Raw genomic sequence first — 248,449 nt, forward strand, 5'->3', positions numbered from 1 at the left:
CAGAGGATGTCAGAATTCAGTGATCTTGGCGTGTAAACCTGGAAGAGCTTGCACGTGGCGTTTGAGATCAGAAGGGACAGTGGACGTGGATAGATTTGACCTAACAGAGATTACAGGAAGTATTCTCAGAGAATGCTTAAGGATAGACTTAAATCACTGACTTTTGACAGGAGTACTGGCTAGGTGTATGAAAACTTTTCTCAATTCAGGTTACACCAATCATTAACTCCTTGCACAACAGCATGAGGTTAAAGAGTCTGGAAGCAAACTGTGACGACTGCAACCCACCAACAGCTTTAAAACAGGTATTTCAGATACGGAATTTCCAGATTACAGAAGTTATCAAGAGCATTATATGAAATTAAAAAACAACTCATCAAGCACTCTGTTGATTCGATTCAATTGACATCACATTTTCAAAAAATGTCTGTTTGACTGGGAAGTAAAATAAGCATTAACACAAATCATAATGGTGTACTGATTTCCTCCAGGTAACCTACACAGACAACTTTATCATCTTGCAAATATTTTCCTACAGTGGATGAGTAATGACAGAAGTGTTGTTGGAAAGTAGCATCGATATTGTTTATTGATCACAGTTTTTAGCAGATAGGAGATTTTGTTTTGAATATGGTCCCATATAAACATAACTTTTTCAGTAAATCTTAGTAATCATTACCTAAATCTTATCTGAGCTATATCACCTTCTCTCCTGCAAGTGGAGTTTTAGCCTTGCTCTTGCACTTCTATCAATCACTTTAATGCCTAAAACATAACATTATTTTTCTTTATCCTACAGCCTTGAACCAGGAGCCAACCTAAAACCTCATGTGCCTAACTTCTGTGTATCTGCTGCTGAGCGTAATCAATCAGTCCTGCTACAAATGGCTCTGCAGTTCAATTCATACCAAGATCTCAAGCCAGGCAGTGCTATGCTCACGTCATGTTCTTGGTCTGTGCAAGTTACGTGACTGATGGGATGAACCTTGCTCAAAGCCCATACCATGGAAATATTACAGATTCTTGACTGTCTATTCTAGTAGGAATTACATCTTGGTTCAGAAACACCAAGCTGTACCAAGCTGTAACTCCAAATGCAATTCCCATAGGACCGTCTAAGAAATTGCTCCAAAAGACAGCAACATCTTATAGATCTCTTTTAATCCAAAAAGGCTTCATTACACAAGGAGGGCAAAGTGAAATGCTGTTTTTCTGATGACTGATTAGTCATTGCATTTTTTGGAATTTGGAGTTTTAGCAGTCTGTCCTTTCATTAGTCAATAGTACTGATGCCTCCCCAAGATTACCGCTGAAAATTAAATTATCTACAGTGAGATATAAATCAGTTATGCAAGTTTTGTCTCTCAATGAGTTGCTCTCACTGAAGAGAATGACAAATTATTATTTCAGTTGACCATAAAAGATAACTGAAGTTCTGATCAGATTCCACATGCTGGGATCAATACATCATTTTCAGTAAGTTATCTTCTACACCTCTATGCATAGCCAGCCTCGCTATCCCAGACATCAGTTGAGCATACAGTATTCAGTATCCCAGTGAATTAATGAAATAGGGTTTCTGGCATATTGCTTCATTGCTCAGAGAACACTTTTGAAATGAAAATTCCCCTAATACAAAACTTCAAGGAATAGGACATTGCTCTTCTACAAACTTAATATAGCTAGGAACATACATATATTTCATTTAGTGATCTTGGAATAAGCAGAAGAGAAGTACTCTCACTGAAGCTGAAGGACTGCCAGCTGGTATGTTCGTGCTTACTCCTATTCCTTGGCTGAGACCTTGGTAGGTTCCTTCTTCCCATCTCTCTCCATCTACTTTAGCTTGCCCAGCATGTTATGCAAATCTCTCTTGCTTACTTGTCTGTACGTGTATTCACTGTTATTGCTAAATTGCAGATTTTAAAGTCCCTTATCTTTTTGTCGGTCGAAGGCTTTTGTGCTCATCTCTTCATGCCATCTGTGTTGTTTGCCCACACAGACAATGAGAGAGCCTCAGCCAGCTCTGCTTTCTTCCTGTCCCATTCCTCACTATCTCCAGTAGATGAGGGTGTTCAGAGCCCCCTGCAGTCTAAACCTGAGTGTCTAAAGGGATGAGGCCACTCTCAGGTCCTCCCAGAGCCTTCTCTTCTCCAGGCTGAATAGCCCCAGCTCTTTCAGCCTGTCTTCATAAGGAGGTGTTCCATCCCTTTGATCATTTTTGTTGCCCTCCTCTGTGCACACTCCAGCAGGTTTGTATCTCTCCTGCACTGAGTACTACACATTTGTATGCAGGTGAGGCCTCCCCAGTGTGGAGTCCACGTTTTGGGAGGCAGTACACCAGCTGCCTCATGGAAGACCTCATGCTGAGGTCTTGGTTCTGGTGGGCTGCCTGTCTTTGGTCCTACTGGTGCTTGTGGTGCCTTTGCACTTACTCACTGATTTGTTAGTTCCCAGGCATGCTAGAAGGGCACTGAGTTTTAAAAGAAAAAAGAAAATAATTTGGAGAAGTCTTCTGACCCAAACCCATGCTGTGTACAGGAAATGGCATGTTATTGCTGGTAAGAAATACTTGGTTCATGTCAATGAAACTGCTGCTTTGTTGTTCTTCAAGGACTGTTTTGCTCCATGCTAAAGCAGGTGGCCATAAGCTGCTTTGTCTCCCATTGAAGCTGGTTCTCTTTAAGCTCTTCATAGCTGTCCACTGGTTTCAGCTTTCAGAAGTCACTGTGGGAGGCCGAAGGAACCCCTCTGCATGAGAGAAGGCATTCACTGACATCTCTGGAGTCTGAAGTACAGATCCAAGTGGGACATGCTGGAGGCAGGTTGACTATAAAGAGCTAGCAAGAAGAAAATGCTGAGTATTTTATTTTGCATATGGATTCTTTTATTTTTTCTAGCAAGATTTTTTTAGTACAGAAGAAATATACTTGATCTGTGATAACATAGTGCCGCTGCATAAAGGCTGCTGCTCACCAGACTGAAACACGCTTATTTCCTTCAAAAAGAGAAAAAAAAAAACCCCACAAACAAACAGAAAGATCTGGCTTGCCACTTGAATGCTTTTTGACTTATTATGTTTTTTGCATGTAAAGCAGTAACACAGCAGCCAGGCTATAAGATAACATGTTCAGTGTGCCATAATCAGATGGGACCAAGTGTGTTCTTGGCACAACTCTATTAACTTTGATGGGCTTACAGGAGAGAAAAGCACAGACCATTGACATTACGGTGAATTTTTTTCCTGGAGAGAGAGCTGCAATTTCTCTATAGGTAGTGCTGATGTGATTGTACTATGTCTCTGAGGCACAGCCATTACAATTAATGGAGTGAGTCTACATGATATAGAGCATTTTGTCATATGTCTTTTTTTCATTTGGTGGGTTCATACTACATTTTCACATGTAGTATTTCTGTTCAGCTGTAATAATGGTGTTTTTCATGCCCTCACCACTCAGCATGCAGTCTCTGAATTGAATAGTAGCAGTGTTTCTAAGGAAATAACATTACCCAGGACAGTCAGTCACTGCAAAGCAAATGGTACAGGTAGATGTGATTTGCTGCTGACCAAGTCTCATTTGAACTGTTTGGCACACCTCTAAATTAACTGAACAGATGGGTTTTTAATTAGTTCTGTCATTTCATTTTCTGCATTCTTAATATATGTCAGACTGTATGTCAGGGAGTATTAGCATCAATTTCAAATGATACAAAAACATTCATAGCAAGAATAAGCTGATAATAACAATTACAAAACATAATTAGAGTACAAATTGGGAGGTCTGTAGCATTATAAACACGATAAAGCTAGATTTATGAGACTTCAGAGATATATTTAAAATGAAAAATGCATGAAACCTGGTTGAAACCTATTAGTCCTGTGCAGACATAGAGTGGGATTTTCTACCATTTTCCAGTTATTGGGATGGATGGTGCTCATGTGAACTGGCTCAGAGGAGGTGCTCGCCTTATGGTTCCACCTGCCTCAAACAACAGGATTACCTACCTGGGTACTAAAGGGCCTTTTAACTTCAGATACAATAGTAGAAAAGTTTGTTATTCTTTCACACCAAAGCAGTATTTGTCCAAGTGCAAAATCCTTTCTCTGAGATCTGCAGCAAGGCTGGTAGGACTGCTTTCAAGGGCAGGGCAGCAGCAGAATCAGGTCAAAGTATAGCAATATGGCAGGAATAGCTGCACTCCTACATAAAATTGAAATGTTAGTGTTTTCCGAGCACAGATAGAGCAACACAACATTATATACTTATTTTATTAAGACAATCTTGCAGAAAACTAATGATGTTGTTTATTTGATGACAGTTAATGAGATGAAATGCAATCTACATAAAAACAAGTTCCACGTGACTGTATAGAATTAGGATGCCACCACTGTTCGTACAGCTTAAGCTTCAAAGATTGATTTTTATGCATTTGTAATTTTCCATGGCAATCTCTGGATAAAACACTCATTTCCTCCAGATTTGTCTCTGCAGGGAATACCTTAGAATCATGGCAGGCACTATATCAGACGTAATATCAACATCTAAGTTAAAGCAAATAGCTTTAATCATAGATTTCCAGACACATTCCTCTCTAGATCTGTAGAAAAAGGCTAACATGTAAACAGGCCTAATCAGAGCAATAACATTTCCAGCACTGGGATGGTAGAAAAATTAAATAGGAGATGCATCATCAAGAGGATATAATGATGCTCAGTAGGATCTCTGCCCCTTGATGCTTTTTCAGTGAAATTATACAATGTGCAAATACTGCAGACTGTTTTATTTAATATACAGCATTAACTAGCATGATTCATGTTTGCTCAGAAATATTTCCTTTTAATAACTTACAATTAACTGGTTTAAAACTGGATGGAAAAGTGTTGTTTTCAAGAACAATGAAAGTATTTAAACCTGAGTGACTTCATACAATTACAGAATTGTAGTGGTTGGAAGAGATCTCTGGAGATCACCTAGTCCAACCACCTGCTAAAGGAGGTTCCCTACAGTAGGTTGAGCAGGTGAGTGTCCAGGCAGGACCTGAGTATTTTCAGAGAAGGAGATTCCACAGCCACCCTGGGCTTCATGCACGAGCCAGCATTTTATTGGTTTTCTTAGTCTTGGTCCACACTTGCTGTTCTGTGTGTCAAATCTAAGCATCTCTTGAAAAGCAATGGACAGCAACTGAACTTCTGTTCATGTGCTGGCTGCTAAGGAAATGCTGATTCAAAACTGATCCCTCATTCAGCACTGGGAGAAATACCAGGCTCCTGTTTTGAATCCAGTTCATAAGGTTACTAGTTCTTTCAGGGCAGGATTCATTTTAAGCCATGGCACTTGGCAGATTTTGAAAAACTTACCCTTGGGAATTTTCCAGTTACCTCTGAGGTTGAATAACCTCAGTTGCAATTCACACTGTCAGGGAATGAGTCCGACTGTCTCCAGCCAGCTGGACATGCTGACCCAGACCTGCAGATCTCACACGCATTCAGGCTCTGATGGATGACAGCCTTGTGCACAAAGTAGCTTATTCAGTTCAGCAGTCCTCACAAGGCCTTTCCAGGATATGGACTATCTTATAGCTGCTACTTTAACCTACAGCAGCAGTGCAGGCTCTGCCCTTTGTCAGCTTTGCTGCTGTCAAAACCCAGAGTTTTTGACTGATGCACCCCTGCCCATGCAAGTGGGTCCCTGTTCAGGTTGAATACCTTCACTGAGAGTGTGGTTGGGCCCTGGTACCACCTACCCCAGGGCAGTGGTCATGTCCCAAGCCATTGGGGTTCAAGGAGCACTTGGAGAGCACTCTCAGTCATAAGGTCTGATTTCTGGGTAGTTCCTTGTGGAGCCAGAAGTTGGACTCAATGGTCCTTACTTGTCCCTTCCAGCTCAGGATGATTCTGTGGTAGATCAGCTAACATTTATATTTACAAGAATAAAAGATTTGCTTAGAAGGGCACTACAGGGCTCCAACTAAACCAGCAGGGACAGGTTCATACCAAGCAGAGGATTACCTCTTGGAATAATACATGGTCAAGCTGTGCAATGCTTTGCACAGGATGTTATGGATCCCTAAGGTTATCAGAATTTAAAAATGAACTAGACACATTACTGGAAGAAATATTTGCTGAGGCTGTTAAATATGAGTGGCTCCATCTTTGCTTCAGGACATCCTTGAAGAAGGTAGCACCAGAGGTTAGAGGAGTGTGTGGGGTCAGTGTCACTACATGCCTCCCCGTAGTTCTGCTTTGGTCACGATCTTTTAGCATATGGCTGGAGTCAGGTGCTGCACTACACACAATTTTTATCAACCTCAGTATGGGTTTTCGTATGTTTTTCTGTATTCATACAATCATCGATTTCCAAAGCAAAATTTCAGCACCGAAAGATCAATTTTTTCATAAAAATTAAATGTTTCATGGAAGTGCAAACAAAAATCACTGTAAGAATATGCAGTCTCTGTTTCTTCTCACAACCTATTAATCTGTGGAAGTAATAGGACGACCAAGTGTTATGGAACAGAAGATGATGAAATAAAGAGGAGGCAACAGACATTGGGGTTGCATACTGTGTTTCTTCAAGTTTTCCCAGTAGCACTAAAAGTATTTTCATTTGCCCTGAAAATAAACAGTAGATTGTTCAGATTGCTAACAGTAGGTTGCTGAGGCAGCAGCCAGGCGGACTGTTCACCTCGGTACGGAAAGTTCACATTGCTGGAAAGACCTGTACCACATTATTCAGGTAATATAAAAGCAGCTTCTGAATAATTGTGTTGTGCTAGGCTTAATGCTGTGCTTGTAAATGTCTGAGGCCAGAGAGAGAGGAAAGAAGGTATTTCAAAAATTTTGTAGCAGTGGGGAAGAAGATCCTTATGGGACAACATGGTGGATGAAGAAAACATCAATTCATCAATACAGTTCTGAATAAATGGGCTTGCTTCATTTTGCTGCTGTTTTTTGGCAGTATTATTTTTTGTTTGTAACAACTGCCAGATACTCTTGAGAATGCTCATGTGTTCTGGATGATTCATGATTCCTTAGAACAGATGATTATTCATCAGATGGTTTTTACCAGAAGTGTGGTGTTTGCTGTTCATTAATTCAGTATTTTCTGTTTATTGTCTTGTGGTCCTTCTTTTAAAGTGCTTTTTATATATCTAATCAGAAAGTAAAAATAATGTCCTCATCAATGTCCTAACTCAGAACTAATTGTGAACCATGAAGAGCAAATGCTCAAAATGGAGCAATGTGATATTGACTATACCCCATCCAAACTAGGTGACAAGTACTTTCCATTAATGAACGTGTTAATAAAAATTAGTAATTAATCATAATCAGATTGGAGCAAAAAAGAACTGAATTCTGAGCACACAGTTTAATTAAAGGCTCTTAAGGAATGAATCCTTTGTTAGAAGTCCTGGGAGCAAGTGTTCATGAAGGATATGTTTAAAATAAAAGCAGCTTAATAGTTTAACACAATACTCTACACAGTGTACCTTTCAGCACAACAAATGATGCTTATATTTTGCTGAGAGTCTCTTTTTCTTGTTATAAAGGTGAAGCACAAATGCCAGGTGGAATTTTGTTTTGTGTTGCTGAGGAATGAACACAGGAGGAGAAACTTGAAGCTTAAAATGATTTATAGATATGTTTTCTGCAGGTATTCTGCTTTGTGGATGCAGATTTTATCTGAGACTTCCCTCATGATTCCGTTACAGGCTTGGTTTACCTTCATGATAGGTATGGTCCAAACTGTTGGTGCATGGGAGGGGGAAATAGACTTGTTCTGTGTTGTACAGAACATATTTAGGTCTGTGATTTAGGCTTTCATGTGCAGAAGAACACTACAAAATCTAGTGTTTGGCTTACACTATCTGAAACAATAGCAAGTTCACAGCATAGCTTCTCCGGCACCTTGATGCGATCGGATAGTGTCCTATCTTGGTAATTTGCCATGTGATGTCCTGTATTAGTTTCTGCTCTTTGCAGATGGACTGTTGTTCCCTTTGTGTACCTTCCTGCTCCAGAGTCATAGTTACAGGACTTTGTTTCCTTGTCCAGAGTGCTGGCATGCAATGTGACTGATGCATTAGCTCAGCAATAAATTTTCCCTCTCCTGGCCTCCCAAATCAGCTTGTAGCAAGATCTCTCTGGTCTGCTGAAACAGGCCAACCTTCAGAGAACTGTGAACTTGAAGCTGCGTAACAGGATTCTTCTAAGACTGTCACTTGAGATGCATAAATGAAGTCATAAAGTGATGCAGCAGCAGATTTTGATAAAATTGCCAAAAACTTACAAGAAAGTGATCAAAATTCTAACTCCAGCAATGCACAGGAGGAAAATGACCTCAGGTACGCTAACTGTGATTTCTGATGTACCTTTTTGATGTGCATCTAAAGGGTATAGAATATCCAGAAGGATGTCTAAAATAGCTAATGACAACCCTGTCTTTCAGCCCAGTGACTCTGCACTTTCATACACAACCTGTTATCTGCACTATGGGAGATGCTGGTAAGCATCTTCTGTCTTTTATGTTTAGTCTTTGTTGATGAATGCTATGAAATTATTTGACATTAAGTATATTTCTGCCATGTAAGAAAAATAAGTATAAGAAGTTAAATCTTCCTTCCAGTGATGAATCAGCCTTTCTTGGCATATCTAGAAGATCTGTTCCCTTTATTATTACACCTTTCATTTAGTGAGTATCTTTGTGTTCTAGTAAACAATGATAAGGCTACATATCACCTTGTGAACCTGGTCTTCAGAAAGGAAATGATCTTTTACAGATATATGCTTTAGATTAGTTTTATTATGACAGTGTTGAAGCAGAGGCTCTGGTCAGTGGGCACTGGGACTACAAATCTAGTTGCAAGGCGTTTGTCTCCAAATTTAGAAGCTGGTATGTAGCAAAGAAGATGAATCAACCACAACTGTCTCTCACTTGTGCTGATAATTTTTTCGTCCTGCAGTCCCAATGATTGCACAGATGTGACTGCAGTCAAATAGAAGAAGTTTGTGGAAACAGAGGTAGAAAAGCATAGCACTTAGTGATATGATGCAGTAATAGAGTAAGATAATACTCTGGTGAGACAGCTATTCCAGTGGGCTCTCAGGAGTCAACGAACCCACTCAGTGAAGCTGGGACCAGTGAAGAAGGATGAAAGGGGATGCTAAGAGCCTAAATTTACCAATGACATGCAAGAGCAAGCAACAATTGCTCAGTGGACTTACTGAATAATATTGCTTGCTTATACAAACTTCTTCCCTTGTCCCACAGCAGAACCATGTGGCAGCAGTGCCAGAATATAGAAAGCTTTAAACTAAAAGCAGCCATCACCAAAGTATCTGCCATTTTCTTTGAATAAGGAACATGACCGAAGGACTTAGAGATTAGAGTAGGAAATTAAATGCAGTGGTAAATGTCGCTCCTTAGGGAAAATGATCTTCGGTAAATACAGCAGAATAACATTTCATAGGGTTTAATTTGAAGCACTGTATAGGAAATCATGACTTCAAAACTATTACGCTATCCACCAAATAAAATTTGCATAGCCATTTTAATATTATATCTATTTCTCAAAGTTCTGGCAGTCAAGGTCAATGTAACCATACGCAGAGAAAAAAGATCTATGATGATATTCTTTTGTCAGGCGAACTGAGGTGATAGGATATTTTATGGTTTGTGTAGATGGAGCCACGTTAGGATTGAATTCAAATGACATACAGGAAACTAAAAGGCATATTAATCTTGTATATTTTAATTATTATTTTACTGGCTCACATTGGCAATAATGTCTTAATAATTCAGTAAGTCTCAATTCAGTAGCTCAGCCTTAAATCTTGGGCAGCTGGTGGAGATTTTAATAGAATTCAGCAATTTAGTCCATATATGAGAACTGAGATAAGCAAATTAAGATCTACCAGATATCAGATATAAAATTAGAGACAGTATAATTTTTGATGGGCCATGACCTCAGCAGCTAGGGATTGTCATTTCTCTGTGAAATTAGATGAACAGATAATGAGGCAATTACCTTGTGAACTCTGAAATAATAAACAAACAGCAATGCTGCAGGACAGGCAAAGTAAGCGATTTCCAGCATCTGGAGAGCCCGATGCAGTTTTTCTCTAAACTACAAATAAACTGTTTAAATCTGCATATATTAGTATAAATAAGAATATCTAAACCCAAGTACGATTATTTTTTTTCTCCCAAAGGCATGCACATTTCACAGTGGCAAAAATTTGAATAAATAAGCATATTCACAAGTCAGCCAAGCTATCTTACAATATACATAGTGCATTCAGGTGGCCAGGTAATTAACTTTATCACATTTACCCCAGTGACACCTGAGATAAGGCACATCTTGTGTTTTCCTTAGTCTTCAGGTGAAATTACTTCTTTACTTCAGCAGGAAATTAAGAGCACTGGGAAGATCTGAATGCCTTTGTGCAGTGGCTTTGTGAATAAGAGGTCTGCCTTTTCTTTAATTTGGGTGCAAATGCGCGGTCAGCAGATTCATTCTCAGCGTCACACTGAAATCTCAGGCACCAGGATTATCTCTCATAAAGCTCTGACTGACAGGACAGCTGGCACGAGTCTGTAGTGCTGCTGCTTATTTTCTGTTGTTTTGCCCTGGAGAGTGAAAGAAGAATGGTTAGCGCTGCAGCAAGGGGTGAGATAGCCCAGTAAATTCCATTTTATCCTGTTGTTATTTGAGTAATATAGATTTTATGCACTTCTTGTACTGTGCGCCAGGTGAGTTCACTTAGGTTTCTACTGACATATTACTGCCAGTATGACACAGAGTTTAAATGCAAGCAGAAGATGTTATCAGTGGTCAGTGTGATCATGTGCACATTTTTGGAATTTAGAAGTCCCTTTCTATTGGTGCATGTTTGTATAATCCTGTTCAGTACCTTATATGTTTACTTAATGTAGTGTGATCTTTTGATAGGTGCTTATGATAACTATTTCTCCAGAGAGGCTGCAACACATTGAGGTGATCACAGTGATATTTGCTGTCTGGCTTACTCAGCTCTGGAGTTACTGAAGAGGAAGAAATATTGCATCACCAAAGAAGGAAAATCTAGTATTGTATAAAGCGGCAATCTATAAGCCTGACTTAAAATACAGGTAGATGAGCAATATCAGGTTATTTCTTTCTTTGATTTGGAAACTATAGAAGGTTAGGGAGGACAGGGAAACTGTTGCAAGTATAGAGCAAAAACCTTTATTTGCACATTTAAAACTTGTTCTCACGTTCTGGGCAAAGCAAAACTAAGACTCAAAATAGAATCATAGAATTATTAAATTGGAAAATAACAATAGGGTCATGTAGTCCAAGCATCAGTGCATCACCACCATGCCCACTGTACCACGTCTCTCAGTGCGATGTCTTCTTTTAAGGTAGAGACAGACCCGAACACAACCTCCTCACTTGAACCCCTTCAGATTCAGAGGAGCTAGACAATCTCAAACTGTTAGGTTTTTTCCTCTATATGAAAACCACAAATCATGAGGAACAGTGAAGTCAATGTCTGAGAGCTTAATTAAGGTGTTTGGTAATAGTGCCACCATATTCTCTTGGTGTCAGTAGGTTCATACAGCTGTCAAAATAAGGTAGCAGAGAGGTGAACAGTGAAACATTTTCACTTCATCTGAAGTCTGTTTTAAGATTGTGCACAGATGTGAATCAAGAAGTTTTACATCACAGCTGTAAAAATCCAAAGATTCTGAAATTACAGATCAAAATAGGATGATTTTTCTTCCACTTCCTCAGGGAAGACTTTGTATTTCCATATTTTCCTTCCCAGTCAGGAAAACCTTTAGGCATATCTTAATACCCTCTAGATTCACTCAAAAGTTCGGGGAACTTAATAAGACCCAGTGGAGATACATGAAGTGGGATGAGACTGGGGAGGTTGGGGGTGGAATTTAGAGTCTTTGAAAGACCAAGGTAAGATTGTTGTCAGGAGTCAATCTATTCCTCAGGTTCTCATGGTGTTGCTCCCAAAATTTCAGGCAGAAACCACACTTCTTTCTCTACACCTCCCAAAGAGTTAGGACTCTTGTGCCGTCTTTTTTGAAAGGCTTTTACACTGTTATTAAGCAATGTCTGGAGTAACTATTTATAAAATGGATAAATTACTACAGCTTTCTCAAAGGAAAAGTCAGTTCATTCTGATACTGCCTTACTCCAGTGCTACTGATTAACTTCTGTGCTTGTTTGGAATTTTTCATAGCTAGGTGCTTCAGCGTAGAGAATGAAAAAAGCATTCACTTACTTAGCTTTTACTTTGTTTTCTGCTTATTTTACAGGTAACTTTTACGTTTTTGCCTTGCATACTCTCTGAATTGCAAACATTGTGAGGAATCATTTTGATACAAATAAAGCAAGCCCTATTCATTTTCTAAAATGGAACACACTCGTGATAATGCTAGATCTTGTAAACTTTTTCAAAGCAGCCTAACTTCGAGAGTAAACCAACAGCACCACCTTACTGGGAACCATACGATGCATACACTGCTAAAGAGCTGAAAATAGACCTTAGCTTAGGATGTCCATCTTAACATTATTAACCTTTCCCTAGAAAGTTGCTTCAGTCTGTTCCATTTGCCTATATCCATTTTTATCATATTTATCCCTCTTTCTAAAATAAATTTGTCTCCTTTATTCAGATTTCTTTATATTCCCAGTCAGTTGCCCATGCAAAATTCCCATTTATGCAAAGAACCCTGAATCATGCATAAGTAAGGGGCAGTAGATGTCCTGAGTTGTCTGAGTGTTTCAAAAGTAGCTATCTTCTGTTGGATGACAAAGGATAATCCATTTATATAGAAACTTGGCTATATAATCTTGACATCCAGCTGTGTTTCCATCAGCATTAAAATCATTCTTTTGTGGTGCAGACAGCTTTACTGTTGACTTTAGAAAAGGAAAGTCTGGGATATAAACTTTTTCAGTTGTAGCTGTATCCGTGTATAAACTGCTCTATAGAGGAGTGGAACTATTCATAGGAAAAACTTGTGCTATATTTTGTGTCTTTAGGCACTTGAGATTCTCACACTGAGAATGAGACACATAGGAGACTGGACATTTTCACTGCACACTGACTGCCGACTCACTTCCTATCACTTTGTTTCCTGCTTGAAAGAATACAGAAGCTTTTACCTTTCCCTCCTAATTAATGATTACCGAAAGCCTACTTTCATGCTCAACTGGATGTAGCAAATGCAATCTCATTAAAGAAACTGAGGAACAGTCTCAGCAACCGGACAACACTTTAACTGGTTTAGAGGCTTTTCCAAGTGATGCAACATGAGCCAGAGAACTTGGGGGCTTGACAGTGATGTAGGTTGGCAAAGGGAGGATCGTGGGTTTGGTTAGGAGGTGAAGAGGCTGTTTTATACCTACAAGGAGAATTGTAAATATGTTTGTGGGCAAGATGCTCTTTCTGACAGTAGTGGGATGCATGAATAAGCTGTATGTTTTACTCTTCCATGCATAGGGCCTGCATTGCTGGAGGCATTTGTCCCCACAGGATCAGGGGCAGAGACTTCTGTATCAAGAAGGTTGCTTGTAATGCTTCCAGATGCCTTTTCATAACTGATCTTTTGAGCGACTCAGTTCAGTGTTATTTTTCTAAGGAGTTAGACATCCTCCTGCCTTGAATGAAACTGGGATAGTCCTGTGATGAGGTGGGGTGCCCCTTTGCTAATGCAGGGTCTGGGCTGCCAACAGAAGTACATAGTATTTTATTCTCATCTTCACCCCCACTGACAGTTTTTTCTGCTGGATTCTGAACCACAGTAGGGATGCTGTGGGTATAAAACTCTGACAAACACTCTGCAAAATGCCTGTAAGAACATTTATATAAGGCTTTAACTTCTTCAAATACTTCAACATCTTCAAATCTATGACTCCTGATCTTCCCTGTAATGGTTCTCTCTTTAAAATTTGTGTTGATCAGATTCATAACAGCTTCTAGACAGTCCTTCTTGCTGTGTTACATAAATAAAGGTAAGTTTCTACCACTTCTGTGCCCTTCTGTGCCACAGAGATTGAGAAAATCCTTGTGATATGGCAGTTGTTGGAGAAAAGAGAAAGTAGCAACAGAAGAAAACAAAGATCTGGAAATGGTGAATAAGGAATCAAGAATTATGCAGAAATACAGAAGTCCTCCTTACGTAGCTTTTTGGTCTGGACAAGGCCAAATTGACCGCAGATCTGTGAGATGCATTTCCCCCCACTCCCCCCCATACCTTGACTGCTGTTCAGCCTGGGAGGAATGAAGAGCATGGCGCACAGGCTACAGTGTACAGTGGACTATACCCAAGCTCAGCTTGTAGCATTAAGTATCAGTGAAGTCAAGTGTTTCATTACCTATTAGAATGTGTCTGTATTTTTCCCTCTTAAAACATTAATTTTAATCCTTATTCCTAAATCAGTGACTCATAAATTGGCACAGCTGGCAAGGCTGGGGACTGCATTACTGAAAGGAGAGTGGAAAACCACAGAGGCACCAAAAGCGTGTCCATATATACAAAATGAACATTACTCTGATTACAAGATTTGGAACAGAAGAAAAGGTACTTATGTTTTAAATCTATAATATTGATTGAGCTAGTTATAATTATAGGCTGGTGCTACAGTGACTGAGGATGCACAAGATATTGTAATTGTAGATAAAGGAATACAAAAGGCATTTGAAATATTGCACTAACAAGTAATACTATAGCAGCTGGCCTTTATTACTTCAAACATTTTTCTTTTATATAGCTAAAAATAAAGCAAGAAACAAAGGGATAAACAACAGATTAAAATAACTTTATCATCCACATACTAGGCTTTGTAGAAGGTAGTTGCAGAACTGAAATAACTGTAGATCAGATATTCCCCTCTGCTTCAGCATGTGAACAGCATGAGCTCCCACTGGGCTCTGAAGTCCCCCACCCTGAGCAGACATCACACACCAGCAGACACAGTGGCTCCACTTGACACATGCTGCAGTGAGCTGAGGGATGTTCTGGAGGGCAAAGGAACACTCTATGGATGTTCCCATGACTCTATTTTATGCTCTGAAAACAGAGCAGGCTGTCGCTTAGGCATTTTTATGGGAAAATCTAATTCCACTTTCATGTGAATGAGTGGAATTTAAAAATAAAAGAAGACACATAATCATATCAACAGTGTTGAAGGTCCTAGTTCTCTTTTTTCATGCCACACTTATTGTCAAAACAAAGGTTTCTTAGTCACCATTTTGCCAATGGTAATGGTTTTTAGGAAATGTGTAGGAAACAACAGAATGCAGTAAGTGATCTGAATTTCATTAATTGGTTGAAATAATAATTGGTGATCTGTACTGGCTGTGCTGATGTCTTATTTCATGTTGGAAATTTGTTAATGAAAATCATACTTCTTAGTCCCCTAAATTATTCACAAAATGAAGTTTCTCTGCTGTTTATTCTGAATGTAAGTTACATAATAAGAGAGAAGTATTAGCTAGGCATGGTGGCTGACTAGACTTTTCTTTCTGTCTTACTTACTTAGAAAATAATATAGTAAGAACTTGTACAAGGCAGGGGACAGGCTACCTTCCAATGTATCTAATCATGAAGGAGTAAGATCAGCTCTCAAAACAGGAAAAAAGAATACTTGGCATTGCTTATTCTGCATATTCTGGCTCCTAATCAGACATACATGAAAAGAACCTATAGAAGATAAAAGGGGAGAGAATAAAAAAGGAAGATGGTTATGGTAAAGCCACTATATTTATTTCCTAATAATCAGGGGTTATATTGCTGTGTTTAAATTTATAGTTGCCTTCTTCATAATGGCATGCATAGCATTAGGTTGAAATAATCAATTAGCAGAATGAAACTGCCTCAATTGAGGAAAACACAATTCTGTGCCTTAAATTTTCATCCATCAAGAATATTTCAGGATGGGTCATTTGAAACATTTATGTTTGTAAATAAAGTTTTGTTTTGATGTCAGTTTTTGATGTCAGCCTTAGCAGAAATAATGAAAAACTTCAGAAATTATTATATATTTTGAAGTGAAAATGTCTCTTTAGCATGCATTAATGCCCCTCTACTTTTCCAGTATAGAAACTTCTCACCTAAAAGCACACTTGAAAAGACTGAAACTTGTGAAGACCAAAGTTTTCCTCCAGAACAATTTTCATGATTGATAAGAATCCCCCAGGGTGATGTACAAATTAAAGCTGCACAAATTGGAAGATGCTATCAAATTTTATTCTAACAAGAGAGTTTCTGTAGCTGCCTTCATTCTGACATTTAAATGCTATATATGTAAAGAAAACATAATGTACTTTTGCTTAAAGGAGGAACTGAGGCCGTCTATATTAAGACCTCCCTACTACCTTAGATATAACAAACAGTCCTGTTAAAATCAGCAAGAATTCATTAAATCTAGAGCTTATTAATGAAGGTGGTAGAAACAGATGCTTTGAGGGATGGCTTTGAGGCACTCTGTATCTCTATTCCTGCTGCCTTACATGTTTCCAAAGCAGGTTGGGATTGCTGCTAGAAAAATGACATTTCTTGAGAAATGAAAGAATAGTAGTCTGATTCTAAATATATATATATATTTCAACTGGAAAAGATGAGAACTGGGTTAAGCCATTTCTGTGTTTTTGATGAGAGCTGCAGATAGACTGTCAGCAACTGATAGCATGGTTGTAGAGGTGTTGATTGTAAGGGACATCTAGAGGTTGTCTACATCAACCACCACAAAAGGTGTCTATTGAGCTGCTCAGAGCATATCTCTTCAACACTGAAGGAGACTTTAGTGATGGCTTTATGTTGCCAAGTCAGAAAACCTTCCAAATTTGCCACCATCTTCAAAACTTATTTCTATGCTGTGTTACTCTCCTAGTTGAGCAATTTTCCTGCAGTCCAGTCTGAATCTCAGGTTTTGGTTATTTTCTCTTGGTTCATGTCATCTGCTGTTGCTAAGAGAGGCTTTGTTCCATTCTCCTTTAACTCCATTTCATACAGTTGCAGGCTGCTATCAGATTTTCCCTTTAGCCTTCTCTTTATCAGACTCAGTTCAAATGCCTTAGTTGCTCCTCACAAGCTGTGCACTCCAGGACCTGGCCTTGAGAACAACCTGCTGAACCCCCTCCAGTATCTCAATATCCTTCTTGAACTGGAGGACCCAAAGCAGGACATGATATTCCAACTAAAGTCTCAATAGCCATGAAAATAACTTTAGTCCGCTGGCAGTGATCCACCTAATGTAGCCCAGTACCAGTTTTCTCTACTGACTGCCCAGAGTTGGCTCATGCATTGCCAGCATTCAGCAAACCCCCAGGCCCTTGTTAGCAGAACCATTTCTCGGACAGCTGTCTTCCAGTTGGGCCAACAGACTGCATCACCTCACTCCCCACTGCAGAACTATGTGCTTTTTCTTCCTGAGGCTCTGTTGACTCAGTTTCCAGAATTTCTCAAGGTCTTTCTAGATTGAACCTTCCTATAGACCTTCTGATGCTATCAAATCTGCAGATGAAGATACTGAACAAGCACTTTCATGTGGTATATTCTTAACTGTCAGCTGAGCATCAATTGATCATTCTTCTTCAAGCTTGTTGTGGTCTAGATGTTTTACAATCTATGGCTAATATTAGAGACAGCCAAAATACTGTCTGTGTACTGCCTTTATCTGTAGCACAATAGTGACATGCCAGTGGTAGGAGATCTAAATCACACAATATTCAGATGCAAAGAATAACTTGTGTTATTTTGTGTGCAAGTGAATATCATTCAGCTCCACTATTTTCCTTTAAAAAAAAAGAAAAAAAAAAGAAAGAAAAAAAAAAAAGCGAAACCTCTTGCTAATACATCTGAAATAGTATTGACTAGGAAAATTACTCTACATGAGTTTTAGTGTGCTTGTTTTCAGACCCCTGTCCAGATATTTTCCAGGATTTCTGGATGAGGCTGACAATTAAATGAAGCATTTCCTACTGATTTTAAGCAACATGAGGAGGAAAAAAGGCATGAGAAATTTTAGTAAGTGGATGTTTCATAGATGAGAAATGCAGATTATCTTCTGTTCCACTTCTGGCTAAATGATGAACTGGTCTGTTTCTCTCATCCAGTCTAGTATTGTTTTGACAGAGTTCAAATTTTTATATCAATTAGAATGCCAGTGCTGCATTTATGTAACATCATTTTTTGCCAGTTACACACACAAGTCTCTAATGGCCCTAATGTATCATCTTACTCTGTTTTTGAAATAAGGTAACTGAACTCCACAAACACTTGTGTTTTTGAAGTATTTACTATTAACACAAACACTCTTCAGAGAAATCATGTATCTGCAGGTTTCCAGGTGTTGTTTTTCTTCCTATATTTCTAGCTGTCCTTAAAAAATGCAATTGATTGATATAAGAGAAACTTTCAGGAGCCTAAGGATAGTCACGCAGATCTTGAAAAATGTTTCTAGTAGAAAAGAGTTGTTTCTTCTTGAGTATAGTGCTCTTCTGAAATGCACCTACATTGAAGTGGTGGCTTTTCTCACAGTATTTCTTGCAGTGCACTTTCAGGCTCCCATCTGCCAATCTGAGTGACAGAAATGCACTTTTATTCTGCTTTATTCCTGTTTGCCCTGAAGAGGTACCAGTGCTGAAAGACGCTTTGATTTTTTCCCTTGTACTTTATCAACAGAATTGTTTGTTAAGAGCTATTCATGAGAACATATCAAAGGCAACAGATTGGATAACTGTCATGGAAAGCACAATTGGAGAACTTCAGGCTATGCAGAAATACCTGAGAATCTGATTTGGCAAAATACATTTATGACTAATGAGTATTCTTGAAAAATAACCCAGCAGGATTTTGAAGAATTGAAAGGAGCAAGGAAAGATGATGTGCAAACCAAACAAGTCTGTGATACTTTTACAGAGACATGGTAAAGCCAGCTAGTCAAAGGACAGAGTGTGCATTCCAGTGGAAGTGACAGGATTTATCAAAATTTCATTTCTTTGTGGATCAAGATGAGAAATAAAAACAATACTGTACATAGTAAAAAATGTCTTGTGAGTAAATGTGCACTTGACTTTTGTGTGTGGTAAAAATGAACCATTCCAACTGATCAAGATGCTGTGATAACATTTTGTCAGGAATTTATAATATTATTACATGGCACATCTAAACTTCATTGACTTGGTATCTTTTAGTAGAAGGCTGTTACCCTGGAAATTGTTCAGTCAGCCTACGGATGAAGTAGTCATCTATAAATGTTATCAGTTTTTTTTACATCCTTCTCTCTCTGCTGAGTGCTTGTCTCCTCAAAATAAGAGAACTTGATCTCTAATCAGCATTGGAGCTCTTTACCTTTTCCCACGCATGCTTAGTATCCTGCTTTGACACAGAAGATTCAGAACAGAATGAATAAATATTAGGTTCCTCTTTGAAGAAACTCAGAGCCTTGATTCAAATGAGTCTCTTTAGCATAGTTTTTTATAAGTTACTTTGTTTTAACATGAAATTGGCCCTCAAGGTTGGAGGTCCAAAGAAGAACTCAGCTGCTGTAGATGTGTTCTGCTAGAGCTTGTCACAGTAGACTCAGTCCTACAGACACTTCTAGGAGCTTAAAATTGGAGACTGCAGCTCCTGAAGGCTCAGAAAAACAGTGAAATTGCTGGCTGCAGGGATGCATTTCCCAAGACTCAAGATCAGAAACAATTAGCAAAAGTAAAATATTCACACCTATAGTAAGGAGAAAGAGCAGGTTTAATAGGCAAAGCTCTAAATGTGACACTTTTTAATGTGCCTAAAGATGCATTAAGGGAATGCTCCCTTCAAACAAAGTCTTGGCAGTTCATGACTGTCATTTACTGACCTGGTTCATATCACAGCATTCAGATTAACATCTGTGCTAATGTTCCTGATGCCTGGCTTAAGGAGACATTGGGCTTAACTTGGAAATCTGTTCTCTCGCTTTTCCCAGCATCATAAATATTAACAAAGGAGAGTTTTAAAAACTATCCTATATCCACAGAACTTCCGGAGAATATTTGTTACGAAGCAGTGTCTAAAGTTAAAGATGAATGTTGTACTAGATAGGATGACAGAGGCAGCATCAAAGATGAAGTTTTCCAAAATTCTGATTGTTCACATCTACTTTTAACAGTCCATAAGGCTAAAGGCTTAGACTACTACTACTAGCACTAAGCCTTAGAGAGAGTTTACTTGAAAGTTTATCAGTAATTGATAGAACTTTGTGTTTAGGTTGTTCCCATTATAAAATGAAACCAAAGTGATGTTTTGCAGATCAGCAGATTCACTCAAACATAGAAATTTCATTTATTAAATTAGAATTCTCTTATGACTGTCTGTATTTTGGAAAACGGCCATAATACTCAATTATATTCTGTTATGCTGTTCTTTAGTTTGGAACCGTAAGGTTACTGAGAAGTGGAAAAACTTCCCAAAGGTTGCTGTAGACCACCCATAACTGGAAGTTTCCATATTAAGATTGCATTATTTTCCCCTTAAAACATATATATATATATGTTTTATATATATATATATATATATATATATAAATCCCTAGCTGAAAAGGAATTAATTCAAGGTGTCTGCCTTGCCTAGGCTGCAGTCTGGCTACAGAATCGTAGTCAGTAAACTTTGGTCTTCTGACCTATTAATTTACAGGACATTGTATGGACCTATACAACTGGCAGAATGCCCAGGCCTGCTGAAAGTTTCCCTGGTGACTTTGAATGTGCTGTGTGGTAGACGTGTCCCATTCTTCTCACAGGATGGTTTGTTGTTTATAGTACCAGCATCCATACGACACTTAAAAATCCTTGAACTGAACGATTGTGTGTTCCTGTAAGTAGAGGAGAGATATCAGTCATGCGGAGTTACCAGGCTAAAAGCAGTTTGGAGGGAATGCTTAGAAAGCTGGTAAGGGATGGGACACTGAAATCATGTCCTGCTAACAGTCACCTCATTTCTCAGTCTTGAGCCTAAACTGTAATTATCATCACCTTCCTCTCGTGTTGGCTCTGTACACCAGCATGAGTGAAGCAGCCATCCAGCTTTCCTGCTCCAGCCCCAAGTAGGTGATAATGAAATTGTAAAATGTCTTCTCTGGCTTGTCTTACTGTTGGTGTCTGAAACCCACAGTATTGCCATGAGAACAGAAGTGAAGGAAAGACATTCAATTTAAAGAAGTTATAATAGCATTCTAGGTGAGACAGTGGAAAGATTAAACTCTGTGTTGCCAAGTTTGCTTGTCTGAAAACAAGAAACTGAAATGTGCTTCTAAATAAATAGCTTAGTGCTCAGAAGCGTTGTGCATATTTAAAAGTGATTGAACTCAGTGGGATTACAAGTGTTTGCTACCTGCATGACTATTTTTGTATCTGTATTAAAGACTTTAGGAAAAATTAGGATCAGGCTTTTATGCCATATACCTCTAAACTTCCTTTGTCCCTTTGTCATGCTGTTGCCCCGTGACTGTCACTGTTCAGGAGGTATTTGGACAATGCCTTCAGCTGCATGTCTTAACTTTTTGTTAGCCCTGACATGATCGAGTAATTGGATTCAATTCAGCAACCAAACAGCAGATGTGCTTTCTCCACACTGCGCTGAATTCCACAGAACCTGTTGTTTCACCCATCTTTTGTGCTTCACTGTGCTTGCAGGTAAACCTGAGCTAACACTGATCTTTGGTGTCTTTTTCTAATAATATGTGGAAATGTAGGTCTTGGCAAAATGTAGTTATGCCTTGCAAACTCAGCATTCACAGCCTCATGTGTTTTTTATTAAAAGTTTAAGCAAACAAAGAAACAAACAAACCCAATAGGTTGCACAATGAACAAGATTTCAAGACTTCACTTTCTGTATCAGTTTGATGCACAGATGCAGACATGTGCAAGTGCACACACATACATACAAAAATCCCCAGCCCCCTTCATTTGCAGATAACTGGATATTGCCATATTATTTTTCATGCCACATTTTGATTGCTGTTCTATTTCAGTTGTAAGAGGTTTCAGGTATGGGACTTAGTGCCTGTTAAAACTAATTACCCTTACCATTATCATCAATTAACCCCGGTTAATGTCAGAGAGAAATGCAGAAATGTCAAACCATTTTCTACAATTCAGTACAGATGAATTCAGGGGAACTGTCAATGACACCTTCAGGCTGTGCACAAGAAACTCAGCTGTCCCAAAGGCAAAAACCCTCCTCTAGGTTACATACACACACCACTCAGCCTTTTCCTTAATAGCACTACTTGTGGAAGCTGAGCAGTCAGTGTCTTTTGCCTTCCAGCCTCTCAAATGGGAGTGGTTTAGAGAATGTTCTGGGCAAAGGTCTCCAGTGCAGCAGCCGTGACACTTAGTGGCATGACGCAGGGAATGTACTGCAGCCACAGACTTTGTCATTTGCCTCATTTCTCAGTACTCTATTGTTATTGATTATTATTCCTAGTACTTGGTGCTTGGATGTAGAACACTGATTTTGTCAATCTTATAAATATTTAGCATATAATAAAACAGGCTTTATAGAAGCTTTTCCAAAACTGAATGCTGCTGTTCCAGACCTGATTTTCGCTTTCTGCTTCAGCCTGAGGGGCCTTGCTGACTAAGGGTTAAGCCTTCTGCTTTATGTGATAGCTTACTGAATGTGACTTCAGTGTTCTTGTCCTGGCCCATTTCTCATCCTGTTAAATTAACGATTTAACAGTATGGTATTTATGAGAACAGTTACAGGTAACAGCTGAACTGGACTAATGTTATTGCAGACTCCTCGCTTTGCCTACATGGACAGTGGATCTAAAAAAGGAGTTTGGTCTCAGTGTTTAAATTGTCAGCAGCATTTTCCAAATCGGTGTTTTTAATTTGGCTTCAATATACAGTTGGGAAATGCAAAGCAGAACTGCACATGGTAGGGATATATCTCTGTTCAGAACATCCTCTGACTGCTTCTGCACCCACCTCCACCCCCGCAGCACTCAGACCTCTTTCTGATCCTTTCTATTGACATCTCACCATGAGGATTTGGAAAGCTTCCTGAGATGATTACTGCATGTGAGCTAGCCAAGGACTGTTGTTTTTCATTATCCTGTAAGGATGCAGCATGACAGACATGACAAATACAGTGACAACTAGGTCTCTTTTGTTACTTGAACGGATTTAATTCTTAGTAGAAGGTGACAAGCCCTCTTAATCTAACTTTTGCCTTTTTTGCAATGCAGCATTGAATGCTGGTAATGAAATAAAGAAAAGGAATTTATTTCTGAACCAAAAGTGGCACCATTATGAAATATAAAACCCTTTCTTTTTGCTTTACTTTATTTTTCTTTTCTAAGAATGGAACCTGGTTTAGTGTGCATTTATGTGGTAAGGCATTACTAGTTCTGTTGCATAAGATAATCACTAAAGAAAGTAATATACATATTTGATGTATATATGTACTAATGCTTCATTTCCTTTTGTGGTAAAATAGTCTCGGATACAATCTTACAGACCACAGTTATGAAACCTGAATTATGAAATGCTGAATGATATTAGGCTCTAAGGAGCACGATTGTGATCTACTGGTCAGGAGAGAACTGTTCTGTAGATCTCTGCTTGCAGTTTTTAAACCATATTGTCTGATCTGCTAAAGGACAACCTGGTTCTATACAATCTCAGCCACTCTTCCTATCTAAAACTAAGGAGCAGAAACAAAAATCATGAACCAGTTGGATCAGAATGGTGTCTGATCCTTAGCAGAGATCAGAGGTCATGCTTCAGTGGAAGGTGCAGGAATATGAAACCAAGCAATTCTGAAATAACAATTTGAATTTTTCTCCTACTGTTCTTTCTGGCTTATGTCATGGAGTACTGAGCCTTTAAATCCCTTCTGAATGTTAAGCTTTGTGAAGTATTTTGATAACTTCAGCTGAGAAGTGCTGTATAAGCCAAAGTATTATTATTATTAATTGCTTTATTATACAGAATTCATAGATGTCTAGGGAGGGTTGGGGCTTATTTTGGCAGCCTGAGGTCTGGCAGGGTTTGCACAGCATGAAATGATAGGCTTGGAGCTTTTTATTTTATTTTGTTTTATTTTATTTTATTTTATTTTATTTTATTTTATTTTATTTTATTTTATTTTATTTTATTTTATATTTTATTTTATTTTATTTTATTTTATATTTTATTTTATTTTATTTTTTATTTTATTTTATTTTATTTTATTTTATTTTATTTTATTTTATTTTATTTTATTTTTTAATTCGTGTTGCTTGCAGGAATACACATTTCAGGAATTTCACTTTTCGAGTTCCTACATCATGAAAGAGATCTCCTGTGTCCCTAAGATAAGCGACACTATCTATTTCCCTCCCCTAGAAAGAGAGAAATTATGTGAAAAGAGAGAATGGCTTCATCTATTATTACCACAAAGCTGTCTCTGACCCTGCATGCAATACAAGTGATCCCTCCGTAGGGTAGGAAAGAACGATTGTTAGGGTTGTCTTTTATGACCTAAACATACATAAATGGTACATTCCAATGCAACTCACAGGATTTGGGAAGCAACTGACTTTCTCAGTAAGAAATAGTTAAAAAATCTATAGCTTCTTTTGTAATTTTTTATTCTGCTATATGCTTAGAATCTTGTTCGTTGCTATCAAAGGCAAGGTCTTAATTCAAAGAGACTTACTGTAATTGCATGACCTAAATAGAAGCAAGCCTGTAATTATACATATTTCATAAATAAATGAAAGGGCTTCATATATTCTTTTCTTCAAGTTTGAATATGTAACCCGAGTCAAAAATATACAGAATCCGTTATCACAAATACATAATTTTCTTTGCCAATATGGTTTTGCAAACATTGGCACGGTGCTGTCTCCTTGCTTCAAGCTTATTTCTTTCTTTATTAACCATGAAAAAAAATTGTAACATGGGTGAGTGACAGTTTTCTTTATTTATACACAGTTTTAATGAACAAAGACGTAGCTTGTCATAATCTACAGCATTTTCATGGTGTTAGATGTGATTAGGTGCAGGGAGATGCACCAGCGCTTTTATTAACACACAGTTGCTGCAATCTAGAAACTCTTAGGGCACAGAAGAACATGGAAAGCCTTGGTTCTGTCTCAGGTGAGGTAGATTATCTTTTCTGCCAGCACCTGGCTGTAACCTGCTGACTGGAGAACTCGTGTGATGTACATAGAGAGCATTCAGATGACTTGGTTGCTGGAAAAAAAAAGTACAACGTGAAGCTGCATTGTAACATTTTTCCAAAGTGACGGCAACTTTTCATTACAAATTCAAGCATCTCTGATCCAGGGAAGCAGTGGGCTTTTCTTGCTGTCAGCACAGGGATGTGAACACGGCTGCCAGAGTCATGCAGTAAGCAGGCTAAGACTGCCCGCACATAAAGAATTATCTATCAACAATTTTGGGTAGCTACAGAATAGCTGAGCTTAGTCTCAGGTATGTCATTCAGAGAGAAATCCCACAAGTAACTTCTTGTTGCTGTGGGTAATGGTTTTTCATTTATATTCATTATATTCATGTCACAGCCTTGATGAGATTGACTTGATTTCCACCCCACTGCCTTACTTACAAAGCTTCCTCTTCCCTCTATTTCTTCATTTGCTGTTGTCTAGAAGGGCCTTGGAAAATAGAAATAAATAAATTAATAAATAAAATCTGAGCAGTATCAGCGTAGCAAATTTCTCAGACTTGCCTGTCAAGGTCTGACATTAACGCCTTTCACTTACGTGACAGTTGGCAGGAAGATGTCTCTTTCTTGTTTAAACTGGAGCTTTCTTTCTGATTCTTCCTGGCCTTTCATTTTCATGCAAAATTCTTTTATTTCCTCCTGCTATTACCAATTGCTCTGACTTTGAAATTGCTTCTCTTTCATACTCTTCCTGCAAATCCCCCGATCCTTTGTTGTGTACTATAAATGAGGGCGGACTGTTTCCAGTCCCCTGCTTGGGTATTTCAGCATGCCAGGGAGCTGACCAAGGGCCGCCTGCCACTCAGGTGCTGTAGCAGGACACGTCGCTGTGCAGGGACACAAGCGAGAGACATCCTGCCAGGGCCGTCCGTGTTCACTTTGCCAAGTGTCAACTCCAATTACCAAAATGCCACCGCCATCCAACATCTTAAAAAGGCAGCCCCTTTTAGAAGTACACAGAGTACTTTTTAATTGCTGCAAAAACTTCTCTCTTTTAATTTTTTATAAAGTGAAGTATAAAAAATTTAAATGAAAACTTTTAAAGGGTATAGCTTGAAATGTAAGAATGCTTGGAGTGTTGATGTGGCACATCTGATTCTAAAGCCTATCCTATAAATCAGCTCAAGTTTTGTTGTGCAGTAATTTAATCTCGTTTCTACTACATGTTTTCCTCTCTTTGGCTCAGCACTGTAGCTCTTGACTATTACAAACCACATACTTGAATCAAACTGACATCTTTAGATGGAGTCCAAGAAAGTGCTTTTGATGACCCTAACTGATGTCAGTCATCTTGGGAATTGGCTTTTGGTGTAAATCTTAGTCTTTTTCTATCCAAAAACAGACAATGTACAAAGGTGAAAATGTCTCCCTAATAGACACACAACTCTCTAGAGTCAGATTCACCAGGTTTAATTTAGTCCATTGATAATAAATATTTTTCTGTAGCATGCAACTGAACACCAGACTATGTGCACCCTCTGCTGCAGATGACCCAGTGAACTTGGTATTTATATCAGGTTTGTGCAATACAATTTTAAGTCCCTGTTCTGAGTTAGAGATTTGGACACTATGCTGTAACATTGTACGTATGAACTTTCACAACATCTGCTGGAAGAACTTGTTTCTTCCTACCAGATTTGATGTTAAGCTAATGATCTGAACAGAATCTGGTTGCCTATGGCATGAATCTACCCAACTTTTGTCTATGATTTATTCCTTTCAGCTGAAATTGCTTTCTGGCAAGCTGAGTTCTCCGGCTTTTTCCTTAATAGTTCCTAAGGGTTACTGGAAAGAGCCCATGAGGATGTCCAGAGATGACATTGCCTCTAAGCAGCAGCAGCCTGAGATGCTGAAGTGATGAGCCTCTGTGCTAACAGCCAATGCTCCACCAGTGAGTCAGCCCATTGCTCTTCATGAGTAATTTAATAAACTGATGTGCTGATCCAGTCTGCTGAGGTTAAATGTCACACTTGATGGAAAATCTGAGTGGAAAATATCATTAATACAACTGCCCCTCTTTGCTGCCTTCCAAACACCTCCTCTGCACAAAACAGCATGGTAGCCAAGAGGTTTTCTATTAAAGCCTGCTCTAAAGAACTTCTGAGGATTCTCTGGTTAACTGGAAATACGTCTAGGACTTACAGATATTTAGAATATTTAGACACTGAAAGCTGCATGTTTTCCTAAAGGCGTTTATAAAATATGAGTCTGTATTTTAAGAGGTGCTCAAGGATTAAATAACCTATATTTTCTTCCTCCAATTTCAGTTCTACATAACAGGCTGCTTCTAGGTGTGCATCACGATGGTCACTGGTCAGTATATCATACCTAATCATCTTACTGATGAGTCCTGAGTGTGAAGTGAGACTCCTAAGCAAAATTCCTACAGCTGCAAAATGATGGCTGCCATGCCATTCAGAATTTACTGTAGAGGAGTTCTGGGTAGTTGAGATTGCACTGAAGAGTTTATATTTATTTTTGAAATTTCACAGCAGCCTAATAAAAATCATTTTGGAAAAGGCCCATATTAAAAAAAACAAAGAAACAGCAATTATTATTTCATCAAAGTTTCCCATTTCAAGCTGGAATATCTTTTCAAGGTGTGTTTCCAACATTTTCAAGAATTTCAGAATTCATAGGTAGATTTTATGTCAAAATCTCAGGGTAGGCAGAGTAAGTGTTTTTACTCCAGTGAACCGCTGCTATAGCTTGGAACCTATCTGCAAGAACAGAAAGGAATGTCAAAACTCTGTAAGAACAGGATTATTTTAAATTAACTAAAGTGAACTTGGTTTTCGCCACCATGCATTTGCACTTCAGACATTAGAGGTAAAGTCATCTTCAAAGTGAAAGCTCTTGTGTTTGGAAATGAGCAGTTCTGTGGAAGTTCTTGTATAACAAGAAAATTTCAGGAAAATCACTATTCACAATACCTCACTGTGCTAACAGAAGTGGCAAAATTGTTCAGTGGCATCAAATATAATTTAAGTTTGTCTTGGGAGGGAGATGTCAAGTATATCTTTTAACAGACACTGTGAATAGCTGAAAAACTAATAAAGAATAATTCAGAGCAAAATAGTGAAAATAATGAAGCTCAACTGGTAACTAGATAATCAGATAATTGTTTCACATTGTTTTTCAGTCTGTGCAGAGATTCTGATTTTTTCAAGCTGAACAATCAGGTGATAATAGAAAAACTTTAAGAATGGGAAGTGAGACAAAAAATATTGCTGCATATTTTGGTGCACAGTTAAATCTGCAAAGCCATTTCAAAGACAGAGAGTATTAATTTTTGACAAAGCTGCCAGCATGTTAAAATGTAACTGCTGGGAATGGGTTTTGGTAGCTTGTAATAACAGGTATAAATTGTAAGCTCTGTGGTCAGAAATAGCACATATGTGGATGTGTTGCATCTATTATGCAGTACAGAAATCTTTTCTACATTTCTGTATGTGGATATATGAAACGCTTTGGATTTTGTAACTGTGGAAAGCTGTTTGCCATTTGAAGTCAGCATCACTAAGCCTCAACCAGCAAGATTAGGGCTCTCCAATCCATATTAATAATTCAGTGTGAAATATCTTCATGACACTTGTAGCTCTGTCAGAGATTGAAAATGTTTATATTTTCTGGATACATTATATTAAATGTAAAAAGCATTGGTATGCTGCAAGCATTTACAAATTATAGCTGTGATGGATGCGCCCTGATTTGAAACCTGTAATTTTAAACCGAGCCTTGCATTATCATTCACGCTGATTTCTGTGTGCAGTACTATGTGTAACGTGTCTCGTGACAAGACTGCCCTGTCTGGACAGGTGATGAAGGTGAGGACAAGCAACAAAACCTGAATCCCGAACCAGTCTCACTTCTTTTCTCCTTATGGCTTTGACATTCTTCATATATGTTGGGTTTGGTCCCTCTCCATTTCCAGCCAGATTATCTATCTGACTCTTAGGATGACAATGGACGCCAACAAATGTTTTTCCTGAAATCTGCTTTGGCTGCAAAGCTGTCTGCTTTCAGTGACTTAATGAGAGATAGCTTTGCTACTGTTCGGCAAATTCATGCACATCACCTTTGCAGCACAGCCATCATCCTAAAAGCAAAGGCTCATGCAATCAGATCTCCCTTTGAACTTCTGGATTCTACTTAGCAACAGAAAGTTCTGTCATGCTTTTGCAGTCAATCACATTCTAATAACTGTTAAACCCTTTGAATATAAACTTCTATAGCAACACTTGCGGGAATTGAATACTTCCACTGTGTTTCAGTGCTTATGGCCTAAACCAGGCATGTTCAACCTGCAGCCCAAGGGCTGCAATGCAGCCTGGCCCCTGCCCCATGCTATGCAAGCAGCAGCTCTTCCGTGCTAAGACAAAATGCCAGTGTGCCAGTAACCCTATCTGGGCTGAAATCAGGATGCAGGGAGGCTGCAGTGCAGTGCCAGCTCAAGTTATGGCAAATTATTTTATGCCTTTTCACACACTGGCCTGTGAAGGGAGAAAAATACGCAGCTGAGCTCTCTGTTGTGATACAGGAATTTGAGAATCGGTTTCAAGATTGCTGAAAAAAAACATCAATTTCTTGGTTTATTTGCAATTCTGTTTTCAGTTAACATAAATAAATTGCCTGTGAATTTTCAAATGGAATGTATTGAGTTGTAATCACATGTGCAAGTCTAAAATCTGATCGTGTGTCTTTTCTAGACTTTTACAGGCCCTGTCTTACCAGAGAAAAACATTGCTTGCTTCACAGCCATATCTTATTCATGTCATTGGGTTTTGGCATTTCTGTTTTTTGACAATCCTGATCAAGACAAGAAGAATAAAATTTCATCAAAAATCTCTGGCAAACACCTTGAGATGCCACTAAGAATTGCAACCACTGCTATTGAACCAGACTGGTGTGTAAGCTTCACAAAAGCAAGACCACGTATCCTAGTAGTTTTATGGGTTTGCTGCTATCATTTTTTGTTTAAGTGTTTTAATAAAATTTTTAGCAATTGTACCCATTGGCATTTGTTGACACTTCCTGAGCATTTATAGGAACCAAACAGTGGATGTGAGCACAGTGAGGTGGTGGGTGGGGAGTTTCAGCAGTGGCAACTGGTGAAAATGTGGAGCTAATGGTAGCGCCTATGTTGAAAAGTAGCATTTTGTAGCTGAGAATTTGCTCTATCAGAGTTACTATGCTCATTTTCTCAGTTATAGCTTCCATGGGAATAAACAGGAGGCCAACATAGATGCGGCCCAAGACAACTGCTCTTAACTCACTGCAGCCCAGGCAAGCCAAAAGGTTGGACACTCATGGCCTAATCCCAGTTGGTGCCTGCTGCCTGCTAGCTGACCCTTTTAAGGTGGGGCCATGGTTTGCCTTGGGTCAGGGGCACACACATTCACTAAGAGTAGCAAAAGAGAGCTTCTGTCCCAGAGGCTGTAATGTAAAACACCCTACTGAACAAGAGTGTGGAAATGGGTTACAACATGGCAACTGTGCTACTATGCCAATCTCACCATAGCTGTGATTTATTATTTGTAGTCAATCACAAGCAGCTTGAGTGTGCAGAGGTTTATAGGGCTACAGCTCTGCCAGGGCTGCATTTTTGCCCCCATATCCTGCTGGGGCATTACAGGATCTCTTCTATTCACTTCCACCAAAACTGTATTTTCGTGCTTGCCTCTGCTACAACTTGAGTATGATTGCTGGGTGTCTGTCCACGTAAAGGACCTTAAGAATTTTTTATTATTTTTTTTAAATGAAAGATTGCTACTGACAGACAGTCTAAATGTTTCACAATAATCAGCCTTAATCCTGAGAAGAAATATGACTGTTTTTATTACTAATGACAACAATCCATTTATGGAACTGAAAGTGAAAAAAAAAAAACAAAACCCAAAACTTTTTTTTCCTTCTATGCAATTTTAATTATTGTGGAGTTGTTGTTTTTCTTTTTATTTCTTTATTTTTGTTTGCTTGCTAAAATGTGCTACAGCAACAGGATAAACTAGAAGCTGGAATCCTGATATTTGCCACGTATGCTTCAGCAGCTTTCTATATCTGCTGGGCTCAAAGGGCCATATAAGAAATAGGTTTCTAGTAACTAATTGTAAACATGTGATAGGTTAGATATATTCAAATTTTCCTCATAGCAGTTAGTAACAGTGTACTGTCAGTAAGCAATTGCATGCAGTTTCCTGTACACATTTTTCAGATCAATCAGTTAACTAATTGCAGACTGGAGAATTGTGTACAGACATCAGGATGTCTCCATAATGAACAATATAGTTCTTAGTTGATTATTCTATGACAAGCTAAAGAAAGGAGTACAGCAAGGTGAAAATTCATTTTGTGAATAATGAGCAGATAAGAAGGAGTATTTGCAGCAAGTGTGGTTTGGGTTGCAATAAGTTTGTAATGCTTTTCTTAAAAAAGGCTGTGCCCATGCCGTGCTCTGTGCAAACATTTAATGGCTGAAACTTTCACTTCCACCAATGCTTCTGGTATCAGCTGAGAGGTAGAGCAGAATCTAGCTGTCTGGTGGCAAAAATTCTTCCCTAGAGCAAAACCTCTCAATCCCAGCACCTCTCTTGTACTATTCACACATACTGCATTAAACTGGTTCTTAATATTCTATATCTCCACATTATATAATTCTAAACTACTTACCCATTTAATATAATGACTTGTCAAATTCATAAAACTCTCCTTCTCATATGCTAGACCAGCAGCAGAAACAAAGCCCAGGCTCATGGCTTTCTACAGGATTAGTCTATGTATTTTGCATGGCAAGCTGTAGGCAATCCAGGAAGCTCCTAGAATGCATTGAGAATAACTTATGGAGTTCAGTAATATGAATGGCTCCAAACAGCGAAGATGCAATACAGCACCTGTTGCTCACCAGTGCAAATGAACTGATCGATGATATCAGGATTGAAGGCTACCTGTGCTGTAGTGACCATGCTGTGGTGGAGTTCACACACCTGAGGGATATGAGACAGGCAAAGAGTAAAATTAGGATGCTAAATTTTAGGAAAGCTAACTTCCAGCTCTTCAGGGAGTTAGTCAACAAAACACCCTGGGAAACTGTCCTCATGGGCAAGGACACAAAACAGAGCTGGAAGACCTTCAAGGGAGCTTTCCTCAGGGCACAAGAGCCCACCATCCCCAGGTGTAGCATGTCAGGAAAGGAAGGCCAAAGACTGAAAAGGCTGAACTAGAACCTGCTGGTCAAACTGAAAAGCAAGAAGAAAATGCACAGACAGTAGAAGAAGGGACAGATAGTCTGGGAAGAGTATAAAGATGCTGATAGTCTATGTAGGAATGGGGTAAGGAAAGCCAAGGCTGAAGTGGAACTGTTCTTGGCAAGAGATGCCAAGAACAAGAAAGGCTTCCACAGGTGAAAATGAGTGACATGGGCAAAATGGCAACAACAGACAAGAAAAGACTGAGGTACTCAACTGGTTTTTTTGCCTCAGTCATCTCTGATAACTGCTTGTCATGCAGCCCTCTAATGATTGTTTCAGAAGAAGGGAATTGGGCAAGCAACATCCATCTCACTGTGAGTGAATAACATCATTTGTGATGACCTGAAGAACCCAAACATCCACATGTTCATACCTGTGAGGTGTGGTCAACACACCCAAGGGACAGGATGCCAACCAGAAAGACCTAGACAGGCTTGAGCAGTACAACAAAAGCAAGGTCTTGCACCTGGGTCAAAGCAGCCCCCTCTGCCAATGCAAGCTGGGGGATTAAAAGACTGAGCACAGCCCTGTCAAAAAGGACTTAGGGGTACTTGTGGCTGGGAAGCTGAACATGAACCAGCAAAAAACCTTTGCAACCCAAAAATCCAACTGTACCCTGAGCTGCATCAAAAGAAACATAGACAGCAAATTGAGGGAAGTGATCCTGCCCCTCTGCTCTGTGCTGAGGCCTAACCTGTAGTACTGCATCCAGCCTGGAGTCCTCAATGCAGGAAAGACAAAAACCTGCTGAAGTGCACCCAGAGGAGGGGCACAAAAATGATCACAAGGATGTATATAAGAACATATATACAGGTCATATAAGGTCAGGGCCTGAACCAGTGATTCACACCTGGTGAAAAGGTGTGGCCAGCCCTAAGAGCATAGGCACAAGCAATTCACCTGTGTTAACCTTATTTGAGGGATGGTAGCCAGGAGGGAAATTTCTCTACTTGGAAATTTCTTCCTTCTGGGAGTTTTTCAGCAAACCCTTATCTTTAGAATGGGGGTAAGCTAATCCTTTCCTATTGTTGGCTTGTGGGTAATGCCTTTATTGGGTTATCCTAAAAGCAGTTAGAGACAACTACATTACTTTGTTGTTCCTGCTGTGGAAGGAACACCTCTCCTATGAGGATACACTGAAAAAACTGAAAGAACTGAAGCTGTTCAGCCTGGACAAAACTCCTGAGAGACCTGATAGTGGCCTTTTAGTATCTAAAAGGGAGTTATAGAAAAGAAGGGGGCAGATTCTTTTGCAGAGTCTATGGTGGTGGGACAAGGGGAGATGATTTAGGTTGGATACAAGAAAAAAAGTCTTTTACAGAGAGGATGGCGAGGAACAGGTTGCCCTGTCCCTAGAGATGCTCAAGGCTAGGCTGGATCAGTCTCTGGGTATGCTGGTTTAGCTGCAGGTGTCCCTGTTCATTGCACAGGAGTTGCACTAGATGGCCATTAAAGGTTCCTTCTAACTATTAAGGATTTTATGATTTTTGTATTACTCCTGTGCAGCAGAAATGCAAGTTACAGCTTGAAACAGTGACTGAGCACCTGGTAGGAAAGCAGGGCCAACCCAGAAGAGCTCAGGTGCTTGCAGTGCACCTGAATGACAGGAAAGGGTGATTCACCCCTTCCCAGACCTCATTTAAGGGTTGGTAGTGAATGCAAAAGTATCTTGTTGGAGATCTCTGTGTACCTGAGGTTTTTCCTTTGTTTTTGTGGCTGTTGCATGTGAGCAAATCCTCACTTGTTTCAGCTTGGGACCTTGCTGCTCTGCTGTTATTGCCGTACTTTCCATTCTGTTATATCTTGTCATTTCTCTTTGTTGAAGAGAGAAGACCATAGAATGTGCTTTGGGGTAGTTCATGGTGGTAAAGCAAGGAAAGAACAACGGGATTTGGAAATGGAAATTCATGGTGTATGGACAATGCAATGTGTGACGTTTTTGTATAGTAATGTAGTGTCAACTAGCATCATCACTGTGAAGATGTCTGCTATTGGGTATTAGTGGCATAGTGGGAGTAAGCACAAATTAGCGGACCTGGTAAGGAGTTGGACTAGGTTATCTCTAAAGGTACCTTTCAGCCTCAGGTATTCTGACCTGTTTAAGGCCTTAGTCTTTCTCTCTTACCAGGAATATTTTTTCTGCATAGTTGCAACCATCAGAGATCCTGCATGTGCTAAGCATTTTACTATTGGCTTCAATAGAGGTACAGCTTATTAGAAATACAGTCACAAAATGTGCTGTAGGGGACAGAAAAAGGTTGTGCAATCCATACTCCTGCCCTAGGACAAGCTTTTGTTGCTTGCCAAGCTATCTGAGGGCTGATGCTAACAGCCAAACATTAATTATTTAGAAATATTTTGCTGATCATTGGAATTAATTATTAGGGAAGCACACTGGGAGCAGGTTGCTCAGGGCTGTGTACTTGCAGGCTTTGAGTCTCCCTAAGGATGAAGTTCCCCAGGCCCTCTGAACGTTGTGCTCCAGTGTTCTCTCTCACAGAAAATTCTTTTTCTTACCTCTAGTCAGAATTTCCCTTGTTACAGTCCTTGTTACAGTGGCACTACGATGTTAATTTATTATTTGTATGGAAATAGACCCTAAATAGAAAATAGACTCCAATACTGGAATCCCATTGCTTTTCAATAAAGAGGCAAGAAGTCAGTAAAGCCCCCTTATAGATAAGAATGTAATAATAAGTAATCTTCTGACTTATTTGCAAATTGTGTGGAGGCTACTGCTATTTGCTTCTTAAAGGGCTTGCAAGGTAGGACAAAAGCATTGTCTAATTGCACTGAAGTAGTAACTAGTAACACTAGTACTAGTACTAGTACACTAGTACTAGTACACTAGTAACCAGTAGTTCCCATGGGATCAGAGATCATTGCCACAATACGTTCAACATATAAAATGCAAACAGAGAGCATTCCCAATTAGTACTCTAGGTGTTCAGTGCTTCCAAGAGGATAAGTTTTGAAAACCAAGAAGAAAAAGATTGTGAGGTCATGTTTATACAAAAGTGAGAATGGAAATTAGGTCCTTCAGATGAATTTATTTTAAGATCAGAAAGCTTCATCCTCAAGAAAAAGGGCAATTCTGGGGGGGAAAACAAGTCTCGGTTTGATAAGGAAGTGAATGCAAGTATTTGACATAATATATGGAAATGTTGAAGGAGCAATACATGGCAATCAGTAAAAAGAAACTGCTCTGGAATTGATAATAGAAAGCTAGAAAAATGAGGAGAAATCCATGGCAGGTATTTTCTATACATACTTGGAATAAAAAAGTTATAGGAATGACACTGACCCCTGTAAATTACAACACAAAATAATAATAATAATAATAATAATAAAGGTATTTGGTACAAGCTTCAGGTTTAAAAATAATGTCAGGGTGCAAGCTAAAAATATTCTTCTACTTGATAGCAACAGTTCTTTCTCAACAGAGGTGTTTTGTTCACTTGGGAGGAAATAAGTAAGGCAGAGCTCATTGAGTAACTAGGTTTTGTGAAGTCATCAGTTAGGCCCCCCAAAAAATATATTTTAGGTATATGTTATACATTCTAAGTGTATCTTTACGAATTATTAAAGAAGGAAGACTCAGGTTGTATTTTCCTCTCCAAAAGAAAAATTGGTTTGGGCTCCAAGTTTCCAGAACTGGTTCCTTGCTAGTCCTAGGAGTGCTACATTTGTGTGAGATCACTGCGCTCACTGAAAATGGCACTGAAAGTGCAGAATAATATGATCATAAGGTTGGAAAGGACCTACAGGATCATCCAGTCCAACCGTCCTGTAGCTACAACAAACCACTAAACCACATTTCATAGCTTCTCAGCCAGATGCCTTTTGAACACACCCAGGGATGGTGACTCCATCACCTCCCTGGACAGCCATTCCAGTGCCTGACCACACTCTGAGAGAAAAAATTCCTTCTTGTGTCCGGCCTAAACCTCATCTGATACAACTTGCGGCCATTTCCTTGGGTCCTGTTTGTTGCCTGGGAGAAGAGGCCAAGCCCCTCCTCATCACAACCTCCCTTCAGGAAGTTGTAGAGTGTGATGAAGTCTCCCCTGAGCCTCACCTTCTCCAGAATAAACAATCCCAGCTCCCTCAGCTGCTCCTCATAAGACTTATGAGGCTATATGTCATCTTATGACAAAGTTATGATAGAACTAAGTACTTACAGCAAAGAACTAAGTATGTATTTGAGAGATGCAGACTTGGTCTCAGATGGTGTCTGTGGGATATTAAAGGAAGCTTTCAGGTGAGTGTGCTGGCAAAACTTCTCTGTATGGACAGATAATGCACAGCTGTTCCTGATGTAGTATCAGAAAACAATCACCAGCATTTTAGTAGCAGTTAAGCCCCATTTTCCATGTGAAAAACATGAAACAGGCCCCTTTTCTCCCCCAAAGAGAATTTTCAGATTTGCATGCAGCTCCTACAGTTTCCTGAATACACCTGTTTTTAAGCTAAACTGTTAATTACAATGAAGAATTTGCATTTGGGTTCTTTCATTTCCTTCCTCCTCCGTTTCTTTTGCTACCGCTCTGATAAGAATTGTCTTGATTGTTTTTCTGAATGTATTTTAAAATTCTGTGAACAGTGGTAGAAATAAAACCTGGCTTCACATGGATTTATATTTATATTTATAATAATAAATAATTTATTATTATAAATTTCTATTTATAATAATAATATTTATATTTAGTACTCCAACTTGCACTCTGTCACACACACCAGAAGGGAGCAGCATGCCTTGTGACCACGCCAAAACCTCATGTGTGCAGGTTGCCTAATGCCTTTCAGACAGAGCATGTAGTGCTCTGAGCACTGGGAAGTGCCTACTTTTTCTTCAGTGGGAGAATTGGCTACGGTTCCCCTCCTCTATCAAGCTCCTGATTCTTGTGACTCTTTCCTCACAGAACTAAACTGACAAGCGAGTTCAGGAACTAGATACAAAGAGAAAGAAGAATCCCTTTCTTTCCCTGCAGGGCCTTCAGTGCATTAATACTGAGGCTAGCAGTACAGGTGTGCTGAAGGCAGAAGTAGTAATTGTGAGGTACTGGTTTTGTCCACATTAAACTTGGTGAGTCTGAAATTTTAGGCTGCCTAACATGCAGGCCTCAGAGCAAAGAAGTTAATGTAATTTGGGATGCTTAAGTTGTTTATGTAATATGTGTTGTGAACATCATAATATCCAGACAAGGTCCCGAAAGAAGACATTCAGAAATGAGACACAACCTGTGTTGGTATACCTACCACATCCATGAATAGTCAAGGATGAACCTACTTTTAGCATTACAGAGATGCACTTCAGTGCCTCGGAGCAAGGCTTTCAGATATCTGATTGCCAATTCCACGCTACTGCTTTTGGCCAGCTGAGGTCCTGTATGTTGAGCGCATGGTGTCTGTTTCAAGTCAGCAGGACGGAGCAGTTATAAGATTTCAAACACGAAGCGTGAGCCTCATGCTGCTCAGCAGCAGCCAAAGTATTGGGGGGAAATAGGAAAAGATTGATGCTAAGGAAAAGAGTTTTCTATGAACTAAGTGAGGCTATCCCTATTGGCTCTGCTTAAAGCTGTGTGTTAAGGATCAGGGAGCAAACGACCCCACGCAGGCGCTGGCACTGCGGGCTATGGGGCTCCAAGCCCGGACAGGCGGGCCTGGGCCCGGGTGCTGCCCCGCGGGGGCGGGCGGCGGGAGGAGCCGGGCTGGGAGCAGCGCAGGCCGGAGTGCGGCCGGGTGGCTCGACTCGGCCGTCCGGACTAAGTTGAACGCTGTGTTGTGTCCTCCTCGCTTTTCTCCGCCTCAGCTCGCATCATGGCCGAGGAGCTGCTCTCCTTCCGGGCTTTTCAGAGCAGCTGCCCAGCCGGCTATGAGTACGGAAGCGAACTGCGCGGCCTCCGGGAGCGCGAGTTCCCACGGCTCCGAGGTACCGAGGGGGCGGGGCCGAGGGTTGAGCGGAAGGTTTGAAAAGAGAAAGGTTTGTTTCTTTGTTTTTAATTGAGAATGTGAGCTCAGATGGTAAAACAGCCCTGTCTGGGAACGGTTTGAGGCTGAAGGGTCTTTGTGAATGACTTCTGCAGGCTTTGTGGCTCTCCCATCACAAATGCCTGTGTGTGCATGCACCTGTTACTCCAAGTCAGGTGCAGTGAGTCTGCTAAGATAAATCATGTAAAGAGAGGTTTTGATGCCCACGATCTTAGCATTTCAAAACACTTAAGGAAAAATATAAAAAGAGAGGGGTAAATAACATCAGCGTGGGTGTCCTGGACTTGATGCTTAAGCTGGTCTTACTGTGAAGGGTTTCCCACGAATGCTTCTTTAAGGCATTTCATGGAGATCTTATGATAGAATCTGAGCACAGGTATCACACACAAGAGCTAAATTTTAGCAGCAACCTGATGAACTTCACTGTTAGCTAGGAGTCTATAAGCTGTTTTCAATTATCAGCAATGCTAGCTGCATCAGAGAAGGCTGGATGATGGGAAACTTGATGGCAAATTCAGGCCAGGATTCTGAAAAATAAGTGAGAAGTTATGTAGACATTTAAACAGATGGCTCATCAGAACTCCTGAAAGTCAGTCTTGTTTCTCATGAGACTCCTTGTTTTTGAGATGAAGCATAGCTGCTGGTGAGTGATGCCTGCTGGATGTGCCTGGTGCCCAGCTAGAGGTCACTGCAAAAGCAAAGAATTTAGAGCATATTTACCTTTGTTTATAAGTGTTTTAGCCAGTCTACCAAGCTGTACTTCAGTCGTGCTGCTTTCTGAAGTTCCTTTTACCTTTTGTAGAACTTTTGAATGTCTGCTTTTATTCTAAATACTATTTTTTGAGTCAAATATATATATATTTCAAGATTGTAATGTTTTGTTCAGAAGTTGTCCGTTCATCTTGAAAGCTCTTTGTATCAATCAGGAAGAACAGTGTCCTTAACTAATGACAATCAGTATGTATTGTCCTACCTGGTATTCCTGAGTTAAAAGTGGGGTCACCTTTCCTGTAGTCAAGAACTTGTGTCTTTACGAAATGGCAGTAACATGTAAGGTTAGATATCCCCTGTCTTATGTGTCTGTCTGTCCAGAGCTGATGAGTTTGATTTGCTAAAGGTCTTAACACCTTTGCTGTGGATGCCACCAAATGGCTTTTGAAGCTCTAGGTCTCTGTTGCCTTGCTGAAATAAGGTGGAGTTGGCTGATATACAGGTTAGCAGCAGTAGTAGTGAGTATAGGGGCCTTCTCTGAGTGACCTAAGAAATCAGTGCGTGTTTCAGGCACTTGGCTTCCTTCATTTTCAGTGACCTGCCAGAATGTGTTGGAGATGAGGCAGGAGTCTTGGATCGTTGCTGGCTTCAGGTCAGCTTTATGAATAAATCCTGACTGTACAAATGGCTGACTCTCAAAGGACCCTGTAGCTGCTCTGGGTCTTAATCTCTGCTGGACGCCTACCAAACTGCTGCAACACCTTCATACAGTTAATCCCTCCTGGTTAAGAGCATTACCAACCAGATACTGGTTTTAAGTAGTCAATTGCAGTGTCTTACACTGCTTGTTTGGGATGTGTATCAAAGATGGTTCCGTTGTTGAAGTTATATAATAATCATAATTCTGCTGCTGACTTCTGGGAACAGAAATTTTGTAGTCCTTGTCTAAGTGGCTGTGAATTAAGCCCAAAGTTCTGTATTTGAAGTGCTAGCGGTTTATAGACATATATATAGACATAGCAAAAAAGCCTAGTGCATGTCAGCATATTCATATTTTCTCAATTGCTGACATTTGGTGATGTTCACTGAGGACATCTTGTACAAATGGTGCTTTCTAGGGAAAGGAAAAACCTTCCTTTTGTGATACAGCTTTGACTTTATGGTGGTAATGCCTCTGTTGTAGCTCTAATATAAACCCAGCCCAAGAGTCTGCCCAGAGTAATATATAGTATATCTGTGCAGGGACACCAGCTGCTGGACATAGTGTGAAACCAGGCTTTTCTTTCAGAGGTGGTCCACTTGTGATGTTACCAAGATCCACGGGAGGTCTGTTCTTGACTGTATCAGAAGGCTCTTATAAACTGCGTTGGGGATTTTCCATTCAGAGTCCCTGAAGGGATGAAAGGAATGACTTGAATCAGCAGGGCTGTGTCTGTCTGTTTTGCTACAGAAGCCTTAAATGTTACCTTTTAATCCAAGGTTTATCTTCACGTTTATAATTGAGGGGCTGTTAGCTGTGGGCTTGAGCGAGCCCTTCTAAAAATATATGTGGAGTCTGCGAAACTGATCCCAGTTTTACAGGCAGCAGTGCATGTGCAGTACGTGACCTTGACTTTAATCTTGTGAAGAGCACACCCTTATCTGCAGTGTAAATTGTGCTTTAGAAATGGATAAAGAAATCAGCAGGAGTTTGTAGGTTCTGTTGTTAAGTAATGGGAATAAATATGCTTCTGTGATTTTTATCGTAGCAAAGAAAATAGCAGCTTCAGTTTATTGCATGTTTTCAAAAAAAGAATAAAAAGCTGACGTGATTTGTGGTGCAGTGTTTAGTCCCAAGATACCTTTCTAGTTTTAGTTTTGTGCCAATGTTCTCCTCAGAGATAATAGTGACCACTTCAGTGGGAGTTTTCCAAGAATGATAAGCAACTTATAGCCCCCAAATAAAAAACACAGTGTATTAGTGGTCAGGTATTCTTTAAGGGCTGCTGACTCTTTATTTGAACTAAAACGCAGTGTCACCTTTAATGTCAAATGCATTGTCACATTAAATGTCAGTTGTCCAGAACTAATGCCCTACTAATTTCATGTTTTGTTTTAGTAGTATATGTATATTTATGAACAAATAACAATAGAAATGTAGCTTGCATGTTCAAAATCAAAGGGCAAAGTAAACTTTGAATAGCAAATTGGCCTTTGTTTCCTTGAAACTCAAATGATGTGTCATGAACCGGTCACTGATGCAAGAGCTTGTTCTGTTCTTCAGTTAAGAAATAGTTGTGTACTTGACCTTACACAAAAGTAATACCTTTTACTCGTATTACTGGTAATTATTTGCACTGATACTTTTCCTGTAAGTAGAGAATAGGCTTAGCATGTTTTCTGAGTGTGTTGCAGGTAGTTCTCAGTGGATCTGTTAGGAAAGGTTAGCTTTGTCCTCTGAGAACAGAAGAGCATATTTAGTCTGTTGTGTGAGATAGCCTGGAGTTTTGGCTGAGTTTAAGAAATGGGAAATGCAATCTGGTGTTTCAGATCAGAGTAATTTTGTTGATAACCTACTGAAGCCACATAGATGAGTGTGCTGTGAGCTTGAAGAACTGGGCTCAGCTGTTGATCTAATTGCAAATGTGTGTGTCACCTCAGTTTCTTCACTGGCATGGGAATGTTGTTGCCTTGTCAAACCAGTATTTCTGAGTCTTTGTTTATATAATTCTTAGAAGAAGTCTTTGTAATCTGATCATATATATATTTTTAAAGAGCTGCCTACCACTTCTATTCATACTTGTTCTGCTCAGTTGCTGATGGCTAATATTTTCTACTTATGAATGAATCTGTTGTTTCTTGCTTGGTTGATGAAGACTGCATTTGTTCAACAAAAACTTTCTTGAGTATCAGTTAGCAATAGTCAAGTTTCATAATGTCATTTTAAAAACTAATTTGGTAATGAGTAAGTTTGACTCGTTGTTTCCATGGGCTATGCTTTAACCATAAGCAAGGTTTGTGGCATCATGTGCAGTACTTTGCTATGAGTCCCTTCAAGCATGGCAACTATCGCTGGCTAGCATTCATCTAGGCAGCTATGGATGTGGGAGATTGAGAAGGTAAAAGCATTTCACCTGTGTGCTGAGACTGGTGGATGTTAATCTAGTGCTTATCTCTCCTGTCCAGTGAAAATGAAAACAACTTGTAGGGGAAGGATGAGACTGCTTTTGTTGTCTCATTGGGTGACTGAAAGAGCTGCTAACTGTGCTAGAGAATGAGTGTCTCTCTGAGTTGCCTGATCTCCAGTTCATTTTGAACAAAGAAGAAATCTTCAAAACTTCTCCTTTTGGAAAGAATAGAAGGTGGGGGGAGGAAAAACAACAAAAGACTTCCAAATGAAAAATTCCTCTAAACTTACTATATCTTTGCTACCCGTACTTGGGATGCTAAGTTTTGTTTAGAAATGTAACAATCCTTTTTGAAAAACAGAAAGTCCAAGAACGTTGTGTTCTGTGAAGTATGGCAGTGTGTTGCTTTTTGGCTTTTCGTCCACAATGCTCTATTCCCAAACAGGAAAGAGGAAAAAGGCTGCATTAACTGAAGTGCTAATATCCGGAGTCTCTGGCTTTGACTGGATTGCAGATGGGTAGCTACAGCCCAAGCAATGGTAAAACATGGTGAAGATGCGTGATACAAAACTTCAGCAGAGTGGATTTGGAATTGTTACATTAACTATAAAACCAACCCTGAGACAGGTAGTATAGTAGATACTATGTATAGTAAACCCTGAGACAGGTAAAGGAAGCATCCCAAAGGTTTGCTGTAAAAACAAACAAACAAAACAAAACAACAGTTTTTGTAGAATTTTGTTAGGATCCAGAAAATGACACTACATAGATTTTTAGGCATGTAGAGTGACTTGATCAAGACATAAAAAAACCTGTCTTTGCAGTTGTTCGAAACTGGCTCTTCAGGTAGAGTAGAAGTGACCAGTGAGACCTATTACTGAAAAGCTGGAAGCAAATCTTCCCGCTTACTGTGCAAGGGTTGTTTGTGTGTTCCTTGGTGCCTGTGAAATCTCTGGCTGTTCATATGTTCTGTCCTTGCCTGGATATCTCTGCAGCCTCTTTGCCACAGAGTGATTTGATTTTTGTGGAGCACATTCACTGTTTGTAGGAAAACAAAGCAAGAGATGTTATTTGTTGAGAAAAAGAAGACATTGAGGAATGGTGGATTTAGTAGGTGCAGATGGAATTGTAAATAGGAGCTGCAATATGTGTATATTGTGCAACTGCACAATTACGTGATGATTGGGTTGCTTACCAGCATGTAAGTATCATTTGGACAGTGCTCTCAGTCATATGGCCTGATTTTCTTTTATTTTTTGGGGTGGTGGTCCTGTGAAGAGCAGGGAGTTGGACTTGCGGGTCTGTCACAGCTTGGTATATTCTGTGCTTTGTAGTCAGCAGGAGTTATCTACATATGCTGTTATCTATAATACTGATACTGAAGAAGGACTGTACATGGAACATGAAATAGACTTAGTTTCAACATCAGTGAATCAGTTCCTGATGTTTTCCTTTTTCTCTGGTCACGAGCAGGAGGTACTGCTGAGAAATTCTTTATCTTGCCTGTCAGGATTCATAGGCTGTCAGTGGTGCACTCTGTGTAGAACTAATGTTTCAGTTGGTCACTCAGCACTGGTGATCTCTTGCTCTTCATGAAGGACACAGCTCTTAGTGAACAGTGGTTGATGATATTATCATTATCATACTTCCATGTTGAATTTGTTTTTAATTGAAGAGAGGAAAAAAATTCCCACAACTATTCAGGTAATGTCTTCTCTTTCTTGAATTGTATTACACAAAGTAATAGATGTAATTCAGTTTTAACTTCAGATTTGGTACTTTAATACCCATAAAAAATGTCCCCTGCACTATTATGCAGGATCCATAATTGCCTATACCACATAGCGCAATGTTTTTAAAACTCTTAAGCCTCATTGGGAATACAGAAGTCATGTGGAAAAATCCAAGTACCAAACCCTCTAAACCAGCTTAGTACTGGTGCAGGAGATGTGAACTGAGAATACTGAGGTACATATCAGAAGTGTTTAGTTGATCAGTTGGGGCTAGATTCTTTACAGTGAAGAATAAATTTATGTGAACATTAGATATTTAACTATACATGTGGAGATTTAAATAAAAATAGATTTGGGAAGATACTTGATGGAAGTCTATAAATGCCGCAGGGTATCAGACAGCAATGTAAAAAACTTTGTACTTCTAATTAAAAGATAACAGTATCTCTAAAATTAATGTCTGTACAAGATGTATATTAGTGTATGAAAGTATTAAGATAGGCCTATGTTTTCTTTAATAAAGCACAAATGCTCTCATCTCTTACTGAAAAACTGGAATTCCTTTTCCTGCAGAATCACACATCAGTGTTTTGTTCTTCCTTCCATTGCCTTTGTGTGCTCTCTTGTTTGTCCTTCTCTGTTACGATGTTGCTGCTATACTTGAGATCTGTATTGATTTCTTCACAGCATATTTCTGTATATTTCCATACTATGGTGCACGTTGTGCTGTTGTTTTGGTTGTCCATTTTTCTTTTGTTTGTTAATGATGAAATTAAATACTATTAAGCAAAGTGTTTTTAAGTTTTTGAACAGATATGATGTGTTCCTGTCTCTTTGCACATATCAATTATACTGGAATTCTCACGTAAGATTAAAACCTGGCATGTGCAGCTCTTGAAATTTCCATTGTAGCACTAATCTTGATATCTGAGCTGTTCTTGAGAATTCAAGGGTATTCCCAGACTAAGGACAAAAAGACAAATGGAGAGATGAGCGGTCAGTTTTTGTTGATCAGCTTGATTCATTGCATACTTTGTTTCAGAGAGATGCTGCAGAGGCATCACTTGGATGTGAAAAGACTGGCATTGAATTCAGGAAGACCATGCTGCAAAGAGAGCTGCATAGTAAAAAAAAAAAAAGCACTGATATGAAAGGTTGATAAATGGTTAGACAACACAATATATTTGCAGAGCAGGAGGCTAGTGGGTTGCTTGACATAGAGATGATATTTAGGAAGTGGGATGTTGAGCTCTCAAATGTCTTGGGATTTTTATAATAAGATGTCTTGGATCAAGCCACAAGAATATTCAGGGCAGATGCTCTGCTTTCTGTGACACTAAAATATTTGTCAGGTGGCTTTGGTCTGTTTGTTTCTCAGTACCTTGCAGAGCTGAGAAACTTAAAAGTGGAACTAGAAAAAGATTCTTTTTATGAGTATGTCAGCTTGGTGTTGGTGTAGTATTATCCTGTCTGCATACTGATCTATATATGCTAACAGTTTGGATGTAGTCACAAACCAGTTTCTGTCACATCTGTTAGCAGGAGATGTGTTTCATAGAGTCAGTAGGGAAAAGATGGTGTCAAGAGATGAAGGTGTGGAAAAAGGATGTCATAGTTATGTAGAAATGGGCATATGGTAGAGCAGGGAGGCATAAAAACAGGCCACAACACAGTAAAAGGTCAGACTTTGTTAATTTCCATGCTAATGAGGCAAATTGTTACATTCCTGGAAGTACTTTAGGCAGCCTGGATAGATTCCTTGCAGTTGTTCTTCCTGGCCCTTCACCTCCTGTCCGGCCATATTGAAGTGATGGGCTGGAGGCATGTCCCGCAGGGATGCGACCCTTGGCAGGCAGATGCTGTAAGGCAAGCAAGCAGGAAGACATTCGTTTCTTTTTACTGGTATGTGAAATACCAATATAAAATTGGAAGGCAGGTCTTTGGGAAATAAATCTTTCTTTCCATGCTGTTTTATTTCCCCCCATTGCTTTCAAGATTATATTGACTCGCTTCTCCTTTCTTGTAGCAGCCAGGAGAATATGCTTTTTACAGGAGAAGTAAAAAGATGTTCTTTCTGTGCTCATTCAGCTTAGCTCCTGTAGCAACAGGATCTAAATGCTTTTAGAAAAGAAAGGAACATGACTGGACAGTATTTTTGTCACTTGTGGACTTGTTTCAGAAGGAAAAGATCCAAGGGTGTGATCTTTTAGCTATGTAGTTAACTGGGGAAGGACAATTACACAACTTAACTTACTTCTGACAATATGTAGAATGATGTCCTAATTTAGAATTTGGAAGGGTGACAGGGAACTGATTTGAACAAACATTAAGTTAATGTTGTGTGAATTAATTTCATTAATGCAAAATTGAACACCAAATATTACTGTTTGTTCCCCTTTTCATATTTATTAACAGGTGAGGTAAAGTTACACAGTCATCAGGAAGTTTGTCCTCTGATTTCTTCAGAGGAAAAAACTTAGGCCCACTGCTGTTAACATTTTTATGTTGATGACACGTAGTGCATTGAAGTTGCCAGCATTTAGTAATTTGAAAGTGATTGTATCAGTGATGGGAGATGATGCACTTTGCCTTTTTTCTTTTAAAAATATATGAATTGAAGAATTTTGTATTAATGTTGAGTGAAATACAATTATATCATAGAATTGTTTGAGTTGATGACCTTCAAAGATCCCTTCCTAGTCCAACCACCCTGCAATGGTCAGGGCCTTGTATGTACACATGTATATATGATTTTGTATATACACATGGTATATACAAAACATCAATAGTGCCATTCATTTCCTGAGCAACTTACTTTAGACTCACATTACATCTATTGTAACATACTATATTATTACATAATACATGTATATCTGCTTATATTTTTAATATAAGTAATTGTCACAAAATATTACTTAGTCACTCCATGGAAGTGTAACTTTTTTGAATCCTGTAGTCAGCTTTGACATATTGCTTTTACTTAAAGATTTAGTCAGTTTAGGAGCATATAAGCTCAATGAGTACAGCTTCTTAATACCCTGTCTGATCTCAGTTGTGATGGCTTTGATAGTACATGTTGTCTTCTGATGAGATCAGATAAAAGCTGATAAATAAAAGTGGCTAACAAGCAAATACTCCCCACTTGATGATCTGAATAGAATAAATTCAAAGACTGCATGAAAAAGGAGCCTTTGCAGCCATAGGCATATTTTTCACCTTTCACATATACTTGTTACTATTACATAGCTGGATAATGGAACACGATGCTCAGACAAAACTATACTGCACTCTTTTATTGCTCAGTTATAGATTTCATATTCCCAAACAGTTTAAACACTTGATAAACAAATGGAATCTTTTAAATACATTCCGTTAAGCATGTGAAGTATTGTGGACTAATGGTGCTTGTGAGGCACAGCACCACCTTATTCTAGATATTTAGTGACAGGTACAATGCTACAAAGACAGCTTAATAATACAAATGCAGGATGATGTCCTTCGAGAAAGGATATGATTTAATGTTGGTGGAAGCCAAGAAACCCATATGCCTCTTAAGTTCATAAGAAATGCACTGGGAAACTTGAAGTATATGAGTCTTGAGTAAAACTTTACGTTCTCAAAATGTGATGTTAGATATGCAAAAATACCATCTAGGGGGTAGGTGCAAAGGTGTATTTAGGAGATAAAATAAGGAAACAAAAAAATCACTGCATCTGAACTGTATTACAATTGACATTCCTTGTTTCCTGGGACAATGTGGTCCACGTGGATGATGCTTCCCCAGTTTTTTTCCATTCTGTTGTTTACAACTGTTTTGATTGAGGAGTGTGTCAATCACCAGCTCTTCCTGGTAATAAAATTAAGCCATTTTAAGCATTTTCTACTTAATGTTTGATCAGTGGACTGTATTAGCATCTCTCCTAACTCAAAGAGAACAAAAACATTGAACAAGGAGAGAGAAAAATTATGACACTTGAAAAGGGATAATTACTTGTTGTTTATAGTAAATGATTCCGAGTCATCCTTACTTGCAAAGCTGGAACCTTTGTGAGAACCTCCTTCCCCATGGAAGTTCTGTAGTTTATCATTTATCAGGGAAATAAATTACTGTTTTTCCTAAAACTCTTCCAAGCTCATGTTCATCTGAAGCTGAATTTGACTAAAACGTCATGGTGCAATGAATTTCTATCTATCCTGTTCCTTTGCAGTCTCTTCGAGAGTAATGGAATAATGTTCTAAATTATCGGAAAATAATCTGTTTTTCTTGAGCAAAGTTAACTTGGAATAAAGGCTTTGATTTTGAAATTAAGTGTAGATTTAGCTTTCCGTTAATTAGAAGTTACTTTGCTGATGTACTTATACATTACTTTTTCTCTCCTCTCTCTCTCCTCTCTCTCTCCTCTCTCTCTCCTCTCTCTCTCCTCTCTTTTTTCCTCTTTCTGATAATAGCAACATTAAGGTTTAATGCTATGATGTTTTTCTTGAGAATGATTGATCATGAGTGACTCCCATTGCAACTCTGTCTTTAAAGCCTCTCCAGCATCTGAACAACCTGAGCTGGAGCAAGAGAGAGGGCATGAATGAAAGAAGACAGATAACTAATGACAGAAAGTAAGCCTCTTTAATATTCCTTTCAACACTTCCATAGCTTATTGTCAAGTCTAGTTTTAAGCCTTCTATTTTAAATCTTCTCCTGTGGTTTTTAGTATGGAAAATAGAATTGAGATCTGGGTGATCAACTGCAGCTTGGAAAAGAAACAGACTTCTGGCAGCAGGGAAGGAAGTAATGATGACTTTGTTAGGAGCTGCCTTGTGTTCAGGCTCTGAGAAGCTCATCTGCAGGGCATTATTGTGCTATTTTTCCCCCTTATTAACTCAAGCCAGCTCTTGGTTATCCTTAGGAGCCTGTAATAATGTGAGGTTGAGTCCGTCAGGAGCTATGGAAAAGCATAAGGTTACACCAGTACTTTTCTTCTGTTGAATTTTTCTTTCCAGATGGTTTCTTTAAAGGACTGGGAGAAACATCCCACCCCCTCTGGAAATGTCACAGTTAAAAATACCTGCTTTCGTTGAGAACGTTCATATATTCTGTCTAGCTCTTAATGAAAGGTAATGCCAGCTTCTTAGCTCATGGGAGCTGGAGCTCACTGTTAAAAAATAATAGTGAATACCTCTGTTCCTTTAAATACATGGACTGTGGAGGAGTTCACAATGTGCAAGAGCTGTCTGGAAGCACTAGGTCGATACTCCCAGCTTTGCATCACTGAGCATGACAACTCCTGAGAGATTAAGGAGCTGTTACCATCAGAACTTTAATCAGTTTTTCTTCCATTTCTGCAAGTACAGAAAAGGATGGGTGTACTTGTGAATTGTCTTGAGGATTATCCTGCAATGCTTCTGGATAAACTTCAGTGCCTCTGAAGTGAGGGGAACACAGCACCAGATAATCTTGTGACAGCTGTCAAGTTTCCAAAAGCATCATATGAGCTCTTCAAACCTTAATGCTCAATACCTTATGGATACATCTAACACATATTATATTAATTATATTGCTTTTAATAATATTTATTAGAGGCTTATTGTTTAATGTTGTCAAAGTTAGAATGTCTTCAATCTTTTGCCTAAGACTATAAAGGCAGTTTTTCTTTTGTGTCTCTTCTGTTGCCTTTTATTTTTCCTTTCCTTTTGTTTTTTTCAGAGAGTGGTGGAGCTAAGTTGAAGCCAGCAGTTCAGTACATCTGTGTGAGGGCAGAGATTTATGGTCATTCCAGACTGTGTGGCTATGAGTTCCAGTCCACTGTCAGGATCCATAGCAGTGAAAGATTCTTCTTTCCTTGTACAGCACTTCACCATCATTTTGTTACTGAGGAACATAGCTTTTGAGGAAGGTCAACATCCCATGTAGAAGTTGGTTCTTGAATTGCTCTCTAGGGACTTTGGAGTAATCAGGATGTTTTTGCAGAGGATTGATTAAATAAACTGTTTGTCTGCTAAGCAACAACAGCCAATATAGGAAAGAGTAATATGAGTGACAGTGGCTTCATAAGAGTTTAGAGGATCTTAATGGCACCTGATTTTTTATTTTTTAATTATATGAATGTGGTTAGAAATTCTAAAGAAATGAAAGACAAATTTCATTATAATAATTATTATTATTAGAGAACTGGCTGTGAGGGGTACAGGGAATTATATCTGTTTGTGCTGTGCTCTTTTATGTTGGAGAAAAAAAAAACATACTTCAAGAATGGCTATCTATAATTCAGGATTATTTAAGACCATTAATAGCACTTGAAGTTCTTTGAGACAATATCAGGAAAATCTGAGCTTCTGCTTTTTGTATGATGATTCCTTTAAAAGGATTATTTCTTGGGAAATGTTGTAACACCTAGCAATGCCTGTATATGTTATCTTCATGAGACTCACTGAAGGAAATTACACTGTGCGCATCTCCGTGTTACATCTGGGGAAGGTACTTGCTTCCCTAGGGATGTGTCTGTGAATAGGCTTGAAGTTGACTTCTGGGAAGTCATCACGTGTTAGCCACTGTTGTTAATTCTTCTGTCACTCCTAAGGATCGCTTTCTTGTCCTTAGGCAGAATAGCTAGAACTGCAGGCCCCTCCCAAGAGGTGAAGCAAAGCTTACTTTTTGTGGTGCCACCGACAACGATTTGTTTTTAACATCTCCTGCATGGTAGTTTTGGTGAACCATGTTTTTGTCATTTTGCTAAATATAAACAAACTTCAAATGAATTTTGCCTTAATGATAAATAAATTGCATTAAAGTGTAAGTGATAAGAACCAAATATGTACTATTGCCTTAAATTTATTTGCTTTCAGGATGCGTAGTAATGTTGTGCCTAGAAGTACAAATATAACAAAGTAGACAGTTTCAGGGTAAGAACTCATTACAAAAACTCAGTAATATTCTGTCACATTACTTGTAGTTATGTTTCTTAGACTAGCGATTCTATGGAGGTATTTGAGAATTTACAGCACAGAAATTAGCTGTGATATTAGTAAATGACTTACTTTTCCATTTATGATAGTACTGTTTCTTATTAATTTGATCATTCATTGCCATGAATAACGTTCACCTCACTTTAAATTCCTCTCCATCCTTGCTTCGTGTTAAAGAATTAATTGCTGGATTCCTTACCTTGTGTAACTGTTTGCCATCTGGTGTGGTTTTCCCATGTAAGAAATAGATGACTCTAGCCATCTCTGGTTTGCCCTGTATTGATAGTAGCGGTTTATAAAGAATGGACTGGAAAAGGTCTACAACTCCAGCACTTCACTGCTGGATAGCTACAGGGGCTCCAGGTGGGAAATGGCGGCTTAGACATAGTCCTGCAGCTGGCTCTGCTTCATCTGTTTCTATTTAGACAGTATTTTCTAGATAGTGTGTATTGTCATAAACTGACTGAGATGCACCGTATGAATGTTGAGTCTAATTTTGTCATTTATGTGAATATGGAAAGACAGTACAATTTGTGTCTGAAGACCTTGATTTTTAAGCATATAATGCTTGCTTAGCTTCCTTGAGGCAAAACGCAATAGCTGATGTTTTGGCACAGTTGAGATTCTTAAACTCAGAGTTCAGAGATTAGGGAAACCGGCAAGTATTTGTTGTTTCATCTATAATCCTTTTTTTCATTCTCAAAGCTAGTATAGTCTTAATGAGGCTGTTTGTATTTAGTGCTTTGAATAATTTATGGTGAAATTATAATTCTCTTTCATTTTTAATGTCATTAGCATTGAAAGAAGCCCTTTAATTGAGAGAAATTAGAGCAGATGCATGATTTAACGACGTGCAGAAAAATATTCGTTAGGTATATGTTTATCAAGTTGGGGTAAACTTGTAACTGCTTTAATGCTGGGTCTGTAAAAAAAAATAGAAAAAGCAACAGTGAAACTCATTTTTGTAGGCCAAGGATTGCTACCAAATATGTCAATCTGTATATCAGTAATATTAGTCTGTTATTGGGTTCGTGATACTCAGGTATTTGTGAGTACTTCCATAAATATATTAACTTCTCAGATATCTCCAATCCTACTTTTTAAAACCAAACCATCCCTATAAACAAAATGAAGCTGCAGAGGGAATAGTAGTTGTCTAACTGGAATTGCACTGAACTAAACATGATTAGAACTCAGTCATCTGCACTGAAATTCACTACTGAATGGAAATTTGTTCAAGTTAGTGTTACCAACTCTGTTCAAAGATATCCACTAATAATTATGGTGAGCTTAAATTATTCAGATTATTTTAGGACTTTGCTTATCTTGGTCTGTGCTCTATCCTATGTTGGGGATGTGATGTAAGGTGGAATACCTTTTCTTTCTCTAACAAATAAAAGCCTTGCCAGAAAAAAAAAAAAGTTTTGTATGTTAGCGAGAGTTGGTATTGTTTTCACTGAGTATTCATGTGATTCTGTGGGTATTAACTTTTCATTCTTTGTTTTTTGAACATTTCTAGGTGCTTATTTAAAAAAAAAATGGCAAGAATACACTGTGTTAATGTAGCTGATATCTTCTAGAAGGTATCTGTTTCCTTTCTGAAAGGAACAAAAATAACCCATTGATTTCAAAAGAGTTTTGGTTCATCCTGTTTCATTTACAAAGCAAATAAAAGGAAAAGATGTTTTTCTGTTTAAAAAAAGCCATGATGTGCTGTGTTATGATGCTGAATAGTACCTTGATTTTTTTTTTGATAGCATGGTAATTTGTGGGAGTAGTACTTTAGAATGAACAAAACTTTGTGCCTGGAGAGTTTTGTGTCTTTTTGTGTCATTCTTATAAGCAAATGATTATGATGTTTAAACTAATGATGCAAGGGAAATAAACTGGGATTATTGCGTTGGTTTCCATGTGGTTTCTCTTAATTTACACCATAGCAAGTGAGACTGGAAGAAGGTGTGATGACTTCCAGTTTATTGCTTGGCCAGAAATATCAGAATGCAGTTAGAGAAGTGGAAAATTCAAGGTGGAAAAGAGAGAAGGAGAATAATCTTCCAGGACTGTGTGCTTTTCCTTATGTTCTTCCCCAAGAAGCAACATGAAAACGCTAATTACCTTCAAATGTTACTTTTACATGTTTACTCATATAACTGCCTTAGTAGTTTACACCAAGATTTCCTTGTAAATATATATTTGGAGATGTGTATAATACATGCTTGGCGGAGCTACTTAGTCACCTTGATATCTTGGTACCCTTCTGAAGCAGTTCGCTCATGCTGCTGGACTGTAGCATGCTGATTTATCCTCTGCGATTTTAGCCCTTTTTTTGTGTATCCTACCCCTTTTTGTTGATGTATAATAGAAAAGGTTGGACTTCAGAACTGATCTCTGAACTTTTGGAGAATGCATTAATCCCCCCCAGAGCCTGAAGGTGTCCTGTAGATGCCGTAGGGGGAGGAGGCAGAAAGGTTTGTGTTGTTTCAAAGGTTGTTTAAGCTTCTGTGCAGATGATAACCTAGCTTGTTAGCTTGGCCTAGAACCAAAAAGGTAATCAACACAGTATGTTTAGGAAGTGCTGATTATAGTATATTTGTTAATGGTTTAACTCAGTCCAGCTAAGCCTCATAATTGCCTTGAAGTCTTTAAATCAGCCACTGTTGCTTATGCACATGTCACGCAGTCCTCTCTGTTTTGCAGAGGTAAGGTCTCTGTGAACTGAAGGCAAAGTTCTGATTTGGTTATTCATTGTAATACAATTGGAAATTCAAATAGACATTGGCTGGATTCCTTTTCAGTCACTGGACTTTGGATAAGGTGTTTATGTCCAACTGCAACCCTTCAAAGGTCAAAGAACTCAAATGAATCTGAGGCTGCCAATAGATTGCAAGTGTTGGGAGGTGTGGTTGGAGGAGGAAAGAAGTGGCCGTTTCTCTTTCAGGCAGTTCTTAACAGACCCTGCATGTTAGTTTGCCCTTTGCTTTTGAGAGAGTGTGTTTTCACTCTTTAGGACTCCAGTAGCGCAGGAAATTATAATGTCTGTGTCCAGTGAAAGGAAATATCTCTGGAAAAACCACAGACTTACTCTAAACAGCTGCATGACAATAACCGGCAGTGGATTTTTGTTGTCCGAAGTGAGGTTCAAAGTCATGACCAAACCTCCAATCCCTGCGTGTTACAATATAATGGACACTTAAAAAGAAAGCCAAATGTAGGTTCTTGTGTCAGCACTTCAGGAGATTTTAATTTTCTTTTAGGAAACTAAAACACAATGGACTTCACCCAAATTGAAAAAAAAAAAAACCAAAAACAAAATAACCAGGGGATATACTGAAGCGGCATGTTCTTATAAGTAAAAGTGGGGGCTGTGTTAAGCAGGTTTTCTCTTGCATATAGCTATGTTTGAGGTTAATCATTAGGAAACTGCTATTTCATTACTTTTGTAAAAACTAGTTAGCACAGCTCTGCAGCTGCCATGCTCTTTCAGTATTAGTAAAAGCTGTGTTGTACTATAGTGTTACTTTTTGATCAACATATTTTTTTCATTCCTAGCACATTCTTGGAAATGATTGTTGAAGGCTTTGAATCTGTGCTTGGAAAGGCACTTAATTAATAGAAAATAAGCTGTAGGAACTAATTTAGACCAAATATGAGAAGGTATTAACAGAATATTTACACTAATTTATAATTACATTCCTGCTAAATTATTGGTGGAAGCTTATTTATGTCTGTTAGATCTTTTATTTTTTGAGTGCAGAAATTGTTGTCTTCCAGTTGGGTGATGCTTTTTGTGCTGGAGTATTACGCTGTTTTTGGAGGTATTAGAAAAATACTGTCTGTTATTTAATATTTTGTATTGCTCTATATTCGTCTTCTCAAAACAAAGTAAAATTTGAAATAGATATATTTAATAAGCTATATTATTGAAATTGGTTTCTAATGCAGTTTATGACATTCGGTATAGGAAAAGTAATAGTGTAATCTTATAATTTAGATTGCTTTCTATTTGAAAAAGTTTTATTTGAGAAGCAGTTTGGATCAAATTATTATAAAATGGAAGTGAAAGTGGCTTCTCTGTGGGGAATCGGGACCAAAAGATTGCATTATAGAAAAATGCTTAGATCAATACATGCAATAGAAAAGTTTATATGTCATTCTTTATAGTGACTTCTCATCTCTGTAATAAAACACAAGAATTTCTATTTCTTATTAAAATGAAATTCCCACCATACGTCATATTATATCTTAAGCAAGTAGTAGATGCAGTACTGAAACACGTATATTTAATGATTTTCCACTCTAGAAAGAGAGCTGGAAAACAGTTAGGAGCCTAAGTCAAGAGATATGGATGTATTATTTGACCGTTGGACTAGATGATCTTGCAGATCCTTTCTGCAATAAAACCATTTAAAAACTTTTCTATATGTCACTGTGTATTTCATTTAATGTATTTTGCAGGGGATATTTCAAGTCACTAATTTGTCCTAGATTTTATATTAATCCAATTGATTAAGGTCATAGAACAAGAAATAGAACTAACTAGAGAAGTCAATTCAAATATTATTTTGGCTTGTTGTTGTAGGCCTGTGACTTTTTATAGCAATAGGAAAAAAGGGTAATGAAGGGAAACCTAGAATAAGAATGTTTAGCTAATGACCATTACTATAAATGATTATTATTAAGATTCCTTACATATTGTTTTCTCATGTTGCAACCACCAGTGGAAATTCTGAATGCTTCTTTCCTGCACAAAAATGAACATTTTTGTGAAAATTTCAGCAAAACCAACAAAAACATTTTCTGGTAGTAGAAGAACAGAGGCTGTGTTCCCTTTGAACACTTATTATTTGATCAATTGCATGAGAGAGAGAGGTAAAAAGAGAGACTGAAAGATAACAGTATCTTCACTAGGGAGGTGTGAAAATGAGTTTTGGTTTGTGTGTGTTACAGTTTGAAGAATTGCATATCTATGGATCGCTTGTGATTTATATTTCATCCAGAGGTGATGAGGTAGTAAGCTACAGTGTTATTTGCATGTAGCTGAGGTACTTCTGAGTCATGTCCAGAACTAAAGAAGGCTTCAACAAGAATCTGAAATGCAACCTATTGTAGGAGCCTGTGGAAATAACAGTACTGGCAGTAGTCAATGTCTAATCAGGCCCTAGTGGGAAAAAAGCGAGAACCATATAAAAATACGCTACAGGTAGGCTGCATGAACCAAAGTAGATGCTCACTGATCTATTTGTTGTGGTCTTATTTAGCACAGGAGCTCAAATTTGACAACATGTATGTCTTTTTTTTCTTTTTTTTTTTCCTGCAGCTATGAAAGATGTATTTCATAGGGCTGGGTATGATTTAATAAACGTATAACGCTTGCTTTATTTAGTGCTCACAAGGCCTCAATACCAGCAGGCTGTCAGCTCTATGTAGGGGTACTCTAAACTACTTGTGGGCATAGAACAGAAATGGGGCTTACTGAAACTGGGTTTTGGCCACCTAAATAGCTTTTGTAGAGTGTGTGGTGCCTGCTGAAAAATACAGTGAAGATGGTGTATGATGTTGACCGCAAAGTGTTTTAGTATTCTGACTTCTTTGCTGAAGCTAATAGTGCAATAAGAACAAATAATGTGAATTAACAGGAAGTGGAGAAAATGAATGGGAAGTTAATATGTATAAATGTAATTGAATATTTCATGCTTTGCTTTCTGTAATCAGTACGTCATGTCAAACACTCAAGTGCACTAATGAAGCATCAGTTGCCCACAGAACTCAGTATCTGGCTTGCAACCTGTGAAATATGGATGACTTTTTGAAGGTTGGCTGGCTGTTGGATTGACCTGGGAGCACTCCAAGTGCTGTTGAATTTGGGGTGGCTACAAGGAGGTGGGTTCTCCTCCGGCGGTATGGTGACTCTTCAGGCTTTCAGTCTGTGGTCTTGTCACTCAGGGACTGTGCTTTTGGGGTCATTTGAAGACCTCCTGGCCCTAAGCAAGGGACACAAATCTTTGCTTTTTCTAGTAGTGTGTAGGCGACAGGTATGTCATTCAGAAAAGTCTTGTTTTGATAGCTTTTGTCTATATTGGTGCCAAATAGGAACCGAAGATATAGATAGCAATTTACTATATTCACAAAATGCTACCTGTGTTCTGTTTGAAACAAAAGCCATTTTTAAGCCATATTAGTAGAATTTTCTTTCCTTTTGCCTTTTATTTATCCATCTTTGCAGTGTGTGGGCATATCGACTGTATCATCCTGAGATTTCAGATGCTTTTGTCAGTGTTAGATGCATGGTGTAGCTAAAGCTGCTTTTGGCATTTAATTTAGAAGCAGCTCTTATACAGTCAGTGAAGAGTGGGAGCAGCCTCTGAAGGGCACCTGGCATAGACAGTGAGACTAACCTGAAGTGGCCAATGTGGTGCTACCTGTTAGCTACTCAGCGGGTCCAGAGGATGGCTCACCTTCCTGCAACCTTTATAGAGCCCTCTCCTCTCTGTTTTGTCACCTCTTAGGCTTGGATTATTCCAGTTTTGTCTTGTTGGGTTCTTTTTGTTTGTTTGTTGTTGTTTTTGTGGGTTTTTTTGGTTGTTGTTGTTATTTTGGCATGTGGAAGTCTTTTATATTTATCTTTTGATAGATAATGCGTTATTTTGCCTTCAGCTTGTTTTTATGCAATCAATTTCATACTGTTTGTTGTTAATGTTGCTGCACTTAAGATAGATACCATCTCCTCAGGGCACTGCCTGTATCTGTTTCCCAGCAATGTTTTGTACATAATCCCACTGAATTGTAATTATATCTGTCAATCAAACTTGGTGATTCTGTTTCATTTTTCATTATGAAAGCTTTGGCAGCACAACTGACAGGCTGTAATCAGTTGAGAGAGGGATTCAGCTCTGTCTGGGACCTGGGAAGCACCTGTAGGTGCTAAATAGAGTCACAGGGTTGCAAAAGATTGAGGAAAAGGGGCAGCCATGCACAAAGTAGGTAAACTGGGTATTTTGTGGTTGACGTCCAGTCAAGACTCAGTAATGCATAGCACCAAGAACAATATTAGGGATTAAAATAATGGGTCTCATAGCACCAGAAGAATCATAGTGTAGCTGAATACAATGGTTCCTTCAGTGGTGTAGGGAGAAGGAGGTGGACATCTTGGTATTGCCTGCAGGGTCTCTGTTCTCCTCTGGTTAGGCCATCTACAGCATGATAACCATACACTGAGCTTTCTAATTACTAGAAGATCTAAAAAGATATGCATAAAATAGGAATGTTTAGTTAAACTGAATAGTCACCTAGCATATTGGAGTACTGTATCCACTTCTGGGCTTCCCAGTACAAAAAAGACAAGGATCTCCTACAGAGAGTCCAGTGAAGGGCCATGAAGATGATAAAAGGCCTGGAGCATCTCCCCTGTGAGGAAAGACTGAGCAAACTGGGTCTGTTCAAACTTGAGAAGACTCAGAGAGGATGTGATTAATGTCTATAAGTGTGAAAGTCAAAGGGACATGACCAACCTCTTCTCAGCAGTCTGTGGGGATAGGACAAGGGGAAATAGCCATAAACTGGAGCATAGGAAGTTCTGCACCAAGATGTGAAGGAACTTCTAAACAGTGAGGGTGATGGAGCACTGGAACAGGCTGCCCAGGAGGGCTGTGGATTTTATTTCTCTGGTGATATTAAAGACCCTCCTGGAAACCTGCCTGTTTGGCCTGCTTTGCAGGAGGTTTGGGCTCTCTGGAGGTCCCTACCAGCCCCTGAAATTCTGTGATTCTGTGATATCTGAGGCTATGTGCTTGTGTGCGTACCTGGAGTTTTACAAGGAATTGAGTAAGGTATGAAGGTATGGTGAATATTTGGTCTACATGTGAATTTTAACTCAGAAGAACAGGGAACTGTTTATTTTGCAAATGGAGTTGTTTGTTCTTTTTTCTAATTTTGAGCAGGAAAGGCTGGTCCGCATTTGCTTCCAGTGTGTTCCTCGTGTAGAAATAATTTGCAATATTAACAGGTGAAATAACTTTACATAACTAAAGATGGCACACTGAATGGTTTTCAGAAGTCCTATAAAAAAAAGCAAAAACCAAACAAACAAAAAACCAAAAAACGCTGCCTCTGAAATATAGTTTTATCAAATAATTGTTCGATGATTAATGAAGTCAGTTACACGTTGCTTGCATAATAGTATGTAAATAAAACTAAATTTTATGTTTTTCCCAAATAAAGAAAACAGGTCCTAATAGATGGTGTATTTTAATTTTCTTTTGGTTGATCATATTGTTTTCTTTTTGTGCTATTTCCTGTTAATAGTGTAATTTCACAATGCTTGACATGCTATATACAAAATACTGCAGTGAAATGGGGAACGAGATTAATCTGTATATACTGAAAAATCTTTTGTTAATGTGTGTTCAACAAAGTTAAAGTAGCAAGTGTTATTAAACTGGGGGAAAAACAATGAAAATTATTAATGTCCTTTTGTTTGCAGGTGTTATGCATGTGCCACAGTTCCCTTTTTCGTTCCTCTAAAAATACGGTTTTATTGAAATAAGACAGGAAGGGGGAAAACTACAGCATAAAAGTGCAATAGCAATAAAGATATTTGTTTCAGTGCAGTCTCAAATTATGTGAGCACTTTTTTTCATTTTTCAGGCAGTGCAGAGAGAGTATTAAATGCTGTTCTGTTTTCAATTAAACAACAGCATTAAAGATAACATAAAAGTTTAAGAATTCAGAGTCATGGACCCGGAGGTGGTATTTCAGAAATGAATTAGAGTGTTCTTTACCTTTATTTATTAAAGTCACAATATTGTCCTTAATTGACTGCATGATGAATCAAATTTGAAGAAATTACATAGAGGAGCTATTATCTGGAGACCCTTTTGCTTGTATTGTTTCACATGAGTCTGCTTGAAAGGCATTATTTTCCTCCTGGAGGAGTGGACTTCATTTGGTTTTTCTGGACTTTCAGAGAGCATTCTCTGAAGTCTTCAGTGAACTGCATGGCAGGGTGACATGGGATAAAGCCCTGGAGGGAAGAGGGAAAGAAAGCCAGTCAGTATTCAAGGACCATCTTCTTCAAGGCCAGAAGTCATGCCATTCAGAGGTACCTGGACAGGCTTGAGAGGTGGGCCCATGTCAACCTCACGAAATTCAGCAAGGCCAACTGCAATGTTCTGCACCTAGGTCAGGGCAATCCCAAGCGCAAATGCAGCTTGGGCAGAGTACAGCTAGAGAGCAGCCCTGAGGAGAAGAATTTGAGGGTGTCTGTTGATGCAAGACTCAGCATGAGCTGGCAATGTGCACTTGTAGCCCAGAAACCCAATCATATTTTCAATTGTATTAAGAGAAGCATAACCAGCAGATTGAGGGAAGTGATTCTGCCCCTCTGCTTGGACCTTATGAGGCTCCACCTGGAGTATTGTGTCGGTTTTGGGGCCCCCAACACAAGAAGGATATTGAGTTGTTGGAGCAGATCCACTGAAGAGCCATGAATATGATCAGAGGGCTGGAGCACCTCCCTGACAAGGACAGGCTGAGAGAGCTGGGGTTCTTCAGCCTGGGGAAGAGAAGGCTCTGAGGGGACCTTATAGCGGCCTGCCAGTACCTGAAGGGAAAAAGCTGGGGAGAAACTATTTATAAGGGCAGGTAGTAGTGACAGAACAAGGGAAAATGGCTTTAAACTCAAAGAGGAGTAAATTTAGACTAGATACTAGGAAGAAATTATTTACTGGGAGGCTGGTGAGACACTGGAATGTGTTTCTCATTGAGGCTGTGAATACCTGATCCTTGGAGGTGTTTAAGGCCAGGCTGGATGGGGCTATGAGCAACCTGGTCTAGTGGAAGGTGTCCCTGCCTGTAGCAGGGGGGTTGGAAGTAGGTGATTTTAAAGGTCCCTTCCAACCCAAACCATTCTGCAATTCTGTGTACTTGCAGTTACTTCAGTTCTACATCAAAGCCAGATGTGCTGGCTACTAAACTGTAGGTTCTGAGTCACATCCTGGTGTCCTGCAAATAACCAGCCTCTGTAGTGACCCTGCCAGCGTGATTGCGTAGCCTGGTGAAGATAAAGCTGGTCCCTGTTATTGCAAAGGACATGCTGGGTCTCCAGGGCCACCTAGTATCCCTGACAGAGACCGGGCTGTCTCCTGGCGCTGCCCTTTTCAGCCAAGCACCTCCTTTTCTGAGGCTGGGAGATTCCAAGCAATTGTTGCATCTCATGAGTGAAACTGAATCATTTTTAAATGGGCAGATTGGATATTTCATGTCACAGCACTAGAGCAATTTTTACAATGAATGCATTTCCTCTGCTTTAGCTACAGCATGAAAATATCTTCTCTGCCAGTTTTCTATATTGCTGTTTCTTTTTTATAGTATACATTGCATATCCATAGTAAACATGTAGATGTAAGGGTACTTTTGCTATGGTAAGTGTGATTTGTTATGACTGTGTAAGCGCTTCCTTGAAATGAAGCTTGCTTGCTGGCATTTGCCACACAGACCTACTGTGGGGCAGCCAGGTTTCACCATATACCTTCTGTATGTTCATTTTGACCTCTGCATGATTTTATGCACTGCTTCATATAAAAAAAAAAAAAATATAATAATAAAAAATAAATAAATGTAAAAACCCAGGAAGATGGTACATGTAATGAAGCATTACAGTATTTTTCCATCCTCTTCCACTCTAAGAACCTAAAAAAAACCACTTTTCCTCGATTAACTTCAATTCATTAAAAAAATCTGCTTTTAACCAGACGCTATAAATGGGGAGTTCTTGAGGCAGTGGAGGACTCTCAGAAAATAAGAGAAGGGATGGGTGTCCAGATTGGTTTTGTCATTACCGGTCTCACAGCTTTACCCACTGAATCACTGCTACAGCAACATAATTTATAATTATATGTATTTCCAAGTGTCAGGGCTTCTCGTTTAAAGCTTAACTCTTTAAGCTTAACTTTTAAATCCCTGTGGAAAGGAAAAGGCTTTTAAAATACTTATTAAATTCTAATCTTAATCATATTCATCATTATTAAAATTTGAAATAGGTTGAAATACTTAAGGTAAGTGAAATGAAAAAACTAATAAAGGGCATGCAACACACTAGAGAAATGGAAGAATAATTGCTAAAGATTAAGAAATCTGAAATGGCCAAACACGAGAAAGCCTTCCTTTCCAAGAAGCTTTTATTTAAAAGTTTTGCAATAACTGACTAATATGAAAGGGAATTTTGAAAACAAATTGAACATTAAGTGCAGCAGACTGACAGGGAATATTTAAATGCATTAAAACTTAAAGTGGTGCTGTCTCTGGGCTTCAAGAATGATTCATGCCATGCTAGTTAACAAGGTTGTTGCCTCCTCACTGGAAGACTGAACAACTCACTGTTGTTGCTGATACTACTAATAATTATTGAGGTAACAATAGTAATTCATAGTGTCTAGAAGTGTCAGTGTACTGTGGTTCAAGGCATTATCTTGTGCAGTCTTCCAGAGATGGAACAGAATCACTTTAAATAATGTGTAATATAAACTTGTAAGAAAAGGATCTCTTATATTGTTTAACTTTTTAGTTACAAATTATAAAGATGCAATCAAAACACTGGGATTCTGTTGCATCACTTCTATTTATTTATTTATTTAACTCTGCTGGTGAATGGAAGATGTCTCAGTGTGAATATTGCATGGTTATTAGAATGTATTTGAGAAACATTTTTCAAAAGCTGTGCAGACCTCTGAGTCAGAGAACTGTCATACACTAGGAACTTTAGGGGAAACATCTTTTTTTGTGTTGTGTACTTCAGTGGGGATCTGTGTGTAATGTACCTCACTTGTATATGAGAAATTAAATATGGAATTAAATATTTAAGTAAAAAATATTGATCATTGTTTGTTTGCTTGTTTGTTTTAGGGATAACTTACCTTGATCATGCAAGTTCAACACTTTTCCCAGAGAGTCTAATTAAAGCTTTTACAGATGACCTCAGAAACAATGTTTATGGTAAGTATAAATCAATGTTTCTATTATTCTTCTCAAAATTCCTCCCAAATAGTTCAAAAGTAGGCCTGCTGAGTTGTTGGAAGATGTGGTGTTAAAAACACTATAGTGCAGTTGGAAGACCAGTGATTTTACAGAGAGGTCACTTCTCTTTAGATCTCCTTGGCTTTGCTTTTTAGTGGGGTGCAGACAAATGGGAACTTCTCTGTCTGCTGTTGTCCAGGGCTGCTTTCACCTTTGTGAACCTTGCCCTCTTTCATATCTGGACAGAGGGAACCTAAACCTTGAGGTTGTCACTGAAATGAAGCTGCTGCTCTTTTTGCATATCATGAGGGAAGCCAGTCTACAGATTGCCAGAAGTTGGCAGAGGATGGTGGATAATATAAAAGCAAGCAAAGTACACAGTGGTTGCTGGCCTTTGTGTGAGAATAGGCTACACAGACCCTTCACTACTGTGACTGTGGCCCAGCATAAGCGTTTTGTTTAAAAGAAAGCTTAACTTAGAGTTAGCTTAGAGTGGCAGAGAATAGGTTCTGTACCTCTTCTGCCCCACTGCAGTTTGGTACTTAGAAAAAGGGATGTGAATTTGATACTTTTTTAATAACACAGTATCTGGATGGAGACCTAGTTATTAAAACTGTAGATGTGGGCACTACAGTGTTACCTAATGTTATTTCTTCCTCAGATTGTCTACTTAAACTCTTCAGTCTCTTTAGGACATTATCATTTCCCTGAGAACCCCATGCTGCTTGTGCTTTTAAGCAAAGGCAGTAACATCCTTTGTTTGGCAGTTATTCTTTTGGTGAGACACAGTCTACATAAGAAGAGACTCATCCAGGAAAAAAAAATAAATTATATATATATATATATATATACTCTGCAGTATTACTTATATATGCTATTAGTAGTCCCTTTGAAGTAATCAAAATTTCTTTTTGTGTGTTAAAGTTTGTGGGCAAGATGTCCTTTTTGCTGGTTTTGTGTCTTTGTTCTGCTCCCTGATCCATTGAGCAAAGTGATTCCTCACCTGGGGACTAAATATCACTGCTTCAAAAGAAAACTGTGTTCATTAAAGCACCATCATGCTTGTGCTTATCACCTGGGTGATAAGCTGCTGGGGAGTTCTGGTAAAACTTCATGTCCTACAACATTGTTCGTAGCCTTTTCCCCTCTTGTTTCCTGAATGCTGATGAGTCCAGGATCCAATGTGGATTTAAATTCTTCTATAAAGTTCTTAATAGGGGTAGCCTTTTTTTTTTTTTTTTTTTTTCCAGTTACAGAAGGTTGTGTTGATTTGGTTACATACAAAAATCTCGTATTCTAGTTTATGTCAATGATATTAAAATTAATGTTCTGTCACTACGGCCATTTCAAAGTGAAATGTATGCACTCTGATCTTAGTTACTTCAAACAAATTTGGGTTCAGCCCTTCTAATTAGAAGTGCCATCTGTAGCAGAAAAAATTAAATTTGTGAATCAATCGAGTGGTCTTGAATAGGAATAGTAGTGCTGCCAGATTTCCACAGTACCTATAATGCTATATGAGAACAACTTGCATGTTTGACACTGCTTTAATTTAAAATGATAATGTAATCCCTAGCCTGGTCAAATATTTTTTTTCCTCACTTATATCTCTGCTACTCTAAGGGCAATAACTGTTGTGTAAGAGTTCATTTAATGGACACGGGTGTGAATGAAGGGGAAGTGCAGCTTGCACCTTTTTCTTTAATTTTCTTGGTGATAATCCAGAGGCCTGAAGGACTACATTTAAGCTATTGCATGTGCAAATGAGAGGAAGGGATGTAAGTCAAAGAGATTCTCACTTCTAAATTGAGAATATTTGAATTGGAAATTACAGAAATGCAACATCAGACATGAAAAGTCTAGGTACTAGATCTTAGGATTATTATTCTTTTTAATAGCTTCACTCATTGTGCTTTGTAATACCTTCATTAATTTTGAAAATTTTTAAAAAGTAGATTTTATTGTAAATTACTGAAAAATGTATTAATCAGGAACTTTTTTTTCTTGTTCTCTTTCAAAAAAAAATGTTTAGCTTTTTCTTAAGGATTTATTGAAAGGAAAATGTGCCGTTCATCTGAGGATGTTGGTGCAGTTTTTTTTTGCTTGTAGAGATACATTTATGCCCTTCTTAGGTACTGTCCTAATTGTTAACATCTGTTGGTGCTGAACTGTACTAAGATGGCTACTGGTGTTGCAATGAAATTCTTATTTACATGAGCTACTCATATTTCAGACGCTAGAAATAAATAGGAGCATTTCTGGTGTCCAGTCATGAATGCCTGTTGCCTCCATATGCTGCCTGCTAAATTATTTCTTAGTCTGTGAATATATGTGCATTCTGTCTGTGCTTTTTGTTAGCACATTTGTACATATGCAGTTGTGTTTTTTTTTTAAGGGAGCTGTCTAAGTACTAGTATCAAATACAGGTGAAGTTTCAAGGTCTGTCATAATTGCTTTCTTTAGTTATATGTCCCTTCACTTGACTAACTGTTCCAAGGAGCTTCAGGGCACTGCTGTGAAGCATATATTAAATCTTTCTTTGTCATCTTTTCAGACTGGCTTGGTGTAATACTTCGATAAAAGAAAAAAAACCATAATAATACCTAAGTTGTGATTAATGATTAACTTCTATTTCTCCATTGTCTCCTAGGCAACCCTCATAGTCCGAATATCAGCAGCAAACTGACATATGACACAATCGAGCATGTTCGATACAGGTAGTATAATCTTTCTTTCGGATGTTGTATGATGCACTTCATATTTTTTCGTTTTGTTTAGGTAGGCCTGTGCTGTTTGGATGTGATGTCGTTTTCTGAGGGTTGTCTGGTACATCTACAGAGAATACCTTGCACTCAGGCAGTCTAATGTTGAATGCAGTCAGAGAAAAGCTTTCTTTTTCTCCTAGATGTCCCAATTCTTAAATTCCTGTTGTTAAATTAGTGCCGTAATGTAAGTCTACAATTTTAAATATGATTTAGAATTTGGAATTTCAAACATGAATATTAATAAGATGGTATAGTAGATAGTAAGGTGGAATTCAGTGCAAAGATGCCCCTAAAATTCAGATAACTTTAAATAAAGCATGGGGGTGTGGAGGAATTTATTAAAAACAACAAAAAAAAATGTATGTTCTTTACAGAAAGTGTAAAAATGTGTGCATAGTTGTACAACAGGTACTTCTTTTGAAATAATAGAATGGCTTTTGAAGTTCGCTTATTGCTTCTTCTTAAGCACAGAAAGACAAATAAGGTACAGTTGAGTGTCATGGCAAGAAGGAACTGAATCTCTAAAAAAACTCTCCTCACGTGAGTTCAGAATAGAGCATGCTGAAAGTTTTTTAGGCCTTTTTATTTTATTTATTTATTTATTTATTTGCCATTAGTTTGTACAAAGTGAAGAAGTACATGATATAGGTACTTAGTTATTGTCCTTAGGGTTTTTTAATGTACCTCTTGCTATTTTATAGAATACGTCTTTATTGCTGAGTATGCATGCTTTGACCAGTGTTGATTGGCCTATTTTTAATTGCACTCTTTGTCCAGGGTAAGAAATTTCACAGATTCCTTTACTATCATCATCTCGAAAGCATGCCTTTCTCCAAAACACATAACATAATTCAGATCAATAGCAGTGGAATGACAGCACTGTGGTGCTCAGAGTTATAATGAGGAAAATCTGCTTTATATATAGTTTTTGTCTTTTCTCTGAGTGTACATTTATAAGGGTGAAAAAACAAAAACCACAAGATTTTTAGCTGCATGATTGTGCCTGGTATAAACTTTCCCCCCCACCCCCACCCCTAAATGTTTTGGGGAACATATTTTATTCTTTCCTTTTTTCACAACTCTGTCTTATGCCAAGCAGGATAGGACAACGTGTTAACACAAGTCTAAGTGAACTTGGAAGAATCTGTGAGGAAGGGCTGTCTTCAACATCAGATACTTAGGACCATGTACAACAGTACCTACAACCCTTCAGTTCGCTGAGCTTGCTTTTGAGATCACTTGCAGTGTTCAACTTGTGTTTTGAATTTACTCTAAATAATACTGCAGTGTTGCCATTGAATCATTTTTCTTATGAATGGACACTAGAAAGTGTTCTTTGTAGCTGTTTCTGGAATAATTCCAATACTATTCTATGTACTTCATAGACAAGTACATTACAAAGAAATGGACCTTCTCCTTATATTTGAGATTTCTTTAAGGAAGAACATATATAAATTTCTTTAAGAAAGCCGACATAAATTATCTTGGACCCTAATTTAGCAAAAAAAAAAAAAAAGACTTTTATAATAGCTGCATGGAAATGCCATAAGCATACCTGTATTTGCATTTTTTATTTTCTACTGAAAATAAGTAAATAAACAAAGAGCCCTCTGAATCCAAATGAATGTTTTCAGTCTTGCAAATGGAATTTGTCAGCTAGTCCTGTAGAAATTCTGCAATAATTCCCCAATAAAAGTTTTAAAGTTTTAAATCATCAAAAAGACACAGTTGTAAAAATTTGGAAAGCAAATGCCCTTAAACCTCTGCCAGTATGTCAGCTATCTAAAAGCCAATAAAAGTATATTAAATATCTATACTTCCATGCTGTTGCAGCTAGTCAAAATAAGCAATATGACAAGAGAGGGAGGCAGGCAGTTTTGTCCTATTTCAGAGCTCACAGACTAGATTTCCTCAATGAAACAATAATTTTGTGGGTAATTTCAGAAATCTTAAAATGATTCCCTTCCTTATAGTTCTGCTTTTGATGCATGGCTACAGCTACAATTATAACTTTTATCTGTGATCAACTCTATGACCTTATGATTATTTTTTCTAATTTTTTTTTTTTTTTTTAATTTGATTCTGATGAAATGCCATGGGCAAGAAATTAAATACAAAATCATATAATGGTTTGAGTTGGACTTTTAAAGAACTTTGAGTCCTATCCCTGTAATAAATCTCTAAGATGAATACAGAACTTAGTTTCTGATTTGTATTAGTTGATGTTGCTTGTTACAGCATTGGAATAGACATTCCCGGTCTGGCCACGAAACCTTTTACTCCATATAAATCTATTATTTGGTTTTGCTTTGGTATTTGACTGTCAGAAAACACTGTTAGAACTTAGATTTGCATGAAAATGCAAAAAATCAAATATTGGAGTCAGTGTATGTTTTCTATAATTTACAAGGTTAAATTAATCAAAATGACTTATCTCTTGAGCTACTCAAGTACAACAAGAACAAAAAAAACCCAGCCCTACCCTATTTTATTCACAAAAGCATTGCTTCTCTTCATCTGAAATGAACTGTGGAGAGATTTTTTTAATGTTGTGCGAATCTTTATATTAATCATGATCGATGCTGAGAAGAGGAAGCAAGAACTATAATAAGCCTTTCCTAAAAGTATTAAATGTACGCATAAAAAGATTATAGACTCTTTTATGACCTTGCTTACGGATGTTTGGATGTGTCATTGCTCCATTCCATACAGCTAACGAACGAGAGTCACAATATCTCCTTACGATGCTGCAGAGATAATGCAACTCAGAAATTCATTACGCTGAGTATTAAATAACCTTTTTCACATATGCAAGCATTTTAAAATACTAGCTTTCTGAATATGTTAAAATATTCTCCTTGTAGATCTTATACTTGCAATATCAAATAGTTCAGTGAGGTGTTCTAACCAGAGCCAGAATGACATTTTAGTGTTACATTTGGGGTGTATTTAAAAATACAACAGGATATCTTTCTCATTCAAACAGTGTTGTTGAATTGAGTAGAGTCTTGATGTTTGTACCTGAACATCAGGTACTAAGAAACATTAAACTTAAGCTTACTTTGGAAATTGAAATTTAGGGGGGGGAAATCTCAAAAATTTCAGCTAAGTTTCTGCACCAGGAATCTCTTAAACTATGGTAATGTGTGTTTTAGAATTTTCTTACTGAAGCTAAAAGGATTTGGCATTGAGCTAAATGGGATCAGGTTTATATATAGAACCAAAACATATCTTTCTATAGAGACCTCTCTCAAACTATGTCATCTAAAGGAGATGATAAGAGGAGAATAATCATTGTAGTTTGCATGTATATGTGGACAAAGGTACAGCAGACATGCATAAAAGAAATGTAAACAGCTTAATATTTTTCAAACAAATTACTTCAGCATAAAACACACAGGTAATATTGAATTTCGCTGAGGAAGCAGTCTTAGAAATGCAGTTTCTAATTTAATCTACAGTGTATTTTTAGAGATCATTTCATGGTAGTGAAATAAATCTTTGCATTCCTTCTGTGAGCATCCATAGCTTGTCTTGAAATAAGTTCCAACTCTCTTTTTAAATTATCACAGGTTTTGAAACAGATATATATGCAAAATAAGCATTCTTTGTTTATTTCCTTGTTTAAACAATCACTGTCTGGAAACAGGAATGTTAGAACTGATACATACATGAAAATTGCTTGACCTTTCATACACAGTAAGAAATAGTAGATGCAGGATCTGCTTAGTATTGATTTGTTCTTTGTAAAGGTCATCAGCTGGAGACCATATGGGTGAGTGACATATGAGCCCTGCATGTTCTCCTCTTAATGATACCTATCCACTTGGAAACTACCTTTCAAAACTGGAATGGTGTTCAGCCCTTTTACATGCTTATTTTATAATGCCATATGCAAATGCTGCTTCTTCTGATCTAGCTGATCAGCTGTAGGACAAGTCTGAAATGCCACAGCCAGTAAAGTCAAGTGGAAGGGCTGCTCCTGAGAATGGCTCTCTGCATGGTGAATGGGGATACCATCAGAAGACAGTTATGAGTAATGAATTGTTTTTCTTGGAAGCACAGAATAAGCAAGAGAGTTGATCATCTTCCTGATGGTCCATGTAATGCTTTTACATAGCAGTGCAATGGAACGATCCCAGTATGCCCGTACTGATCTGTGGCACGACCAGCACCTGACTCTGTGCTCTCTTACGTGCTGAGCAGCAGCCCATTAAGAATTTCAATGCTTTCTTGTTTTTCATTTGGCAACACCTGTAGAAACTTATATTTTAGTTTGCAGTACTAAAAGAAAAACGGTAATTGAATGAGGAGTAAGCATAAAATGAAGAAAAATAACTCAATTTTATAAACAAGGTTTTCTAGTCAATCTGCTGCTTGTAGTGGTTCTACTCTTTGTAGTCCTATGCAAGGTAGTAAAAAGCATCCAGACATATACTATTATTTTAGAATGAGTTTAAAAAGCAGTGAAATCTGTCTGCTTTGTAACTTTGCTGATGAACTTTCACCTCTATTTTTATAAATTCATTATCAGCTACCTTGATGTGCTGAAGCTTTAGAAAGGAATCTGTTAGCATCATCTCTTACTTTTCTGCTAGTCAGCTTTGTACCTTTGTTGTTTGTGGTGAGATAGCAGTGAATATTTGTATGTTCATGGTGATGCTCTTTGAGTTGCAGAGAGCCAAATCTAGAATGCTTCATTTATTGAAGGTGAAAGAAATGCTTCAGTAAAATGAATTGAAATCCTGGAGGTCAAGATTGCTAGCGTATGAACACACAATTTATTAGCTAACCTTGGGCAATCCAGAGTTTAATTTCTGTAAGTGGTTAGTGTGTGTTTTGCAGAGATACTTGAAAAAAGGTGGATATGACCTTTATTATTCTGCATTCAGAAATAAAGAAACCTGAGGAATCTGCTTTTATAGTGTGGCTGTGATGAAGAAGCAGTGGAGAATAAGTTCAGAAGTCATTTTCTTGTTCCTTTGCTTTCTAAAGAACATTCAGAGTGAAGGGAATGGTGCAAGCTTGCTTGGACCCGGGCCACCATGTTTATTCATGTTCTAAAAATGTATAAAGCCTAGCTGCGGGTTCAGTCTGCTCTTTTGGCACTGACCTGATGGCTCCTGTGACTGCCACAAAGCCTGCTAGAGGGAACCTGTACCACTGAATGTTTCAACTGGAATAAAACATGTTGTTAAAAATAGTGACGTTTCCTCAGTACAAATTCCATTTTTCCATTCTCTTCATCTTCTTGTCTCTTTTAGAAATAACGTGGATGTTTGTTTTTTTTTTGTTTTTTTTTTTCCTTCCTCTTTAAACTTTGTAATACTTTCAGAAGAAAGGTGATATTCTTCTCTGTTCTGGATCTTCAGTTGCATTCGGAAAAGCAGTGCAGTGAAACACCTTTCTGTGAATCTTTTGGTAACACGTGTTCCTGTAGCTGTTAAGGGAGTAGTGCCTAACAGTTTTAATAACTCTTTGCTAGCTCCTAGGGAATCTGACAACTTCCTTACTGGCCTAGATGATCATTTGTATTCTAAATAATGCTTTTGGAAGACCTGATTTTTTAGAACAAAAGTAATTTCTCTATCACATGTTTACTACTTGTGCTTGAGAGATTTGTTTTGATATCACTGGATTTCTGTTTCTCCTCATAAATTATATAGCATTAAAGAGCTGCTTCATTTGCTTCAAGTTGGTTAAGAAGTCTTGAGTGCCATCTTGAATTATGGATGCTGTTCAAAATTCAGCTGTTGTTTTTGTCAACTTTTTTGAAGACTGCAGATATCTTCCATTTTGCTCCTCCATCTGAACTTTATCAGTGATACGTTACCAAGAAAACCGATGTTTGCGTCTCTGAAAAGTTTAACCTATGCTGTTTATATTTTGTATTACCTATAACACCATCACTGTGGGGAAGACAATCCATCCATTCTTTTTAGAAGCACACAAGTAATTTATTACTACACCTTACACCATTTTACGGAATATCAGGAATTTTCTGTTAAGTTAGCAAATTCAATATTGTGCTCATCTTTTTCATTTCGCTTGTGAAACAACCTAAATACTTCATCTGTTGATGCAATTAAGCTGTTGAAGAGATGCTATAGTGTTCCTGAGGGTTCCCCTGATGGCATCTGTGCATCAGTGAATCTGAAACTCATTATGTCACTTTCTTGAAAGCCTGTGGGTTTTGCACTCATATTTGCTGTCTGAGCCATATCTAACTGCAGCTTTAACCAACAGACTTCAGTCCTAAAAAAAGTCAGTTTTTCTGCATATTGAGTCCCTATCCAAAAGCACGTGAATTCTGACTCTAATTACTGTTTGGTTTCCTCAGCTTTTTGGTACTGTTTATTGCACATACTTCATGATCCTGTCTTGACTTTTTAGTGCTTTGAACTCTAATACCCACTGAAATAGTTCTAGTATAAAGCTCACCAAAGGCAATAGCTCAAAGTGTTGCTTACTTTTTTTTATTACCAAGTCAAGCTTGTTCATGGTGTATTGTTTACATTTTCATGTGTATATATTTCTAAGCTAATTGCACATTTCTAATCTTTTTTAATACAGTGATACATTCAGGAAATTATTATTATTATTTTTTTTCTCTAGCAGTAGTTATGATCTGCAAAGGGTGGTAAAACATTTCGGGCAGGTGACTGCAGTGTTTCAGTGATTTCATTACAGTTTTCAATCTCAGTTGTTATACAGACTGAGAACTATCTTCTGTCAGTGTTACATCAAACTTAACTGCAGCCTTCTTCTCATCTCTAATAATGCTATTAGCTTTTATGCATTGTTCCAGACTGTCTGTAGCTCATTCAGTTCGTTTACAGGCACAGGAAATACATTTGCCTTGCCAGGCAATCACATGCCTATAGCTCTCTCTTTCTCTAATGAGAGGGTTATTTACAGCACCCATGCTAGAGGCTATAGTTCTGAAGCTGCTTTTTCTGTTTTACTGCCCTCTGAAACCTGATGTCCTACTGAAATTTGCAGTTAATCTCCTACATATGTTACTGGTTGTTGTCACTTTTTCTCTGTGTGGCACTGAGAACCCACTTGGACACGGGCGGATGCCAGCCAGCTGACTTCATTAAGTGTGTAATGGCTTGTTACCGTGGACATTGCTGTCCTGGTTAAAATTTGAACCTTTCTGTGATAAAAGGCATGCAGACAGAGCAATGTGTTGAATACTAGAGGATGCCGAGCCAGTGGGTCTACTGCAGTAGCTCTGCTGAGCAGGGGAAACAGGATGAGCAGAATAGGAGTGCAGGAGAGCAGGCAGAGATTGTTGAGGGATAATGACATGGTACAAGCTGATTGCCTTAGTCCAAGCAGGGATGTAGTGGAAATGTGGGGGGCCCAGTAAGGATTTTAGGACGCCAGACTTCAGGAAGGCTGGATCCAAATGCACATGCCCAGCTGGTACAGTTCAAGAGAATGGAAATGTACATGACCTTCAGGACTTTTGTGTCTATTCTCTAGCTACTACAGGGTACTTTTCATCTCATTAAGGATTTTCTCATTTTCCCAAGTGGGAGAGCTAGAAAACTCTTTTCTTCCACTGGTTTGCGAGAAAGCAGTGATTGTATGTTTCTGTGCCAAAAATTTCTGTTGCTTTTTGAGGTCTTTCCTTCCATTAACACCTTCTGAGGTGTTTATGTAGAGTGAGTCCTTACCCATTATCTTTTGAATATTTGAAAATATTCAGCAAATGGGGGCCTTAAACTCAGATCTTTGTAATATACACTGGAAATATTAAGGTCCTTTTAACTGTATTTATTCTTACTTTTGTTAGACTGCTTATTTGATCTATTGAAATTTTTTCTTTTGTTTTAAACTTTATTGCTGTTGTGAAGGTTGTAAGCAGTGACTAATGTCCTTGAAAATAAAGGATGCCTTTAAGAAGCAGCATGAGCCGTATTAATATATGGAAATATGTAAGATAACTGAACCAAGAGCTTGAACAAAATTCTCTGTTAAGGTGAATAACCTCTAGCAATTCCAGATGGAATTGGTGAATTTTGTTAGTATATTTGCACTGTGTCAAGGCAGGAGAAAATTGTAGCATTAGTACTGTTGAGTGCTAGCTCAATAAAATGTAGATACTTCATCATTTATCTCAGTTTTTTTAATTGTGAGAAGATTTAGTAGGTTAAATTTTGTGTTTTTGGAGTTTTATGAATGCTGCCTGGGTTTGTAATGAATACGGTGTTCATAGTCAACAGTGTACAATAGAGCTTTTCAGCACTCAGGCTTTTCTTAGCCATCCTCTTGCCTCTTTTCGTTCCTCTATCTTTACCTTTTTATAGGTGTTTAGTTTTTCACTGCACATTTTGCACAATGCATGTCGTGGTGAGGAGATTTCAGAAATAAAGAATCATATTTGGAAAGTCTTTCAAAATTCATGGTAAAAGTGACCTTTGAAATATTATTATGGATCTTGTCTCCTAACAAGGGAGCTGAAATGGTCTATTTCTGCCTTCCACCTGGCTGACAGTTGGTCAGAAGAAAGTAGGAAGGCTTTGCTCCTGATTTTCTAGTAGCACTTTACAGCTGCCTTGAGTGGCTGTCTTGGTAAGTAGGATGCTCTTGCTTCCCTTTAGGTCTCCCTCTTTATCCCTTGGATAGGCATAATGTTTGACATTTACATATCTTACAGACCACATTCTGTGCTGTGTGTATGGTAAGAAGGCGGTGTAGAAGGGTGGATTTCTGACTAACCAGTGAGAAATCCATGGCTAAGGTAAATAGCAATGTCTTGCTGTGCAAGATATTCCAGTAATTACTATATTTCATTTCTGATAGGAAAATAATAAAAAAACACATGTATTTCAGAGGCACAGATATAAGCAAGAAAATTCTGTGTTTTTTCAACACCTTTAACCATACTTGCAAAAATCTAAAATCAAGGCTACATAGTTCAGCTTGCAGTAGCAGGTCAAACGAAAAAAGACTTCATCTGAAAAAGCTTATACCATTTGAGTACTTCTCCAAGTTTTTCTGACCATGTTTGCCCGTTTAAACATCTAAATGGGATGGGACTGCTATAGCAAATAGTACTGACGTTTAACGTATATAATGAACTTCAAAATGAGCTTGATGAAGTATGCTTTTAGTACAAATTGGAGTTAAGCTGCAGTGCCAAAATGTGATATAATAGGTGGTATTCTTAACGATGAAGTGCAAATGAAATTCTGCCTGCTTTTAATTAAATAAGCACACACTCCACTGAGTTTTGGGAATTTAATTCTCTTAATCTGAAGTTTGGGGCCCTGAACAGCTATTGTAATTTTAAAGATAGTGCTGATGTGTTTCAAGTCTGTTTATACTTAACAAAACACTTATGATGTTGTCTTCTGTAAAGCTAGATTTTTTTATTAGTATTATTTATTTTTCCTGATATTTATTCTGTTGTGTGGAAAAAAGAGTGAAGATAACTTTTGTGTTTGTAATGCATGGCAGTCAGAGCTGTAACCACAAGCATTAACAGAAGGGCTAAAGCCTGTGTATTCTGGTGTTTCCTGGTTGTAGTTGTACTGTGTGAAAAGCACAGTGAAATATGTTGCTGTACACAAAGAGGCATACCTACCACTTGAGAGCTGTCACAAACCTTGCAAAGTGGGAAGTGACTGGCCAAAAATTCTTGACTGAAAAAATGAGCTGCTAAAAAACAGCTGGGTAAAGATTTTCCTGTGGTCAGATCTTATGCCTTAGAGCAAAGATACCTCAGACAAAGAGACTCATACTAGGCATAATAAATTTACAGCACTATTTATGATGGCAGCTCTGAAAGTAGTGCCTCTTGTTAGGTTGGTCCATGATGTCAGAGGCAGATGGTGGTGGTGTACAGCAGTAGAGGTTGGACCTTCCCAACAGTAACCCATTACATTTTGTTGCCGTGTGACAGATGGCAGCAGAGGAGCAGTCTGACAGAATTACATCTGACATGGAGGTATGTATGGAGCAAAGGTGTAGCACTGGATTCCTCCATGCAGAAAAAATAGCACCCATTGACCTTCTTTGAAGCTTGCTGAAAATTTATGAAGATCAAACTGAGCACAGTGAGGCTGTGGCTGATACATTTTAGCAGTGGTGACAGTAATGTGAAAGACAAGCCACATTCTGGATGGCCATACACAGCTGTCACAAAACGAAGAGCATATCCATCAAGTCATCCATGCAGATTGGTGGGTTGTGGTCAGGGAATAGTGTACAGAGTTGAATATTGGCTTCAGTGTGTTGGAAACAATGGTGACAGTGTTGGAATAAGTGCTCACACAATATGCAAGTTTGTCAGGACCTGTTGAGCCAATAGAAGGCTGATCACATCATTACCAGTGACAAGATGTGATGTCACCACTACAAGCCAGAGTCAAAACAACAGTCCGTGGAGTGACTGTGAATTCCTCATCAAATTAAAAATTCAAGATACAGCCCTCAGTGGGTGAGGTGATGTGCACTGTCTGCTGTGGTAAGAAAGGGATAATCCTTCTGAATTTCTTGGAAACTGAACAAATTATCAACTCCATCATGATACTAAACCGAAGACTCAAACGTCTGGAGTCAGGCCAGAGAAGAAGACAAACTTTCTCTTGCAGCAGACCTTATACCAGTATTGGAGCAGATTGCCAATCTTGGCTGGACTGTCCTACCACAACCACTGTATAGTCCAGATTTAGCACCTTCTGACTTCCATCTGTTTGGGCCAATGAAAGGTGAACTACACAGGCAACGTTTTCGTAGCAACGGTGCCGTTGTAGTTAGTGTGAAACAGTGGGTCACCTCTCTGCTGGTATAGGTTTTTCTGAGCATGGCATGCAGGCTCTTGGTCCTGCAAAAGTGCATAGCTAATGGAGATAGCTCCATTGAAAAATTCTTAGTGACATTATGCTATTAAGTAGTGTTATTGTGTTCTTTGTACCTGTTGTCACTTCCAATGAAATAAATAGGAGGCATTTCTTTTAGAGTAACCTATGTGCTAGGTTATGAAGAGTATTGTGAAGAGATCTGCATTGCGGATTGGGGAAAAAAAAAAAAAAAGAAAAAATCTACAGTTAAGTGATACTGTACTTGTGTATCTTATAGGAGAAATTTTGTGCCTTTGGGAGAAATAAGTACATGTTTCATGCTTTCCACTGTCTAATTTTATTGCCATAGAATCACAGAGCGGTTTGGGCTGGAAGGGACCTACAAGATCACCTTGTTCCAACTCCCTTGCTGTATGATTCAAGTTACTGCAAGCTGAAACGAAGGTGGTTATTAAGATTATTTTACAAATGTATGTTATTGGAAGTAAGGTCTGGTTAATCAGCTAATATGTAAAAAACATTGTTATTTCTCAAATTTAGTATATTCAAATTGAAATGATTTGATGGTATTTTTACATACCAAAGCCTGTATTCAAACTATTTCAGAGCCTTATATGAGAAGCAGCAATCTTCTTGAAAATGCTTTTATGTAGCTTATATAATTTGGAGTTAGTTCAGATGTATTTTTACTGCCTAAAGTGTTTTTTTGACCTTCATTATAAGTAATTTAAAAACAGTGGCATATAACGTTTTTGGTGTCACTCAAATGACTTTCATTTTTAAGTCCAATTGAGGTTTACTTGCAATGAATTGGAGCTCACAAACTACTTAAGCCATTACTGCAGTAGAAGCACTTTGCCTTTAGGGTGTACTTGTATTTGTGCATTAGTAGAATTGTGTTTTGTACCTGTTCAGTGAAAATTCCCATATCAGAAAAAAAAAAAAAAAAAAAAAAAAGACTTTCACTATGTTTCTACATTGGAAAAAATTTGCTGGTGGTGTGGTTGAATAGATTTGTTACCATACACCTGAGTAGTGTAATAGCAATGTCCACAGGATTAGGTAAATACAGTATTAAATATATGAAGGAACTATATTCAACATAACTTTTCAAGAAATCAAGAGTTATAGTGTGCAATTAATGGCTTAATGGACCTTTACCTCTTCTAGCAGCTCATTTTAAATGAGACAAATTGCTTGGCAATGTTTAATAAAAATTTTGATTACATACAGTTTGTAAAATGAAGACTTTAAAATTAAGTGTATTCAGAATTAATTTCTCTCAAGCACACGTGGGTTGCTAGAAAAAGAGAGCATGTGTGAACTTGATAACTTATAGTGATTGAAGTGCAAAGCATATTGTAAGTCATTTAAAATTTATGAATGGCAGATTTGTGGAGGGGTTCAATCACAGCAAATTATAAATGTTGCTAAACTTGTTTTTTAATCACATTGAAAGACATCTCCCCCCTAACAAGAAATTCAAACTGTGAATGCATAGAAAGTAAAGAAAGCCCAGCAAAATACTGTGTGCTCTATGCTAGCTTTGGCAAAGGGGTAGTTTTCTGCAGGCAACATAGCTGTGAGGTGGTCAGAACCACTACAGCCAGTCACTGTAGCTTATAATGGTGTCCGTGCTGTGTATCGTGTGTGGTGTCCCCAGGGCCTCACTAGGTGCTCTGAGTTTAGGTGTATGCTCAGGTTGGGCTGGCACTTGGTTGTAGAACTGAGGCAGGAAAGATCAGGATTGTGGGCATCATTTGATGCAGAACAGCTCTGAGGAAGTTGTAACAGTGTCAGAGTGAGTTACAGTGGATCATTTTTGGCTGTATGTATGTTTCATGCATTTGTCTAACATAAGCATGATACTCAGGTAAAGCTATTGACAAAATACAAAGAAGAAAATGAGAGTCTTAAATTCTACCTGGCAAATCGTGGGAAGATTATTATTGTGTTAAGCAACGTTTTAGGGTCTGTTAGACCTATTAGAAAATGAATAGACATTCCTCTGGAGTCTTGGTAGTCATACTGCCACTGAATTTTCTGAACATACAGTGTTTACACTGTAGGTGTTATATGCTAATGGCATTTATTTGCTTATTTATGCAAGTAATTTTAAATGGGACTTCTTACCATGTACTAGGTGCTTTGCAGAAAAATTAAAAACATAAATCACACGAGCTACCTACAGTGGGTAAATAAGGGCTTCTAAAAAAAGTGACCACTAAAACACAGAGCAAAGATATCTTCAATGAAACTAAAGGGGTTCATTTAGACATGGAGAATTTATTTGCATCAGTCAGATGCAAAAGGTCCATATACTGTGTTCTATGTTCCTGCAGCAGTTTGTTTCAGGCTGAAAAGATTAATGAGCTGGAACTAGGGTTCTGGTAAATGCAGTCAAATATTTATCCTTTTTTTTTTTTTTTTTTTTTTTTCCTTCCCATTTCTTTAGCTATTCTGCCTAAATATATGCTAACAAGTTTAACTACCAATTTAATAAAAACACATAAGGTCTCTTCCAATCTAAGCCATTCTATGATTACTACGTCTTCCTTCTGCTGCTGCGAGCAGGTGCAAAGGTCTACAAGGAAGACTGTGAAGCACATAGCAGCGCTTAGAACCATATTTCTGTGGTTTGTTGTGTATGTATAGTCCCTGTTGTGAGGGCAAAAGACTGGTAGAGCAAAGGGAGAGAAAGTCCATGAAGTTTGAATCGGTGGTTGGTATGCTACTAGGGGTGAGAAGCAGACTTTACATACACAGTGAACTGTGGAGCAGGCTGAGTTATTCTAGAATAATTTTGAAACTTCAGAGACTTCTTATACTGTTAAGCAGATGCCATGATTTTGTTCTAGTAGCTTCTATTTTTCTGCACCCCCTAGCTCACCATGTAAGCCCCCAAGTTTTCTAGTAAATTCCGGTTGAGAAATTTCTCAGCCATTTTCACAGCTTTTTCTGGCTGCTTAACTCTAGACTTTGGAACTTTTAGATGTTCTTTTCTCTCCTCTAGTTTCCTTACATAGCTCATATTCTTATTAGTGTTATTAGTTATATACTCTATATACTCTCAGGAGAAGGCAATGTGGATGCTCAGCATTATTTTCTGTGATCTTATTATTATTATTATTATTATTATTTTTTCTGTTTTATATTCAAAGTGTTATTTAAACATTTCATAGGCTGGAGCTGTTTTACCTGAATATTCTAATGCCTAAGCTCCTCTTCAGTGGTTTAGCTGTCAGCTGCATCACTTGGAGACATATTTGAAAACTGTATGAACTTGCTTGTGTCCTGATAATGCTTATGTAAAATAAACCTTGAAATCAGCCTTGCTGCTTCTGAAGAGCTGCTAGAAAAGCAATAGCCCTTAGCTTCTAGCCAGCCATCTCTCTTGAAAATATTTGAACAGGATGCAGCATTCATCAGAATTGTGTGATGGCAGCAAGCTTTTAAAAATGCTCTGCACTGAATAAGCTAGTAACCAAATAAGAACAAACAAACACCAACTACGAAGCAGTATTTAAAATTCCTACATCTCTGCAGGCCTCAGGTCCTGTAGCTTGGCCTGTGTGTTCTGTCTGTGCAAAGAAGCTTGGCCTCCCTCTTTTTCAACCAGAGGAAAACTCCTTGCACTGACCATTAAATTAAAACTGTGAGGTTGTTAAACCCATAGCTAGCATTTATGCCTCCCAAGAGAAACTTGACGTGGTTAATTATTAACTCCTGTGATACTGGTGGCAGTTTTGCAATATCTACACTTTTGGATTGGCTGTAGTAATGAAGAATATAGTGGGCTCAAATGGTTTTTTTGCTTGCCTGCTTAATGCCCTGCCATGGATTGACTTGCTTCAGAACAGTAGAATGTCAATGCTTTCCCCTACCAGCAGTACTTATTTGGTTCTCTTCCAGCTGCAACTGATCAAGCCAAGGTCTGTTTTTCACTGTACCAGTTTAGCATCTCTGAGAGCTCTTCCTATCAGTCACGCTGAATTGAAACTTGACAGATCCTCGGGAGGAGTTTCAGGTGGCGATTCTAACAGAGGTGTTGTAATAATGTAAAGTAATGCCCCTCACTCCTAAGAGAATCTGAAGTTTTTAGGGTTTTGGCTTTATAATCCCAAGTTTTTATTCACAACTCACTTCTATAAGCAGAAGTGATACCAATGATAGAGTCAAGATTAGATAATTAGAGGGAGGAAATGAGTGAAGTAGAAAAATATAATGTAGCTCCTATGTGTCTATGTCTAGCGGAGGTCCCAGATCCTTTCTGCCTAATTTGGGTCCATGGTCTGAGATGTTATTTTTGCCCAATGATGCCACTAGCCATTCATCAAGAGAATCGACACCTAAAATACTGCTTTGATCCAACTAATGTTAGGTAGCTAAATGGATAGTGGCAGCAAAGTAGAGGGATGAAGGTCTGTTTGTCTCTCTCACATTTATTGTGTTATACTGGCATTGCACGAGCTTTTTATTCTGAATAAAGGAATTAAAAGTCAGACTCTTGCATAATAAACAATGTAGTTTCATTTTCTGATGAAGTTTTAGCTGTCCTGGGTTTTCTTTTTGCCTGTCCTGAAGAGTTTGTTTTTATCCCATGTCAAACATGAAAAACAGAATCACAAGAACTTGTAGGTTCAAGAAAGTCTGTTCTCCCCAAAACCTTTGCTGCATTCCTGTTCCTGAAAACCTGGGACAATTACCCATGGAGTTTTCTGTCTTCGGTGACTGTAAAGGCCCAGCACGCTGCCTGGAAGACTTGTCACTGTGTATCTGTTGCAGTATTAGGGTGAGTTGCTTTGTAGCCCAGGAAAATGTGGGCTGTCGTTTGGGTAAAATATGAAGCCTCTGAAGGTACTTAACATATAAAGGAGTTTTTAATAGTTGATAAGTACACTGATATGGTGTCTGGGTTTTTATCCAGTAAGAATCAATATAAACTTGTTTTCCTTTTTGTCACTGGTTCTACATGTAAGCATTTAAAATGGATTGGACAATACAAACGTCTCACAGCTTTGAGCATAAATATTGGACTGTAGCAATTGATTTGCTTACATTATTTGATAATAGCTATGAGCATTTCTATTTAATTCATGAAGGATCCATGTTGTCAATGGGAAAAATTCACTTCAGTTTTTATAATTTGTTGTATAAGCAGAAAGCTAGAGATGTATTGCTGCAAGTGGCCTATAATTTCTCTTAAAAACTTGTTGAATTGTCACTATTTCTTTATGCATTCAATGTAGTTAAGACGGGCTGTAAGGGTGGAAGAAGACTGTTTCATTTCTGCACTGAGATCTGTGTAGATGTGAAGCAGTGCAGTGTTCCATAGTATGGGGGCATGTGTTGTCAGTGCTAAATATACACTTCCTTTTCATCTAACTTCCTTTTTTTTTGTGAGCCAAGAACAGTTTTTCCAGTGGATCTGCAGCATAACAGTTATAAATTATGATAATTAATATTCCTACTTAAGTGAAAATGGCTTGTTATTACCATAATGAAGAAAGAAAGTAACATCCCATGACAAATGAATACATACTATATGCATTATCTGAAAATACTTCCTTGCTCCTGTATGATATTTCAGCTGATTTGAAAAATGAGGAAGGTGGAGAATAAATATTTAGCCTTGTGGAACAGTGAAAGAGTATCTGCTTAACTATACCTGGAAGCTTGCTGCTCTCTGAAGCAGTAATTGAATCTCAAGACAGTGTTTAGTCTTATACAGTGTGTATATGCGCAGAAGTATTTATCTCAAACCAACAACACAGTCGGTACACAACAATACCTGAACTACTTCTCCCTTCCCACTACTGTTGAATTTTTTATAAAACAAGGGGAGAGACAGGATCTTCCTCACCACCTTTTCCTTTTGGCTCTTAGATATTTAGCATCCTTTCCATCCCAGTCCTATAGCCTGTCATTACTTTCTTACCAATTGTACCTGCTCACACCTTAATTATGTAGCAGTAGCAATGGAAGGCTTGTGCACTGTGGGGAGGCTGAGGACACATGGGTTCATTCAACTTGGAGAAAAGAAAGTTGAGAAGATTGCTTACTGCAACTTTGTGAGGATGGAAAGCATAGAGGAAAATAGTCATCTATTCTCCCTGGTATCTAGTGACATGAATTGTGCAGATGCTGAAAGCTGTGTCAGGGAGGTTTAGGGTAGATATGAGGAAAAACATCTTTATCAAGCTGATAGTTAAACAATGGAACAAGATTCCTACAGGGGCCTGTTGATGTTTGAGAGGTATTCGGATAAAGCTCCCAGTGATAGTTTTCAACTTTGAGTCAGCCCTGAAGTAGTCTAATAGTTGTTCTTCATCTTTGTAGGTCCCATCCAATTGTAACCATTCTATTCTTCTGCCTTTAATCAATAATGCTGGTACGTTGTTTTATTACCAAATAGTTCTACTGAATAAGTGAAATGCTTTGAAGTATCCATATTATTTAAATATGTAAAATTTTACAATGAAGATTTGTATCTTCACTGCTAGACAAGCAAAGCTTGGATTTTCAGTTCTTCTAGGGTTTGGAATAGCTACATATCCTGTGCCAGATTTCATTTCTCCTAAATCTTGAAAGATTTTATAACTGTGAAGAGAAACATGGTTTGGATCAATGGAAATGACTTGACTTTGTCCATTTTGATCTTCCAGTGAACTGGAAGACTGTAATTTTACATTTATGAAAATCAAAACATTATCCACTGTCTTTGCAGACCAACTTGTATGTTACACATTGCTGTGGCTAGTCAAAAATAAGCTTTTTGGGAACTTCCCTATTCTGCTACTAGCAGCAAAACCCACTCATTACTTATTGATGGTTTAATGCCAGCCTTTCTGAGTTCTCAGTGTATAAGTATTGCTTATCTATCATTGCCTACCTGAAATGTGAAATACATGAATATATATATATATATATTATTTTTTCCCCATCAGAACATTCAAAATCAAATTCAATTGCTACAATTATAAGGTGATGTGTCTGTGGAAACATAACTATTTTTTTGTCAATTGTTGATTTTGGCAAATTAATGCGTTTTTTGTGTGACAGTCTGACATACTTGTCCATAAACTGCTGAAAAACTGCTAATTAAGCTGGTCACATCACTTTTTTGTGATTTGTGTCCTTGTTAGTCAATTCTATTAGCTAATTTTCACTATCTCAAGTTGAGATTGTATCTAAATAGATAGAATAAATCACATTTTAGGGAGGACTTATGTGGGTTTAAATGCTAACGTTAGATGAAGTGGATCCAATATCTTAATTGAGAACAGTGATTCCGTAGGTGCATTTCTGATACTGTAATTTTACTTATAGTAGACAGTATACATTTAATTAAATGCCTGGACCAGAATCTGGTATAATTCAGAAGAAGGGTAGGTAGGGAGAAAGATATAATCAGAGAATCACACAATTGATTCAGTTGGAAAGGGCCACAAAGGCCATCTAGTTCAATTCTCTTGCAGTGAACTGGGACACCTACAGCAGAGCAGGGTACTCCGGGACCACTCTAGCCTGACCTTGAGTGTCTCTAGGGATGGGCATCCACCACCTCTCTGGGCAACCTGTGCCAGTGCTTCACTACCCATACTGGAAAAAAGAAAAACACAAAAACAAACAAACAAAAAAAAAACAACCCACAACCCTCTTACTTATATCCAGTCTAAAATATCCAATCTAAATCTCTTTTGGTTTGAAACCATTTTTATTTTGCCTGGACAATGATTTATATATATATATATTTCCCAGACAGAAATAGTTAAACAAGATCAATATTGATAGCTGTCACTGCTGCTATTATTCTAAAAATGGAAGTAGAAATAATCATGTTGCATTAGTGCAGGAACCTGAGTGGAGCAATGATTGATGTAAAACAGTCTGCATCTGAGAAAAGCAAGAAAATGTCATGGAGTCTTCAGTGTATATCCGTTTTGTGTTTGTCAGACAGTACAGTTAGCACTGGTCAGGGATCAATGAATGTTGGTTCCTCTTGTATGTACCCTTGTAATATTCCAGATCTGCAGTGAGGTGTTGATTTATGTTAATATGCTGAATTATAAGATACTGGTTGTCTCTTTAAGTTTCTTGGAATCTGTTTCTCCCCACATAAAATGTGGAGATAATACCTCATTGAGTTATGTACCTTTAGCATGAGTGTTCTTTTTATCATTTTAAGATATTTGCATGGGAAATAATATATTGAAACAAGATTTTAAAAAACAAAACAAAACAAATGAACGAAAACCAGACCTGAATTATGGAAATATATGCAGCCAAACGTTTTTATGTTCAGTGTTTTAGAGTGCGTATTTCATCTCTGGGCAGTTAAAGACCAAAACTACAGGATGACTTTTCAAATTTATTTTAGAGAACTTATCTTGGGCTTATACCAGTAGCACACCTTCCTTTTGATGGTTTGCTGTGAAAAAGATGATGCTAAAATTCTGTAAGGTCTATGAAAGAGTGCACTTAACAAGACCTAGAGTCTTGTCAGTACTCAGAAATACAAAGTCATTTGAAAGCCTGCTAAATTATTGCTAAGCATCATGCATATAGCTGAAGTTTAAGCTCTGCTTATGTAGATGTTTTTATTGTTCTTCTCAAATCTGGGGTAAGGGAGAGTTCATAATCAATAATGCTTTTTCCATAATAGACCTTCTGAAATACTTGCCTGTAGACAGTAAAACATAGTGGTAATGAAATGAGGCGTTTCTTTTCCAAATCTGTGAAATTTTGCACTATTATAGATGGGGTCTTATTCCCATTCTCCTATTCACTGTCTTTAAGGAGTTTGGTAATTTACAGCTATGCTGACTGAGAGGATAAGTCTTGTTACTTGTGCTTGTTGAAATACATCTTGTTGTTGTTACTGCTAAGAGAAAGAAAGGCAGCATAGGAAGGATCTTTTTTATGCTTTCTATTCTTCTTTTCCCTTTGTAGGTGGAAGAAGAGTGTTGGGAGCTATGGATGCAAAACTAGGATTATGCCTTTAAATAGATGTTAGTAATTGACAACCATACCGCAAGTAACAATGACCTCTTTGCAAAGTGTTTTACATTGTCCCTGTGGCATGGACATTTAGGTCTTGGCATTGAGATGAAATCAGTGTTTTGTTGCCTTGTTCTCTTGTACCTTAATTTCAATCAGTCCACTCCCTGGATTTGCTTTTTTTATCACGTGGTCTTTCCCCTCAAGGGGTTAAGTAAGGCAGCTTACATTGATGAATTCTAAATAAGTTAAGTCTGATTGCACACATTGTGAAAAATGATAGGTTTTAAATTACACACATTTGGAACTAATTTCTACAACACACAGATGGCTTAGATAGACAAAAAGAAAATGTGAACAAATGTGTTTGCTACTGTTCTGATATCTTTGTTGCTTGATGGGGGACTCAAATTGTGAACCTACAATGCCCAGGCTTTGTACACCTCAAAAATCTTCATCCTACTGTGATGCTCAAGTAACGTTATGCTGGTTAACTTGACATCTCTTCTGAGTGATACATGACAGATAAAGTCATTGAAGCCTTAAAGGATAGCAGTATCGTTAATGCAAATCAAAATGTTTTCACAGAAAACAGATCTTGTTTGCTTGAGATCATTTTCCAGGTTTGATTGGTAGAAACATCCTCTGACACAGTAGACAGATAAACATTTTACTTAGCACTGAACAGTACTTTCATGCCTTTAATTTTTTCTAAATGCTCCACACCTAGAAACAAATAACAGATTTTCCTTCTACAGAATAAAGACCTATAATTCGGAGTGAGTGACTCCAAAAGATTTGAGATGCATGAAAATAACTGACATATGCTGCACTTTTGCTGCTAGCATATATAAGTGGGGATTTTAATCAAAAGAGAGATGGCCCAGCCAGCTGAGGAAAACTGGCCTGTGCCTATGCCAGAAAGAAAGAGAGAAGTTAAAAAGTACAGCCTACATTTTTGTTTGTTTTCAACGTAGGCATTTAAATACCTGGCCAAGGAAGCTGCCTTCTGAAGTTATGGGCCAGCCTGAAATGTAAAGGAACTGTGCCTGGACTTGAATATATTAAAACTTCTATAAACAGTATTGAATGGACTCCCACAGAACAAGCACATTCATAAAAGACATTTTCTAAGATGTAGATAAGATGTAGGCACCTTTGAGACCCTGACACATTATAAACTGTTTGCTTCTACTAATAATTCCCACTGAAATCAATAAAAATGCATGTAGATTAAGATAGTGCTAAGGCTAGAGTGCCCTAACCCAAACCAGTGCAAATATTTGCCAGATGAAACAGTGGAATGTAAAAAACTTGTTTGTAAGTCTACTGTAAAGGTTGAGGTCACCAGCTTAGGCCATGCATGCTTTTTTCCCCTTAGCAAAGAAACTGTATTTTGTAATTTTTTTTTTTTTTTTTTTTTTCCCCTTGGTTGCTTTCATTAGTTTCAATAAGGACTGCATGTGAAAACCTTCCTCAATGTGGAAAGTCAGTCCTCTGAAATGAATTAATGATATTTTTACTTGGTCACGAGCAGTCATTTTTAACTGTGGGAGAGACTGTATCTGTTGCTGAAGGACTAATGTATTCTGAAAGCTGGGGAAAGCTGCTGGATTTAGTAAGGATATCTGCAAATGGCTGTTGACGGGGGCAAAGGAAAAAAAAAAAAAATGGTGACCATTGAATGCCCTGTGGCACTGTCTGCCTACTGACAAGTTGTTTTTCTTTATGCCTTGGAGATCATCACAACTCTTACATGATGTACCTCTGTGAGACTTGCAGCTTGACCTGACTTGTGTTTAAATAAATAAAGAAATAAAGTAGTATAAAAATGCCATCTTCAAACGGCACCCTCAAACCATCATTTAAGACCCCAGGAACACTGTAGTTCTTACTTGTGTGTAAAATATATTCTTAGGAAATATTTTTTCTCTTAGCCAGCTGTGAGAGCAGTAAGATTATTCTCTTAGAAACTGATGAAAATATCTCTCTGGGTAGCTTAAAAGTCAAGATGGAAAGAGAACATTGGCAGGGAAAGGGGAATAAATTTGTGTTTGAATTTTAGTCAAATTTGAATTTCACTTTCTTTGGACAGAAAGATAAGAGAGGTCAAAAGTTATCATCTTTAGAAATGAAGAGGATCCATATTTATGAAAATCTCTTTTCTATTTAGATCTATTTACCTAATATTCTATTATGAGAATGGCTTAGTAGTTTTCACTGTATGTAACATTCATATTCCATGTAAAAATCACCATTCTTCTTTTTCTGTTGCATCAGGAACTGTAAATAATATCTCTTGATATCTGAGGTCAGAACCCATTATTTCAATTGGAACTAAAAGCATCTTTCTTAAAACATTTGTTTGAAGGTGTGTTTGCTGAGAATGACACAGGGCTTTCATTTTCTCAAAATATTTTTTAGTTCTGTTGTATTTATAAAAGAATAGTTGAGTTAGAAGAGATGTACAAAGATCAGAGTCTGACTACCACTATTTGTAGAATGGGATTTTGTAATTCATGCGCAATCATAAGCAGTATATATGTAATTCGTTGTCTAAGTACCAAAGAGAAGATCAACTGAGATTTGAAGAGCTACCTTTGTGGCTTGCTTGTATCATGAGATTACATTTTATTTGGATGTGCAATTATTTGTGTATTTACAATTAAGGCAGTTATCTCTTAGTGCAGGCAACAGATACATCTCCATCTTCATGGAATGCTGAAATTGTATTGTCAGTAGTGGGATTATTAGATATTGAAAAGGTCTCTATTTTCACTGAGCTGGAAATAAGAACTTGGAATTTGAAGTAGCATTTTCAGTTTGATGCAACTGTTTTTCCACACCTGCAGTGGATATAAGATCACTGTGAAAAGTGTGCAAACCATCCTAATTAGGGATTTTGAACTCTTATTAGTTTGGAGGTTAATAAAAGCCACCTTTTGACAATAGGGTGGACATTAGTGAAGTTCTGACCTACTGTAAAGACAGAAGTCAATCAGTGATTTGATATAGCCTTGGACCTATTCATAGGAAAAGTTGTTTTTTGTACAGAGGGAGGGAAGATTTTCCCTCCTTGACCGTATCATAACACTTATCATAATTCCCAAGCTACAAGGTATTGGTGGTGTTCTGAGAGGTTTTTATGTATTGATGATCACTTGCAGAATGCATTTCTGATTTTTTTTTAATCCAGTTGAAGTTGATTCATTCTGTCTAGTTTTTGTCATTTGCTAGTATTTAATTATCTACAAGCAAGCCAAATTGATTACACAACATAAGAGCCTTACAACTTTGAAGCAAAATGTCTTAGCCTTTAGATTTAATCGGGATAGCTATCAGTGCTGGTGGCAAAATATAATACAGTCTATTAATATCTTTGATTGGGATGCTCTACTTCAATAATTTTGAAATACTTTATATAGCTGTATCTTAGAATCCGTCTTAAGATTGAAAGTCATTGTTAGGGACTGGATTTTTTAGATTTTCTGTCCAGTTTTCTGTTCATATATATGTTTTCCTTATATGTGTATAAAGAGTAGAGTCCTATATTTTGGTCCCTTGTTTTAACTTGACTTTTTGGTGGAAGTCTCTTTAAGCTTGGGTCAAAAATAGAGCAATCATCAAGATATAAGTCTTTGCCTATGTTGAATGAGGGTTGAATGAGCTCTACATGCAAATAAGAAATGTACAGCTTGCATGCACACCTTGAGTATGCTCTTGATGTCAATAGAAATTCTTGAACTGAATATATATTATAAAAAAAAAAAAAAATAGCAACTGTTATTCCTATGATGTTTCTCTCATTTCAATTGTCTTTGAATTTTAAAGAAATCTTTATAGGATAATCTGAATGTACCAAAAGGAGAGAGATAACAGAGGGCATCTAAAATGCCAGTGCAGCAAAATGAAGGCTATTCTAGAGGGAAACAGAGTCAAAAGAAAGAAGGAGAATTCTTGGTTCGGTAGCAGATGTTTTCCCTCAAGAATAGTGATCGAACAGAAACTAGAGGGGAAAATACCTAATGAACAGCAAAGTTTCCTTTTTTTTTTTTTTCTTCCTTCTCCTCCCAATGTCAGAACAATATGTCTAAAGATGTGTGACAAGAACTGTCACCTTCTTTGATACTGAAACAGGAACCAAGGAACAGTTCCAGGGCCTCACCTCCCTCTGCATAAAAATTTCTTCCTAAAATCTAACTTAAATCTCCCTTCTTTTAGTTTAAAGTCATTCCCCCTTGTCCTATCACTATCAGACCCCTTATGCGTGTAAGCTCTCTTCAGGTACTGAGAGACCCCAATAAGATCTCCCCAGAGCCTTCTCTTCTCCAAACTAAACAAGTCCAGTTCCCCTAATCTTTCTTCATAGGAGGCATGCTCCAGTTTTTTGATCATCTTTATGGCCCTCCTCTGGAGGCCTTCCAACAGCTTCCCTCCAAATTGGAGGGAAGTGGATTTGATGGGTGGACAACTAGATGGATAAGCAATTGGTTGAAAGGCTGCAGACAGAGGGTGGTGGTCAATGGCTCTGTGTCCAGGTGGAGGCCGGTAACGAGCGGTGTCCCTCAAGGGTCTGTCTTGGGACCGGTGCTCTTTAACATCTTTATTAATGACATCAATGAGGGAATGGAGTGCACCCTCAGCAAGTTTGCTGATGACACCAAGCTGAGTGGTGCAGTCGATACGGTGGAGGGAACGGATGCCATTCAGAGGGACCTTGACAGGCTGGAAAGCTGGGCTCGGGTGAACCTAATGAGGTTCAACACGGCAAAGTGCAAGGTTTTGCACTTGGGCCGGAAGAACCCCAGGCACCTGTACAGGCTGGGAGGAGTTGTCCTTGAGAGCAGCTCGGCAGAGAAAGACCTAGGGGTCCTGATAGATGAGAAACTTAACATGAGCCAGCAGTGCGCTCTGGCAGCCCGGAAAGCAAATGGGATCCTGGGCTCCATCAGGAGAGGGGTGGTCAGCAGGGATAGGGAGGTGATCGTCCCTCTCTACTCTGCTCTTGTGAGGCCCCATCTGGAGTACTGTGTCCAGGTGTGGAGCCCTCAGTACAAAAAAGATATGGAGATTTTGGAAAGGGTCCAGAGGAGGGCCACAAAGATGATCAGGGGGCTGGAGCACCTCCCCTATGAGGACAGGCTGAGGGAGTTGCGTTTGTTCAGCCTGGAGAAGAGAAGGTTGCGGGGTGACCTCATTGCAGCCTTTCAGTACCTGAAGGGAACTTACTCCCAGGAGGGGAGTAAACTCTTCGAAAGGGCTGATAATAGCAGGACTAGGGGAAATGGTTTTAAGTTAAAAGAGGGAAGATTTAGGTTGGATGTTAGGGGAAAGTTCTTTACTAGGAGAGTGGTTAGGCCCTGGAACAGGCTGCCCAGGGAGGTTGTGGATGCCCCGTCCTTGGAGGTGTTCAAGACCAGGTTGGACGGGGCCCTGGGCAACCTGATCTAGTAAAGGTGTATGTTTGGTGGCCCTGCCAGGCAGGGGGGTTGGAACTACATGATCCTTGAGGTCCCTTCCAACCCGGGTCATTCTGTGATTCTGTGATTCTGTGGTCAGGCACAACCTACATTTGGTGAAGCTGTGCTAGCTGCCTCAGATGACCTCTGCATCTCACATGTACCTTTAAAATCTCTTCCAGAAGGATCTACTCTGTGGTCTTCCTAGTCACAGATGTGAGGCTTACTAGTTTGTGGTTCCCTGGATCTTCCTGAAAATATAGGACACATTACTTTCAGAGTAGTCATCACACTTTTGGTTCTTGAACAGTTGTGTGCTTGTTTCCTTCACACTTATTCTGGTTCCTACTTAAGGTGAGACTGTGCATTGACTTGTAGAATAATTGTATAAATCCACACAACATGAAGTAACAGACTTTGACATTTGGCTGGCATAGAGGTTTTTTTAAAGGGAAATTGCCAGCACATCAGTCAGTTTCAATGTGATAAATATGTTGTTTCCAATATTTGAAAAATCAGCAATTTGTCAGAACAAAAGGTCACTGACTCAGACATATATCCATACGTCTTTTTTTCTTATTCTGTTTCCTCATTTTTATAACAGCAACTAGGTAATACAACAGTAAACTGGGAGCCAAATTTGCCCTTTGACACTGAGTTACGGTTTGTTAGAAGCCACTGGGAGCCATATGCTTCTAAAATGAAAACATGTTTCTTTATGTTTATTCTGTTCATTGTGTTCTAATGTAGGCTGCTCTCCTGCAGTTATTTAGCAGTAAAAATTCTCATCAGCTTCAACAGCAGCATGAGGATCAGCAGTGGCAGTTTTCTCTTCATGGGGCTCTTAGTAAAAACCTGCCTGCTGCTGCCAGCTATGGCAGAATGCAGCCTCACACTGCTCATGGGACTGAATGACTGGGATCACATTACATCTACCCAACATTCCTGTCACTCGCTGCCTATAAAATGACAGTGGATCAATTTTAAACTGACCCTGTTGACTTTTAAAGCCCTTAGCACAGAGGGAACTGGTTTTCTGTAAGCATCCTCTGTGCATTTAGCTCTTGAGTCCTCTTATTCATCTTCTAGTCAGAATCTGTTAGTTGGCAGAAATTCTGTTGTCGTAGCCCCAGTGGTTTGTAACTTGTTTTCTCCCATTTTTATTAGCCTTTTCATCATCTAAAAAATGTGGGATTCCCAATTTCTAATCACTTTTCTGTCCATTTGATGCCTGGAAGCATGGGAGAAATGTCCTGCTTCCTTACAGCATTTCATTCTGTATAGTTTCCCTTCTAGAATAAAGTTGTATAATATTTCAGGTTGGATTGAGCCTGTGAAATCCACTGGGTAATAGTTCAGGACTAGCTTCAAAACTAGATCATGTTTCTGAGGGCTCTGTCCAGTTGAGTTCTGATCATGTCTAAAGGTGGAGATTCCAACTATCTGTTAGGGCAACCGGTTCCAATGACTGACTGTCCTTGTGTGGAAGATTTTTTTCTTTATGTTTGTTCATACTTTTCCCTATTGTGTCTGTTTCCACTTCTACTTCATAAATCTGATAAGAGTCTGGCCTTTTATTATCTGTAACTCCTTTGTCTTTGGTAACCGAAGACAGTGATGAGGTTCCCAAAGCCTTTTCTTCTCTTGGCTGAACAACCGGTACCCCTCAGCCTCTCTTTCAAAGTTCATGTTCTCCAACCTCCTGGCTGTTTTAGTGGCCCAGTGCTGAATACACTCCAGTTTGCAGTTTACAATGAGAATCCCAAACTGGTCACAGTCTTCCAGTTGCCTTTTGTGTGATGAGTAATGCAGATAATCCCTTGCTATCCATGCTATTAGAACAGCCTAGTGTGTGGTTGGCCTTTGTAACCACACAAGTGCACTACTGATTCATTTTCAACTTTTCTACAAGGACAGGGGCCTTTTTGCAGAGCTACTACCTTATCAGTCAGTCCTTGGTTTATATTGATACACTGCGCTATTCAGTTTCAGGTGCAGAACTTGCTACTTTCTGAAGTTTGTCAGCTACTTTCCTGAGCCTGTCAAGGTTCTTTCAGATGACACCTTCACACTCTGATGTATCAGTCAGATCCCATAACATTATATTGTTCATGATCTTTCTGAGGCTGCATTTCATCCCACTGTTGATGAAGACGTTAAATGGTATCACACCCAATATATGCTTTTTTTTTTTTTTTTTTTTAATATATATATATATTTATAGTAGTAGGAATAATAAGCTTATAGTAGTATTATGTATATAAGGTTGGATATATGTTGCTAAGGTATGTGTTGGAAATGTTTCCACTGAAAACTGAGCATCAGTGAGGTGATACAGTTTGCTAAATTATATATGTAGGATAGATAAAAAAGATTTTTCTGAACACTCCCAAGTTTAGTCGAGACCAGACTTTTCAGATAGGGCCTAGTGTGCACTAGAATTTTTTATTTACTTGTGGTTTAAAATGTGGCTGCTTAAAAATAGACAAGATGGCAGCGATTTGTATTGCAGACGCAGATCTGTAGTACTTGGATTAGGAGAATGCAACATTGCTATTACAAACATCAATGGGATACATTCTATGCCATTGAGCTCACTTCCTCAGCACCAGATAGAGAAGACGATCTTGATAATTGAGCATTTTCTAGGAGTGTTTGCCGAGAGACGGAGAGCATGTGGTTTGTTCAAAGGTACACAGGAAATGAAAGGTGCTCCAGTGTCTTAGAATTCAGATATCTGAACTGACCAATGCTTTAACCTCAGTGTAATCAGTAACAGACATCTAGAGAAGAAGAGGGGAAACATTTTGTGATGCATTCCTGCTAGACTGTTCCAGCATCCAGTGACCTTTAATTCAGGATACTCTTAGCCAGATGTGATATTTTGGGTTTTTATTAATACCTTTTTGTGTTCACTGATATAATTTTTAGTGGAATAAATGAGTTTCTTTCAAAGAGCCCCGGTGCTTGCATCTCCAAAGTCTTTGGTAAATGTTATAACCATATGACTTCTGGCAGTGAATTTTGAAGTGAGCTTCTTTTTGTTGTAACAGCTTAACTGTTAGATATGACTACACGGCCTCTAAAATAATGTTAGGTAGCTGACAATTCAGTCCCACTGAACTGTCATGTCCCATGTCAAATGAAAATGAGATTGTACAGATGTTGACCTCTCTGCTGAGTATCCTGGGGCTACTCAGTCCAGAGTGTGATGTGTCATTTAATCACAATCATTGCAAATAATAAGCAATATTTTTGTTGTTTTTTATTTTTATTGCCTTTCAATTGTTACCATTATTATTTATTTTCTCCTGTCTTGGGGGCACTATCAGGGAGGATTAATTTATAATAGCCTGGAAATCCATGATGGCCATAAAGGAAGGTAGCACCATACAAAGGATGCTGATGAACATTATAGTGTTTCCACCCTTGTTTTGCCTCCTTGTTCTTAACCTTGGCTCTTGGTTCTTTAGTTAAGGATAGTAAAAATGCTGATACTGGAAGAATGGTTGAGTTCTCCAATACCAGAAGTTTCTGAAATTGTATGTTGTTTCACAAAACAATAAGGTAATCTTAATCAAACACTTACATGGAAGGTTGTACATTTTGTTTCAGCAACATGAAAGTGAATTTCAACTTAGGAGACCACACTGGAGGATCAAACCTCATCATGGCTTCTAGCCATTTCTGCTTTCTGGCAAGAAGCAAAGAAATCTTGAGAGTCCCTGACAATACTCAATCTGAAATGAACCCATCAACTTGTATTTTGTCCAGGTACTGAATGAGTAGGCACTTAACTAAGTGAGAAAATGGCCAGGATTCTTCTTTTTGCATAAATGCTGATCACCTCAAGTAAACAAGGCAGTATGTCCACATGCAAGGTCATGGACCCCATTTATTTCTTGCTTAGATAGCTGATTCTTTACTTTTTCACAAGTTTAGATGCAGAATTCTTGTTGTAACTTGGGTGACAGAACTATGAGTAATGAACATCCAAAGAATTCATAAAGTGGTAAACAGAATTTTTACCTTGAAAGAAGATTGTTCACGTAAAGTATTGAGTATTTGCTTGTGAAGCGTTTCTGGTAAGTTAATCAGGAATACTTGGTAAACAGATTTGGAGTAGAAAATGTATCCTGATCAAGTGGCTCATTTGTAATTATAAACTGATTTAACTAGATTTCATTAATGTTGTGTAAGACTTTGTCTTTGAGAGGGCTCTTTTAATCTGTTTAATGCTTGATGTCTTTACTGATGCTTCCTAGGCTAGTATTCCAGTCTTTACGCAATAAACAGAGCAGCACTGTGATGCAAAAGATTTATCTGCTCTCAGTAGGATCATTTTCCCTTGTGGCTGCATTGCTCTGGGAGACTGGGTGGGCTAAAAATGCGATTTGTATTTTCTTTCTTGCTCATAAGTGTGAGTGCCATTCCATGCGGTGGGTATTACCACAGCTGAGTAGGGAATGGTGGTCACTGATAATGAGTAGGTGCCTACAGTTCTGAGGAACAGAGAAGTTTAAGATGTAACTGCAGATAGTCCTGATGTTCTGACTGAGTAGAATGAATATACCAGGCAGCACAGTGGGTCTTAGTACTGGTCTGTACTACAAGCAGACAGGTCAGTAGCTTGTTCTATTTGAATAGATTGGCTATACATGATAAAATAACCATCTCTTAACACTCTGAGTAATGATTTGGCCTGTTCAGATGCTGAGGAAGTTTTGCAGGACTTCTGGCTACATACAGATGTTATGAAATTGGCTCTGCATGCACAATAGCAAAGCTTTGCTTTTTGAACATTTTTATTATTACTCAAGGGAAATAAATGTCTGTCTGTACTATGTATGAGCATGCTGTGGTACCACATTACTTTGTCGTCCATCAACATCTCTTGTTCTCTTCCTTTACTGGCTAATGTTCATGATAATTGCAGGAATAAATCTTAAAGCCCAACCTGAGCAAGTGGAAAAATATGACATTAGGCTGTTGAATATTTGAGACAAGTAGCCACAAAGTTATATCTCTGTTTGGATTATGTTTTTAAAATATATATCTGTAACAAAATTAACTGTTGTTGTAACCAGTACACTTAAGAAAGATTACATGATTATAATGGAAATACAGTGGTTATTTGCTACATTAATTAGCTGTTGATTTAATGTTATGCAAATGTGCTGCTTTTCAAGTAAACATATTTCTTGCTGACAATTTTGAATAGGACTACCAATTAAACATAGGTAAGTAGAGATACTGATTATAGGGAGGTTATGACAGAAGACAGTAGAATAGAGCTTGATAATTTCTAACATGTTAGTATCCAAAGTATATTATTAACAACATGTTTTTGTTACTACATGTCTTATAATAAGCACACATCTCTGATACACACTACATCATCAAATTGCTAAAGAATAAGGTGCTACTTTTCTATGCTGTGTTCTTCTTTGAGCTCCTGTATTCCTCATACCAAATCCAGCTCCCAAAGCCTGTAGAGAAATCTTATTTTACCATACTATATCTCACAGTGAATTTGAGGGAGGTTGCTAATGTTCTGGCTGTTATTGCAGTGGTAAGGTGTTTCTGTAACTTTAAAAACTTTCCAAAACTTAATTGAAATATTAAAGATATCATCAAAATTTAAAACTGTGTACAGCCAAAATGTCTTCTAGAGTAAAACTTTCTTGAAGCTGTGAAGGCACAGCTTACCCGTGCTTGTGAAGTTATTTCATAAATCATTCTTGTAGTAAGGATGTTCACAGAATCCTTCTGCTGCTTGCTTATCCGAGCAAACCTCAACTGATGTCAGCACCTACCTTTAATAGGGATTATTTCAGGCCAATCATTCTTGATTTGCTCTATCAGAGGAATAGACCCATTTGGTTTTCATCTATAGCGATCATGCACTTGAATAAAATTCATGAGTCTGAAAACTGGCATATTTAACCACATGGAACTACTTCATGCAGGGGGGTGTTTCAAATTGTGTAAGATTAAAGCCCTTAACTGAAAAGTGGGTTATTTGATCAAAGTGTTTTTTCTTTGTGATCGGAGAAGAGTTTGAGCAATAATCTAGAGATGACTTGGAAGTGAACAGGATGTTGCTTGTTCAGGACATTTAAAAAAAAATAAAAACTTTTATGTACTATCTCCTATAGTGTTTTCCTAGTAATAGATTGCTATTTTCTTTGCTGCTTCCCATTTAATTGCATTAAAAGAACATATAAGAGTGCATATATATTTTTAGGACTCTCTTCTCCACAAAGAAACAGAGAGTGAGATGGAGATATTCTTAAAATCTTTTTTGCTGTTTTTTTTTTTATGTCTAAAACATTTTCCTAATAAATAAGCAGCCAGTGTGATAAAGCTGCAACTTAACGTACATTTTCAGAAATATAATTAGCCAGGAAGTTTTTGAGTGGAGTTAAGATCAGTTAAGTGCCTTCTCAGTTTTGTTTGAGCAGCAGAGAGCCAATTCAGTCAGTCATGACTCCTGATAAGCTGTTTCATGAAAAGCTTTACGAAGGGTAGTAAGTGCATCTGTTATTTTCCTCAGAAAATGATCACAAACAAAAAAAAATATCATATATCAGAGAATGATTATGACAGGAACTTTCAGTCTGTCCACAAACTGCACAAAGTGACCAGCCATTTCTTTAATGGCCTGTAGTTAAAAACTAGTTCTCTAACAGAAATCCTCATTTTGCTTGTGGAAAATTACCATTTATTTTACCAACATACCATTTTTTTTAATCAAATTTTTTCAAGGATACACAAAGAGAGGTACAATGAGATATGGGAAACTTGGGAAAAGATATATTAAGCAATTATCATTCAAGGTGCAGATTGGTACTAGATTTTCTTTTTCTTCTAATAGTTCAAAACAGTGATTTCCACTTTAGGACTGACTGGCAAAAACAGATACACTGACACACAGACCTCAAGCCACAGATTACTTCTTTCCAAATGTTTTTGTGCTGGATTTTATTGGAATCATAAGATCAACGATTAGTTCAGGTTGGAAGGGATATGAGGAGGTCAACCTGAGGATTCAATCTGAAGAGATGTAGCAGTAAGACAAGGACACGTGATGCTTTATTTAGCTCTTTAAAACCATACCCATTTGAAAACTTCTAAGAACTGCAGGTTGCACAGTCTCTCCTGAGCACCCATTCCACTGCTTATTGTTCTCATAGTGGATATGTTTTATCATGTATTCATCTGGATTCTCTCATTTCATTTGTACTGCTGTGGAGAGCACAGCTCTGCCTTCTCAGTGACTTCAGAGGCAATGAAAGGCTGCTGTTAGATCCCCTCAAGGCCTCTTCCTCTCCAGGCTAAAAAACTCTCCCTGTGGGGCCTGAAAACTGAACTGGCTGCCTCTGATCATCTTGTGCTAGGGCCAAAAACTGCAGTACTGCTGTTGTGGCCTAGTGATGACTTAACTGAGGAGGGTCTCAGTCCATTGGCCCGGCTTCTGGTAATCCAGCCCAGCTTGCTGCCTCAGTTGCCAGGGCATTCTGCTGGTTCTCATCTTCCTTTACAGGTTTACATCTTTAACTAAAAGACACTGACACTGGACTACTGCAACTTTGTAGAACTAACACCTATTGGCAGGTTAACACCCTACACTGGGCAGAATGGTTGCATCCTCACTCAGAAGCAAAGTGCCACTTGTTTTTCTGTGAGATTTTCCTAGCTCTGGAGCTTGATGCACTGTGTATTCGGTAACTGTGAATGTTCTGTGCTCTCTTTTTCTCAACTGTTTCACCTGCTAATCCCCAGTGGCAGTGACCAGCTATTTTGAGCATGGGTTTGATACATTATTGATTAATCCGGTTTAGACTGCACTTGATGTGGTTTTACTTTAATTACATTTGGTATCTAGAAATAATAGCTTAGCATTTCAGATGCTTCTGGTGAAAGATGCTTCTTGTGTAATGCAGAATGTTTCTTGCCATGGCATTTTTTCTTATCAGAAAAAAATGTACCTTTTAGTAGAGTATTCTATATTCTTTGAATCTGATTGCTTTTATATTACAATAATTTATCATTAGTAAGCTTCTTTTTCTCTGCAGATGTCTTATTTTAGCAATACAATATGTTATTTCCTAAGAAAACAATCATCACTTAAAACCACTAAGCTGTAATATCAAAATAAAACTTTTTTATTGAACAGTTTCCTTTCGCGTGTTGATGTGTTGGGTTTTATGGTGTTTTTTGTTTGTTTTTGTTTTTCTCAGTTACTCCTGTTTTATTAATGCTACATTCTTTTATAATATTTTATCTTGATAGTTTCTGGCTGTGCCCATTAGTATCTTCTCCCCTGGTTTCTGATACTGAAAGCAAGGAGTAGATGATGCAGCTAAATTTCACAGTTTATAAATATAATGGGTCTCTGGGTAGCCTTTGAATAGAAAGAAAGGCTTTGTTTTCTTTTGTGGGTACTGATATGTACTTCTTTAGCATCACACTGATCATGAAGCATTATAGATTCTAATGCTGACAGAAGCAGGCTTTATCTAGTAATTCAAAGAGGGGAGATCTGCATTTTCATGTCTTCCACATTAATTCATAAGTGAATCACTTAAACAAAATTATCAGTTAAAATGAATCTAAAATATAATTAGTTATCAAAAGAAAAACAAAGCAAAACAAAACAACCAGCAGTTAAATATGTTAAGCTGTTATCAGGTGGTACAAGTATGTTGCTTGAGCCTGAAATTAGAGGTGCTACTGAATGAGGCATCCAAAGTTTTACTGTTTTATGTGCATTTTGGATTACATTCAAACATTTAGAGTACAGGTTACCGTATTTCTTTTTTCATTTATGTCCTAGCAGTGTCTAAACTGTGTCATGCATGCTGTGGTAAGTAGTTAAGTATCACGTAGGGAAGGCGATCTCTTTCCAGAAGTTTATCTAAAAGCAGCAACCACAGGCTGGCACTGGTGTTTGAGAAAGCCAGATAGTTCCAGTAGACAAGACAAATAAACATGTTGAAGGGAGAAACTGCTCCTGGTAATAGAATTTGATTATACCTTGAAGCTGTAGATAATGGTGAATATACAAGAGCAACAGAATATGTGCAAGTGCATTGTGGTTTTCTGATCTGGGTTTTTGAGCATCAGTTACTGAATATTCTACAAAAGATTAGAGAACATAGAGAGAAAAAAAAAAAGAAAAAAACTACATTGTTTAGTTCCCCATTTGTTCAGTCATTATTCATTAAGTAAAAATACTTGTTATTCTACAAAATAAGTAAATATCAGTTTTAGCACTTAGATAATATGACTTAAAAGCAAACCTCTTTTCAGTTTCTCATGCACAGTGAAATAATAGTACTTCTATTGGTCATAAAAGAATACAACTTTGTAGCAGAAGTATATTTATTTTTCTTCCTTTGTATTAGTGCTGAACAGTATCTAAGAATAGCAGTGAGATTAGTCCATATGAGTACAATAAGGACAATAAAACTGGCACATGGTCTTCATGTGTCCACTTGAAGTTTTACATGCTGGATACAGAAGATACCATGGGATTATAATTGGCAGTTGTTGGGCAGTTATCTTGATTTCGGGAATGTTCAGAAGATGCATTTATTGTTATCTGTTCTTTTGCATAGCATTCCAGATCTTATAAAATTTTACGAATATTAAATAGTAATGTCCTCTTTATTTATATGTGTCGCTGAAATTATTTTTGTATGCACGTACACAAAAATATATCTAAGCAAAAGAAGATTTCTTTTGGTTTTGGTCCATGCAGTCTACCTTGTAGTAAAGTGTTTCTCCGAGCTCTGCTATTAACTGTATTGATTCTGCAGGATATGCAATTTCCTGGGACTCTGAAGGAGATAAGAGCTATCCCTAAATGCTTTGGATAATTTTGTTTATACTACATGCATACGGTGTCTCACAGTGGGATACTGCAGGTGAGCTGAGCTTCTTGTGTGTTACAAGAATGCAAATAATTAAGCAACAACAACCATGTTGTCTGTACCACCTGTGTGTGGTGATAGGAAGTGAGATGTTGAGAAACTATTTTTTAGCAGTGGTGTTTTTATAAGCTCAGTCCTCATCTATTTATCAATGTTCAGTTGTATGTTAGATTGAAGCATGAAGGAAATGGAAACTGTTCACTATTTTCTAAGAACTTGTACTGTTTATTATTGATAACTGGCATTATTTTGATAAAGATTAGTCTTGTATTTTATATTTAAAGAAATGTATAGATACTGGGATCTTGCAAGTTGAAGGAATTGAAATAGAAAGAATATTATAACCCCAGATTATAATATTCTTCTCCAGTATCTCCCTACCTGCATTTCCTAGAGATGTCCACAACTGGACGTTCCTGAAAAAGAAAAGAAAAGAAAAGAAAAGAAAAGAAAAGAAAAGGAAAGGAAAGGAAAGGAAAGGAAAGGAAAGGAAAGGAAAGGAAAGGAAAGGAAAGGAAAGGAAAGGAAAAGAAAGGAAAGCAAAGGTAAGNATGAAAGGAAAGGAAAGGAAAGGAAAGGAAAGGAAAGGAAAGGAAAGGAAAGGAAAGGAAAGGAAAGGAAAGGAAAGGAAAGGAAAGGAAAGAAAAGGAAAGGAAAGGAAAGGAAAGGAAAGGAAAGGAAAGGAAAGGAAAGAAAAGAAAAGAAAAGAAAAGAAAAGAAAAGAAAAGAAAAGAAAAGAAAAGAAAAGAAAAGAAAAGAAAGGAAAAGAAAAGAAGAGAAAAGAAAAAAAAGAAAAAAAAAGAAAAGATAAAAACATTGAAATTCAGCTCAACATTTCCTCCCTCGCTGCCTGTCTGCTGGCATAAGAGGAGTAATAGTAGTAATAGTCCACTTTCCTCTTTGCTGCTTGACCTGTGGTCAAACAAAAACAATCAATATGAATCAAAAGTTAACGTAGGAGTGTTTAATCACTTACAAAATTGTTATAACATATAAGAGATCGGAATAATTTTGGAAGTCTGAGTGATGAATGCCAGGACCTTACTGTCTGAGGTCTCAGTTCAAGAAGTTATTTAGGTATGTAAGTCATTTTAGACTAATTGAAAAGAATGGAGCCACTAAGAGTTAAAGACATGCTTAAATAGTCTCCTGAGCTGAGCATAAGCACACAGTAAATCTGCAGTGATCTTGCAATACAGGTATCTCATGTCAGCCCTCCCTTTCTAACTTCAATGAAGTGCTGTACGTACATCTGCTGTTTCCAATGAAAACCGGACAGGATTTAAAGTGATGGCTGCTGCTGCAGGAGTTTTCTGTAATAGCTGCCAAATGGGAGGGAGGCGGGGGAGAGAGCAGCAGAGGAAGCAGTAACATTGCTGTCTCAGGCAAAGAAACAAATCAATCAGTAGCTCTATGCAGAGAACTGGGGAACCTGTCTAACATCTGTCAGATGGAAAACTGACACGCTGCAGTGGAATCTGCTTTATAATCAACCATTTCAAGTGCTCTGCCTTCAGAGAGACATTCAAAGAGCTGTATGAAATTCTTTACGTTGTACAAGGGTGGGATATCAGCAGCAGCACATCCCTGCCTAAACATGGAACAGTACCATAGCAGTAAGTACAAATTGACGTACATGTCTTTCATATTCCTCTGTGAAACTCATGTCTGGATTGCTATCTGCAGCATACATGTACCTGATGGTACAGGTGGACCCATAAGCAAAATGTGCATTGGGATGTACAGAAGGTGCCTAGCTGGAGAATGCCCTGGGCAGTACAGTGCTTTGAGTGGGCCTGTCTGCTGATGAAATCCCACTGCTGCTGATGTTAGCCCAGAGGGAACTGCTTTGCTGGAATGTGGACCGTTTTGATTTTGGCTGGTAGGAATGAAGAGATGAACACCAACACTGCTCAACTCTTTGGGAACAAAGAAACTGGGAAGCACAAAGCAGAGGTAACCCTACCTCTAACTGCAGGAACCTAACCAGAACATAGTGTTCTTTTGTAGGGGCAGTGGGCTAAGTAGTGTTGTAAGCCAGTTTAGTGAATTGCTGATTCCTAGTTCTCACCCACTCCTGCTGAGCCTGATAGCAGCTCTTTAATAGGCAGCATGAACTGGTTACCCAGATGAGATGTGGCCAAGGCCACTCAAAGGCTTGTAGCTATCAGTGCTACCACAAACATAAGATGAGGACACTGGGATTAGTTGGATATCTACACATCTTTAGTGAAAGCCCATGAAATGGAAGCTCAATCACAGCAGAGTAGGGTTTGGCTTAATATTTTGGGATCAATGCATATATTTGTTTTCTTGAAGGCTTTGTGCAACAGGTTGTTACAGTGCCTTTATTTTTATGATTCTGTAGAAATATTGTTATGCAATGAAATGGCAGTCATAAAGGGAGGTGCTGTAAAAGAATGAAGCAGTAAGTTTAAAAATAGGTATGTAATTCTTGCCCTTTTCAAAAACTTTTTTATAAAAATTGTGAGTAATGAAGAAAAGCCCAGTAGATCTATAATGTCAATAAAGAGTCGCAGTATGAAGTATCTTCTACATTTAATTATCATTAAGTCTCATGCAAAGTAGATTATGGAAGAACTCTTCTGCTTTTTATAGTGGGCAGCTTACCGTTTCTGTCTCCTCCTGTTAATACACTTAGGAGATGTGCATTGATAGCGTGTCTTAACGATACACGCATCCACTTTAGTTTAGGGGCACGCAGTTCTGATCTGCAGCCAGATGGTCCAGACAGATGATAAAAAAGTATGCAGTGAGGCACCAGAGCACTCATCTCCTACTGCCCTGTCACACTGAAGATACACTTAATGAAATCTGAAATTGTAACAGCTAAAAATATGTACTGCAGTATGATGGACTTTCACCACACGTCACACTGGGATTGAACTGGCTTTTGAATATAGCTTCTGTGGGAAAGGTACTGAAATCCCTGCCTTTTTGTGTCCATTTCTGCATAAATTCCTACTATGCTTCTGAAAAAACATAATTACTTATTTTGTTAGCAATTACATATATTTTAATCTGGAAATTGCCCACAAAAAGCTAATCTTCAGTGTGCTTTGTTATTCACCAATTAACTTCTTCTGACCTCCTTGTTGCTCAGAGTGGTTGACAGCAATTCATTTTGAGATTTTGCATTTTGACACTTGCACCCACTGATGGGATGTAGGATGCATACTAAGCTTCTGCCCTTGACTTTTAGAATGTAAGTCTTAAAATCAGATTTCAAGAGTACAATTGCAAGTTCTGTATTTACTTTCCTAGAACATTCTGTAATCATTCAGACTCACTGTACATTTGCTGAGATGTTTGCAGAAAGCAGTGTACAAAGGGCAGAGACATGCATATCATGAAAGTATTTAGAACTCTGAATAAATATTCATCAAATATATTCTGCACTTTTTGTTCTGCTCCTTGTGATATTAGATGTTACCAAAGCTAATATCAAAGCATCAGAGGTGTGACAAAGCTTCAGAAAAAGCGCTGGGGTCATGATAGGTGGGGCTTAAAAATACACAGAGCAGAGAAGGCAATAGGTTTTATCTGAAAAACCTCACCAAAGTAAACATTTTGTAATTCTCGTCTGCTTTGTGGGTTTTATTCAGACTTGATCCCGCTGGAACATAAGCATTGGAGGACAATGTTGGTAGACCTCTAAATCTCCGGGCAGGTGCATTCTGTCTGTTTTTGATATGATAGGATATCACTTTCAAAACAGGCAGCCTACTGTAATTTTGTGTTCATAGTAACGTAATCGAGGTTGTTGCATTTTCTAGTATTTGATGTTATATATTTTTCAGCAGTTAGTAAAACTTTACAATTCTGATGAATTTGTAGAATGCTTAGATACACTAATGCAAGAAGGTTATAGGTTAAATCCATGTTTAGTGTAAGATTTATTTGCTCAGTTACATTATTCCCAGAAGGGTTTAATCACTGTCTAAGGTAATACATGAAAGTACCCAGGGTTTTGATTTAGCTTGAAGAAATTCTAGATGTTTTTTTTTCCTTGAAAGTTAATCAAGGCTAGAGTTGTTTTCAGCTGTGTAGCAACATAAATGCCCCTTCTGATGCATACACAGATAGGAATTACATCAGTTTTGTCACAACTGCTAATTCTGTTGCAGAGTGCAAATTTTGCTGTAATAACAAGAACAGTTACCCTCCATACCCCTTCAATTACAACAACTTTAAGCAATTTGAAACTAGGGGTAATATTTTAGTTTATGCAAGAGCATGGAGAGTATTATAAAGCTAAAATAGACCATTTTTTCTCTGTTTTATGAAAAAAGAAGAATGAGATGACTTTTTTAATTAGAAATTTGTAGGTGTCAGTACAAAACGCTGAAAGGTTGGGATGCTGATTTCAGTGGTCATCTGCAACATGTTACTATCCTTTGCATTTTTTCAAGTGCCTTAAGACCTGGAATAAAAAGGAGGACTTGTGCAAGTTCTCCTAACTGTTGATCATTCCATGCTGAATAGCCCTTCAAAGAAGTCAAATATGATGAGGTTTTTCCATCCCATTTCTTTTCTGCTTTTGTTCTTTAAAAATTCTTGAACTTAAAATGTCAATTTTATTGCTGTTTTGAAGATATGAACTGTGAGTTCCCACAAAATGCTAAGAATTCTATTTCACATGAGCAGGGTTTGTTATCCAATACATGACAGAATGTACTACCTATGTGAGCAGCCCTCTGCTTATCCTGAGCATCCTCCAGTGACCTGAATTTTCACATGGCCTTGCTTTGCAGTGTGGCATATTTGGGAAGTCAGAAACAGGTTCATAAGTACTGCTCCTTACCTATGGTAATTGGCTTTACTGAAGCTGTAGTGTTTCACGCCAGTGATGAATTTGTTATTCAGAATGTTTTCCAGAATATCTGTTGCCATATCCAGGCTGACCATCTGACATTTGGATTTACTGACCTTTGGGGTCAGGTCTCTAACTCTGAGTAGTTAGATAGTGAGAAAACAAGAAATACAGGTCAGATAGCTTTCTAGCTCAGGCTTTCTGCCTAGCAGCTGTATAAGATGAGGATCCAATGTGGAAGGATTGCATAGGAAATTGTAGTTGTTAGAATACTTTTTAGTTACTTTTGATTGCATGAGGTTTTCTGCTACCAGACAGCAAAATTGCAAAAAAGGAAAGGTTAATTAACATACATCCTATGCGGCAAACTTTCTAATTAATTGCAGTTTTAATGTGTATCAGAATTAGCTAATGAAATACTTAAACCTGGATTAGTTAATTCCAGTTTATGATTTCCATGTCTGTTTTGATTTGAACAGAATGTTTCTCAGACAATATGAGAAAATTGCAGCAGATTTCAGAAGATTTCTCTTAGCTCCCTTTCATATACACAGTGCCTTGTTCTTGAATTTGATTAATATTTTCTCTTCAATTTGTAAAGTAATAACATTTATATAGAGGTTTTCTGGCGTTAACGTGCTTTAAGTTACCCTTAAGCTGTTTTCATTTTATGATTCTCAAAACATCACTTGTGAGCTCCTTAAAATGCTATTGTTCCTTGTTTCCTAACGAGTTTTAGGGATTGAAAATGGGTTCTGTTTTAAGGCAAGCCAAGAATATCCCTCAACAGTCATTTATGCCTCATTGCATTCATCATGTGTGGAACAGTTTTTCCCTCAACAGCCAGGAGCACTGGAAGCATGGTTGTCAGGATTTAAAGTGAATGAAGTGCAACTTGACAGGCAGAAATGATGTTTCCCATATGTGCAAACATCCATTCATATTTTTGGGAAATCTTGGGGCTGTTTAAGCCAAAATATTAATGTGGCTCAGTGTGTGGTGAGAAGTCTTTGACTGGCTCTTCAACAAATAATAAGCAGAAAATCCCTTCACTCCTGAGTGCTTCTTGGATTGAAGTCAATGGGATGGTTTCAGTATGTTGTGGTACTGTGCTATTTGAAACTCACAAGTTATGGGATAGGGCTTTCAAGAGCCCTTGTACTAAGGCTCTGCTTTTCATATTATCTCTCTTTTTTTTTTTTTTTTTTTTTTTTTTTTTTCCTCCTGTAAAAAAAATGTTAAAAAAATTAGAAATGAAAAGCAGAGCTGCACTGCTGAGGTAGGGCATCAAACCACATGAAGAAAATAAAGCAAAATAAACCATCTGCAGTGTCCAGGAATCTTCCAGACTTTGCTTTTGTGGCTTTTTACTCAAGCAAGGGTGAACACAATCTGATGGGTTTACCTGGTGAACTTAAGTCATGTTAAAGAGAGGTCTGTGGAAATGCATGAGAAGATTTATGTTAACTCCTTGTATTTTGAAAGCAAACTGAGGTGCTTTCATATTAACCTCTTCATCTCAAACCCTTTCCAGATGAAAGCACAGTACTTGAAAAGGAACCCATGAGGAAATAAGGCCTATTAATGTGTGAGTGTATGCCATGGTCTTGTTCACCATGGTAACAGGCTCAGATTCACAAAGCCATCATGTTCTTTCTTAAGCACCTAAGTACCTCTGAAGTTCTCAGCCTAAATGTTTTCCAAGTAAATATGATCTCTGTACAGGTGTTATATAAATTCCAGGAAATTATCCCATCTTCACCTTTCTTCTTTCCCCCAACTAAGAAAGCACTGTTTATGGCAGTAATGATTGTTATAGTCAACCCACCAGTCATACTGTGGAAATGTGCCAAAGAGGAAGATCCAAAAGGTTATGCTGAAAATTGTCAGTTTCTGAACTTCTGGACATTTGGAGTCAGAGGACTTCATCACTGCTGAAAGCTCATTTTGTGTAGATGATTCCTTTTGATATGAGAACATTTTGCTTTGGGTGATCTCTTTTCACCTTGTGTTTTGCAATTTCCTCAGAGAACAGGCTAATATTAAATGTGTGTGATCACTGGCACAGCTATCTTCATTTATGGTTAATATTTTTCAAGATTAGTATCAAATCTTTGTTTCAGAGCAGAATTAGAGTATAGGAACAAAAGATGGATCTGAGTATCGGGAAGATGTCTGTCAAGTGTCATGTCTTACTTTGCTAACTACAATGACAAATGCTGGGTTATCCTTTTGAAGCTATGTTTAATTACTTGCAATTTACAACTGAAAATAACAAGGAACGTGCAAATTAATCAAACTATAGGTTTTGAAGGCAAATCCATTTTGTAAACATCTAATGGACAGTTACTGGTTGTCACACTTCCCTTCTGTAGCATCAGTAAAGAGATTAACTTGGGTTGGTGTTTTTTTTTTTTGTTTGTTTAACTGGATACAAAACAAACCAACACCCCAAACCAAGCAAACAAAAAGAATAATAACTGGAGAGATCTGAAGTATGTAGTTTAAAGACTAGTACTACTTGTCTGAAGTTACTTCCAAGTTTAAGCAGTGTGTAAAGACCTGAGTGTCTTTAGATCACCTAAGAGTGTGTTTGTTTGTTATTCAGTCTTTTTTCCTGGAACAGCCTGTCCAAGTTTATACTTGCTACACGGCTGAAAAATAGCCAACTTTAATGCTCTGCTTTCTCTGAATCAGAAATCAAAGTAACTTCTGACCGGTTAACACAGAGACACTGAGTTAGAACCATAGAATAGAATCATAGAATCATTACATTTGTTAAAGACCACTAAGATCATCTAGTCCAACTGTCAACCCACCACCACCATGCCCAGTAAACCAAGTCCCTTGGTTGATGTACGTCTTCCTCTTTATCGCTTCAGATTTGTTTCATCCTAGTGACTCTTAAGACTTGTTGCAGAAGCAATTTGAATTTTAACACACAAGTGACTGTAAAAATGATTCATTAGTCATTTTCTGTTTGGTAATTACGTTGTGCATTTACAGTTTGGAATGGTTTGTTCTTGAGCTGTCTGCTGTTCATGACTAGTTCTCCTTTGATGTTACTTCAAATACCATTCTTTGTGTTGTTTTTTATTTATTTCTTGCCTGGTTGACTTGAATGCCAGATGAATTTTCATTTGAAGAACCTATGGTATATATTTGTAAAGTTATTTGTATCCTAATTAGTGAAAGAACTGTTATTCACAAGTATGTTCATAAATCTTTGGTCAATGTTCAAGCACTAGACTAAACTGATCTGGCTTATTTTACTCAAAAAAAAAAAAAATAAAAATCCACAAAGTGGTTTTAAAATCGTGTAGCTATTGATCTTCTTTCTCTGCTACAGAAAAACAACTATTTAATTTCTAAGGAAACAGTTACCCAGGGGTTTCTGCCACATCTAGAAAGTTATAGGAGTTATGGGCTGCTGCCAGGGAGAGGAGTAATATTTGTGTGTTAGAACAAACTGTACCAGCAGTCAGCCTGCGGTATCGTATTTTATAGTTTTCATGATTCCTTCCTACTGTTCTGCCCTTCTGATTACATGCAGTGCCATAATACCACCCTAAATCTGATTTTGCTCTGTCAGTATGCCCAGCATGACACTGAATGCCTTCTGGTTGTGCACTTTCTAATGAGGGTCCAGACCTCTTAGTCTGGATGGGTGCTTCTCAAGAATATTGTTCATCAAAGAATCTTTTCTTGCAGGAAGAGATTTTGTAGTCTTTAAAGAGCAACTTTTCTTCTGACTATGTAGTGCAAGGAGAACGCCAAGCATTCTGCTGTGCTGACAACTTTGCAGAATTGGAGAGAGGATTTTTTTGGTAAAGACCAACTCTGACCCTTTGTTAGTAAATAGACATTTCCCCAGTGTGTCTCCAGTGAATCAATCAGAGCCAAGGAGAATAAACGTAACGGATTATAACGCTTCAATTCAGGTTGCTGAACACAAATGCTTAAGTACTGCTTTCAAAACAAACAAACAAATAAATAAATAAAAATAGGATTGTATATTTTCACCACTCGCCTGTACCAAAAGAAGCTTATCAATTACATTCCCTCTAATGATTTATTTTATAATTTCAGGAAGCTGATTACGTGGAGTCATAATCAGCAGAGGTGTAGATAAGTGAAATCCTAATCACTCTCATGCAAGCAGAAATGGGAAGAAGCAGGGATCAGAATGTGTACCTTCTGTGTAAAGTGGCCAGAAAACAAGTTTATGTGGATGTGATGACTGAGGATAGAGCAATGCGTGCTTATTTCACAGTTGGCTTATGTTCTGGAAGGTTAAAGTTTGTGCCTTGTCAGGATGGGAAAAGACACTGAAACAGAAAAAGCAACTTAAACTTTGAGATGAAACTTCAAGGGATTATTTATTCATTGCAGAGCTCTTCCTTATGTGGGTATTAATCAATTGGAAAATCCTTGAATTTGATGGATTTCTACTGAATAACATGTGCAGGTAGTAGGGATGGTATGGCACAGATTCTTGTTGAAAACATTTATTTAATGGTGGGAAGGTAGTAACTAACATTTGCAAGGGCATTTTTTCATTAAATTAATGGTTTGCTGGAGGGAGATAGACTTAGTCCAGCATAAAACAATTGATTCTTACAACTATTCATAGATTTCAGTTTCCTTTTGTGCTTGGATTAGAAATTGAAAATAAGAGTACAGTACAGTGGTGTGGTATATTGGAATAGACCTCATCTTCACAGAATAAGATATTTCTAGCCAGACGACTTGTCTTTGGTGAACTAGAACATTTCTCTTGCATATATAGCTGTAACTAGTAAAGCTATTATGTCTCTTTGTACGTTTGTCAGTGGAAGAAGCTAAGGAAAATTTGGGATGAGTGTTAAGCAGCATACTTCTTTATGGTATCCCTGTGAATTTGTCTTAAATTATAGTTTTCTCCTCCTTTTTACTTCATACATGTGGAAAGACCATATACAGAAAAACTATTGCTAGAATGTAAGTTAAGCCTCAGTGCTGAGTGGCATGTACGAGGTTCTAGTGCGTGTATCCATCTCTAATCCCTCAACAAAGTTGATGAGATTTTTTCAGTAGACTGCTTTGACAGCTGGAGCTGACCCTTATTTAATAAACGAGGAAGGTTAAAATATTATTACTCATAAATGTAGATGTAGCCACTGGAAACACTTCTCACTTGCACACCTATGTGAAAAGGATTAAAAAGGCAGTTATGGAAAGTGTTATCCTCTAATATTATTAAAGAAAAATATTTATAAGTCAAAATAAGATATATCAACTCAAAAGTCTTTTTTTTTTTGAATTGTTTTTTTTTCTAATTGCCATTCATACAAAGGCTTTTCCTTAGACAATAGTACTTTAAATCTGTTCAGAGTGTCTGTAGAGCAGAAAGCAATGCAGTGAAATTTCTGAGGCTCAAGATGTATATCTCTCCATAGAAGCCCAAACTGGATTTGTTCTCCTGGGCAGCATGACCATGGAAAAAATTATAATAAGAAATAGTTTTAATATGTAAATGTGCAGTTGAAAAGGAGTCTTTGTAAAGTGCTACTTAAACTTGTAGTGTTGAATAGATAACTACTGTCTTCAAATGTAAATCTGTTATTACAGAGGCAATACTAAGTTTTTAAAAGAGATCTATTTTAGTTGGATCATCTACTGGCTAGAACGTCACTATGTTCACAGTATTCACAAATGCTCATCTGCAATCTAAGTTAAAATGTGAATATAAATCATAACAATCACAAACTCCATGGTCATCTTTTGGTCTTGCCAACTAGCTGAAATGTTATCATTGACTGCAATTAAAGCATGGAAGAACTCAAACCTAGGAAAGTAAGTTGCTCGATTTCTTACATGCTTTCAAAATGGCAAATTTTAGAAGTATTTAAAGTATAGAAGCATGGTAAAACAAACAAACAAAAAAGAGTATACAGATCAACTGTGTTTTGGGTGGCTGTAATGGTATAGTATGAACATTCATAGCTTTCTGGTAGCAATACTACTGCTCTGCTTTTGAGAGCCACAGAGGAAGAGCTGGTGATGAAGAACATGATTTGTTCTGTCTGAGGTAACTACGGCCAGCAAGCAGCCTTGGAGGAAATTCCTTTCAGCTGACCATGGGTGATCCTGTGTACGTGAGGAGGCTGAATGAATCAGTAGCCTGTGGCCTTGCAGAGCTGCCAGTGGTGGTTTGGGGTATCTAATTTTAATTAAGCTTTTAATTAAGCCATGCAATTGGGTTTGCTGGGTTAAGTTAGATATTTGTTCTCCCTGAATATCTGATTTGATTATACATATGTATGTCTTTAAGTGTAAAGCCAGTTACTAATTAGGTAAGTATTACATTTATGAAACAAGACAGAAAGATTGGTTGAAATTAATTGACTTTCTCTGCCATATTTTACTTTAGAGGAGTCTGGCACTTGGCTCATTGGTGTTAATGAATACACAAAACTGTCACGGCAACTTTTTAAAGGAATTAAGCATCAGCAAAGAGAATTCTCAGAATACAAGCACGTACTGGGTGTTGAGTGGGCTCTCCTTAGGCTGGCTTCACAGGCTCACAGTCTGCCAGCTGAGGCTGGCAGGACCCTCTGGGTCCATCAGCTCCAAACCCTGATCCCTCAGGAACACCCAGAGCACGTCCAGGTGGTCTCTGAAGATCTCTGAGGAGGAGATTCCACAGCCTCTGGGCAGCCTGTGCCAGTGCTCCAGCACCCACAAAGCACAGAAGTGCTGCCTGGTATTCAGAGGGAATTCCCTGTGTTCCATTTTGATCCAGTTCCCTCTTGTCCTGGCACTGGGCAACACCAAAAAGAGACTGGCTCCATCCTCTGTGCACCTTCCTTTCATATGTAGACATTGATAAGCTTGCCCCTGAGCCTGTTCTTTTCCAGACAGAAGAGGCCCAGCTCAGCCTCTGCTCATAGGACAGATATTCCAGTTCCCTGGTAATCTTGTTGGCCCTACACTGGACTCTTGCCAGTGTGTCCATGTCTTTCTTGTAGTTGGGGCCCTGATCTGGACCCAGCATCTTGATGCAGCCCCACCGGTGTTGAGCATAGAAGGGTCAAAACTCTTTATCTGCTGGTGATACTTTGCCTTACAGCCAAGTATACTGCTAGCCTTAGCCACAAAGGCATGTTGCTCATATGCTTCCTGCATTTGTGACTGGTTTTTGTTTGATCTGTGTCCTTCTAAGGAGGCTGGAGGAGGAGGGGAAGGAGAAAGGGGGGCAGGTCACAGCAAGGCAATTTGCAAGGCTTGCCTTTGGTGCACAGCAGAGATTGAGCATGCTGCCTCATCTTTGCCTTGCCAGTCTAGAAACGAGGTACAGAGTCAGGCCTCTCAGCCTCTCTGACATCATCTGTGTGTTGGCACAGCTCTATCAGTGTGCTTAATGAAACAATTATCCTTGTAATCATTTCTTCCAAAGAGAAGTGGAAATTTGTAATAATATGAAATACCACTACTGCTCGCAGCTGTGAACTATAGTAGATCAAGCTATCAGTTTTCCACTGCAAGTCTTTAGTCCTGCTTCCAACATCTACCTTATATATGGCTATAAATCTAACAGGAGTGTAATAAAGGTGAACTGCATTTCACTGTAATGGGGTATGCCTTACGTGAAGATACAGGGCATTAGGAGTTCTGTGTGTAATAGACAGTGCTTCCAAATATTAGCGTCAAAAGACAGGATGTAGCACTGTGGGCTGCAGAAGTCATTTGGCAGTATTGCAGTTTTCTGTCCTGAAGTATCCTGATTTTATCATAGTAGTGCTGCTCTGGTTCGGGAGTTTGTGCCATTTGTTTTATGAAACTCATTCTGAGTTGCTCATAGCTCTTCTGCTCTGCACATCAGAAGTCATTCTTGAAAAGAGAATTCTTTTGACTCATTTGTTTTCCCTTTATTTATTTATTTTCCTTCTAAAATGTTAGAAATCTTCTAGCCAAATATCTGATTTTGAAAATTCTACCTCTTTCACCAGTCGAAGTAATTACTTGACACATTTAGAGACCCAAAATGCAAATAGATACCTTAAGAGATATGCAGAAGGGCCTATTTCCTACTGAAAACATTTAGAAATGTAACTGTTTGTTCCTGTGTGAAAGTCACTTTCTGGTACTGAACTGAATAAATAAACACATTATATTGTGGGTTATATTTCAGTACCTTTCAACTGTTTCTAAATTTGAGTGATTACAAACTGAATGTAGTTTAGATACTAATGATGTGCATGAGCTTTGTCTCATTTATGACTTAGAGTTGTCATTATTTGTGAACCAAAATACGTATATATTATATATATATAATATTATATATATATATATATATATAAGAAATATATATATATATATATCTGTAAAGTTGTGAAAATGTTTAAGGAAAGTAGTTACTGGTTCTGATATTCATGGATAGGCAAAAGCATCCTGTTATTAAATCCCAGTCCACCATTCCTGCATCCCAGCTCTTGTCATTACACAGTGTCTTTTGGTCAGATTCAGTGCTGCAGCAAGTCAGTACAATTCCTGTGGTGATCTGCAGATTATTATTCCTAAGTAATGTTTGGCATTCTGCCTAGCTCTGTCTCACCTCCCTCTAAGCCTGTGTAGCACAAAGAGCATGGCTGAGGAGGACAGCAAAGAAAGCAAAGAAGCTAAGAGAGGAGCTGACTCGGTAACTGTCTTCAGTGTGCTTTATGTTGCTGCTCCTGACAGCTTGCTCTTAGAAAGGATACTGCATGATAGGAGGTTGCTCCCATCACCTTGTTTTTGGACTCAGAAGATATTTTCTGTGTGCACATACATGTGAATAGGTAATTAGCTGTACTGCTCACAAAGATATAAAACATAGAATATTTGATACTTCACTGTTGGTGTCATTTCTCTTGAAATTGAAACTGCATTTTTGTAATTTCTGCTTATATTAGTGCAATGATTCCAAGACCTATTGAATGATCACATTGTATAAAAAAACAGTCCACATCATATAATACATACCAATTAACAGAATCACAGAAAAGCCTGGGTTGAAAAGGACCAGAGTGATTATCTAGTTTCAACCCCCTTCTGTGTGCAGGGTCACCAGCCACCAGACCAGGCTGCCCAGAGCCACATTCAGCCTGGCCTTGAATGCCTCCAGGGATGGGGCATCCACAGCCTCCTTGGGCAACCTGTTGCAGTGTGTCACCACCCTCTCTGTGAAAAACTTTCTCCTAATATCTAACCTCAACCTCTCTGTCTCAGTTTAAAACCATTCTCCCTTGTCCTATCACTATGCACTCTCGTAAACACCCATTCTCTCTCCTGTTTATATGCTCCCTTCAAGTATTGGAAGGCCACAGTGAGGTCTCCCCAGAGAAACAAGCAAAACAAGCCCAGTTCCATCAACCTTTCTTCACAGGAGAGGTGCTCCAGCCCTCTGATCATCTTAGTGGCCCTCCTCTGGACTCTTTCTAAGAGCTCTGTGTCTTTCTTGTGCCAGGAGCTCCAGGCCAGGACGCAGTACTCCAAATGGGGCCAAGTCATGTCCATAACCATAAAGACCTGAACATCTTACTAATCTGCCTTCCAATCCTTTCCCCTACTAAAAAACAGTCTAATGCTGCCCTGCTTGAAAAGTAAGTTAGGGCCCTTGCTTGCCTTGCTGCCCAGGTTGTCTCTGTCTTGCTGAGTGCAAGGAAAGGAGAATAAAGGCAAGATTATGTCTCAGCTGAAATTCTGGCCATAGGTCTAAGTGGCAAACCTACAGCTAGCTGAACTGCAGCTCTCTTGGGTAAGCTTTCATGATCCTGCAGACAGCTATCCCCTACGGTATGCACGTGTGCTTCAGGCTGTAGTGTGGATGGTGGTGGGAGAGGCTGCACAGCTGCTGCAGGTAAGGGGAGAGGGTATGATTCAGCAACAGTGATGAATGAGGCAGGTAGGCAGCTTAATGCCCTACACTCAACTGCTGTGATTGTCTCTGTCTTCATTCCTAATGTGGCATATGAGTTTTAAGGAAAAAGTCTGCTTTCTCTGAAGAGCTCTTTAAAAACAATGTCCAGAATTGTGAATTCTTGCTGAAGCTATACCTGGCAGGTCTGCTTCAGAAAGACCTCTATGACTTCTTTCAAACTGACTCATCGAAACATTTAAAGCTTAAATCCACGACCTTCATAAAATCTGAAATTTCTTCTTTATTACCAGGAAAAACAGACTACCTGACATTTCTATCACATTTCAAAAACTTGAACTCTGAATCAAGTTTCATTGAGCATATGAATCCATTTGTTGCATCTTGTACTTCCTAGTACAATAAAACTTTCCTACAGCAGATAAATATATTGTGGATATCATTTTGTGGAATGGTTTTCGGTCCTAATCATGAAAGTCATTGCAATCTTTTCTTTCTCAGTGTCAGAGCTTTGATTGCAGCACACATCCAGCTCTACATTCTTTGCCTGTAATATTTGCCTTTCAGACTGAACACACAAAATTTGGAGGCATTTATCTCTACTCTTCTATGGTTGAAGATATTTTATCTTGAATTTGTCATGTAACCTTTTGAACAACTTACATTTAAATGCAGTATTTAAACATCCGATCTCATGAGGGAATCACCTGTTACATAAAACATGCAAACTTTTAATGATGCACACTGAGGGCCAGAGTGTATGGATTACCCGAGTGCTGGGCTGTACCTTGGAATTACATAGATCAGAGTGACAGCTATTAGTACCACTAATAGTCTTCAGGTCAAACTGACCTCTCTCCTCAAGATCAGTGTACAATATAATAATAAGTAGGCTTGATTCTGATCTCACTGAGGCACTGGACTGGACTGGACCATTCTGTTCACAGATAGGCAGAACTGGCTGCTATCCTTAAGAACTCAACTACTTTCACTGTAGCATTTGAAAGATTCTCCTGCGGGCAAAAGTTTTTAATTTTGTTGTGCAATTTGCTGAAAGCTGAGTACTTAAATTTAAGTCATGTGTCAGAATAGAAGAATTTTCCCGCTGAGGAAAAACAGAATATATCTTATGGTAATAAAATAGAAAATTCAGAAAATAATTTGATTTGTTTTTATTTTGCAGAATATTACAACATTTTCACACTACATCTGAAGATTATACTGTCATTTTCACATCTGGATGCACGGCTGCACTTAAACTGGTGGCAGAAGTATTCCCATGGGTACCTGAAGGCACAGAGCAACCTAGTAGTCGATTCTGTTACCTAACTGACAACCACACATCTGTGGTGGGTATGAGGGGCATAACTGCCTCAATGAATGTATTATCTGTTCCAGTAAAACCAAAGGATAAGTTGTTATTGGAGAAAGACTGGTTGCCAGATGAAGAACAAAACTGCATGACACCTCATCTATTCTCTTATCCAGCTCAGAGCAATTTTTCTGGTACCAAATATCCCCTTTCATGGATACGAGACATAAAATCTGGAAAACTCTGCCCTGTCAAAATACCAGGGAAGTGGTTTGTTCTATTAGATGCAGCCTCATATGTGAGCAGTTCTCCATTAGACTTGGGAGTTCACCAAGCTGACTTTATACCCATCTCGTTCTATAAAATCTTTGGATTCCCTACTGGTTTAGGAGCATTACTTGTAAACAACCGGATTGCCCCCCTCTTGAGGAAAACCTATTTTGGAGGTGGAACTGCAGCTGCCTACCTCGCAGGAAAAGATTTTTACTTCCCAAAGAAGTCTATAGCAGAAAGGTAAGGCTCTGTTTAATGAAACTTGTGTTTTTTTGTTGATTCTGTTTGCTTTAGATAAATACCTCAGTGTTGGAACATGCACTCCTCTCTGATAATTGCGTTGCTTTATGCAGTTGGATAGGCATTTCATGTCCGACTCTATTTTCTTCACATTTTCATATCTAAAATATGTTATCTGAAATATCCAGTTTCCTTCGTTGTTCTACTGTGTCACAACTGGTAAAACTGCTTGGATTTATCCAGTGACATAAAAGTTGATCCATGCATTTTTTAAACTTTATGTGAGGTACCTCAGCAGAACCCTGGTTTGTTTTTGAAGGTCTGCACCTGGAGCGGCCAGCCGCAGCTGGACACACTGTAATGACCCGCAGTGAAAATGGAAAGGGCCATGGTTTTCACTGGCAAGATAGCTTGCTTTACTCTCAGGAGAAGCTTTATGAGAGTAAAACGTACAGTAAGATGAATTACCAAGGACTAATATTTGTAACACTCTTATTTTAGGACTGAGGTTCTGGAGAAGCTGTGAAGCTCTCCCACTGAGTATAGAAAGCACCTAAAGGAGGTGAAACATAATAAGGAAATACAAGGTGCTAGATCAACTTCCCTAGTCCTTTAACATGCTGAAATACTACTCCTGGTGATGATTGGTCTCCTTGCCTGTCTCCCTAAGGCCAGGATCAGCTTAGATAAATGTAGTAAAGGGGCTTCCTTCCTCCAGCATTCAATAAATCTGCACAAAGGGAAGATCTGAGATCAACAACCTCTCCTAGTCGTGTGCTTTGAGTGCTGCTGTGGGGTTTCATTTCTGGAGTGGTAAATGCAGTGGCTGGCTCCTTTAACCTGGCTCTCTTGCAGTACAGCACTACATATTATATTAGAAATGGCAATTGGTGGGTGAACAGCTAGTTAATCCTTTAATTTATTGAAAAAGAAAAAACAGGGAAACATTATGGTTCTGAGTTCTGCTTCTGTGTTGTTGTTTTTTCAAACCAACAAGGCTTCTAAGCGTGACAAAATTTTTATACCTTTTGGAAAGGTATGTGGGAATCTTGATGAAGCTCTACCTCTGTTATCTTTTTCAAGAGTTTTCAGAGGTTGTCTGCTTATAAGTCATTCAGGCATTTGAGGCTCCCAGAATTTTCAAGGGCTTTTTGTCGTTGTTTTGTTGTTGTTGTTTTCTTTGTTTGTTTTTGTTATTGGATCAGAAGAAATGCCTGCTTTAACCTTCTTCTAGTACAGTGTTATAAACAAGGAAATTTATCCAATTGAATTTCTCCTCAGGCTGGGAGCAGAGTGTCTAATCTTGGTTTGAGGGAACCTACTGTATAATCAAATCTGACACCTGGACACAGACATGTGATTGATAGTAGTTCCTGGTAGACACCAGAGTGTCACTCGGTTTGACCGGTATATTGATATTTACTTCTGTTTTCATCTACTCCTTTGCTTTTTATTCGAAAACCTAATTGTTAAAAGTTTGTGTTTAGCGCATTATTGATGCTGTCTGTAATCCCTTGTGAACTCTGGACACCTGAAGTCCTGCCTGCAGAAGCTACATTTTCAAAGATAGGACAAGGAATGAGGATAACAATTTCTTGTAAAAATAAAAAATGATAGCACAGAAAGTCTCAATCATTGATCTCCAGGCTGTTCCATATGGATTTTTTTCCTATTCAGACATTGTGGGGCTTTGCTTCAGTATGTCTTTCAAGTGGTTTCCAGATAATACAAAGTAGATAGGAACAGATCTACTAGATTTGAAATGAAAAAGCCAGCCATTGTGAACAATGCTAATGATTACCTTACCTGTGGCCATGTTTCCATTTCATCACTAGTGTCTAAAACACGAGTCATTATTTCTCATATAAACAGCCAAATTGCAGAAAGGAGCTTCTAGCCTTGGAAGTATCTAAACCCAGCTGAGAAGACACTGAGTAATCAGCTCCAGCTGGACATGCTTTGGGCAGGAGCTGAAACTTAAGACCCCCTGGGTTCCCTTCTGACCTCTGTGTTCCCACTGTTGATCCTGAGCATCATTACTGAGCTCCATATTTAGTCTCTCTTTAAATCCATCCCTGTGATTTCTAAAGGTTGTTTTCTTGAAATTGTTTTTTGTTTGTTTCTTTAAAAAAAAGTTTTTTAAAGTGTTGCATTAACATTGGAAGTAAACAAATGGAAATGTTTCATTTTGTGAGCACCTCCCCTACAAAGACAGGCGGAGGGAGCTGGACTCGTTCATCCTGGAGAAGAGAAGGCTGTGGGGTGACCTCATTGCAGTCTTTCATGACCTAAAGGAAACCTATAAATGGGAAGGGAGTCAGTTCTTTGGAAGGGTAGATAATACCAGGACAAGGGGAAATGGTTTTGAGTTGAAGGAGAGAAGATTTAGGTTGGATATTGTGGGGAAGTTCTTCACTAGGAGAGTGGTGAGGTGCTGGAACAGGCTGCCCAGACAGGTTGTGGATGTCCCTTCCCTGGAGATGTTCAAGGCCAGGTTGGACGGGGCTCTGGGCAGCCTGGTCTAGTGCTAAATGTGGAGCTGGGCAGCCCTGCATACGGCAGGGGGGTTGGAGCTTCATGATCCTTGAGGTCCTTTCCAACCTGGGCCATTCTGTGATTCTATGATTTATAAGGAAACCTGCATTCTAACAAACATTACTGGAAAAGGAGATTAGAATAAGTATGTCTGGATGCCTTTAGCAGAAGGCATCCCTTGTGCATAATCAAAGTGCAGTGTAATAAAGTAATGGCTTTTTCTGAGTCAAGGTGAAACTTGAGTGGAGATGTGTAATGTGGGTGTTTATTCATTTTCCTTCCCAGAACTGTCAAAATTGTTACCTTTTGTTTTAATGGATACAGCTTTTCCTGGTGTTATTGGTAGTTTATTTTGTTGCTTTTGCTATATAAATTATTCTCTTTCAGACTCTTAGTTTTCTTTAATACCCTTAAATCACTTTCATACTTTCCCATTTCATAGCAGTAGCCAGTCTTCCTATCTCAAATTCTAAAATCATGTTTATTGTATTTTCATCCCTGTATCAAACAACTTGACAAATTATTATTATCATTCACAAATCTAGCCTCATTTCCCATGTTGTTTTTTTCTCCGCAGCATGAGATAATAAAATAATATGATTATATATAGCAAGAATTCAGTGATAAAATATTCATCATCTGTCCTATTTTTCTTTTGTATCTGGGAGTGCTATTCAGAATCTGATCATTCTGGAATTTATGACTAAGGGAAGAGGCACTGTTGTGTTATCTGTAAATTGGATATCTGCATTGTAGTCTACCAGCGTGTTAGCTGTTGTGTGTTTTTCATTTCCAAATGCATTTTCAACATCTTTGAAAATCCACATGGTGTGACTTTCTCCCTGACCAATTTGAGTGGTTCTTGCTTCCTCTGCTTGGATGATTTGACAGTCCCAGAGCAGTAGCCACGCTTTTGTTATCTACGATACAATGCACTTAACCAGAGCAGGAGGAAAGGTGTTTTATTTTCTAGATGTGGTAGCTTTTTATTTGTGAAGTGATTTAGTGGCTGTTGTGTATGACTTGCCAATAAAAGGTGAGATCCGTGAAGTTCTGCAAGAAATGTGCTTAATTAGGTTGCACCCGTGATCTTTGTGGGTACTTTTGAACTCGTGGTATTCTATGGCTAACATCTAAACATTGGTGATTATTGCAGCATGCAGTTACAAATGCCCACAATACTTTTAATCAAACCAGCTCAGATCTTCACTGCCTTGTAAGCACAGTGCCAGAGGCATCCATGCCAGGCAATTTACATTGCCTCTCAGGAAGATTATATGTTTCATCACACTGGAGTGTCTTTGTCCTTGGCTGTAATCTACTACATGGAAATGAATACTGGGGTGTATCAGTGGGAAATGGGTTTCTGGGGTGCAAGGATTGTATATCTTGCATGCTTTTTAGCAATATTGTGCAAGAATAAATAATAATAATAAAAACAAATGCAAAGATGTTTAGACCGTGCTTTGAATTCTCTTACTTAAAAGAAGTAATTCCTTCTCTTAAATTGTGTCTCTTAAAAGAAGGCTGAACTAAGCTGTTTTTTTGTTGTTTTTTTTTTTTCTTCTGTTGTTGCTAAAGTCTCGCTGAAATCCAGTAGCAGTCATATGCCTAATGCAGTCATGTGCCCAGCCCTCAGAGGTTCATGTAAATCATACCAAGCATCAGTCTGTATTGATAAACCATCAATCTGATCTCAATCTCCATCCCAGTATACAACTGGCACCAAATTACTGACTTACAAAATAAGCCTTACACACTGCTAGGATGAAAGAATCTGTGCATTTTTAAATATAAGAAAAATTTGGAGCTCATTATGAAATACATTAGTCATAAAATATAGTGTTTTGAGATGATAGCAAGGAAGAAATGAATTCTGTTCTATACCAGGGCTTGATTTTTGCCTTTGATCAAATACAGTGAAAATCCTGCCTGAGCTAGGAGGCCTATTTGCAGTCATTGTGGTGAGCAAGTTGTCATGATACAGTTTCGCCCTAGGGATTTCTTAGACTCAAATTAGGAATCAAACCTCTGCCCTAAGTCTTCTTTGAGAAGCTTTATAAATTTGTAGCACCAGCTATTGGGATTTTATAGCATTTTCTGGTAATAAATTTATTTCATAGTGGGTTTTTTGTGCTTCGCAAATTTTACATTTGTGATAGATTTACCTGTAAGATATATGAGAAAAAAACAATGGTAACTCGTTCAGCATAAGAATTACACTTTTTTTCCCCTTTAACATTTGTTGCTTGCTATTAGGGTGAAAAAGGGTGAGACTGGCTGTTTGACCCAGACAGTATTTATAACATACAAGTCCTGTTCAGATAACGTTAAGGCATTGATTTACTTCAAAGTACGGGAATTAAAGCTTTTGCTTTCTCTTTTTACCTCAGGCAGTTCTCAAGAACAGGAATTGCTGTAAATACTCCATGGCATAGTGTATAATTAGTATAATTCTCTTCATTTGACTGCAGAAGTCTTTGAGACAAAAGCAGAATTTAAGGCAGACTTACTGAAGAGCCGTAACCAGCGTCAGTGGGTCAATTTATATATTTAACAGTATTTTAACCTACTTCTTACATGCTAAATCCTCCTGTGTGTATGTATGTGTGTGTGTTTTAAATGCTTTCACAGTGATGCAGAAGTTGTTCTGAGTTTGCTGCAGAAATTTATTGCTTCCTTTGGGATCACTTGAATTTTGGTTTGCAGAGAACAGATGTGCTAAAAGCATTGAACTAGGGCAAGAGTACCTGCTGGCTGCACTTCTGGCCCCTTACGGACACAACTGCACCTCTGCAGTAAGGATAAATCCTCCATATATTCTCCATCCTTCCCCAGGAAAAAGCACTTGCTGCTTTTTCTAGCCATTAGTGAGGTTTTTTCCCACTCCTTATCCCTGCTAGTGTAGCAAAGAGGTGACCAGCTCAACATCAGCCACTGGCCTGATGGATGCCAAGGTCTTGTGGAATGGACACATGTAGAGCTGGGAGGATAAGGCAGCATCTAGCTCAGAGAGGACAAACTGAAAAAAGCTGAAGAGAACAGCTGTGTCAAAATGATACTAAGATTGTGAAAATACCACCATGGATCAAAGTGGAACATTTCACTTGACCTGGAGAGATAAGTCTTGTCTTACTGAACTCTGTAAGTAATGTACTTCTTTGGGATTTTTGTTTGTTTCTTTGTTTTCCTAATTAAGAATTTCAAAGCAAAATACCTGAAGGTTTCATGAAAGGATGGCAGATTTCTAAGTGGTAGAGAGGCTGGCAATTAGAACTACTGGCTGAATGCAGTCCAAATTGAGTTCATCTAACATGGGACAGGGCTAGATCGTTTCCTCGTAAATTTTGCCCTCAGTTCTAATAATCATTATAGAGTGGTAAAATATTCGCATTCCCAGCTGAAACTGATGGTAAGGTTATGTTCATAAATGCATGACGGAAAATGAGAAAGCTTTTCTTCTTCTGTTACATTCTAATGCACTGTTGTATCATGAGTTTATTTTAACCCTTCTTGCTTGCTTTTATTTGCTCTTTTCTGGAAGAATGTATTAAAAATCAGTGTTTTTCAGTCTGTTGTGTACGGACCTCTCAAGATCCATGACCTAATCACAAAGTTTCCACTGAAGGAGATTGAAACATACAATCGTATATCCATGTGGCAACCATATACCTGAACTTTCAAAAGAGATTCTCATTTCCAGTGGTATTTTTTCAAGTTCAGTGACTTTCACTCCGTATCGTGCTTCAAAACTCCTTTTTTGAAAGGTATTCTTAAAGATCAAACTTAGTCTTGTCAGCAGCATAAGTGACAAGACTTGTCACTTAAGAGGATATATTTTTGCAGTGTAAATAAAGTCATATTACAAGACAGCAAGATGAAATGCCCATAAAGGATTGCCTGTTTAATAACAGAAGACTCACAGAACAGTCTTAAATTTTATGACTCAGATTATGTGGCTTCTTATGTGGTATCAATCTTCTTTTATATTTTATTTATAGCTAAGTTACAGAGTACTACTTTTTTTAACAAGTTTAGTGGTCACTGTCTTCCTACTGAGAAAAGTGGTATATATGAAGCCAGAGTAGTTAAAAAAAAAAAGTAGTTTAGATGAGCTCATTCAGGTTAGTATTTGAAGATTACAAGTACAAACATGGGGTTTGTTTTTAATTTTCTTTCATCTTATTACTAGTCAAATGTATGCAAGAGTGCATCTTGCAGTTGTACTCTTGGGAACCTGTAAAAGACACATCTCCAGGATTCTCAAATAGATTTAATTCAGAAGAAAAAGGAAAATATTAAGGCTCTTGAGGGGAGAAGAAAGAAAAAAGAAAAAAAAAGATTTAATAATCTTTTCTGACTTTCACATATAAGAAAAATTTACAGACACAGGAAATACTCAAATTTGATTAAACACTTGGCTGCCACATTTCAGTCTGTTCAATTAAAAAAATCAGACAGATTCTCTAGCATTATTATAATCTTCTTTTTCCACATCTAAGCATTTATATTATCAAATAACATCTGCTATGGTTTATTAGCTGTGTCAAATGATTGTAATAGCTTTATTTTTGGTGAATTTTATGATAAAAGTTTTAGAGTTACAGCTGGGAAAGTACTTAGGCTGAGTGGATTGTATCTCCTACTTTATCCTTTATGGCAGACATTTTGCAGTTATGCTTCCAGGTAGTATTCTGAAATGGCCTTTTTTTTTTTCATTTTTGGACTGCTGCTGATGTCAACAGTTTGTGAGTTCAGCAATAAAAATTGTATGGATTTTTTCTTCATAACATCCACTGCTAGGAAGTGGTTAGTATGAATCTAAGTGTCCTTAGCACTCACTTTGGTCTAAATTAGAATTGTCTTGATAGGTCTCAATATATATAGTAATATATGACCAGTTTACATGAGGAAAAATGACACTCTGTTCTGGTAAATGACAGATCTCATGTGGTCTACCCTCCTTGGCAAGACAAACTACTGCTAAGTAACATTAACCCAGTTAACCTATCCTATGGATTTTTTTTTTTCTTTTGGCTCTTATGTTGTCATCTGTGAATGAGTGCTGCCATGGTGAAGTCCCCATCAGTATTAAAGGAGGCTATTGCACATGTCACATGATGTTTATATCTTGTTGCGCATATATGTTTTTCCCATATTTAGTTTAGAAATAGCATATGGGAAAAAAAAAAAGAACTAGGGCCACTGTTAGCACTAGATTTTCTGTGTTTGTCTTGAGAAACAGAAGCTAAAAGATAAAATAAACCTTAGATTAGCTTTTCTCAAGCTCTGCGAAGCATGTATATGCATATAAAAACATAATCCTTATACCAGTATGTGGACCTTAAGTTATTTATAGTCATCTCTGACTGATAGTGGTTTGGTAACCTTTTTCTAGTGTCAACTTGAACACTCCATTCTAATATCATTCAAATCATATCCATGGGTCACAGAAGTTTTTCAAAATAAGATTTTACCTATGGTGATATTTATATGTGAGACTGCTTTATCTTTTAGGGAAATAAATTTAATATTGATTTGACTGCCAGCGTAGTTTAGACAGCACCAGTAGCTGAGTAAGACATCAGCATTTTGGGTCTGGTGGTCTGCCCTGCTTTGTGTAAGATGGTTGGGATAGTGTATATTGTTTTGCCATGTATCACAAAAAGAAATGACTGCAGGTGTGATCATTTTGAATGTTGTATATCTGGTTATGAAACAATGTCCTCATATTTATCCATTCACCATTATTTCTGGATTTATGTTAGTATTGTTGGGTTAAGTAGACATCCTCAAAGGAACCTTGCTTTCCATTGAGTATAAATGATCCTCTGTGTGACCTGGATGTTCCTGAGAATTTGTAGGTGCCATATGGAGAATCTGCCTTTTGGAAGTGCTCTTTGTGATTGGAGATCAGACATTTGCTTACAGTTATTCTATTATATATACACCTAAATTAGTTCTTGCTGTATAAAAAATCTTATTCTGCAGACCCAGATGGGACGGTAGTGTAGGAATGTTACTTGACTATGATTCCTATGATTCCTTTCTCCGTAGCTAGATGTCACATTTTTTGGATGCAGTTTTTGGTTTCAGTTTTATACACTGAGAACACATGGTCATCTTTCTAGAGGCATTAAATAAATCACAAATTTATTTTTTGTGATTGTGATTCTTTTTAAAATTGTTATCTGAAGGTATCAGAACCCCTATAAAGTGTGATCTTGTGCTCCTTCTGAGAAGTACTGCTAAAGCCAATTGTTGAAATTTTGATTGCTGTTTCACTGAAATGCAAATATTTCATGGGAAAGCATAACTTTTGGTCATTTCTTAATGTAAAAAGCAGACATCTTTCAGTCAAAATGGATTATCTAATTGAAACTTCATAATTAACCTTTAATTTACATCTGACTTGTATTTTGTGTAAGTTTTAGTGTTAGGCCATATTTTCACAGCACAAAAAGGTTGCATATTTTTTAATAATTTGTACTAACACTGCTACAGTGTTTGCAATGTCAAAGCATTTTCCTGTTCTTGTTACCATGGCTTTCAAGACTTCAGATTTTTGCATTTTATAACCTATTTTATTATAGTCCTTTGCTGGCACAACACCTTTAGCTCTGGAGAGGTTGTACTCTGTTGTGCTAAAAGCTTAGGAAGATCATTCACAGGCTTCCAAAAATGTGCTGCAGTAAATGAGAATATTGTAAGTTCACTGGGATGAAAGTGACAGAACTGCTGTGTAGGGACCTCTTGGTCCAATTCATCTGCTGTTGGACTAAACAGGAGATCTTTGATTACTTTATCTATGCCAAATTTAATCCCCTTTAATCACTTAAAGTGATTTAAAAGTACACAAATTATCATTGATTCACTATCTAGACATTTCTAGTTGATTTTCATAGATGAATTGCTACTGAATTGAGGATGAGCAGGAAAACTGCCTCCCTAATTGTTCATAAGAATTACGCTCTTGGCATTTAATGAATGTGATGATTAAATTAGATCAACAAGTAGAAGCAGGAACATGCCCATTGGATGGCATTCTGAAGAATTAGGGCTTTTATGTACATCAGTGTGTATAAGAACACACGTAAGCAAATAATTGTGGTTAACAGGTGGGGTTGACCTCTTCTCCCAGTTAACAGAGATAGGATGAGAGGGAATGCCCTGAAGTTGCATCAGGGGAGGCTCAGGATGGATGTTAAAAAGAACTTCTCTGAACGAGCAGTCAGGCACTGGAAAAGGCTGCACAGGGAGGTGAAGGAGTCACTGTCCCTGGAGATAATCAAGAAATGGGTAGATGTCATACATAGGGACATAGTTTAGTGAGCAATATCATTGCTGGGTGGATGGTGAGACTAGATGACCTTATAGGTATTTTCTAACTTTAAGGATTCTAATATTCCATGACTAAATGTGATATGGCTAACTTTCAAACAGACATCTATAAAGGACTTGGCCTGCAAAATGTTTTAAGTAATAGAATATAATGAAGCCATTTTTGTCTTAATAATATTATTTTATTTCTTTATTAATATTAATTAATCTTTATTAATATTATTTATTAATATTGTTAATATTATTTATTTTCTTTATTTTCATGAAGGTTTAGAACCTTCATGATTTTCTACATATGCATAAACTTCATCAAAAAGACATTGGTCTGTGTTCAGCTTCTGTTGAAAATACAAATTCAAGCTGTACTGTGCTGCTCTCATTCAAAGAGAATGTTCTCCTAAAATTCTGGTGTGTGAGTTTATAGCAGACTTCCTAAATATTTACTATAAATCCTTCTTCCTATCACAGAATAAAGTACATGGTATGAACACATTCACAGTCTACATTTATATGAAATATGTTTAGGAATACAGAATCAGGATACATTCATTCTATGTTCTCTAAAGGTTTCTGTAACACATGCCTGCTATTAATATCATCACCAGATCCTGAGCATAGTATTGTGTGTGCCACAGTGGATGTGCTACTTTCTAAGATCAACTATGTGAAGTTTCCAGGAATTCAGATTGTTTGATGAATCAACTTTATAATAGAACTGTGCTTAAAATATAGCAAATAAGGATTTTATTTCAGTTCTCTGTGTGCAGGAAAATGTAAATTACTACATACTTCTGTCATGCAGAGAGTACTGAATAAGTTCTCATTTAATCTCCCTTCCTGCCTGATGAACACAAATGCTTGGCAATCAGAACTGTGAGCTGAAGATAAGGGAAGATTTCTTATCCTAGCCTGGTTTATTTAAATTATGAGCTAAAGAGGGGAACGTGAATCTTGAAGAGATCATTTTGTACTTAATTGAAGCGGTTTTAACAGCCAACGAGATCTACCTTTAGCTATTTAAATAGCTACAGGAATGTTAAAAATTCATATGATCGTAAGAATTCTCAGCAGAACATCTTATTTAAGTAAACTTTTCTTATCTCTGCTGCTTTCTCCAGTTAAAGATTAATAATCCATTAATTTAAGGTTTCTGAAACATTTTTTTCATCAGGTAGGTGAGGAATGTAACAAGCCCAGCCATAGTTAAATACTGAGCGGGACTCATTCTTAATATGTAGTGGCATGTTGAAAAGGTGTGAAAGCACTTGGCAGGGCTGCCAAATTAGCTCTTCTGTGGGTGTCCTGGAGGGGGAGGAGAACAAGCACTATTCTCTTTCTGTAGTTAAGTCCACTAATGATACTGACAACACACTTTTAAAGTGCAAATGATATGTGCAGAAAGAAAAACCATATACACACATATGAGAACAAGATTGTGGCCCTACTGGCTTCTTTCATGGAATTACGGACAAAATAATAAACCACATAGATGGATTCAACATGTTGCATCATGGGCATTTTTCCCTTAAACTGTCCCTCTTCTTCAGCGCCTACTTAAAATAGCAACTTTGGTTAACATCCAAGGTAAAAGGGTCATTGGCCCCAGTGCCAAGTGACAGGAGGAGGAAATAAAAACAAGAGCCTCTTCTCTTTTTCACCTTTTCTCTGAGCTGTTCTGAGATGTGTATTGATTCCAGTTACAGATTAAGTTTACAAAGGAGTGGAAGAACTTGATGCTACAAAAAAACATCTGCGTATCAACTCAGTGAACCTGTCATAGGGTGACTGTTGTAGGGCTCCTTGTTGTTCAGACAGGCTTTGAGCGGTACTGCCCTCAGAGTAAGTAACATGATCCTTAACTCTTTCTGTGTTAATAGCTGATTGATCACACTGATAACTTTCCAGGCATTCACGGCTTTTTCAAAGTACTAATAGAAAATTTTTTCTTACGCTCTTCTCATGCCAGTGCATTTCCATTTTAAAACCTAAATACATGACAAGATCTTAAAGTTTTCCCTAGGGAAAAGCTCGAAGCATAGTGTACCTACCTCTGTCATTTTAGCATCAGAGGAGTAGCAGTGTTAAGCCTGTAGTGTAGGTTGCACGTGGTGGTATAACCAGAAGCACTGAGCCAAATCCCTGCCCGTGGGACTCAAAAGATGTGGGAGCTGTTGTCACGACAGTCTGAAAATTTAGGTGAGACAAGGCTCATCAGTTGCAGTAACCTAATTTATTGCTCCAACTGCTACAGCTGGAAAATATACCTCTCCTTACAGAACTTGCCTTACAAGGTTTAGACACCATTAAATCAGGCAGCTTTGGCTGGTAAGTTTTCCCCTGAAAATAAATAAACACCCAGACACTGTCTTCTGCTTTGTGTCCATTTCTCCTTAAGCTGAAAACAGAATTCTAACAAAGTTTAATTTCCAGGGAATAGTCTTACTGTAGTGATCAAATTCAGTTCTTAAATTTAAAACAAAGCATAGTGTAACTTCATTTGTACTGGAACATATACTTATCAATTGCAATAGAGACTTAGTGGCTTCATATACCACAGTGATTTGACATCCCACAGTGAAATAATTACTAAATGCATTACAAGTCTCCAGGAAAAAAAAAAAAAAGAAAGCAGTGACAGTACCATTTGTTTGTTTTCCATGGGGGAAAATATCTTTGACATCTGTTTCACTTTGCAAAAAATGAAGGAAAAAATAGTAAGACTTTCCTGACAGTCACTGTGTGACATTAACCTAAACAGCACAGGAGGAAAGTAAGAGAATCTCATTTATAATGCATCTTTGAACAAATCCTAGTTCTAAAAATAGCTGGGAAAAGGAAGTAAATTTAACGGTATCATTTGAGAACTGTTTTATTTTTTGTGTTTTTTTTTAATTTTTTTAAATTTTATTTTATTTTTTTATTTACCCAGTGTAAGTGAACAGTGTCTAGATTAATGATTGATTTTAGACAGCATCTAGCACTCAAAACGGAACTTGATTTTGCAACCTTAGGCAATTAAAATTCAGAGAGGCATGATGCCTGTTGTGTTTTCTCTGTTTGTTTAATAATGTACCTATCTAGACAGCTACAAATACATTTGGAGGTGCAGATCCCTGTTGGGTCTTCTTTCAGGCTCTGGGTAGATTTAAGAAGACAGCATTACATTACACTATGTCCAACATTCTGTCACAGTATTTTTACTTTAATTACTTCCTCAATTGAGGGGAAAATAGTCAATGAAGTGATAAAACCTTGAATCCTTTTCACCCTGGCAATTTGATTACCATTTAAAATGAGGAATTCTTTATGACTGAAAAGTTCAAAGTATGTCTTTTCCCTTTTAGCATTGCCTTACAGCATCATCATAAGAGAATGAGACCTTCTTGGCATATATGATATGCATCAATAATAATCCTGTTTGCAGAAACCCTGCATTGGTAGAAAATGTTGACATTCAGACTAAATACTAGTGACAGTTCTGTGGGCTTTTTTTAAATTACATTTTTATGATCTTCCTTGTAAGATTATCCCTGTGAAAAGTTGACTCATTATTCTGTTTTCTCTCAATTGTTTGCTTGTTTTTTGTTTTTGTTTTGTTTTGTTTTGCAATCCCCTGATTATACTTCACTCTTAAGAAAAGCTTTAAAGAATGCCTTGTATTTGCAGTATGAGTTATGATACTGCTACTGTGCATAACAGTTTTATTATAAATATTTTTTCAGCCATTTGATAAAGACTGAAATTAAGAAAAAGAATTGCTAGTCCAATTACAATTATATATAATTATGCTATGTTCAATTTAGTTTATCTCTAGCTTCCTCTTGCCACATTGTGTTCGTTGTTGAAGAATGAGAATTTAGCTGACTGTATTAGAAGTAAATACAGATTTTTCTGTCCTTTATGACATATTTTGCTTAAATTGAGACTGTTCTATCAGCATATTTTCTCACCAGCAACGATGCAGTTTAGCTGGTTCAACTTCAAAACCATCCTCACATGAAGACTTCTTTTCTATTTTTGAATCTATTTTCTCTGAGTTTCTGTTAGGCCAGAGAGACTATTCACTTCTAACAATGTTACTTCCTTAATTAAAAATTACCTATGCTGATGCAAGCATAGTTAATTTGCATTTACACAGTAAGAAAAATGTGTGTGATGGATTTTTTTGCTAACCTAGGAACAGATACTTTTCCAGGTATGCATGAGAGCTGTGTGAGGACCCAGTGTCTCCAGGAGGGATCATTGCAGAAACATATTTAGCATAAATATCAGCCATGGACTAATTGATATGTATCTCAGCACCTCAGGAGGTAGAATAGCTAGAATAATGCTAGCTTGCTTTGTTTTCTTAGAGCAAGTATAAATTTATCCAGTATTCTCAAGAACTGTGCCTACACTGTCTTGTTTCAGAAGGTTTTATCAACCCTTTTTAAAAAGAAAAGGAGAAAAAATATCTAGTAAAGATTTGTTTATTTTACATCTTACAAGCTAAGAAACACACTGTGATGCCACATTGCTTCTTGCTGTGAAGTGCTCAACTGATGCCAGTGAGATCCTGTTATGTGGTCACATGCCTCTAAACATTACTGACCAACAGAGGTTAAGTATAGTACAATCTGTATGGTGGCATTACTTTTTTTGATGGATTTCATTGCATATCTTCTTTATATTGCTTTCAAATAGTCCCTTGGTACTTTAAAGCAATCTTCATGTGTTAAACAGTCATGTTAGTTGTGCTTTTCAGAGATGCTGAAACTAAATATTTTCTCTTTTTCTACTCACTTTAGGGAACACTTCTTGTTCTATTCCAGAAAAAATCCTGTTTTTAGGCAATCTCTCTGTACAGCTTTGTATCTTAGATGTACATAATATTGATTATCTGCAGCTCTTTATTTAGTATGCAGTCTGGTGGTGTACTTTGACTCCACTAAGTAGTAATAACCTACAACTAAAGGACATTCCTAGGATTTGAAAGATCTGGACTATCTTTCTTCTACAGGTTGCATAAACTTTGCATTTGTTTTAACTTAGCTGCTTAAAATTGTCTTTGAAAGTGGCTGTGCACTTTATTTCTCCTTGTTAAGTGTTAAATTCTGAAATCCAACATTTCTTCCATTTGGCAGAAGAGTAGTTATTCCCAGCACCTGAAAAAGAAACCTGCAGTATCTCAGAACAAAGACCTCTGCATTCTTCTTTTTAGGCTTCAGTTTGCCTTTACTGAGTGAAAGAATATTCATCCGCCTGGTTAGGACACTGCAAAAAGTTCAGGAAGAGCTTCATGAAATTTTGTTTTTGGCTAGTAACTGAGGAAAACATGCAGATGAAGATGAGAAACTTATAGTTGCATTTAGGCTAATGGATGCTGCATGTATTTCATTATCATCTCTTTATCAGATTGTTCCTGTAAGGATGAAAGGTATTAATTTAGAAGCTGTCACCTGCTATCAGCAGCAGTGAGTTGACCCTGTGCAGGGTAGCCCAGGGGAGATGCCCAAGTTGAATGCTTGACTGCCCTGCTCCAGAACATGAGCTGTGGTTTGGAAGGTGTTCAGTCTGGTCTATAGAAGGATAATGGTTGAGCTAGTGTACCATATAGGAAAGAATTTCAAGTAATCTAAGTCACATTTCGTCATTATCAGTGGATGTTTTGTGAGGATTGAGTTTGACTGTAACTCTAAGCCAACTGATACATATTTCCCCCTTAAGCACAGAAGGAAGTCAAGATGACTTCCTGGATATTAATGAAACTGTTATTTATTTATTTATTTATCTATCTATTTAGAAATAGTAGCTTCTATTTCTTTTGAGGAGAAACAGCAAGCAAAGGCAACAAAGCAATTTCTGACTGATACTTGATAAGGACAGCCCGTGGTAGGAAACTGTCATACAGGCTCCTGCCAGTCCCTTGGGCACCATCCCTCTCTTGACACACGTGATATAAGCTGAACCACGCAGCATGCTGCTCTTCTGAAGAGTCTAGAGGGGAAGACATACAAGGGGCAGCTGAAGTCCCTGGGTTTGCTCATCCCAGAGCAGAGGAGCTGAGGGGAGGCCTGAAGGCTGCTGCAGCTCCTCACAGGGAGCGGAGGGCAGCGCTGTGCTCTGCTCTGTGTGACAGCGACAGGGCCCGAGGGAACGGCATGGAGCTGTGCCAGGGGAGGGGATTAGGGAAAGATTCTGCACCAGAGGATGTTCGGGCACTGGAACAGCCTCCCCAGGGCACTGGGCATGGCATCAAGCTGCTAGAATTCATGAAGCATCTGGACATTGCTCTCAGGACATATGGTCTGATTTGGGGGTGATCCTGCGTGGAGCATAGAGTTGGACTCAGTGATCCTTATGGGTCTGTTTCAGCTTGGGATATTCTGTGATTCTATGATTCTGTCTCATCCTACAGTGTACATGGTTAAAACTACCCACTGATATAGAGAGGAAGTGAGTGCTATAGAGCTTTCTGCTGCTGAGAGGGGAGTCACTGCAATGATGCAGAGGCTCTGGGTCTCACCCTTAAATCTGTGTGTGCACTCTTTATACCTGGGACTAGTGCTTTTTGAGTCAGTTTTTACCAGCATCTCTGTATCTAAGCAATATCTGTCCACATGGATAATTGGTATTACCTACCATCCATTATGCATTTGTTATTATGGTGACCTAAGGTGGTAAAAAAAATGCTGATTCTTTTTTGCATCGCTTAAAATTTTCCAATCTTTTTGCGATGATGGATGTGCCAATACAGGATGATATACCTCTTGAAAATCTTCCACTTACCTCACTAATGTATTCTGTTTTTTCTCAAAGGAGCCTTTGAAATGGTTCCAGTGAGTTTGAACACCAGAATTTCAATTGATGATATGATAGCTAATTGAACAAAGACATTAGTCAAGTTTTATTAGACATTTTATCTGCGGAACTGAATTCCAATAACAAATACAGTTTTAAAAACTTTAGTAAATGCAAATCTGCATTAGGCAAAATCTTGACAGTGTATTATCAGGTATATTCTTTCTGTGAAAAGAATAGGCAATATTAGACACAAAATACCCTTAAAAGAGCAGTTTTGCTTGTCTGTAGCCCAGGTCTGCTAGAAAGCAGAACAGATGCTTGTTACTAAAACACAAACGATCAATTATTTTAAGAAGTTATAACTCAGAAAGAATTAGAGGTTTCTGATGTTGTTTTTGTTTGTTTTGCTTTCCAGATATAGTGATGTTGGTAATAGATATGTCTGTATGTTTATACTAATGTAATGATGTTTCAGAATTGTTCTTACAAGAATGGCAGAACTCAATGAAAAATTACATGTATTTTATGTCTCTGTTGATCTCTGTGCTCTTTAAGTATTTGGTTTGTTTTCAGAAGAACTTGTGGAGAAGTGTGCTTTTTAATCAGAGGGTAGAATTGAGTCTCTGAAGAATATTTTACTTTTGCAGGATGAACACATTAGTGAACTGAAATACTCTGAGATATATTGACAGAATGCTGTTGCGTAGTGAAAACTTAAACAAAGCCAATCCTTATGCGCAGTTTTGACTTTAAGTCTGAATTTCCATCACGTTGCAATTTGAAAACAGCGTTCCAAAATGAACTGTTTTTCTCTACTTCTACTAGTTCACTTAAAAGTTACTCCTTGCATCAAGACTAGAACTAGCATTAAAACATTTTAACCTTTATAACTATGAAATGAATGAGCATATTCCTTATTGTTTCTATGTCTGCTAACTTCTTGATCAGGATATGCAGGAATCAGTTATGATTGCTTAGTTGTCTTGGGCAACATTTGGAAAACCACAGCTTTCCACTCAAATTGGAGGTGATGAGGTGAAGCGCTAAAGTGGGCTGGCACGTGGCTCATCACTGCAGACTTGCATACCTGTCACACAGTACACCCCATGTCCTGCTGTGGGGCTCACAAACCTACACAGAAACACTCAACAGGGGAAAATTTCTTTGACCTAAGTCTGAGAAGAAAGGAAATGCATTCAGTGACTACAAAGGGGGGAAAAAAGAAAAGTTAGGACTTCTAAGACTTGCTTTGAAATACCCTGAGCGATCTGTGGCATCCAAAGATTTTATTTTATTATTTTATTTTATTTTATTTTTGCCTCCTAAGGTCTTAGTTTTCCATCTTCTGTGTATACGACACTTCTAAAAGGATGAAATCTTTCCAGAGATTATATCAGAAAAAACAAATAACTTTTTCTTCCTCACATGGCTAAGTTGCCCTATTAACGTAAGTTTTTAAATTTATCCTTTGGATTTCTCATTAGCTTTGCAATATGTCTAGATCATTTAATTATTATATTTCAGCTTGTAGATGACATAAGATTTAAGAGCTATTGCTGGTTTCTAGCAACTTGTCGCTACATTTTGCCTGAAGCTGCTTTTGTATAATATAATCTTCCCACAGTTAGCATTCAGGATGCTCTGCAGAGCCTCTTAAGAAGACTTAAATGCTAAATAACTGTCACATAGCAAGTCTTACTATTATTGCACTAAATTACATTGCAAGCGGTGTGATAAACAACATCATAATACTTTGACACATTCATCATTAATTATAACTGAAATCTAATCTCAACTGAGTATTTTCAGTAATTGTATTCAGTAAGGCAAACATTTACATATATGGGGAAGGGAGGATGGAGGAAAGAAGTCTTCCAGAGCATAGCTGATATATCAAAATAGTGAATGGCTTGACAAGTCTTACTGAGTTTTATATGAGCTTTTCTACGTGTGCAAAAGATTGAAATATCTGATTTATACTTAAAATTAATTCTGTGAATAGTTGTATTGGAAAAAGAAAAGATTGCAGTGACCCACTGATTATATTGTTTTAGGGTAGCGTGCTGGACTTTTGTATGACATAACAGGTTTCTGCTCTCTGACATTGAAAACTAGCATTATAATCAGAAATTCCTCTGAAAATACTGAGTGGTTGGCGTTTAGGCTTTTTACTTTATACATATATCTAATATGCTCTCTCTATTTCCCAGTAAGCTGTGTACTATGTTTGTGATGGCAACTCCATCTGCCTTTCTCTCCAAATTCATACTTGTTTTCCACTGCAACCCTTTATCCTATCAGGGAGTTCCCATTCTATCAAGGCAGACTGTTTACATTTTTATGGGGAAATGTGAGTACCTGGCAGCTCATGTGGGCTGGACGCATTGCATGCCCATTTACCACCTAGCTGTGACACAGTGTTATGGTGCCCTTATGGCCAGTCAGAACCTACATCAACTCAGTGCACAGGATTTTATTTTAGTCCTATTTTTTTTCTCCGTTTTCTATCTTCCTAAAAATGTTTTTTTCAAAGTACTTAATTTGCATAGTTCTAAGCATGCCTTCAAGTGCAGTGATACTTCCTCTGTGTGTTGTTAGGAATTCCCTGCATGCAGAGCTACCTGATTTCTTCCATATTTAGTTACCTCCAGTGGTTAGTAAGTCTCAGGTGATGCTGTTATATTTGGAGCAAGCTTGGTCTTCTAGTGGATATTTCTTCATATACGAGTCTTCCTATCATTGCAGAAGCTGCACTTAGCTGGCTGCATGTCCTTTAAATACCTGTGCATTGCGCCTGAAACAGCCAAGCAGTGGAAGAGCAAGTATTTTCATTCCAGTGCTGGTTAGTTGTAGGTTGGTAAATAAACTGAACGGAACTCTTCTCTGGTGGGCTTTTTATAGACACCATCGATTTTTGTCGGTCGCGTGTTCATGCAGTTCTGTGAAAATTTCATGCTGTCATTTTGTCTTAGACTTGCTGTTGTGGTTTCCATAGCATATAAAAATCTAAATATTTCCAGCAAGGAAATACACTGGAGGATTACGCACTCATCAAAAGCCGTGAAAGTGCTTTTATTGATAAGAGGGAATAGGTGATATGCTGTATTGGTAACATGTTGCATTTTTCAAATGAGTATTTTGCATTAAAATGTCACTGTACAATCTTCTTTCTTGACAATTCTGTCTCGTATGATTGAAGTAGTGAGAATTTATTTTTCAGTTTTACATGATAAAAGCAGTCATGGGGGTGGATGTTTTTATTGTGTTAGTATCGTTTTATAAAATCATACATCTGTTGAGATCAGCTTTTATTTCCATGACAATTAATCTAAATAAAATTATCTTTTTGTTCCTCACCTCATTATTGGAAGCATATGGAAACAGCTGATAAATCATACTGTCAGGCTGATACAGAATACTTGCAAATTTATGGGAAAAGAAAGCTGCTGTTAAGTGCATTGCTTCTGCTCTTGTCTCTGTAGTCACAGGCTCTGATGGTGCACAAGACTGTGCCACCTTGATACGTAGTCAGTGGGAACAGGCTTGGTCACAGGAAAATCTTCAAGAGGGATGACTCCTAAGTTTTAGGATGTTCCCAAAGTTAGAAGCTTCAGTATTTATGTAATTTCATTTGCACTTTAGTAAGCTGACAGAAGCTGTATTTAAGCATTTCCTCTTACTGGATTTTTAGGAGTGGCAGAAGCCTTCTGCATGATGGTATCAGTTAGCTGACAAAAACACTCAGTTTAATCTCTTCTTTAATACTGAGCCTGTATGGAAGACCTTTGGCATGGGGGCAGGAGGGCACATTGTTGTCACTTTGTTCCTGTTGGGAAACTGTTCTGTAATCTCATTTTGAGCACAACATTTCTAATTTGCAGTCTATATTACACTTTTGCAGACTGCATTACGCTGTGTTCAAGTCTGATCATTTATCTGCGTTTTATCCCATAGCTTAAATAGCTCTATTACGTCTCTGGTTATTACTCACCTGTTCTCTCTTTGACGTACTGTGAGCAGTTCTGCCTAGATTTGAGCTTCCGTACTAAACGAACCGAACATGTTTATAAGATGGTCTGTCCTTTTCACTGATCATCATACAAAGTATGCCACAGAAAATTGTATCAGATCTTCATTGACTGAGCTAGCATTTTTTCTTAAATCCTAGCATGTTTTCTTGACTGTGATGCTGGCGGCTGATAGATGATCTCATCAGCTATTAGGTATGTTGCTTCATGTGACAATCCTTCACGGCAGAAGCTTATGTCAATAATTCCTAACTTTAAAATGCTTCATGCATAGTCTTACGCATACTGTACATTACAGCACATTGGATGTTTCATCTTGTTTCTATTTTTAGGGTTTCCAAAAAAGGTCTGTTTCTTCCTGTGTACAGCATACAGCCCCCTCTTCTGTTCTGACAGTTTCCAGATTTCATTTCATGAGCCTGTTTTATACTCACATTATTACTGCCAAGATCATTACTACTAAAGAGACACTTGTCCCATACCAAGTCCTTAAGGAACTAAACAAGTTACCTTTTCCCTGCTTAGCAGTTCCCTTTTCAGTACAATTTCTTACTGTAGCACTCATCCAATAATCCTTACTCTGTAATAGCTTCTCACATGGCACTAGAGGTAATGCTTTGCAGAAATACAGATCAGTTGCTTCATTTCCATTTCCTTTGCCCAGAAAAACGGTGTTCTCTGCAAAAGGCAGCTTCTCTAGGCTGTGTTTTCCATTGGCAAAGTTCATGGTAATTCATGGTGGAACCTGCTTTTATTTACTTGTTTAATTGTCATTTGCTTCAGAATTTGTTTTCAAGACATACATAACACACTGTTACCTGGATCACTCTTTTTTCCCTTGTTTTAACAGAAATACTGTATTTAATGGTTGTTTGGTTTTTTTTTTTGGTTGTTTTTTTTTTTTTTTATGAGAGTTGACAAACGTTTACTTGAGAGTTTTTATGTCGATTTCGTACTATTCTGAGACACAGTTTATCTGTCTTCCTCTGCTGAAGTACATTAAAGCCTTTGAGGCTAGTTTCTACACCAGTTGCAATAACTTCAATTTTCACACTTTCTACACACTTTCAGCCATGAGTCACCCTGTTTTTCTTCAGAGTCCCTGAAAACTAAAGACAAGTAGCATTTATTTGATTTTCAGGCCATTTTTGCTCAACCAACTCATTGCTCATTGAATAATAATAATTCATTTTAAATTATTTTTGTTTATATTCTTTATCTTATTATATGTTGTATGTGCTACATATTATTTATATTTTCCTTTTAAGTAAATAATGGTTTGCCGTTCAGTTTAATTTACTTTGTCAGAGTCTAATACATCTTGGCTCTTGGGAATTCTCACTTTATCCTTGTTCTTTCTGTCTTTCCAAAAGCAGCCTCCTTTTTTTAGCAGTCTTTTTCTGGTTTCATGTCAGCTTTTATAAGCAGTGCTAAAATCTTAAGACCTTTTTTTAGTGCAGGTTGTTTCTGGAGGTTTTCTCTAGAAGTTTTTTTCTCTCTTTTCCAATTTTTGGGATTCAAATCACGTGCATTTTTGAACTTGAACTTGAAGCACATTGAGGTCGCTTCTGCATTTATGTCCCCAATGTCTTCAGTCCAGTTTTCCTCATCAAGTAATTTGATGAATGTTTCAATTTGCATCTTTCAAGCTGAAAACCTTGTTTTGGGTTGTTTATCTGCCTATGCCAGATAATGTTACAGTTCTTCAAGTCAGAGTTTCCATCAGTCAAAGTCTTCTATAATATGTTGAGTGACTACTCACAAAAGCCAAATTACAGTTAATCATTTTATGTGCACTTGGTTTTGTTTGCTGTTGGTTCTGATGTTAAGGATTGAACTCAACAAATTTTCACATCTTGTGTTTTCTAAATTATGCATGGGAAGCGAAGATTGTATGTATTGCTGTGAGAGGAAAGTATCTGATGTTGTCCAAAACCCTTTCTTCCATAGGAGGATCTCAGCAACTGCTTTTGTTTATTTGAATCACCTCTTCAGTTCAAACCAGTTCTGTTATTTTCACCATTTCTCTCCTCTTTCTGCCTTTTCTAACTTGATTATTTTACTACCATATACTTGTCACAGTGCTCCGAAGTGGAAAAACTGGAAGAGTTCTGTGTATTATAGTAGTTCTGAGCTCCCAAAGAGTCAAGACAGCTTTGTAGGTTTTACTGTAAAGCATGTGACTGAAGGATGCCCTCGGTTCGTACAGCATGTCTTTCTACCAATATTTCTTCTACAAGTATGAGAGTGGGAAAGGAAGGGTATGTTTTTTCCTCATTGAAAATCTCAGTTGTCTGTACCTCTAATGCATAAAAGGGCTGTAGGCACACCTTAGAATGCCTTATTAGCTGAAGTATCCCTTGTATTTGTCTCTTTGCATTCTACTCTAGCAATTTTACTGCAATCATAAAGGACTCAACATGCAAAATAACTATCAAATCTCCTTCTGAATCCAAGTTATTTGATAGTAATTTAATGAGGCCAGTCCTATCAGGATGCCAGCCTTTCTGAGTACACAAAGTGTTGCTGGTACATGTATCATACATTAAACTTAGTGTAGGTGCTTAGCACTTGTTACTGCTCCTAACACCTAGTTGGCATAAACCACCAGCTACAATCACACGTGTGCAATGGCATCAGAAGGAAAAGAGAACAGTGGTAACACTGTGATCTTCCTGTCAACACATCCATGAAGGCTTCTAGCATCCACTAAATACTCTTTTCAGTTTATAAAGAAAGAAAATGAATTCTCACTTCTCAGTCTGAATTCTCTTCTCTGCTTCCCAGCAGCAAAATACCTGGACCTGAATGTTTGTCATGGTAATCTACAGAAATAAAATGGCTCCAGTTCACTTCTGTCAGTGGTGGAAAGACCTTTCTGTAGGACTGAGCCCACACACTGGAAAGTAGTCACAGGGATTTTTCTTTGTTATCTAGAGATAAGTTACTACTCCATTATCTGAGGTCATTGATCCGAGTCTGCCTCACTGTCACACGTGCTTAGACAGCTGTATTGTTACATGTGGATCCTCAAGAATGAACTCCTGTTCAAGTGAAGTTTTTTTTGTCTGCCTAATTTTAAGTTGATTTGTCTCTAATTGTTCATTACAATGTTATTCTTTATCAATTGTGCCTTAAAAATGAAAGGTTGCATCTCAGTCTTCATTAGGAAATAAACATATCTGTTTATACTGGATATGGACAAGTCATTACAGCTGGTCAGATTACTGCCAATGAAAAATTTATCTCCAGAATGTCTTTCATCCTTCCTTTCCTTCTAGGAAGAAAATCAAAGAAAGGTTTTGAATTTTTATTAATGATTCATTACTCATAATTTTTCAGCGAACAGTTTATGCAAATACACTTTGCAGATTGCTCATTTTAACTGTTACTTGGGGTTACGTCTGGATCTTATCTTCCCATGGGAAGCAGAGGTATGAATATTTGGATGGTAGATATTTAATCATGTGAGGATAATGCATATCAAATGTTAAATACCCAGATACAGAAATGATTTGCAAGGAACCTCCTCACAGTGAATTGCACCTTGCTGGAGTTCTTGTTGACATTAAATTATGACTTAAAATGAATGAGTAAATTGCAAGCTAGCTAGCTGAGAGCTGAACATACTATTATTTGAGGCCAGTGAACCAGCAGGGCTCCTGTTCCCAGAGACTGACTTTTATGTTTAATGTATGTTAAGGAAATGTCCTTTTCTGCTGTGTTTTATATACCTTAAGGTAATCTGTGTTTGCACAGTGGAATTTTAAAAAGAAAGACTATTTTGTTTCTTCCACCTCTGTCAATTCAAAGAAGTTACATTGCTTTGTCTTGCAAGGTTGGAAGGGTACCTTTGCCTAGTGACAAATGTAGTTTAGGACTTTTTGTAACTGATTGATCTTGTGTAGAGGTTTCATGTAAGGCTTGGCTAGAGAGGATGTTAACCCCAAGATGTAAATTCTAAGCTGTTGCGTGGTTAAAATGCTTTTTTTGTTTGTTTGCTTAAATAATTCCTTTTTTAAAAAAATATTGTAAAAATAGTAGGAGAAAGCTAATTTTATTTTAAAAAATTGCATACAGCTGGAGGTAATTGTGATGCAGTGTCCTCAGGAAGCCGTGAGGAACTGATAGTCTATAGAATCAGAATGTGTCACTCAGACTGACTTGAGTAATAGACTGAAGGACTGCTAATCCGTCTGTGCAAAATGGGAAGATTTTTTGGATACTGATAGGATCAAAGTTACCAGTTAGGCATTGTTTATAAAACGCAGAGACATTTAAGAAATAAAAATGGATTGATTTATTCATTTCATTTCCTACTCCACAAAGGGCAGTTGTTCAGGCCCTGGGTAAGCATTCTCCTTTCATCGTGTAAGAAACAGTCATTGCCCATGAACATGTAATGTGCTTCTAACAGATGTAAAAATGAGCTGCTGAAGTGGTGAGAGCAGGTGTCCTATTCAGGAATTTGTAATTTATTACTTCCCTCCTGGCATTTAAATTCCTGTCTGCTTGCATGCTCCTATGTAGGCAGTTACACAAAAGTTGACTTCTTACAGAAGCTTAGTGATAGCATACTTGTCCATAACAGTGGTCTATCTCCTGATTGTGTTTACTCACCTTGGCAACATGCAGTATATAAAACAAAGAGATTCACTCTGAAGGGAGCATACATCAAAGGGTAGGCACCTGGGGATCAGATCCTGTTTGGAAAATGTTATTTGAAGAGGAGCAGAAAGGCTACAGCTGGGTGGTTGGTCTCAAATGATGTTGTGGTAACACTCAGCTGTTGCTGCTTGCATAGCCAGGGTTCTACCTAGCTAAGTAACTAACTGGCAAATTGCTAGCAGTGGATGGATTCAGCTGTAAGGAGACAAAGCTAGGGCAAAGGGAGCCTTTCCTCTAGAGAGTCGCAAACAGCCCAGATACATACCTGAGAACTGTGTCTCTGTGGGAGCAGAACAGGGCAATAAAGGGCCCAGTAAAGATGTGTTTTAAGTTCAAGAAAAGCAAAACAAATAGAGCTCCTTTTGCAAGTGTTGGTTTTTGATGTAGGGAAGCAGTGAGACCAATTAAGATCTATTCCCCTGCTAATATTAGATATTGGCAATTAATAACATAAAAAGGTGGACGTGATGGAAACGAGTCTGTTCCTACAGTCATGAACCTGACACTGTATACCCTTGGTGCTATTGTAATCCCAGAAGAAGTCAATTTAGAACAAACAGGTGTATTTCTATAAAGTGTAAAAATGAAATTTACTGACAAGGTTGTTTCACATGGAGGTGATACGGAGTATCTCTCCGAGGTGAGAAACAGGATCTGAATGAACTACTTCTAAATGCATGCCAAGAACCTCTCGGTATTGTTGTACTTTTTAATTAGATGAAAATAAATGAATTGAAAAGATGAAAGGAACTTGTGTAACATCTCACTTCAAAGGACAGTTCCACTCTTGAGGAGTACTTAAAAAAAAAAAAAAAAAAAAGGAAAGAAAGGAAAAGCAGCTTATTCAAGAAATGCTCTTTTTCTTCCTGTGGATTTGCCTTCACTTTTACCTGCCTCAGAAACTAAAGGATGACTTTTGCTCATCTGACCTAAATGGAGTCATTGCCCTGGTGTAAGGAAGAGTGGAGCTTGACTGACAGTAGCATTCCCTCTGCACACTGGGCTTTGTATTGACTCAGCAATGCTCTCAGATGAGCTGGATTATTTTTGACCTTGTGGAGGAATTTTTATCAAAGTTTCAAAGCTCTGGGCTGTACTCTGGCCAGAGAAATTAATGTGCAGTGGCTCTGTGTCTGGATTTACTTCGGGTAAGTGGGGAGAGAAAAAAAAAGCAGCAGCTGAATGTTTCATCTGCCTGCTGGGCAAGTCAGCCTTCCCAGAAAGCAGAGGCCAGTACTCCAACCTAAAAGTTGGGCTGTATATACTGTCCATATACAGAATAATGTGTTATTTAAGATATTTCACAACCTTAGCATTGGCCAATTAGTCTTGAATCCTTTGAGACCATTTACTTAAGTCAGTTCTGTTCAGCTCTGGGGTTATGTTTCTTCCTTATGCCAAATTTTACTTCTCTCTTTAAACAGGAATAGTTTGTTTTGTCTTTGTGCGCTCTATTTCTAATCATATCTGTCCAGGACATGATGTGTTATCATATTTATCTGCAAAAGTGACCTGGCTAAGAGAGGATGAGTTCAAATTGTCCAGGAAGATCACTGTTTTTTTTTTGTCGGATTCTGTTGCCCTGAAGTTTAGAAAATAACATTTGTATGCAGAAGCCTAACAAAGAAGTGTTATGACAACCACTTGACAGTATCCAAATAAAAACTAGCCCTCTCCAGTCCCAAAGAGATCACAATAGTGAGACCCAAAAGCAGTTTTCTCTCACAGCTCAAAGAAAGCATCAGCACTTTTAGAAGCACAGGTCTTTTGTGTCTTGCAAAGGAAGAAGAGCTCATCAACTTCATAACTCCCTCATAAGATTTAGGCAGGCTGCTCTGTGTCTTTGTTATCCCGTGAGCTATTTAAGGAGTTTGCCAAATAGCAGGTTGATGTGAAATGCTATCAGGTTTTCACAAACACAATTAGCTAAGCAATTGAGCTCATCCCAGCTGTGATTAAGTGGGATTAATTATAATAAAAACTAGCTAAGAGAGGTAAGCTTGATGTTTCCTGGGTTGATACTCTGCACTATTATCCTATGTAAGTATCCTTTATACATTGTTAGCTGTAGAGACTCCATTATTGTGGGAAATGGCTGCTGGACCAGCATTAAAATGAGCTTGATCCTAAACTGATTGTTCCAACGCTGTAACTGTCATTGAGTGGGAAAACAATTAGTTTGAAGCATCAATTACATTAGAAAGAAAAGCAGCCATTCAAGTCAGTGTTTTGCAGTGTAAAGGAGCGTGTTTATATTCGGGCCTAAATAGAGTTAAATATTCTGGGAAGGAGCTCTCTGTGTCCCAGAAGAGGAATAGCTGCCCTTCATAGCATCGTGGATTGCTTTGATAATGATTAAACTTATATAGACTTCATTTACTGAATACCAGATTTTATAGATAATTCATGTAAACTTCTCAAGGGGTAAAGCAAAATGATCGATTAAATAGCTGGAGATATGAAGGGGATGATAGCATTACATGAAGTTGTGCATAGGGTGTTCAGTAAATCTGGAGATTATAGATGAGAATCAAGTGTAATGGCAGTGGTGTAAATACACACATTGTAGAAATGATGGAATAATATTGCTTTCATTGTCAGAAGAGAAAAGCTGGTAATGTAGAAATTGAATGAGCATCCACATACAATAATGGAATATTGCAAAATATTGTATCTGTATCTGAACCGTAAAAGAAGACTTGCCCATAACTTTAAGCAAATATTTTTGGCAATGTAATTTACCCTTGGCATGAGTAGGATGTGGGGCTACTGGAGTGAGTCTAGAGGAGGACCAGGAAGACAATCAAAGGGCTGGAACATCTCTCCTTTGAGGAAAGGATGAGGAAGTTGGGCTTGTTTAACTTGGAGAAGAGAAGGCTCTGGGAGACCTTACTACATCCTTCTAGTACTTGAGGGAAGCTTATAAAAAGCAAAAGGTGGAATGACATTTCACATAGTCTAATAGAGATAGAACAAGGAGACATAGCTTTAAATTAAAAGATAAGAGATTTAGTTCAGATGTTAGGAAGAATTTTTTTATGCAGAGAGCAGTGAGGTGCTGGCACAGGCTGCCCAGAGAAGCTGTGGATGCCCCATTCTTAAGGATGTCCAAGTTTGGGTCGGATAGGGCCCTGGGCAGCCTGAGCTGGCAGGTGACAACTATGCCTGTGGCAGGGGGGTGGGAAGTTGATGGTCTTTAAGGTCCCTTCCAACCTAAACTGTTCTATGATTCTGTAATTATTTTTAATTATTTTACAGCTACTGGTTCTTGTAATGGAGCTTCTAGCAGTCACTTTTTTTTTTTTTTTTCCATCTACTACCATAATGATTGTACTGTTCTGGAGCATAATGTTTGATGAAAAAAAAACATGATTGTGCTTGCTTTCTTCTTTCTGAAAAGAAGGAGATTCCTAATCTCTGGACTACTTTAGTGAAAATCTTTAAGACCGTAAAATATTATCATGATACATGCATCTTCTGTTGCTTAGTGATGGATGAACTGTGGTTGTCTCCTGGATTAATAATCACATCTAATGAACAGAAGTCCAGTTTTATCTTCCCTTTTTACTTTCCATATGATATGGGGGCCTTTGAAGATCTCTGCTGATGCCTTTGTAGCCTTTTCAAGTACTTTTCTATTCTGATGACTGTTGTTGAAGGTTATGCCCTTCTTGATGGGCTCAGTGCCAGCATCTCTACTCTGGTCTTCAAATCCCAGTGCTTTAATTGCTTTGCTGGCCATTGCAAATACTTGAGCAGGGGCAGTCACCTCCCACTTTAGTAATCTTTCTATAATCTCTGCTTGGCAGCTGTGTGGGACCACTGTAATATTTTCCTCTGAATATCCAATTCTGTAACATTTTCTATGTTTAATTTTGAAGCATCTCCTAGTGTCTGTTTTATCTCCTTCCTCTTCTGCTCTCATCATTCTTTTCTGACTTTTTTGGAAGTATTGCTTCCCTCTGATACTGATCCACACCTTATAACTGAAATCCAGAAAGGTTAAGGAGCATAATAATTTGCTATTAATTATTGTTAGACAAGATTCAGAAATTTCTAAGGATTCTTTGGCCTGTGTTGTGTTGGAAAGTGTGAGCACAGATGATCCTTTTTGGACTATTCTTCCTTGTACCGCTTTTCTCTTATCATTTAATTTGTAATTATTTACTGCTTCTGTTATCTTTTGTCATAACTGAACATATGACCAGCCACCAGCTAGCCCTGCACAATAGTCAGGTATTGCACTTAGGTGGAACTTTATCAAATATTTTAGAAGCTTTATATGTTCTTCAGCTCGCTATCTTGTCTGTGTAACTTGTCTCGTTTCTATTAGTAGAAAACTATAGCAGAATGAAATAGAAGTATGAAAAACCACTGTTGAAGTGAGAGCTATTATGCTATTCTGTTGAGATTTATTTTATTAAAGAAAAAGTGTTTGAAGTCTCGATGTTTCACACCTTTGAGCCTTTTCACAATACGTATTTAATTGTGGCACCAAAAGATTTCTGTCCATGTGAAGACAAGTGATACATCCAGGAAAATAAAGTCTTCTTATATATCATGTGTACACATAAAATATTTTTCAGCCAAAAGTGCCTCTGTTATATTCAGTGATATCCAGCTGTGTTCAGCATGGACATCACCAGCCCTTTCTGAGAAAGACTGAACGAACACCATGCTCCTGGAAAGGCTTTGTCCTCATGGTGAAAGTTTAAAGCTAAACTTGAACCATGAGACATGGAGATGTTGCTGGTCGGTTCATTTCAGCTGTGGAAGCTGAAAGCACTTCTTAGAGAAGTGCTGTGATATCAGCTTCAGCCTTACACAGTAGTGAGTTCTGTATAGTTTAACCTTCAGTTGTCAGTATTATTCTGCTTGTGAAACAAGCTGAGTGGTTAGTCCTTAAAACTCTTTGTAAGCTGTGGACATATTTTGATGCCTGATATGACACCCCTTCCCTTCAGCGCACTCATAATTACCTTGGGCTCTCTTTCATGAATACACCCCTACCTTGGATCTGCATCTTCTGAGTTGCAGGAATGGCTCCGTAAGTTCATCAAATCAAGCATTTTTGTCTCCAGTTCATGTTTACCCTGTTGGTTGTGTATGTATGTCTTGCTCCATCCTTTTATACTGCTCCTGCTATAGGTCAGTTATTTTTCAATTCCAATAGCATTGCATGGAGGGAAATTTGTTAGTAATTTTCCTCTTTCCTCCAGATAGGGAAAGTCTTTTCCCTTCTTTCAATTCAGCTGTACTAAATGTAATCACCTGGAGTAGAGCAAACACAAAATGTCCACGTTTTGCTTCACCTATTCCCATCAACTTTTAAGAATAAAAGGAGGCAACTTAGAACCTTATGGTATTAGGGCATAAAATGTTACCCATTACTTTTGAAAATCCAAAATACCAAAGTAGACAATATAGGAGAAAATAGAGCTGTTATCTACAAGCAATTGCTCAAATGAGCTTCTAGCTTTGAATAATACATTTTGACTTAACAAGATTGGCACTTATAATACTTGAAAATAAATCCCTAAGGGAGAGGTTCCCATTCTGAGAGTTAGATTCACTGGATATAGAATAGTAACTCTCAAAATAGATTTAAAGTCTGAATGATACCTGCATGATTTGTTTACTGTGCTGCTTTGTTCCATTCTTCAGGTTTGAAGACGGCACAGTCTCTTTTCTTGATATCATTGCTTTGAAACATGGATTTGATGTTCTGGAAAAACTCACAGGTCAGTTAACATAACTCTAATAATGAAGACTGAATTTCAGATTTGTATTTGGGACTCAAATCTGATTGCATTTCCTGTGGCTGTAGCCTAATTTTCCTGGCTAGATTTATAATCCACATTCCTCAGTATGGATATTGGAGTCTTCAGGATAACTGGTTTATTCAGTCTTGAGTATTTGATCATTCTAACCTTCTTTGGAACAAATTAAGTATTCAGACTGTTCTCGCCAAACACACACGCAAGGCTTGATTACATCTTGCAGTCGGCCTGACACTGAGAAAGATGCAATGGGAAAATAATAGCAGAATGTAGCTAAGCCACACTCTATTCAGACTTGAGGCAGTAAGAGTTCCTGCTGGGAACAAGGACCATGCAACTTGACCTTGTACAGAAAAGCAATTTAGTAACAGAAATTTAGAGAGATATCAGAACAGAGTTTAGAGAACACCCTTTTTGATAGGAAATACACTTCTACAGAGTGAATGTTTCTTTTCATACAGCAAACTTTTCAAACTATGATTTTTCACAGCAGTTATTTTGTCTGTACTTTGACACACTGTACTGGAAAACAGCATTATGTGTTCTGTTGCTGTTATTGTTTGAGTCTATGTGGTTGTTTTTTTTGTTTGTTTGTTTGCTTTTCTTATTTTGTTCTTAATGTGATATAATTTAGCACTGTAAATCTTAGAGACATTCCCATTTTCTCCCTTGGAAAAGCACACAATTGTGGAAATGTAATACACTTCCTGCTTCTTGAAGTGCAGGATGAATGGAGAACAAACAGCGATCACAACTTGTAGCACAGGAAGTTCCAACTAGGTATAAATAAATGGTTTTTTCCAGGAAGAGCATAATCAAATCCTGCAACAAGTGCCTAAAGAAGGCGGTAAAATGCCCTTCCTTTGAGATGTTCAGAATTTGACTGGACTTGGACCTGAACAATCTGATATAGCTTTATAGTTACCAGTGCAGAGAGCTGGAGGTTGAAACAGGTGACCTTAGGCAGTCAAACTTGAAGTATGCTATCCTTCTCTAAGTACTGAAGGCCACTGCTTCCTTTCAGGCCAAGGATATTGTGATACAGATAGAGGCATACTGAGCTGTGCAAAGTGGAGGACAAACCTTTCCAGTTACTGCTTAGCACATATTCACACGGCGGCCTGTGGCTATGTACAGAGATAACTACAGCTCACATCCTGCCATCTTCATCTCTGCTGTGTTTTGTGAATTTGACATTTCCTGGTCACAGGAACTTTGGGAAGCCAGCGCAAACCTGCTAAATCTTCTTTTACAGTAGGCTTCTCCAGAAACATTGTTTATATGGCACGTTTACTGCCATGACTTCATTTCCCCAGGACAAGTGCAAGTAGACTGGGATTAGAGGCTACTGCAGGCTTTCTAGCTTGCTAGGTAGTTGTCATGGTTTGGTGACAGAAGTCTTCTGATTTTCAACCCCTTTTCTTCAGCTTCCACACGTTTGAGCACCTTTGAACCATCAATGTGGAGCTAATGCAACAGTTTGAGCTATAACCTTGAGCTGGATCATTGTCTTTAAGCCAGACACTTTGTGGCATGTTGACTCCAGAATGCCCTGCTCTGCTGGAGCCTGGCACTGAGGCTTGCTTCCACTTTAAAAGTGTGCAAGATTAGCAAAATATATGTTTCATACTTGGGTGTATGCACAGTTAATGTGTATGAATTCTATGAATAACGTTTGAGCTTCCCTTCTCCAATGTATTTTTTTAATTTCCAATAAGAAGGCATAAAGTGTATCATGATTTAAGAGATGTGCATCTGGAAAAACACTGACCATGTACTTTTAAGGCTGCTAGCGTTTGAGGAGTTTTCTTGTCTTGATTTATCTGAAGTTTTCAAGTTTCTTCCTCATAGAGCAAGATTTTTATGAGGGATATTTTCTTAGATACTTGCTCATGTGGAAATCAATAGCAGAGTTATCATAGACTTCAACAGGAGTTTGACTGATCTTCAACCAGTGAGGTTGTTTTGCTTTGTTGTGCCCTATGTAGAGATCAGGTATCCAAAATGAACCTGTACTATGCATACCTTCTTGCAAAACAAATTTCTTTAGAAGAATGTACAATCTGAAGCAAACATGTTCCCTTTTAAAGAAGGCTTACTGCTTTGGTTTTATGTATAGGAGTTTTGTCTGGCACATTCCTCATCCATCTAAGTACCTATCTCTTGGTACCCATTCAAGCTAGTCTACTTGGAAATCTTAATACCAGGCAGAGGGGAATACTTGATTTGGAACCCGAATAAAGTGGGTAGCAGTGGATAGAAGAGTGAAATACATGCATGAATAAACAGCCTGTAGAGACCTTTTAGTTTCCGCTATTTCTTTTAATTTTCTTTCTCACTTTTAGCAGTGATGAAAATTTAAGGTAGCTGAAATAACTAAGTCAAAGGGGTTTTCCACAAAACTTTTGTGAGAGTGGATGATTTGGCTTTAGTTTGGGGTTTAATTCATTTATTGCTTTTTTGTGTGTGTGTTCATTTTAAGATTTTTTTTTTTTTAAGTCTGGCATGAGTAATAACTTTCTGTCTCCAATATCTAAAGTACATCAAGTTTTATTTTCTCCAACATTCATCAATACCTAGTTTTAACAAGTTCAAATAGCAAAGCAGATGTATTTATACTATACCGAAGGGTAAAGGGTGAATTGTTGTGTTTGTTTGTTAATAAAAAATGCACTCATCTGTATCAGCACCATATTCTTTACCAGTCTGTCTGAATAAAATCATTAAAAAGCTTTTTATGGCACTTTGTCACTTTCAGAATAGCTATGGACTGCTCTCTTCTGAATGCTAGACTACTTCTGGGGATATGGTAAAAAGTTTAGTAAGTCTGCTAAAGCAGTGATATATAACATCTGTATTAACTTGGTGTGGATTTTTAATGATTTGTTTTTTATGGATTTGTTTAGTGATTTTTTTGATAGTGTTTTATTTTCCATTAATAAATTATTTTTCCCTCGGTGCTTAATAGTAGAAAGGTAACAGGAGATGAGGAAAAAAAAATGCAGGGTAAACATGAAGAAACCTACATTCAGGGTAAAACTGAGAAACTTGATAATGTTTGTGACACGTATTTGAATTTAAGAACTTCTGCATGAGTGCTGTAGCCTTAGGTATTTTGGTGGTCTCTAGTCTCATTTTCATGTGCTGCATTGAAAAGCAAAAGTGCCAGCAGTACCTCTTAATATCTACAAGAATTCATTGGTTTCCAGATAAGTAGGAATGTTCAACTTCTCCATTTGCACTAAAACCGAAGTGATGATGCTTACATGTATGTGTGTATGTAAGTATACACATTTGTATGAGATAAATATTTTTAATTAGAATTCAATCATACCAAAGTGAAGAGGAAAAACCACCGTGCAAAGATGGTAGCATGAGGTTGTAAGGCTTTTGTTTTTTTCCATCATAAAATGCATTCTGTCAGCCTCCTTGTCAAAGGTAAGGTAAAGGGTGACTGCAGTGCTGCAGCGTCCTTGGCCGAGGACCTGCAGAGTGATAAGTGCAGTGAATCTATTTGTGCTCGACACAACCAATGCAACAAGGAATCTAATCCATTTGTTGTTGCCCGGACATCATTGAGAATATCAGAGCATTCCAAGTTACTTGATTTCTGTGGAAGGCATGCTTCTCCTTTTGAACAAAGATAATTGGCATTTGCATGTATACAACAAAGCCATCACATGCTGTAGGGAAATTTCATAATAAAACATTACTCCAGATTTGTTTTAATCCACTTTACGCATATTTCTTCCACCTCAACCGTCAGAGTTTTCTGTGTCAAAATGTGCTGTCAGAGGGGAATCACTTCTGAATTAGGCTTTCCTGTGGCTCCTTGACTACTTGCTTTCCATTCACTCATTACAAAAAAAGTGATTCTCATTCTGGGTTGTAAATAGCCTGGAGCAGAAACAAGCAAGATTAAGAAAATGTCTTTGTTACTAATAGTTCACTTCTGTGTAACAAGAGTGCTGAAGTCTTCTTGGGATGTAAGGTGACTGGATTGGACCAGTATTTATTGAAGACAGAGGGGGGAGATCACTAATGGAAGGTTCCATCATTAGGCTGTGCTGAGACAGAGATCTGTTTCTGAGTCTGATATCATCCCATCTAAGTCCTTGATCTGTTTCAACTTCTGTTCAACAACAAGGCATATATCATGCTAAAGTTAAATCATGATAAGTGTGACTAAACCAGTCCCTGAAATCTTGTGTCTTTGGAATTTTCAACTTGACCTTAGCTGCTACACACTTTCATTAGTAAATATTTGTCAGTTTTACAAATGAAATAAACACATATCATTTGGAATTAATTTAGGAGTGGTACTTTAGTTATTATGTCTATGCAGGCAATATTATTTCTTTTCACAAGAAGATATTATATGCATTGGAAGAAATCATAAAGTGTAGACGGTTTCTGAAGGATGATGAATTAAATGCCTCTCTTAAAGTCACTGGATGCTTGGTTAGTTGTTGGAAATGGAAGGTTGTTTTAGCTTTCATAAAGGCAATTATACTACATGCAGCCAAAGCATACAGTGCAGGATACTAAATGGTGAGGCTAATTTTGATTTTTAATTTAGCTTTTGAAAGTTAGGATTTCAGAGTTGTTTTCAGCTCTATTTTAGCTTTTACCTTCCTTTGGTATTTCAAGGACTTGGTGATGCTGGTAATGGGATGCTGGGCAGCCTGTTGTTGTTGATACTGCATGGATTCTCAGTGTCACATTCTTAAATTCTTATGGCCACACAAATTAACCAGTTTGGGGCCAGAAATGACTTTCCTTCAGTTAGCAAATATGCAAGGATCACTGGGCTTTCTTCTGTACTGGCCTGTGTGGAAGTGGAAGCTCACTATATACAAACTTGTTCTCTCTTTGGGTAAACCTTCCTTGATACGAGGGAATCACTGATGATTTTTTTGCTTTCTCTATGCCAACCATTTGTCACAAGATGAACTGTAATGGAAAAGAAACCTGGGCAATTTAAACAAGTCCCCTCACTTCACTACTCATGGTTAACACTTTTGGTAACTGAACCTGAAAGATAGGTGGATGGGGTTTTTTTTGGTCTGTTTTCTTCTGAGGAAAAAATTTGTGACAAGTTAACAGCGAGGAGAAAATGCTCCATTCTCACTCTGAACATGAAAGAATGGGTGCACTGAAGAGATGGAATTTTAAATTCTGTCTTCAGAAGGAAAACTTAAGTTTTAAGTCTTAATTACTTAAGGAGCACAAAAAGAAGTTAAAGCCAGAAGATCACAGAATCACAGAATCACAGAATTACCCGGGTTGGAAGGGACCTCAAGGATCATGTAGTTCCAACCCCCACTTTCTCAATGTGAAACCCCACTTATTCTCAATGTTCCAATTCTTAGGTAATTACACTGAATTTATTATAAAGAAGAGGAAAGATTTTTTGGACTGTGAGGTGACTGTGCCTGTTTTTTAATTTCTATCCCCAGATGAACTTGATTTAGAGGACAAACTAGAAAAAAACCACTTATTTATGTTCTGCTACCAGCCCTTGCTGCTAGCGTTTTATGTCAACCCAGTTTTCTTAGTTTTCTTTGTGAACTGACTAATGCAAGCTAGACATCATTTGTACCTGAAGGCAGAGCAGAACATCCAGAGCTTGATTTCAGAAGCTATGAAAAAGTGAGTTAACAGATGAAATCCTGCCAAGGCTGCTTTTGCAGACATTAATCTCTTTATAAGATTTATCTCTAGAAATAAAAACTGTTTTTAAGTTTTGTTTTTGATGCACATTTGCTAATGTTGATATGGACTCAATTCGCAAACTGCCTAATCAGTGAAGAGGCCAAGAAAAGGAACAGAAATGTCAGTCTTTCCTCAGACCTGTCGAGGTAACACAGGAAGAAGTAGTACAGGACAGAAATGTCTTGGGTGTCTCAGTATGTATGTTGCTCATCTTCATATACTATAGACTGCAAGATGAAACTTGAGTTATTTTTCCTTTGAAGAGCTCTGTGTGCTTCCACATAAAAGAATTCACTGATCTCATTTGCTCACCAAGGAAGCTTAACCTTATACTACTGGCACCAGAAGAATGCCTTTCCTCTTCCATCCATCTTTATGTGCATAGTTTAATTCCTAGAGGAAGAAGAAATTACACACATATATTGGGTGTCTTGTTGGCTGTGCTTCCATAATGTAGATGATAATTTATTTCTGTGGTTACTAGAACTACCCTAGTGTAGAACTGCTTTAAGGTCATGTTGCTTTTTGGTATGCTTTATATACCTTAATTTAACTGTTTGTTTAAAAAAAAACAAAACAAACCAAAAAAAAAAAAAACGAACAAAAAAACAACCAAGCAACAAACCTGAGGAAGAAGTAGAAAGAACAGTCTTGTCATGAGGAATGTGGGAGCTGCTGAACATCTTTGTATCCTCAGTTGTATTATGTTGTGGGTTTCAGAAGCTATGCCGTTGTCTAGTAAAGGACCAGTGAATTTTGAAGAACTATTGTTGTGGTTCCAGAGAGGTGGTAAAATGCACTCCTACAGCATTTGTTCCCAAATACAGGCAGTAAAACAGGAGCGTTGTTCTTAGCTGTGCATTGTATGCTTTCACTTTCTTTCATTTTATTTTTTTTTCCCACCCCTGATTGTTGGCATAAAGTGGAGGTCCGCAAGCTGTGGTAGCTATAAATCAAAGTTGATAATAAGCTGATAAGAGAAGAGTTTGTCCACGTTAGTTCAGTTTCTTTAAGATAATGGTTGATGATCTAACAAGAATGATAAAATTCTGTGCCTTGTCCTGTTGCTGAAATCAGGGAGGGGTACAATAGCATAGAACCATGAAAGCAAATGTTCGGGAACAACATTCAGTAAGTTGCTGCAATCAGTTTATTTCTCTGTTTACTCCAGTTCAAAATAAACCATTGTGTTCCTAACCAAAGACATTTAGTTCGGCTTGGGTGTTTTTGTGGGCTTTTTTGGATTAGTTTTTTGGTAATGGTGGTACTCTACAGTCTTGCATTCTTGTGATTCTGTGTACCTTGACATACGCAGGATAATACAACTAAGATGGTTTATCGGCCTCACGTCAAATGGCAACTGTGAAACTAAGTCCTGACCTATTGATTAATCAGAACCTCTACAGAATTATTACCTGCAATTTCATTTTTAAATTTGTGAGAAAAGATAGAGTTTCATTTTGAGGACTTAATTTCTGTGGATGCTCTTATAAATGCTTCCACTGAGATCAAGTGAGGCCATGAAAAGAATCCTAATATAATAGCCAAGATGACTTGTGTGACTTGAGCGCCTTTTCTCATTCAGACATAAAATTTACTTGACCTTTGGTAAATCAAAAACTAATCTTTAGGGGAGAGTGGAGCTTGGAAACTGTTCACAGATGCACAGTGTAGCTGAGGCTGTCAGGGCCCTCTGGGTCCTGTGCTCTAGCAGGAGCAAGTAGAGCAGGGTGCTCAGGATCATGTCCAGGTAGCTTTTGAAAGTCTCCAAGGAAGTGACTCCATAGCCTATGCCAGTATTCTCTTATCTGCACAGTATAAGAGGTGTTTCTAGACCTGGAGTTAGACTTTGGGTGGGATTTATCTTACACTGCTGTCAGCATCTGTCTGAGCTGACCATGTGGATTCCTACTGCAATTCATGGAAAGAGGCAGTACTTCTCCGGTTTGATCTCTCTGACATATTTAGGAAATTTAGGATGAAATGAGCTACATCCAGCAGTGCCAGTTCTTCTCATTGCCTGTTAAGGGAGCTTAGAAGATTAGCTTAGAATGGCCTAGGAATTTTTCTTTTGCATATATCTCCTGCTAATAATCCATGTGTGGCTTGAAAAATGAATAATCAGATTAGCTGAAGTGGAAATACTGTTTTGTCTTTGGGGTTGGTGAGGGGTGGGAGAGGAAAGGGAGTGCGGATGTTCAATTTTCCACCTTTCCTTAATGAAGATGAACAGGGAATATGCTAAGGAAACCCTGAGGAGCATGAAGGCTCAGCCTAAGGTTTCTTTTTTTGTGAAACAATTTCTGCTCTGCAACATGCATTTCATACTTCAAATCCAAGCTTATTCAGGCAGATGTTGCTTTTTCTGTTCATATTCTGACAGCAGACAAACTGTTTTGCAAAAGCAAAAACAAAAAGAAAAAAATATGTATATTTCCCCAGGGTAAGAATGTCCCTGTTATGGAAAAACAGTCAAAAACCTATCTAATATAAAGAGTATGTATGTATAGCTCACTGTCTGTTCATTTTCGTTTCCAACTTATTGCTTAAAGAAGGTTAGGAGGAAAGCTTGATGGGTTCTTTTGCATTTAAAAAAAAAAAAAAAAAGCCTGTTGTTGGGACTGCTTTTAATTTATTAGGAGAGAGATGTGCTCAACAGAGCACATATTTGCTAATGATTGTAGATGGAATTAAAACAAAGAATCAGTATTGCAAAATGAGCAAATAAGTGAGATAGTCTTGTGCAACTGTCTGAAGATACAGTCAAACACACGATGTTTATGGAAGACAAATTTGGAATAATGGATGAGTCCTGCCTTTTTTTCCATACTGTAGATACAGAATCTGGCATAAGACTGTCTACTTTTCAGTAAGGGTCTTAGTAGTATTAGCAGCAGTCAAGAGCATTGAAACTCTGATCTGCTTGTTCCTAGCCTGACCCAACACTGCTGACACATGGCTAAAGGAAGTCTTGGAGAAGCGCCTTCTGCCTCTAATAATATCTTTCTCCCTAGAAGATCATTTTCTTTCTCAGATATAGTTAGGAGATGATGAAAGTCTCTGTTTCACTACAAAGTTTTTGTTATCACTCATCAATTGAGAACCTATAATTGAGACTGCAGGACCACATTTTTCCAAGAAATTGTGAAGGTTTTTCAATTACACTTGGACACAAACCTTCCAAAGAATTTTTGCTGTCTAAATAGAGTGGGGGGTCAGGGTCCTGTTTGTTCTTGGAGTACCCTGCTAAACTAGGGAAAAAATAATATCTTGTGCAATACTCAAGTAGTTTCTCTGTACAGTTCTAGCTAAAAATAAAACAACAGAGCTGAAACAGGAAAGGAAAATAAAATTAGACTTGAATTAATTCCATTAAACCTTCAACAATGTAATATATTGCTAATTAATTTTTGCCATATCCTGATATGCTAACAAGGAAATACAATGTTACCTTGTAGTTGCTAATTTTCTTGACTGATACAAGAGCAGTTTTCTTACCAGCATACGCCTAGAAAATGAGTCTTGACAGGGAGATGAAATATGTTTAATTATATGAAGAGGTAGAGCACTCTGTGACAAGAGAAGGGACAGCATTCTGGCATTCACAGAGGAAAATCTGGCTGGCACTGAGGAATGCATTTTGGCCATCCCTCTGCATATGTCCAGGTCCCATTCCAATGTGTGCTGGCTGCCATGGCAAAGGATTACCTTATTTCACTTATTACATTTTTAATTTCTGAGCTAACTGGATCCAGCTGCTTCAGCCCTTCGTGCAACACAGAGATTTTATGCTAAATCCAAAGGGGCTAAATTAAAGCAAAAGGAAATTTGCATATTGTGTAAAACTCTACTTGTTCAGCAGATCCAGATTATATGGTGCTAATCACAAACACTAGATAGAGAAAATCCTCTTGAAGTCACCCTGGGGTTAAGTCAACTGCTTTACACTCTTTGACACATACCCATGAAATATGTAATCAAGCCTGTTTGACGTCCTCTCCTAATTACGTGTGTGTATTTTAAGCAGATGCCTTTCCAGCTGATCTGTGTCTTTTCAGATCTTTTCTTCATTATTAATCAGAAAATCACACTGCATGTTAGCGGCAAGTGCCAATTATGGGAAACGAATATTAGTATTTTTTATTAGAATTTGTACTATTCCGAGTATGACCATATAACATGTAGATGTACAAAAAATGTAAGAATGCCTGGATGTTATCCATCAGGGGCATAATTAATTCTATCATGTACTCTGCTATTTCAGCCTAAAGTTAAAATTTATTCTCCTACATACTGTTGTTTTTTTTTTTTCAGTTTGAGGAAGAATATTAAGAATTAAGAAAATTCTCTGTTGGTATTATGAACAGGATGTTTGTTTTCATAAAAGGTAGAATTTAAATTATAAAAATACTATTTCCCCAAGGCTCAAGACATTCTTAACTTCTGTCAAGAATATTGATTCATAAGCTTAACCTTTCATTAATTCTTCATAGTCAGTGAGTTAATATCAGAAGGCCAATTTAATATTTAATTAACTTGATTGTCACTGAGATTTAAGGAAAACTTTTTTTTATTGTGACTGTGTCAGAACAGTCTTCGGAATTGCTAGTGACCTAGTTGGTCTTATCTCTTTTCTTCAGTTTAAAGATACAAACAACCACTTGTATTTTGCTGAAGTTTGTAGCTGAATGTGCTCCCTTCAGCATGTTTAGCAGAGACATCTGCTGGCCAAATTCAACTAGCTTCCTCTTCCTCAGGTCTTCCAAGGCCATTTCTTACCTCTCTGGGAGCAGACTTTTGGGTATACAAATGAGTATGTAGCAAATTTTAGACATTAAATCTATTCTTCTAGTACAAATGATGATTAATTATTATATCAATATATAGAAAATTAATAAAGCAGAAATTTTCCTATTATCTTACTAGGTTACTTCTTAAAGCAGTACTTCATTATTTATAGGTTATTCTACATGGGTTGCTCCAAAAGTAATGCTTCCTATTTATTTCCATGGTAACTACAACATCTACAAATAGCACAATAGCACTATGTGATAAAGCAGATTTTGTTAAATACTGTTACTGTGCTCTTTCTATCTGTTATAGTTTCCATTTGTCATTTAGTTTTGTTTTAGGTTTATATGTATTTTTAACGGTCATTTCAGGTCTATACCTGCACATCAGTCAAACTATAAACTGGAGCGACACATCTACTCAACCCATTTTAATTTACATTCAGTCATGGTACTCTAGGTCAGTGCTCAGTAAGGTAAAAATGCCACATTTCTGACTTGGCAACATATTGCATCCCTTTTCTAAGGGCCTAAGTCATACTTATCCAACCTCTTGGCCTTCTTATAAAATATAAAATTAATTTTTTTATATGGCCACATATAAAATATAAAATTAATGTGTATGAGTGAAAAAGCTTCATTTTTTCTATATAGATATTTAATGAAAACTTAAAAAAAAGAGAGAGAGAGCAACAAAAACATAAAACTAATACATCAACATCTGGCTTGATGGAAGTGGTTGCAGTTCTTAGTTCTTAGGTTGACAGAGATTTTTGGTCTAATTTTACTCTTCCCATGCTTCATCCTTGAAAATAGTTGCTCCCAAATACACATACTGCCAAAAAGCAACGAGATACAAATGGCATGAATGTGAAAGCAATGGATATTTTTTCTCTGGCAAGAGAGGTCACTTGCCAAGAAACACAAGTGCTTGTAATGTGCAATGCACACTGGTTTCAATTCAAGAGATGGGTGTGTGGCAGGTGTGAGAACTAGACTGTACTGAGCTCTTCCCTACACAGCCTTCCGTTGCCAGCTACACAGTCTGTGCTTGAGCTACAGACAGTCAACTCATGAAAAATACTGCTAAAAATCACATGATGATAAAGTTTACAGGGTGGCATTACTAAATGCATGCAGCCCTGCATGAGGCAGCAAATGTTCATGATCCTATGGAAAGTCATCACCTGGTATAAACTGTCAGAGTTTGTCAGTAGTAGGATAGTTATGGTAATTGGCACCATCCAGCTCCAAAACTTTGGCCAAGATCTTGTGGATGCTCTTTGAAAAACTACCATTTATAGGTGGGTTTTAGATGCATCTTCAAAGTACTGTCCTCTAGCAGCAGAGCTACTTTCACTCCTTGAAGACAGGTATCATAAAATAACTTGATCACAGAAATTAAAGGGAAAGGCTGGGAGCCAGAATTACTGGACCATATTTTAAACCAGTTTTCATAAGTTTTGGCAACACTCTAGAGTGGTGTGATTTTCTTTCCATACTTTATAAGTTGGAGCAAATTGATTTAAAAGAGTGAATAGACAGGGTAAGTTGAATGTTCACACATGCACAGTATTTGAATCTGTTGTGGAACAGATGTCAGTATTGGTGTTTGCTATGAAAGCTTTCTTATTTTTTCACATAGAATCTGTAATCACATTAATAGCATATTTTCCTTCTTCTGAGATGTGATTTGAAGCAATGAAACCCAGTTCATAGGTAGTTGAGAGTCTGGGCCCAATTGTGAATAACTAGTGTTCATAAAATATACCAAAAATCATGTATTGTGAGTAATTGTAGGGGTCTGGCATTCTGCTCACCATCATGATGCACTGCATCTGGAAGAATTTCTCCATGTCACAGGCAAATGACAACCAAAAGCAACAGACCACTCCCTTTTCAGGATGGTTTCAGGGGTCTATTTTTAAGATCTTGTGTTTATTTTTCCTTGTTTCCTCATTGCATTAGCATCAGTTTATCTTGTTTTTGAAAACTAGGATCATCTTTGTTCATGGTGGTATGCTCTCAGCTATATTTTCAACCTAATTTCATTTAGAACATGTATCATTCAATTTTTGTTGTTAAAATTTCTTTGTTCTCTACTGTCTTTATTGATTTGATTTAATAATTTCATATTGTTGTTCAGATAAATAAAGCGATCTTTTAGAGAGGCAATAGAATTGGTTGGATTTTGCATAATCTGTAGTTCATGAGATGTGCTAATTCATTTTGTCTGATTAAGTGATGAAGAGATTCCTGTTCCAGCCATCTACTCCAAATCTTGGCTAAAGTTGATGCCTAGAGTGTGGGTAGTTGGTATTCTTCTGTGCTCAGAGTAACCTAAGTTACTCCTAACTCTGCCTCCATAAATAACAATCATTAAGTGCTCTGGCTGGGCTAAATGCTCTAATTCAAGTGCTTACTTCTAGAGTAGTAGTTGGCAGTGAAAGTGTTCGCCAACTCTTATAGCCTACAGTGGCAGTGTGCTATGTAGTCTGTCAGAAGCTGCTAAACAGAGTCTTGAATTTCATATGAATATAATATAATTTACAAAACATAGGTGGGGCCCACAGGTATTTGAGGTATAAAGTCTTCATAATTTTACATGAAGCTGTGAATAGAAGCTGCATAGGCTTGTAGAATATTATGTAGAATACTCAAATGGCACCATAAAAATCAGCTGTTTCTAATAATACTGAATATTTAATGTATTCCTGATCATCTCACCACACAAAATCTTTTGAATGGGAGGATATCAGAAATGGGTAGCAGGAGTCTTCACAGGCATAAAAGAGTGCTCACAGGAACAGACTGAAGAAACTGATGGCATGATTTAGGGTCCCATTTCTACTTATCAATTGGGGGGAAAAAAAAAAAATGAAAAGAATACTTCAGTCAATTTAAAACCCTGCAGAAACCTAACACAGAATGTATGTTTTCCCATTTACTTTGTTTTGGAGTGTTTGCCGCGTATAAAGTGTTCCCCTGGTGCTTCCTGTTCATGCTAGCCATTGCCGTTCTTAGAATAAATTGCCACAAGAAAGGGAAATTAAACCAGTGTATAAGAAAAAAAGTGGAAAAAATGGAAAAGAAACTGTGAGGACAATGGTTTCTATACCAGTTGATTCAATAAGAACAAAAGCATTAAAAGGATTAGGGGGCTGTAAGCTGCTCTCCTAGTTGCTAATTTGCCATGCATGCGATAGATCAACGAGAAGACTGAGCTAGACAACGTGCAATGATCTGGGCAGTCAAACTGTTGGGTGCACCCAATTATTGAGAAAAAGAATGAAGTTCAAACTCAGAATATCTTTTTCTTGATGTGTTTAATTCATGATGATGTTTGGATTGTGCTAGTGCAATTGTGAAAAACTTGATGCAAAGATAATAATTATCCACTTAAATGGGTTGGTGTGTTTCTATTAATCATACTTAATAAATTATTAAGCCCCTTATCTATCTCTAGCACAACATGACTAGTGGACGTTACAGTGGTAAGAAATCTGAAAGGAATTTTTACCCTTTTCAAGAGGAATCAGCTAAGAAAACTGCATAGCTCTGTGCATCCATCATGTACTGGTCCTGCAAAAGGCCAGACCAAGATTGCTCTTAATTGAGCAAGTATTTTCAATAAATTAAGGAAGATCTGACTCAACTTCATTAGTCTTCTCATATGAGGTGCTGCTGGGGCATGATGTCTTGCTGCATATGTCTGCTGCATGCAGCCTTGCAACAAAGCTGAGTCTGATATATTGGGCCCCTGCTAGGGAAGCCCAAATAACTTCTAGTTATTTGTTGGAAGTGCAATCAATGGTAGTGTGGAGCTAGTTTAACACAACAAAGAAGATCCTCGAGTACTGCCAAATGATCAGAGGGCAGGAAATCAGGTTAGAAAACTGATGTTGAGAAGGGTGAGGAGTATAGGAGGCATTTTTTGTTCAGTCACAGTTTTGCTATTTTTTCAGCAAATTCCAAGGAGAAATCAGTTGTGATTTGATGCTCATAAAATCCAGTGACAACGAGGGGCACAATTAACAGATCACTAGATTTGTGAGGTGAACCAAGAGGTGAACTTAAACCTTGGGTTTTATTAGCATAAACTTATTTCTCTGTTATCGTTTCTTGTGCTTGTGGTGTTAATTATAGCTATACAGAATGAAAGTGTGGTAAATTTTCTGCCAATATGGGAACTTCTAGAAGAAGTCTCTGGGAAAGAACAGTGTAACATTTAAACAAAAGGCAAGTAGAACAAGGCAAATAACTCCAGTAGCATATTTACTATAAAGTACTGTAGGTAGGGCAGCCGCTGGACAGAATGAAGAATAGCAAGGTAGATCTGAATAATGCCCGGAAGTGAAATCTGTTGCCATTTCTCTGTGGTCTTATTTACAACATGAAGTCAGTTCATCAACTGATGCAAAGTGGTTTATGGCCTGGCAGTATTAATGCAATTAGGATGGCTGAGCACTGCTAGGAATCTGACCATTAAAATATACACCCACCCCATAAAAACAAGACTGAATTCCCACTGTTGCATTAAGCTTGTCTAAGCACCATATATCATCCAAATGGCCAGCAGTGACTAAGCAGTGTCATGTTTTAATGAATATTCAAGCACAGATACATCATTTTATTTCTGTTGGCTTTTTAATTTTCTAATGCTCTTTCATGGTCCATGCTTTTGGAAGGGGGAGGGAGACGGTTGCTCTTAGAGGAAGAAAGGCAAGTTGCCATTTCATTTCTTAGTAGAGGTTCATAAAGCGATTACCAAAATGTGAATAACAATCAAATAATGTAGCGGCTTATTCCCTATGGATAGCAAAAATAAATTTCAGTCAAATGTTTCCGGCAGAAATCTCAAATTTGTCATGCAAAGTACTTTTCTGCATTCAAACATAATGTATTTATATGAGTCAGAAACATCAAACATTAGGATAAATAGCCAGATTATAAATACAGTCTGCTTGTGAAGTGATTGGAATAGAAGTGCAATTAATGAAACTGGCAGAATAGCTATGAAGCAGTGTTAATTCCTTGAGACTTAAAGAAAACATACGTATCTGCCTTACAGCATGGGATGAAGAAGACGCTCAGGGACAGCTTTCTATTCTTTACTGTAAAAATCACTGACTATCTTTTTCTTGCTTGTGGCTTATATTTGTGTCAGAAGAGAATCGGGAGCAATTTTTAGACTTATCCTGGGCTCATATTTAAAAGGGATCTGAAGTCTAGGAGACCAAGGGGAAGGAAATGAGAAGATCAGCAATATCAATTACTTTTTTTCAACCTCAAATACAGTCTAAGACAGTATAATTCAAGAACAACAACAAAAAGAAAAAACACAAAAACAAATCACACCAAAAAACAGTAAGGAAGGATGGTGTATGCCTATATCTGGCACAAGTGCTGCTATGAACTCCTTGTCCCCACTTTCCCAACTCTACTGAGTGTTCCATGAGGTGCTGCTGGTCTTACCTGCACCCAGAGCTGCTGCTTGAGGTCATCGTCCAAATGGGGGATGGATATAATCTGAGATACCTGAGCTGAATATTTGTGCATGAAGTGAAGGTTTTAATAACTGTTTGGGTCCCATGTATGTCTGGTGCTGGAGGGGGGAAAAAAAAAAGAATGGGAGTAAGAATCAGCTGTGAGATCTATGAGCCTCCCGTATTGGTTTGTGTGCATGCAGTTCTTTACTGGGAAGATTGTGTGCAGATGTGCATCAGCAATCTGTCACCAGTAAGTGGATTGCTCTGTGGATTTTGTCAGTTTTCTGTGTGCATCAGCTAGGGGTGATGGAATGAAACGCACATTTTGCAAAGACCTTGGAGGACTTGTCCCAGCAGTGCCTGCTGAGTGGAATGCCAGGCTCAACTTGCAGTATCTGATGTAAGTCACTTGGCATCATTTTTGAGCTGTGAAAAGAGCTGAGGCTTAACTCCTCTCCAGGACTCCAGAAACTACCTTTATGGAAATTTGTTGTGGCTCTAATTACTGATGATTTTTTTTAGTCATTTTGACTTTCGGCATCAATGTGACTTGATTAGAAGAAATCTTCAGTATTATGTTGTGGATCAATTGTAGGACTGTGTTCCAAAATAACGTGACAATTTTATCCAGTGTTCACCTTATTATCAACTCTTCTCGATGTCAAGATGTTACACTACTTTGTACATAGCAGTAGTTATATTAGCAAATGAATATATAACTAAGAAACTTCAGATTGGTTTTGGTGAGCACATAAAATTAAAGAACAGAGGTAATAATGGTATTTGGATATCTTTATAATGATTTGGAAGCTGTGAAGTACTTATTACATCTTACAGCCTTGGAGCTAGCATAGCTTATGTCCAGCTGTTCATGGATTAGAGGTATTTATGAGAAGAAAAATAGGTGTGTTACTCTGTCTACCATAGAAGAAGATTCCTCTATAAATAAAGAAGCTTTACTAGTCTCAGATTTTTGTTTACTTGGTTTTAACTGAGGTGCAAGTGTTTTCCTGCAGAAAAGCCTTTTTTCTTTTTTAAATATCCTTTAATCTGGACACTTTCAATCATTAAATGTAATTAGTGAGGTGTAGTATTTTAATAAGTTTAGAAGTTTACAGAAATCAGAACAAACCACCATGGTGAATTTTTGAGTTCTACCTCTAAGAATGTAGCTATGAATGGGAAGGCAATTTATTAGGCCAGGGAGTACAGCCTCTTCAGTGACCCCAGCAATAATTTTCTTCAAGCTTATTTATAAATTATTGAGAAGATGCTTGGTCATGGACATGAGTTGTGTGAGGGATTCGTTTTAACTTTACAGGAATTTCATCACTTGATATTTGCAATTCAAATTAGAATGACTTTTTAATATGTTTGAATTTCATATATAACATGAATTCTGATACCTCATAAGCTCCATAGAAACTGTTTTCCCTAAAAAGAGGCTGATTTTTATAATACAATGATGAGAGTTCTAATCAAGTCTGGCTGCTCACAAGTTATTAAAGCTGTTAGTCACTGTGACCATCTGAAAGAACAATGGATATATCATTAAAAACTGAACAAGCAGAATGAATAAGTAGGCCTTTTTTTCTTTTTTCCTTGCATCAATTGAATGAGTCTGTAACATCTTTTCTAAACCCACATGGGGAATAAACATGTTGCTCAGTTTGATGAAAATAAAGAGCCTCCCAGTTCAGGGCAGATGGCTTTTTGGCAAGCACTCTACACATTTACAGCCTTTCCAATAGTGTAGGTTACAGGTGGGTTTTTACTTTTTAATATCTCCATGGATGGAAACTCCACGACTTCCCTGAGCAACCTGCTCCAGTGTTCAGCCACCCTCACAGCAGTGAGGGTTTTTCTGATACAGTTTCCTGTGTTTCAGTTTTGGCCCATTTTCCCTTGTGCTTTCAGTGGTCATTTTTGAGAATGGTCTGACTCTTCTTCTTTATACCATCCCATCCGGTACATTAACACACTGGGAAGATCCTCTGAGCCATCACTTCTCTGAGCTAAATTATCCCAGCCTCTCCTTATACTAGAAATACTCTGGTCCCTTAATAATCTTTGTGACCCTTTGCTAGACTTATTCCAATAGGTCCATGTATCTTGAACTGGGGAGCCCATAACAGAAGGAAAGGATCCACTGTTACAATATACCCCTGGATACTACTGATTGCTTTTGCCATGGGAGTGCATTATTGGCTCATCCTGAATATTGTGTCCACTTGGGTCACCAGATTCTTTTCTACAAAGGTGTTTTCCAGTCAGTCAGACACTGTTTTGTGGTCAGTCCTGCACACGTGCTACTTGGCATTTCTAATTGTTGATCTTCATGAGGTACCTCTATACAGTTCTCCAGCTTGTGAAGGTTTCTGTGCACAGCAGCATACACATATGTGGCATCATCTGCAAACTTGTTGAGTGCATATGCTGTTCTGTTGTTCAGGTTATTAATGAAGTTGTTTGCACAAAACAGTAATTCCTAGGATATGCCACAACTGACTGGCTTCCAGCTGGATACTGTGTTCTGATCACAGTCCCCTAAGCCTGTTTGCAGTCCACTTCACTGCCCACTTGTCTAGCCCATACTTCATCAGCTTGTTTGTGACGGTGTCATGGGAGACAGCTGAAAACCTTCCTAAAGTTAAGGTAAAGAGCTTCCTCTGCTGTCCTCCTATTCATCAAATCAGTCATCTTGCTGAAGTAAGCTGCAGGTAGGTTAAGCATGATTACTGTTTCGTGAATCCCTGCTGACTCCTCCAGATCACTTTATTGTCCTTCCTGTCTCTAGAAGTGGTTTCCAGAATCAATTGCTGTATCACCTTCCCATAAACTTAGACAAGGCCAATCAGCCTGTATTTCCTTGAGTCAGTCTTGCCCTTCTGGAAGGTAGCAGTGATATTTGCATTCTTGCAGTCCTCAGGAACCTCTCCTAGTCACCATGACCACTCAAAAATTATCAAAAGTGGCCTTGCAGAATAGGTCTTTCTCATTATTTTCTACCTATCAGAAGCTTTCTTCATGCCTAATCCTAAGTCAAGTTCTGTGATTTGGAGCATTTTTGAAAAGCTGGACAAGGTCATTGGCATGTAGCTAAAAGTGGCCATTCAAGTGTGTGTGCCATATATCAGAATTATCTGGATTAATTTAAATGATCACAAAAATTCTCTTTTATTTCCTTGAGCACAGAATGAGGAATTTGGTTTTTCCTTATTTCGTTAAGTCAGGATGCCATTTGGGGGAAGAATCTGTGTTGCACATATATAAATGGCAGCAAGGGAAGAAAATGGTGTCTGTAAGCTTTTTATGGGCATAGTAAAAATGGTTATTGAAAGTAATCTTAAGTATTTAGGGCTTAGCCCTTCCTGAAACAGCTATCAAGGATTTAATAGAAAATAAAAGCTTCTCTATTACGTTTTTAACCATGTGCTAGCAGTTTGAAAAGAGCTGGAAATAGAGCCCCATATGAAAGCAAGAAAAGCTCCAAACTCTAAGATGAAAAAAATTATCTGTTAAACTGTCTGGGATTTCACAGTAATTGCTAGGCAGCCCAATGATTTTGATTTTATCGGGCTTTTCTGTAAAGTGTCTCTTAGAAGAATATAATTGTTAAGGCAATTATCTCTAGGACGGAAGTCTTAATGAAGTTTGTACTTCCAAGCAATTTAAGGGGGAAATGTTGATGCTGCAGTTCTGTAAGCAGAATATCTTTATTTCAGAGCACATTTGTTTGAGCTTTTTCTGGAAAATACAGCTCTTTATATGTAAGCTAAAAAAAACCTAATTGTATAGGTCATAATGAAGATAAAAGAGTCTGGAGATACTGAATTTTGTACAGGCTAAGGAAAACTTACATAATGGGGAAACTGACATAATTACAAAGTGTGAAGACATCTAGATAAATATGCATATGTCGCCTGTACTTCTTTTAAATGTATACACATTCTTTTAAATGGAGTTTCTTGCTAGAATCAACCCAAAATATTTTTACAAAACAAATGAACTTTCATCTGTGTCATTGTTTTTCAGTGTTTTCCCCAGCAAATCGTACTTACAAAGATATGTTTTATGTATTGATCCTTGCCAGAAAGAAATTTTTAAATCAATGCTAATTACCAATTGTCGAGCTACTGAAAAGAAGAATAACTGCAAGAGGTTACTTGTCAGCTGTTCTGTGTGTTCTGCCGCTATGGCAGAGCAGGTATTTCTGTGTGGAATTTTTGACTGCACAGGTTCCTGGTGGACCTAAAATCTCAGCAGTGCAAACTTTGCTCTCTATATATAAAATATGTACAGTTTTCCAAGCATGTTGGTTTGGCATATTCATTGACTGAAAGAGCATTCAGCAATTTTTTTAAAAAGCACCGCATCTCTAGAATTTACTAGTGCTAAAAAGATTTTTCCCTTGAAAAAAAATGGAATGTTATAATTATTTAAAGAAAAAAAAAAAAACCAGAACATCCTATTTTATTTTTGTATGTGTTTTAATAGGTTAAAATGATAATGAATGTAAAATTTGTCTCTTTTAACAAGAGTTCTCATTCACATCCAAGATGTTTGTGTTTCAAAGTTCTGGAATGTCTAAGCAAGAGTGAATAAGCCCCATCTCTGAACTTAACTGAAAACCCAAATGCTTGCTTTCATGTTAGTAGTTAGTATAGTGTCCAGTTTAAGGAGTTTCATTTACAACTCGAGACCTGAAAGGGAAAAATATATATATTTTTTTTTTAAAGGGAAAAAATGTTGTTTGTGTTTGCAGCAGCTCTAGTGCTGCGACATCCCATTGCACATGTAGTTCTACCTCACGGTAGCTGCAGAAACTGGGTAATTCACTCATCTACTGAACATGGGATCAACATCATCCAAGAAGAAGGTCTGTTAGGGGAGTGTAGGAGGCAGTTTTCAGGCATTTTGCACGTGGATGGAGGTGAGGTATTTTCCTTTAGAGATCCCTTGGAGTCTATGATGCTTCGGACAGGAAAATTTAAGCCTAATTAAACAGTAGTTGTTGACTTGCCTGTTCTGTAACAGGCATTACACTATTTGGTGCTTAGCTGTGGTCTAGCATTGAACAGCTCCCTTCAAATGCTGCTCTGAGGCATGGCCCAAAGAATAACTAGGTTTGCCTGTGACAAACCAGAAACCATCTGACAGAGCAAGTAGCATTAGTATGGGTGGAGCCTGCCAGCATCAATACTAATTAGAGGTGCCATTCTCCTCCCTGTGATGGGTTGCCAGTTCCTAAGTGCTGAACAATCGAGTGACCTTGAACAGTTTCCAATAATGATACAGCATTTGTTTTAATATGAAAGTGACAAGAAGGGAAGGATCACAGTGTATCTTTCTTTCATGCAATCCCTCATCTCCAGAATGGATGCATCTCATGCGAGTTTAATCATTCGTTTCATATGCAAAGCCTCTTTCTGTGGTATTAAGAACATCTTCATTTCAAAGCTTAGAAAAGTTAAAGATGACTGAAGGCTGAAGTGGAGGAAGAAAGATAGTGCTTATACCTGGCAGTAGCTGTCACCTGCTTAGAGATAATAAAAATATCCTCTGAAATTTAAAATTGCTCTTTATCTCAGTTTAGGAACACAGAACATTGGTTTTTCTTTTCTTTCTCTCTCTCTCTCTCTCTCTCTCTTTTTTTTTTTTTTTTAACTCAAATCCATTTTTTTATTGTGAATATTCATAAAATTGGGCTAAGTTGCCTGTTTTATTATAGAAACTATACAAAATATTGACAAAATATTTGTGGCAAAAATACAAACTAGAGCTAATCTTCTTGCTTAATTTTAGGTTGTGTTTTGTTTGTTGTTGTTGTTGCTTTTTAACGCAAGTATGGCCACCTGCGACAGTGTTTGAATAAAACCTTTCTAAACAGAAGAATAAAGTCTAGGTTTGACCAAACGGAAGAAAGTTAGATGCAAAATGTAAGCTTCCTCACCAATACTGGGGAGAAAACCTATATAATAAGCTGATCAAAGCCCTTCAAGACTCCTTCAAAACCCTGGCAAATGGCACAACGTTAGTGTAATTTCTTCAAAGCTCATTTGTCTTTTTCTCATAAATGTTTAATTTCCCTTTTCAGCATTGCTTCTCTCAGTTTGTTTTCTAGACAGCACAAGGAGAGCATTCCTCCAGATACATTCCAGGGGACACTGGATATATCTTCTGCTCTTCTCTCTTTTTAGTTCATTCTTTCTTTTAAACACTTTTTTTTTTTTTTTTTTTTTAATTTTTTATTTTTAACCAGAGAATGAAATGGTAGTTTGCAGGCCATGGCTGAGCAGAAGAACCGAAGTTCTGCTTGTCACTGTCATGCTATGAGAGATGTCAACTTGAATAGGAATTTGTGTTGCAAACTGCATTTAGAAGTGCAGAGTAACACACTGTCTGATACAGACCAAGGGACTTTTTGATAGGCTGCAGGACAGACGCTTTGTTCAGGTGATCACCACATTCTTTTGTTGAAATGTTTCTGGTTTCTGACGCTGAGCAAGATGAGCTGCTGCAGTGGAATGCAGCCTTGTCTGCCTCTAACTAACTGATCTGATGAAGGACATACACCATCCCTATTTTGAACATATTACTAAAAATACTTTGTGTAGTGGTAATCTTCACTCATATTTATTCATTGTGAAGAGCACCAGTTTTAGGCGTTGGATTGCTTTGGTTTTAGAAGCAGTTTAACAGATGTGTTATCATTCAGACAAGCTTTCTGGGAATGGGAAACCACAGAGCTTGAAATCTTTGAAGAAGCATAGGAAAACTGATTGCCCGTGAGTTTTGGAAATTAGAGGTCATGTGAAAGAAGCCTTGTTCTCTTGGAGCTGCTCACACCTGTGCAAGATGCGCAGTGCAACTACAACCATACTTGAGCTGAAGGAGTGGAGTGTGGCCTGTCACTGAGCACATCCAGTTCCTGTGACAGGAGTTATGGGCCTGTGTAGAATATCAAGTGTCACTGTGATGTGATTCATTGCAGTTGCTTTAGTGAGGTGAAGAGGAGACAAGGCTCCAGTATTCTTAGCTTGAAAGCTGTACTGTTCAGAGTAGAGATTACAGACTGTCTCATAAAACACAATGCTTAATGCATTTAAAGAAATAACGACCTTCCAAAAATTCACTGCAACGTTTAAAAACAAATGTTGATGTTAAATATTGTTTAGTATATGAGATAGCTGGGTGAGCTGTGTGGGTCAGAGCCGGTATGGCCTGTCCCATGCTAAGGGTCCCTTGTTGCTCTTGGAGCATTTGGGGTTTCAGCTGTCTATGAGTTTGTAATCAGGGAATGTCCATTGCAGGCTGTAAGTCACTCCTGGGCCTTCTGCTCTTGCATGGCTTTTTTGTTTGTTTCGTAATGGAGAATAATCATAAATATTCTAACAGGCAGTTATGCCTTAGGAAGTTAACAACCGCTTTGCAGCTAAAGAAACTTTGTATCTGATATGCAGCCTACCTGAATGGAATCTGTTTGAGGGCAGCGGCCGTTTCTCGGTGTATTTGTAGAGCATCCATGTAATCCTAGGAAACTGCCACATCCTTTGAGGCTCTCCCTTCAGCCTTTTGTTTGATATTTCAAAGTTTTAATCTGCTGAATCCCTAGGTGTTTAACAAGAGATATTCGATTCCTCATCTGGTGCACAAGAAGGTGTTCAGAAACAATGGCTATTATTGTATGTTTCCCTTGTGTACTTTGCTGCTTTGCCCCAGCGGAGTTTATGAGACTAGCAGAGTATAAGATAGGGAGCTGTTTTAAATATATATTAGCTGTTATAAATATATTTGTTTGAGTTAATTAAGAGTGCAGTTAATAGAAATGTAGTTTAAGAATGCTTTCGAAATCAGTGTAAGTTTAGTGATTTTATCAATTCAGAATTTTTCACAAATCTTAGATAACATTTTCTTTAAAGCTTCTTTAAAACTGTTGTTTTTAAATTTGGTTTTCCAACTCACTGTTTTAAAGAAATGCTTGAGTACATAAGCTGCCAATATTGAGAATGCAGAAGGCAAGATGTTATAGCAGGCCCCGAGGACTAAAATGTCTGAGTTCTGCGGTGCATTAGTATTTACTTTATCTCTCACGCAACCACACTGGAAAGTACATTTCCTGATGACTCCTTTTTTTTTTTTTTTTTTTTTTTTTTTTTTAAAGTAATTGTATGCTTCCAGAAACATCGTTATTACGTGTTGTTAAATAAAAAAAATCAACTAAAAGGTTCTGAATTTTTTTTCAGATTTGGAATATTATTTGTTTTTCCTGAGTATTTGCCCGCACGAGAAGCATCTGAAAAGTAACTTTCCAAATAATCCATGAATTGCTTTGCCAATTGAAAATTTCTGCATTGTAAGAATACAGTTCTAGCAGTGCAGAAAAAAGAAATCCAGGTAGGAATAAGAAATACAGACAGACAATTGAAAATTAATAAAGGAATACAGCAAAATCTCCATAATAACTTAAGAAATAAATAGCCTGCATTTTGAGTTTATGATAGTTCTGTGTGTGCATTAAGAAATTTTTGTAAGTGCTGCAGAAAAGGTTAAGTTTGATGGAAGGATTTCTCATAGATTGATAACATCTGAGCTTGAAAAAGTGTTTTTGAACCCACATAGTCATTACTTTTAATGCCTGTTTGGAAACTTATGATTTTTTTCTTTGTTTTCATAACTGAATTTTATTTGGAATACATGAGGTAAATAATTCTGCATGGTCCATCCTTCTGGCAAGGCTTCGAGGTTTAACAGGAAAAATGTGTACTGACACACATTTATTTCAGGTGTTGACCAAGAGACTTATGAGGGACAGCTTTGGGTTTTCTGACTGCATTGTAAGAATAAATAAAAATACTGACACTTACGTGAGTGGACTTGGTTTTACAGGATCTCCCACTGTGGTTTTGGTGGTACTTATGCCTAAAATGCTTGTAAGGTCCAGAGAGGAAGTGATCTGTGAATATCTTTTATACTGTGTTAGTAGCAGAAGTAAAGCAGCCTCACTACTGCTGGTACATTAAAGGTCTGCAAAAGATCAGCAAGAGAACTGAATCAGTATGGAAAGAGGTGGAAAGGCTTGAGAAGGAGTGAGGAACTCTTGTCAGAACATGTAACAGGGCAAGCTGTACTGTAGGAAGGCTTAAAAAGACAATGCAAAACTTCTGCAGACTGTGGCACATAATCTCATTTCTAAGTATGCACACCAGAAAATGAATTGATAAATGATCCATTATTTACTGAATGTCATTATGAAAACTTTTTTTATTCATTAGACACTCCATAAGATTTTCATTACAGGGCTTTTTAACAGATGTTTCACTGATTGCCATAAATTTCTGTGTAGGAGTGTGTGTATATGGACCAGCCATCAGATTATTATTTTTTTTTCTCCAGTGTTTTTTGAGGATGCTACTTCCCATTTCCAAGAGTCAGATGAATTTATCTTAGACATAGAGACATTATTATCTCTGTCTTTTAATAGAGAGAGAAATACCATAAAATAACACCAAATATGAGCTATTTCTAGAAAATAAGTAATTAAAAAGTCCTGGATAACTCCTTAAGATAAAAATTTTCCAAACGCAATTGCAGATGTCTAAAAATTAATTATGTCGCACATTCTAGTACTCCTTTTCCTAAATGTATAGGTTTCTAAATATGGCTGTAAAAATAAAAATAAATCAGCTTTCTCCCCTTTAATATGTTCCGCCTTTGGAATAAGCTAACAGACTGGGAGGGAGGAATAAGCTGGAGCTGATTATAATTTTCCCTGGAGATTTGTCTCATGGGACATCTGTTTTACTGAAACCTGTTTATTTTTATATAACAGTTTACATTAAAAAGTCTAAAAATTATCCTATCGAGACATCTAGACGTGCTATTTTCTATTTAGTTTGTTGTATTTTGTATGCACAACTTAAAACATCATGCATTTCAGCATTCAGAGAACGTTTGACTGTACAGAAATGAAATATGTAGGCATTTGAATTTCTTTGAAATAGACATTTCTTTGAGGTTTTATTAGGTGGGATATTTGGGTTCTTCAAATACCTTCCTGATATGGTATTTGAAAAATATCACTGTGGTAGTTTCTTAATAAGTAGAATGCTCTCTTCCAACTGTATCACTATAAGATAGAATTTTATTTAATTGATTTTTGACAAAAATGAGCATGCCCTTAGAGCGTTCCAAGTTCTGTATATCTGCAACTCAGCTCTAAGGGGAAAAGTGAGTGCATTATTTAAAATACTGTTTCAAGTAACTGCCAGAGAACATTCCTGATTTCCTTTAATAATCTTTCAAAGATGGAAGTTAAAAAGAAAGGGAGCATGAGAACAGGAATGGGATAAACTAAGGGTAGAAGAAAGAAGCTGAGTGCTTTATAAATTGAAATTTATAAATTGAGAGTAGCAATACCGATCCATTAATTGAATAGCATCGTAGGTGTTTAAAAGCAATATATTTTTATGTCTGTGTTAAGAGGTTTGTAAGATATATTTTGCTCTCTGTTTCATAAATCAGTCTTGAAAACGTCTTTCTGTTCATGAAAGCAGAAATTCTGAAAGTCTGTCTCTGGGCATCATGCCATTTTGTGGTACTAATAGATCATTCTGTTCTGACAGGAAGAGTTTTAAATAAATGTCTGCTCAACAAGCAGCTCTGTGAAACAGGCAGATCTGGCCTCTATCTTCAGGTCAAATACTCACTGTTGCCACTGCAAAGTAAAATAAATTAAGAAATAATGAAAGCTGGGCACATTCAGTTAGCATGGTAGAATTTCAGAACATTTTGAAAAGGTTGGTCATCATTTCAGCAGTGTGTACGTAGGGTATCGAAAGATGTTCTTGCTGATTACTGCAGGAGAGCTTTACAGCTGCAGAGGATCCTGTCGGCTTTAATAAGCTCTGAATACATTACTGATGAACCTGGCTTACTCGCAGCTGATGTTAAGCTTCCTGATGCCCTTGACACACACATTTGTCTTTTCTGAATGTATAGATCAAGGGACAAAATCTGTGGAGGAAACTGATGTCAGCACAGTCAAAAAGCAAAAACAGCAGAGAAGTATAGTGATATGTTTAGCTTCTGTCTAAATGTCTTCAGATAAAATTATAAACATATCCTATATATCCACATTCATTATCCATAAAGTGTGGTGGAAATGAGGGTAGATAAAGAGTGGGATAAGATGTGGGAAACAAATCAATCTGTCATGTTAAAGCTTATCATATGTTACAAGAAAATGTGGATATGAGTTGGGTCAAAGTTTTGTAGGTTGCAGAAGAAAATAAAGATTGTGATTGCAGACTTTGGCTGTTGAAAAAAGTGAACTTTCATGAGTCTTTTAGTCAGAAATAGCCAACATGCTGTCTTGCTACCAACACATCTTGTTATCTGCTCTGATAAAGAAGGATCTAGGGTTTTATAGTAGATCATACACTGAGCCTGATAACATCATTCTGGTAAAGGAGGGGAAAAAAAAGAAGGGCTGCAATATGTATATATGACAATACCTGTCAAGAAGTAAACTTTTTTTTTGATTTATTGATTTGACCTTATGGATGAGCCAACTCTGAGCAGGACCATAATGTTTTAATGTTCTTGACCCTTCAAATTATACCACCTTCCTTTAGCCTCTACAATTTTGTGTTCAAGGCAGCTGACGTGTTCCAGCTTTGCCATTTTAAAAACACAATACTGTCAAAAAGAATAAGAATGAGAGCTACATCACATGCTAAGCCTTCCCATACTCTGGTCTTAAAAGTTCTCGAGAAAACAAAAGAAGGCAAAATTGCTGGTCAGAGTAAAGATACTCCCAGACCAGTACCAGATCACTGAAGTTTCACCAATGCACTGAAAAGGGACTTGCTAGGTAGTACTGCTCTGTATCTTCTGAGGTGTTCAAACTGACTGTCTTCTATGGCCACAGAATACCAGCTTATCTTGCATCTTTCTGATCTCTCTTCATTGTGGCTTTATGCCATTGATGCTTTCTCCTTTGAGAAAGCTTTGTAGTGAATGTCATAGCAGGAAATAGAATGAAAAGAAAATATGGAGATGCAACAATACTGTCCAGGCTAACCTTATCTGATACATGTTTCCTTTGAGAGCACGGTGTCATGACAGGATGCCCTAGAATAGAGCAGCACACCAAATCTGATGAGCTAGCAGTTGCCTTTTGATCTCAATGATTTAGTAATATTTCCTTGTTGAAATCTGCTCAAGTAAGCTTCTGCCATAATGACAAACATTGAATATATTCTTGAGCTCTTAAAAATGACTGTGGAGGTCCTTGGAAAACTGCACAGAATTCCACTACAAGAATTTGATTGGGAACCCACAAAATATTGTTTTATTATTACCGTGCTCATATAATGAAAGAGGATTGATCCATTATGTATTGTTTTTTTCCCATATCTTGCCACAAGCAAGAAATCAGGTGAATTTCAAAAAGGTAAATGAATCTAATAGTTGGGCATGAAATGCACCCACATTAATGTTTGATACCTGCAGTGCTTATATGCATTCCCACGCATTTGAATTCACACTTCTTAATTATCAGTTTTCGTCTTATATTTCGTCAAATATTTGAACAGTTTGATTAATCACTGCAGTCCTGATCAGTTTAAAGTTATCTGCTTTTCCTGTATTGCTGTTGTGTGTTCTATCTCTCAAGAACTACCGCAGTAGCGTGATACAGATCCTGTAAGTTCCTCTTCTATAGAGTTAAGACCACTAGAGTCCGGGTCTGACCAGAAAGACTGATTCATTAGAGGGATGGGCAGCCTGTAATATCTCTTCTTAGTTCAATTCTAAAGGGTATAACAGCTTCATAAACAAAATAGGCTCAGTAATAATTTTGAGAAAGATTGAGTTATTTCAACTGTGAAACAGGGCTCTCAGCTGCTTGGTTAGAGTGACCCAGCCCAGGCAAGGGTGTCTAAGATGGAGTCAGTGTTGGAAGACATTCAAACTGACTCATACTGAGTTAAGTGTCCTTCAAAATGAAAAAGAAAGCAGTACTAGATTAACATCTGTTAGTTACAAGTGTATTTTGAAGTTACTTAGTTATCCTTTATTTTAGGAAGTTTTATAGATAGGGCAGGCTAATCAGTTTTTTGAGTACAAGTCAATTGCTTCTTTCTACATTATAAATAAAGCCATGTGTACTGCGCAGAACTATTATGTTCACATTTTGTGACTGCTTGTAAGGTTATAATGTGCTGAAGACGAATGTATTAACAAGGAAAATTAAGAATGTCTGTACCCAGCGTAAGCTCTGTCTACTAGTACCTGTTGTTACTATTTCATACTGCCTCAGGAATTAGCTTGGCTAACTGTAAATATGCAGTGCTATTATTAATTTGAATCTTATGGTGCTAGACTTTTTCTAAAATCAAAATTTTAAAAACATGTTTTAACAGTTAATTTTCGTAGTTCAAGGAATTCTTGTTTTGAATGAAAACCAAGATAATAAAATGTGGTAGATGTAGTGCTCAGGGATATGATTTAGCAGAGGGTTGTTAGAGTTAGGGTACTATGGTTAGGCTGCGGTTGGACCTGATGATCTTCAAGGTCTTTTCCAACCTGGGTAATTCTATGATTCTATGATTCTTTTAAATGGATTTGCTTCATGTTAAATAATTTGCATATCTCGTGTTGTGTAGCATCTCTGTGTAGGTAAAGGTCATTCAGCTAAGCCTGTGTCAACTTTCTTTGCCAACAATGATAGTGCTCAGTTACAGTTGGGCATAGTTGTCATCTATACTATTTCTAAAGATTATTATTTTACAGTACTTTAAATATGACGCTCTTTTCATGGTCATAATTTTCATTCATAGTATCACGACTGCAATTCTCATTGGTGGGACAAGAATGAAAAAAGTAACAAGGGTTAACTGTGTATTTATTTCTTTAAATTCCTTTGTTCTTTGGTAAAGCCCAGTCTATAATCTGCATATTTACATTTATCAAATAATGAAAGGAGGCTTTGTCTTCATTCTAGGTGTCTTTGGCAAATATGAGCACCAAAAAAAGAGCTGTATAGTGGATAATACAAAATAGCCAGAAAACTCAAAAGAATCTGTATTTCCAAGTTTGCCTTCAGTATCCCTGACAGTGTTCTGTAACTCCTTAAGTCTTATGGAACAGCCTGAACAGCAGTAGCCTAGTCAGAATGCAAGAAAAAGTGTTCTAAAGCTTAACAGCTGAGGAAACCAGGAAGTGAAATGTGACATCTAATTGTTTTATCATGTGACCAACTTAAAGTGTGATGAGTCTCAAGGGAAGAGAGAAGGGCATATGTGCTGTGCGCACTTGTGAGTGCACAGAAGTGTTTTGGCCAGATGGAACTTCTGCCATCTTGCCTTCTCTTCCTCACCTGGAAGGAAAGTTTGTAAGTGGCATCTTGATCTGGACCTTTCTTTACATAGGTTTGCTTTCGCTAAAAACAGCTGAAATAGAAATGCTGGAGAAAATGCCATTTAAGCCATTTTTCATCTGTGTTCACACCATGACAGCAGAATCCCTTACTAACACACCAGCAGGAACCCACACTTCTCTCCCCTCACTTCTGCTGAGCTCAGGTGTTAAGGGGTTACCCTGTGAGGAGGCTAAGTGCCTCCGGCCTCACTTCTCCTCCTTGACAGCAGCCCCCCTCTGAGCCAGCAGTACTTGTCCTTCACTGATACCTTGCTTGGCTCAGTGATTTCTTTAACCCTGTCTGCAGTAAGTCTGCTGTAAAAGGCATCTCCTCAGTTTCTGCAGATCTTGATTTACAGCATGAGACAGCACGTGGTAGGGATGAGAATTACTCATGTCTTGAAATACTTCAGCTCTTTTGAACTGGCTCTAAAGCACAGATTCTAACTGATTTATGGTGTCACAACTTATCACAACTGATGTAACACCAAGAGAGGCTAATTCTGTATGAAGCACTCTAGTCATAGTCTTTAGAAGGAAGCAATAGCTAAAGTAAAATACTTTATAATATTCATTTTTCCTATTTAAATTTTCTTTTCTGATCTTCTTTTTAGTATCTGCAAATGAACTTGTGACCAATTAATATATTTACCCTTTTCATACAAAATTAGAGATATCCAGTACAGTTATTGTTTATCAGTTCCACAACATGGCAAACACACAGCATTTTGTGTGCAGTGAACTTCGGAAGCTCGTAGGAATGAGCAATGTAATGACAATCTGCCAGAAGTTCATTTATTCCAGCCAACACTGCAGGATATATTCCTTATAAAAGCACAAATGCAAACTTACAGAGGTTATGCTGAGCGTCCCACAGCAGTGGCTGTATTTTAAGAAGGAATAGTATCTCATGTTGTTGAACGAACCCTTGAGAAATGAGTCTGGAACAGTAACGTCATAGCTCAGATCTGTGTGTTGAGAGTGTGCGGTGTTATGGCAAAGTAGCCCTTTTTGCAGCATTATGGCAAAGTTCTTCCTTTCACAGTCTGTGAAATACTATCCATGTTCACACATCTCACTGTCTCAGAGACTTTGCCAATAATTTCAAGAGATTTGAGCCTACTAAATTCAGGCAGAATAAAATGGCTGTGTAAAGGTAAGCATACCCCACAGGAACAGTGAGGGATGTGAAGAGGAGTTAATGCCATGACCTTGGCAGTGGATCGACAAAAGTGGCAGGAAAAGACTGAAGAATTCTGGGTTTCCTGCACTGCTAAGCTTGTGGTGTTAATCCAGACATTTATTAAAACAGCATTTGCCTAAGAAAGCTTGGGGTAGGTCCCAGTATAATTCAGCTTAGAATGAGGCCCAAGAATCCTGGGTGCTTTTCAATATTGACTGTGTGTTTCCTTATGATTAAGGCATCAAATCACAGAAATGTCAAAGCAGCTCTTAGAATTCATTGTAGCTGCTGTATTTCCTCTATCTCATGAATGACACTGTCTGTTTCTTCCATGGTATTTATTATTGTAACAACATTACCCAGCAGAGTCCTACTCTGTGAATGCAAAATAGAAGGCAAAGTGTTACAAAATTATGTGAACATCAGGAAATCCAAAATTTCATTAAGGAAAAACTTGATATATTAATGGTAGAGCTTATTTTACCAGCTGTGAGTATTTCTGATGGTTGCAGGTGCAAAGTGGAAAGAAGCGAGTGTATTTTTTCTTATTTCATCCCTAGTAAAAATCAATCCTTATTGACTAAGAACTTTTTCTATGTATAATTTCTTGGTTTAGTTAAATAAACCTTTGATATTTCCTGTATTGCTGTAATGAACAAGCTTTGTTGAGCATTAGTAAGAGTGAGATATAAAGAGCAGACATACAGAAACCCCACTGCTTTCTGTCCTGGTAGCCAGAACCCTGGGTTAGAGATTGCTAGAGCAAAAGTGGGAATGCGTCTAACCCACTGGGCAGGGAAAACCTGGAATGGAAACACCACGGTGTTTCATCCACAAAGAGATTCTAGAAATGTTATGTTAAAGGAATCACTGATGGAAAACCTGTATAAGGGTAAGAATCAAACCACTGGAATAGTCTTGAGCATATGATGATCTACTCTTCCTCTACTACCAGCATGGTGAGCTTTGGAAGAAAACAGCTGTATATCCTGGTAAGGCTTTTGTCTGGGACCTGCCATCTTAGGGAGAAGACAGAAGTTGTCTGGTTTTGTGGAATGTTTTAAAGGGTTCTATTGACACTATGAAAAATTATTTGGACATTTCTTTATATTCCACTTCATTTTGATGCAGGCTGTTTGTTTCCATTTGCAGCTCTCCCCACAAGGGAGAAAAAAATCAAGAAGAACAAAACTGCTGGGCTGCTAGATATTCATGACACCTTCAGGGTGTAGTGGTGACTGGGTCTTCCAGAAAAGATGTCTGAGGGAAGAATTGTATTTAATGGCAGACCTGATTGTATTACAGTTTCTGGCTTAGTAGAAAGAGGGAAATCTGTTCCTCCTACTATGTTGAAATGAATGGAAGCTTGTTCCTGACTCAAGAAAATGAGTAAATACTATTTCATGTAAAGCTCATGCTGAATTAATCTTATTGACCTGAAAACATATGACTTACTTCGCCATCTTAATGTTTCCTAAATCCCCAGCACTGTAGTTTTGCCTAACATTAGCAGTCCAGATGTTTGAGTTGAAAATGCCGGGTAAGAAGCAGCAGTAAAGCTTCCTTGTGCTGACTTCAAGGAATTGTGTGCATCAGGCTCCATTAAGCAAAGGACAGAGCCACTTTTACAATACAGCAGAAAACAGGCCTGTGTGCTACATTCAGGTTTCTAACAGCTGCCAGGAGAATACCCATGCTTTTATAGTACAAGCTTCTCTTGCACTTAATCTTTCAAGTGACAGAATCACAAGGAGATGTTGTTCTGTTGGACAGAGAAAAACCTTGGGATATAAAGCCTTTAGTGGTAAAATACAAATATCACATAAATTTGTACTTTCAGGGATGGTTCTGTTGTTCTTACCGAAACCACTGTGGGCTCATCTCATCCAGCACTCTGGAGATCCAGTTTAAGTGCTGCTTCCATGAGTTGTGCAAAACATTCTGCCTCTTTAAGACAGCCTCTCCAGTCCTGTCATCTTTTACGTTGCTGGCTTTTTCGTTTGAAAAATCACCCTGAAATGATTTCCTCTGCTGAGAATATGACTTGGGTTCATGAAAAAACAAAGGGCCTCTCCCCAACACATACACTCAGAAACGGAATCTCTTAACAAAAGCAAACAGTAAATTAAACGCCTCCTACCTGGAGCAGAGTTGAATTATTAGATATTTTTCAGACTAACAAGCAGTTAACCTAAATTGAATTGTACCTATAATTAAAATAGTTAAACTAAAAGTGAGCCAACCAGCTGGCATGTACATCCTCTCTCTTATTCAGCTCCCAAGAAATTAAAAAAAGCAAAATACTTCTCATTATGATGTTTGAAAATGAGGAGCTGCTTCTTTCAGAATGTTCTGCTCATTTTATTTGGAACAAAGACTTCTAGCTTCCCTCACCATATAAAAACGGCATGAATTAGCTGCTTGAAAGAAGTGGGAGATGGGGCATCAAAGAGCTTTCTGTTCATTAAGATAAACACCGAATATGTGTTTCATGTTTGGTTTCAGTATAACATTCTGAATAGAGGATTAAACAGTTGCTTCCCACAGTCTTAAATTATTGAGATGGTGTGGGGGAAGGAGGAGAATAAAAGGATTTAAGCTATTATGCAAAGAATTAGTGCAGAGAGAGTAAAAGGTCCCCTTATTACCCGTTGAATTCTCTGTGGATTTAGAAGTGTTGAAAATCTAACATGGCTCTCCATTTTGGGTGCACAGTAAGCACATAACTGAGTTTCTACAGTCCATCTAAAGTTTTAGCCTGGATGCTGATTTTGTGAGATTGATGTGTTTGTTTTTGCTATGTTTTTTGTTGGTTTTTTGTTGTTGTCATTGTTGTTGTTGTTTTTTGGCTTGGTTTGTTTTTCTGTTATGCCATAACTTGAAAAACAAAAAATGTTTCTATAATCTGTGCCTGCAAAAATACATCTTTTTGAGAAGTGAAAATCACAGAATCATGGAATGACTTGGGTTCAAAGAAACCTTAGAGATCATCTATGGGCAGGGTTGCCCCAGAACGCCATGCCACCTGGTCTTGAATAGTTCCTGTTCCTGTGCCACACCACCCTCATCATGTAGCATTTCTTCCTTGTATCTATTATAAATCTACTGTATTTCAGTTAGAAACCATATCCCTTGTCCTGTTACTACTCTTCCTGATAAAAGTGTCCCTTTCCTTCTTTCTTATAGGTCCCCTTTAGGCACTGAAAGGCTGCAGGGAGGTATCCCTGGGCCTCTCTCTTCTCCTGGCTGAACAAGCCCAACTCCCTCAATTAGCCTTTATAGGAGAGATGCTCCAGCCTACTGATCATCTTCATGGCTTCCTCTGGACCTGATCCAGCAGATCTATGTCCTTCTTACCCTGAGACCCCAGAGCTGAATGTACTGCAGGCAGGGCCTCATGAGGGCAGAGAGGCAGAATCGCCTCCTTCGTCCTGACGGCCACATCTAGGGACACGTTTTTTCCTTCTTGCTCACAAATGTAGTAACCTCATTTGCAGAAAGGGTCATGATCCACCTCGCTTTGCATTCCTAAAATCAATTTTTATTACCCATATTTTATAGATCAAATTGATTGAACTGTTCATATGAGTCAGTGCGAATAAGGGTTTTGAAATCTTTCCATGCCTTGTATATTTTCTGTGAGTGTGAATGATGGATGGTTTTATGAATTTGCTGATATGCCATTTAGAGTGCTTTATGTAGAGTATTAATGAACTAGAATTGCTAATTTTTATGACCAGTATTGACATAGCATTACAAAAGCTCCTTTCTGTTGATACCAAGGAAGTGTCAGTGTATCAAACTTTCATGAGGAGCCCTTATACACTTAAGTACATTTTCAAAAGTAATCTTTAGTTGCCCTCAGACAACTTCAGTGGCTGTATGCTCATTTTAATGTATTTTTAATTTATATTCTGTTTATTTAATCTTTAAACTGTCAATAGTGTCTGCTTTAGAAGTTCCATAATTTATTTTTCATATATCTTTTCCCTAGGCCTTTACTGCTCTTTGCTCTAAGAAAAAGGTGATAGTTGGACTTGGCCTAAACTAGACAGATGTTCTCATAATTCAGAAAGAAAATAAATTAAAAAATCCTTCAGGAATGTGTATAATTCTTCCTCATGAATGTAGCAGTCCTGCTAAAGAAGTGATTGAGGCTTCTTATTAAGCTGATTATATTTTATTACTATAGCTTACTCTTACAGTACATATTATAACATATCAGGGATGCACTTCAGGGGTAGAGGTTCGGATCATCATGTGATTATTTCATTTTCATGTTTGCAGTGTTTTGTTTGAAGTTGAATTGCTGAAAGCCAGAGCTGGGTAGAATACAGTGTTTACAAAGGAGATGTATGAAACAATCGTTACATGGTTCATTCTCAAGAGATGCTGTTTGACTGAACAAATAGCTGACAGACTTCAGTCAGAGACATTCAGTTCTGTATACAGAAAATGGAAGTTTCTTGGAGGAAGGGAAGGAAGTAGTCCAACTGTTTTACAGGATTTATAGTTTCCACAGCTTCATGAGCACGTTGACTCACAGATTCCACATGGTGATCTGTCTTGTTTGGGATTTATTAGAAGATGCCTACATCTTGGTTTCACTCCCTGCTCATTGGTTTGATGAGATTTCAACTCATCCGTTCTCTACCTCATTTCTGTCTGTTAGGTGATGCTGAAGAATAATGAGTCACACTTATTTTTTTTTTAGCCAAAAATGTACGTGAGTTTGGATTTATGGGAGTAATAGACTTTGTTCACTTAAGCTTCAACTGTGTTTTGTGTGTGTGTGTGTGTGTTTTCACAGCAAATTGGAAAAATAACACTATATGTGATTTATGCCTACCTTCCTCTTTATCTCCAGTATTTAATTTCTCATAATAACAGAGATATGAAATGTATTTGGATACATATCACAGAGGTTTCTGAGTGCAGCCCTAAGCACCAGAGCTTTCAATCTAGAGGCTCAATTTCAGCCTCTGCTTTATCTTAATCTCTTTATTTGAAACCTTTTACAGACAGTGACGTATACCTATCTGTCTACAGTACTTTCAGGAAGAACTAACATTTGAACATTTGAGTTACTGAAATTCTGGTTGTATCAAAGAGGAGATTGTTTGCCATTCTGTAATGTATACCATTAAATGTCTGCCACTTAACTGTCCACAGAACTGCCACTTGTCCACAAAACTGGGACTATACTAAAGACTATACTAAATCTGAACCCTTCTATAATGAATACTTTCTGGACGTCTGTGTATGTCGTATTTCTCTAATTAGATGAAATTCTACTGGAAATAATAAAACCTTACTATATTTTGCACGTAATAGGCAGACAGAGACTATACAAATACAAGTTATTATCCGGAAAGTGAGGCAGTGGGTTTAGAGCACCTTGGTGAGAATTGTGCATCTTGCAGTTAGAAGGCAGTGTTCTTTTCCTCTTCTAAATGTGAGTTATCTTACTCTTTCTGAAAATTAAACTGTAAATAAGAGTATGCACATGCACATATGCACGCACTATGAAAAAGGTGACACTGAAAATTTATCTGTGGATTGCGCAGCATTAGGATGCTCTCCTGTGCATACCTAAGAACGGTAAGGAACATGATTCTCTCTCAGTCAATTTTGTTACTTAGAAAACTTGTTCCTAGTCACTGCTTGAGCAATGAGAGCTTAGAAAATGGAAGGGTTCCAGGTAGACAGCTTAATAGAGGAAACAAGAAGAAATTCTAGTTGACTTCCAAATCTTGTATCAAATTTTTCTTCTCTAAATATTGTAAATTTATTTTATGTATAATCATTTGTTACACTCAAAAGAGAACAGAACAGTATAGTTCTACTATTCTGCCCATGTTCACATTTCTGAATTAAACATACTATTCTTGACATTTCTTTTCTGAGGCTTCAAATGCTTTCATTCTAATCTAGAATTAATCTTTCTGGGGTATTAAGCATGATCTTGAGTTGTGAGTTGTTGCTGGTGATCTACTGACATGGCACTACTGAATTCAGAGTACCACATAGATGTCTAAATGACTAAATGACTGAGACCTGGAGACCAAAAAGAAAAAAAGTGGGGAAAAGCAATTTATTAGTATGTTCTCATCTCCTGCCTTGCTGAATTTTGAGAGAATGGGACCTCAGCAGTTGCCACATTTGGCCTTTTCCAATAAATAAGGCTTTACTGATTTGAATGAACCGATCTGTCTTTGGAAACATCAACACATATTTGGAGGATGCCTTTTAAGACATGCATTTCTGAAGGAAATATTTACTGAAATATTTATTCTCTGATTATACTTAGAAGAAAGGAAACATTTTTGTTTATGCTTCAAAAAATGGTCAAAACATGTAATGGGCAGCAAGGTCTGGTGAAAAGTCCACTGAGGTGATGATGAAGACGTCAATATAGGTGTGGTTTTGATCCGTATGAAGTACACTCTGAGAAAACATAATGAGCACCAGCAAGTATAATGTGCTCTCCACATTACTGCCACCTGCTACACTGTTTGTACTAGTGACTAGCTAGCATGAGAAGTATTCCACTGCGTACCAAAGTATGCAGAAGAGGATCCTTGGCACTCTGAACTGTCCACACTAGAGCAGTACTGGTTTCTGTGATGGTACTCAAACTGAAGAACAGTGAAATGGTAGGTCTGAGATGGGGCTAACCTGCCTGGATGTTGTAGTCTGCGATTGTACGTCACTAATGTTAGGTTAAATAACATTTTCATAGGTTAAATAGAATGCTTCAGCAAGGAAGTCTGTGCACAGAAGTAAAAGCTTTTTTGTCAGTCTCTTCTGCTCAGTCACTTTGCCACTGCAAAATATAAGGCATTCATTATGGCAATAAATAATGTGAAAGCTGATATGTTACTAGAGAAAGAATTAATGATATGATCCTGTCTTGCTTGCTATATAGTCAAAACATACACACACAGTAATAAGAGGCATATTAACCCACAGAAATGCAGGAGTTTATATTTACACAGCAAATTCCTTACATTTGTACCCAGGAAGAAGTCACTATTAAATGCAAATTGTGCACTGTGAGCATCCTTGGTGCTGATTTTGTCTCTACACATAAATACTGTAGATAATATTACAGACTTCAGCTGATGTACTTTAGACTACATCAGATTTCATTCTGATCCAAAATAATGAGCTCGTAAATTGTTCTTTATTTAGAATAATTTTTAGGAGGAACTTGATGCAGTTCATCTTAGTGAAACAGAGCAGTGGTAAGGAGTAACATCCATAAAGTGGTAGGGAGTCAAAGCATTTCAGTCCATCCATCACCTTTTCAAGTTGAATTTGGGATGGTTTATCTAAGATATAAGTCTTTCAAGAGGCTTAAGGTGTGCTACTACTTTTAGCCACAGACAGGCAGTTAAGGAAGAGTCTCCAAGGTATTCAAAGCTAAGGAACTGGATATAAAACAAGATTTCTGTGTAGATGGTAGGCAAAATGCAGGAATGCAGCATGCTAATCAGTGGCAATTAAACCATTATATTAACTTCTCACCTCACACAGGCTCAGTTGAGCAATGAGTTGAGATTCTGTCATCTTAAATGTGAGGTTATATGTAATAATGCAGGTCCTTTGATCACACTGGGGACCAAAGATTTGTTCTTTCTTTTTTTGTTTTCCTCATGTTCCTTTACCTGGTGGATAAGAGAGATGAAGTAAGCACAGAATTTATGCTGGACACAGTACAGATGATTTTGTAGAGCAAAATAAAAATAAATCACAGTTATTTACTAAATATGCCCCTTTTTTAGTCAGAATAAACTTTGTATTGCTGGCATTTGTTTCACAGGATTTTTGACATCATAAACCTAATTACAACCTATTCTGCTGCTTAAAAATATGGGACCCTGGCAACACCACTTCCTCTCTCCAATCATGGGGCAGCAAAGCAACTGCAGGGTATTGCATTTGGATTTGTCAGAATAAATAATGAAGAGGCTCATCAGCTTCTCACTAATGAACAAGGAAATGTGATTAAGCAACTTTAAAAGAGAATGGCTGAAAACAATATAGAAATGATAGCAGGATGATTGCTGTGAACGAGAGACTGAAATTTCTGAATAAGAGATTTCTTCAACAAGACACGATGACAGTAGTTTAATCTTCCATTAAAAGATTCCTGCCAATTTGGAAAAGCTCTGAATCAGGAGATTACAGACATCTCAGAAGCTGACAAGGCAGTCACTTCTCTTAATACAGCTACTTTCTGGCAATTGCCTTTTTTGTTGTTGTTGTTTTGTTTTGTTTTTCACTTCAACGCTTCTACTAAACAATGATGAGGACATTTCTTACTTAGGCAACCCTTTTCTTCTCAAAGACGATGAAAATAGAAATTGTCTTTTGGACCACAGTGTTCTAGAGATGCTTGCCAAATTTACTGTGGCTAACATCTAGAAACTGCACTGATTAGCTTCTGGCAATGCTCCTTGAAAGTACTTCATGACTTAGAATCTCATTAAATATCTTGTTCCTCTTCATTATTCCTTAGCACCAAAAGTATATACTTCTTCCTCATATCTAATCTATTCTTAAGCTTTCTCTCTCTGCTGTCCTTACTTACCTAAATGAAAAAGCACACAATACAGAAATTTCAAGAAGAGTGACATAGCAAAGGTTGCTTGAATTTTTCTGTATGTCAACAGAAAGTTATCTTATTCTTTCCCTCTTACACATCCAAATATACGATTTTTACAAGTAAATGTATAGAAGTCAACAAGCAGATTACATGATTTCTATTCAAGGGATTTCTATTCAAAAAGTAGAAGTTTCCAGATATTCAGATATAAAAATGATTTTCAGGTATATACGTGATATGCATGGAAGTGTGAATTTCATAGATATTCAGTTTAAAAAAAGAAATTAAAAGAAAATGTCAAGGATCATTTAATGTACCAAAAACATTCATGTTCCTCAACTGCAACACTCATCATTACAGAAAATTTAGTGGGTCTAAAACCAAGGCAGAAAAATACTATTATGCGTCATAAGGCTTTTGAAGAAGAAATATTTATTTTTTTCCATGTGATGTAGGTCCATTATACTACAACAAATAAGGTGAGAAACTGAAACATCTTTGATTTTTCAGCTGAAACTTCAGCTATCTTCAGTAGTGAGTTGATTGGATTTAACATTAGGATATAGAAATCTGCCTGTATTGCTTAAAATAGTTTGAGATCATATTGTTACTGACTAATTATCTATCATAAAGATGCAAATTCATTTGATTTCAATTCTTACTTTGAAAATTACTCTCATTGTTCGTGTTCTGTGGGTAAATTACTATTAAATAAATCATATTGTTATACCTCTGCTTAGAAGATTTTTTCTTTCCTACCCAGTAGCTGTTCTCTTGTCAGTGGTTTATTCTGGCTATTCCTCATCCTTTCAGATTAGATGTATTCTCCCCAAATGACTTATTTTGTATCTGAAGCTTATGCTTTAGCTTCCCGTAGCAAATTAAAATATTCCAGAGATCATATATGACCATGGTACGTCATCCCACAGTGTATCTGAAAATGAGAAGTCATTCTGATTGGGACACCTAACAGAGATGCAGCTCTGTCGAAAAGCAGACTTGTAGGGGTCTCCATCTGCCAGGAAATCTGTGCAGTCCTCTTTTCCAAACTGCTCAATGTAGAAAAAATAAAGAAGCAAAGAATGACAGTATATTCCTTCTTTATGTTTTTCCAGGCCAAATCATCTCTGGAAAACTTCTCTAGAGCAAATAAATAGCATGGGTGCAGTCAGTGGGGTGTTCACATCCTTTTTCTTATGTATAAAAAATCAGGCAACCAAACAAAACGGAACAGGCTTAGAAGAACTTTTTTATTTTTTCAATATTCAATTAATTGCTTGTGGACTGAGATTTGTATTTTGTCATATTATTAGAATTTTATTATTTTTATCTTAGACATAAGTTTGCTTTTCTGTGCTGCATAAGGGTTGATACCTCATTCTTACAATCTGCAGAGTGAAACCTGGAGCAAAACCGGCTTTTCAAATTAATAGTGCCAGAAGATAGTGATATGTGCATGCTGGAACTGTCAGTGTTGTAATGCACATTAATCCATTTCAGTTTAACTTTAGATTTCTACAGTAGATTAACTGTAGATAAATAGTGCAACAGGAGCTTTTGTAGGAGGAGAGAAATATTTTCAAACTGTATATTTCTTTAAAAGAACCAAGTCGTGCTAGTTTTGTGCTAGTTGCCTCCCAGTTGCACTGTTCTGAAAAATTTACCTTTTTTTGTAACATTTTCATAAAAATAATGTATCTGATATGTACACACACTTTTCTTTGCAGGTGGAATGGAGAAAATAAAACAACATACCTTTGCATTAGCTCACTACACCTATACTGTGCTGTCTACCTTAAAATATGCCAATGGGGCACCTGTAGTACGTCTTTACAATGACACAAATTTCAGCAATGCAGATGTCCAGGGTCCTATCATTAATTTTAATGTGCTCGATGAAAGTGGAGAAGTGATCGGCTTTTCACAGGTATGTTCATCTTTTCCCGTAACAGAATGTTCAGTCTGTATCTTAAGTATCTACCCAATGAGTTATTTATCCTAAAGGAAATATTTTATCTGTCATTGTCCCTTCTGAGATTTTTGTTTCCTTTCTTCATAGCTCTCCATAATATATGCACACCTTTTTTGAAGCAATGGAAAGAGAATCTAATAAGTAATGTGAGCACAATGTAAAGTGCAGGATAACAAAGGACATATCTTAGTGATTTAATACTCTACACATAAAAAGTTTGAAAGTTGTCTGTCTTACCAGGATGTAAACAGGCAAGGCACTTTGGTTTCACTTCTCCTTTTGCTTCTAATAATTATGCTATTGTGATATTACTGAGAAAGCAATTAGTAACCAATAGGGTACTTTTATTTAAAAGTTGAATATTCAATATGAGGACTACAAGTGATATTCAAGCTCAAAATTCTTTAAACTCCGCGTTTCTCTGTAGCTTTCTCTAGTCTATATCTAGCAGCTATTCTCAGTATTGGTAATAAAATTTTGTGAAACTTGCTTCCCACTTTCCAGTATTTGTTTATCATGTGAGAGACTGGCCATAATTGTATATGACCACACACCAATGTAGAAGCAGACAGTGGGTAATGTAGGGTAATGCAGCTCATGTAATGTGATGTAGGTAATGTAGTTTGATCAGGAACAGAAGCCAGAAAAAGCACAGTGCTCTAGTTCAGCTAAATTATTCTGTTTATTGCATGCCTCTTGAATAAGTCCACACATCAAGTTCACGACCTTGATTTCAAGTTTTCAATAACTGGTAGCAGCTCTGCAAGCAGTACTTGCATAGTTGGATTGCTCCTGGAATGGAACACAGAGAAAAGTCTATGAGAATATGTGGGGAGATGTATATCTACATGGGGGAATCAGGTGAAACAGTTACTTGGCAGCCTGACAAATGGAGTTTTGAAAACTTTGTAAAGCATTTACTACACTGATGAACATGGAAAGGGCAAAGAAGCAAAGTAAAGAAGCTCTTTTCTCTATACATCTTATAAAAATCACTGGGCTGTATTACCAATCTCAATGATTAGCCAAAGTTCAGTTCCAAGAATTTCATACTTTGGGAATCAATTGGCCATTTATACAACATTGCGTATGTGTTGCAATGTTTAAAGAAAAACAGTGACATTAACACTACTGGGTTAGTAAAACACTCTGTCAGCATCCTGATTTTGCTTCTGTCCATTGGTTAAAAGGAAAGCCTGTATTTGCACTTCCAATTTTCACTGTTTTATAAAAAAGATAACTCTTGCCTGTTTTACTGTTTTAAAAACAACTGTACCCTTAAATAAGCAATGATTTCATAGTCTTCTGCCTTCATTGTGCTGGTTGGTTACAATGGGTGCTCATAAAAAGCTTTTTATTGATCTGCATCATCTGGATTGCACTATTCACCACATTGTCATCATTTCTGGCATGAGTATATTGAGTGAAGAACTATAAAGTTTTCAGATACATACTTGTCACATCTGCACTGCCTATTGGATTACTTTTTTTAATTAAAATAATATGCAATTGAATTGCTTTCAGAAATTTACAACCAGCACTATTATTTCCAAAGCTATACTGTGTGTTATATGTATAAATGGCTTTTCTATGGAATTAAATACATTCACAGTCATCTTATTGCAGTTATGGGGGAGAAAAAATGTCTACTCTCTCTTTATGATGACAAAGAAAATTTGTACGACAGAGGGCAAAATTCATCAAACTGACAGCGTAATCTCATCGTCATTCATATCTGAGGCACTACTTATATACATCCTTAAAATTAGATAGGTTTATTCAAATTAAAGCTAGATCTAATACATCTATTAATTGTGTTTAGTATGTGAAATGTAGTTTGCTCATGTCTGTTATCTGCACATTCCCATGGATTCACTATTCAGTCCAAATGTCATCTAATGGAATTGGAAGAACACAGTTTCAGAAGACTCTGAGAAAACATTTTTAACGAAGGGAAAATTGGATGACATTTCTATCTGACATACCTACTAGTAGATACCAACTAATGACTCCAAATGTACTTCAGCTAGTATGTGAAAAGAGAAATGACAGAATGTCCTATCTTTTATGGATGATATCCATCTATAATTAATTACTTATAACCAGGCATCCAACCAATTCTATTTATCTTCCTGACAGGCAATTGTTATGTGACCATTGCCTAGCATGGCTGGACATTAGCATTTGGTAGCCTGAAAAGGACAAACTGACTGATATTAGAGAAGGTACTATGCTGAAGTTTGGAGTAATTAATTCTCGCTTCTATAATTAGTGTTGGTGTAGTCTCATCTTGAATATTGCATGCATTTCTAGGCTTCACAAAATAAAATTGATGTTAAGGTACTTGAAAGTATCCATAGGGGGGCAGCAAATCTCATGAAAGGGCTGAAGGGTATGTTCTTTTAGGAGATGTTGAGGAGAAGAGGAGGCTGGGAGGCAGTCTTACTGCTCTCTGTAGCACCATGCTGAGAGAAGGCAGAAGGAAGATTTGGGCTCTGAAGTCATCACTGATGGCAGGATGCAGGGAAAAGTTTATTTGGTCAAATGCTGGAACAGACTTCCTGGAGTGTTCAAGTGTTCAAGAGGCATTTGGACTGTGTCTTCAGTCATATGCATTAATTTCTGGTTAGCTGTGAAGTGGTCAGATAATTGGATTTGATGATCTTTGCAGGTCCTTTCCAACTGAACTCCTCTCCCTTCTCTTTTATTCCTTTCCCCTCTTCTTTCTCCCTGCGCCAGTGGTATCCTGGGGCGCATTAAAAAGAGCGTGGCCAGAAGATTGAGAGAGGTTATCTTCCCTTCTACTCTTCCCAGGTTAGACAACATCTGGAGTACTTTGTCCAGTTCTGTGTTCCTCAGTTCAGTGAAGATAAAGAACTTCCAGAGAGTATCAAGTAGAGGACCACAAAGGTAGTTATGAGCCTGGGGCATCTCCCTTATGAGGAAAGAACAAGAGACCTGGGGCTGTTCAGCAAGGAGAAGGCTGAGAGGGTATCTTAACAATGCTTATAAATATCTACAGGGCAGGAGTGAAGTGGATGGGGCCAGATTTTTTTTCAGTGGTGCTGAGTGACAGAAGAAGAGGAAATGGGCACAAACTAGAAGTAAACTGTTTTTACTTTGAGGATGATAAAGCACTGGGTCAGGGCAGCATTTGTGGAGTCTCCTTCTCTGTAGATTTTCAAAACCCACCTTGATGCTTTCCCATGTCATCTACTGTAGGAAAGCTGCTTTAGCAGAGAGGCTGGATTCAATGATCTCCAGAGTTTCCTTCCAACCCATACAATTCTGTCGTTCTATGATACTATAATTCCATTCCAAACGTTTCAGATTGGCAGGAAAAACTTTCAAAATAGACAGTCTTCAGAGGATACCAAGCTTACGTTTAAGCCTGAAGATTTACATAATTTACATGATATTCAGAACTATGAGCTAAGTCCAAGATACTTAGGATGTGAGAGGCATGCAGTGAAATACATGACATTTAGCACTGCCACTGAAAATTAAAACAGGGAAAAAATCATGTCCTTTATCTCTGTAGCATTTTAGAGGAAAACTGTTCTTACTGACTACTATTACTGAAATCCATTTTTCATTCTTATGAGTGTAATTCACCTCAGTTAACAAGACTGTGCCTCAAAACATAAGCATTTGCAAATTGCATACACTGCATCAGCTGTGCTAGTAGGAAATAGCTATGGTCTCAGAATCATCCTTGAATAAAACCTTTTTTGCATCCATCAAGATCAAATGAAACAATTTCATTAACACAAGAAATGAGACGATGCTGTGATTGCAGTCTCAATAATGGTATCATTTTTTGACAGCTTCTTGCCCAAATATTTATGACACAGAACATGTAGACATTAAAAGGTGGTAAGGTGGGAGTGAAATAGTTAGAGAAGATGAATTGTTCTTGGTTTTTCTTTTAGCTGTTTCTTCATGATTGTTGAAGGCCATCACTGTTTTAGAGTATTACATTTGGAAGAGCTATCTTTGAATGCTATATGTATCATTGGTTTAGTAGATGGCTTAATTACTGGTTTAACTATTTTGCTCTAAATGGTAATTAAAACAATTAAAGAAGAGGGACTGGCAGGCTTCAAATATCAATCATCCTTCAAAAGCTTTTTCTTCTGTTTTTTTTTTGTGAAGAAATATTTCTTTATTTAGGAATAAAACTACTAAGGTTTTGAAATCTCCATAAGTCTATATTCTTTTGGCTCTAAAACTACACTAAATTTCCTTCTTTGAGCTGCACCAAACTTCCCTTTGAGCTCCACCATACTTCCCTTGGAAATGATTTCCTGCAGTAAAAAGCTGTCTTTGTAGTCTGCTGTTCATATTAATTTATTCGTGAAATGTGTTGGGAAGATATCTGCGTTCTTTGAACATGTACTGCCTGTTCTTTACAACAGCATGTCTGCCGTTTTATGTTGTGTTACATTTGTGCCCAGGTTATGAATAGGGGTTAAACTATAACAAGCCCAGGGTGTAAAGATGGACATTATACCACATGTAAAGATGGTATTTAATACCAAACAGTTTCATCACATATATACTTGCCTGGTTCAGAATGGATAATTCTCCAGCATTATAGCTTTTGCTCTTAATGAATGGACAGGTGACTAGCTGATGCTTTGGAAAGTGTAGGACGAGAGTCAAAGGACCCCTGCTAAGTCAGAGGTACAGGATGAAAGCGGCAGGATTGACATTAATGCAGTAAGCTGCCGATCTCCCATTTCCTTGTAAGGCTTCCAGAAAAAAAAGAAAAAAAAAGAAAAAGGAAAATAAATAAATAAATAAAGGAAGGAAGAAGAAGTAGAAGGAGCAATTAGCTCTAGACATTAAAGAGATTTTATGGTGTCACAAAAGTGGGGTCATATATATATATATTCAGGGATGAGCTAATACTGCAGAATTCTAATGCGGCAAATCACCATTTATTTATAGTGAATTTTTGCTATTTTCAGCGTATATGATTTTATAAATATCCCCAAGTTCTTTCCGTCTCTGAAACACTGCTTGACAGCAATGACTCAGCTTCAGTTTGCATCGTTGCCATCATTTTATCAAAATCTTGCATGTATCTCCGTGACGTGTTTCGATTTCTGAAGAGGAAATGGAAGAGCTGGAAGGGAACATTGACTTGAAACAACAAACATAAACACAAAAAAAAAGTGGATTTCTTAAAAATGAGGTCAAAATGTGGAATGGTACATACATCTCCACTTGCAGATCTGAAAAAAAAACCACACCAGCTCTGCCATGAGGAGTTTTTTGTGCTAACATTATTTTAAGTTTTACTCATAGTTCTCAAAGGAAAGAGGGTTCTGTTAAATATTCTTCATAATATAGATGGTAGCAGAGTAATTTCAGCAACCTTTCACATTTCATCCTGTAAAGTCGGTTTGGGAGCTGGAAGAGGGGGAAGGGATTAGAGCTGCAATGGGCAGATGGAATTTCACCTGAAACATCTGTTCAGTTTGTTCTCTGGGGAGCTCTAGCTCAGTCACACCTCCCAGTTTTGTGTTTTCTGCCTCACTGAGAAATACAAATTCTTTTAACAAACTTTTTCTCTCTTCCCCCTGGGTTGCTGAGAAGCTAGCTCCCGTAGCTTTTATTTTCCACAATACCTGCTTTGCTGGATGACTGAGGCTCACCTGCAAAAATTTTGTTGGCATCCACATATGCCTGCCATGCCTCCTAAAAATCCTGTTAGGAAGGGAATGAGCATCAGTCCATTAGGAGTCCCAGCCTTCCTGCCTGCCATTTCACATTTGTGTGTGATAGACAAACTGCTATAACAGGAATCAGCTGCCAAAGACTATGTAAACATTTTGCTTCTCCTAGGGAAGGCTCTTCAGCAATGCTGCATATGGATGAGTTTTGGCTCTCAGGCTTGAGAACCCTGCTCAGCTAGATTATGATCAGCTTTGTCTAGGAGCTTGCATTAGTATGTCCTTGCTCACTCCCATCAGCACAGATAGTGTGAGGGGAGAGCTAGACTTTGAATTTATCTTTCTTCATCCATTTCCCAGGGAAAGCCTATCAACACATATCAATGGATAACTTGCAGTGTGTGTCCCTGCAGCACAAATCTGTAGTGCAATCTGGTGACTGCTCTTATTATGGCATCTGCCCACTGTCTCACCCACTTTCTTTCTATTATTTCCACCTCCCTTGAGTTAATGTTAAGGGTAGACTCACTGTTGTTTTCTTCTATTTTGTTGTTTTCTGACATTCTGAAGTGTAGAGCAAGGTCTTCCATTTGAAAATGTGGCACCAAATCACTTACTTAGACATAAGAAGAGCCACAGAGGATCTCACCACTGCACCATGCCTACCCTGTACCCTCTTTCTTCCACTGTTGACATGCTAGTTTAAGAAGAGGGGGAAAAAATAAAATAAAATATAAAAAATGAGACTCCTCTTACAAACAGCAGTATTTGTTTTCTTTTTAACTCTATTTATCCTTTTTTATCCAAGACATCCCACAGCAGTGAATTCTCTTGTAAGTAGTTTAGCAGCCAAGTGAAAGTTACTCCCATGATTTGAGATGTGAATGGGGAAAAACAAGCGTTAGCACTATAGGGACCATGAGAGGTTATCCATCTCATTATGTGCCAAGACAGGATCATCTTAATCTGAACCTTTCCACAGCCTTTGGAGGCTGAAACTTAGCTATGTTCACTGCTGCAAAATATATCCCGATAATGAACCCAAGTTCCTTGCAGTGCAAACAAAGTTATCATTTTTGTAAGCATTGGGTAAAGGAAAAAAAAAAAAAAAGAAAAAAGAAAAGAAAGGTGAGTTTGGACAGGAAAGCAGAAAAGTAGAAGTGAGACAGAGGACATTTGGACAAACATTCAGAAATATAAGCTGGCTAAGAGACAGCAATGTATGCAAATAAATAGAATTTATTCTGTCTTTTTGTGCTCAGGCCTTCAAACATGGGTAATATGGGACAAAATGGTGAGAGGGATGATAAGAAATGTACATAAAAGTAGTTGCTCAAGGTAGATTTAGTGACCAGAGAAAACTCTGGTTGTACCTTTTCATCACATGTACACCTTCTTTGCTTTCATTCCTAAATGTTCTATTTTAAGCTTTTCCTTTTTCTTCAATGATATTCTAAAAAACTGCTTAGCTGGACCCACATCAGTATCCAAGAACCTGGCAATGGGCTGCTGATATCTTCTGCTTCTGCTGAAGTCTTTCTGAATCTTGACAGATTCAGTACCTGTTTTTCCCACTTATACAATTATCTCAATAGCACTTTCTAATCACTCAGGAATTAAGAGAAAATAGGTCAGTATCATCATTCATGAAGTGGCAGATAAACACACTTCTGGATGTATAGATATTCATATAATTACTTAGGTACTTGATTAAAGGAACCATGCAATACTGAAGAAAGTATATTTCCTGAAATACTACTTTTTATATCTTAGACAGAACGCTCTGCTTCTCTAGTGGACTGGGTCCACTGCTTTGTACATCTGTACAGAATTGGAGCAATGAGAATACAAACATTAGAAGAGTGAAGAAAAAAGAAGCTGCAGCATTTCCTTAGAACTGGAAGCTGTTACTAGCTCAGTTTGGTCAGACTGCTGGCTGGAGTCTGGTAGTAGCCATCTGACCTGGTTGCCTGGTCTGCAAGTTCATGCTGTGTCCTTACAGGAGAAAGTAGGTTATTGTTAAAAAGCAAGGAGCAATAATTTCTACCATACTTAAATTTTGAGTTCTTTGTTGTTCTTCAAAATCTAATCTTTGTAATCTTCCTCCTCCTCGTCCCCCCCCCACCCCCCCCGACCCAAATTTTACTTCTTTTATGCATAGTAGTAATCAGTTTTGCAGCTGGAGAAGTGCAGCCTTTTTTAATTGGGGGCCAGAGAAAATGGAAATCTAGCACTTGTTAATTCTAGTTAAGAAAGTCTGCTCAGGGATAGTCAGATGACCCTGACTTAGTTACAATAATGCATTTAGAAGCATATCCACTCATTACATTAATTTTGATGACTCAGGGAAGGAAAAGTGTTCTTAACATGCTTAATGGGATTTTTGGCCTTCTTCCCAATAGCTATCTAAAAATGATAGGAGTGATTGCTCACTATCGATTTTAGCTATGGATTCAGGCATTGATTTCAGGAAGCTGGGGACAGTGGATGAACCGGTGCAATAGAATGCAAACAGAATTGCAAGAAGTAAGATTGCTGGGAAGATTCCTGTTGAACCTCCACTAATTTCCTTGGTTCTAACTAGTTTTCAATTGTGTTGTGGATGTCTCCCAAGCAGGGAGATAGTAGAAATGCAACAAACCATAACGGCATGTCAGTAAATGGAACACGATTACTTCAAACTGGCAAGAAGTGCCATTACAGACTTGTTCTTTGCTTATGTTTGGTTATGAGGTAACAGTAACACAGCATTGAGCACTCAAAGACATACCCTTGCAACAAGGGTATGGCAGTACAGCAGACATTCTCATTGAGCTAGGTAGAGATTTACTGACTGAGAGTAAGGAGTTGATGTACTTGAGAGATTCAGTGTGATAACTGCAAGTCTGTTTTAATAGATAATGAGGCTTCTCTTGTTGAGGAAGTCATGGCAGGGTACAAGTTGAGTTGCTTTTTATAAGATCTCATTGCAGAGGGGATGAAGGCACTTGTGAGGTGGTATGCTTAAAATTGTGTACTGCTATACTGCTCACCAGAGCTGGTCAAGGTTAGAAAGCTCCATGAAAGCTTAGACTGAAGATTTTGCCTGACACCACTTCTCTGGAGTACCCTTGCATGTTGCTAAGGAAACTGCAAAGGAGATAAAAGAAAGATGCTCACAGTTGTTCAGATGGCAGAATCCAAGATAAATGAGGGAGGCTAAATATTTTCTCACAGGGCTAAACTGTGGCTCTAAACTGCAGACCTTGTTACGCAGGAGAGAAATGTGAAAAGAAACCCCATGGCAGCAGGAAGAGGACTGCACTTCTGACAGCCTCTGCTGGATGCTTTTTTCTAGATTTTAATAAAAGCAGATCAGCTACCTTTGAATGAATGCTATGTCCAGTTTCAGCCCAGTCTGAATCCTTTGAAGACAAGGAGAGCCTGGCTCCACCTACTCTATTACCTTGCTTGCATCTCCCTGCTCCCTTCAGAGAAATTCTGTATAGGAACTTGTATGGTCGTAATTAGAGCAATATTTCAACAAAGGGAAATATTAGTATTTTAACCCCATAACCTCCCTGTGTGGTAAGGAAGCAGTGTTGTTGCCATTTGCAGGGAATCAATATAAACAAAAGAAGATTTAAATGACACAAGAAAAGGAGAAAAAGGCTGGGGATAGTTTCAGCTGGGGCATGAATTTAATCTATGTTTCTAGACCTGTAGTACCATGCATTGCACGTTTATTTATTTTTTTTCTTTTCTATGCCCTGTTTTCACTTTCGTTAGTTGGCTATTTTCCCATTTATCCCTTCTTTGTACTAAATATTGCTTAATTTTTTGTGACATTTACCTCTGGCTGTCATTTCCCTCTCTAGCAGTAGTCTACTGTGATCTGATCCCTTTAGCCTACATGGTAGCTAGAGATGCGCAACTGGATGTAGAGATAGAGACAGTTTCCTACTGCCAACATGGAAAGCTCTGTTGAAGTCAGGATTAGAAATATGCAGAAATCTATTTCTTTGCTTTGCTTTTCTTCCTGGAACCTGTCCTTTTCTGGATGTCACTTTATCAAAAGGGTTTTTGTTATCACTGAATAAGTTTTAAAAAGAAAAGAAGACAAAATATGATTGACTGGGAAGACCAATGAGAACTGAGATGCCAAATGAGACATAACTAGGGGGTTTTACCTACTCATCAATCTATTCAATTTCAATAGCTGGATATTAGACTCCCAAAGTTGATATGTGTTCCAAATAAGCCCATGCCCTAAATCACTGCATGCAGGGCACAAAAAGCTGTTGAAAAAACGTGAAGTCATCCATTATGAATCAAGACTGTGTTTCATTTCTTCCTTACAGTCACGTAACTCACGTATCTGGTAGTTTCTTGATCTCAAGAGTGTAAAATTCTTGTTACTCCTTTATACATGGTGGACCTACAATTTATTATGTATGTGGCATCTTCTAGGAGAAAATTCCTGCAGAATGGTAAACCACATATTCCAGATCATCCAGAATTTTCCCATCATCTGCAATCATGACTATTATTTGACTTTGTTTTAGAAACCAGAAGATTAAATTATCACATCAACAAGAAAGTTCTTGAAAACTTCTCACTTCCATTATCAAGACGCTCAGTTTGGCAATCTCGGTAGATTTCAGTATCTCAGTCTAATACATTACTGCTGTCTGCTAAGGAGAGAGTGATGAATGTGTGTAGACTGAAGAAAGATTTACATCCCCATACCAATTTGTTTAAACCATTGTTAACAACTAAAGACACAGTCAGCAGCAGAGAATCAGCTTCATCAATACCATGAAAACCTGCCTAGGTACAAATTTCTTCCTTGAGAAAGCAAAAACAGGAAACCATGCAGTTAAACCAGTTTAATGATACTGTAACTCAGCTAAAATGCTTTTTTCTCCCAACTAAGTTATTTCAAAACAACTACTTATATATGTATGCCTGTGTATATGTATATATTCTGACCTACTTCTTATTAAATTGTATTAAACAAGATTAATTATGCATTTGCATCAGCAACCACATTTTACAGTCTAATGCTAGATGACGGAAGGAGCTAGCTTACTTTCTCTCCAATTCCATGCCATGAATCAGTGAATTAATTTACCAGTAGATTTGGAACACAGTGTCATGAATCTTGTTTTATAAGCAGCCATCAGTGGTGTGCAGTGAAATTCTTCTAATGAGCAAATCCATCAGACAGGAAAACTCCTCACAAATGTGGTCATTGCAGGAAGTAGAATGAGAAGTCCCAGTCCCAATTCCTGAGTAGCAGCACCTGCCACTTTGGAATTAAATGATTTTGTTGTTTGGTGGTTGTTTGTGTGGGTTTTTTTTGGAACACTTCATGACCTATTATAAAAGAGTCTTTTATTTGTGTCAATAATTATGATACTCATTAAAATAACGCTTGAAAAACAGCTACAGAATTCGAACGTACAGAAATGATTTCAGCAGAGATTCCTTCGAAAAACTTTGATTTTGTTAGTTAGAAATAATGCAAAAAATACATGCTATTTGTAAATCTTTTCTATCACTTAGTGTGTATCTACCTGCAGTAAGAGCATCATCCTCAGACTTATTGCAGCAGAACCTGAAGCCAGTGAAAGGCTTGCACCTTGCATCATACCTCTAGAGAAGTCCTGAAGGGAATGGACAGGAGAAGTCAGACAGTTGGCAAAGGCAGAGGAGTTACTGGTGCAACAGCGTGAAAAAGAATAGGAAGACAGAACACATGAAAATCTGATTTCTGTTCATCTTCTAAGTATGAAAAATAGCCAATAGGAAACTGCTGTAGGACAGTACACTGAAATGTTAAAAATAAAACCCTCTCCACCCCCTTTTTATTTTTATTATTATTAAAAAAATATATAAATCAATTCTAGTAGTGTTTGAAGGTGAACATTTGGTCAGTGTATCAATACTGAAGGCTGACTTGCTGAGGACAGCAACTGTGCTTTAAAACAAAAATTCTCTCTGAAACAAAGATAAGTAATTTAAAAATTGGTTTAGATGGACATTATTCACGTGTGTTTGTTAAACTCAAAGACCAATACCTGGAACTAGGAAAAGAACTTTTTACTTGTCAAAAGTCAAGAAGGTCTGACATGAGGGTCATGGAGCATGAAGCAGCCTACAGGGCTTGGCCCACAGCAAACAGCTTCAGAAAAAGTAATGAGTGCCAAGGGACTCTGAGGGACGGAAGAGACTCCAGGATGCTGTGATGGCTTAACTACCAGATCTTCACTGACTGAAAATGCTTAAAAAAGTTAAAATGCTGTAAAAATTCTGCATGTATTTTGCACTTTAACTGTCATCATTAAGCTTTGAAAAAACAAGGCACAATGGTTCCAATTACTAGACTCAGAGAACCACCAAGGCTGATGATTTGAATCCATAACTCTGTGTACATACCATTAGTACCATTCATGCTTCTGTGCCTTGTTGATGAACACGTTCCTGGCTCCCAAACGCTTGCTGCCATTGTTAGATACAGAGCTGAAAGCATCATGCTTTATTTCGTAAGCCTGAGTTCCATACCCGTTATTGCTCCTTATGGCAATTTTAGAGATGTGCTTTGTTTAAATAAGCTTTTCTTCATTGAAATAACTGTAACAGATGTTTTATGTTCTATTTGTTTTGCTCTGTGGTAACACTGTGGAGAGAGATTAAATTAACTCCCCACACAGAATATTTCTAGGGTGGAACTAAAGAAGGTACAGCATATGTCCAAGGGACAGTCAAGCATGTGTTCAAGGGACAGATATATTGGCAGTGCTGCTTATGCTCATTCTTTACATGGTTTCATTGCTTTCAGTAAAAAACTGTGCATCCTGTCACCAAGATCTGTGGGGCATCTGTGTGTGTTTAAGCCTCACATTGATGATAATGGAACTCAATTAATAGTAACGCTTATGACTAACTTACCTTTGTTCTCCTGAACATTACTTCCCTATATTCTCCTAACATTCGTACATTTTTATGTATCAATAATCTTTGTCTACTGTACAGACTAATATACATCATAGTTAAAAGTGTTATCAAAGAAGGGTTATTGGGTCATGTCACATATTTCTTAACACTAGGCAAGGTCAGAATGAAATTCTGAGGCCTTTATTAAAGCACAGTAATAATTTATTTGACAAAATGTAAAAGATTAAAAAAATAATAATAATCTTGTTAAGAATTCCTTGAAGCTAGGTCATGGAAACTTCATTACACTGCATACATTCGGATAATCAAGGCTGCCCAGCAACAATTCTTCAAAAGAAAAAAAGAAAAAAACAGCATTAAAAAGATATTTTCTAAGCTTTTTGAATACTGAGAAAATAAATCCAAACACTGTACAGTCTCAGTAGTGAAATATCTGTCATGATTTTAGCCTTGCTTGTCATCATTAACAGAACGATAGATCCACCCACGAGTCACCAGCACCATGACAAACCATGTTATATCAGAATGTAAACTTTTCTCATCTAAGTGTAAAAAGAAGTCAAGAAAATGTCACTGTTCCCAGACTGAAGTCTTTTGACAGCACAAAGTTAATGACACCACAGCAATCTTTCTCAACAGATGACTTTACTATAACTTTGATTTGAGAAACATGCTTTGAACATGGTTTATTCTCCAAAGCATTAATCACAAAAACACTACTTGGGTCTGATTCTTTTCTCTGCTTTCCAAGTCTGGTTATTTTTGTTGTTACTCTTTATGAGAGCTGAACCATTTTGAACTGAACTAATGGGGCAGAGCACATTTAAGCATGAGCAGTAATATCTTCTGCTCCATAATAGTGTAAGATTTCTTAGAATGTGTATACAGTGCATTTTTGTGTGGAGTATCTTGTGTCCCACACACTGAATGCTTTTAGCTTGAACTGCATTTAGCAGAACTATACACTGCTTAGGTTTAATTATTTCAGCCTGGAATAAATTCTAATGAATGGCTTAGTTTTTCAGGCACCCAAGATAGTGAAATTAAGGGTGTTCGGTAGCTCACACAAACAAACTCAAAGCTGTCAGAAGGCTGACATTGAAAGGCTGGTGATCTCAGAAAACTGGAGACAGAAGATGGGTTGTGTTATACAGCTGGGACAGTCTGGAAAGTGCTCACCAGTAACCAATGTAAAGAGAATTTATGTTTAAAGAACATAAAAGCTAACAGAGTTTAAGCCACCTAGAAGAACTAGATTGAATGTTTCCACTGATAGTTCAGGCAAGTAAAGCATGGGCTGACAGCTAGGGAAGTGACTGGTCTGAAATGGTAAGCACTTCCATTCCTACAGCTTTGGGTGCTGCTATTCTGCATGTAGCCTTTGTTGCCTGACAGGAGGACTGTTTTTCTGGCATATGAGTCCCCTCAAACTGTAAAATGCTTATTCTTAGGACCCCGAGTTTCCCAGTTTGCAGTAGAGGAACTAAAGCACAGAGAGATTAACCACAGCTTGTGTGAGGTTGTTCTGGAAGTAAGGGTTAGATGTGCCAATTGGATGTACCTTTCTGACCATCTGTCCTTTTTCCAAGTCGGAAATATGCCTTTGACCAGGCCTATTCATCATTTGTTGTCGAAGAAATAACTGCCAGTATCTATACCTGCTCAGTTATCATTAGCACCAGCTGTTGTTGCTTTTTCAAATCAACATAAAGTGTGTTCAGATCCCTGCTGTGTGCTTTCATGGTTTCTGAACTGTGCTAAGAGGATCCCCATGGTGTACTTCCCTTGTTTCTTAGCATTACTATGAATCCTTGACAATCTGCATTTCTTCTCTGTAGGGCCATCTAGAGAGCCGGTGCCACTCTCCCATTGCATCCATATCTGCTTCTCCCTCTGAGGCATATAAAGAGAAGTGCCTCTGTTCTCTTTGCACATCATTCACTCATGCCAGCTTGTCATCAATCCCTGTATTTATGCCCATTCAATATTAAGTAGATGGTATAACACAAAGTAAGCATAGCAACAGGAAAACATTCATCAGTGAGTTGGTAGACTGGGTGGTCATGTGTGGAAAATTGAAGGAAGCATCCCAGTGGAGTGCCTGCCTAATGAGGTGTTATTGCTTGGTGAGGGGCTGATTCGTCAAGCGCTTGTATGCCACAATCACTCTGATATCTTCATTTTCTGTAATGAGGACTTACAGTTTCAAATTTGTGTTGAGAAAGGTTTCCTTCAGCTAACAGAAGAGGTGCCCCAGGCCTCACTCTTCCTGCTGTAGGGGCAGTTATAGGTGATAGTTCCAACCAGACCCTAAATGGCACTAAGCTGCAGACCTATAATTCACATTACCAGTATAGGTGCTCAGATTTAAAAGTAAGCATGTGTGCTGCTTTTAGAAGGATCTGTGTCTGAACTGATACACTGTGTGTGTGTTTAGTGTGTACATTATACCCTTCTCTTAGTGCCACCGTAATTATCTGCTTCCATCATTGTTTTCTTTCAGCTGAAATAACAAGGCTGAAAAATCTTCAGTGCATATGGGAATGCTGACAGCTACAGTCAGTTGTTAATAATTTAGAGATGTGGTTTACCCCCAGTTGATTTGTACCCTTTAAACATTGTATATTGTTTACCACAACTTTTAAATGTCTGTCTTTTGTTCTTCTTTTATGTCTTATTTCCTGTTGAATTGGGAAGGTGGAAAAGATGGCCAGCCTCTACAACATACATGTCCGCACAGGTTGCTTCTGTAACACGGGAGCCTGCCAGATGCATCTGGGCATAAGCGATGAGGACATCCAAAAGAACCTGCAGGTTAGTTTCTGACTGAGATGATTTTATGATACACTGACCATGGAAAACACATAAATTCAGTGACCTAGGCTATCAGTCCTGAATTTAACAAAGGATGGGAGATTTTAAGGGAAGAGAAGAAAATCTAGCCCTAAACCATAAAGAAAATATAAGTAAATAGATAGACAGATAGTTAAAGAATAAAGTCATTCCATCATGTGCTGTGTTTTTAGTGTCCCCAACTTTTAGAATTAAGGTGAGTTTGATTTGCTTTCTCTGATTCAACTCAATTACCGTGTTAAAGATGAAAATGAACTTAAGTTCAGTACATTGAAACATGGTGTTGAAACAAAACCATTTTATGGACCCAAAGCACTATACACTGTTTTTATTTCATTCAAGAATACGAAGGACTGTGTTGCATCATTTAGGCTGGTATCATCTAAATATTACTGAATATTTTCACCAGGTTAAGCCCAATGAAAAACCCATACTTAGAGAAATTTTTCATCTTCCAGAAGTGTTATGATGAGGTAGTACAGTCAGACAGTTATTTTGAGACATTCTCATCAGCAAAAGGTCTGAGTGAGTTATTGACAACATTACTGTGCAGAGGAAGATAGCTTTTATTTACATTATTTGCATATATGCTTTGGTTTTGCCTTTTTTTTTTCTACCCAGAAAGAAAGTGGGACTTATATTCATTGAACAGTAGCATTTCTTGCTTGAAAAATACCTTCACTATTCAGAAATGCATAAATAAATGAAATTATGGGGGATAAAAAACAAACAACCTTCTGTGAAACTTAGAACTAAATGCCATGTCCACTGTTGAGCTAATGTTAGGTGAGTGATCAAAGGGAATTTCTAGCTTATCTCACTGGAAGTGAGTGGCAGTGTTCATTGATCTGTTTAATTGATGGAGAAACTTCTGCTTCAACAGATATTTTTGCATAGTCCACACTTTATGAAGGACATATCAAATGGGAGGAAATATGGACATCGTTGTTAAGGTATTTGAGGGCTTTTTCATCAAAGCTTTACCATGAGTTAAAACCTGTATTTTTCAAAGGAAGTAATGTTAGGGGGAAGGGCCCTTTCATATGTACTGAAAGCAACAAGTTGACTGGATCAGCAAGACAGATTTATTGCATATCGCCACAATGAGGGATACTTGAGTGGAGAATGAGGTTGACTGACAGAACTCAGAGGGTTGTGATCAACTGTGCAGAGACCAGCTGGAGACCTGTAACTAGCAGTATTCCTCAGGCATTGATACTGGTCCCAGTCTGGTCCAGTATCTTCGGAATTGACCTGGATGAAGGGATAGAGTCCACCCTCAGCAATTTTGTAGATGATACAAAGCTGAGAGGAGTGGATGACACACCAGAAGGCTGTGCTGCCATTCAGAGAGACCTGGACAGACTGAAGCATTTGGCAGAGATTTGCAGGGAAGGATCTTGGTGACCTGGTAGACGACAGGTTGATGATGAGCCAGCAGTGTGCCCTTGTGGCCTAAAAGGCTAATGGTATCCTGGCATGTGTTAAAAAGAGCAGGGCCGACAGGTTGAGGGAGGTGATCCTCTCCTTCTATACTGCCCCAGTGAGGACACATCTGGGGTACTGTGTCCAGTTCTGAGCTCCTCAGTTCAAGAAAGAATGGGAACTTCTAGGAAGTGTCAAGCTGAGGACTACAAAGATAGTTACAGGCCTGGAGCACCTCCCTTAAAGGGAAGACTGAGAGACTGGAAGATATTCATCGTGGAGAAGAGAAGATAGGAAGACAGAGGGGATGTTGTCAATGCTTATGAATATCTAAAGGGTGGAAATCAAGTGAATGGGGCCAGACTCATTTCACAGTGGTCCTCAGCGATGGCGTAGGGCAAGGGGCACAAATGGGAACACTTGCCATTTGATATGAACCTAAGAATAAACTTTTTATTGAAGAATAAACAACTTTTTTTTTTCTTTCTGGGTGACACAGCACTGGAACAACCTGCACAGAAAGGTTGTGGAGTCTCTGGAAATATTCAGAACCCATCTGGATGCTTTCCTGCACAACCTTCTCTAGGGAACCTGCTTTAGCAGGGGGTTGGAGCATATGATCTTTAGGGGCCCCTTCCAACCTCTACGATTCAGTGGATACGCCACTGATTATATAAAATAGAACTGTTCTGACCGTGAATATCGACAAAACTCCCACAGAATTCAGCAGTCTAGTGGTTTGGGCACCTATCTGAATGTAATATCCCAGTTCAAATCTCAGTGAACTATGCAGATGAGACTGGAATATATCTGGAGACTGATCTTGCTAACAAGCTATTCTGGCACATGCAAACACTTTCTTGATGTAAGTTTTTGAGAAGATCCACTTGCCTTGGGGTAGAATAGGACAAACATCTCAAAACAAAATTTTTCCTTGCTTGAGTAGCTATTAGACATTTGGGATTTTTTTTCTCCATTCTCTGTATGTATTCATGGGTTAAATGTGTATTTCCAAAAATGGGATTTCAGGTTAGAATTAACAGACTTGTGAATAACTATGTAAGGTAAGAGGGAAGTAATGCAGTCTGACATAATAGCTCTGTTTTTCTTCCTGTTTTAAACTAGGCTGGCCATGTCTGTGGAGATGACATAGACCTAATTGATGGACGTCCCACTGGATCTGTGAGAATATCCTTTGGTTACATGTCTTCTTTTGAAGATGCACAGACTTTTTTGAAATTCATCATAGCCACAAGGTTCTCCAAGTCAGATGCTGAGATTCCCTTTCAATCCTCTGCTACACAGCTGACAACAGAACCTGCCCCAGATGACCACTCTTACTTTAACGATGCCAATAAATTGTCTCCAAGAATGCACATCGCAGATAGAGAACATAGGAATAATCCATCTGGAACAGAGAGGACTGTCGGTTGGCAGCCACTGGAGTCTGAGTCGGAAGGCCTTAGAGCAGCTCTTTCTGAGGTTGCTGTGCCAAACATTAAAAGGGGAGACAAGCCCATTACTGTCACCAACATTTACCTGTATCCAATCAAATCCTGCTCTGCCTTTGAGGTATATACCTTAAATTATTTCATCCCAAACTATCAAACGTGTCAACCAGGAACAACATGTGCATTAGATATCAGGTAATAGTATGTGGGTGCCCATTTTTCCATTTCTCCAATCTCCTGGATCGAGCCCTGCCTGCTAAGGCACTTTGAAGGATTTCCAATTAGACTGAAATTACAAGATGCAAATGAGTCTTTGCTTTCCTGATGCCCATCACAGAAAAAAAATCAGCATATAATATGCAGTTTGGGGAAAAATAAGTTTGGGGGGAAAAAAAAAAAAAAAAAAGTTGGATTTGCAAAATTTGACTAAAATATAATCAAATAATTAGTATGCTTTCACTGAATGACATGTGAGGGACTTGTAGGCATTGATGGGTAGGCAGCAATTGAGAAATAACTTGATTAACATGTTATAATTGAGAGGAGGTTGATTTACATTACAAAGAAATGTTATCATTAAAAATACATTTGCAACAGAAATATGACATTTAAGTGTTGCTGCACTATTTGAAAGTTCACTCTTTGAAGATTTTAATTGCTTTTTTGCCAAGTTAATAATATCATCACCTTAGCTGTGACTTTTTTTTTAAAAATAACGCGTGATGAAATAGGTGTGTGGCCCACACATGACCTAGAATATGTCCCTGCTTAGTACCATACTGGGAACTGATTTAATGAATGTCAATAATGGTATAAGTTTCCCTATGAAAACTTGCTGGTGTAGGTCACTGTCTCACATATGGATGAAAACTGGGGTCAAATCCAGAGACAATCACCTGCTTTGAAAATATGGATTCTCAGCTGTTCTGAACAGAAGAGAGTGAGGAATTGAAGCAATGTCTACTGAAAGATCAACAAAACATCCGCATTTCTAAACTTGGTTTGCTTATGATGTTTTTAATTCAGAGTCACGGTCTTGAGCATTAAATGAGACCTGCACAAATAATTTTCCACCCTTTATTAACCTCCCACTAAATCAAACCACTTAAAAATCAAAGTAATCATGTGAGAGTGTTTTAACCTTTGTTTAAATGTTGCAGTTATTACAGCTATATTGCAGAAGCCCACTACAGAAACTGCTGAAATGTGTCTTAGCAGTATTTGGGTCCCTTTGGGGTCAAATTCTATTTTTAACATGCAGGCTGTGTTACGGGATACATACCGCAACACTCAGTGCCAGGAAGGCTTTGAAGTAATTGTGCCCAGGAGCAGGTAAACCGTACCTCAGTGTGAAAGACAGCTCTTGTTTTCCCAAACTGAGCCAGTTTTCCTCTCTTCGTGCTCTATGAAGGGAAACTTCTCTAGGTAATAAATTCATAAAAAGCTGGTACTCCCTGACAGACAGAATTGCAGTTTTAATGGAGGAGGAAAATCCCCATGCATAATTCTTGTGCCAGGTATGTGTTAATGGGCACAGCATGAAAGCAGAATTCGTCTTACCTGACCTTATCCCTCTAAAGTTAGGTATTATTCTGTAAGCAGGAAGAGATGGATAAATCATCATAAAATAGGCATTTGCAGTAGGAAAAAGGAACTGTTCCTAAATATTTCTATCATCTCTTTTCATTGACTACAGAAGGTATCAATGCAACTTGGACTGGATAGGTAGCAGCTATTACTAGGCAATTTAAATAGTTTAAAAGGGCAAATATTAAATTTGGAGCTGTATGAGGTTTAGGTTTTCATGCCTAAAAATATTTTTGAAGTCTGGTGTATTCTGATTTGATATTTTTTGGTAATGAAGCATCAGCTGTATTAAAGCCCAGTAGCTAAGCATCGTCACAGCCTGTACTGCCAAAGGGTAATGCCCAGTGAAATGTATGTTAGCTATAGTATACAATATTCAAAAGGACTGAAACTTCACTATGGATAGGATGCAGTTCTCCTCTTCTAAGAACATGTTTTGTACATTTCTATTTAGTCCATAGAAGATTACAGTAGAAGTTGAGTTAATGGATTTGATTAAAAATGGATTTCAGTGCATGAGGAATACAGGCCAGGAAGTGAAGTTGAAAGTATATTGAAACATTCTATGATTTTCAATACTGAAGTAAGCCAGAATAGAAAATGTGTTTGCTTATGTGATCATCTTCCTGTCTTCATATTTTTGTTCCCAGAAGTCAGAGTGGCACTTCTAGATCTGTCATACATTTATAAGCAGATTGAAAGTTCTGCCAACCTGATTTTCTGCCTGTAAAAGAGGTAAATATGGCAGCACACAGCCCACCACTTGTAATAAGCATTAAAATTCAAAGGCAGTAAATCCCATTCTCACCCAAACAGTGACTTAGTTTCTTCCCTGTGGTGAAGAGCAGAATAGAAAGCCAGAGCTGCCAGAACCCATACCACCAAATGTAGAGTGCATCGTCCTCCACAATACTGTGTACACCATTACTGCAACTTCAGCCTACATCACCTTGGAAGGGAAAAATAACCAATAACACACGCACTGGAATTTGAAGCACAGCGTGATAGAGAAACCTTACCGCAATTAAATGGAACCAAGTCCTGAAAATCATTTTGCCTTCTAAAATAGTGATTATCCTAAGATCTCTAGGCTTTACCATGAAAAGGCTGATTCCAGTAGAAAATTATTACTTTGTTACTCTCTTTGTCATACAGGCTTCACACTTAATACTTTACTATCCCTTCACTTTAGTAAATCCATAAACTTCTGAAGTAATAATCAAGAAGCTTGTAGTTTCCATGGTCTTCAGACAGAAGCCAAGAACTGAAATTCAATTTCATGGATTAAATTTAAAATAGCATTAAATGTTTTGCAGTTGTTGGAAAGTTAGACAAGTAATTCCTGTTAAAATTTGATGTCTATATTTGTGAGTAGCTGCAAGCCAGCTGATGTGAAAAAGGAGTTTAGGTATTAGGCTGCAATAAAATCACTCATCTTGTACTTGGATACTTGAGATTGGAATCTCAGATTTGTAAGTTCAAGTTGCAGTCTTCCATCTGATGTGATAGGTCAGACCTTCAGCATGCCATGTAAATGGACTTTATTAGGGAGTACACGGTCAGATGTGTTTGCCTAAAATTAAATGTTTAGTGGAATATTCCATCGATGTGTGCAAGACCTCATGCATCTGCCTGTTAAGTCTGCCCCTCAATTTGTTGGTTGCAGTATAGATGACTTAATTAGTGATGGAAGGACAAATTCAAGGATGTGAGTGCGAGCTCACACCTGTTTCATCTCCTCCTTGGAGTCAAATCATCTCCACTTTACCTAACTATGAGCTAAAACTGTGTTTTAGTGTGGGAGGTGCTTGATCTCCAGTGAAAATGAGAGCACAGAGTGCTTTGGCATCTGGCATGATAAAACCTTGCATTAAGGTATTCAGCCTACTGCAGACTGGTTAGCTCCTTCTGAGTGCATGTTTCATGAACTTTTCCTGGCCATAGTTCTGTCTCTGTTCAGTTGGCTTAGGAACTAGAGGGCAGAATATTCTAGCTGAACATCTGAAATGTGTATTCACTTCCCTACAATTATTTTATTAAATGGAGAGAAGCAGAAAAGAGGAGTAACCTCTGTCTCTGACCACATTTTTCTTCTTTTCCAACATAAAAAACATATTTTAAACATGCATTTTTAAACATGAACATCTCTCATGTCAATGAATTTTGCATAATTACATAGTGCAGCGTGCCCAGTAAAAAGGTTAGGACTTTAAACATTAATAACTTTATTATTCTTGCAGTAGAATTCAGAAGATAAAAATTGCATCTCAACACAGAAAACAATTAGCTTATAATCTAAAATACAATGCAAGTTCTTAGTGATCAGTAGATAAATTATATGTAAGACCACTAGCACTTTTAAACTTGCATAATTTAAAAGCTGTTCAATGCTTGCTTTAATGTGCCTGAAAATTGTATTAGCTTTCATGATGGAACTATGGAAAAATGCAGCCCAAAACACTTTACAGAAAACTCTGAGCAAAACAAAAGCATGGTTTTAGAATGAAAATATTACCAAAAGAAAAATTGCTAAAGAAGAAAGGATAATGCAATGTATTGGTTGTGCTTTGTGCATTGAGCTTATAGGTATATTTGAATGCTGTATGATTAGCTCACCTGCCATGCTGGGAATGAAGTCGTACGCATGCAGTAATCAGTAAAAGCATGGTGTCCATGCTTCTCTCTGTCCTCCCCCTTCTAATTTGCCTAAGTAGAGTAGATGGTCATACAGCTTTAGGAAAAGTGTGTAATACACAATTGCTTGTTATGATATTGGTTAGCCTGTTTTATTTCACTTCACAGTAAGCTTTCCTGGCTGCTTTTCTTTACTCTTTTAGTTACCTGATTACAGATATTTAGCACTGTTTGAGTGCCCTGCCCTGTCTCCTGCTGCCTGTCCTACAGGATATACATCTCTGTGCAGCCTGTGTCTTATCAGCTGATTTTGGGCATAAATGTGGGATATAATTCATGGGAGACAAATTGAACCACTGTTATCGTGCTTCAAATGATGTCCTTTGCTTGAACTGCTCTAATTAAGTAGCATGCAATCACTGAACAATCCTTTCAGACTCCTTCAAATAATGGTGGAAGAGGGTCTGCACAGATTGAAAGCCAAAGTACTAGGGAGAATAGCAATTCCACACTCATCTCCTGTATCAATATTAGCAGCAAATCAGCTCTGACTATTTCATGATTATCTGTGACTCCCTGTTCAAGGCAGTGTACACAGTTATTTTGTTGTTGCTACTTTGATTATTGGAGCAGACATGCAATACACTAAGTTGAAATGTGGAGAGAAAGTAGGGCACTTGACAGTTTGCTCAGGACATCCCTAAGAGGCAGGGGACTTACTGCTGGGGACATTTGTGTATGATTTTTGTTATGATAGTGGGCAACCAGAGGGATGGGAAAAATGGGCTGGAGACCTTCAGTTGTGTGCTGCATTTCAGAGTGGGGCCTGGAGATGGCCCAAAGTTGAAGCAAAACAATTGAATGTTACAATTGAGTGCTAGGAATCACGTTTTTGGGCTCTTCCTTTTAGTTTATTCTCTCAATTACATCTTGCAAATCCCTTGATGATCTGTGTATCCATGGCAGGATACGTTACTGATAAGCGATCTCTGTTTTGGAAAGGAGATTTGTTAGCAGGAAATTCTTGCAGCTCTCAGATGATCACCAGCTGTTCAAAATGTATTTTGTAATCTAATTACAGGATAACCAAACAATACAGGCATCTCGAAAGGATAATTTCCAGCAAGGATAAAAAGCTGTACTTCAGTTGATACTGTAATGTTTGATCTGTGATTCTTCTCCTAAAAAAACAAAGCAAAGGTTCACGTATTTTAGGTGCTGATATAGTTTATAGAATCATGGAATCATAGGATGGCCTGGGTTGAAAAGGACCACAATGATCATCTGGTTTCAACCCCCCTGCTGTGTGCAGTTACCAACCACCAAACCAGGCTGTCCAGAGTCACATCCAGCCTGGCCTTGAATGCCTCCAGGGATGGGGCATCCACAGCCTCCTTGGGCAACCTGTTCCAGTGCGTCACCACCCTCTGAGGGAAAAAGCAGTTGCTGTGGCAATGCTGCTTCAGGTGGCATCATCAGACCTAAAGATTCCATTTTTGACTGACATTTTTTGTCTGCACTCACTTCAAAAACTGCCAAAGAACAATATAAATCATGTTGATAAAATAAATTCCTTTATTTTTTTCCACGTATGTTCTGTATTTCATACAGTTGGTAGCTCATATGATTGTTAGTGGAAGGCTAGTTCAGCTTCAGCGCTCTCAGTTTCCTGTTTCAGCACAGTTTGTGTGCCTGCCCTCTACTCTCTCTAGTCATGCTCTTGGTGGTAGTCTGTTGCTGTGAGCTCTTCCAAAACCTAGAAAAGTTTGTATGAGTAGGATGTTATGGCTTCTGTGGGGTTTTGGATAGAAAACCTGCTAAACAAAATTGTGATTTCTAATTAATATAACCAGTGCTTCAAGCCATGATTTCTTCAAGGCATCTGAATCTCTCTGTATTTTTTGCTAAAGCTGGTTAATTCATGTGTAAAGCGCTAATCTTCTCTACAAGAATTCAGCACAGTTCATCTGTAGTTAGCTTTTCTCCATATTCAACTGTGACTAGAAAGCATATCTCAGTGGAAACAATATGTTTAAATGCCCAGCTTTATGTTAAAATAATGGTATTAATATTTTAGCATTCTGGAGGAGAAAGCAGTTATTAATATTGCCCAAAGACATTACTAAAATTGCTCTCTTTTTTTCATTTTGAGATTACCATCTGTGTAGCATCAGTAACAGATGTTCTTTTCACCAGAAAAATGTACATGAAAGCAAGGACAATATGCCTATGTAGGCTATTGGAAGTAAAGAGCATTATAGAAGCAGTGGAAGAACAGCTCACAGAGAAGATCACGTTTTGTTGCAGAAGGATTTGGAAAACTATTATGCTCATAGCTAAACTTCAGCAGTGAATATTTTCTCAGAAAACAGCTCCAGTTAAAAAAAAAAAAAATAAAAAAATAAACAAAAAATAAATTAAAAAGGTGGAATTTTATTCAGAGTTCTAAATTTCATGCTTTCCTTGCTTTCTGCTTCTCTTTTTCCTTAGTTCATTCAACTCACACGACACCCCCATTCTTTGTGAATTAAAGTTGTTAAGGGGAAGAGGTCTTAGAAATGTCTGAGTATAAGATTGAAAGCACTTTTCAGAGTGTTTCATTGATTATTTACTGTATTCTCTCAGCTCTGTTAAATCAAAGGGTGTGATAATATGCAACAAATTATAGTAACTCCATTCTCTTCTGTCAGCTTCTTGCAGTGAGAACTTGAACTTTGATTTAGAGTTTCTGTTATAAAGTCTGACGTCAGCTTGCAAAAGTTTTTCTGATTTCAAAGAGTTTCAGTATTGGTTTCTTTTCCTTATATTTTCTGCACAAATGTGTAAATGCAACTAATATTTTCTAAATCTTTCCATCCCCTCCTGATGCTTTTCCAGGTTACGGAATGGCCAGTAGGAAACCAGGGCTTGCTGTATGACCGTAACTGGATGGTTGTAAATCAGAATGGAGTGTGCATAACTCAGAAGCAAGAGCCAAAGTTGTGTCTTATAAATCCCTCAATTGATCTGAAGCAAAGGATTATGGTCATTCAGGCAGAAGGTAAGTGAACAATATCCTTTTTCCGCATTTGTTTGTGATATATGTTCAACTTATATGGAGAGACACCTGTGTGCATGCACAGAAATACTGATTGCTACGTATGCATACCAGCTAAACAGATATCTTCTGCTATCAGCTGCAGGTAAAGCTGAGGCTGGAATAGCCCTGGGTAGTTTCCTAGCTTATTGTTGGGATAGGCAGAGAGCAGATAGCAAATCCATATGTGCAATAGTAAAGTGAATGCTTCAGGAAGGAAACGTGATTTGATAAACATGGAAATCCATTGACTAATCTGTCCCTCCCCATCATGAAAGAGAGTTCACCAGCCTAAAGGGGTTGTTACCACTGTGAGTGTAAAGGAACATGAGTCTAACATCAAACATCTTGGCCAATGCCCTTCCCATGTTTTGCTCTCCTTTTTCTGCCAGCAGCTATGGGACTAGAGGGGTAGACTTCAGTGGGAATTAAGATGAATTAAGATAAGAACCAGATAGTACTAAGCTTAATTAAATACTCACACTAGAAGGCACGTTTGGGCTTCTTTTGACTCATCAAAACCATCTTTATTATCTGCTGAAGGGAAAAAAAAATACAAAAGAAGAGAGAAAACATTATGGAAAGCTTTATGGAAAGCCCTTTGCTACTTGCAGATACGAATTATTTATTTTCCTAACAGAGCTATTAGCACTCAACAGTAGAACAGGTTTGTATTCCATGGATGTCATTATTAATGCCAAGTTTGCATGTGGCTGAATGGTGTTTATCATTTCCCTTGTGTCTAACATTTTCTCATCCTTTATGTCTTAACTGTTACTAATATATGTGTTCTCCTTTTCCACAGCTAGAGAAAAAAAAGGGAACTTATATTCAGATTTTTAACCCCTTATTAGGACTCCATATGAGTGGTCCTGTAACTGCAGCCTCCTTCCTGTCTGTACAGTACATTTGTTGTCCACTCTGTCAAGACAGTTAATTTCTTTTGTATGTCAGGTTTGTCAAATACACATTAGGGTATTTCTGCTATTTACTATTATTTTTTAAATACTTTTTGTGTGTTTCAGTTCCCAAACACAATCTTGTTTTTATTTAGGGATTCCAATCAAGCTCTCAAGGGGCTTTCTGCCTCCCTTACAGGCACACTCATTCCTTTCCCTCTGGAGCATTTCATTAGTGGAAAAAATTGTTTATAGCTATTTTATTTCAATATGGTTTAGTATTCCCTATCCTCTCTGTCCAACAAAATAAATTTGTCAGTGTGATTCAGTGTGACAGTAACTACTTTAATACCTTTTGCCAAATCCTTCCTGTGCTGAGACTGCTTCAGATTCTTTCTTTAACCCCCACATCTGAGCTGTCTGACAGTCAGCCCTGGATGGACAGGCAGATCCACTGCCTGACCAACCCAGTGGTGTATTGGTGCTGTCACTGCTTGTGCTGCTCTTGTCATGGCTGTTCTTTACTGTGGTAGAGGGAGGGAGTTTTTAATATTGAGAGACTGCATCTCTGGGTTTTGACAGTTAGTTTGATAGTCTGTGTGGTTGTTAGCACGCATTTCCGGTTCTTTTTGACATGAAGGGTACAACAAACCCTCACTTGACAAGACCCAGTTTGAGAAAATGGATGTTATTGTAAATCAGCTCCCAACAAGAAAGATAACTTTTTATATCTTGAGTTGGATTTGCTTCCACTGAAGCAGTTAATGATGGAACTCCCAGCAGCGCAGGGCAGGTGTCTTTATTTCCAGAAGTCATATTGCTAGAACAAGAATGAAGGAGAATGTTTTTCTCCTGCTCCACCAAACACACAAGGGCACAGACAGCGCTGGGCTGGGTCCTGACCAATAAAAACAGAATTTACTTGAGAATACATTCCTGTAAAAGGCTGATTTCTCTCTTTACATGTTAGCTAACAATCAGCATTATTCTGGCAAGTTGTGTCTTAGTTTGCCACCACATGGAGGGAGTAATTTTAAGTGCTTTGAAGGCCCTTTAAAACACTGGCATAGAAAAATGCTTGCAAAACTGAACAACTAATTGCACTTTATGGAGTTTATTCTGCCTTCAAATGGTCGTGTGTTACTGCCAATAAAAATAATAGGAATTATACACATACACTGCAGAAAGAATGTACATGAATAGTTTATATTTCAGTCTGTTGAAATAACAAACCTCTAATTTTTCTCATTGGCTGAAAATAGGAGCTATAAAGACAAGAATATTTTTTTATATATTAATACTGTGAGCACATCTGTGGATCTTATTATCAAGCAAATGACCATGGAGAATGACAGCTTTTACAATTTAGTAACTGGCAATATTCTGCTTTATTTTTTTTGCCTCAAGATAGAATAAAATTGTAATTAACAATGTTTAACTGACCTAAACCTCACTGTAAAATGTGTGTTGTTCAATAAAAACGTGATTCACTTGTTAGTTTATAAAAGCAGGGCTTTTTAAAGCCCTGAGATTCTATTTTAAGATATGTTGTGAGTATGCCTTGTTTAGAATTTTATTTTAAAAGATAGTAACACATAAAGACACACACAGTGTCCTTTGAGGTGGCTTGGAGCTCGATGATCTGTAAGGTCCTTTCTAACTTTAGGTATTCTGTGATTCTGTAATTCCATGAACCAAACTTTTCCAGAAGGAATGATGTTTATGTTTAATTATTTCAAAGTATAGAATCATAGAATTACCCAGGTTGGAAAAGAACTTGAAGATCATCAAGTCCAACCGCAGCCTAACCAGAACCTTAACTCTAACAACCCTCTGCTAAATCATATCCCTGAGCACCACTTCCAAACAGCTCTTTGTAGTGCAAGAACATTTCTTCTGTAGTACAAGAACATTTCTTCTGGTCTGTAAGATGATAATAACGTCTTCTCTTTTAGGCTGTTGCAGGCAACTTCAGTGCATCACACAGGTCATTCCAGAAGTAATGCCTCCTGATTAGTCCCACAGAAACTGCAACAGATACAAAGAGCACAATAACACCATTTGCAAGAGCAAATTCTCAGCTACAAAACACTCTTTTTCAACGCAGTCACCACCATTAGCTATGCATTTTTGCTAGTAATGAACAAGAGCCATCATGGCACACTTGTAAAAAGTTGCATTGCCCTTCAAAATGTGGCTTGTCTTTCATGTCGCTGTTGCTACTGCTGAAATGTAGTACTCACCACCTCACTGTGCTCACATCCACTGTTTGTAAGTGTCAGTGAATGTCAGTGGGTGCCATTTTTTGAATATGGAGGAATTCAGTGACACGCCTTTGCTTCATACACACTTCTTCCATATCAGAAGCCATTTTGCCAGAGTGCCCCTCTGCTGCTATCTGTTGCAAAGCAACAAAATGAAACAGAATACAGGTGGGAGCATTCAACCTCTACTGCCATACCACCGACATCCACATCTGATGTCATGGGCCAACATCATAAAATAGGAGGCAGTACTTTCAGAGCAACTCTTGTATTGCTAGTATGTTTTATTTTCCTAAATGAACGTAATTTTTCCTTTTTGCTTCTGGAGCAACATTTCCAGCTAAGTAGAGAATAGGAGTCTCTCCATACTGAAAACTTGCATGGACTGGAACTGTTAGCTGGGCTGTAGTGAATCTGAACTACATTTCATTCCTCTCCTTACAACAACATCAACAACAAAAAGATTTTACCGCGTCAGTGAGCTAATAGAGCTTAATTCTTGTTCATAGGACAAAGGTATAAGCAGGAAGTAATGAGTGAATTCAAGATGTGCTGGTATAAAACTGGAGTTCTGGAGATCAGATTCTTTGTGGGTTTGTGTTGCAGTATAATAGGAAAGAGTTGGATTCATTGCAGCCACATAGGCACACTTTGTTCATCACATAGGATTATTGCTTTCAGTTAACAAATAGCAAGGCTGTACAGCTTCGTTTTTTCCCTCTAGTAAACTACAGCAGCTATTCCATCACTTTCACTCCTTCTATTCCAGATATATAAACTATGGGGAAAAAAAATTATAACATATACCATTACCAGAGATTCATCATCTTGTTTAAACTCAGAAATTGATACATGTGAATAGTTGCCTATTTGTGGTATCTATACATTTTATCTTTACTCCAGTTACTGATGTTTAATGACATGTTGTTTTTCTTTCCATGTACAGCCTATCCTGATGTTTTCTTTTCTGTGCGCCCATCTTTCCGTTCGCTCCATCCCACTGCTCCAAAAGAAAACACAGCAGTGATTAACCTCATCTCCTGATTTGTTAGATAGCAAAACAGTGATAAACCCATGCTTTCAGCTTTCAGAAGCCATGATTGAGGCATTAATTCTGTGCCAATTATATTGCCTGAGATTCATAAAAAAAATAAAAAATGAAGTTACTCAGAGCTGAAGCGATGTATTACTTAATGTGGCTTGGGTACCAAGGTCATCTGCAGCCTCTACTCTTTGCATTATCATTTGGAGCCACCTGCAGGCAGAGAACATAATTCTAGCAAAAAGGAAGAGAGGATTTTTGTTGCACAGAATTTTGGAGTCTGCTCTGGTTGTGTACAGGTGCAAACATAGGCATTATTTTCATTATTGTATGATTCTGAGTAAGTGGTTTTTTTTAATTGGGTTTTCTCTCTACCTATCTAGGCATGGATCCAATATCTGTATCAATAGAAGAAAATATTGGAAAAGAGACTGTGATCTATGAGAGTAAAGTCTGTTCACACAGGTGAGTCAGAGCACAGAGGAATCCAAGCCAAAAATCACTGCAGTAAAACAACATTATCAGATAGACACTAAAGGGCAAAGTCCTTTAATAAAAGTGAGGGAAGATGATGGAAAGCAATAACTGTTCAATGGGTTAGGGGGCCAAAAGAAGACAGTTTGAGATAAATAATTTGGCATGAACAGCATGTCTGGTAGAAAACAGTAAGTAATAACATTAATGAAGAGGGAGTTAAATGGGAAGGTTACAAGAGACATGGCACTAATTTGAGGAAGAGAGATCTTTGTTTTGCATTTTCCAAGGATAAGAAAAGGGAAGGATGCCACCACTTGCTTCCAAGTGTCAAACAGAAACCTTGGCAGGACTCTAGAAATTCAGCTCATTCATTTGATAGTAATGATGCTGGCAGCTTTGCCTATTTCTCACTGAACTGATTCAAATTTGATAGAACCCACTGAAGTTATAAACAGCTTTTCTTTATGTACAAGCCTTTTTAATTTTGTTTTGATCATCTGTGTTGATCAGCGTCCCCTTAACATGCCTGGGGGGACTGCAGGTGAGTATTTGAAATATGTTCAGCTCTAGATCAAAAGACATAGCACTTCAGTGAAATATAACTTTATGAATAAATTAATTTCGTGTCAATGAATTAAGCATTTATCCATTACATTTTCTAAGTACATCCCATTCTCAAAAGTTGTTCTGAGTAAGTGGCAGTATTCCAAATGCCTTTCTGAAGCACATTTGCATTTATTACTACATTTGTCTTTTGGTAACTCCAACTGAAAGATTTAATTTACAGATTTCTTTAGTCTTTTAACCAATGTATGTGGGTTCTTTCTAACCATATATTTGCTTTTATGAGGGTAACATGAACAAACCATCAGAAGTCCTGGCCACTTTCCGTATGGAGCCACTGAGGAAATTATGTTCTCCTTCTTTTCCACTAGCTATTCAGATGGTGATAAAGAGGATTGTTCCCTCAGAAGTGTATTTTCCTCAGGTGGTGGAATTCACTCAAGAGTCATTTGTTTTAACCATCTGTCCCACTTCCCTTAGTGTTGACTCATCTCTAGCCTCCCCATGGTTAGCCCATCTATTACAGGTGCTGCTATAAAATAGCCTAGGTTGTCTCTTTATCCATGTCTATATATTTTGTTGTCAAACCATTTGTTACAGTATGTCTTTCATGTCAGTGACTGCTATTTTAATGCATGAAGCAGGAAATTTTTGTGGGAAACACCTTAGAGTTCTGAGGAGGATGAAAAGGTTGAAGTAATGAGGAAAGGGGAGATGCAAGACAAAGGGTGTGATAGGCAAATAAACAAGGTGGGAAATAAAGCCAAATGAGTGGACAAAATTTGTGAGGCTCCCCAAATTCTCAGAGATGCAACAACACTGATGCCAGGTTCCCATGTTTCAACAGGGAAGACTCCAGGGCCTAGAATTGAGAAACAGGAGCAAAACAGTGCTTTGCACAGACTGGAGTGACAGGGCTTTTTAGTACAATATCTAACAGCAGGCAGATGAAAGTACTCGCAGAAGCCAGTGTTAAGGTTATGGGTGCTGCAGGAAACCCTAAGTGCTCAGGGTTAGTGCTCTGCTGAAATAGCAGGAACGCAGACACAATATCAAAAAAGTCGAGGGAAGGATATTTATGATAGAAGAAGACAAAGGTGTAGTTGAAAACAAGATGAACTGAGGCTGTTATGGGTGAATATAAGTATTCTATCCCTTGGGATCAATATTCAGACTTCATCTGTCCTTGTTTCTTGTTCTATAAATTACCTAGCCAGAGGGACCAGCTGTAAGGCACTGAAGCTGAATGACATAATAGTGAGATGAGTGGGGAACTGAAGGCAGACTGCAAGTAAAATCTGAGGATGAGGCCCCACTTTATAAATTGTTTGACATGTGCCAAATGAAATGTAATGCCAGCAGATGTAAAGTAATACTTGACAAAAATAAACACAAACAGAAAATTAGTAGACTTGAACTACAACAGAAGAACTTTGAAAAGGACTTTGAAAAGACAATGGTCCCTGCTCAGAAAATGGTCAAGCAATAATGGAAAGCAATCTGAAAACCTTGGAGTCTTGAAATACAAAAACCACATGATGACATTTGATGAAATATTCAGAATGCTGTGCATCTCTAACTCAGCCACTGTGACTCAAAAGAGAAAGCAAATAAAAGAGGGCCAAATTTTCATCCTGATTTATGCAGTATTAAGTCCCAGCAGGCAGGTAGGCAGTTAGCTCACCAGAAAAATGAAATACCCCTAGCACCTCTGTTTGGGTGGAAAAAAACTGTTTGGGAAATTTGTTTCACCTGTACTGTGATCATGAAAGATTCATGTCTCCTCATTAGCTGCCTTCTCCCTAACACAGTGAGCAGCAAGGACGTAAGAATGGCTCACTTCAGGTTATGGATATCATGTGGAGATTCACCTTTAGTCCCCAGTTCTAGCTACAGTGCCACAGTACTGGTTTTTCATTTCATCTCTAGGACATCACTGACTAAAATTAGCTGGTGGGCATCTGTCCAGTCTCAGACTAGGGAGAGAGATGCTCAGCTGCATCTCAGTCAAATTTCAGAACAGCACAGCTGAAGGCGCATCTGATCCCTGCAGGATTATAAAACCTCTTGATATCACTTTTCCTGGCTTTCTACCTGTGTAACTTGATTGAACACACAGAACATTTCATAAAGCCAAGCCAATTCCTCTCTCAATCCTAGGGCTTAGCATCTTTTACCATGTGGAACTGTTTTCTTGTTTCACAAAGAAGAGGGTAACCATTCAGATCAGCTTTTTTTGTCTGGGTAGGATAGCAAGGTGAGCACAGGACCACTGCTACTTCACTTTCCTTACTACAAGAATCCTGCATGAGAATCTACATTCCTCTCATCTATTCGTGCTATTTAACAGTTAAACATCAATCAAAATGCAGTTAAAAACACCCCTGGAGTACGAGTCATCCCATCCCGCAATCAGATATAGATGCAAAGTACTTATCGCTTTCTATTTTCTGTGAGGGGAACCCAGACAACTAGCTAAATCTAGATGCCCCATTTTTATACGATTGAAATTAAGATGGCTCTAGGCTGAGGATGTTAACTGCAAATAGGTCTGGTCCGTGTACTTCCTGAAATGAGAAATTCCTAAAAACCCTTCTAGTAGAGCTTAGATCCAGGTAAAGAAGGCCAGCCTTGCATAACTGACTAGAAAGATTACTAGTAGTAGGAACCACCTTTAGGTTGAGTAAACCTACTACTTGGTCTCTACTAGTGAAGTAAAAAGCACATACCTGAGAGTAACTTGTTCATAACACTTCACTGTAATGCTTCAGTATGGACTACCAGTTACTGTACCTCTAAGTCATTGTCTTGAGCACTACAATTATATAGTAGTTTATTCTGCAATAATTGCTGGTTTAATACTAAATTAGATCTCATGAATATTAAGACTAACAGAGTAACGCTGAGGAAATTGGGAAATGAAATTATGTAGAATAAACATCATTGTCATCTGTCTTCAGTTTTGCAAGTTAATGTTTTGGCAGTCGGATTTTGTAAAGCTTCTCCATTCTCATGATAGGGTGAAAACATATGACTGTGGAGAAAGAACTGCTGGCTGGTTCTCTGCATTTCTTGGTTATCCGTGTCGCTTGATAAGACAAAGCCCAGACAGGAAAAATGACATGCAACACAAAAATACAAAAGGTTTGTTGTCAACCTTAAAAAAAAAAATAGTGTGGTACCTCACTTAGTAAATATGGAGTCACTGACTTCACACTGAGTATAAAATTTCCTTGATAAAAGGGGAATATGTAATATTGATTTAGTAGGCTTCTATGGGTAAGTTTAACCTGTACTCTGCTTTTTCTGCCCTTCTCTTGCTTTCATCTGGTGAAAATGTACAAATACCTCCATCTTCCTTTTTTATCATCACTACGATGATTTTATCTGGAAATCCAATGATCATTTTGAGAAATGGTAATGAAAAATCTATAAAAAGAATGTATTTTTCTACTTCTTTTTTTTTTTAATAAAAGCAAACAAATTGAAAGAGCATTGAAAACCCATATATATTGCAGTTGTAAATTATTTTAAAACTGGTAAAATCTCAGCTATGTGTCAGTTACTAAATGCATTGTATCATTACAATTTGCAGTTTTGAGAGGATTTCTGGAATCTTTCCTTAGTGGCTGGAGCACCGAGAGAAATGTTTTAATGAGAAAGAATAAGAAGTCAAAGGAAAAATGAAACTGCTATTATAGTCTTCCTGATTATCCATCATTGTATAATATAGGATTGATTTTTGGTAGGTCTGACATGTGCTACAAGCATCTCACTCTCTCTTGTGAATGAAGCTCAATACCTTCTGATAAATGCAGCCAGCATTCTGCAGCTGAAAGAACATGTTACTGCAAGGTAAGATTCTTTTGTCTTCAAATATCATTCAGCTGCCCTGGATTCCAGAATTTTGCCAGAAGGTACCAATACAATTGCTTTATCTCAAAATTTAGAGGCACGTACTTTTCAGTGTTCATCAAATATATAGATACTAAACTGCTATGATTAATCACTCCTGAAATGCTTTTGAAAACTTGAGTTAAATACTCGGGTATAAACTGCCTATCAGTCATCTTCAGGAGAACCTTAACAAATCTCTTGGTAGTTGATCTGATGGTAGGGGACCATTAGGAATCAGTCAAATTCTGTTTGTGGAAAGATCGTGAATAAGTTAGTTTTCCTTAACATAAGTAACATGTTAGATGAAAATATAAAGTCTTGTTACTTACTGAAATACTTCTCCCTATAGGAAAGCTTTAGATTTAGATCAAGCATTCACAATAGAAATATTTTAGAACTATTTTCAGGACTGTGCTTACTTTGTTTATTTATTGAATTTAATATTACTGTAAAAAAGTGAGAAGGCAGCAACAACAAAAAAAAAAAAGAAGCACAAGCAAAAGGAGGACATGGAACTTTGGAACATGCAATGTCAGATGATCTACTGTTTTTGAACCTAATATCTTGCAGCATTGTCCTCAGTACAACATAATCTCCTTTTTCTCAGAGGATGCTCCAGACATGACTGGAACTGCCACTGGGCCTGAGAAGTATTTTGCTTCTCAATTTTCAGCACAGGCTGAGGACCCCTCCTAATTTTGCCATACTGTGCCATCTCAGTATGCTGAGGAAATTAATTCAGCATAATAGAATCGTAGAATTATTTGTGTTGGAAGGCACCTTTAAAATCATCTAATTCCAACCTCTCTGCCATGTGCAAGGACACCTACTGTCAGGCTGCTCAAAGCCCTGTCCAGCCTGGCCTTGAACACTTCCAGCAATGTTCCATCCACAGCTTTTCTGGGCAATTGTTCTAGTGTCCCACCACCCTTACAGCAAAGAATTTCTTCATAACATCTAATCTAATGCCTATTTATTTATGTACATCGCCATCATTCTTTACTGCTACTCAGTCATTGCCTTACAAGCTTCCCAAATACTGAACTATGCAGTAAACTCTGAAGAATCTGCATATAGGGTTATTTTATTTTATTTTATTTTATTTTATTTTATTTTATTTTATTTTATTCAGAAAATAGGAGTTAGCATCTTGTAATGTAAGTTTATTTTTGTTTAATGGGAACCTGCTAAGATTTATAGAACCCTTTCAATCTGCAGTTGAATTTTAATAGTTTCTTTTCGTTTGCATATTCTGTAGTAAGTGAAAATTAATCTTCACCTTTGCACTTGGCTCTTGAAAGGTAATCTAAAACAGTAACAGCAATTTAATTATAAATTAGAATGTAAGGTGCTGATGGAAAACTATGTGTGTAAAGAGACATCCACCTCGGCTGTTGCCTTTAGAGGTTACCTCCATAAAAATCCTCATGATTTGGCCTGCTCAAATGTTCCTGATAGAAATATTCTGAAGGTGCAAATAATCATTTTCAGTTTCTGTTAAATATATGGAATGCTTTCTGCACTGCAGGGCCCTCTGCTGTGGAAAGTTCTAAGTACTCAAGCTAACTTTGGTAAATTACATTGATTTTCACAACAGATCCATGCTGAGATTAACAGGATGAAGATGCTTCTATCCAACTGATTCATGTTTTTAGAGAGAGGAAATAACAGAAATTTACTCAGATACATGCTGTTAAGTAGTTACATGCAGTTGTGAGGACTGGGGATTAATGTGGGAGAGTCAAGTATTTTGGAGGTGAGACTGAGCAGATAGAGGGACAGTAAGAGTGTGGGCATTGGAATCCTGAAAATGCAGCATCAAGGACTGGAAGTTAAAACTAGAAATAGTTCTAAGCAGCTGGTTCAGAACACTATGAACTCAGCTCTGAGGTTACCAGGGCTTTTGATGCACCCCTTGATACCAGAGAGGGTGGCAGGAACTCATCTGTCACAAAGTGCATTGAAAACTATCTGTACACAGCACTCCTTTCTGCCAGGAGTCAAGACAGTCCACAATAAAATCAGGAAACAAAAGGGTGTAACCAAACTGTTTCATAGCTAATTGCTATTGTCCCCCATAAGTCTCAGCATCAGCGCAGTCTGCTCTTACCTACTGCAATCATGATAAGCTCTATCTCAGCCATGGGATTGCTCGTGGGATCTCCAGTGAAATCTTCAGCCCTGCAATTTCCCACTGCACTTTCTATCCCCAGGCTGTTATAAGCCTTGTGAACAGTGAAAGTTTGTTGGAGCCAAGGTTGACACATTTGTCTGCTAAAGAGGATCATCTAGACTGTTTTAAGTAAAATCGAGCTCTTGTTCATGTAGTAGACCTATTCCGCCAAGACTGCTCGATGGGAAGACTTTTCCCCATGCATTGAGTTTGCTTTTTTTTTTTTTTTTCCTTATTTTAATTAGAACACAAATTTCAAAATGTTTCTCCTTTTTTAAAACTTTTTCTTTTTCCAAAACAGAAACATCATTGCACTACTCACCCATTATGATCTCTGCTGGAGTGTGTCATGTCCAAAAGTTCTCAGAACACAGCTGATGAAACACTGAAGATTGTTCATGTCCATCGTTGCTAGCGCAAAATGAAATGCTCTTTCCCACTAACAGTGGTACTCAGAGAACCTCCCTCACAAATTTTAGGGCTGTCATTTTTTATGGTACTGGTAGAATTCTCTTTTGGAAGGAGAATGAAGAATCCAAAGGTGCAGCCAGCTTTCTGATATTTATATGCAGTCTGCTGCTCTGTTTCCCACGTATATGTTCTCAGCACTGACACAAATCTGCACTCTGGCAGTTCTAATGCTTGTGAAGAGGTGGAGATATCTCCACACAGAGATTAATTTTTTTTCTAAACATCTGTCATTTGGTGCAATCTGCTGCAGCCTACAGATAAATAATAATATGAGGAATACATTCTTTCATAAAATGCCTTCACTGGCCTTGAGCATCTGCTTGTTTTGTCCCTTTTTCAACTACAGCATGTGCAGAATATGCTTGTATTTGCTTTCTTGTTAGAAGCATTTAATCAGTCAAGTGATAACTTAGTCAAAAGATCTTTGTATTTGCTACCATTACCCTTGCATATGACTGGTAAAGAAGTTTTTTTCATATACATTGTTTTTAATTGCTTCGTGTTTCCCTGCCTTATTTACAGTACTTTAAAGTTACAGCTCTGAAGAAGCCACTTAGTTGATTGCAAGTTATAATAGAATACTTTGTGCCTCTTTTATTGCCTTTGTAATAAAACTTGATCCAAGTTATTCTGGAAAAAAACATTTGATGAATTCTATTAGCCACTAGCTTCTTACAGCACAAAAATCTATTGGAGAACTATTGCAGAACCCATTAATTAAGCTTACCTTTTCTCTTTCATTGTGAACCCTGAGATACAGATTGAAAGAGCCATTGGAAATAGAGGAATTAATCCGACGTTTCCGTGCCAACATTGTCATCAGTGCTCCAGAATCCTTTGAAGAAGAAGAGTGGGCTGAGATCTCAATAGGTTCTCTGCGATTTCAGGTGCAAACTCATCTCCACTGTTTAAAGTCTTATTCTGTCACAAAGCTGGAGATTTATCAGTTCTTGGAAATCTTTGACTTGAACATGGGCAGCACAACTTGTGCAGGTGAAATTTACAAAGTGCTAACAAAACCCATGCTGTGACCCCTGGCTAACATGCTGCAAAGTGATTGAGTGGTTTTGATGTATTTCTTTTTTTCAAATTTCATAATTCATAACATTTCCCATCTCCATCCAGCTGAGGCAAAAATAATCACTGTTTTAAGGTGGGGATTGCAGCAAATATTGAGCAAGCACGTAACAAGAGAATACCAGCTGCTCTTAACTATGATAATCTAAAAGCAGTCTCAGATTGCTAATCATCAGTCATCGTACTGATTGCCGGAAGCCTGAACATGAATACCAGTGAGTGATCACTGCCTATTGCCCTCTGGTGTATACGTCTTAATCTCCATTCAATACATGTTTCTAAGTCTAGCCTTAGATAAGGTTGTTTTTTTACATTATGCTTTGTATCATACCTCACAGTGTGATGTGCTTTGAGCTGTAAGGAATGCTAACAAGTCAGACTTTGCTGGCAATGAAATACTTTTAAGAAAAACTGTAAGCAAAGGTCCACGAAGAAGCTACACATGAAACCTAGAGAAAAGATGAATATATTTGTTACATGTTGTACTGAATTTATCTCATTCTTAGATGTGAAATATATATTTGTAAATGCATTGCCAAGGATGTGAAAGAGCAATTCACTGTTTGCTAAGGGATGATAATGAAGGATGTGAATAAGAGAAGTGCTAAGGCCAGATCTAGAAGCTGAGATAGAAATCATTCCTAATTGTTTCTAGTCAGCATACTCTAAGAAATGGAAAGGCTATTTTTTCAGTAAGGGTGGAAAATATGACTTCTCTTTTCTTATGTGTACTTTGATCAGTAAGCTGCAAAGTGAGCTGAAGAAAATTGAAGAAAAATTTCTTCAGGTCTTTGATGCCAGAAACACAATAGAATACAGTGTTGAACAAAGCAAAGTGGGGTAAAATATTTTCTTATCTTGTGTTGTTTTTCTTTTAACCGAATATTAAAATTGTTGCAAATCGTTGTGTGAAAAAGTGGAACCAAATGTATGGTTTTAATGGCTACACTGAATAGTTGTACTTACAGTTCTAGGTGTATATCAAAGAAATAAAATTGCACTTCGGAACAACACATAGAAATATTTGCAGTGTAAGGTTAAATTATTTGCCCTATTCAAATTTTATAACAAATTATACAAAATGAGAAAACTTATTATTTTAAGGAACAGTTATTTTCTAACATTCAGAGCTTTGCTAAAGCTTGGCATACAGTAGTAAGCAAAGCTCTTCTTCATTTTAATCTTCTAGAAGAAGCAATTAATGGTGAATTTTTTGTCCACCCTAAAAATGCACCCTATGTCAAACAGAAATTAACTTTAGGAACAGTGCTCTGTATTATATATGATGTTAGACTTGTGGATCTCAGTATCCTTTCTGATGACAGATTTGTGAAAATTCACATTTTACATTCTGTTTATCTACAGTTTCCATACGTATAAGAAAGTGTATGAGATATTGTGTATTTCAACTGCACAGAAACAATGCAAACCAAACCCAGTTAGTTTAGCTCCAAGATAATCAAAGAGTCACAGAATTGCAGGCCCTGGAAAGGACCTCAAGAGATCGTGTCTAACCTCTCTGCTAAAGCAGATTCCCTCCAACAGGTCACACAGGCAAGTGTCCAGGTGGGTCTTGAGTATCTCCATGGAAGGAGACTCCACAACCTCTCTGGGCAACCTGTTCCAGTGCTGTGTCACTCCCTTACTGTAGAGAATTCTTCTGCCTGTTTGTATGGAGCTTCCTATGTTCAAAAAAATGAAATGAAAAAAAAAAAAAGTCTTCTGGGTAAATCCTGAGCACTCGGCTTAATTTTAAACTCAGTTCTTCTTTGGACAAGTACTCCTGCCAGCTCACAGATGAAGTCAAGCCATTGAGAAATACAAATATGATGTTTTTATTTCTCTTGGAAAGTTTTCCTTAAAAAGAAAGGAAAATAAAAGAAAAAAGGAACTAAAATTTCAGCAAGACCTTTAAAATGTACCTACATGAGGTGAGCAGCACTGACCCCTTACATAATTAAAGCCTAAAAGAACAAAGAAAAATTATGTGGAAGACATGTTTTTATAGGATTATGCTGTCTGTCAGCTTCTACTGTTCCATAGTGTACTGTTTTGATATAGCAGTGACCCTTCTTTAACGGAAATTTCAGGTTGTGGGTCCGTGTACCAGATGTCAAGTAATCTGCATTGATCAACAGTCTGGGGAACGAAACAAAGAATTTCTGCAATCTCTGTCTGCTGCCAGGGGAAAAAAGGTCAGTACATTGCTCTGTAAGAGCTGCACAGAAAGATGTAGCGCATTGCACGCATAGTGGAATACCTGCTGAGAGAATACTCACTGTTAAGTTCTTCAGCTAATCATTATCATTTGTTTTTTCAGTCAAAAGAGGATGGACTCACAAGCCAGATATGATATGGCTTATTTCCAAAAAATGCTCAAAGTCTCTTTTAATCAGAAACATGGCTACTAATGTGCATTGTTTTTCACTGTGCTTGCTTTTATTCAGTATGTACCGCTTTACAACATGTTTGTTTTGGTCTTGAAAAATATGAGACAATGTGTTGATGTCATTCCAGAAGAGAAATGTGCAGAAAAATCACAAAGTGCTTGTGACAATACAATTAGCTCTTGAGACTAAACATTACTCATGCAGAGAGAAAAAGGCTTGGGAAACCCAGAGCAGACGTGAATATAATCCAAGTGGAGAGTGACTGATCGGGAAAGTGAGTGAGGTATAGGTTAGAAACACAGACACTGGTTTGGAGTTGTTGGGTTTCCTCAGGTTGTATTACTTCTTGGAACAGAGAGTGCTCAGACAATGGCTAGACAGTTTGGCATCCCAAAAGCTTCACAAGTCTCGGAAGCATTTTTTAGCTGAAAATCCTTACTCTGAATTCACTGATTGATGTTAAGCTTCTGTAAAAGGGAAGGCAGTCAGCGCCAATAGCCTCGCCAATAGCAACCAGACACCAGAGACTGTGCACGGCATGGAGACAGAGAAATAACGAACAGGTTGCAAATTATTCACCCAAACAGAGCACAAACAAGTTACAAATAATGCATTTTTTGTTTAAAAACAAAACAAAACAAAATTGATGTCTCAGTGACTCACTAAGCAAACAAAGAGCAACATGTTCAATGAGTGTTATCCTTGGGGAATAGCCCTGCCAGCTCCATCCTGGAGCCAGCTGCCTGGTGCAGAGTGAGGTGGGGAGGGGCGAGCAGGTCGAGCTGCCTGCTGGCACTGCTTCTCACTGGCCTGAGACAGCTTGGGGCTACACAGCAGGCTGGCATCCAGGTTGCTGCAGCACATATCATAGAATCTTGGCTTGGGTTGTGAAGTACCTTGAAGACTATCTAGTTCCAACCTCCTGCCATGGACAGGGCTGCCCCCCACCAGCTCAGGCTGCATAGAGCCCCATGCAATCTGGCATTGAACGTCTCCAGGGATGGAGCATCACAGCTTCTCTGGGCAGCGCCTCACCACCCTCTGAGAGGGTGTATGTTGCTTGTGGGATGAAAACCTGATTGTAGTGGGTAGCCTAAGAGTGAGACCTCTCCAGGTAATGGTGAAGCACAGCTGGAACATCTAGAACACTTTCTGGGTTGGGATGCTATCCAGCTGCCACATGGGGCAGGGAGGGTTTTCTCTCCTGTGTGGGTTTTGGTAGATTATAATTGACAGCCAATGTAGAATGTTAATCTGTGTTTGGTGACCTCTTTATGTGGCAATGACACCTCAAAGACACAGCTCCTCAGGAGAGGCACAGCATCTTCTGTGTGTTTCCCACAGCAGAGATTAACTTCTCTTTGGTTCTGATTAACTTTGGCAATGCAAAGACTTCCTTGTCCTAGAACCACAGGACTCATTCATACAGAATTAAGGCAAAGAAAGAAACCCAGCCTCTTGAGAGCCTGGCATCAAATAAAAGGAGCAGGACATGGCAAGGGGCTGCAGAGCACCATGCTGCTATTCACAGCAGAGCAGTGCTTCCCTTCTCTCAGTTATGCAAAGATATCCACACTGCAGTGAACAAGGCCATCAGCTTTTTATTTTTCCCAGCTTTCAGCCAAAGATTACTCTCAGCATTGTTGGCAGAAGGACTCTTGTGAACATGCCCTGCTCTGCATAAGGCCAAGTCTTCTGGGTATGCCTGACAGCCAAGTGAAGTAATCTGAACTGAATGGGTTCGTGAAGACATCATAGCCCACCCCTCCTCCAAGTCATCTGTGGGGTGATGGTCACCAGCTGCTTATCAGTCAGCAGCACCTGAGGACTGTGGCATCTGCAGTGTGATAGGCAGAGCTGGCAGAGAACGTTCATCTAAACCTTGCACAGTGCATGGTTGGGAGGGAGTTCCTGTGGCTTTGCTAAATTGCAGAGCTAATCCCTTGGTGACTTATGTCTGTAGCAAATGCTTTTCTGTTGAGAGTTCATCTACCAGACATCTCTTTAGATATTTTTTGTCATTAAACACAGATTCAGTGAAGGAATTTAGCAGTGCTTGTTCTCAGCTGTCAGTAACACAGAACTACAACAAACAAATGCAGCAAGTACGATTTAAGCTAATTTCCTAGTACTAGGGTAACTAATAGTTTTGAAAAGCTGTTATAGTTACTTAATACCCAAAATGTTAAGGAACTTCAAGAACAACATAAAGAAATGTTTGTAAGAGTTGGGTTAATATTTATTTCTGAAATGCTATTTTTCTCCACTCCTCTGAGACTCTGAGCAGATGCTGCTCCAAGCTGAAATATTGAGGCTCTGCATGGATGGATTATTGCTGAAAGTCAGAACCACATACTGTAATTAGCCACACAAGTAGTTTGCATGTTTCCTAATAAGCAAACAGCACAGCGATGAAGCCCAGCCAACTACTTTCTACCAAACCTTCTTTTGCATTGCTTGAAATAAAATGCAGTGACCTCTGCAAAGCAAACTCAAATTCTGCTGCCGTCGGTTCTGAAGAAACATTCATTAAGAATTCCTTCTGTAATTTTGGACTGAGAAGGAAGAAAACAAGCTTTCCTTCTGTGCCAGAGCTCACTGTTACGGCAGGAGGCTCCAAAAGGCTAGATAACTGCATTAAGCAAATGCTGTAAAAATAGCCACATGCTGTTTCACATGCGTCACCACCTGATGCAAAAGGAACACAGGCAGAGAGGAGAGAACACTGAATTCTTGCCTATCCTCTGTGTTTTTCAGATGCACTTTAATGCTAACAATAGTGTAAGCCTTGTGGGTAGATTTTCAGCAGTGCTATGAACTAGGACTTGCTGTCAGGGTAGCAAAGGGAATAGCATTAGCAGTCTGCCTCAGCGTAAGTATATGGAGAAATCCATTATGGTTGTATACACCTTTCTACACTAAAATATTTGTGTTTTTTTCCTCTGGGCTGTTGATCCCCTTTTATATATCTCACTGAGCCTGGGAGAGCTTCCATCCCTGCAGAATTACGTACAGGTCCTTTGGACTGCTTGCTGAAACCTCAGCAAGGAGAGCAAGTGAAATCTCTTATCTGATGCATCATTTTGCTTTGCATTGTGCAGTGCTTTCTGTCCAGATCAGGAATGCTTGCAAACGCTGACTGATGTACGAAATTGGCAGACCTCTGAAATAATATGGTTCTCTATTCTCAGGGGTGGCTGAACTGGGAAATTCATTTATTTAAGGTAGAGAGCAAAAAAAGATCAGTTCTTGTAGAAACTTCTGCTGTCCGGGTATTTTCAGTAAAAAAAAGGTGTTTGGTTTTCTTTTTGGCTACCAAGTTAAAGCCGTCCTTTCTTTCCAATATGAAAAATCAGCATGTCAAAAGTAAGTGCTTCCACTCCCCTGTTGTGTAAGACTTTACAAATGAGCTTTGGTGAATCCAGAGCTAAAAGAATATCTTTACATTAAAAATAGATTAGATAGATAGATAGATAGATAGATAGATAGATAGATAGATAAATCAGGTTTAATCATGGCATCTTCCACATCTTTGTGTGAGAGGGAGGTTATCTTATATGAATGAACAGAAGTGAACATAAATTTATCTGTTAATAGAAAGCAGCTGAGAGGTACATCCTGTACATCCAGGGGCAAAATCCAGAGCTCATCCATCCAAGGCTAAGTGTTTGCATGCCGTATCATTTCTGTGCTCATTAAACCTTCTAGCAGGGCACTTTCCCCAGCAGATGCTAGTCTGAATTAACCAATTGCTTAGGAGCTGTATCTTAAGGGCATCACATCACAGCTTGTGTCAGGTGTAGCACCTCACATTTCATCCTACAAAAGGAGATGCTGTACCCAGGAAATTTCTCAACCAGTAAATATCCAAGAAGTGCATATTTTTATTGTTGCTCCAGTAAATGTATTTGAATCAACACGCAAGGATGACAGCATTTCATAACTTCTCCTTTCAGTGGGTGTGATGACTATCATATGATTCACTGTTGGCAAGAATGTTTTATCTTTTTATTCCAGCAGTGAAGTGTTGCAGTTTTACTGATGGGACAGCTTTACATGAAGTTTAAGAGCAACAGGCCCCTACTGCCACCTGTATGGACAGAGCAGCACAGCTCACAGTCTGACCATCTGCTCTGGGGATGCTGTGTGCAGAATGGATGCCCTTGAAGTCAGGAGAGGGTAGTGAAAACACAGAGGCATTATGCAGTTCATCATAATGACTCTGCAAGCTGTAATCTCTGGGTCTGAAAGTCTCTTTTCAGCACTGAAATTGAAGAATGGACAATTTTGTCTTTTTTCTTAAAACAGAGTCCAAAAGGCAGGATGCACATTTTTTGTGATTGTTTGTTGTTGTTATTGTTTTGGTTGCTCGGGTTTGTTTTTTTGCTAAGTCAATATTTGTAATTGCTAGAAAAGCAAGGAAATGTTCTTAAAAGATACAAAATCCATTTCTGATAATCACAAGCTAAATTCCGGTCATTCAGAGAATAAAGATTGCAGCAATGCAAGTGATATTACAGGAATACGCTCATCTGAGTAGGCCTAATAATGAAATAAGTATACCATCAGTATCAGTATCACCTTGAAAACTCCTCAGGCATCATCCAGGCTTAGAAGTCCTAAGACTCAGATGCCTGGTCAGAGTAGAAAAATACAGATGTCCATCAATAGAATAGTATTTAAGGACTGTGGTAGATAAAATATATCTACCTCTGTCTTTTCTCAAATAATCACAGAGGGTTTAAATTGCTTTAAGAAAAAAAAGAAAAAGAAAAAGAAAAAAAGAAAAAAAAAAATCTGGTTAAATGATTCAGAGCAACAGAAATGAAGCAAATTACCCATAGTGAACAGTCTGCCAAGATGTATTTTAGTCTTGCTTTAAGATAAGTCAGAATACCAGTGCCATAAGTACATGTTGAAAATTCCTGTGTGTGAAGTTAGTTGATTAACACCGATGTTAAACAATCTTTCCTGTTTGAGAAGTACTGTAGAATTGACTAATATCCATTTTACAATATTTGTTCTATGATTACCTAATCTTTTACGGCAATTAAATTATAGCAACTGTCATCTTTACATTAGGAAATTAAATCCAGGCTGTTAAACACAAGGATGAAAAAGACATCATTTATGCCCATAGAGAAACCACAGCACATCAACAACAAAGAGAAAAGCAAGAACAGGATAATACATACTTCAAGATTTTAGATGAAATTGTTACTGACTTAACATGTCAGTGTTGTGGTTGTTCCAATCCAGTCACTGTCCTGTTGGGTTGGGACCCTGCTGTGTTGCAGTCATACCTTAGCATTGTGTTCTGGAACACTGACCATAGGATCTACCCTACATCCACCGGTGTGGGCAGACACCGGTATCCAGAAAGCATCATTAGTAGCATAGGACTGATCAGACTCAACTCATTCCACATATATGTGGAGTACCCACACAGTGGAGGAATAGTGGAAATAGCCAAAAATTATCTATCTGGGAGCTATCATAGTGTTCAGGATTTCAAATGAAAAGAGAGCCATGCTGAAGGAATGTTTGGATAGTTCTCTGATTTATAGCATCACTGTTACTTGAAAGTAAGCCTTGGCCTTAAATCTCAATAATTCTTCAAAGACTAAGAGCTGTTTCATGTTACCTCATTTCTGTATCTTTATTTAATTACACAGTACAAGAACTGGAGAAAACACACTGCTTTCATTTTACATCTATCAAATACGCACCCTTAGATTCAGCTAATACATTTGGTTATCTTTAATTTGTTGCAATTCCTTTTACCTAGTATATTTTTCTAAACCTCCTGTAAATGTAATTCCCTCAGTTTTGGGATCATCGATCTGAACAATGGCAATAAATGTAATCAGGTCATGGAGAAGGATGATAGAGTTTTGCTTTAAAAATGTATTTGTTCAGACGTACCAAATGGATCATGTTTGCTTTTTTATTTCATTTACACTTGTGAGTGACTGGTAATCAAATACTTCAGCTGTAGCCTACCAAAGTCAAATACTTCTTATTCAAACCTGTAAAAAACTGACAAGAAAATATATGTTGGCTTTCCAACTTCTTCAGTTTCAAGAACAAAGATATTCAGAAGTCTACAAATCAGTTTTGAATTTAACGTGATCTTCAGCATTCATTTACTTTTTATTTTACATTGTAATTGTTTTCTTATTGTTTCTAATTCTTCTCAAATGTCATCCTGAGTTTGAAAGACTATTTCTTGCTGCACATTTATGTAGGTAAAGAACAAGACCATAGAAACACACCAAATGTCTTGCTGTGACATTCCTATGTCAGAACCAGCTGTTGACTGCTCTAACTCTAACATCTAATGTGCTTAAAATTAAGACCATACATAAGAGTGCAGAAGCTCAGATCAGGTTTTCAGTGCCTGCAAGGTCTTATTGGTAGGTTAAGTAGTTATCCCGCTTCTTTCTTCTTTATTATTCAGCAATATGAGGATACTTTCCTTAGTATTTCTAATGTTGATGTAAGATGGCATCACAAGTGGCAGTCCTAATAGAACAAACATTCAGAATATTTTCTGTAAAATACACTAAAATAGTGATAAAAACAAACAAAGGGAAATTCATCAAGGTTAGACCAAGTTCTGTTAAAAAGTGAATAATTCATGGTAGGAAATGCAAAAGTTTTCCTCACTGCTTGAACATATATGTCTTCTGGGTGCTATCTAGCCATTATTTGTGAAAATGGATTAACTATATCTGTCAGGAAGACAGAAGAGTCATTAATTGAGTGTGAATTACATATACAATACTATGGGATCCATGATGAAATACTATGTTATTTATCCACTTACTGAAGGTATTCTTCTTCAGTGGCATGAGATTAGCTCTTGTTTACCAGTCTATTATAGTTAATTAGTTAAAATAATCTTAATTATAATAAGATCACACATACATCCTTATTATTAAAGCAATATTGTTTTTCGAAACATATCTGGCTTGTGAGATCCTCTATAGATCTGATTACTTTAGCATGAGTCTCATCTCAATTACTATTTTGCTTTTTTCAGACAAACTTTGGCATATACCTGATGAACCAGCCCTTGCGCTCATCCTTTCCAGATATTTTATCAGTTGGATCTGAAGTACTTCCAGTGTTGAAGGAGAATACAGAAATTCAACGCCCAACATTCAGTGAAGAAAAATGTTCAGGATAAATTTCCTGGCGGAAAAGAGATGCATATGCAAGTTAAAAAACAAGTCACCAGTCAGTAATTCAAAAAGAAAGAAAAATCATTCACACATTTGCTTCTGGTTTCAGTCTTAATTTTCTGCTTACAACAAACATTATCAGATGGCGGTACTCTTGATAATTACACCTCACCTACATGTTTTTGCTTGTGATTAGGTTACAGCAGCCATAACTCTATTTTGCTCAATTGCTTCAGGATGCAACAGGCTTGATCAAGTCTTAGTAGTGGATGACTCCCAAAACAAGTCCAACAGTGTTGTCAGAAACCCACATCTCAATGAAAGAAAGTAAACACCAAAATACCCCGCTACTTCCTTATGCTGCTTTGTCAAAACCATGTTTGGGAGAGAAGACACAGGCTGTGCTTTGTGAACAGCATGGGTGGGGAGGGGATAGCAGAAGAATGGTGAGAGAGCCACAGTCCTTTCAGCTTTTCACTGTGATGCTAGGACAGTCTGAGAGCACAGAAGCAGTGGGAATTAGCTTTGGGAAATATGTGTCATCCTCCTGGGAAAAGGTGTCTTGGAATACCAGAAGGGCACGGAGCTCAATGAAGCAATTTAATCCATTTGATCTGAACATCTTTTTCTCATTCCCACTTGACACTTTTACATCTGATCCATTTTAGGTGATGACTTCCCATTCACTTGCTTCCTTATGTATTTGTCGATGCTGAGACATTTATTTTCTGATTACAAATTTCTCAACTAATTTGGGCATTTCTATACAAACTTTGCTTATAATCAGCAATATCAAATAGCCAAAATATTGGAACATCATCAACTCAAGGAATTCATGAAAGTCGAAATGCCCTTCCATCCTGAATAGGTCAAACTATTCTTTATTCTTAGTCCTGGTGCTCATTCCTGGGTATTTGATAATATCCTTCTTAGAAGGTTTTTGAGTTCATTACTGGGGCTTCATCTGATACATCAGATATGGAGGAAATAAGTAAAAAAATAAAGTGACGCATTAAATAAATAAATAAATGGATAGATAAATAAGGAAAGAAAAAGAAAACATAGGAAGTCAGTGTATTGCAAGATTAAACATACTGAGGCCGGGTGTTTTATGACCCCCAGCATGGGTCCAACCGGACACATGGCAGTGTCATGCTACCAGGAAGTCCTCCTGGAAAAGGAAAATCTCCTGCATTGGCCACTTTATTGCCAATTTGGAAGGGAAATTTGGGCCCCATTAAAAGCACTGTCAGGACTCCCATCCAGTATGATTTAGGTGTTCCTTGAGGTGGTTTTGGCTCCAACTGTGTGAAAGTGCTTCTGGCTGAAGCAATCTTTGAGCTGCCTGTGTGCAGCCCTAGAGGGGAGAAGGCAGCTTTGTGATGGATTTGGTCAGTCGGTCTGAAAAGGGAGCGATCATCTCAGAGCACCATAAAGTGGGAAAAGGGAAATGCTTTGCTCAGTGTGTGAATCAGAATTCAGAAGGTAGACGGTCTTTTTTCTTTTATTTCTCTCTCTCTCTTTTTTTTTTTTCTGGTTCTTTTGAAGAGCAGGTTTTACTCACTTCAGCTGGAACAGACTGTTATTAGTTTCTCGGCAGAGCTTTGTAATGGAAATGAGAAGAGACGCTATCTGTTTCTTACAACCCGCCATAAAACACACGGAAAGAGAGAAGTGTTTTATATGTATGTAAACTGAGGATCAGTTTTAAGAGTTGTGCCTTCTGCTTCTGAACCCAAGCCATGCTCCTTGATGTCTGCTTTGAAAACCAGAGGTTTTATCTGCCTAGTAGTCAATTATGTGATGTTGTAATGAGCTGGCTTTTTGGAACCTTGAAAAGCAGTTTCCTGGTATCTGACTCTCTTAACTGTTTCACACTTTGCCCTTCTGTTATGCAGAACTTTGTTTTGTTGGATAGAAACCCAGTGCAACTCTGGCAAATTTAATCTGAGGAGACCTGCTGTATATTGACCTTCAGGTGATCCCTGGTGCTTTACTTCGTCCTCTTCACCTCACTGCCACGTCATTTGTTTAGAATGGCACAGAAGTTAGTAGAGGAAATTGAAAGCAAACCTCAGAGCTCTGTTTTACTTGTCATTGCATTGACTACAAAATAAGGCACTTCGGTACACAGTGATATGACAAATACTGTTTGTAAATAGCCTTAATGCAAAGTATGATGACTGAGGATGAGAAGATTTGAACTTTTAAAATGTCATGCTTGGTCCTTCTGACTTATTATTTACAAGCAATTACACTTTTTTTCTTTGTGGCCCAGTAATATTAGATCAAGAATAACTCTGACATTTTACAGGGAGAAAAATATTTCCTCTGATGTCTGAACATCCTCATTAGTATATTCTGCGCATTTCCCAGAATGAACATCTTTGTGCTGCGGTGACGGGAAATGTCACAATGCTTCTGATTGATGGAAGAGGCATGAGGCATCTTTCATCTCAGCGAAGAATAATATTTCCCTTCTGTTAAGTGGAGCGTCACCACCAGTCTTTCCATCAATGAAGATGAATTCTTCTCGGTGTGAATACTTTGTGGAAAATCTTTAAGCAGGAGTAGTCATGTTTAAATGGCACTGGAGGTTTTGCAGAAATAACATCCCTCCCTGAGTGTGAAAAAAAAAAAGATAAATTCAAAGAAAGGAAAATTGTAGCATCATACAAACCAAAGTACTGCACGAGTGAGAAGTGCATAAACACTTAAAAACACTGTGTATATTATATAGGAATATTATGTTCTGTAAGGGAGTCACTGCTCAATGTTCAGAGTATGTAGAAAAAAATACAGTTCCATATGAATGCAGACTCTAAAATTCTCTCATTGCTGCAAAATTAAATCTTTTGACTAATTGCAGATACATATTTACTTTCTATGGATGAGAAATGTGCTGAATACAGTATTTTGAGAGTGCTATATGTAGAAAGTCTTCTACATATTTGAAGCTTGTATTTCCTTGCAATAAATTATTCAGACACATTCCATATTCTGTGGGACTTAACTCCTCCGATCTCAAGGCAAGAGTGATGATTATTACGAGTTCTAATAATAGCCAAGAGGCTGGAATCATAGGACAGAAATCAGCATTCTTAGAAGAAGCCTCTGAAATGTGTTCAGTGATATGAATATTATGATAACTCGGGCACATTACGATTTACACATTTTCAACAGCATCCTTCAAAATGTGGTAATAAATTTTGTTCAACCTCCTGTCAAAATCACGTACAAATTGAATGTGAAAAATATTGATTGTCATCGATAAATTATGGGAATTATGCTCTGCATTTCTTCTTCGGACTCTTTCCTAACTTTCTTGGCAATCAGACCAATAAAATACTGATAGTACTTGGCGTGTGATCAGCGGTGCTTGCATTCTTTCCCTTTGAGCTCATGAGATGCTCAGCTCTGTGTGGAGGCATTGCTGGACTCACTGGGTGAGTGTGACTGTAACCCAGTAGGTGGGTGGATCCTGTGGAGCTGAAAGATGTGTGTTGCTGTCTCAGTGATTACACATCTATAGTGAGGCAGCCACCTCGACAAACATGGACTCAGAAGAAGGGAGAAGATAGCTAGGCACACCTTCCCTTCGCTGAGTGTGTGAGCCTATGAGCTCCGCAGGCATGTGTCCTTTCTCGAGCCATCAACACCCCAGCACAGCATGGAACTTCATAAGAAGAGATGGGAACACCCCAGAACAAATCATTGAAAAAGAGGTGCCTCTTAAGCAAGGTGCCACTTAAGATGCCTCTGTTTCCTTCATGTCAGCTCAGTGTGATGGCATCTGTGGGTTGCTCTCAGTGGAGAAAGGCAAGTGCCCTGCATTGGGAGTGGCTCCCTCAAAGCAAACACAGACCCTTGACAACAAGAATGGCTCAGAGATTTCTCTGATACCCAGAAATTATGACACAGCATGAAAAAGTGGGGGATTTTGCTTAGAAAACACACAAGAATTGGCTGATACAGTGCTGCTGGTAGATAATTAAGGTGTACATGTATTGCTGATGGTTGATAGTATAGTCTTAATAGAGCTGTTTCATGGTGAGTTTGAAATGACACCAATTTCAAAAGTAGAACCACTTGCTTTGCTTGGCACACACACAGCCTATAATTAGGTGCAGTTCTATGTTAATCCCAGTTTCTGCTGTAAGCCTATCTATTCCAGGCATGAACCAAAACTATTCAGCACGGTGCAAACCTGGACATCAACATTAACTCATACTAGATAACCTGTACATTCCATATTTGAGCCTACCTCATGCTTTCTGCTGCTTTTCAATGTAAGTGTCCCATCTAGATAAAAGTACTCTGGCTGGGATTTGCAGAGCAAATGATTAAAAATAGTTGAAAAGATAAAGTTCTCGTCTGTGTTGGCTTATCTGTCAGTCAGTACCTGTATAAAGCTGTAGAGTTCCTCAGCAATTACTATGACTGCCTAGAAAAGTAGAAAAAAAGAACTAAGCTATAGGAATGAAGCGTGGCTTGGGAACACTCAGGTACATCACTCATGTACCTATTTTCAAGCACAAGAAGCTGAACTTTCTGTAACACTTTAACTTTAGTCCTGGAAAGTCACCTCTAAAAAGAGCACATACCTTTTTTTGAGGGATCAAAAGATCCCTTGTGGGACAGGTCTCTTCTCACTGGTGACAGGTGACAGGATGAGGGGAGATGGCCTCAAGTTGTGCCAAGGTAAGTTTAAGTTGGTCGTTAGAAAACACTTCTTTACAGAAAGGGTAGTTAAACACTGGAATAGGCTCCCCAGGGAGGTGGTTGAGTCACCATCCCTGGATGTGTTTAAGAGCTGATTGGATGTGGTGCTCAGAGATATGGTTTAGCAGAGGGTTGTTAGAGTTAGGGTACTATGGTTAGGCTGCGGTTGGACCTGATGATCTTTGAGGTCTTTTCCAACCTGAGTAATTCTATGATTCTTTTGTGTCAGAACCACAGTAGGACAACAAAATGGCTGCTGTCTGTGCAGGCAGAAGCAGGCTTCAAGCAAACAAAAATGCAGAATTAGAGGGGCTGTGTAGAATCAGTCCTTTTGTTATCTGTGGAGAGGAATGTTGCTGGAAAGCAGTTCCTTTAACATACGCATCTCTCAGAAAATGTCCATATTGTGAAATTTTCCTTTGTGTGTGTGGTTATCTTCCGAGGTCTCTGACAAGAAGCTTTATGCCACAAGGAACAGGTAGAGAAACAAACAAGACAGTGGTATCAGACAGCAAGTGTTGGAAAGTGGTGAAATAACAGATGTGGGTTTTTTGCTGTCGACAGCATTCTCTGCAGGCAAAAAGATCAAAACTCATTCTAGAAAGAATATGAAGTTTTGTTTGAAGATTTCTAGCTTCAGGGGTAGATTGGTTTGCTTAGGGCTGTATCTCCAACAACTTTTCTGGGCAACCTATTCCTTTATTTTTCCTTCCTCCCAGTAAAGACATTTTTTCTAGATTCTTTCAGAAATTTGATTTCTGACCATTGCCTCTTACCCTTTTGCTGGTTTCCTTTGAGAAGACTCTAGCTCAGTCTTCTTTCTTTCCCACACCTTGAGGCAACTGTGCCCTTAAACCACCTAGTCAAAAGAGTGATGATTTCAAATACCTTTTGTTGAATGCAGGAATACTGATATGAGACAGATCAACAAATCACATCCTATGCAATAGCACTGAGCTCAAGCAGATGCTATTTCCCGGCAAGTGGAATCAAAATGTTGTAGTGTTAGATGATTGGATGTAGAGACCTGGCTGCAACACATCCACTTCTGCTCTTCAAAGACTGGCTCTGAAGTTAGTTTTAAATGAAATGTTATATTGATACTGAGTTCAGGTTATGAACCTGTTACCACTGGCTTGCTGGTTGATTCCCTTTTTGACTCAACCAGGGCAAAGGGTTTTTGCTGCTGTCGTTCTGTTTGATGGTTTCTTAATACATTCTTCACAAAACTGGAATCTGGTTGAAGTCTTGGGCCTAATGAAGTCATGAGTAGAATTAAACTGCTGGGTAAACTCCAGTTTCCTCTAGAAGTCTGGAGGTAATCATGTTTGTTTCCCCTAGTATATTCTAAATGAATCTTCTTGATATTCAGAAAGCTGAATGTAACTGAAGCATCTTCGTTTCAGTATGCCCAGTTTTTTGAAGGTGTGAATCAGGAAGAATAGGTCAAGGAGATTTTCAGGCAATTATGGGGATGAATTAAAAGCTGAACACTTGAGCAATCTCATTTTATTCTTCCTTGCATATTTGCTTGTCACAGTGCAACCCATGTATGAAAAACCATAATCTCATGGGAGCAGAAAATACTCTCTCCGTAGCCTTCTGAAATCCCACTGCTCATGTGATGAATAACCTGCATGGATTTCAAGGTGATGAAGAATTAGAACCAGTAGGATGGGTTTGTTGGGTTTTTTTTTTTTTGGTTTTTCTGTTTTGAGAAGAGGTTGTAGGGCCAAAAACGTTTGTTTGCTGGGGCCGCAAAGCCACCATCATTTTACACCTGGGCTAGAGAACAGCAGTACTTTGATTTAAGGGCCAAAATGGACTCTGCTTCTGCATAAGAATGGTCACTGAGGCCACAGTCAGCTTCAGAGCTATTCTCTGTGTTCTTGTGTCTTCCAAGTAGCTGATGCACCCTGGGCTGGGCCAAGGACTCATGATTGCTCCTTTTTGCTCTTTTCTTAAATAGCTGAAAATGGGAACTTCTGTCTTCCATGTGCTGACACGGTCATACTCACAGGCTGCTGAAGATTGCCTGAACCACACTGTGCCCAGAGACTTATACACGTGTAGGCTAGCGTGCAAATGGCAGCTCTCAATGAAGAGGTTTTGCCAGTCTGATCAATTGGATCTTATAATCACTACCACGTCATCAGAGATCTGAGAGATTTCCATTGCCATCCTCCCTGTACTTGTTACTTCTCATTCTTGTATTGCTCCGCCTTTAACAGCAGAGCTTCAGCTGTTCTTAAAATTTCCAAGGTGGCATATGAAAAGGAAAACTCTTGTCAAACACATGTTTACCACCACTGATTGATGCTCTTGCAGGAGATAATGTCACCTGAAGAGGATCAATTAGAAGCACTACGCTTTCTTTCATCATTAATCTCAGTGAAGCAGGAAACAGTATGAAACATGAAAGAAATATAAACAAGTCTCCTTAGGAGGAGTGCGGTATGATGAAACAATAGGGTACAGAAGGGTAGGTGACATATCAGGCCAGCACTGAGCTGGAGACAACTCATCTAATTGTTGCCAATTTCCCAGCCCAAAGGAGGGGTAATTCAGAAGCTAAACATAGGTCCTGAGGAGGAACATCAGAATGCTAAAAATCTGGCTTTAGAGTGTTAATGACACCAAACCCTAAAAGTGAACTCAGAAGTATCCTTGAACTGATGATCATCTCACAACTGGCCTGACAGATGTCAGCTCATGATTGGTTGCGTTCACCTCTCATTGACTGTAACTTTTTGTCTTTCTCAGAGACATGAACCCTCTGAAATTAGTGTTCCCATCAAAAAGCAAAAGTGGGATGAATAATTTTTGATTTCTGTAAATGGCAAAGCTCTTTTTGATTTCAAAAGAAGTGGGACAGTGCTATTTGCTTAATTGGACTAAGTCCTGCCTGCTGAAATTCACGTGAAATTCTGTTTAGTGGTTTAGCTTGCCAGGTCTGAAGCTGGTAAGAGATATTACTTTCCATCTAGTGAAACAAGAGTGGTACTCATTCTTCTCATAATCTCTTTGAAGCATCTGTGCTTGAGGCAGAGGCTAAGGTCTCAAACTGAAGCACTTTAACACACAGTGTCAACGATGTGCCTAGCGCTGTGCTAAGCCAAATAATTGCATCACTGTGCCATGTTTCTGCTTACCTAATACACGCTGATGCAAGAGAAAGTACCTGGGAATTGCTTGGCATGTTTGACAAGGGTAAGTGGCACAGAAGCCTTGGCTGCATTGTGCAGAGCCAGGGCAGCTTTCTTTTACCTGAGGGTCAGTAGACCCGATTCCCTGTGGCCTTGCTGCCTGGGTGCATTCCTGCCTGCACATCATGATCACTTTTTTTTCACTCTGTCCTATACACATTACTACTACTACAGCTGCTGAGTCACTCCCATCACAAACGGGGGATTCAGAATCATAAAATCATAGAATCATTTTGGTTGGAAGAGATCTCTGATATCAAGTCCAACCATCAACCCATCACCACATCCACTAAACTGTGTCTGTCAGTGCCACAAATCCACATTCCCTGAACATCTCCAGGGACAGTGACTCCACCACTTCTCTGGTTCTAATACTTGAACACTTTGGAGAAGGAAATTTTTCCTTATGCCCAAACTGAACTTCCCATGGTGCAACTTGAGGCCATTACTTCTCATCTCAGGGTTACCAGAACTGTATCATCTTACTCCTGCTTCATTAACTGCATTTTTCAGGCTGTTTCAGTTCCCTGTAGCCTAGATCTCTTTCTGTTCCTATGCTCCAGATTGAAGTAATTACTCCATGACCTGTTGTTTTATCTGTGGCTCTTCTTTGCTGACCTCCACCCTTCTCAACCACATGCAGAGGTTTGTCGCTCTTCTTAGCTGACAGCTGCAGCTCAGCCTGCTTGCAGCCCCTCTGGGAGGTGAGAAAGATGCTTCTCTCTCTCTGGTGAGAGAAGGTGGCAGCCCCACAGGGAGTGTGCTAGGCTGTGTAGCCTGGCTCCTCACAGCCCAGTTTTCCAAGCAACCTGCTTCAAAGGGTTGCTCAGGACTCATACCTTGGGATCTTGGCTAAGATATATAAACTCCACTAGGCCTAGGACCTATCATGTTTCAAACCTGGCTCTGAAAGCTGCTTATATGTTGTTTTCTTATTGTTTGTTTTTTTGTTTGTTTTTTTAAACTCTCCTATTTGACATAAAAAGGTGTAAACAGGGGACAGGACTTAACAGTTACTTTCATTTATCCAAAGGTGAACAAGGGAGGGCTTTCTTGTCTTTTGGCATCCTCTAAAGGTTTTGCTTTTTTCAGAGAGAAAGAATAGGGATTTTCCTGGAATCAGGAGAGATTTTTGTTTAAACCCCTTAAAGCAAGGGAACTGATCCCCAAGCTTTCATGTTGGTATTTGAAATGGTAAGCTCTACAGAAGAGATGCTGCTGGTATTTCTTCTTTAGGAAGCATCCCCAAGGGCTCCATGGGACCGCAGAACAACTTAGGATCAAGGAGACCTTTGGGCTTAGCACTTTGTCCATCCTCTGGATAACCCTTCATCAAAATGCCATGGTGCAGGAGTCCCACCACTGCTGTCTGTTCTATTCACTGTACAGAGAGTGGTGGGAACAGGACATGGCAGTAGAATGTTTGTAGTGGAAGGATGGAGCAGGGGTCCTCTTGCAGGGTGGGAAAAGAGGAAGAAGCTGAATGGCACAAAGAACGAACTGAAGCTGGATCTCCTAGTCAGCTTATTGAAATCTCTTCAGTTGGTTGACTAATTATGATCAATGCCAAAATGCATTAAACAGATTAAGTAGGGGAA

At 38.0% G+C, this 248,449-nt stretch overlaps 1 protein-coding gene and 1 long non-coding RNA gene across 4 annotated transcripts; one reads left to right on the top strand and one right to left on the bottom strand.

Moving 5' to 3' along the window:
- The first annotated feature begins 38,153 nt into the window (after positions 1-38,153).
- MOCOS (molybdenum cofactor sulfurase) lies at positions 38,154-242,285 on the top strand. 3 transcript variants are annotated; one of them, XM_015854272.2, is made up of 15 exons: positions 38,156-38,405; positions 62,871-62,960; positions 65,632-65,698; positions 116,876-117,517; positions 148,537-148,613; positions 190,592-190,791; positions 206,154-206,270; positions 208,860-209,306; positions 216,284-216,446; positions 221,071-221,152; positions 224,748-224,872; positions 225,478-225,583; positions 229,024-229,156; positions 231,437-231,541; positions 238,782-242,285. In XM_015854272.2, exons 1-15 carry the CDS (start codon positions 38,294-38,296, stop codon positions 238,926-238,928), a joined length of 2,613 nt encoding a protein of 870 aa, XP_015709758.1. In that variant the 5' UTR covers positions 38,156-38,293; the 3' UTR covers positions 238,929-242,285. The 3 variants fall into 3 exon arrangements, with proteins under 3 accessions (XP_015709761.1, XP_015709758.1, XP_015709759.1); XM_015854273.2 differs by having other exon boundaries at positions 229,030-229,156; XM_015854275.2 differs by lacking the exons at positions 225,478-225,583; positions 229,024-229,156; positions 231,437-231,541; positions 238,782-242,285 and adding an exon at positions 225,324-225,457 and having other exon boundaries at positions 38,154-38,405.
- LOC107309450 lies at positions 214,971-229,027 on the bottom strand. The gene is made up of 3 exons (XR_001553183.2): positions 228,121-229,027; positions 216,965-219,409; positions 214,971-215,162 (listed from the first exon to the last, which is right to left on the bottom strand). It is a non-coding gene; the product is annotated as an uncharacterized LOC107309450 (long non-coding RNA).
- Positions 242,286-248,449: the final 6,164 nt, after the last annotated feature.

This window comes from Coturnix japonica, chromosome 2 (genome assembly GCF_001577835.2).
Source record: "Coturnix japonica isolate 7356 chromosome 2, Coturnix japonica 2.1, whole genome shotgun sequence".
In the NCBI taxonomy this organism is placed as follows: Eukaryota; Metazoa; Chordata; class Aves; order Galliformes; family Phasianidae; genus Coturnix; species Coturnix japonica.

What these genes read in the sequence shown, in the direction of transcription:
- MOCOS (XM_015854272.2), top strand. Translation starts at nt 38,294, where the DNA reads ATGGCCGAGGAGCTGCTCTCCTTCCGGGCTTTTCAGAGCAGCTGCCCA. An exon ending in CGAGTTCCCACGGCTCCGAG is followed by an intron (nt 38,406 to 62,870) that starts GTACCGAGGGGG and finishes TGTTTGTTTTAG; the next exon opens with GGATAACTTACCTTGATCAT. An exon ending in CCTCAGAAACAATGTTTATG is followed by an intron (nt 62,961 to 65,631) that starts GTAAGTATAAAT and finishes ATTGTCTCCTAG; the next exon opens with GCAACCCTCATAGTCCGAAT.